General features: G+C 39.8%; 2 protein-coding genes across 6 annotated transcripts; both read left to right on the top strand.

Moving 5' to 3' along the window:
* Positions 1–111,079: 111,079 nt before the first annotated feature.
* Positions 111,080–141,353, top strand: ddhd1a (DDHD domain containing 1a). 2 transcript variants are annotated; one of them, XM_057858686.1, is made up of 14 exons: positions 111,080–112,129; positions 118,668–118,847; positions 120,235–120,336; positions 124,406–124,534; positions 125,784–125,931; positions 126,621–126,730; positions 127,382–127,488; positions 127,673–127,935; positions 130,967–131,042; positions 131,128–131,277; positions 133,309–133,373; positions 133,611–133,783; positions 133,876–134,076; positions 137,557–141,353. In XM_057858686.1, exons 1-14 carry the CDS (start codon positions 111,436–111,438, stop codon positions 137,742–137,744), a joined length of 2,586 nt encoding a protein of 861 aa, XP_057714669.1. In that variant the 5' UTR covers positions 111,080–111,435; the 3' UTR covers positions 137,745–141,353. The 2 variants fall into 2 exon arrangements, with proteins under 2 accessions (XP_057714669.1, XP_057714670.1); XM_057858687.1 differs by lacking the exon at positions 120,235–120,336 and having other exon boundaries at positions 111,082–112,129; positions 137,557–141,352.
* Positions 141,354–143,760: 2,407 nt separating this feature from the next.
* fermt2 (FERM domain containing kindlin 2) lies at positions 143,761–226,633 on the top strand. Of its 4 annotated transcripts, XM_057858688.1 has the most exons (17): positions 143,761–144,177; positions 148,050–148,208; positions 172,412–172,645; positions 193,120–193,248; positions 196,618–196,650; positions 199,418–199,643; positions 199,716–199,818; positions 201,096–201,203; positions 203,505–203,639; positions 204,594–204,643; positions 206,696–206,820; positions 206,906–207,012; positions 207,098–207,316; positions 213,135–213,155; positions 215,545–215,669; positions 215,742–215,883; positions 219,143–226,633. In XM_057858688.1, exons 2-17 carry the CDS (start codon positions 148,052–148,054, stop codon positions 219,314–219,316), a joined length of 2,088 nt encoding a protein of 695 aa, XP_057714671.1. In that variant the 5' UTR covers positions 143,761–144,177; positions 148,050–148,051; the 3' UTR covers positions 219,317–226,633. The 4 variants fall into 4 exon arrangements, with proteins under 4 accessions (XP_057714671.1, XP_057714672.1, XP_057714673.1 ...); XM_057858689.1 differs by lacking the exon at positions 213,135–213,155 and having other exon boundaries at positions 143,763–144,177; positions 219,143–226,632; XM_057858690.1 differs by lacking the exon at positions 196,618–196,650 and having other exon boundaries at positions 143,764–144,177; positions 219,143–226,631.
* Positions 226,634–243,793: the final 17,160 nt, after the last annotated feature.

The raw sequence follows: 243,793 nt of genomic DNA on the forward strand, positions 1-243,793 counted from the left end.
CTCCCTAGCCACTTCAACCAGCTCCTCCAGCGGGATCCCGAGGCATTCCCAGGCCAGTCGAGAGCCATAGTCTCTCCAGCATGTCCTGGGTCGTCCCTGGGGCCTCCCGCCGGTGGGAAACGCCTGGAACACCTCCCCAGGGAGGCGTCCAGGAGGCATCCAAACCAGATGCCCGAGCCACCTCAGCTGGCTTCTCTCAACGCGGAGGAATAGTGGCTCGACACCGAGTCCCTCCCGGATGACGGAGCTTCTCACCCTATCTCTAAGGCAGAGCCCAGACGCCCTGCAGAGAAAACTCATTTCGGCTGATTGTATCCGGGATCTTGTTCTTTCGGTCACGACCCACAGCTCGTGACTATAGGTACTTCACCACTGGGGTTTACCCCAGTAGACAAGAGGGTAGCCTCCCTCCGCTTTCGAATAGGGGGACAGGTTCTGACTGTTGTTTGTGCTTATGCACCGAACAGAAGCTCAGAGTACCCACCCTTTTTGGAGTCCTTGGAAGGTGTGCTGGAGAGCGCTCCCTCTGTGGATTTCCTCGTTCTCCTGGGGGACTTCAACGCTCACGTGGGCAATGACAGTGAGACCTGGACGGGCGTGATTGGGAGGAACGGCCCCCGCAATAAGAACCCGAGTGGTGTTCTGTTATTAGACTTCCGTGCTCGTCACGGTTTGTCCATAAAGAACACCATGTTCAAACATAGGGGTGTCCATATGTGCACTTGGCACCAGGACACCCTTGGCCGCAATTCGATGATTGACTTTGCAATCGTGTCAGCCCCAAGTTTAAGTATCTTGGGGTCTTGTTCACGAGTGAGGGTAGGAGGGAGTGGGAGATCGAGATTGATCTGAGCCCTCCAAGGAAAAAACAACAACAACATTTTAGCGTACCGTTAGACTCCTATTGGGTATGGAAGGCTTCCCAGAGTTCCTGGCCCCAAATTGAGGCATTAGCAGTAACTAATGTGCATACATGGTATGGGTGACAATAGTTAAAATAGAATGAATGAACTGAATAAACTTGCTCTCAAAGGCAAACAGTGCAACTTTCATGAAATTATAAGTAAAAATAATTGACCTCAGCATTCTGTCTCTCTATTATCCTCCCTCACTGTGCACCAGCAGCAACACACACTTGCCACTTAGCTGAGCTTACTTCTACTGCACTTTTGTGTTTGGAAATAGGTCTCAAATTACTGTGGCCTTTCTTTCAGTAAAATACAATAAAAAAGTAAAAAATATAATAGAATAATAAAGTAGACGGTGAACTGACCAGGGATTGTTGCTCCGGTCCAGCCCCCTTTCTCTGGACAGCAGTCCTGCTGTCGCAGCCTCAAACTCATTGAGTTCGTTTACATGTTTCGTTCAAATGTTTTATCAGGGTCGAGGTATTGAAACTGGCCGATTGGGCTCCACATCTCCAAACTTTCAGGCCGCAAATCTTTCATGCAGCCATTGATTGTAATCGACGGAATTTCTATGCTGAAATATTTCCAGACCGCCGCCATTTCTCCTGGTTTGTTTTTCATTTATATGAAAAAGCTGCCTGGCATTGGTCAAGAGTGGCTATTGGCTTGGCGTGCAAAGTGATCACGTGTCATCAAACAATACAGAGACAGAGTGTAGTGAGCGTCAAGAGGAAAAATGGCTGCGGTCAAGTGTTATAATACTGGACCGGTAAATGGTATCGGCGCCCTGTTTGTTGGTACTCGCCGATACCAATACCACCATTTTGTGCCGGATCGCCCCCCCACCCCCCACCCCCGCCGATACTGGTATCGGTATTGGTGCATCAGTAGCAGTTACTTTGCCAGTTCTTGATTTGGCAACAGGCCTTAACCTTGCAAGATGGCACCCCAAAACAGAGAGAGGGAGAGAAATTTTTTTCTTTTATTTTAGCGGTTTATGGGGACAACCTGGTACTACATTCCCCAGCAAAAAGTATGGAATCACCAGTCTCGGACGAGCACTCACTCAGACATTTTATCATGTAGCACAAACTAATCTGACCAAAGCACACGGTCCCAGGCTTCAACTGGGACCATGAGATGAGACCAAGATTGAGCTTTTTGGAACCAAACACTCTAAGTGGGTCTGGCGTGCCACTAAAGATGCGCATGCTGAAAAGCACCTCATACCCACTGTGAAGTATGGGGGTGGGTCAGTGATGCTGTGGGGCTGTTTCGCTTCCAAAGGCACTGGGAACCTTGTTAGGGTGCATGGCATCATGAATGCTTTGAAATACCAGGACATTTTAAATCAAAATCTGTTGCCCTCTGCCCGAAAGCTGAAGATGGGTCGTCACTGGGTCTTTCAGCAAGACAATGACCCTAAACATATGGCCAAATCTACACAGAAATGGTTCACCAGACACAATATCAAGCTCCTCCCATGGCCTTCTCAGTCCCCAGACCTTGTTTTGTTAGCAAAAGGGAGTTGTACAAAGTATTAACACCTATTAAGACATTATTTGATGTCAAATAATTATTTCTTTATGTGGGATTTTTCCCCACTGAATAAATGCACTTGTATTGAAGGTTGGATTTTTCTCTTTTTTTCCATTAAGGTCCCATATTATTTGAATTAAAAAAAAATTAGAAGTTAAAAAACACATCTTAACCAGTAGTGCCAATAATTATGGAGGTCACTGTATATTTCTGTCTCCATCCTTGTACCCGTGTATAACGCGCACCATGATTTTACAAGTTTTACAAGACTATGAGGAAAAAAGTGCGCGTTATATTCGGGAAATTACGTTATTTAAAGTTTTTCAAAAGTTCTTTCCAAAACGGTTTGGTTGAGTGACTTTTGGGGAGTAATTAGAAATTAGCTGTAGTGTCTCAACAAGCGCTTGTTTATTAAGTTTGAGTGTACGTGTGTGGTACTGATGTGCGGCGGGGGGGTAAACTTTATTAACCTGGCCTGCCTTGAATAGAAGACACCTGCTGTTGGCACTTAGGCTGTCATTACGGCTGTCGAGAACTGCAGGGAGGGCCCTGGCCATGCCCGGTGCCGCCTGCTGCTACATTGTCCCTTCGTCCTTCAGCCAACAATCAAGTGCCGCGACGTTTAAAATGAGATTGCTTCTTGTCGGCTATCGTTGCTAAGCTGACAAAACCTCACTTGTCAGCAATCAAAATCGCAAAGTGGAAACCAACTGACTTCGGCATAAACGGGGGCGCTGCCTTCGATTGACTTTTTTGGGGGCTGTTGCCATCGGAGCGGTGGTCAGCGATGAAAGAATGAAATGAGACTATACAATACAGACAAAAAAGCAGCAGCGCTCGGGACGGATAAGGAGCTAAGATGGGGAGTCATTGTTAGCTTGAAGTGAGTCCGGTTGGACGTAGCAGATAAGCACGACCCTGATTTCACTCACATCCCTGTCAGCCAGGAATTCTACTTCCTGTCACTTACAGAAGCTCAGTTGAGGGGCAACTGTGGGAAGCTTAGGGATTATCCCAATTAAATGCAATTTAAATCCTATTCTACACGAAGGGAAGAGCTCTAATGCTGGAAACAGACAAACTTAGACTGAAATGTCATTGTAACAACATTTCAGGGAAGCAACAGAAAATTCTTTTGACTGAAAAGAGCAAAGGTGGGTAGTAACGCGTTACATGTACTCTGTTCCGTTTACTTGAGTAACTTTTTGAGAAAAACTTCTAAGAGTAGTTCTACTAAGCCATACTTTTTACTTTTACTTACCGTAATATAACGCGCACTTTTTTCCCCCAAAATCAACTTGTAAAATCATGGTGCGCATTATAAACGGGTACATGGATGGAGACAGAAATATATATATTAGGGTTGTTCCGATCATGTTATTTTGCTCCCGATCCGATCCCGATCGTTTGAGTATCTGCCGATCCCGATATTTCCCAATCCGATTGCTTTTTTTTTTGCTCCCGATTCAATTCCAATCATTCCCGATCATTTTTCCCGATCATATACATTTTGGCAATGCATTAAGAAAAAAATGAATAAAACTCGGATGAATATATACATTCGACATACAGTACATCAGTACTGTATTTGTTTACTATGACAATAAATCCTCAAGATGGCATTTACATTATTAACATTCTTTCTGTGAGAGGGATCCACGGATAGAAAGACTTGTGACTTTGTATATTGTGACTAAATATTGCCATCTAGTGTATTTGTTGAGCTTTCAGTAAATGATACTGCAGCCATGCCCAAATGCATGATGGGAAGTGGAACCATGACTTTGCGTAGTGCTACCAATTGGTATATCTTCTCTGTGTCGGGAAATAACATAAGGTGTTAATAAAAAGATCAATTGCTACCTTGCTTCCCCACATTGCTCCCCATGATATTTCTAATCGTAGGGAGAGGGATTGTAAGGCTTTAGCCAATTAAAATATGGCTCAAAAGGCTGCCAAAATTCACTCTACTCATTTTACGCTGCCTTTTATCTCTATATAGGTAAAACGGCGCCATTACAGATTGAGCGCGACAATGCGTGAGTGGGTCGTGCAGCACATGTATTAATTGCGTAAAATATTTTTACGTGATACATTTTTTAAAAAAATTAATTGCCGCCGTTATTGGGATAAATTTGATAACCCTACCTGAAGCCTAAACTAAAGACTCTGGATGAGTGTAACATATTATGTCTGTAACGTTAAATACAATTAGAAAACGATTTAATTAAAAAATATATATATTAAAAAAAGGCATGGCCGATATTTTTTTGCCGATTCTGATACTTTGAAAATGACGTGATCCGACGATCGGCATCTCTAATATATATATATATACACATATATATACACACACACACATATATATATATATATATATATATATATATATATAAGGGCTGTCAAAAATATCGCGTTAACGGGTTACTTAATTTTTTTAATTAGCCACGTTAAAATATTTGACGCAATTAACGCACATCCCCCGCTCAGATTAAAATGACAGCAGTATCACGTCCACTTGTTACTTGTGTTTTTTGTCTCCCTCTGCTGGTGCTTTGGTGCGACTGATTTTATGGGTTGACATCAACAATGGCGAGCTACTAGTTTTTGTTTTTTTGATCGAAAATTTTACAAATTTTATTAAAACGAAAACATTAAGAGGGGTTTTAATATAAAATTTCTATAACTTGTACTAACATTTATCTTATAACATGTAAGTCTTTCTATCCATGGATCGGTTTAACAGAATGTCAATGCCATCTTGTTGATTTATTGTTATAATAAACAAATACAGTACTAATGTACCGTATGTTGAATGTATATATCCGTCTTGTGTCTTATAATTCCATTCCAACAATAATTTACAGAAAAATATGGCATATTTTATAGATTGTTTGAACTGCGATTAATTACGATTAATTAATTTTTAAGCTGTTATTAACTCGATTAAAAATTGTAATCGTTTAACGGCCCTAATATGTATATATATATATATACAGTGGGACATACACATATATTGTAAACCCATTGGCAGTGTATCAAATACTTGTTCTCCCCACTGTATAATATATGGAAACGATTACGCTGCATAAGCACTTTATTATGCTTGTTGTTAACACTTGTGTATGTAAATCTGATGTTGGTAGATTGTTTTCTTCTTGGAGATAAAATGCATGTGTGGCAGCTTAGCATTTAAAAAAAAATTTTTTTTAACAGCGTTTTGACAGTTGCCATCATATTTTCGGAATCAAAGCACCATGTACCGGAGCAGCATTCCGGTCCTGAATCTTATACCGGAACAGCATTCCAGCCCTGAATCTTATACCGGAACTTCGTTCTGGCCCTGAATCTTATACCGGAACTGCGTTCTGGCCCACTTTCACCCCTGCACATAAGTCGCTCCTGAGTATAAGTCGCACCCCCAACCAAACTATGAAAAAAAACTGCGACTTATAGTCCGAAAAATAGGGTAGTTATGTATGAACCGCAAATAAAAACTTTGTGTAGTTTTGTTGTTGTTCTGTTTTGTCACAAAATCAAGTCATTTTCAATTTTCTCAGCTTGCAACCTTTTTTTTTTAACCTGAGGCCTGGGAACCATATAACAGCTGTACATGGGAACCATGGACTTACCTGCAGAAAGAGGGTGTTAATCACCTTCGGCTGTCATGGTATATTCATTTTACAATCATGCTAATGTACCCTATTTATGGGACCAGGGAGTCCAGGGAATATTACATTTTAACATTAGGGTCAGCAAAAGATAAGAAGTAACTTTTCCCTGGGGGTTGATTTTTTTTAACTGTTCTGTTTGGACCTGTCACTAAATTGCACATTTTTCAACTTTGCCACTGCCCCTTTCAAAGCCCGAGGTCTGGGAAAGTTTCTGCATCCACACCAGGAAACCATGGTTGCACCTGGAGGGTGGATGATTTTGGGCCACTGTGTCAGGTTTGAACTTGTTGTGAAATTACAATTTAGTGAATCTTCAGTGAAACCTTTGTTTGGGGCAGGACACATCCACAGAGGTGGGTGGAGTAGCCAAAAATTATACTCAAGTAAGAGTAGCATTACTTTAAAATAATATTACTTAAATAAAAGTAATAGTCATCCAAGTACAAGTAAAAAAGTATTTGATGAAAAGAATACTCTAGTAATGAATTTGAATAACTGCTTACAAATTGTTACCTGTTTGACTTTTTTTTTTTTTTTTTAACAATGGTATTTTTTTTCTCAGCGCAGTTATTTATATGAACTGTTATTATTATACTGTACTATAACCTATTACATAACCACATTAGGCCAAAGTAATGCATACTGGCGAGAGAAAAAAAAATCTACAGAAATGAAGTGTCATTCGTCCAAACAGCATGAGCACCCTCTAGTGGAGAAACACATTTTTTCCATTATGAAATTAAAAGGACCATATCTGTTTTTTTGTGGTCGATCGGTGCCAAATAAAAACTGCGAGAGAAGCAGAGTTGTTTTCGTCAACGATGACGATAACAAAAATATTTCGTCAACGAACAGTTTTTTACATGCCGATGCCCTGACGATGACGAAATAAACACGTGTCTTGGGGTACTAAAACAACGAGATTGATGCCAGTTTTCGTCTGACGAGACGAGATAAAAATTCGCCAGTTATTCTATATGAACTGTTGTTACAATGATACTGTACAATAATCCATTACATACAGTGGGGCAAATAAGTATTTAGTCAATCACCAATTGTGCAAGTTCTCCAACTTGAAAAGATTAGAGAGGCCTGTAATTGTCAACATGGGTAAACCTCAACCATGAGAGACAGAATGTGGAGAAACAAAAAAACAGAAAATCACATTGTTTGATTTTTAAAGAATTTATTTTCAAATTAGAGTGGAAAATAAGTATTTGGTCACCTACAAACAAGCAAGTTTTCTGGCTGTCAAAGAGGTCTAACTTCTTCTAACGAGGTCTAACGAGGCTCCACTCATTACCTGTATTATTGGCACCTGTTTTAAATCATTAGCGGTATAAAAGACACCCGTCCACAACCTCAGTCAGTCACACTCCAAACTCCACTATGGCCAAGACCAAAGAGCTGTCGAAGGACACCAGAGACAAAATTGTGTAAAGAAATTGGTGTAAAGAAATCAACTGTGGGAGCAATTATTAGAAAATGGAAGACATTCAAGACCACTGATGATCTCCCTCGATCTGGGTTCCCATGCAAGATATCACCCCGTGGCGTCAAAATGATAACAAGAACGGTGAGCAAAAATCCCAGAACCACACTGGGTGACGTAATGAATGACCTACAAAGAGCTGGGACCACAGTAACAAAGGCTACTATCAGTAACACAATGCGCCGCTAGGGACTCAAATTCTGCACTGCCGGACCTGTCCCCCTACTGAAGAAAGTACACATCCAGGCCCATCTGCGGTTCGCTAGAGAGCATTTGGATGATCCAGAAGAGGACTGGGAGAATGTGTTATAGTCAGATGAAACCAAAATAGAACTTTTTGGTAAAAACACAGGTTATCGTGTTTGGAGGAGAAAGAATACTGAATTTCATCCGAAGAACACCATACCCACTGTGAAGCATGGAGGTGGAAACATCATGCTTTGGGGCTGTTTTTCTGCAAAGGGACCAGGACGACTGATCTGTGTAAAGGAAAGAATGAATGGGGCCATGTATCGAGAGATTTTGAGTGAAAATCTCCTTCCATCAGCAAGGGCATTGAAAATTAGATGTTAGCCAGTCATACTCTATATTTTTTTAACCGAATGCTCAGGCAAACTAGCTTGTTGACATTTTCAGATAACAGAGCAGACCTTTTCTTTTGAACAATGTGCCCTGTCAAAGAAAACAGTCTCTCGCAAGGAACGGTTGTGGCAGGTGTGACCAGATACTTTTTTTGTAAGGTGGGCCAGCTTACTGTGGGCACCACTGTGCGCAGATCACCTCTGTAGTGGACAGAAGTCGATGCTAGCACTGCCTTGTACCTGTCTAGTGGTTTGTCATTGGTTGTTGTTGTTGTTTGTTGTCATTTGATTTTCAAGGCCCTCGTCTTCGACTATGATAATGGGTCTACACTCTACAGTCTCTGGCTACCCAAGTAGAGATAGCAGTAGTCAACCTACTTGTTGTCTTTTTGTTGACAATTTCGAGTCTGCACGCTGCCAGTGTAGCTTGATGACTGCGGCTTGTTCCCGCAGTGTTAGCGTCATTGCTAACACTAGCGAAGATATGCTTTGCCCGAAGGTGGTACTTTAGGCTGGTTGAGCTTCGATCGAAGGACAGTTCATTACAGCAGTATGTGCACACAACTTTGGTTTTATCCAGATTTCCATCAGGCAGCTTTTTAAAACTGAATTTGCCATGTAGCAGTCCTGGGTCATCATCCTCACTCATCGTGGGTGGCTACATTTTGTCCTGCATTGCCGCGCGGAGAATGTAAACATCAGCGTGTGGGACTGCGGGAGGCAGTTGTGGCCAAACTTAGTGTGAGCGGTAAATTACGTTATTTTTTTTAATGCGTTAATATTTCCAGATTATTCATGGTCGTTAACGCGTTATTGTTGACAGGCCTAAAATCAACCTAATGAAAGTACCGTATTGGCCCGAATATAAGACAGTGTTTTTTTGCATTGAAATAAGACTGAAAAAGAGGGGGTCGTCTTATATTCGCGGTCTAGACATTATACCCATTCACGACGCTAGATGGCGCCAGATATCAGTGAAGCGATGTTCTGTCATGACAGATATCAGCTACTCTCCCCATTCACGACGCTAGATGGTGGCAGATATCATTGAAGCGATGTTCTGTAATCACAGATCTCAGCGACTATCAAGTGTAACCAGTTTGCATTAATTTATTGCAATGTTTTTCCTTATTCAGATTTGTTTCAAGACTACAGTTACAGTTAGACTTCACTTTGATGGTTAATGCAGCTATTGCAATTTTCTTGTTTTATCACAATAGATTGGTTTATTTAGATTTCAAAAACCAGAAGCCATTAATTTACGAATGCGATTGCAGTTTAGTTGACATATTTAAATGTTCAGATATAAAGATATGAATGAGGCTAAATAACATGCTTTTTCGCTCAAATATATTGTTATAATCATTTGTTTCGGATGGACTGTAATTATTTTCTGTATAAAAATTAATTTGGTGTTCAAACAGTCTTTTTTCAAACTTGAGTCTTGAAAAAGAGGGGGTCGTCTCATATTCGGGCTAATACGATAATTCACTTAATAATGGTAGGATCAATTCTATCCTTACAACACATGGGAAGACAATCTAAATTATGGAATTCATTCTATAATGCGAATAAGGTTGCTTAAAGGTTGGTGGGGACAATTTAAGCATCTTGAAAAGTTCCTAGTGTTATGTCCCTACGGACCCTGTGCAAACCTACACCCTTGCTTTAACGCGCTCAATGGACAAAGGCCGTCTGAATAGGCATGCCAAAAACACAAAACGAAAAATGACGAAAAATCGGAATTGTGCATCAGGACCTGCGGTATGAACTTAGCCTAAGTTTTCAACTATTTCAGGGAAATCAAGCGAGTCACATTAAAGACAAAATGTGAAGTAAGGTTGGCCAACCATGTTTTTGAATAATATCAATGGCTAAACAATTATAAGCATATTTTTGTTATTTCTTTAACGCAACCCTTCCAGATTCTTTGTTTAACCCAGAGCAATGCCCTTGACAACGAAAATGCTTTTCTTCGACAATCTTCGGAAATCTTCGGAAATGACATCACACAAAGAACTGCGAGGGAAGTCCGCCATAGAACAGTATTGTTGCATAGCTTCTCGGTAAGATGCCACGGCGATGTGTCGCGATATATGGTTCTCAATCTAAAGAAAAGTTGTATGAGTTGCCATAGGATAGCAGGGCACGTAAATGGACATCTTTCGTTCACACGAAGTGAATGAATTTCACGCCATCGTCGAGTAGTGTTCTCTGCTGCAAACACTTCAAAGATGCCTGCTTCCTCAACCGGTCTGCTTATGATCAAGGATTTGCCAAAAAGTAAGTGTGATTTTTGGATAGATGACAGATGACTTTGTCAAAGCAGAGCTGCCAACTGTTGTGGAATGAACAGTAGAAGGTAGCGACGTTAGCCGAAAAGTAACTAGAGGCAAAACCCCGATCGTGTTATGGAATGAACAGTAGAAGCTAGCAAACATTAGCCGAAAGCTAACTCGTGGCAATCCCCAATCATTGTTGTATTGAGTTCATTTTGCCTACACTTAAGTGGTTTATTTACCTGACATGTTTGGGCGAACACTTCCGCGTTCGTCAGAGGGTCCGAAGGCGGAAGTGTTTGCCGAAACATGTCAGGTAAATAAACCACCTACTATTGCCTGGGATAAAAGAAAAGTTATGACGAATCCCCAAAAGGCGGAAGTGTTCGTCGAAATATGTCAGGTAAATAAACAACCTACTATCGCCTGGGATAAAAGAAAAGTTTTGACGAATCCCCGATCATGTTGTGGAATGAACAGTAGAAGCTAGCGACGTTAGCTCTGAGGCAAACCCCAATCGATGCTATTTATATCAGCGATGAGTAAGAATGTAAAAAAAATAAAATTATGTGCAAATGCCTGCATCTTCAAATCATAAAAATAATAACAGCCTATATCTTACCAATCTAATCTCGATGGGTCTTGTCCCATTCCATGTGAGGTCGTGTGGGCACATTGTTTGCATCCTGATTAGCGTCTGGCTAATACATGTAAGGTCCAACATAAAATTCCAACCTCCTCCTCTTCCTCCAACTCCTCAAAAATTTGGATCTCCTCACTTGCGCTCGATCTATCCCTTATATCGCCGTTTGAATCATTGTTTGAAGGGCTTTGTATGGCGGCCGTATGGAGCGCTGCTATTGCTGTTCTCGGTGTGACGTATCACTTCCGGGTTCGTCGCCTTTCAGGCTCAAACTTCAGAAACGCGATTATCTTGTCAAATATACCAATATATCAATTATTTTTTCATGCTTTATTTGTTGAACAATGTTTAATTACTTTAATTTTGAACCTATCTGGCATTTTATGAAATTATTTCACATTTGGTCTTTAAGTGGTGCTGTCAGTGAAGGTCCGAGGGGAGATGGATGGGTCCCCGTAATGAGTGACACATCCTCTAAAGTGTATGGTGTCAATGGCTGACTTTCAGCAGAGCAGATAAAGGCCCATCTATCCCCGTCTCTTTATCATCTTTTCTGCCATTACGCCGACAGCAGAGAGGCGAGTCTGGATGCTTGAGCGCGTCCGTTGCTAAAAGGAGTCCGTGTGCGCCCGAGCGGGATAAGAAAAGAGAGGGGGGTGGGGGGTGTATTTATTTATTTGTTCCAGTTCAGGAAATTGGGTAACTAGAAACCCTCTTAGTAGTTTACAACTAAACATGTACAAATATACAAGACTCAGCTAAAAGGTATTCATTTATTTACTACAATCTGGGGGTCTTAGCAATAGAGTTAAATAGTGTACACTTCCACCAACAACCAAAGATGAAATTACCTCCTGTCTGACATGGAAAGATTGTCTCTCGGTCAAGATGTGTCAGGTCAACACAGTCCCTTTTGAGCCAATTTCCTATTTTTCTAAGTGAATTTGCAAATAGCAAAACATGCAAAGGCAGAGTATTACTTTAAATTATGTCATATTTTTTTTAAAGATTTATATCTATACTGTCTATTGTAACCAGTGTTGTCACAGATTACTTGAAAAAGTAATTTAATTACCGATTACTGACTATGCCTCAAAAAACTAATCTAGTTACTTTACTGATTACTTAATTATCAAAGTAACTAAGTTACTTTAAAAGTAATCTATCAGTTACTTTTTACCCATTTTTCTCCCTTTGCCGCCTCAGCATAAGAATGACAACAGAAAAATGTCATCACGTGTGATTGACTTTCCGATGATTGAATTTAAAGGGGAATATCAGAATTTTGCGCTAGCTTAGCCACTCCGCAGCCCTGAAACTAACAAATATCTGACAAACTGCTTGGAATTTGTTGAAATCAACTCCACCGACCAATTAAACCCCTCTAACTCTAAGATTAAGCATAATGTCAAAACTTCTGAATTTCGGGTTATGGTTAACAGCATGTTAGTGCCAATGCAAAACAATGCAAACTGACAGCACAATAATCAACAACACACAAGTGGATTGTACAGTGCAATAAACACAAAGGTGGTGGCAGGCGCGGATGCGCGGGCACAACCCGAAAGTACTCCTCTCAACACACACGCGGTCAATTTGGCAACAAAACATGGCGGCAACTAAGCACTTTACACTCAGTCGGACTTACAACACATCCCACAGATGCTAAACAAACACATCAACTCACGGCATGAATGTGCAACACGCATATGATGTAAACAAAGCTTGCCAACTTGGAGCGATGACTGCCCGTCGTTGCTACGGCAAAGCTACGAAACGGTCGCGCATGTCGGGGCTCCAACCTTTTGCTGATACCCTCCAGAATGAAGGAAAAATACTCACTTTCATTCATGGATATCCACAGATCAACATTCCCTCGCAACGTCTCAATACTCGGCGCGAATGTCCACCCGCCTCAGTCCCACAACACGTGACGCGAGATCAAAACAGGAAATAGCTAAGAAGTTGTGATGGAAACACGTACCGGGAACCTTTTATCTTAGCATTTTCTATTCAAAATGCTCTTTGTACATGACTACAATATTCTTCATTCGACATACGTTATGAGGCAATGAAAAAAATAGTAACGCAGAGACACTAAGGAAACTAACTTTAATCAGATTACTGGTGTAGAAAAATGAAAAAAGTAATCAGATAATAGTAACGCGTTACTAACGCGTTACTGACAACACTGATTGTAACCACTTTTTGTGCCAGTTACACAAAAGACACAAAACACAAAAGAGAAAATTAAATCATTATCATTTTAAACAAAATTCCAAAAATGGACCAGACAAAAGTATTGGCACACTCAGCCTAATACTTGGTAGCCAGGGTAGATAAAATACAGTGCCTTGCAAAAGTATTCGGCCCCCTTGAATCTTGCAACCTTTCGCCACATTTCAGGCTTCAAACATAAAGATATGAAATTTAATTTTTTTGTCAAGAATCAACAACAAGTGGGACACAATCGTGAAGTGGAACAACATTTATTGGATAGTTTAAACTTTTTTAACAAATAAAAAACTGAAAAGTGGGGCGTGCGATATTATTCGGCCCCTTTACTTTCAGTGCAGCAAACTCACTCCAGAAGTTCAGTGAGGATCTCTGAATGATCCAATGTTGTCCTAAATGACCGATGATGATAAATAGAATCCACCTGTGTGTAATCAAGTCTCCGTATAAATGCACCTGCTCTGTGATAGTCTCAGGGTTCTGTTTAAAGTGCAGAGAGCATTATGAAAACCAAGGAACACACCAGGCAGGTCCGAGATACTGTTGTGGAGAAGTTTAAAACCGGATTTGGATACAAAAAGATTTCCCAAGCTTTAAACATCTCAAGGAGCACTGTGCAAGCCATCATATTGAAATGGAAGGAGTATCAGACCACTGCAAATCTACCAAGACCCAGCCGTCCTTCCAAACTTTCTTCTCAAACAAGGAGAAAACTGATCAGAGATGCAGCCAAGAGGCCCATGATCACTCTGGATGAACTGCAGAGATCTACAGCTGAGGTGGGAGAGTCTGTCCATAGGACAACAATCAGTCGTACACTGCACAAATCTGGCCTTTATGGAAGAGTGGCAAGAAGAAAGCCATTTCTCAAAAATATCCATAAAAAGTCTCGTTTAAAGTTTGCCACAAGCCACCTGGGAGACACACCAAACATGTGGAAGAAGGTGCTCTGGTCAGATGAAACCAAAATTGAACTTTTTGACCAGAATGCAAAACGATATGTTTGGCGTAAAAGCAACACAGCTCATCACCCTGAACACACCATCCCCACTGTCAAACATGGTGGTGGCAGCATCATGGTTTGGGCCTGCTTTTCTTCAGCAGGGACAGGGAAGATGGTTAAAATTGACGGGAAGATGGATGCAGCCAAATACAGGAACATTCTGGAAGAAAACCTGTTGGTATCTGCACAAGACCTGAGACTGGGACGGAGATTTATCTTCCAACAGGACAATGATCCAAAACATGAAGCCAAATCTACAATGGAATGGTTCAAAAATAAACGTATCCAGGTGTTAGAATGGCCAAGTCAAAGTCCAGACCTGAATCCAATCGAGAATCTGTGGAAAGAGCTGAAGACTGCTGTTCACAAACACTCTCCATCCAACCTCACTGAGCTCGAGCTGTTTTGCAAGGAAGAATGGGAAAGAATGTCAGTCTCTCGATGTGCAAAACTGATAGAAACATACCCCAAGCGACTTGCAGCTGTAATTGGAGCAAAAGGTGGCGCTACAAAGTATTAACGCAAGGGGGCCGAATAATATTGCACGCCCCACTTTTCAGTTTTTTATTTGTTAAAAAAGTTTAAATTATCCAATAAATTTTGTTCCACTTCACGATTGTGTCCCACTTGTTGTTGAGTCTTGACAAAAAATTAAAATTTTATATCTTTATGTTTGAAGCCTGAAATGTGGCGAAAGGTTGCAAGGTTCAAGGGGGGCGAATACTTTTGCAAGGCACTGTATATATTGTTATTATCACAATGACTCATGTCTAAGAGCAGGCTGCCACTGTTGAGTAGGTTTTATTCATGTTCAAGCAACGTAAACAGACAGTGTGAGCTGCTCCACCAGCTTTTATTTTGTTAGTTCCGGTCTCCAGTCATGTGAATTTGCATATTAAGCCAAATATTTAGTTCTGACGGTTTCCTGATTTAACATTTAGGATATAGGATATAAATTTAAGATTTAAATTAAATATTTAGTTCTGGATTTAAAGAATCAGGTCCAAAACGTCTCATCTAAAAATGAATATTTAAGTTGCTAAAAATGTTGTAAATGTGCAAAAAAAAAACAATCAAACAAAAAAAAAAGTGACTCTAAAAATTTCACACCCTTTTAAACACTGTGTGGCGCTAAATGTGAGAAAATGTTGTCCTAATTTGCAGCATGTGCTGCTTTACAAACTCCGTCCCATACCCGACCCCTGCTTTAGGCGCTCTGTAGACTATAAAGGTCTTGTTTGACTTTTTTTTTTTTTTTTTTTTTAACTGTGTATTTAGGATAAAAGAGATGTGTATTTCATGAATTTTGAAAACGACTGTAATAGAGATTAGCCTTAGTTGCTCCCTGTCTACGTGAGCGTGCGTGCATTTTAATTTGCCTAAATGGCGTGATGTCACCACTGGTTCCAGCCCCCCTTTCAAGATGGTCTGTGCAAATTATAGGGCAACTTTTACATAAAAGAAAAAAACAAGAATGGTAGGTTGCCTTCAAAGTGAGTCAGGTTAATGCAAACAAAAACAGATAAGGGTGCGTCAGGTTTCGACAGTGACAAACTCAATTTTAATGGAGATGGGGAAAAAATATCCTGGAGGACATTTCTCTGTAGGACTTGGATTAAAGATCTGGCTCGAAGGGTGAGCCACCCACTGGTTCTCCTGAAAGGCACCTTTCAAAAAAGAAAAATGAAATGTACTCTTAGGTAATCATCTCCGTCATAAATCTTTAGTTGTAAACCTCTTTTAAGACTACGTCTTTTGGTGTTCATCAGCCATGATTCTCTTTTCCTATCCCGTGTCTAATGATAGCTGTCCTCCACGTTGATTACATGTTTACTCTGGAAGGGCAGCTCTACTGCTGCCTAACACACCAGCTCACTGGGTCGCCACCTTAAAAAGCACCGCATAAGAGCTCCAATACATGAGAGAGGAGGATCGGCAGGATACTCTTTGATATGATGCTGGGTTGAATAATATGAAAGAAAAACACACGTAAAACATATTAAAAACTGGTCTCTTCAAGGGAAATTTTAGAATACAGCGGGGCAAATAAGTATTTAGTCAACCTCTAATTGTAAATATGTGAGAGGCCTGTAATTGTCAACATGGGTAAACCTCAACTGTGAGAGACAGAATGTGAAAAAAAAACCAGAAAATCACATTGTTTGATTTTTAAAGAATTTATTTGCATATCATGGTGGAAAATAAGTATTTGGTCAATACCAAAAAGTTCATCTCAATACTTTGTTATGTACCCTTTGTTGGCAAAACCGGAGGCAAAACGTTTTCTGTAACTCTTCACAAGCTTTTCACACACTGTTGCTGGTATTTTGGCCTATTCCTCCATCCAGATCTCCTCTAGAGCAGTGATGTTTTGGGGCTGTCATTGGGCAGCACGGACTTTCAACTCCCTTCACAGATTTTCCATGGGGTTGAGATCTGGAGACTGGCTTGGCCTCTCCAGGACCTTGTAATGCTTCTTACGAAGCCACTCCTTTGTTGCCCTGGCTGTGTGTTTGGGATCATTGTCATGCTGAAAGATCCAGCCAAGTCTCATCTTCAATGCCCTTGCTGACAGGAGATTATCACTCAAAATCTATCAATACATGGCCCCAATCATTCTTTCCTTTACACAGATCAGTCGTCCTGGTCCCTTTGCATAAAAACAGCCCCAAAGCATGATGTTTCCACCCCCATGCTTCACAGTGGGTATGGTTTTCTTCAGATGCAATTCAGTATTCTTTCTCCTCCAAACACGAGAACCTGTGTTTCTACCAGAAAGTTATATTTTGGTTTCATCTGACCATAACACAATCTCCCAGTGCTCTTCTAGATCATCCAAATGCTCTCTAGCGAACCGCAGATGGGCCTGGACGTGTACTGGCTTCGGCAGGGGGACACATCTGGCAGTGCAGGATTTGAGTCCCTGGCGGCGCATTGTGTTACTGATAGTAGCCTTTGTTACTGTGGTCCCAGCTCTCTGTAGGTCATTCACTAGGTCCCTCCGTGTGGTTCTGGGATTTTTGCTCACCGTTCTTGTTATCATTTTGATGCCACGGGGTGAGATCTTGCATGGAGCCCCAGATCGAGGGAGATTATCAGTGGTCTTGTATGTCTTCCATTTTGTAATAATTGCTCCCACAATTGATTTCTTTACACCAACCGTTTTACCTATTCCAGATTCAGTCTTCCCAACCTGGTGCAGGTCTACAATTTTGTCTCTGGTGTCCTTCGACAGCTCTTTGGTCTTGGCCATGGTGGAGTTTGGAATGTGACTGACTGAGTTTGTGGACAGATCTCTTTTATACCGATAATGAGTTCAAACAGGTGCAATTAATACAGGTAACGATTGGAGCCTCGTTAGACCTCATTAGAATAAGTTAGACCTCTTTGACAGCCAGAAATCTTGCTTGTTTGTAGGTGATCAAATACCTATTTTCCACTCTAATTTGGAAATAAATTCTTTAAATATCAAACAATGTGATTTTCTCTTTTTTTTGCCACATTCTGTCTCTCATGGTTGAGGTTTACCCTTGTTGACAATTACAGGCCTCTCTAATCTTTTCAAGTAGGAGAACTTGCACAATTGGTGGTTACTAAACACTTATTTGCCCCACTGTAAATGCCATCAGTGTTTTCAAAATGAATGTCAGGTGAGTCGTCATTGGCTATAATAGTGTTCCTACAATGGAGTACGGCTCAAACATTCATATTTGACGTCTATTGCTGTTAGTGGCAGTTCTTGAAATGGGGTTTATTGCCATAATCATGAAAAAATTGACAAAAGTACGACTAAAATGCTCTGATCAACTGATCAATCTGGCTATTTAAAAAATAAAAACAACAACAATCATGACCACCACTATGATCACAAAATGTATCAAAAGCAAAAATGTCGTTTAACATATCCTGTCTCTTTAGTTAAAATATATTATGATTGATGATCCAAACAATCAAAATACATTTACTTGAGCAATCAAGACTCTTTGTGTACTTGCTTAAGAAACAAAACCCATTGATTGCTATTAATAAAATTAGTATTCATACTCCAAAATTTAAAAAGTGTGCTTTAACTGCCCAACAGTTGGCACATTTCGCATGTCCTTTTCCTGAATGTCAAAACAAAGCTAAGGATTTAACCAATCAGGGCCTTATGATTAAACATGCATCAAAAGTATCTAAAAATGCTCTTCAATGTCCCCACAATGGAGGCGCACCCCTTTGCTGTGTACACACCCAAACCAAAACCAAGAACAAAGCTATTTTATAGTCAATAATCATACAAATGTGGCTAGAACAAGTGATCAAATAATACCCAAAATGTTGTACTATGGTCAGTCTTTGCAAACCTCCCTCCTAATGTACTTTTAGAAGAAAAGAGCAAACAAAGCATGTTTTGTACCCATTATTTTTGCATAAATGATCATAACACTGAAAAAAAGAAGTGTACAAAATGCTGATTGAAATGTAGCACCCCCTGTCAATGTACATTGTTAGAAACACATAAAATGTTCAATCAATGGTAATATTTTATAATATTTAGTCCATATTTTGACCATTAGTTGGCGCCATGGTTTGCGGGCTCGCAGTGATGACGTAATTGGGATCTTTCCAAATGTGTAGCGTGTTCAACAATTGCTTATTGCTGCCTAAACTCGCGAAGTAAAATGCCACGATGTGCTGCTTTTGGATGCAATTTCCAGCCAAATGGAAACAAGGAGTGGAGTGAGTGGTCAAGGTGGAATTATTATTTTTAGTGAATAAATGTGCCTAAGTGGAAGCTTCTCCCCCTTTTTGGTCCCTGTATGCACATATCCTACCCACCATGCGTTACAACTGGCACCCGAACATTTTTCCTGGATCCTCAGTCAAGTAAGGGATCCGTCTATTTCCTGGATCCGACGGTCCCACCGCGTCTGCAATATTGTTTTCGGATCTGTCCATTTTTTGGATTCATCGGTCCCAAACAGCAGCTTTTCGGATCAGTATTTTGTGGAATAGACGGCCTGATGCGGCTGCGATATTGCCATGGGATCGGTCTAATTCCTGGATCTTCGAGTGAGTAAACGCGGATTTGGATTACTATTGCTATATTTTATGTTGACTATTCTTCGTGGGAGTTTTCCTCAAATCATATTAAACAATAAAAGCACTATGGCACGCTACAGTGACGACAGTGACTCTGACGTGGACCTCACAACAATGTTGGGAGTTCGTCAGGGAACGCGTGTTTGCATACTGCTGAGCTCCCGAGTGAAGAGTGGTCAAGGTGGAAATATTATTTTTTGTGAATAAATGTGCATAGTGGAAGCTTCTTCCCTTTTTGGTGCTTTTATACACATATCCTAGCTACCACGCGTTACAATGTACAACACATGGATTACACAAGGTGTGCTCTTTGGCCTGTACTGTATGTAAAGCACACGACAGCTCTGCATGTTAACAATCTACATAATTATATTGGGATAAGTTTGAAAACGCAATATGCTTACCTTGTATATCTGCTAACAAAACCGGACAGTATACACTCTCGCTCCCAACCGGACTTCCCAACAGGACTCTCTCGCATCACCGGTTTGGCCCAACTTTTGTCTTATCAGGTATTTGCTGCACGCATTTTTCCCTGAAGCTCGTCTTGTGAACGACCGACAGTGCTGTCCTGCTCTTCACTTTTCAGATCTGGTTCAAATAGGAAGGGTAGAACTGACGACATGTTGGGAAAGCTAACAAGTGACACGCTGGAATTTCGGAAACGGGACCACTGACGTCACGCACTGCGACGTCACAAGAATGGCGACCTATCACTTAAAATAATTTTACAAACTTTATTCAAACAAAAACATTAAGAGGGGTTTTAATATCAAATTATTATAACTCATACTAACATTTATCTTTTAAGAATTACGTGTCTTAAAAATAGAGGATCCCTTTAAGAAACACAAATGGAAAAATTCTTTAATTTTGATCTGGAGAAAAGTTTAACAAAAAGTAGCTGAATATTCATATTTTGAATGGTTTCAATTGGCCAGAAATAAGGAAAATAAGGTGCTGGAGCCTATGTGTGTATATACAAGGCAAAAAACACAGACAAGGCTGAAAAAGCAGTTTCTGCTCTTGCACTCTTCTTTAAAATACACTGCAGTATTTTAAGTCAAAAGAACTGTTGTGTTTGATAGAACAAAATATCTTTATGTTGCCAAAGCAGATACATGGCGCATTAAGCCCCCGAACTATTATCAATTTGTCCGTATTACTCTGGAAACACCCGTTTACAGACGTCACACAACCGCTTTTGTTTCAACCCAGCCATAAAAAGAAGGTAAGTAATTATATCTATCATTCGAAATGACAATCATTTTTAGCTTAGAATCATTAATTGATGTCCAATACTTGGCTTAAGAAATGACTATGAAAAATGATTAATTTGCATTATTTAAACTTTTAAACTAATTACGTCACAATGAAAAAAATTGTGTCTATGAAAAATGATTAATTTGCATTATTTAAACTTTTAAACTAATTACGTCACAATGAAAAAAATTGTGTCTGTAAATAGGTCACGGATATCTACCTCATAACTATCGCTTAATTGTATTTTTTTTTATTACTGTCGCATTTCCCCTGATATTTTAGATGATAAATAATCGATCCAAACAAGAATTGGGAAAAAAAAATGTTTAAAAGGGTAAATATTTGAAAAAGAAAATCTCGACGACTCCACGATGTCTGCGATTTCTGCATTGCGACCTTTGTTATAATACCGTGTTTCAACCATTAAAATCTCCAAAAAGTCCATCTGTGACCATTTTGAAATGTGTTTTGGGTCATTGTCCTGCTGGAAGACCCATGACCTCTGAGGTAAACCCAGCTTTCTCACACTGGGTCCTACATGGGTAGTCTTCAGACTTCATAATGCCATGCACACGGTCAAGCAGTCCAATGCCAGAGGTAGCAAAGCAACCCCAAAACATCAGGGAACCTCTGCCATGTTTGACTGTGGGGATCGTGTTCCTTTCTTTGAAGGCCTCATTTTTTCCCCTGTGAACTATGTTGATGCCTTTTCCCAAAAAGCTCTACTTTTGTCTCATCTGTTCGCACAACATTCTTGCAAAACATTTTTGGCTTTCTCAGGTAAGTTTTGGCCAGGCTATTTTATGTCTCTGGGTCAGAAGTGGGGTCTTCATGGGTATCGTACCATAGAGTCCCTTTTCATTCAGACACCGATGGATTGTACGGATTGACACTGTTGTACCCTCGGACTGCAGGACGACTTGAACTTGTTTGGATGTTAGTCGAGGTTCTTTGTCCACCATAAGCACAATCTTTTGTTGATATCTCTCGTCACTTGTTTTCCGTCCACAGCTAGGGAGGTTAGCCACAGTGCCATGGGCTTTACACTTATTGACAACACTGTGCATGGTAGACACAGGAACTTTCAGGTCTTTGGAGATGGACTTGTAGCCTTGAGATTGCCCATGCGTCCTCACAATTTTGCTTCTCGAGTCCTCAGAAAGTTCTTTGGTCTTCTTTCTTTTCTCCATGCCCAATGTGGTACACACAAGGACACAGGACAGAGGTTGATTAAACTTTAATCCATTTTAACTGGCTTCATGTGTGATCTAGCTATCAACACCCCTTGCTATGTGCCACAGGTAAGTAACAGGTGCTGTTAATTACAAACACACACAAAAAAAATAGAAGCATCACATGATTTTTCAAAAAGGTTTCAATACTTTTGTCTGGCCTATTTTTGGAGTTTTGTGTAAAATGATAATGATTTTTTTCCCATTCTCTTTTGTGTTTTTTTTCTAGGGCTTTCAAACGATTAAAATTTATAATCGAGTTAATCACAGCTTTAAAATTAATTAATCGTAATTAATAGCAGTTCAAACCATCTATAAAATATTCCATATTTTTCTGTAAATTATTGTTGAAATGGAAAGATAAGACACAAGACGGATATATACATTTAACATACTGTACATAAATACTGTATTTGTTTATTATAACAATAAATCAAGATGGCATTAACATTGACATTCTGTTAAAGCAATCCATGGATAGAAAGATTTGTAGTTTTTAAAAGATAAATGTTAGTAAAAATTATAGAAATTTTAAATTAAAACCCTTCGTCATGTTTTCGTTTTGATAAAATTTGTAAAATTTTAAATAAAAAAATAAACCAGTAGCTCGCCATTGCTGATGTCAATAATTACACAATTCTCATGGTTCTGAAAGCCATAAAATCAATCACACCCAAGCGCCAGCAGAGGGCGACAAAACTCCAAAAAACACAACTAACAAGTGCACATGACACTGTGCTGTCATTTTAATCTGTTTGAGCGGGGCATATGCGTTAATTGCGTCAACTATTTTAACGTGATTAATTTCAAAAAATAATTACCGCCCGTTAACGCGATAATTTTGACAACCCTAGTTTTTCCATTGCAAACAAAATAAATGAAGATATTACTACCAAAGCATTTGTAATTGCAATCATTTTCTGGGAGAAATTGAGCATTATCTGACAGAATTGTGGGGGCGTCAATACTTTTGGCCAGCAGTGTGTTATATGTATATATATGTATATAGATATATATATATTATTATTAATATTATTATTAATAAGGAGCTTTTTTCTTAATTTTGGGGGCGACACAAAAATTTGATTAGGGTAAATATTTTATCATTTATAGGGTAAGGGCACATTTTTTTTTTTTTGAAAAAAACAGTTACTGGACAATACGTTGGTGGTTATGGAGTCCATAATATTAACATTCATCAACCCCGAATTGAACTCTCAAGTTTATTTTTGTTTTAAATGTCATGGAATTCAACTCACAGCATGCCACTTACAACGATAGACATCCTCACTCATTTAAAGAGCATATGACACCAGAAAAAAAAGTCTTAAATGGCATTATTATGTGAATTAGAATCATATTTTGAGACGATTCGACTATATACAACAATTTAGCAAAGCGCAGATGACGAGAAATTAGTCTTTTATTCTGCCGGTTAGCCACGCCTACCATTATAGGGCTTTAGCGTCCCCAACAGGTGGATGACGTCAATGGTAGACTGGGCTCATCGGTTTTACTATTCAGCCCATTGAGGGGGAATTGTTCAGAACGAGGAAAACGCGACGAAGAGAGCCGCAAAATGTCATTGTTTCAGTCTCTCTACTCCCAATATTTTTACAGGATATTCTTTTTATCCAAGTATTTTTCCCCAATAGCTATATAAATGGCTTGAGAAGGACCAGTCAGCCCGTCGAGGGGGAACTATTCACAATGAGGAAAACGCGACGAAGAGAGCGGCAAAATGTCATTGTTTCTGTCTCTTTACTTCAATATTTTTACAGGATATTCTTTTTACCCAAGTACTTTCACCAATTGCTAAATAAATGGCATGGTCATGACAAATAACAATCTTGTGCTGAATGGAATATAAAATAATAAAAATCCATTTATTCAAGACGACATGGCAAAATTACTCCATAATGGTTAAAACAGTCGACTTCACCTTTACTGTCACACCTCCCGAACGATATTTTATGACACCTAAATCGGACATATGTCATTTCCCTTCCCCGGCTTCGGAGAATGTAAACAGACCAGAAGGAGTGACAGCTAGCCGACATGCTAACCCGAACCGAGGGATGTTTCAAAGTCTTCGAAGTGGAAAATCACACATAACTAGCCTGGATTATTTGACATGACGACCCGGTTGTCGAGTTTCTTTGCGGATCGGCAAACCGCCCGGCGGAGAGCAATTTAGAGTTCGTTCCCTGGAGGAGGGTGGCTGGAGTTGTTGTGCAGCTAACGTGCTAACAGCTAACTGCTAATGAGCATGAGGATAGCTTTTTACATGCCTATCAATGATCAAACGTAAGTAGTCCTTTATTTAAAGGAATTTTACAGTGTTTACTTTGTAATCACTGTATTCGTATTTGAGATAATACAAAACAAGATGTTTACTCACTTCCTCGTAAGTCCAATGATCCCACAGTAAATATCCACGGTGAATGGGAACCTTTTGAAACTCCAAAAAGGCGCATACGCCTCTCCCGCATACAGAATGATTTTTCTGCAGCCGTTTGGCTGGCGTGATGCAGAAAATAAAAGTATTAATCCGCAAAATCAGCTGAATCCTTCGTCCTCATACACAACAGTACACTGTAAAGTGAAGAGAACGTCTTCTACCGTACACGTCACAGCGCCCTCCTCCTCAATGCAAGACCGAAGCCGGAAGTCACTCATTTTCATGGCGCGGGATTCAAAAAACTAAATAAATATAGCGATCGCTTCCACACACATCCAAGCGGTCCATATCATTCAGGGGCATAAAATACCGCGTGTATTATGAAATAAACATGCTTTTTCGTGTCACAGGCACCTTAAACTAAGAAGACTGGCTATGAATGCTCAGGTGTCAATGATGGTGCCCCATCCATTCGGACTGGGAGGACTAGCAGGGAGCCTTCCTTACTCTAGTGCCAGCAATGGAAGCCAATGAGGTAAATGAGTGCATTAAAAATTGTAACATTTTCTTAATCCATATATTATAATTAGGGCTGTCAAAATTATCGCATTAACGGGCGCTAATAGTGGGAGAATTAGTAGTTGTGAGACGTTTATGCTGTTGCTTTGTGCTCCACACATATTTCGGTAAGTTTGCTTTCTTTTAGTGGCAATTATGTGTCTCTTCTTGTATTTTGGGTAAGATATGAGATATATCTGTGATAAAGGCGAGTGGACACAGGCGTTCTTTGGGCTGCGCCGTTTATTGGCATAAGCTTCTGCAACTCCTTCACAACAAACAGAAGTATCATTTAGTGAAAGCACAACAAAAATAATATTACTATCTCTCAAAAAAAATAATGTTCACAAAAAGAAAAGCACTTCAGTCTGTTGTAATGAGGCCCTATTCTCACACAGCTAAACAACAATGCAAAATGAACTGGCATGACTCAGAGTTTGGTCACTCAATTCTTATTATTGTTATTTTTATTCTTATTATTATATTAACTCTACTTTTGATGGAAAATTGTATTAAAACGAAAATATGAAGAGGGGTTTTAATATAAAATTACTATAACTTGTAACTATAACATTTATCTTTTATGAACTACAAGTCTTACTATCCGTGGATCACTTAAACAGAAAGAATGTTAATAATGTCATTTGTGGATTTATTGTTATAATAAACAAATACAGCACTTATGTACAGTATGTTGTATGTATATATCCGTCTTGTGTCTTATCTTTCCATTCCAACAATAGTTTACAGAAAAATATGGCATATTTTAGAGATGGTTTGAATTGCGATTAATTACGATTAATTAATTTTCAAGCTGTAATTAACACGATTAAAAATTTTAATCGTTTGACAGCCCTAATTATAATGATAAAACTGAGCAAAAAGTTAAATTACTTCATAAAGTTATTATAAAAAGCTTAAAAAAAAAAAAATTTGAAAAAAAATCAAATTATCATGCTACCACCTGTGAAAAATTTGTGCTAGCAATATAAAGTAATAGGCAACAACGAAGCAAGCTTTAAAAAATCATTGAGAATGTCTTCAGATCTAATGTTAAGGACGTGCGAAGACTGCAGCTGGGGTAAGCAGAAAGAACGTTAATCACCGCCATCCTGTCAACAACAAAGGGTGCGCATCAGTCAGCGTAATGATAGCGCAACTATCGCCCTAGTCACGGCGGAGGTGTGAACCGAGCGGCGAAGGGAGAGGAAGTGAAGGCACGTCGAGATGATGCAACGGAGGCGTAAATTGGGCCGAAAGAACCCCTCTTTTATTGCTTTAATGGTATATCTTGCACACCCTTTCAGCCTCCTCATGAAACTGCAATAAATTATCACAGCGCATCCCGGGTGAATCATACAGCATGTCTGTAAACACAACTAGTGCTTTTACACTCGTTGCCCATATCATTTTGTCAATCGTTTAGCCTTTCCAAATATCGCAGCAGGAATATTTGCAAGCAGACACCACCACCCTTCCGTCCAGGGTATTGCATTTAGCAGCTGATGAACATGGTGGAAAATACTTGAACAAGAAACTGAGTATTTTGCATATTTTCTCCGTGCTTATGAAGGGCCTGCTTACAAAAACACGCTTAAACAAAACTTTGGAGGCGCAAACCATGAAGTGAAGGTTTCATGGGTGAATGTTTATTTGTGAAGAAGTCTCTTCTTCACAAATAAAGACTGCACCAAAATTGAGATTGTGGAGTATTATTCTCCAGCATAGCAAGTTAAAAGAAATTAGATTCAATCGACATGATTTGGCCTTTCATTGTTGTATGGCAGGGGTCCCCAAACTACGGCCCACGGGCCGAATATGGCCCGCTTCCACATTTGGTCCGGCCCCCTGAACTTTTTTTTTCCCCAATAGTGTTATTTATTTCCTGGCTTTTTTCTGTGAAGAACCCAGAGAGGGTTATTTGATTATTATCTATTTTTATCTATTATATTATATTATATTTAGGGCTTTCAAACGATTAAAATTTTTAATCGAGTTAATTACAGCTTAAAAATTAGTTAATCGTGATTAATCGCAATTCAAACCATCTATAAAATATGCCATGATTTTCTGTAAATTATTGTTGGAATGGAAAGATAAGACACAAGACGGGTATATTCATTCAACATACAGTACATAAGTATATTTGTTTATTATAACAATAAATCAACAAGATGGCATTAACATTATTAACATTCTGTTAAAGCTATCCATGGATAGAAAGACTTGTAGTTCTTAAAAGATAAATGTTAGTACAAGTTATAGAAATTTTATGTTAAAACCCCTCTTAATGTTTTCGTTTTATTAAAATTTGAAAAATTTTCAATCAAAAAATAAACTAGTAGCTCGCCATTGTTGATGTCAATAATTACACCATGCTCGCTCATGGTACTAACACATGAAATCAGTTGGACCCAAGCGCCAGCAGAGGGAGCCAAACACCAAAAAACAAGTAACAAGCGGACATTACACTGTACTGTCATTTTAGTCTGTTTGAGCGGGGCATGTGCGTTACTTTCGTCAAATATTTTAACGTGATTAATTTTAAAAAAATAATTACCGCCCGTTAACGCGATAATTTTGACAGCCCTAATTATATTATATTATATTTACTTTTGTTCCGTGAAGAATCCAGAAAGGGTTATTTGATTGTGGCTTTCTAAAAAATAATGAATTTTTACATTTAGGCACTCCTGCAATCGTCACACTTTTTCTTTTACAAAATGACCCGGCCCCTCATCAGAGAAGGGAAAAGTTATGTGGCCCTCACAGGAAAAGGTTTGGGGAACCCTGTTGTATGGGTTCTTCAAAATGATTTTCCTTTGGTTTTAGGTCTGGGCTCTGGATAGGCCATTTTTTAAGCCTGGTTTTAGGTCTGGGCTCTGGTTAGGCCATTTTTTAAGCCAGTATAAATAGCCAGCTGCTATATATTTTTTTTTTCTCGTCCAAAGACATTATTTATGGGCAACCGAATCTTTATGGTTCAAGTTACTGCATCAAATATTCATCTTCTCAAAGCAAACCCCAATAGGATGTGAGAGTGCATTGCATATCTCCCTTGCGTCCTGTCCGAGCACCTCATCGGTAACGGCCCCCATACCTGGAGCCAAGGCCACCACCTTTGGACCCGACCTTCCACCTCCCGTTTCCAAAGACGCTAACTTGAATTTCACAAATAGCACTTTCCCCCCTGCCCTTCTGTCTGGACTGTGTCGGCCCGGGCTAGTCGTCTGATCTGACACCTATCCTGATAATTGTGCCGTGCGGAACGGAGAGAGGATTTTGTTTTTTTCGCCACTATCGTCCCTTTTCTCCATCTCCCTTCTTTTGGATGTTCTGCCAAGAAGTGAAAGGCTCCAGCAGAGACCCCGTTACATGACGCAGCTGCTCGGCAACATCCCTCAACACCAGTGTTACTCAACTGGAGATTAAGCAAGCCCTTCATCTGTACATTTTTGGAGGATAACCTGCAACAACATTACACCTATGAAGTTTTTGAAAAATCTGCCCAAGAAGAATTTCCATGCATCGGTCCCACTGCCCTAAGCCGGGCTCTCCTATTTTAATGCACACACTGCACCACCCTCCCCACACAATCCCATCACAGTGCTGGGTAATGGCTGCCAGGCAGGGACCTTGCAACCACAGTAAGAGGGTGGTAAGTGGGTCCCACACTTTTTCTCAATGGCGTGGCTCCCGGGGTGTGGCCTCCTCTTCTCCACCTGTACTCCGCCGCGGGTCCCTAGCTGGATGCCTGTGGGTTGGCTGGGTATCGCCTGCTCCGGTGGGGGGTCCTGCCCTGCCCTGGGCTTGGTGGGCCGTTGGGGGTCCCACGATGTGCTGTGCCGGTTGGGGGGCTGCGGCTGTTGCCCATTGGTCAGGTGGGCGTGAGGGGGTAGTGGTACGTCCCCTTATCCCATCCCCGAAGGCTGGTTGATGGGGGCGCAGGTGGCCCGGGGGACCACCCTGGATCCGTGGGGGGTGAACGATGGCCCCTTTCCTGGGCTGCGCTGGCTGCAGTGTACATTGACACTCCATTCTAAACTGCCTTGATGATTTCATCATCAAAATGAAACAGTTTGAACCAGTTGGCAAAATAAATGCTACAATTGTTGTTATCTATCCTAACTTGTTGTTTACATAAATGTTCTATTAACAACTGTGATTTCTATTTGTACATTTATTTATTGTCATGCAAATTTAGTTCACACAAAATAAAATTGAACAAATAATGTCTGCCTTCTTCTAAAACTTTATTATTTATTTTTGTATTTATTATTCCGTTACACCTACATCATGTTACCTTTTTGGAAGAATCACTGTACAAAGTTGTATTGTTGTGGGGCATACTGCGATGCTACCCCCTCTGTTCCATTTACCTGGATGAGATACGCCGGTGTGATCCTCTGCCAATTAGACCCCTTCCTACCCTCTCTCCTATTCAAGGAGATGATCGGCATCGGTGTGAGGTTCAGCCCTGTCGTCAGCCTGCATCATGGCCACCTTGTGACACCATCATTATTTTATTTGTACTGTTTTGTAAATAAACACGCTGGATTAAATTCGTTCTCATCATGTAGTTGTCCAGATCCTGGCGCCTGAATCGTGACAGTACGCCTAAGTTGGATGTTGCCATTTTTCTTTCCTCACTAAATGCCATAAAGAAGTTCCTTTTGTTGTTGTGGAACTGACCACTCTAACGCACATACGCAACATACTGAAGTCAACTGTTAAACAATATTAGGCCTCATTTTCCAATTCATGTCAAGAGACTTAAATAGTAGCAACTAATTGAAACTAGCTGTGTGATAGGGTCTTATTTCTTGGTACAGATAGGATTTTCCTGTGGAATGAATGAGGGCAGGAAGTAACATCCACTCAGTGACGTTAGGCAGCAGTTGTTTTGAATCGGCTGAGCGAGGAGACAGCGAGAGGAGGGGAACAAAAGTAATTCGATTAAAATCCTACTTGCCTCTGGCGGTATTTTCACTGGTAAACATGTCTGTCCCAAAGCCGCCCATGTAAACACAGCGCGCTCTTTGACCTCGGCGGTAAACACGTGCATCGGGGATAATGTGTCTCGGCCGATCCGACGTGACGCTGACAAATATGCTTTTAATCAGCCAAAGCAACACTCGACATGAATCTTCATTACCTGGCGAAGTGAGCAAGTAAACACCGGCAGATATATAACATTAGTTTTTGTTTTTTCAAAATTTCACTTCTTAAGTGCGCTAAAACCGTGATACTTGATTCCTTATATTCTTTGCTCAAACTGCATCTTACCATTTGTCTTTGACTTGAATGTAATTTGTGGCTAGGTTAATGGAAGTGAAGAAGAGTTTTCTGCAAAGCATTTAAATTTGATTGAATAAAAATCATAGGAATCTGAGAATCAAGATATTTTTTAGTTGGTTAAAGAAAAATTAAGTAGGCTAAAGATAAATACTGTGAGCTTCGAGGGCCTTATGCGGGGCCTCGAGGGAGCGCCATTTGCCCAATATCAGTCAGCCCAATATAACTATCAGTATCTACAGTAGTATGAAAAAGTATCTGAACATTTTGGAATTTCTCACATTTCTGTATAAAATCACCATTAAATATGATCTGATCTTTGTCAAAATCACACAGATGAAAAAACTGTCCGCTTTAACTAAAACCACCATTTATAGGTTTGCATATTTTAATGAGGATAATATGCAAACAATGACAGAAGGGGGAAAAATAAGTAAGTGAACCATCACATTCAATATTTTGTGGCCTCCCCCTCTTTGGCAGCAATAACTTCAACCAGACGCTTCCCGTAGCTGCAGATCAGTCTGGCACATCGATCAGGACTAATCTTAGCCCATTCTTCTCTGCAAAACTGCTGTAGTTCAGTCAGGTTGCTGGGAGGTCTGGCATGAATCGCTGTCTTTAGGTCATGCCACAGCATCTCAATGGGGTTCAAGTCTGGACTTTGACTTGGCCACTCCAGAACGTGTATTTTGTTCTTCTGAAACCATTCTGAAGTTGATTTACTTCTGTGTTTTGGATCATTGTGTTGTTGCAGCATCCATTCTCTTTTTAACGTCAACTGTCTGACAGACGGCCTCAGGTTTTCCTGCAAAACATCCTGGTAAACTTTTGAATACATTCTTCAATTCTTGATTGCAAGTTGTCCAGGCCCTGAGGCAGTAAACAGCCCCAAATAATGATGCTCCCTCCACCGTGCTTCACGGTGGGGATGAGGTCTTGATGTTGGTGAGCTGTTCCGTTTTACCTCCACACATGACGTTGTGTGTTATTCCCAAACAATTCAACTTTGCTTTCATCAGTCCACAAAATATTTTGCCAAAACTTCTGTGGCGTGTCCAAGTGCCTTTTTGTGAACATTAAACGAGCAACAATGTTTTATTTTTAAGACAGCAGTGGCTTCTCTTTGGAGTCTTCCGATGAACACAATTCTTGGCCATAGTTTTACATTAAGTTCATGTGTGCACAGAGATATTGGACTGTGCCACTGGTTTCTGTAAGTCTTTAGCAGACACTTTAGGGTTGTTTTTTACCTCCCTGATTATTCTGCACTGAACTCTTGGCGTTATCTTTGGTGGATGGCCACTCCTTGGGAGAGAAGCAACAGGGCCAAACTCTCTCCATTTGTAGACAACATCTCTGACTGTTGATTGATGAACATCCAGACTTTTAGAGATGGTTTTGTCTTCTTTTCCAGCTTTATACAAACCAACAATCCTTGATCGCAGGTCTTCAAAAAGCTCTTTTGACCGAGCCATGATGCACATCAGACAATGCTTCTCATTAAGACATTTCTTACCAGGTGTGTGTTTTATAGTGGGCAGGGCAGCTTTAAACCACTCATAAGTGATTGGGCACACACCTGACTTAAAATGTTTGGTAAAAATTGCTCTTTAAGTCTCCTTAGGCAGAGGGTTCACTTACTTAGTTCTCCCCTCCCCTTCTGCCATTGTTTGCATGCTATCCTCATTAAAATATGAAAACTTATAAATGTTTGGGTAGTTTTAGTTAAAGCAGACACTGTATTTTAATCTATGTGATTTTGACAAAGATGTGAGAAATTCAGTACAGTGATCCCTTGCTTTTCGCGGTTAAAAAATTTGTGTGTGTATGTTCAACGTATTTATTCAGATTTAGCATTGGAAAGACATACCTATAAGACATGTTTGTTATTTTTACTTTTTTCCCAAAAGTATTGTTAAAAAAAACTTTTATGTATATTCATATTTTCATAAATTGTTTTTTTAGCACTTCAAATGTAATATTTATGATAACTTATAAACATGTTACTGTCCCTCTGAATTATTTTTAAACAAGAATAAAGTAGAAAAATCCTTGTCTACATTAAATGCTTCATTGAGTGAGTCCACTCAAATCCACTCAAGCTGCTCACTTACACACAATGGCCTGCCGCATTAACTGTTTAACAAGTTAAACGATGATTGACGCATGCGGCGCTTTGAAGTTTCGGCTTCCAAGCGTCTTTGGCAAGATCAAAGCTTAACGTCTGTCCATCACTGTCCACTTTAAAAAGCAACTCAAGTGCACTGCCTGACAAAGAAAGGCGGTAGGAGCGAGAGTTAGTGACAACGTATCGGATCGGGACAACTCTATAAAATACTGCATTTATTTATTTATTTTTTAATTGGAAAAAATCCCGCGATGGACTAAGGGCGCGAAGTTTGAAGCGAGAAGTAGCGAGGGATCACTGTAGTTTTATCAGAATAAGATATAGAAAAAAAACAGTAGATATCATTTTTAAAGTTATTTTAAAATAATATTAAAGACTTATTGTGTACATTTGTATGATCATGAAGTAGATATGATAATACTTTATTATAATAAATTAGCATTATTTTGCGAAAAAAAAAAATAGGGCTGTCGAAATTATCGCGTCAACGGGCGGTAATTAATTTTTTTGATTAATCATGTTAAAATATTTGATGCATTTAATGCACATGCCCCGCTCAAACAGATTAAAACGACAGCACAGTGTAATATCCGCTTGTTACTTGTGTTTTGACGCCCTCTGCTGGCACTTGGGTGTGACTGATTTTATGGGTTTCAGCTCCATGAGAATTGTGTAATTATTGACATCAGCAATGGCGAGCTACTATTTTATTTTTTGATTGAAAATTTTACAAATGTAATTAAAACGGAAATATTAAGAGGGATTTTAATACAAAATTTCTATAACTTGTACTAACATTTATCCTTTAAGAACAACAAGTCTTTCTATCCATGGATCCCTTTAAAAGAATGTTAATGCAATCTTGTTGATTTATTGTTATAGTAAACAAATACAGTACTTATGTACCGTATGTTGAATGTATATATTCGTCTTGTGTCTTATCTTTCCATTCCAACAATAATTTACAGAGAAATATGGCATATTTTATAGATGATTTGACTTGCGATTAATTACGATTAATTAATTTTTAAGCTGTAATTAACTCAATTAACAGCCCTAAAATAAAATAATTTTCTAGGAATAAAGTACGGAGACCTTAAAGGAACATCGACAGAAACAAAATAAATTTAAACCATCTGGCATGCACCACATAGTGTGTGGTCCGCACAAGAAACGTAATACGGAATAAAGACAAAACAGTCTGAAAAAATGCAAAAATGAACTTACTTTACAAGAATGAATATGTAATTTTATCCTTAAGTATTTCAGTTAAGTTACTTTCTGAAAATTAAGTCCACATACTTCAGAAATAAGTGTTTTATTTTGTGAGAAAAAAGTCAAGAATTGGGTCGGAATGATTGCAGCTACAAAGGCTGTTGTAGCTATAAATTATAATACGTAGGGAGTAAGAAACGTTTGGTTTTGCTGGAATTAAGTCAAAGTATTTGTGAATCAACTTTGTGTTCTAGTTCTGAATTACATGACATTGTATGTGTTGGCCAGCTCCACTGTATTCATAACAGTACTAGCTTGAAGCTTGTAAGCATCACAGCCTTATCACATCCTCTATCACATCACCCATCTGTTGCTGCTATACATCCTGCACGTTTGCTTGAGATTAACTGCCTGGGGAAATACAGGGGGAGAAATGATTGGGAAGAGATTGAAGAATAACGGCCGAGCAGCAGCCGGTGGGTCCGGGGCCTGAGTCTCATAAAAGGTCTGCAGCCGACTGGACTGGTGGTGGTGGGTGAGGAAGGAGGCAATTTAAGCCCCGCTAGAGGGCCTGACAGCGGTCTCTGACTTTTATCCTGCAGTGATATACTGTATATACTGTATAGTTAGTGGCATAGAAAGTAAAGACAGAATGAAAGGGGTATGAGTGGTATGTAAGTGAGAGTGTGAGTTTTCCATTCCGGACCACCAATGAGACATGGGACAACCTATCAAGACAGACGACTTCCTACTGTAGTTTGATTAGTCCTCGGAGGCTCCTGTAAAATACTCCTCATTAAGAGCAGACCCTCTATGGAGTACGTAATGAGTCGAGGCTAATGCAAGCGAAGACTGATAAAGAAAATGTCTACCTACTTCCTTCTTCTTTGGGGTTCCTGTCTCAGCATCTCCCTGCCCTCAGAAAGTCCTGATAAAGGCACCCCAATTACCTTAGCGGGGGTTTAAAAACACAAACTTAGAGGACTAAAACCTGTAGGAGTCTAGATAAAACCCATAACAAATCCAAGGCAGGTTGAGACAAAGAAATGTAGTAATGTATAGGACCAGATCAAAAGAAAGAAACTTTGAGGAGATGAAACAAAGCCAAAGATATCATTGATGATATTGGTTGACAGGGTCCCCCAGGATTGATTAATCTAAATTCAAGACTTTTAAGACCTTTTTTAATGCCTTTTCAACTGAAAATTAATACTTTTATCGCACCTATTATTTAGATGATATTGAATCATATTAAAAAAATAAAGCACTGAACATCAAATTTAACCTCAATTACTAAGTGTGTTTGACAAAAGAATGCACATTTATTGAAGATACAATTAAACACATTTAAATATAAGGTCTTTCAGAATTTTTTTTCCCAGGATAAAATGGATTTTACACTATTATTGTAAAGCAACTTCAGAAATTACATTTGCAATACAACAGGTTTCCCTTTTAAGAGGAACTAGTCAAGGTGGTAGGTGATTGTCAAGTTGGCCACCTTAACTGTAAAGTGCTTGCAATTGGCAGTGAAAGTTTAAAAAACAGCCACTAAATGGCAGTAGTTTACCATTAATTACCACAAAATAAAAAAAACTACACATGATCATTTCCCTTGGTAATCGTTTTTTTCCTAATCACATTACAAGAAGTATACAAAACACATGTTAATCCTTTGTTAGCTATTGAGGACATTTCTTTTAATCAGATGGAGAAAATCCATACTCTTATTTAATCAAGAAAAACATTTAAAAATATACCAGGAGGTGTTTTACTATAACCTACATTATAATTTGCCTATCACCATGCCATGTTATTCAGATCAACGTTACCCCGCACTCGTTCCAATAATAGACAGTGTCAACCGTGTTGTGTATCTGAGAGTGATGGTGAAGCTACGACTCCGGTTTATCCATGCTAAGGCTAGTGCACCTGCCAACACCCCATCTAACATGGCTAACTCTTGAGTTAAAACTACGAAATTCACATTCATTCGAAAGGCAAACCGTGCAGAAATACATTATTGCATCTAACACATTTTAATTGGAGAAATTGGCAACTTATTTTGAAATGTTAAGCAGGTCCACTGCCTTCGCTTGACCCATAAACTGCGACCCAAAGTATCTGGATGCGACTTGGTCGCCGATCCAATACCTCACATGCTGGTCCAACTGTTTGGACTTGGTTGTCTTGTTGAGGCTTTCGTCGAACATAACAACTAAGGCATCTGAGCAGTTCCTTGCGTTAGCACACAGAACTGTGCGATTGCCTGCTGTTGTGATGTTTATGCTAATGATGCTAACGGCGCGCACGCACGAGGTGCAGTGCATTGTAAGAATTGTACGCATCATCTTCGTTGTGGATTTAAAAAATAAAATAAAAAAAACTTCGTCACGGATATAATTTAGGTTGCGCTGAGATGTTCTTGAAAATTAAAACCACGGTGAAAAAATTCCAGACTTACAACAGCTAATTTAATACTTTTAATATCTTTAATAATGGAAAACTAAATTCAATGCTTTTTTAATACTTTTAATAACCCGCGGGTACCCTGGCTGAGGAGTTGAGACCATGTCAAGAACCAGAAAATGAATTAAGACCAAGATTTCAAGGCTTTTACGCTTAAAGACGATAAAGCCTAATCAAGAGCAAGACTGAGGACTTGAGACCATGGGAAGACCAACATTAAAGAGCATACGACAGGAGAAAAAAAGTCTTAAATAGCATTATTATGTGAATTAGAATCATATTTTGAGACGATTCGACTATATACAACAATTTAGCAAAGCGCAGATGACGAGAAATTAGTCTTTTAATCTGGCGGTTAGCCACTCCTACCATTATAGGGCTCTAGCGTCCCCAACAGGCGGATGACGTCAGCGGGAGACTGGGCTCATCGGTTTTATTATTCAGCCCGTTGAGGGGGAATTATTCAGAATGAGGAAAACGCGACGAAGAGAGCCGCAAAATGTCATTATTTCAGTCTCTCTACTACAATATTTTTAAAGGATATTCTTTTTATCCAAGTATTTTCCCAAATTGCTAAATAAATGGCATGGTCATGACAAATAACAGTCTTGTGCTAAATGGAATATGACATCATAAAAATGCACTTATTCAGGACGACATGGCAAAATTACTCCATAATGGTCAAAACTGTCAACTTCACCTTTACTGTCGCACCTCCCGAACGATATTTTATGACACCTAAATCGGACATACTGGATGTCATTTCCCTTCCCCAGCTTTGGAGAATGTAAACAAACCAAGAGGCGTGACAGCTAGCCAACATGATAACCCGAACCGAGTGATGTTTCAAAGTCTTCGAAGCGGAAAATCACACATAACTAGCCCGGATTATTTGACATGACGACTGGGTTGTCGATTGTCTTCGCGGACCGGCAAACCGCCCGGCGGATAGCAATTTATAGCTCGTTCCGCGGAGGAGGGCAGCTGCAGTTGTTGTGCAGCTAACGTTCAGCTAATGTGCATGAGAAGAGCTTCTTACATGCCCATGAATGATCAAACGTAAGTAGTCCTTTATTTAAAGAAACTTTGTAGTGTTTACTTTGTAATCGCTGTATTCGTATTTGACATAATACAAAACAAGATGTTTACTCACTTCCTCGTAAGTCCAATAATAGGGCTTGTTTTGGCCAAAACTCCAAAAAGGCGCATATGCCTCTCCCTCATAAAGCAAGATTTTTCTGCAGCCTTTTGGCTGGTGTGATGCGAAAAATAAACGTATTGATCCGCAAAATCAGATGAATCCTTAGTCCTCATACACAACAGTACGGCTGTAGTGAAGAGGACATCTTCAACCGTACTCGTCACAGCGCCCTCCTCCTCAATGCAAGACCCAAGCAGAAAGTCACTCATTTTCATGCCGCGGGATTAAAAAAACTAAATAAATATAGCGATCGCTTCCACACACATCCAAGCGGTCCATATCATTCAGGAGCATAAAATACCGCGTGTATTATGAAATAAACATGCTTTTTCGTGTCACATGCACTTAAGGGGAGGAGTAGAGAAAAAGCCAAGACCAAAACCTTGAGGTGTTAAGAACAAGACAGTGCCAAGACCAAGAGGTTTTGAGACCCAAGTCCCTTCCCTACGCATATCCCGATAAATTTCTGTGTATGGTGACGCGAGATTTACTCACGTTGAACACTTTCCCAGACATGTCCCCATGTTGCTGTCTCGGCGCTCTCTGTGCAGGGAAGGCTGCTGGTGCGATTTTATATCCCGGACATTACATCATTTTTGGTTGGCATCTACTGTTACATTCTGTTGGTCTGATCGTGTTTTGTTACAGCGTTGTTAGAGTGTTCCCGACGTCGTACCTGCAGCCAATTCAAGATCGTCAAGACTGTATCTAAGCCCAGGCGATCCAAACGAAGGGTGCTGAGATATTAACTTGCTGGGCGCCATTCGACACCTTGTACTCTCAAATTTTGTGCATTTGCTAGCTTGTTCGTCTGCCGCCCTTGTTTTTAAATCCCCTACGTTGTGCTGGTATTTGAGTGTATTTGTTCTGTTGGTTTATCAGCTCTTTGCCTACCGCTTAGGTTAGTATCATTAATCCCTGTCGACCTACTATCACGGACCCATTGTGTTATTCCCCCTTTTCCGCGGTTGCATGTATTTTTGTTTGTATTTAATAAACCCTTTTGTGTTTTGAAAAAATTTCTGCAGTACCGCGCTCCGCACACTCGGAGTCATTGACTGGTGTTAATGCGCACCGCTGCTCCCGGTATGATCGAAGGAAGGGCGGACCAAACCATTTAATGAAAATACGGGGGTTGGGGGGTGGCTGGCAATACATACGCTCTCTGGGTGTCTAGTTTTTGCCAGAAACAAAACAAGAAAAAGAAACCCTTCCTTTATTCCTATTAAAATTATAATGATTAATATTTTGATTTGCAAACGACTACCTAATGTTCTAATTTTCGTTGTGGGCCCCCATCAGGGCATGTGCCCTCCGAATCAGTATCACTTTTCACCCCTATACGGCGCCCCTGGCAACCACTGCACCAATTTATAAAGAACTTACCTGTTGAAATGTAAAATACTGTTACTCCCTTCTCACTAAAGGTTGTTTACCAATGGCACAATCGTAGTTACATCCAAGTGGAATAACGCCTGATGTCATACTTTTAAGGTATCCAGCACCTGGGAAAGACAAGTTTCTGGCAGGAGGAAGAGGAGGAGGAGGACGTGGTGAGTAGTAGGAGGAGATGCTGAGTTGGGAATGCTAGGAATGTCCACCCCTGTTTACAGCCTGGGCCGGTTCACACCTGCAGGTCAGGCTGCTATCACCAACCTCACGGCCCCCTTCATCTTGTTCTTCTGCTTCTCCTTTTTATTCTTCTCCTCCCTCCCCTTGTTCATTACAAGAGGGTCAAGCTCAGAGGTGACCTAATTAGAAGCTCATTACAGCATCGACAATCTTCATTAGCATGCCAAGAAGTCCTGTTAATCCATTAGCACGGCAAAGGCCCCCCCCAGTGCAGCCTTTGCATTCCTACACCAGGCCCCCAGACGCACACATAGAAAAATAACCTTTTCAAATTCTAAGGGTTCAGACATAAGTTACAGGATATTTACGCCCAATGAATTTTGTGACAGAAAAGAACATGTTATTATGACAGATTTGTCAAAATATTGTCAAATAAAGTTAAGTCTTCAAATTATGAAAACAAAGCTAAAATGTGACAGAAATACAGTTGTTTTTATAAGGATTAAGTAAAGCATTTGAAAATTATTTCAAAATATGAAAATAAAATGATCATTTTCCAAAGATAATGTCTCGAAAACCACAAGAATAAACATTGGAATTAAGGTTGTTCCGATCATGTTTTTTTTGCTCCCGACCCGATCCCTATCGTTTTAGTTTGAGTATCTGCCGATCCCGATATTTCCCGATCCTATTGCTTTTTTTTTTTTTTGCTCCCGATTCAATTCCAACCATTCCCGATAATTTTCCCCGCTCATATACATTTTGACAATGCATTAAGAAAAAAATTAAATAAAACTCAGACGAATATATACATTCAACATACAGTACATAAGTACTGTATTTGTTTATTACGACAATAAATCCTCAAGATGGCATTTACATTATTAACATTCTTTCTGTGAGAGGGATCCACCGACAGAAAAACTTGTAATTCTTAAAGGACAAATGTGACTTTGTATATTGTGACTAAATATTGCCACATAGTTGATTTTTATGAGCTTTCAGTAAATGATAATTCAGCCATTTAACTTCTGCCCAAAAGCATGATTGGAAGTGCAACCATGACTGTGCGTAATGGTACCAATTGATATATCTTCTCAGCGTTGGGAAATAAAATAGGGTGTTAAGAAAAAGATCAACTACTACCTTTCTTCCCCACATTGCTTTCCACGATATTTCTGATTGTTGAGCGAGGGATTGTAAGGCTTCAAAGGCTGCCAAAATTTTCTCTACTCATTTTACGCCTTATAGTTCTATGTATACGTAATGCGGTGCCATTATAGATTGAACGCGACAATACGTGAGTGGGTAGAACAGCGCATACGTTAATTGCGTTAAATATTTTAATGTTATTACCGCCGTTGACGCGATAAATTTGACAGCTCCGCTTTAAGCCAAAACTAAAGACTCTGGATGAGTGTAAGACATTTTGTCTGTAATGTTAAATACAATTAGAAAACGATTTAATTAAAAAATATATATATATATATATTAAAAAAGGCATGTCCGATATTTTTTTGCCGTTTCCGATACTTGGAAAATGACGTGATCGGACCTGATCGATCGGGATGCCGATCCCTATCGGGATCAATTGGGACATCTCTAATTGGAATATTAAGGGAATACATTTGGGAAGTTACAAAAGTGAAGCAGTTTTTGATTGTCATCGAGCTAAGACAATGAAATGACTACAAAAATTCAGCGGCATCCTCAGTTTATGACGGAACCAACATAAGAAGGTTCAAGTATACACACAGAGTACAAAGTTTTTCACCTGATTGTTTTGTATGTGGCCTACAAGTACTTTTTTTCCATCAAAATATTTGCAATCTTTATGACTTACAGTGTATCACAAAAGTGAATACACCCCTCGCATTTCTGCTGATATTTAAGTATATGTTTTCATGGGACAACACTGACAAAATGACACTTTGACACAATGTAAAGTAGTCTGTGTGCAGCTTATACAATAGAGTTAGTTTATTTTCCCCTCAAAATAACTCAAAATATAGCCATTACTATCCAAGCCCCTGGCAACAAAAGTGAGTACACCCCTTAGAGACTACGTGCCTCCCTAAATGTCCAAATTGAGTGCTGCTTGTCATTTTCCTTCAAAAATGTCACGTGGCTCGTTCAGAAGAGGCTTCCTCCTGGGGTGACAGCCATGCACACCAATTTGATGTAGAGTGCGGCATATGGTCTGAGCACTAACAGGCTGACCCCCCACCTCTTAAATCACTGCAGCAATGCTGACAGCACTCCTTTAACGAGTCACAAGACATTTTGGAGGGAAAATGACAAGCAGTACTCAATTTAGACATTTAGGGATGTATGTAGTTTCTATGGGGTGTACTTACTTTTGTTGCCAGGGGTTTGGATATTAATGGCTATATTTTCAGTAATTTTAAGGGGAAAATAAATTAACTCTATTATACAGTGGGGCAAATAAGTATTTAGTCAACCACTAACTGTGCAAGTTCTCCCACATGAAAATATTAGAGAGGCCTTTAATTGTCAACATAGTTAAACCTCAACCATGAGAGACAGAATGTGGAGAAAAGGAAAAAAAAACAGAAAATCACATTGTTTGATTTTTAAATAATTTATTTGCAAATCATGGTGGAAAATAAGTATTTGGTCGATACCAAAAGTTCATCTCAACACTTTGTTATGTACCCTTTGTTGGCAATAACTGAGGCCAAACATTTTCTGTAACTCTTCACAAGCTTTTCCCATACTTTTGCTGGTATTTTGGCCCAATCCTCCATGCAGATCTCCTCTAGAGCAGTGATGTTTTGGGGCTGTCGTTGGGCAAGACGGACTTTGCGCACCCTCTTGAAGGCATCGGGAGGTTTGTAAGCATCGCTTACAATGGACATGCGTGCACCCGTTACACAAGTACGATCAAAAAGGCAAGGTTCAAACAGAAATCAGGAGTAGTAACGAACAAGGAGGTTCAGTCATTGTCCATCCTATGTTGATATCCTGTCCAAGTTTGGTATTGTTAAAACATTTTTTGAGTTTGCCGCACCGTACCTTGCTCCGCATTAGTTTCCCTGCTTTTGGGTCCACCTGGTTTCCACACTCTGACACTGCATTAGGATAGCGTTACGTCTACAAACTTAGTTGTAAACCGAGGACTCTCTGTAAAGGTTCTCTAACCACCTAAGATGTTCTTTCATATCTGAGTTGAGGGTATGAATCCTAAAGAAGTTGGTTTCAGAAGTGAAGTAGTTAGCTACAAGGCATACAGTACATTTATACAAATATTTACTATATCATGGCTCTCCTAGTCAGAATGGTTAGCAAGTGACTAGCACATCCACGTCACCGTTCTGAGAGGTCTGAATTTTGGATCTTTCCTGTGTGGATTTTGCCTGCTCTCCCTTTGCATGCTTGGGTTTCCCTCAAGGTATGCCAATTTCCATCCATATTCCAAAAACAGGCAATTTAGGTTCACGCAAGACTCTACGTTGTCGCTTACTTTGGTTTCATGTTGTTAGAAATTGGATCGCTTGGCTGTGATGATGATTGTGACATGAGATGGCCATTGCCTTGTCTTGGGTTTGCCCTATTTCAGCTATCCTGTCAGGGTTCATTGTATGGGATTTCCATCAAGATACTTAGCTAGAAAATATCCAAAATGATCTGGGATGGATTGCCTTACTACTGCTTTAGCTCAAATGTTTGATAGATTAATGTGTGAAATATAGCTGTGTACTGTTGTTGTTGTTTTTTTGGGCGCACAGATGTCAATGCTAGTTTATATCTACCTGACATCCTCAATGAGGTTTTTCAAAACTAAAAAGTTACGATGCTTTTTTCCACCGAGTCTTTGTTGGATGCCTCCGGGTGCAGATGGCGGGGGTTCGGTGCCCGTGCGGGGTATCCATCTCCTCGCTGGGGACCCAAACCTCCGCCGCCTTGCCTTTGAAACCTCTCCCTTCTGGTGACTGGCGAGCCATACGAGCACTCGGAGCTTTGTAAGTGACTCCATTGTCGGGGGCAGATTGAGAGGAAAGAGAAAAAAAGAGTGTTGTGGGGGAGGAAGGGTAGAAAACCCTCGGGACAGAGGAGCAAGGTGAAACAAAATGTCTGCTTCTGTGGTCTGAAGAGGCCAGGAGCCCATCAAAGGCCCATGTGGTGACCTGCGGCCTTTGTCCGGCAGACAGCCCTGGCTTCATTTAACCTCTCTCCGGAGGCTGCCAAACCCTACCGGGATATCACGCTTACACACAAGCCACCCTAGTACCCTATGGGAAAATCCAACCTGCAACCCCCCTCCACCTGGGACAACACCACAGGTGAAAGTGGATGGGCCGAGGTCTCTGTCTGTTCATCGTCGCGACCTGTCAGGCATCCACCTCAAAAGGTAGCTGATCCCTTGGTTCCCCCCGATGCCTGGCGGTCTTGCCTTTTGACAATAACTTTTGTAGCCTCTACCCTGGCAGAGAAGTGCTTAGCTGCAGGATGGTAAACCTCAGCTATGTGACAGACAAAGGTGAACTTAACAGAGCTCTTCACCATTGTTTAGTTCTGGGAAGTTAAATCTTTTAGCTTTAATGAGTTGCTGAATAGGAAGGATTTTGGTGCTATGTGTTACCTTGTAATAGCAGCACCAATCTGCCTTTATACTGCATGCTGCCAGGAGTGTCTGTTTTCTGTAAAGCTTTCCTTTCCAGGGTTAGTTCCCACCTGGCTTAGAGGTAGAGAATGCTGTAAGAACAGAAAAGCCCTGAACAAGGCTACGTCCACACCAGGATGCATAAATGCGGAAATTATTTAAAAATATTTAGCCAAAACCTCATGTCGTCCATACTTAATCTAGCCTTTCGGGAATCCCTCTTCAGAAATTATTTTACACGGGGTAGTTAGCAATGTACAATGAAGAAAATAAGAATTTGAACACCCTGCTATTTTGCAAGTTCTCCCACTCAGAATTCATGGAGGAGTCTGAAATTTTCATCGTAGGTGCATGTCCACTGTGAGAGAAATAATCTAAAAAGAAAAATCCAGAAATCACTACCCATGATTTTTTTGAACAATTTATTTGTGTGATACAGGTGCAACTAAGTTTTTCAACACCTGTCTATCAGCCAAAATTCTGACCCTGAAAGATCTGCTAGTCCCCAAAGAGCTGTCCGAAGGCAAATTTGGCAAGGCAAGGCAAATTTATTTATATAGCACAATTCAACACAAGGCAATTCAAAGTGCTTTAGATCACATGAAGATCATAAAAATCACATTTAAATCAATACAACGTAAAAACCAAGACAATCAAAATCGGAAATAAAATTATACATAAAAATCGCATTTAATCACAAATACAATAAAAATTAATAAATAAAAATAAAGCAAAAACTACTACTACTAATAATAATTGAAATCAGCAATGGAGATAGGCACAAGAGGAATAGAAAGCAAGTAGATTGAAATATATTGATAGTTATGGATATGCAGTGCTAAACAAAAGCGTTTTTAGCCCTGATTTAAAAGAGCTAACAGTTTGAGCATACTTCAGACGTTCAGGTAACTTGTTCCAGAGGTGAGGAGCATAATAACTAAATGCTGCCTCACCCTGCTTGGTTCTTGTTCTTGGAACATGCAGGAGACCGGTTCCAGACGACCTTAGGGGTCTAGATGTCTCATAGGAATCTAACAAATCAAGCATGTATTTTGGTCCAAGGCCATTAAGTGTTTTGTAGACGAGCAGTAGTATTTTATGTTCTATCCTTTGACTCACTGGAAGCCAGTGTAGCGATTTCAAAACCGGTGTAATGTGGTCCAGCTTCCTTGTATTTGTGAGGACTCTGGCTGCAGCATTCTGTACTAGCTGCAGCTTCCTGACTGATTTTTTATCAGGACCCGTAAATATACCGTTGCAATAGTCCAATCTGCTGAAAATGAATGCATGCATAAGTTTTTCTTGCCTGGCTCTGCCAGACTATTCTCCCTGTATTTTTCAAACACTGAGAGAAATAGTCTGGGAACCATCCCATTAACGGCCTTTCGAGCAGGTACAAAATCAATCGACAAATCAGATTCGTTTATTTGCGTGACGTGTTCTTCACGAGCAACGTCACTCTTGCGCGTCGAAAGTCGTCTCTTCAACAACACAGATGGTGAACGGTAGAGCCGAGAATATGTTCCAATCCACAGTAAAATCAGTTTTAAATTACCAAAAACACATCGACACGAGTCATTGACAACAGTCTGTCTCGCGCTAGCCATGTCGAATAAACTCCGCTCTCTTCGTATGTTTACTTCCGCGGGCAAGTCCTTCGTCCTGCCCTCGCCATTTTACTAATGGCGTCGCTGATTGGTCCATTCCGCTGTCTGTTTGCTGTGGCTTACTCCGCCCTGGAAATTGTATCCGCGTGAATGGTAGCCAGACTCAATAGCTGGAACAGCGGTGAGTCTGGTGTACCAGGCAAAAGTTTTTCCATGTCTTGTTGAGTCAGAAGCCCCTTAATTATGGTTATATTTTTTAGGTGGTAATAAGCAGATTTAGTGACGGACATTTGATCAAATTTTAGGTCTGAGTCAGTAATTACACCAAGGTTTCTTACTTGATTTGTAGCTGTAAGTGACATTGTGCTAAGTTGCCTGCTTATCTTTGACCTTTCCTTTTTTGGCCCAAAAATGATCACCTCTGTCTTCTCCACATTTAACTGGAGAAAATTCTGGCACATCCATTCATTGATTTGATGAATGCATTTACTCAGGGGGACTTAGGGACTATAATCATGTGGGGACACAGAAATGTACAGTTGTGTGTCATCTGCATAGGCGTGATAGGAGATGTCGTACTGTAAATTTCACAAAACAAAAAGTTTAACAAAACCTTGGGCCCAACATAAAAGAGGCCAACATAACAAAAGGCTTCAACCAAAACTGACCTAAGACACCAAAGACAAAATTGTTAACCTCCACAAAGCTGGAAAGGGCTACGGAGCAATTGCCAAGCAGCTTGGTGAAAAAAGGTCCACTGGAGCAATCATTAGAAAATGGAAGAAGCGAAACATGATGGTCAATCTCAATCGGAGTGGAGCCCCATGTAAGATATCACTCCGTGTGGTCTCAATGATCCTAAGAAAGGTGAGGAATCAGCCCAGAACTACACGACAGGAGTTGGTCAATGACCTGAAAAGAGCTGGGACCACCATTTCCAAGGTTACTGTTGGTAATACATTAGATGTCATGGTTTGAAATCATACATGGCATGGAAGTTTCCTCTTCTTAAACCAGCACATGACAAGGCCAGTCTTAAGTTTGCCTATGGCCATTTGGATGATGCAGAGGCGCAATGAGAGCAGGTTTTGTGGTCAATTGAGAGTAAAATAGAATTTTTTGGTCATAATTCCACTAACCGTGTTTGGAGGAAGAAGAATGATCCGTGCTATCTCAAGAACACCATCCCTACTGTGAAGCATGGGAGTGTTAGCATCATGCTTTGGGTGTGTTTTTCTGCGCATGGGACAGGACTAGTGCACTGTCAAGAAAGGATGACTTGGGCTCAGTATTGTGAGATTTTGAGGAACAATCTCCTTCCTTCAGGCAGAGCATTGAAGATGGGTCGTGCCTGGGTCTTCCAACATGACAATGACCCAAAGCACACAGCCAGGAAAACCAAGGAGTGGCTCTGTATGAAGCATAACAGGGTTTTAGAATGGCCTAGTCGGTCTCAAGATCTAAATCCAATAGAAAACCTTTGGAGGGACCTCAAACTCCATGTTTCTCAGTGACAGCCCAGAAACCTGACTGATGGGTGGGCCAAGATCCCTCCTGCAGTGTATGCAAACCTGGTGAAAAACTACAGCAAATGTTTGACCTTTGTAATCACAAAAGTAAATTAATTACAATTACAGAAGCTTGTATTTTGGTTTGTATAGTTTAAAGCGCTATTTCTGACTTTTTATGATAGCTCAGTGCTAAACAAACCAAAAAAATTTTGCTCGCTCACCAGAGCCTCGCTGTGCCCCAGTATTGTATTAGGTCTGTTGACGCCTCCGACAAAGCACTGTCTGCATCGCATTTCTGAGGTCTGGGTGTCGAACTTAGCTTTGACCTTTTTAAATGGCATATGCCTATTCCCCCAAGGTACACCGTCTTCCAACCATGTTACTTTCCAATAAAATACTGTACGTATTAAATTCATTAAAGACTCTAAATCTGGGGTCCCCAACCTTTTTTGCACCACGGACGGGTGTTATTTAGGTCTTTTTTTCACGACCGGTGTTCTGACAAATTTTGCAACCCATCAAAAATTGCAACGATGCGGTTCTGCACATGCGTGTAACGTTAAACATAGCCGCAAAATGCGCAAATGTAGCGATTCCAAAGTAAACACTACAAACTTTCTTGAAAGAAAGGAATATTAACTTACGTTTGATCATGAAAGGACTTGTAGAAAAGTTCTCCTCAGATACATCCTGCCATGTAAGCTGCACACAACAACTTCACACCCCTCTCACCATTAACGACTTCGCTTTGTCATTAAACATTAATTAAGAAGCCCGCTTCACAAAGATACGATGTTGGAAATTGTAGCAAGGTTTTCAATGCTCTTGCAGCGATGTCAGGATATTCCAGAATAACTTTAATCCAGAACCTCGGTAGAGTTGTTGTCTCAAATGTACGTTTAATAAGGTCGCCTTAATTTGCGATCTCTACAAGTTGATCCTCCTGTTGCACAGACATGCTCGAATCACTCGGTTTATCCACAAACGGGTCACGAATCCACTCCTTCACAGTTCGTAGGTCTTCAAGGTTGTAGGCTCGTCAGGTGCCCTTTTTGCCGTAAAAATATCTCCAAAGACGTCTGTTTTCCAGTCATCTTCGCTCGTGTGGGGGCTAATTATTTCAGGGAAACAAATGTGCTGCGCCCGCGGCCTAGCAATACGTTATTATCAAGGACAAGCGCACATAGATATATTATATACACAAACAAGATGTACTGCTAGCAGTCCAATCAATGGATTTCTATGACGACATTATTATTAAATTATTTATTTCCGGTAGCAAATGCGCCACAGACCGGTACCGGTCCACGACCCGGCAGACGGGGACCCCTGCTCTAAATTATCTAGTGTGGTTGTCTGGCTATATAACCAAGAGTCTAGGTGCCACTCTATACTGTATGTCCTATGATCGGGTGGCGACCAGTCCAGGGTTGTTTCAGAATGAAAATGCTTTTCTAGTGGCAGGGAGCTAGGTGAGAATGCGGGAGTACCTGGGTACTGGCGCTTTGGAAAAGGAATGGGTCAAGGGATGAATGCGACCAAATTGTACTGCTTTCATTAGAGTGCTGAGTGAAGCCTCTGCCGAGCCGTCGATTCCCAAGACTCTCGGATAACAAGTGGCTTCCCACACTGAGGCTTTCTGTTTTCTCTCCTCGCCAATAAAACCAGCCCTGGAAAGAGTTTAGAGGGAGACGACAGAACGGCAAGAGTGATAGACGGCCGAGGAAACGGGACCCCTGCTGTGGTCTGCTGTTATCTGTCATTTTTGAAAGTAGCGGGGGGCCACAATGAATGGCTGCCGACAAGGCATTTTGGGATGTCTGTGATAAGATATCCCACCCCGGGTGTCTGAAGCCTCCAGCACCTCTCAAGTAAGCAGGATAACTGTCCCTCTAAGAGCTAGTACTGAAAGACAAAGTTCTTGGAACCGACATGGCAAATGTTGAAGAGTCAAGTGAAAGCAGTCGATGCAAAAGAGCTGGACAAAAACATTTTGTGTAGCCTATCGGGGGCCATTTAGTCTTCTTACAGGTGTAATCAGTTGATTGCAGTCTTGTGCTGTTTGCTTAAGGCTATATTAAGGTTCATAAAATTATTACAAAGCATGTGTATGCTAAGTGACATCTTAAAATGACATTATGGTCAAAACTGCAATGGCGTACCGCAAGCCACACGTCACTTTTGCTCATTAATATTCATGACGTTAGCAAATGTGGCTAGGCGGGTCAACATCCCGTTTGTCCCCAATCGTAAATGAATGAAAATAGTGTACGAGCGAGATTTTAACTGAGCTAAACGTACCAATTCTGTCCCAAAATTATGTCCCTTGCCCCAAATTCTCTGGTAAAGATGTGGAAGAACACACAAATGTTCAGTTAAAGAGATGGCTTGAGTGTCGAGGGCTGAAAAAGAGCCCACCTGATCCAGAGTTAGCATTTTTATCGACACCTTTTTCTTGTGTGCATTGCCTTACGCCACTGACAATGACATTCTTCTGTTTCAACAATCTATCCTTTACCGCCATATGCCCTGTCTTTCTAATATATGATATCCTCTGGTTGTCTTACGTCTCTGACCGTTCTTGGGGGCGATTTTTATTGCTATTTTTACGTAGCGATCACAAATGCTACTCAGTGACAGCCAACGAACACTTTTAATTTTTTTCATTAATAACAAATCTTAATTCTATAATTTATTTACACTTCTACCTTACTAAAGTTGTTTTTTACAACAGAAAAGGTAACGGTGGCAGTCATATACCATTTTAATTTTTTTCAGGTCATTCATTGTCAGACAAAAGCAGCACGGCAAAACGTCACCCTAAAAAATAAGTAAAACTAGGCCTGCAAGCAGGACTGAACGGGCCCTCGCAATCTAGCGCAACTCGGACGTCACGCAACTCGGACTGTGTGCAGGTCAGGGTGGTGGCAGATCCTCCTCTCTAATCATCTCATTAGAACCTAACATGCTCGAAAGTCGCCTATTTACATTCCCACACCCAAGAGATAAAAACCCCTATTGGAGAGAGTACTACAAAAAAGGAGCCACTACTGAGCTGTGCAGCCAAGCCCTTATTCAAAACCAAAATTAATCTTCTAACTGGGCCAATTCGACCAAGTGTGCCAACTATTGTGGCTCTATAAGCTCCCTGAGTCTCTGAGAAAAAATATTTCCTTTAAATGGCGAACAAAGGGTCGTCACGGCAACAGACAGAGACACGTGGACATGGGCCGTAAAAAAGTATTTTAATAGGTCTTGAAACTACAATGACCAACATGAAAAGAACTGGACATGTTTTGGAAAAACGAGTGACTTTCTATCGCCACTAGTTGGCGCTGTAGGGTTGATGCAAATGACCCCTACAAGGCCCTTCAGGGTATGACTCTCAACAAGCACGGGAAGTTTGGCGCAGATATCTTGTATATCTGCCGAGTTATGACTGTTTAAAGTTTTTGGAGAGAAAAATTGTTGACAGTCATTTTCACTTTCCTGTTTGGACCCCTCCGCTTCAACGAAACTTCAATATTTTTCATCAGGCACCTGAAGACAGGTCTTAAGGTTTCCCTTATGCAGGTTTGAGGTAGATTGATTTTTTCCCTTTAGAGGAGGAGTGTGTCCCGTAAAAAAGGGCATTTCCTGTTCCCACTAGGAGGCGCCAGGCACAAATGGTAAATTTTCAATCCAGTCCTGCTCAGGCTGGTATACCTCACACACATGCCAGATTTAAAATAGATTGAACGTTGTATGAGGGAGTTATCAGTCATTTTCCGAATTCGGTGTTTTGGCGAAAAAATGGAAGAATTTGGCGCCCCGCCCAGGTCAGGCCCATGAATGAAAACACACCATTTTTATAACTTAAGATTTCATATGCCTCATGAACAGTCTCACCAATTTTGAGAATGATCAAACTAATTCCCTAGGTGCCAAGGTGTAAAATGTGCACACTGTAAATCGATAAAAAGTTCACATTCAATCCAAAATACCCGATTTCCTGTAGGATTTGGAATGTGTGTGCAAGAGACTTTTTGGAGCAGTTTTGCACAAAGTTTTGACTCTCCAAATTTCATCACTCTATGTTAGAAAAACCTAAATGGAGAGACCTTTTTGAAAATTTCAAGGGGGCGCCACTGAGCCATTTTGTTAAATTTTTTCGTAACGTTGCAAGATTATCGAACGTTATCCAAAGCCGCATGTATGTGCAAATTTTGGTGAGTTTTTATGCATGTTCAAGCCTCCAAATGTAAACTCCTACTGTGAACCGATAAAAATTTCACATTCGATCAAAAATACCCGATTTCCTGTTGGATTTGGAATACGGGTGCAAGAGACTTTTTGGAGCAGTTTTGCACAAGGTATCGACTCCCCAAATTTCATCACTCTCTGTTAAAAAAACCTAATAGGAAACGCCTTTTTGAAAAATTCAAGGGGGCGCCACTGAGGCATTTTGCTACATTTTTTTCGTAACATTGCAAGATTATCGAACGTTATCTAAAGCCGCATGTATGTGCAAATTTTTACGAGTTTTTGTGAATATTCAAGCCTCCAAATGTAAACTCCTACTGTGAACCCATGAAAATTTCACATTCGATCCAAAATACCCGATTTCCTGTTGGATTTGGAATATGGGTGCAAGAGACTTTTTGGAGCAGTTTTGCATAAGGTATCTACTCCCCAAATTTCCTTGCTCTATGTTGAAAAAACCCAATAGGAAAGGCCTTTTTTAAAACTTCTTTCTGTCGCCACTAGTTGGCACTGTAGAGTTGATGCAAATGACCCCTACAAGAACCTTCAGGGTATGACTCTCAACAAACACGGGAAGTTTGGCGCAGATATGTTGTATATCTGCCGAGTTATGACTGTTCAAAGTTTTTTGCGTGACAAATTGTTGAAGTTCATTTTCACTTTCCTGTTTGGACCCCTCCGCCTCAACGAAACCTCAATATTTTTCATCAGGCATCTGAACACAGGTCTTAAGGCTCCCCTGATGCAGGTTTGAGGTCAACAGATTTTTTTCCCTTGGAGGAGGAACCTGTCTCGTAAAAAAAGGCATTTCCTGTTCTCACTAGGGGGCGCTAGACCTAATGGGTAATATTTCAATGCACTCGTGTTAAGGGTGGGATACCGCATATACATGGCAGATATGAAAAAGATTGAAAGTTGTGTCAAGGAATTATTAGCCATTTACTGAATTCGGTGTTTTGCCGAAAAAATGGCCGACTTTGGCACCACGCCCAGGTCAGACCCGTGAATGAAAACACACCATTTTAGAAACTTAAGATCTCATATGTCTCCTGAACAGTCTCACCAATTTTGAAGATGATCCAACTAACTCCCTCGGCGAAAAGGTCTCAAATGTGCACCCTGTAAATCGATAAAAATTTCATATTTGATCCAAAATAACCGATTTCCTGTTGGGTTTGGAATATGCGTGTAAATGCTTTTTTGGAGCGGTTTTGGACAAGGTATAGACCCCCCAAATTTCATTGCTCTACGCTGACAGACCCTAATGTTATAGGCCAATTTTAAAATTTCAAGGGGGCGCCACTGAGCCATTTTGTTATATTTTTTTGCAACGTTGCAAAATTATCGAAATTTACAATTTTCCGGACGTATGTGCAAATTTTGGTGACTTTTCGTGCATGTTCAGGCCTCCAAATTGGCCGTTTTCATTTGCCCTGAAAAATAAAAAAAAAAAAAATAAATAAAATAATAATCCTTTGCAAAACAATAGGGCCTTCGCACGCTTAGTGCTCGGGCCCTAAATATCAAAATGGCTTACCTTGTCGTCCTCTGAAGGACCGTGGCCCCCAACAGAATGTTTACTGCATGCAAAAAGTGAATGGCTTCAACTTGCTGGCGTTAAACTGGTCTTTTAGACGTCCGCGCAAGTTAATCCATTCTTCACATTTTTTCCTCCGAGTTTTTGGTTTAGGGAAACGTACAGTTGTGGTCAAAAGTTTACATACACTTGTGAAGAACATAATGTCATGGCTCTCTTGAGTTTCCAGTTATTTCTACAACTCTGATTTTTCTCCGATAGAGTGATTGGAACAGATACTTCTTTGTCACAAAAAACATTCATGAAGTTTGGTTCTTTTATGACTTTATTATGGGTGAACAGAAAAAAGTGATCAAATCTGCTGGGTCAAAAATATACATACAGCAGCGCTAATATTTGCTAACATGTCCCTTGGCCATTTTCACTTCAATTAGGCGCTTTTGGTAGCCATCCACAAGCTTCTGGTTGAATCTTTGACCACTCCTCTTGACAGAATTGGTGCAGTTCAGTTAAATTTGATGGCTTTCTGAAATGAACTTGTTTCTTCATCATTGTCCACAAGTTCTTAATGGGGTTTAAGTCAGGACTTTGGGAAGGCCATTTGAAAACCTTAATTCTAACCTGATTTAGCCATTCCGTTACCACTTTTGATGTGTGTTTGGGGTCATTGTCCTGTTGGAACACCCAACTGCGCCCAAGACCCAATCTTCGGGCTGATGACGTTAGGTTATCTTGAAGAATTTTAAGGTAATCCTCCTTCTTCATTATCCCATTTACTCTCTGTAAAGCACCAGTTCCATTGGCAGCAAAACAGCCCCACAGCATAATACTACCACCACCTTGCTTGACGGTAGGCATGGTGTACTTGGGGTTAAAGGCCTCACCTTTTCTCCTCCAAACATATTGCTGGGCATTGTGGCCAAACAGCTCGATTTTTGTTTCGTCTGACCACAGAACTTTCCTCCAGAAGGTCTTATCTTTGTCCATGTGATCAACAGCAAACTTCAGTCGAGCCTTAAGGTGCCGCTTTTGGAGCAAGGGCTTCCTTCTTGCACCGCAGCCTCTCAGTCCATGGAGATGCAAAACACGCTTGACTGTGGACACTGACACCTGTGTTCCAGCAGCTTCTAATTCTTGGCAGATCTGCTTTTTGGTGATTCTCGGTTGAATCTTCACCCTCCTGACCAATTTTCTCTCAGCAGCAGGTGATTGCTTGCGTTTTCTTCCTGATCGTGGCAGTGACAAAACAGTGCCATGCACTTTATACTTACAAACAATTGTTTGCACTGTTGCTCTTGGGACCTGCAGCTGCTTTGAAATGGCTCCAAGCGACTTTCCTGACTTGTTCAAGTCCATGATCGTGTTGCTGTATGTATATTTTTGACCCAGCAGATTTGATCACTTTTTCTGTTAACCCATAATAAAGTCTTAAAAGAACCAAACTTCATGAATGTTTTTTGTGACAAAGAACTATCTGTTCCAATCACTCTATCGAAGAAAAATCACAGTTGTAGAAATAACTGGAATTATGTTCTTCACAAGTGTATGTAAACTTTTGACCACAACTGTATGAAGAAAACATCCTTCATATGTCTTAATGTCTAGAGTCGTTTCTACAACGTCCATAGTAGCAGTGTTTGATCGGCATGTTCTTTTTAGAAAGATTACCGGAGAAAACAAGCAGAAATAACATGGTTTGTATGCGAGGGCGTGTCTATAATGTCCCACTTCCTTCATGGTCCACTTCATGGTCTAAAAATAGCATTTGTGCGGAACGCTATTCTGAAGGTTTTAGAGCAGTCTTCGACATTCCAGCAGTGGCGCCTCCAGAAATTTTTCATAGGGGTGGCCAGATGGGGCCACTTAAAATCTTGGGGTGGCCTAAACTAAAAGCCATAATTTCAGGTTTTCATTATATTATTGCAGTAAAAAGGTCAGGGGAAAACTATCAGAAAGACTTAAGGACACGGCTAATGATATACTTTGGTGTATTGTGTAATATTTGATGTTACTAATGATTTAATGTGCACAGTCCGTAACTGTCCAGTCAACATTTTGAGTTCCGCAACAATTCTGTTTTATTGTGTTATGTATATATTAGGCATAAGGTGTACATTTAACTGTCAAACGATTAAAATTTTTAATCGAGTTAAACACAGCTTAAAAATTAAATTATCGCAATTCAAACCATCTCCATAATATGCCATATTTTTCTGTAAATTATTGTTGGAATGGAAAGATAAGATGGATATATACATTCAACAGACTGTATATAAGTACTGTATTTGTTTATTATAACAATAAATCCACAAGATGGCATTAACATTATTAACATTCATTCTGTGAAAGGGATCCACGGATAGAAAGACTTGTAATTCTTAAAGGATAAATGTGAGTTTGTATATTGTGAGTAAATATTGCCATCTAGTGTATTTGTTGAGCTTTCAGTAAATGATACTGTAGCGACCTAACTGTTCTGCCCAAATGCATGATGGGAAGTGGTGCAACCATGACTGTGTGTGGTGGCTGCAAATGCTATATCTTCTCTGTGTTGGGTACACTACAGGGTGTTAAGAAAAAAATCAACTCCTGTCATTCTTCCCCACGTCGCATCCCACAATATTTATAGTTGCTGTGGGAGAGATGACAAAGCTTTTGCCAATTAAAAGCACGGCCCCAATGAATGCTTTTATCTACTCCACTCACTTGACATTAGCCACGTTTACATGGAGCCAAATATTCCAATTGCAATCGGTTTAGATGTTCAAACCGAATAAATGTGTTCCATATAAACACCTCATTCGGAATGAACAGGCCCAAACCGAATGGAATTTCATTCCGTTTCACAGGGGTGGAATATTCCTTTTCCCAAACCGATTAGAAGTAAAATTATATCATGTAAACAGGGAAGCGGAATGGTGTCTGGTTGCGTTCTTTCTGCACATGCTCCATAATGACGTGGTGACGTCACTTGGTGACGTAAGTACCGTCACTTGCAACATGGCTTCCAAGCACACGCACAGCGCACCTAATTGGAGTCCGGCGGAAAGTTAATATCCATGAATCCCTCCACCAGCCCACACAACTTTTTAAATGAACGACGTGTCATTCTGAAGTTTTGTTTCCACTCGAAAAGTTAAAACAGCAGCTGATCTGACGATCGATCTCCATGTTTTGCAACGTGACGCTTTGTTTTGATTAATCTGCGCATGTCAGACGGCAGTTGTCAAACGTCCTTTCGGAATAAAGGCAGACACATGTAAACGCTGGATCAGATTAGATGAAGTGACATGTAAACAGCTGATCTGAAATTTCCTTTCGGAATTATTTGAATCGGTGTGAATAAAAGTCAGCATGTAAACGTGGCTACTGCCTCTTATCTCTGTATAGAAGTAAAACGACGCCATTGTAGGCTGTTTGCGGCAATGCGTGAATGAGTCGTACTGCGAATGCGTTAACTGCGATAAATATTTTCACGTGATTAATTTTGAAAAATTGATTACTGCCCGTTAATGCGATAAATTTGACAGCTCTACATTTAACAAAACAAAATAAATGCATTCATTTGGGATGAAATGCATAAGTCCGGGGTGTCCCCTGCCAACTGCCCGTAGTTAGCTGGGATAGGCTCCAGCACCTCCGCGACCCTCGTGAGGAAAAGCGGCATGGAAAATGAATGAATGGATGCATAACTGATGCTACAACAATCTAACGATATACTGGCAAGCGGGGTGGCCAGTGGGGTGGCCAACCCCACCACCTGGTGGCGCCACTGCATTCCAGGCATTCTTGAAAAACAAATTTAACAGTGTATTAATGGGATGTATGAGATCCATCTGAAACAAGTGAAATCTGCAATGGAAATATACTCTTTTATTACCGGTATTCTTTTAAATCCCATGTTCTTGGGTGCTTGTTAGATGTATTACTTCAGGAGATTTGGAAAATGAAGCCCCTCAAACCATTTTATATTAGAAGCATGATTTTTTTGTTGTTCTGTCAGCTGTAAGTGGGTCTGCCACTTTGAAGTAATAATTTTTTGGTGGCCGTTTTTGCTGGGGTCCTTCAAAGAATGACTGATTTTGTCAGATAATAACTAAATTTTAACCTCATACGCTAAGCAGATGAATGACACTAAATTCCTTGAATTTTCAGTTTTTGTCATTATCCTTGTAGGCGGAGCATGAGGATGAAGTTTACCATAAAACATGACACTATGAGAAGTCAGCTCCATAAGATTATAGCTTTGAAGAAAAGCACATAAATGGACACCACATGGCACACTGTAAGGCAGTAGAAGCGTGTTCTGTCCAGTCCGAGGTTCTTTTCTGGTCGCTGCAGCTGTGTAGGGAATGTCGGGTTTGCGTGAGGAGGCCCAGTCGCGGTGGTCACGACGCAAACACGCACACGCCGAGGCCGGCCCGTTTATTTAGTTGCACTTGTTTAACCAGCTGCCCTCATTGCTGTACAAGAAATGTCAATTCTGTACAGCCATGGCAACTATAAAAACACTAAGAAACACAGTCAGGCTCTGGTTTCAGACAAAAAGGGTGAAATTGGTCACTATACGAGGTACGCCTGTACCACCTAGCATAATACTTGATGAGCATTTGAGAGCTTGATGAATGATATGTACAGTGGTACCTCTACATACGATCGCTTCGACACACGAACTTTTCGACATCCGACGTAAAATTTGAGTCGCCATTTGTTTCTACATCCGACGACATGCTCGAAATACGACGACAATGGCAGCACCGCAGACGAATGCACGGCGGATTTTCTTGTGTGACAAATCAACACTGGTTTCAGAAAAGGTTGGTACAGGTGGTGAAACAAGGAAAAAGTTGACGCTTACCTTCTAAATGAAGATGCAAATGACAGAAAAATATGAGCGTAGGGTGGGCATCCGTGAAATGCCTCAAAAATACATCTCCACGGTCCTCCTCCGACCATCGTTCGCCAGTCTTTATAAGTTAAGCTGACAATTCCTTTTGTGGTAACATCTCCAGAGAAATCGCCAACTTCGCCACGTTTTTATCATTTATTTCACAACTTATTCAAAACAAAAACACCTTCTGTCTGCCGCAATTGAGGCGTTCTCAAGAAAACATTCAAAGTGAAAGTGAAACTCAAGCTCACCGGTCTGTCTCTGGCACGTGAGCCCCGCGGTGCGTTCAGGGTCAGCAAAAAACGTCCGCCACATTAGAACCCGATTCGTTACATTAATACAGGAATTATTATTATTATTATTATAATTATTATTATTATTATTCCGATTTTGATTTATAATTTATTTGTTTTGCTATGTGTAATTGCCATTTGTAATAGTACCAGCAGTATTTTTTAAGGATTTAGTGAAGGTTTTTGGGCTGTGGAACGAATTAATGGAATTATAATGTATTCCTATGGGAAAATCCTGCTCGACATACGACCATTTCGACTTACAAACAAGGTCCTGGAACGGATTAACTTCGTATGTAGAGGTACCACTGTATAATAATCACTATCATATGGCTGAGTAGATACAGTGAGGAAAATAAGTATTTGAACACCCTGTGATATTTCAAGTTCTCACCGTTAGAAATGATGGGCTGGCTTAAAATTTTCATGGTAGGTGCTTGTTCACTGTGAGAGAAAAATTTAAAAAATCCAATTACCAATTTATTCGTATTATACTGCTGCAAATAAGTATTTTAACACCTGAGAAAATCCATGTTAATATTTGGTACAGTAGACTTTTGCCCCTTTCCCACTGAAACTAGTGGGTCAACGCACGTTTTTTCCAAGCCGATGCAACCCTCTAGCAATTGGCATTTGGCACCTTTCCCATTGACAAAAAAAAAAAGCCTTCTCTTTTTTTTTTTTTCCACCCGTCTAACCCCCCACCCCTCCTCAGCCGTGCGTAAAGTTACGTGACGTCACCACTAGAGGTGGGAATCTTTGGGCACCTAACGATTCCGATTGTTAGTGGGTTGACATGGGTTTTTTGGCCAGTGGGAAAGGGGTATTTGATAACAACTGCAGGGGTCAAACGTTTCCTGTAACTTTTCACCAGGTTTGCACAGACTGCTGCAGGGATTTTGCACCACGGGTCCACACGGATGTTCTCGAGATTAATCAGGTTTCTGGGCTGTCACTGAGAAACACGGAATTTGAGCTTTCGCCAAAGATTTTCTTTTGGGTTTAGGTCAGGAGATTGGCTAGGCCCCTCCAGAACCTTGATGTGCTTTTTACGAAGCCACTCCTTGGTTACTTTGGCTGTTTCATGCTATTGTCATGTTGGATGACACAGTCACGACCCATTTTCACTGCTCTTACTGAGGGAAGGAGATTATTCCCCAAAATCTCACAATACACGGCCTTGGTCATCCTCTCCTTAATACAGTGCAGCCGTCTAGTCCCATATGCAGAAAAGCACCTCCAAAGCATGATGCTACCACCTCTATGCTTCACAGTAGGGATGGTGTTCTTGGGATGGGATGGTACCCATCATTCTTCCTTCTCCAAACCCTATGAGTGGAATTAAGACCAAAATGTTCAATTTTGCTCTCATATTACCTAATGGCTTTCTCCCATGACTCATTTGGATCATCCAAATGGTCATTGGCAAATTTAGAACAGGCCTGGACATATGCTAGCTTAAGCAGGGGAACATTCCGTGCCATGCATGATTTTAAACCATGACGTCTTAGTGTATTACCAACAGTAACCTTGGAAATGGTCGTCCCAGCTCTTTTCAGGTCATCGACAAGCTCCTCCTAATTCTTGGCTGATTCCTCACTATTCTTAGGATCATTGAGACCCTACGAGGTAGATCTTGCTTGGAGCTCCAGTCCGACAGTTATGTTTTGCTTCTTCGAATGTTCTAATAATTGCTCCAACGGTGGATCTTATATCACCAAGCTTCTTGGCAATTGCCTCGTAACCGTGTCCAGCCTTGTAGAGGTCTACATTTCTGTCTCCGGTGTCTTTGGACCAGGGGGCGCGTTAACCGGATATTTTCCGTCGTTGACCGGTTTTTTAAAACGGTGACGGAAAAAACTGAAGTCCGTCCGTCATTTTGACAGGTTGCAATTCTCACCCCAGACCAGTGAGACCACAGGGTGGCGAGTTAGCATATTAATTAGCTATTGTCTCTCTTAATGCATGACGTCGTTGGCTCTTCTGTCAGAATATTGTAGCGTCACCGGGGTCTGGCGGCGGAACCGTGATTGACACATCAACGCGAGGTTCTTATTGGTGCACCCGGTGTGCCAGCGCGTCATCCAATTGATGGACAAGATTGCCGCCTGTGTATAGACCCCAATCACATGACGTCACAACTCCGCCCCCCTGACCGGGGCCGCCATATTGTGTGTCAGCTCGTCATGTTTACACATTACCGCTACGTACATGCCTCCTATTACGGCGTGTTTTTCTGCTCGTTAATATTAATAATCAAAATGGTGAAGGCGTGTGTGGCGGTTGGTTGCTGTAACAGAGAAGATAGACGGAGAGACTTGAAGTTCTACCGTATTCTGAGAGACCCGAAGATGAGAGCGAGATGGAATGCTGTAATTCGACAAGAAATCTGGGCACCAAACGATCACCACAGACTATGTAGTAGTCTTTTTATATCTGGTAAGATGCATTTAATATATATTTAGAAGATTTTGGGCTGACAACCACAATTAAGATCATTGTGTGACGTTAGTGATTGGGGTCTATATCGTTGCCTCTTTTTCTTTGGGGGCGGAGTTGTTGGCGGTAAGCAGAGTAAAAGGGAGAAAAATACCACGACTTCCGTGTCAAATTTTTCGCCGCCAAGCAAGCGTTACAATATTAATTAAAAATGAATGAATACTAAATACTATTGAATATGTCATCATTATCATTTTAAAAATTTAAGTGACGGGTAAAAATAGACTATGACCGGATTTGTATGACCCTGTCAGTCAAAATGACAGACAACGAAAATGTCTAGCGCAACCTCTGCTTTGGACAGCTCTTTGGTCTTGAACATGTTAGGAATTGGAGTCTTCCTGACTGTATGGGGTGGACAGGTGTTTATATGCAGCTAAGAGCCTAAAACAGGTCAAAAAGTCAGACTCAAAATGTCCACCTCCACTCCACTTATTCGTTGGACTTTTCAAAGGTGACTAACAAAATTTTTTCTTAATTGTGTGTATCAATGAAGAACAGTAACACATACTAGTCTGCCAAGCCTGGTGCTCCGTGCTTTCAATTAGATTTACACTCCGTTCCAACATCAACCGACTAATCACAGCACGCGAGGCAGCACTTTGTGATGCGTCATGAAGGAGAATGACAGTGAATCTGTTTTATACTGCTGGGTGATTTGGAAGGTATTGTGCGCCTCATTTCCTGTATTTCCAACAAAGATGTAGAGAAGTGCTTCCTACCGTGAAATAGGTTGAGTTAACAGAGCACAAGCATCAAAAATCTGCGCTTGCAAGTTGAACAAATAAAATATCTCAATGCACCACTGTTTAGGCTCCTATTTAACTGTAAGCTCCCATGCGTGGTTCATTTATGTGTGTGTTTGTGGTGGGGGTTGGGAACGGAGGAGGTTTGGGTGGCGGTGCTGATAAACTGTGACCTTTCGCTCATGCCACAGGCGCGCTAATGGCCGCTGCAAGTGAGCACAAGGTGTTTGCCCCTCAAAATGGACGAGGTATTTTTATCCCACCACACACACACACACGAGCAGCGTGCGTCACATCTGGGCGCACCACACGGTGAGAGAGCGGCTGCGGGTTGGCATGTAGAACTGGCACCACTCAAATTCCTGATAGCTTCCTTTGAAGTTCTTTTTGCACCCCAACCCCCTTAAAACCTCCATACATCCCCTTACTCCCTCCCACCTTTCCTCACACACTCTCTGCAGGAAATTGCATTCTGTCCTCCTGCCATGGCAGATAAATGAGGCAGGGGAGCGGCTGCACACTGTCACCGGCCGAGCTGGCCTGTCTCTGTGCTGTGTTAGCCACGTGTGCCGTTAGCTGCGTCAACACGCTGTCAACGGAGTCTGTTGCACGCAAATTAACCACCAAATTCTCCTCTTTGGGTTTCACACAGAAGCCAGCGAAGTAGGAATTTATCACAAGATTGGATGCTTTTACAGAACATAGGTTCTTGCCGTCAGAGGCTGAAAAGTGAAGCTGATTTCCTCCAGAGATCTAACAAAATTACTGTAAATTACCCCAACATTCTGCACTGTGGTGTTTACTCAGAACCCAGCAAAGCAGGATATGATTGTCTTCTGTGTATTGATTGTACAGTGGTACCGCTACATACTAATTTAGTTTGTTCCAGGACCTGCTTTGTAAATCGAAATGGTCGTATGTCGAGCGGGATTATCCGATATAAATACTAAGAATTATAGTATTATAATTTCTTTCGTTCCACAGCCCAAAAACTTGCGCTAAGTCCTTAATAAATACTGCAAGTACAATTCCTAATAGCAAGTAGACGAAGCAAAACCAATGGATTATTAATACAAATCGGAATAAAATTAAGTATAGATCAGAATTTTTTAAAAAGCGTTTTTATTGTCATCTTAATCTATAGAGACTGGCTACAAAGGTCACAAGATACGGCGTTAAAGTGCGTACGAGAGGAGAAAAAAAAGTCTTAAATAGGATTATTATGTGAATTAGAATCATATTTTGAGACGATTCGACTATGTACAACAATTTAGCAAAGCGTAGATGACAAGAAATTAGTTTTTTAATCTGCCAGTTAGCCACGCCTACCATTATAGGGCTCTAGCGTCCTCAACAGGTGGATGACGTCAGCGGAGTCATGATTTCATCTGATTTAGTATGCAGCCCATTGAGGGGGAACTATTCAGAACGAGGAAAACGCGACGAAGAGAGCCGCAAAATGTCATTGTTTCAGTCTCTCTACTCCAATATTTTTACTGGATATTCTTTTTATCCAAGTATCTTTTCCACCAATAGCTAAATAAATGGCATGGTCATGACAAATAACACTCTTGTGCTAAATGGAATATGAAATCATAAAAATGCATTTATTCAAGACGACATGGCAAAATTACTCCATAATGGTCAAAACTGTCGACTTCACCATTACTGTCGCACCTCCCGAATGATATTTTATGCCACCTAAATTGGGCTTACGTCATTTCCCTTCCCCGGCTTCGGAGAATGTAAACAAACCAAGAGGCGTGACAGCTAGCCGACATGCTAACCCGAACCAAGTGATGTTTCAAAGTCTTCGAAGCGGAAAATCACACATAACTAGCCCGGAACATTTCACATGAGAACTGGGTTGTCGATTGCCTTCCTCGATCGTCAAACCACCCGGCGGAGAGCAATTTACAGCTCGTTCCCCTGCTGCTACGGACAGGACAGCTTGCCGGGGAAGCAGCTGGACAGTGACCGCTGAACAAACCGGCTGACATCGGAGGAGCGTGTAGCTACCAAATGGTCAACACGAATATGGCAAAATAATGCTTTACTACACGGCGAAGACGTAAACAGTCATACAAGCGTGGCTGCAGTTATTGTGCAGCTAACGTGCAGCTAATGTGTACGAGGAGAGCTTTTTACATGCCCGTCCATGATCAAACGTAAGTAGTCCTTTATTTAAAGAAAGTTTGTAGTGTTTACTTTGTAAACGCTGTATTCGCGGCTATTTTTAACACAAAGTTGCAATTTCTGATCGGTTGGAAAATTTGACAGAACACCGATAAGCCGAGTATAGTGCTCTCCTGGTGGGGGGATGTGCGACAAGCCGCCGGTCGTCGGCCGAGGGGACAAGGAGCATGTCAGCCACAAAATGCTTGCCACCTACATATTAAAATGATCCCAGTATTTGACATAATACAAAACACGATGTTTACTCACTTCCTTGTAAGTCCCATGGTCCCACAGTAGCAGGGCTTTTTTTGGCCAATATCCACCGGTGAATGGGAACCTTTTGAAACCCCAAAAAGGCGCACACGCCTCTCCCTCGTACAGCAAGATTTTTCTGCATCCGTTTGGCTGGCGTGATATGAAAAATAAATGTATTAATCCCCAAAATCAGCTGAATCCTAAATCCTTCTCATACAACAGTACGGCTGTATAGTGAAGAGGACTCCTTCCTCCGTACACGTCACAGCACCCTCTTTTTCAACTCGAGACTGTTGCCGGAAGTCACTCATTTTCATGGCGCGGGATTCAAAAAACCAAATAAATATAGCGGTCGCTTCCACACACATCCAAGCGGTCCATTTCATTCAGGAGCATAAAATACCGCGTGTATTATGAAATGCTTTTTCATTTGACAGGCACTTTAATGGAGGAGGATACATTGAGCCGTGTTTAGATACATGTAATGGTAGGGTTCTGGGTGAGCTGGGGGACCCAAGTGCAGAGAAGGCAGGCAAGGTGGCAGTGGTAACAACAGTTTATTGCATAATATTAAATCAGTCTGTGTCCAAATGATCAGGTGGGCATTTGGCGTGTGAGCAGGTGAGCAGTCAAAGCAGGCGAGCAATGCGGAATCTGTAAACAGAGACAAGGTGAGCTGAACAGAAACAATACAAATCTTGGATCCAAGTTAACCCTAGAGTCACAAACTCGTGGAGTAAAGTTGTTGATCTGGCGACGAAGTGAGGCCAAGGACTGGCTTAAGTAGGCTGTTAACGATGATCAACTGCTCATGGTCCCAGTCTCACCCGTCTGTCCAATCCTGCACTCAAGACACGCACACCCACACGGAGGAGGGGCAGGACTCAAGTAGCAGGGGCCCTAACATGCAAAAAAAAAAAAAAATTATGAACAAATATGAGATTTTCAAAAATCATTTTTATTGTCACCTTAACAAACTGGGGAAAGGAGGTCGGAAGTGTATCGGTAGAAGAGAGGGGGGAGGAACCGTTGAGCCGTGTTGTCTAACCGGTTCACTCGCACGCACACCACGCTCATATTTTTCTATCATTTCCCTCTTAATTTAAATGGTAATGGTAATGCTTTTTCCTTTTTTCACCACCTGAACTAACCTTCTCAGGAATCATGTTGATTTCTCCCACAAGAAAATCTGCCGTGCGGCAGTCTGGCGGGAAAACAGTGAAATTGTGACACTGTCATAAATGGTCGTATTTCGAGCATGTTGTCATATGTCGATACAAATGATTAGTCAAATTATACTTGGGATGTCGAAAGGATTGTATGTCAATGCGTTCGTATGCCGAGCTACCTCTGTACAGTAGAAAAAGTCTATGCTACGATAGGTTGAGCAGCACAATGAATTGGCTGCAGCATTAAAAAGATGTCAAATTTTATTACTCTGTGCCTGAATAGTATTCCAGTTCATTTCAATGGAGAAAACGATGTGAGATATGGATGGTCTGAGTTACAAGTGTTATCAAGGAATGAATTCTGCTTGTATCTTTCTCAATGCATCGCTGCATTACACTGCTGTATTGTGGTTATCTACATCTATTGGTTAATGCATTCTTACAGTTTAATTATCATAATGCCGTTGCATGTAGGAAAGAATGCTGCTATAAGTAGGGTCGGGCAGTGTTTGGATTTGAACGATTCCGATTCCACGTTTCGATTCCAGTTCCAAGTGATTCTCAATTCCGATTCTTTTAATAGGCAGGGTCAAAAAAATTTCATTGTTTATATTATTTTCTCAACGGTTCGATTATTTTTTAATATAAATTTTAATCTATTTTTTTATATAAACTTTCAATTAACTTTGCTATGAATTTCTCACGGGCTATTTTTAACTTAATAAATATCAGTCTTTGAACTTGAACATGATGAAGTTTCTTTCCACAGGAGTGCACGTTACAATTTTTTTTTTTCAACAGCTCACGGAGAAAATATTTACACTAGGGCTGTCAAAATTAACGCGTTAACGGGCGGTAATTAATTTTTTAAATTAATCATGTTAAAATATTTAACGCAATTAACGCATGCGCGGAACGACCCACTCAAGCATTGCCACGAACAGACTACAATGGCGCCGTTTGAAGTATATTGAGAGCTAAGGGCAGAGACAATCAAGTGGAGTGGACGCAGGTATTACCAGCACCAGCCAAGGGGGCCGCTGTTATTTTCAATGTGACCGGCATTGTCAGATTGAACAGTGAGGAAGAAAGTAGTCGAGCGAGAGAGGGAGCAAGAGAGTAGAGAAAGTTGCTCCCGATTCAATTCCAATCATTCCCGATAATTTTACCCGATCATATACATTTTGGCAATGCATTAAGAAAAAAATGAATAAAACTCGGACGACTATATACATTCAACATACAGTACATAAGTACTGTATTTGTTTATTATGACAATAATCATTACATTATTAACATTCTTTCTGTGAGAGGGATCCACGGATAGAAAGACTTGTAATTCTTAAAGGAAAAATGTGACTTTGTATATTGTGACTAAATATTGCCATCTAGTGTATTTGTTGAGCTTTCAGTAAATGATACTGTAGCCATTTAACTGTTCTGCCCAAATGCATAATGGGAAGTGCAACCATGACTGTGCGTAGTGGTACCAATTGATACATCTTCTCTGCGTTGGCATATAACATAGGGTGTTAAGAAAAAGATCAATTACTACCTTTCTTCCCCACATTGTCTCCCACGATATTTCTAATCGTAGGGAGAGGAATTGTAAGGCTTTAGCCAATTAAAAAAAGGCTCCAAAGGCTGCCAAAATTCACTCTACTCATTTTACGCTGCCTTTTAGCTCTATATATAGGTAAAACGACGCCATTACGGATTGAACGCGACAATGCGTGAGTGGGTCGTGTAGCGCATGCGTTAATTGCGTTAAATATTTTAACGTGATAATTTTTTTTTTTAATTAATTACCGCCGTAAACGGGATAAATTTGATAACCCTACCTTAAGCCTAAACTAAAGACTCTGGATGAGTGTAACATATTATGTCTATAGCGTTAAATACAATTAGAAAACGATTTAACTAAAATATATATATATATTAAAACAAGGCATGTCGGATATTTTTTTGCCGATTCCAATACTTTGAAAATGACGTGATCTGACCCGATCGATCGATCGGGACATCTCTAGTTATTATTGCATTCATTTGTTCAGCTGCAGCATCCCATCTCTTATGATAGCTTTAGCATCAGACAAAGATTACAACACACACGGCGCGTGTCGGCTAGCGTGTCACGTCAGATGACATCATGGTTCGAAGACATTGTCTGGGAATGTCACTTAGAAAAATAGCGAGGCACGCAATGGGCACAGGGGCCACCTCAAATGTACTGGATTTGTCCCTGTGAACATGTGTGCTTGGGTCTGCATGTGTGAGATCATGTTTTGTTGGTGTGAAAGCAAGGACCATAGGTACATCTTGACGTCATGCTTCTATGTGTAAGGCGCTGGCTCCAGGCCAAAACCTATGTTTGATTAGTCCACTGCAGGAAAATGAGTTACAGCTCAGTAGGTGATGTCACTCATAGTGAAAACCCAATGGTACCACCCCACCCACTATGACGAGCTCAGTACCGGAGGGACTTGCTGCTGGTGCTTAACTGTTGACTGCAGAAACTGTTTAAGTCATTTTCCATGTCCGAGTAAATGCTCTTGAGTGCTTTAAAATTGTTTGAGATACTTTAATTGCCTCATTCTCCAGGGATGTTGTGGTTAATGTTGAGGTGGCGTATGTCTACCTGCCAGTTAGGAGTTATACACTCACGCAAAAGCAAGGAGCTGCAGATCTTGTTTTAGATCGCGTCATCAATGATTTATAAGTACATTTAACATAACCTATTACCTTTTAATAGGGTGACCAAACGTCCTCTTTTGCCCGGACAAGTCCTCTTATTACGTGCCCTCCGGTGCGTCCGGCCGGGTTTCATAAATTCATGAAAATGTCCGGTTTTTATGATTTTTCACGGGACCAATTTGAAGAGAATCCCTCCGGCTGCTAGGGGGCAGCGCCTGCCTGCCTTGACGTGGCTCCTACTAGTAGGGGCGGGAAAAGGAGTAGATCTTCTTCTTGTTTATTGTTGGCAGTTTACCCTTTGTTTCATGGGGAATTGCCACCATCTACTGACAGTTTGGTGAGAGATCAGACTACAATAAAGAGTTCAATAAGGAGTTCTAAAAGAGGTGGCTTCATACTCCTTTCTGTAAGTTTATCTCCTTTTAATGTCGTTCACGTGTCTTCTGTTGTATATTGGGTTATATATGTACACAGAGATGCAGTATATTGTATGAGTCTTGTAATTGTTCTGCGTTATTTTATTTGGTTGAATGCTAGTATTCTAAATAGCTGTTTCTTATGATTTTTTTACGATTAATACGTATATAACGGGAACTGTTGACTTCTGTCAGAGATTTGTACTGGCCCTTACTCGCTAATAGGGTAGCAATCAGTGAGCTCAGCCGCGCTAGGCATTATGGGCAATGTAGTTTTGAACTGCTGCGTTTGGAAACATGCTGGTTGAATAGCTTGTCAGTTTATTTCAGTTATTGTTTGCGTACAATCTACAACATTGAATGAGAATAAAAATTGAGTTGGAATAACAATTTGTTAACAACAATTGTCGTGATAGTAATTGTAAAAAATGTTGAGTTGGCACATAGCCTACTGTGTGTGTGTATTGACTGGACTACATTGCCATGGGTCTGCATTATACTAGGGCTGTCAAAAATTATTGCGTTAACGGGCGGTAATTAATTTTCAAAATTAATCACGTTAAAATATTTGACGCAATTAACGCACAAATGCCCCACTCAAACAGATTAAAATGACAGCAAAGTGAAATCTGTACTTATTGTGTTTTTCGGTGTTTTATCGCCCTCTGCTGGCGCTTGGGTGCGACTGATTTTATAGGCTTCAGCACCCATGAGCACTGTGTAAGTAATTATTGACATCAACAATGGCGGGCTAGTAGTTTATTTTTTGATTGAAAATTTTACAAATTTTATTAAAACGAAAACATTAAGAAGGGTTTTAAGATAAAATTTCTATAACTTGTACCAACATTTATCTTTTAAGAACTACAAGTCTTTCTATCCATGGATCGCTTTAACAGAATGTTAATAATGGTAATGCCATCTTGTTGATTTATTGTTATAATCAACAAATACAGTACTTATGTACCGTATGTTGAATGTATATAACCATCGTGTGTCTTATCTTTCCATTCCAACAATAATTTACAGGAAAAAAATGGCATATTTTATAGATGGTTTGAACTGCGATTAATTACGATTAATTAATTTTAAGCTGTGATTAACTAGATTAAAAATTTTAATCGTTTGACAGCCCTACATTATACTATTTTTTTTTTTTATCATGATTCGTTGTTTTTTTGTTTGTTTGTTTTTTCTTGTTTGATTATTTTTTAGGAAGAATAAAGCCTTTTGAGTAACCAGTTGATTAACAAAAACTGGGTAATATAAGCATCTTTGAGTGATCTTGGAGTAAAATTCAAGGATCTCGAGGCCGGGCCGAGTGTCCTCTTTTTTGGAAATCAAAATATGGTCACCCTACTTTTAACTCCAAGGAGTAGTGTTCAGTTTAGTTTTTCCATCGTAAAGCCCCAAAACATGTACTGAACCTCAGCACATTTTCATTGTGAGACGAGTTGTAGTATTATGGTTATGGGTTAGGTGGGGGTGGAGCTTGACACGATGCAATCATTTGGAAGTCTGTTTAATGCAAGCTGAGCACCAAGAGTTATGTTGTTACGGCCGGAAACTGCAGACCTTTATGAACTCAGAACTTTCATTGGGTTTAGTGTTAATCTTAGTGTCCATTTTTAGTCACGTTTTAATTGGTGATGTCCGATACGATATTCAATATCGGTATCGGTGCCAGATACAGCTATTTTTGGAGTAACAGACAGTGTCAGATTTGGTCACAGGCAGGGCCGTTCCTGACCAATTTGGTACCCAAGGCAACATACCGTATTGGCCCGAATATAAGACGGTGTTGTTTGCATTGAAATAAGACTGAAAAAGAGGGGGTTGTCTTATATTCGCGGGATTAGAGACTGTGGTGAAATTACGATATCACAGGAGACAGTGAAATGGGCAGAAAGCGCATTAGACAAATGATTTCATTATTATTTAAAGACATTACTAAGGGTGTAACGGTACATGTATTTGTATTAAACCGTTTCGGTACGTGGTGCTCGATTCGGAACGGAGGCATACCGAACAAGTTTTTGACGTAATGTAACCCTTACTTTTCAATACAAAACCCTCCTACCACAACAAAACAAGTAGGAACTAATATTCACATAGGAACTAAAGTTATACAACATAAAATATACAATATAAATGAATACTACATCACGTATGTAAAATGTAAACACATAATAAAATAAATAATAGCCCATTTAACTAAAATAAATTGAAATGAGCTAAAACACCTGTAATTAAATAATAAGAATAATACACAGATGCTGCTTACACAATTAAATTTATTAATTTCAGTGTGGCGCTTTAACTTGAGAAATTCCACCAATAAAGCTTTTGAAAACCGTTCATAAGAAAAAACAATGATTCATTGAGGCATTTCTTTTGTAAAATACATGTTAAAATCTTTGTCATTGGGGCTGCTTTTCTCTTTAGCGCAGGACTTCTTTTTTCTTCTTTCTTTCAGAAAGAAAGCTGACCAATACACGGGGTCTGAAAGGCAAATTGTTGTTGGATTATTTTTAAATACCCGCTACTTTTTGAGCAGAATTCCAGCTTTGTATAGGCTAATGTTCCTACAGTTGAAAGGTGTGTAATAAACAACTAGCACATTTATATTTTGCATTTTGTTTTCTTACTGTACCGAAAATGAACCGAACCTTGACCTCAAAACTGAGGTACGAACCGAACCGAGATTTTTGTGTACTGTTACACCCCTACTTATTACTATATGTATTGTTGCTCTTTTGTTTTATTGTCTTGTACAATTTTTTTTTTTATAATGCTATCATCAAATATTATTTGAACATTTTTCTTGACGCCCCTAGCATTTGCCTAGCTCGCCTTATGGACCACTCGGGTCTGGTCACAAAATCCAGTATTCACGTGTGTTTTCAGGCCCATTAAGCGTTTTGGCTGCATTAAGTCAAACAACTTTAGAAACTGATAGTAACAGAGCATCATGTAATATTGCATTTGTAAACAGATCCTCTCTTGAGGAGGTACAAAACATTTTAAGCTTGAATGTAAATAAATAAGGCCTGTCAACAATAATGCGTTAACGACCATGATTAATCTGGAAATATTAACGCATTTTAAAAAAAATAACGCAAATTACCGCTCACACTAAGTTTGGCCACAACTGCCTCCCGTAGTCCCACACGCTGATGTTTACATTCTCCGTGCGGCAATACAGCCAGCCACGATGAGTGAGGTTGAATGAGGATGATGACTAAATTCCGTTTTAAAAAGTTGCCTAATGGAAATCTGGATAAAACCAAAGTTGTGTTCACATACTGATGTAATGAACTGTCGTTCGATCGAAGCTCAACCAGCCTAAAGTACCACCTTCGGGCAATGCATATCTTCGCTAGTGTTAGCAATGACGCTAACACTGTGGGAACAAGTCGCAGTCATCAAGCTACACTGGCAGAGTGCGGACTCGGACTTGCCAACAAAAAGACAACAAGTAGGTTGACTACTGCTACCGCTACATGGGTAGCCAAAGACTGTAGAGTGTAGACCCATTAACATAGTCGAAGATGAAGGCCTTGAAAATCCAATGACAACAAACAACAACCAATGACAAACCACTAGACAGGTACAAGGCAGTGCCAGCATTGACTCATGTCCATTACAGTGGTGGTCTGCGCACAATGGTGCCCACAGTAAGCTGGCCCACCTAGCAAAAAAAGTATCTGGTCACACCTGCCACAACCGTTCTTTGCGAGAGACTGTTTTCTTTGACAGGGCACACTGTTCAAAAGAAAAGGTCTGTTCTGTTATCTGAAAATGTCAACAAGCCAGTTTGCCTGAGCAGTTGGTTGAAAAAAAAAAATAATAATAAGAGTATGGCTAACTTAAACAGTGTTTCTAAACACCTTTACACACAGTTTAGTGTAATGTTTTTCAGTTAAGTGTGTGAAAATTGACAATTTTTTTTTTTAATATCACACAGCTTTTAGGCCATTTAGTGTAAAACTGCAAATGCTGCATTTATTTGTGTGAAATATTCAAATTAACAGACAAGTTGTTTACACATTTTTGAAACACTAGCTATTGTTACTGTATTGTGCTTGTCTGCTCTTTAAATTGGCAGTTAATTTTGGGTAAATTTTTTTGGTAAACTTTCTATTTGGTTAAGTATTAATTCATTCACACATCATACATTTCATCTTAAAACAAATTGTAAGTCAATCATAGTATTTTCCTAGATTTTTTTTTTCCTAAAGAGCAACTTTATTCATCCCGAGGGAAATGTGATTAATCACGATTAATCACACAGTTGACATAAGATTAACTAGATTAAATGTTTTAATCGTTTGACAGCACTAAAATAAATACATCACTGATTTATCAATCAATCTGGAACAGAAGTACGATGTCAAGTCAGACGTACAAGAAAGCACAGGAGATCAGAGTGTAAACATATTACTGTATAGTAACCATTTATTAATGTTACAAAATAATAGTCACTCCGCAAAAAGAGTAAAAATAGTATAAATGTTAACATTCAGTTTAGATTAAACATTGTTCAAGGTCAATACTAGTTGAATAGTGTTAGCACATTAGAAGATCCTGGATTGAATCTTTGTCAGATCATCTCTGTTTTGAGTTTGCCTGTTTTCCTCATGCCGTCTTGGGTTTTCTCCAGGCACTCCAGCTCCCAACCTACCACATTCCAAAAATAAGTATGTTAACTTCCATGAAGACTATTTCCAATAGTTTTAAAAGTCAGAATGAATAGTTCTGTGTGTGTCATGTCTCTGAACACCAGGAATTAGAATTCAGCTAAATTCAGGTCAGTTCCTATTCTAAGATCCTAAAATTTCTAGCCAGTTCTTCTAGAAAGTTTATTAATGTAGGGTGAAGTATGTATTGGTTGATAACAGGAAAGTGCAAGGAAACAAAAATAGGCATAAAGTTCAATTCAATTCAATTTTATTTTATTTGTATAGCTCTGAATCACAACAAGGTTGTCTCAAAGGGCTTTGCAGAGGCAATATGATACACAATCAGAAACAGCAAATGAAGCAACAAAGATGAATAAATAAAGTTCAAGTCCTGGGTATCCCCCATCCTTAGACCCCCCATGTCGGCAAGGAAGAACTCCAAAAACTCGAGAGTCTTTGGGAGAAAATGAGAAACCTTGGGGAGTACCACAGGCAGGAGAGATCCACTCCCAGGACGGATAGACAGGAAGCCCCAGGACTGCTAATGGGAATTAGAAGGCGAAGTTACAGTCCGTAAAGATGCAGTGGAATAAAGGAACAAGAAGAGGTCCATCTAGCCAGATGAGACGGGGGTAGCAACGAAGACGTCCATCCAGCCAGGGGTCCGGACAGTCAGGAGGCTGCAGCTGAAAAATAGCCCCTCCCAGAGGGGAGGAAGGAAAGGGGACACCGGGTGACTAGTGATGAAGAGACTAGACAACTAGATATTAACATTGGAAAATAGAAATAAAGTAAGACAAGTGGTAGGTAGAGTGAGAAAAAGGAGATAGAACTCAGTGGCTGTACTTCCCCCAGCATTATAGCTTCTAGTGCAGCTTAGACTAAACTGTGAGTCTACTCCGACTTCAACTAGCCTGACCATAAGCTTTGTCGAATAGGAACGTTTTTAATCTAATCTTAATTGTGCAGACTGTCTCAGCTTCTTTAATATTAGCTGGAAGCTGATTCCATAAAACGGGCTTGGTGGCTAAAGGCTCTAGCTCTGACAGTCCTTTTAGAAACCCTGGGAACTACCAGTAGACATGCATTCTGAGAGCAGAGTGTTCTGTTGGGGCGGTATGGAACCAGAGCATCAGTGAGATAAGATGGCCCCAACCCATTAATGGTCTTAAATGTAAGAAGGAGGATTTTAAATTTAATTCTAAACTCGACTGGAAGCCAGTGAAGGCCCTGGAGCACATTGGTGATGTGCTCTCTTCTATTGGTCCCTGTTAAACGTCTTGCTGCTGCGTTTTGGACTAGCTGAAGACCTTTTAGAGAACTTTTAGGACCAGCTGCAAGTAGGGAGTTACAGTAATCCAATCTCGATGTAACGAACGCGTGAATTTTTCTGCATCGCTTTTAGATAAAATATTTCTAATTTTGGCTATGTTGCGCAGGTGAAAGAAGGCCGTTCTGCAGGTTTGTTTAATGTGAGCTTTAAACGATAAGTCAGGGTTGAATAAAACTCCTAGGTTTTTAACTTTGGTGCTGGAGGCTACACTTACATTGTCCAGAGTGACTATCTGGGCAGCTAAAGAGTCTCTCACACTTTTCGGGCCTATTATAAGGACTTCTGTCTTGTCAGGGTTAAGGAGAAGATAGTTAGTGCTCATCCAGGTATTTATATCTCGGATGCAGGTGCTTAGTTTGTCCACTTGCCTGATCTGCTCAGGTTTAATTGATAAATACAGTTGTGTGTCATCAGCGTAACAATGAAAGTTAATGCTGTTTTCTGATGATATTACCTAGAGAAAGCATATACAGCGTAAACAAGATGGGCCCGAGGACCGATCCTTGCGGCACACCATAACTAACTCTAGAGTATGGTGATGATTGCTGGTTTACATTGACAAACTGGTACCTATTAGATAAATATGATTTAAACCAGCAGAGGGCTGCTGATTCCTTTAAGATAAAGAAACTTAAATTGCTGTCTTGGTTGGAACAATGTTTGTTCGATATGTTCTTCCGAACAGTAGAGGCTTGGTGTCTGTGGACTTGCAGGCACAAAGGTTGAGACCAGTTCAAGGAGTTCTGGCATTTTCTAAAATCTCCCACTATGGATGTTGAAGGGAATAGTTACCTTTCTCACACACACCATATACCTGTTTGCATTACTCTAACACACTTAATATAATCAATCAGGTAACAGTATCGTTTCTCATATTTACTGTAGGACTGTTTGTATTACTCTAACACACCTAATATAAAATAAATAGCACTTATACAATAGTTTAATGAAAAGAAGCAGAATAGAGGGCACACAGCGCCATCTTATCACAGAAGCCCAACGTGCGTCATGAGCAAGATTGATGCACCAACTCTCGCAATCAGTTCTCCCGGGCACTCCAGGACAAAGAGCAAGGCGTTCTGTCCTAAAACAAGTAGCATCGGAGAACGCCCGATATCCAACTGATAACACAACTGACAAGACTCCAACAGGGGAGCTCGCCGGGGAAGCAGCTGGAGAGTACCTCCGGAGAAAGTGTTGTCCCTTTTTTTTTTTTTTTTTTTTTTTTTTTTTTTTACTTGCGAGTCATCCTCTTGCCATCTGCTGTGGCTTTTTGCATTCGTCTTGCGAGCCATTTGCATTCGTGTTGTGGCAATTGGGGTTGTGCTTTTGCCAATTTGCAATCGCGCTTTAAGAACTGGGGATCGTGTTTTGGCAGTTTGCATTTGTGCGCTTTTCTTTTGCATTGGTGTTGCAAGCCATTGGCATTCGTTTTGTAGCAATTGAGGTTCGTGCTTTTGCCAACTTGCAGTCATGCTTTGGCAAGTGGGAGTCGTGTTGTGCCAGCTTTCATTCGTGCTTTTTTTTCATTTGCAAAGCATACGCAATTGGGGATTGTGCTTTTTCTATTTGCAAAGTGTTTGGACTTTTCGCCTGATACCTCTCAGCCACCGTAATATTGAACAAATGTTGCAATGCAAATGTTGAAGCATAGATGACACGGAAGACGTTTGCAAATTTTTGAAAATGGCGGTGTTGTTGTGTTGACCCGGAAACAACGTTCTGATAGGATCGATCACAGTCCTTTGACATTCACGTCATGCACATTGACATGACGTGTAGTGAGAATTTTTGGAAGGTGGACGTCAGGCTACGGCGTATGGTCATAAATTGGGCCTGCGTTAATGGCGTAGGTCCGCAGTCACCCTTAAAGAGCATACGACACGAGAAAACAAGTCTTAAATGGCATTATTATGTGAATTAGAATCATATTTTGAGACGATTCGACTATACAACAATTATGCAAAACGCAGATGACGAGAAATTAGTCTTTTAATCTGCCGGTTAGCCACGCCTACCATTATAGGGCTTTAGCGTCCCCAAGAGGTGGATGACGTCAGCGGTAGACTGGGCTCATCGGTTTTACTATTCAGCCCATTGAGGGGGAATTATTCAGAACGAGGAAAACGCGACGAAGAGAGCCGCAAAATGTCATTGTTTCAGTCTCTCTACTCCAATATTTTTACAGGATATTCTTTTTAATCAAGTATTTTTCCCCAATAGCTATATAAATGGCTTGAGAAGGACCAGTCAGCCCGTCGAGGGGGAACTATTCACAACGAGGAAAACGCGACGAAGAGAGCGGCAATATGTCATTGATTCTGTCTCTTTACTTCAATATTTTTACAGGATATTCTTTTTATCCAAGTATTTTCCCCAATTGCTAAATAAATGGCATGGTCATGACAAATAACAGTGTTGTGCTGAATAGAATATGAAATAATAAAAATGCATTTATTCAGGACGACATGGCAAAATTACTCCATAATGGTCAAAACTGTCGACTTCACCTTTACTGTCGCACCTCCCGGACGATATTTTATGACACCTAAATCGGACATATGTCATTTCCCTTCCCCAGCTTCGGAGAATGTAAACAAACCAGAAGGCGTGACAGCTAGCTGACATGCTAACCCGAACCGAGTGATGTTTCAAAGTCTTCGAAGCGGAAAATCACACATAACTAGCCTGGAGTATTTGACATGACGACCCGGTTGTCGATTGTCTTCGCGGATCGGCAAACCGCCCGGCGGAGAGCAGTTTACAGTTCGTTCCCCGGAGGAGGGTGGCTGGAGTTGTTGTGCAGCTAACGTTCTGCTAATGAGCATGAGGAGAGCTTTTTACATGCCTATCAATGATCAAACGTAAGTAGTCCATTATTTAAAGGAAGTTTGTAGTGTTTACTTTGTAATCGCTGTATTCGTATTTGACATAATACAAAACAAGATGTTTACTCACTTCCACGTAAGTCCAATGGTCCCACAGTAAATATCCACGGTGAATGGGAACCTTTTGAAACTCCAAAAAGGTGCATACGCCTCTCCCTCATACAGAATTATTTTTCTGCAGCTGTTTGGCTGGCGTGATGCGAAAAATAAACGTATTTATCCGCAAAATCAGCTGAATCCTTCGTCCTCATACACAACAGTACACTGTATAGTGAAAAGGACGTCTTCTACCGTACAAGTCACAGCGCCCTCCTCCTCAATGCAAGGCCGAAGCCGGAAGTCACTCATTTTCATGGCGCGGGATTCAAAAAACTAAATAAAAATAGCGATCATTGCGGTGACGGCGCAGCGACTTCGGCGTCATTTGACATTCGATAGTTCTGCGGTGAGGGAACGCGTTGCTCTGTAATTCACCGCCAAGCCACTAGAGGGGTGTGGCGTTATGTTTGTACGGTTTTGGGGCATGCTTGTTGACTTCTGCTAGTTTAACGGAGAAAAAATAAACAATGCAAGATGGAACTCTTGAAAGTAAATATTCTTCTCATTACATTGAATAAATATTGAACATGCAAATGTTGAGGGGCAGGCGACGCAGAAGACAGTTTCAAGGCGGTCTGGCCGACTTTTGATGCCGCACAGAGAGTTTTAGACCCGGGTGGAGAGAGCTAGCTTGGCGGCTAGCTTCAAACTGGCGTCGAGCACTGCGTTCAGTCTGCAAAGCCCTCCAGCCCGATTTGTTTGCGTGTCCTACAACCAGCCAGTGGGAAGCCATAGCAGATTTCTGGCGTCTATGGAACTTCCCAAACCGTGTTGGGAGCCTTGATTTTAACGTTATCATAAAAAGCACCGAGGCACTCCCAATCAGGGATGATGTATCATGTGTGAACTGTCTGTTATTGAAAATTAAAGATCAAAACAACTCTTTTGACACCAATTCCGTGCTTTATTCTTCATATACTTGAATTGTGACACGTAAATAAGTCACAGACTCTCAGCAAGCTTATGCCACAATAAATGATGAAGTGCACCAACCAAAAATACGACATAAAGTGATAAAAATTTGGCAGTTTTTGGCCGACTGGGTCACCGCTTCGTGTGGCCGCTCGATTCCGAACACACAAGTCTCGGTGGTTCTTCCATTTTTTTTTTTTTCCCGATCGCCGATCTTGTCATTTGGCAATCACAATAATGCCTTGACGAGACTTGCTCTTCGATGATACCCTCGTCGGCCTGGTCCATTTTTGCGTGTAGAAAATAATGTTTGATTCTATTCGACAATGGCGGTGATTTCGCGCTGAACCGGAAACAACAGTCTGAGCGGACCAATCACAGTCCGTTTCTGCCATCTGCCGTCATACGCGTCTATGCGACGCGAAGGTTAGAAAATTCGAGAGGAGCGCGTCAGGCTACGTCGCAGGGTCGTAACTCGGGTCTTCCTTGACGGCGCAGGTCTGACGCGAAAGTATAACTTGGCCTTTACGCAGAAGCATAAATCAGCCTTTATAGTGTAGATTAGGTGTTCACTTGTGAAAATGTTAAAACGCTGAATAAAAACAGAAATTCTCGATATCTTCAGGCATTTAGAATGTTTTTTTTCATCCTTTATTGGATGTGATTTTAACATGAAATATCTTATGTAAGAGAACTTGTAAACACTGTCGAAGTCAAACAGAGTCAAACAGTCAAAGATCGTAAAACAGTTCAATCGAGATAGGATGTTTGATTTTGAAAACTATTTATCCCGGTGGGGCGATTATGGGATGAAAGCTCTGAGACAACGAACCCTCATGTCCTTCGTTAAAGAGTCTATCAAATTTTGGCTTTTAAAATAAGTTTTTACTCTCCCACACCCTACGCTCTTAATCCTCCGCTACAACCAGCAGCTCTCCCCACACACCATCACACTCTCCAGTCATCCTTCATGTGCTGAGTGAAGAGAACAAGGACACCATGTGGCCTCCCGAACTGCGTAACACACAACACATGCCCCTGGCCCCCATTACCCACCACTGCCGCCGCCTCCTTGTGACCCTTCATCCTCCGCTGAGCTGTAGCAGAGACCCCATTACACATCAGCAGGCTCCTGATTGACAGGCCGTGAAGATACACCAACATGGTCTCTATTTAGCTCAAGTACCACGCCGCCATCACCTCGGACACACACACCTCCTGCCACCCACCCCCCCTACTCCTCCCCGGGTCCCCGGAGAAAACACACTTGAGCCGAAGTGTTTCGGAGCAGGATGTTTCCTGGGGAGAAAAGGTTTCGTCTCGGGTCAGCGTGCAATGCGGCGATCGAGGGTGGATTTTCACAAGGATATAAGGGCTGGGGGCGGGAGGTGATGGGTGGCTTGGAAAGGATGTTTGATGAAGCAAGCCGCAGCAGGTAGGGTGTAGCTGGGGGGGAGTGGGTGTGGGGTGGAAGTCGGTCGTTATGATCTTTGGAGAGGTGCGCCGGACCGAACGGGTGGGGTGGGGGGTAAGTGCTGGGGGTGTTTAGCCCTGAGAGGAAACATTAGCAAAGCGAGGAGGAAAAGCTGCCAAATTAACTTCTCACCCTTTCAATCACACCCCTGAGAGTAGTCGCTCCGTTTTGCTTGTGGGCCGACATTACGCCGACACTTTGAAGGCAGGGGACACCATCTCATCTTCAGTACACGTTGCTTGTAACCCACCAAAACATGGGGAAAGAGCTCACTTTTAAGACCTCCATCTACCTTACAGAATGTTACTGAAAGGGAGCCTCGGACTAAAATCTATTTAGTACATGTTTTGACCTACAGAGGGTGCCATGTTTTATGGACGCTCAGGGTGATGACGTAGTTTGTCACTGTAACTAGACCAGTGTTTTTCAACCGGTGTACCGCCAGAGATCATCAGGTGTGCCGCGAGAAATTATCCAATATCGCATTTTCTTTTACGACCTCGGGCGGAGTTGCAGTAGGAAGGAAGGAGTAGGTAGAAGGTTGTGGTCGTGTGCTGCCAGCCGGGAACCTGGCAGCCACAGTAGGGTGGTAGGTGGGTCCCACACTTTTTCTCTATGGCATGGCTCCCGGGCGTGGCCTCCCCTCTGCCTGGGCTGCCGGTCGCAGGAGTAGTGGGAGTCGGGGCTCCGATCTCGCGTCGCCCCGCGGCGGCTCCTCGGTGTTCTCTTGCCTCCGCTTTACCCTCTCTTCTCAGACTGGGTTTCCCCCCGCGGGTCGCTGGCTGGGCGCCGGTGTATTGGCTGGATGTTGCCTGCTCCGGCAAGGGACCCTGCCCTGTCCTGGACTTGGTGGGCCGCTGGGGGTCCCGTGGCGTGCCGTGCCGGTTGCGGGGCTGCGGCTGTGGCTTGCGGGCCGGGTGGGCAGACGGGGGCGGGCGTGGGGTTGGTGGTGCGTCCCCTCTTGCCATCCCTGAAGGCCTGTGGATGGGTGCGTGGGTGGTCCAGGGACCACCCTGGATCCCAAGGGGGAGACGATGGTTCCTTTGCTGGGCTGCGAGAGGAGGGATGGGCTGTGCTGCCCTCTCCCCCAGCCTGCCCTCCCTCAACGGGCTGGCTGGGTGGGGGCCGTGGCCCTGGGTTGGCGCCCGCGTGGCGTCTCCGCTCGTCTGCATGGCTGTCGCATGCTGGGTAGGACTCGCATGCGGCTGGATGTGATTGGGCCCGCTCGGGTGCGGGGGTGGCGAACGCCAACGGGCCTACACTCACAAGGGATTCAGCCGATTATTGGGTTCTAAGTCACAGAACTGATTTGTGTACACTCTTCCCTTTCAATCACTTAGCTTATAGACTCCCCCACCCCTGTCCCCTTCTTTCTCTGGTCAACAGGCCCCCCACATGGTGTCAACCGGAAATACATCTAGCTGACGATAGCATCAACATATTAATAGTTAGTGTAAGTGTTCAATGTACTGTATTTCTTGTTGTTTTTTGCTTCTTTTCTTTCTTCTCTTGTGTTTCTTTTCTTCTGTTCCCCCATAACCCCTTCCTGTTCGCTGCTTTGTCATAATAAACGAGGTATGTTGTATGATCACAATGAGAGTATGTCATACTCTCAAAGTGAAACATTAAAAACTGTTCAGATCAACCGGACACTTAGACATCCATTCTACGTGTCAAACAGCTGAACAGGACAGGTTTGAAAACAAAAACAAAAAGAAAAAGGTCTTGGTCGTGTGCAACCAACCTGTTCAGACAAAATGAAAACTCAAGCCCCTTTCACACACATATCCCGGTAACTTCCCGGTAAAGGTGACGCAGGATTTACTCGCGTCGTTGCTTTCAGATATCCTGGGAATCATGCGGGTTGGACACTTTCAAAGATTTGTCCTGTGTTAACCTCTCTCTGTGCGGGGACGGCTGCTAGCATGATTTTATAACCAGGACATGGCGTCAGTTTTGGTAGGCATCGGCTGTCACATTCTGTTGGTCAGATCGTATTTTGTTACAGAGCCAGTGTTAGGAGCGTTCCCGACGTCGTACCTGCAGCCAATTCAAGCTCATCAAGACTGTATTTAAGCCCAGGCGATCCAAGCGAAGGGTGCCGAGATATTAACTTGCTGGGTGCCATTCAACACCTTGTACTCTCGAATTCCTTGCATTTGCTAGCTTGTTTGTCTGCCGCTCTTGTTAAAATCAATAACATCTGGGCCGCACACAGACTTAATAAATTGGTCAGCAGTACTGCTACCAGCGTATGAAGTAGCTTACACACTAAATGCTGCTCCTCATTGACCCACTAAAAGGCAGCAGCACTCTAAGCATCATTACCCCATGTCACCCTTTACTTCCAATTTTCTAAAATGGCGACAATCAACCGAAAAAAGAAACTTGGCTGCGACGGCTGACGCTTCAAGGATAGGTGGATATTGGTCTATTTCTTCATTAAAATACGCAACTGTGACTGCCTCATTTGCAAAGAGACAGTCGCTGTTTTTAAAGAGTTCAATGTGAAGCGATATTACCAAACAAGACACGCTGAGATGTACGACAAAATTACAGGGAAGATACGCAGAGAGAAATTGAAGCAACTTGATGCTAGTTTAATTTCACAGCAGCAGTATTTTGCAAGAGCCTGAGAGTCGAAAGAGAACACCACAAAGGCTAGTTGCGAGATTGTTGAAATTATTAATTATAAAAAAATAATAAAGCAAATGTGACGCACAGAATGGCTTGGTAAAAATGTGCTTAAAAATATTGTTCTACGTAAAGGATGTCAGCCAAGGTCGGCCCCCCACATTTTTACCACATCAAATCTGGCCCCCTTTGCAAAACGTTTGGACACCCTAGCTTTACACAGATCAGTCGTCCTGGTCCCTTTGCAGAAAAACAGCCCCAAAGCATGATGTTTCCACCCCCATGCTTCACAGTGAGTATGGTGTTCTTCTGATGCAGTTATTTCTCCTCCAAACACGAGAACCTGTGTTTCTACCAAAATGTTCTATTTTGGTTTGATCTGACCATAACACATTCTCCCAGTCCTCTTCTGGATCGTCCAAATGCTCTCTAGCGAACCGCAGACGGGCCTGGACGTGTAATGCCCTCAGCAGGGGGACACGTCTGGCAGTGCAGGATTTGAGTCCCTGGCGCCGCATTGTGTTACTGATAGTAGCCTTTGTTACTGTGGTCCAAGGTCTCTGTAGGTCATTCACTAGGTCCCCCCGTGTGGTTCTGGGATTTTTGCTCACTGTTCTTGTTATCATTTTGATGCCACGGGGTGAGATCTTGCATGGAGCCCCAGATCAAGGGAGATTATCAGTGGTCTTGTATGTCTTCCATTTTCTAATAATTGCTCCCACAGTTGATTTCTTTACACCAAGCGTTTTACCTATTGCAGATTCAGTCTTCCCAGCCTGGTGCAGGTCTACAATTTTGTCTCTGGTGTCCTTCGACAGCTCTTTGGTCTTGGCCATAGTGGAGTTTGTGGACAGGTGTCTTTTATACCGATAATGGGTTAAAACAGGTGCCATTAACACAGGTAATGAGTGGAGCCTCGTTGGAAGAAGTTAGACCTCTTTGACAACCAGAAATCTTGCTTGTTTGTAGGTGACCAAATACTTATTTTCCACTCTAATTTGGAAATAAATTCTTTAAAAATCAAACAATGGTTGATGTTTACCCATGTTGACAATTACAGGCCTCTCCAATCTTTTCAAGTAGGAGAACTTGCACAATTGGTGGTTGACTAAATACTTATTTGCACCCACTGTATAATTTTTTTGCTTCCATTAGTTAGAAAGAGAAATCTATCTGGATTGTCGCTTCCTGTCGGGTTGCAAATTGTTTAATGTAATCGCTTTGAGGCCATCTTATCTTTTAGAGGATTTCATTTGCCGACATTTTACATCCCCATAAACCAACGCCAATGTGACGTCTGTTCTATAACTATGTGGTGCCACAAAGAAAAACAATCGCTCTTTGCACCACATTATTGCCCTATGCAGAAAAAAAAAAAAGGCTCCCTCCAGCCCATTACTATGTTCATCCTCTCAGCGTTTGACAGGTGGAAGTACAATGTCGGGCTTTATGTTTTAATTATAAAGAATTCCAGATGTGAAGGATGAGGAGGGGCAGGGGGGCTCATAAATTAAAAGCAGAGCTACTCAAATGTCTTTTTTTTCAAAGGGACCAAGCAGGTCAGCATCTGCTTCTCATTGCAGCCAGTGTTATTAGGACTACAGAAAGGGCCGAGTCCTGTGTCTGGCCCCTCAATAATTGACACTATTAAATATGCCTAAACAGATTTAGAGCATCCAGAAAAGTTGCATTTGTCTTCCACGATGACTCTAATCATCTATTTTCAGATGGGAACAGAGAAGAAGCAGCCACGCACGATAGCGAGGGCCTAGCTGGAAGCAAAAAATGTGCACCAAAATAAAAAAAATACAAAAGGAAAAAAAGGGGTGGGGTGAGCCATGTGAAGGAATTTTGCATGTGGCTAAAGCTGGAGAGAAGTGAGTAGACAACAAATGGATGGCATTAGAAAAGCAGCATGAGAAACCTTCTGATCCACTCGGGTGATTTTTTTTTTCACGCTGGATTCCTGGAGCAGATCGAAACAATGTGCTCTCACTATAATTTACTAGGAAATGATTCCCCCCACCGCAAAAATAAATAGAAAATAGAAGCAACTTTGCCTGTAGTGTTAAAGTGCGTATGACATCAAAAAGCATGTTTATTTCATAATTCACGCAGAGTTTTATGCTCCTGAATGAAATGGACCGCTTGGATGTGCGTGGAAGCGATTGTTTTATATATTCAATACCAGTCTAGGGTTTAGGACGAATGTGAATGTGACGTCACCCGGGTCAGCATCTCACAATACAGCATTGATTTATAGCATGCAGATGGACTGCTGATTCAGATGATTTTGCGGATTAATTCGTTTATTTTTCGCATCACGCCAGCCAAACGGATGCAGGCTTTTGTAGCTGCACCAGGGAGAGGCGTGTGAGCCTTTTTGGGTTTCAGAAAGTTCCCGTTCACCCCGAGATCAGCCAAGATAAGTGTGCGACAACTGTCGGACCAATGTACTTACGAGGAAGTGAGTAAACATCGTGTTTTGTATTACCGTATTGGCCCGAATATAAGACGGCCCTGATTATAAGACGACCCTCTCTTTTTCAAGACTCAAGTTTGAACACCAAATTAATTTTTATAAAGAAAATAATTACAGTATATCTGAAACAAATGATTATAACAATATATTTGAGAGAAAAGGCATGTTGTTTTGCCTCATTCAAATCTTAATATCTGAACATTTAAATATGTAAACTAAAGTGCACTCACATTCGTAAATGAATGGCTTCTGGTTTTTGAAATGTAAATAAACCAATCTATTGTGATAAAACAACGAAATTGCAATAACTGCTTAACCATCAAAGTGAAGTCTAACTGTAAATGTAGTCTTGAAACAAATCTGAATAAGGAAAAACATTGCAATAAAATAATGCAAACTGGTTAAACTTGAGAGTAGCTGAGATCTGTCATGACAGAACGTCGCTTCAATGATATCTGGCGCCATCTAGTGTCGTGAATGGGTATAACATTTAGACCGCGAATATAAGACTACCCCCTCTTTTTCAGTCTAATTTCAATGCAAAAAACACCATCTTATATTCGGGCCAATACGGTATGTCAAATACCTGGATCATGGCACACGTTTTAATACGGAGGTGGCTTGCATTTTGTTGCTGACAATGCTCCTTGTCCACCGAGAATGCCACTCGGCCGACGACCGGTGGCTTGTCACACACCCCCATCGGTCTTCTTCACGTGCCCGCCGGGAGAGCGTTATACCCGGCTTATTGCCCTCTTCGTGTACATGGTGTTCTGTCAAATTTTCCACCCCATCAGAAATTGCAACTTTGTGTTAAAATGGCCGTGAATACAGCGATTACAAAGTAAACATTACATACTTTCTGTCAATTTAGGAAAATTTACTTACATTTGATCATGGAAGGATATGTATAAACGTTTTCCTCAGACACATCCTGCCTTGTTAGCTGCACACATCAAGTGCACGCCGCTTTCTCATCGTTTACGTCTTCGCCGTGTAGTTAAGCAGTAATTTACGCCCTATTCGTGTTGACCATGTGGCAGCTCACACTCACTCCTCTGACATCAGCCGGTTTGTCCGGCGGTCATTGTCCGGCTGCTTCCCCGCAAACGAGCCCTCCTGCCCGCAGCAGGGGAACGAGCTGTAACTTGCTTGCCGCCGGGTGGGTTGCCGATCAGCGAAGACAATCGACAATTCGCTTGCTGATGGAAGGAGATTTTCACTCAAAAAATTTTCGATACATGGCCCCATTCATTCTTTCCTTTACACAGATCAGTCGTCGTGGTCCCTTTGCAGAAAAACAGCCCCAAAGCATGATGTTTCCACCCCCATGCTTCACAGTGGGTATGGTGCAATTCAGTATTCTTTTTCCTCCCAACATGTGAACCTGTGTTTCTACCAAAAAGTTCTTTTTTGGTTTCATCTGACCATAACACATTCTCCTAGTCCTCTTCTGGATCATCCAAATGCTCTCTAGCGAACTGCAGACGCACCTGGATGTGTACTTTTTTTCAGCACGGTGACACGTCTGGCAGTGCAGGATTTGAGTCCCTGGCGGCGCATTGTGTTACTGATAGTAGCCTTTGTTACTGTGGTCCCAGCTCTCTGTAGGTCATTCACTAGGTCCCCCCGTGTGGTTCTGGGATTTTTGCTCCCCGTTCTTGTTCATCATTTTGTTGATCTTGTTGATCATTTTGAGGAGGGAGTTCAAAGTCCGTGTTGCCCAACGACAGCCCCAAAACATCACTGCTCTAGAGGAGATCTGCATGGAGGAATGGGCCAAAATACCAGCAACAGTGTGTGAAAAGCTTTTGAAGAGTTACAGAAAACGTTTGGCCTCCGTTATTGCCAACAAAGGGTAAAAACCAAAGTATTGAGATGAACTTTTGGTATTGACCAAATACTTATTTTCCACCATGATTTGCAAATGAATTATTTAAAAATCAAACAATGTGATTTTCTGGATTTTTTCCCCCAAATTCTGTCGCTCATGGTTGAGGTTTACCCATGTTGGCAATTATAGGCCTCTCTAATATTTTCAAGTGGGCGAACTTGCACAATTATTGGTTGACTAAATACTTATTTGCCCCACTGTATGTGGATATCAGGTCTTTCTGGCTGGCTGGACTATCCATCCAGCCAGCCAGCCTTCCATCCATCCTCTTATCTGTAGTTGGGTTACCAGTAGAGATGTCCCGATCGATTGGGTCCGATCACATCATTTTCAAAGTATCGGAATCGACAAAAAAGTATCGGCCATGCCTTTTTTTAACATATATATATTTTTTAATTAAATCGTTTTCTAATTGTATTTAACGTTACAGACATAATATGTTACTCTCATCCAGAGTCTTTAGTTTCGGCTTAAGGTAGGGTTATCAAATTTATCCCGATAACGGCGGTAATTAATTTTTTTTTAAATGTATCACGTTACAATATTTAACGCAATTAATGCATGCGCTGCACGACCCACTCACGCATTGTCGCGCTCAATCTGTAATGGCGCCGTTTTACCTGTATAAAGAGATAAAAGGCAGTGTATAATGAGTAGAGTGAAATTTTGGCAGCCTTTGGAGCAATCCCTCTCCCTATGATCAGAAATATCATGGGAAGCAATGTGGGGAAGCAAGGTAGCAACTGATCTTTTTCTTAACACCTTAAGTTATTTCCCAACGCAGAGAAGATATATCAGTTGGTAACACTACGCACAGTCATGGTTCCACTTCCCATCATGCATTTGGGCATGGCTAAAGTATCATTTACTGAAAGCTCAACAAATACACTAGATGGCAATATTTAGTCACAATATACAAAGTCATAAGTCTTTCTATCCGTGGATCCCTCTCACAGAAAGAATGTTAATAATGGAAATGCCATCTTGAGGATTTATTGTCATAATAAACAAATACAGTACTTATGTACTGAATGTTGAATGTATATATTCGTCCGAGTTTTATTCATTTTTTTCTTAATGCATTGCCAAAATGTATATGATCGGGAAAAATTATCGGGAATGATTGGAATTCAATCGGGAGCAAAAAAAAAAGCAATCGGATTGGGTAGTATCGGGATCGGCAGATACTCAAACTAAAACGATCGGGATCGGATCGGGAGCAAAAAAACATGATTGGAACAACCCTAGTTACTAGTACACCCTCTGAAAACTTTTCTGTACAACATCTTAACCTCCACCACCTAAAGAAATGCATAGTAGCCTGGCTGGTAAAACGCACGTTGGACCGCCTAAACCCAGCAAGACCACATTTTTTTCTATTCCCACATTGCATCTTGTAGCACTTCTGAAGGTGTCTTCACAAATCTCTCTCAGTTGTCCCCTGAAGACTGTTAAGGCGTCCTGTCATGTGATGATGAAGAGCGGCAACATCGTGTGCAGGTGTTAGGCTGTTAAAACCAGACCCAAGTAGTTCCCAACGTCGACATAAAACGCACATGTGGGTAAACCGAGGAAACGGAAGGATGTCAATGAGATGACAAAAAAGCGAGAGGGAAAGTGGTGGTGAAATCAGGTGGAGAGGAACAGGGAGGGGGGGTTGGAATAGAAGAGGTGAGGGCAAGCGCCTTTGTGGATCATTTGCAGATAATGGGCTCATGAGGCCAAACGTAGCTTAGCAAAGCTCCAGCACTCTAAACAAACAGAACGGTCACTGGGGGGTGGGACAGATTTAGGGGCCCGGCATGGACAGAGATATAATGAGACCCTCTGCCCCCTGTCCTGCGCAGCTAAGGAACAGTTAGTGGCTCAAATGCGCTCAACCTGCTAAACCTTAGTGTCAGAATTTTTTAAAGGGCTTCAGACTGTTCCTCCTAAAAGAACACATTTTCCCCCGGGTCACCAGTCTTGTTCATGAAGTGAAGATCTGTCAATTTTCGTAACTGTTATAAAGATTGAGAAGAATAGATCAGCTTGTTTTTTTTTTTAATACTTGGAAACTTTTTCATAGAATTCTTCATGTGTCCTAGACTCATCCTGACTACCTCCCACCACCCATCACCCGTTATAGAGTGTTAGTTTTTTTGTTTCAAAACAATCTACGCAAGCGTTTGTCGTTGATTTTTCCGTGCTGCGTCTGATCTATTTTATTTGTATCTATTTAATTCGAGAAAGGAATATTTTGAGTTATCAGCGTGGTCACATAAGGATAAAAACGTGTAAGCATAGGCGGCGTTGACTTTTGGGGCGGGGGGCCACAACATGTTGATGAACCCGAAACGCAATGTCAGCAATAAAATTAGATTACAAGAATATTTATGATAATAAGTTGAAGATGAGCATTTTTTTTGTTTCTCATCATTCTTGAGGAGAATTCCAAATCAGGTTGCTTAGGCAATACTTTTCGCCAAGATGGCCATCCATTAAATATGGTACGCCCACCGGTGTCGTGCCAATGTAGTTCCCTCTGTCAAAAATTGTATACCCTGGGCGGAGCCACTGCACTGCACTGATTTGCTTGATTTGCTTGTTTTGGTGATGTAGTTATCTACGAGGTTTTAAAACATGGCGCATCCATCAAAAAAAAAAAAAAAAAAAAATTCTGTCGTATAACGTAATATACATACTGAATGTAAAAAAAAATGCAATATTTTACTGTTTTACTCGTAGGATGATGTTATTACTGTTATTACAGTAATTCAAGTCCTGTATGGCTTTTCTCCAGTTTAATAAATGTCGATGTCCAAAATATATAGACCCCAATCACCAATGTCACACAATCACGTGATCGCTGTATTGTGCCGCCATATTGTCCGTCATTGTGTGTCATATTCACTTGCAAATTATGGAAGCCCCGGTGCATTCAGACGCTGTAAACTCATTGGATGAGTTGCAAAAAAAGCCGTATTTGGAAAAGCTTCGGTCGATCCAGTCGCCAGATCCATATTTGATGCCCAAACCGATGTTTCCTCCCGTCTAGTCCCGTCCCGTGCGTCAGAGCTCGTCCTGAGACCACAAAATTTCCAATCATTCTCTAGCTTATGTCACGATGAGGACTCGGGTACCCAAAATTGGCACTGGCCCAAATATAAACCGACATTTGGTCAGCTGAGCGTCACCGTTGTCACGATTGTAAAATGAAATTTGATCGACAACGGGTCGGTGTGTGCCGAAAAATAGCTGCCCTGCGTGAAATGTTCCCCCTGCCGGGAGCGCTTATTTATAACGCTTTATTGACGTGAAAACATCAAATGTATTCATGGACTCATTACAGTAATGGATTTACGACTGTAAGCTCAGTTTTAAATAATTAAATTACACAAAATATTAGTAATGTATTTTAGTAAAAAATCGTGGACTGTGCCACATAACCATCTTTGAACAGAAATGTATTAGTCTACACTCTACAGGTTTTCACGACCATATCCCAATGACAATCACACAGGTATGACATTTATTAGTTCAAGCAGAGTAAAAGAATACATATTCACAGTACAAGACAGTCGTTTCCGTGTGGGCGCTCCCGTCAGGGGGGACTTTTCACGCAGGGCGGCTATTTTTCGGCACAACACCTGTTGTTGCGCTCACCTTCTTGCTGCGCGACCGTGGCGACGAGCTTCGTAGTCTCCGTCTGATGATGTCTGCGATCGTGTTGGCATCATATTGATGTTTTCGCCGCTGTCTAACGGCTGTCGACACAAACGCATCATGGACCGAGATAAACAAACCGTGCTGCTTTCGAGATTTGCCCTTTTAATAATGGGCACACAGCAACTACTAAAATGACTGTTTATTTTCTCTGTTACTGCAACCAACCGCCACACATCCTTTCACCATTTTGATTAATCAATGTTAACGATTGTCCGGAAGGTTTTTGGGTTCGTTTACTAGGCGGTGATTCCTTAGACAAGCAGAAAAACACGCAGTAATAGGAGGAATGTACGTAGCGGTAATATGTAAACACGATGAGCTGACGGACAATATGGCGGCACCAGTCAGGGGGGCGGAGTTGTGACGTCATGTGATTGGGGTCTATAACTGTGGTTCTTTTCTAAGATGAATTAATTTTTTGAGTCGACATAACTCATAATTAATGTGTGTGTGTGTGTGTGTGTGTGTGTGTGTGTGTGTGTGTGTGTGTGTGTGTGTGTGTGTGTGTGTGTGTGTGTGTGTGTGTGTGTGTGTGTGTGTGTGTGTGTGTGTGTGTGTGCGCTCCCGCGGCCAGGGGACACAATTTTTGACGGGGTAACGACATTGGCAAGACACCGGTGGTGGCTCTGTTGTACAGTCCCTGACAAAAGTTTTGTCGCTTATCCGTTTGGTACAAACAATTGCTAATAACCTGACTTTTAATTATTCAATTGGTTTCAGAAATGGCTCATATGAAAGCTAAGACCCTCCCAAATGGTGTTAAATGTACAAAAATATATTTGCTCCTCTGAAAAAAGATTTATCATTTAATGAAGACACAAAGGTCAAATTTTGGCAAGACAAAGGTTTTGTCACCTACAGAAAGTAGTGTGAACATTGAACAAAAAATGTATTTCAAATACAAAAATATGTGACATAACATAAGCGAATTAAGTAGTGGTGCTGTGAGATCCAAATTTGATATTTTGTATGACTTCAATGGGCTTGAAGGACTGCATCCATGTGGTTCGGCAAGGATTCATACAATTTATTGATGAAGTCATCAGGAACATCAAAGAAAGCAGTCTTGCATGCCTCCTAGAGTTCATCAACATTCTTGGGTTTCATCTTCCATGCTTCCTCGTTCATCCTGTTCATGTCTGGTGACTGCGCTTGCCAGTCCTGGAGGATCTTGATCTTCTTTGCCTTGAGGAACTTTGAGGTAGAGATTGAAGTATGCGATGGAGCACCATCCTGCTGCAGAATCTGTCCCTTTTTATGGTTAGGAATGTATGAGTCAGCTAATATTTATTGATATTTCTGACTACTTATGTTGCATTCCACCCTGCTGATCTCTCACACACCCCCATACTGGATGTTACCCCAGACTATGATTTTGCCACCACCAAACTTCAATGTTTTGTGGCAAAAGGTGGATTTTTCAGATGAATCTTTCATTGACTTACACCACAGTCGCGGCAAATATTCCAGGAGACCTCCTGGAGCCCGCATGGATCCGAGATTCACTCAGAAAACAGTAAAGTTTGGTGGTGGCAAAATCATGGTCTGGGGTTACATACAGTATGGCGGTGTGGGAGACATCTGCAGGGTGGAAGGCAACATAAATAGTCTGAAATATCAACAAATATTAGCTGCCTCTTATATTCCTAAACATAAAAAGGGACAAATTCTGCAGCAGGATGGTGCTCCATCGCATACTTCAAGCTCTACCCCAAATTTCCTCAAGGCAAAGCAGATCAAGATCCTCCAGGATTGGCCAGTTCAGTCACCAGACATGAACAGGATGAATGAGGAAGCATGGAAGACGAAACCCAAGAATGTTGATGAACTCTGGGAGGCATGCAAGACTGCTTGCTTTCTTTGATGTTCCTGATGACTTGTATGAATCCTTACCGAACCGCATGGATGCAGTCCTTCAAGCCTATTGAAGTCATACAAAATATTAAATTTGGATCTCACAGCACCGCTACCTGATTCGCTTATGTTATGTAACATATTTTTTGTATTTGAAGTTCAGTTTTTGTTCAATTTTCACACTACTTTCTGTAGACGACAAAACTTTTGTCTTGCCAAAATTTGACGTTTATGTCTTCATTATATGATAAATCTTTATTCAATGAAACAAATATATTTTTGTACATTCAGAATCATTTGGGAGGGTCTTAGCTTTCATATGAGCCATTTCTGAAACCAAGTGAATACTTAAAAGTCAGGTTATTAGCAATTGTTTCTACAAAATGGATAAGCGACAAGACTTTTGTCAGGGACTGTACAATTAGCGTCTTTAGTAGGGCAAATTGAAACTCCACTCACCATTTTGACGGTGGTCTCTTGCGTTTCATGGTCAACATTTTCAATCTTTGGTTCTTGCTCAGTCGTTTTTGTGGCTTTTGAAAGCTTAGGCTTGAAAAAAATTCGTATATCCATCCTGCCTCTTCGGTCCTCGGGTGGTTTTGGCTAAGCAAAGCAAATGACCATCTAAGGTGCTCGTCACATGTTTTGTTCAAAAAATAATTTTGACTCATTACAAAAACATCTTTTTTTTTGTTCATTTCATTCATTTTTGTTGTGTTATTGCTTTACAACTTTTATAGACAATATTTTACCGGAAAATTCTTAATTTAGAATCATATAATGTATCAGAAAATCAATTACATTCGATGACACTTTTTGGCCACCAGGGGGGTTAGGGTAGTGTTAAGTGGTTGCGGGTGTAGGACCAGATTTTGGTTCAGTTAGGGCTAGTGGTTTTTTGTAGGATTCTGAAGGTTATGGTAATTTTTTATGGTCAAATTAGGAAAATATGCAGATGAAATGGTCTTCTACTTTGCCCAGTCAGGGGTTGCCACTGGCTTCATGTATAAAAAGAAAGCAAGTGTACACGGAAGTTAACCACAGTAATGATTCCCTCCTAAATTCCTGTGTTTGCCTTTGTTCTTCCCTACAATTTTTAACACTACCATCTGATATCCATTAGAATGATGGTGATGAATATTTGCGGTACCATCACTCAGTGGATGTCTTATAATAAAAGAAGGGAAAGGACAAGATCAAAGAAATGAAGACGTTCACACTCGCAATGTTTCCACCACATCTTGCGCCACCACCACGTGTGGAGAAATCTGCACCAATTACAATTGTTTTTTTCCCAGGGACTCTTGTACACGCACCAAATAACATGGCAGCCCTTCTAGTGTGGAACATACCCATCTATACGGGTCCCCCTCTGGGCCGTTCTGTACAAACATTCCAACATTGTGTCTGTAATCCTAGGGAACCTTGCTCAGATGAATTAAAACCAACAGTGTGAAACATCAGCTGGGACGGGCTATATACACATTGAATGCAACACAAATGGAGGTCCAAACTAGGGCTGGGCGATATGGCCTTAAACATGTATCACGATAAATTGAGCAGATTTATCTCGATAACCATAAATGACGATAAATTCGCCCAAGCGGACTGTTATATAATTTGAAAATCTGAATCAATGCATGAAATACAGATTAACTATTTCTTGTTGATTTATTTACCATCATTCAATTTGATATACTGTATTTAACAATTGTACATGCAGTCTAAACATTAAGTTTATAAAAATGTATTGTAAGCAATAAGAATTCAAGTATGAACATTTATAACAGCGTGTATGACTTGAACAATGTACATTGTCAAAATCAATATGCCTGTGCAAACATGTAATTGTAACACAAATGACTTGCAGCCTGAACAGTACACTTCAAAAAGACAACTTATTGTTAATGGCTGCTGTGACATAATTATTAAATACAAGTGTTTACTTTATGGTTTAAGGGTTTTTTTCCCCCCAGTGCATTTTTTAATAAATGCACGCACAATAAAAATAGCTGGGGCCATTTCTCGGTCATTATAAGTTTTGCCGTTGGATTGTACTTTATGCTGAATGCTTTACCATCACAAAAGCTATCAGAGGAATCACACACAGACAGATACAAAATAACGCCACATAGTAATTGCTAGATGCAGTCCGTGCCCAATCCACTCATTAAGTTCAGCCGTTTCGACAAGTTAGAGCCGCTATCCGACTCCATAACGTTCATTTGTAGCGTTAGCCGCTAGCTAGCGTTAGCCTGGCTACCAGTAGAAAGCACTGAAAGCACCATCTCCGGAAATCGTGAGAACAAAGGAGGACAGCGGGTGAAAGCCCGTCTGTCTGGATGCCACCAAGAGTCTACTAAATGTCGGTTGAAAGTTTGGTGAACCTCCCTTAAGCCACACTCCATCACGTTTTGCTTGTAGCGTTAGCTGCTAGCGTTAGCTTACCAGGCTTTTGTTTGATTGGCTTCCTGATGATCACGTGACTCCCTACGTAAGCATATTCACTGCTTTCTTAAAGGGGAATGAACATAGACGAACAACACAGAATCAAAGCGGGATGAAAAGTCTATATTTTCTTGTTTTATTAATTTACCGAATTTACCGACATGGTCAAAATTACGTCGGTCATCGTTAAGAATTTCGGTGACGGTAAATTTTCGGTTTACCGCCCTGCTCTAGTCCAAACCCCATTGATAAAGCAATAAATTCCACTAATTCCACCTATATATTAGGCCTGTTAACAATATTGCGTTAACGACCATGAATAATCTGGAAATATTAACGCATTAAAAAAAAAAATAACGCAAATTCCCGCTCACACTAAGTTTGGCCACAACTGCCTCCCGTAGTCCCACACGCTGATGTTTACATTCTCCGCGCGGCAATGCAGGACATAATGCAGCCAGCCACGATGAGTGAGGATGATGACCAAATTCCATTTTTAAAAGTTGCCTAATGGAAATCTGGATAAAACCAAAGTTGTGTGCACATACTGATGTAATGAACTGTCGTTCGATCGAAGCTCAACCACCTTGTACTACCTTCGGGCACAGCTAGTGTTAGCAATGACGCTAACACTGCGGGAAACAAGCCGCAGTCATCAAGCTACACTGGCAGAGTGCGGACTCAGACTTGTCAACTAAAGACAACAAGTAGGTTGACTACTGCTATCGCTACATGGGTAGACAGAGACTGTAGAGTGTAGACCCATTAACATAGTCGAAGACGAGGGCATTGAAAATCCAATGACAACAAACAACAACGACAAACCACTAGACAGGTACAAGGCAGTGCCAGCATGGACTCATGTCCACTACAGTGGTGGTCTGCGCACAGTGGTGCCCACAGTAAGCTGGCCCATGCAAAAAAAAGTATCTGGTCACACCTGCCACAACCGTTCCTTGTGAGAGACTGTTTTCTTTGACAGGGCGTATTGTTCAAAAGAAAAGATCTGCTCTGTTTTCAGAAAATGTCAACAAGCTAGTTTGCCTGAGGAGTTGGTTAAAAAGAAAATAGAGTATGACTGGCTAACTTAAGCAGTGTTTCTAAACACCTTTACACACAGTTTAGTGTAATATTTTTCAGTTGAGTGTGTGAAAATTGACAACTTATTTTTTTTATATCTCACACAGCTTTCAGGCCATTTAGTGTAAAACTGCAAATGCTGCATTTATTTGTGTGAAATGTTCAATTTAACAGACAAGTTGTTTACACATTTTTTGAAAGACTAGCTACTGTTACTGTATTGTGCTTGTCTGCTCTTTAAATTGGCAATTAATTTAGGGTAATATGCCAAACGGTACTTGAGCCACATTTTTAGTCTGAGGCACTTTAATCCATTAAAGCTCTTTGCTGTATCAAACAATTTATTTTATTTATTATTTTATACGAGCTGAGTTGTTAAATAACATTTTAAAACTCTATTTGGTTAAGTATTAATTCATTCACACATCATACATATAATCTTAAAACAAATTTTCAGTCAATTATAGTATTTTCCTAGATTTTTTTTCCCCTGAAGAGCAACTTTTTTTATCCCAAGGGAAATGTGATTAATCATGATTATTAGCAACAAAGTTAGCTTAGCACGCTATACAGGTTCACTAAACATAAACAAAAAGCGTCTCATACAAAAAATATAACATTTCGCTTACTAACATAATATGTACATTCTTTACAACAACCATACTTACGGACAAATCTTGTCTAAGGATCATATAAGCACAACATTACAACGCAGGCGTCAGCCCGAGACGTCGTGCAGCCATATTGAACTGGCAAGAAAGCAATAAACCATGTCGCAAAGCGACCACAAGAGTTCGCTGTTAGACAGCACAAAAAAACCTTGCAAACTTACCAAAAGGCAGAATACTGTCTGAGCGGGACATGTGCGTTAATTGCGTCAAATATTTTAACGTGATTAATTTAAAAAATTAATTTACGCGCGTTAACGCGATAATTTTGACAGCCCTAAATATATATATATACATATATATATAATATTTTTTTTTAAATCGTTGTCTCGCCCACCCGGGCGGTATGGTCTCTCCTCTCAAGCTCTGGTCCTCTACCAGAGGCCTGGGCGCCTGAGGTTTCTACACAGGATCTTCGCTGTCCCGAGGATTATAGGATTGATATATATATATATATATATATATATATATATATATATATATATACAGTATATATTATTTTCAAAAATTTCAGGAGTACATTTTTCTATTGGAATCTATTTAAATATTAATATTAATAATAAATAATAATATACAAGTCAAACAGCCCAATTTCTACTAAAAATTTTTAAGTGCATCAGTTTAAATGGAGAAAAACAGAATTTCTTTCATTTTTTCTTTATGAGAGTGCAGCAGTGCATAATGGATGAAACTTATATTAACTGGTACCCATCCATCCAGCCCCCTTTTCGAAGACCACGAACGGTCAAGTAGGAGCAGAATGAGGGTGTTTAGCAATTCCATCCAAAGCTTTTGGTAAATATTAACTTACACATTGTGGCTTTTAATGAGCGTCATTCACTTTCGCCTTGAAAATAAACAAAGCGTTAAAGCAGACAGCCGCAGAGTGTTAAGTGCCACGTAGATTAATGAGCTGTGTCTTTCCACTCGTTCACACTGCCCCTCTCATCATCCCTCTGTTTGCCTGTGTTTCTGTGGGTGGGAGACGCTGATGGACTAACAAACTCGAGTAAACAAAAAGCAGTGCTGACAGTAGGGAGATTTGCTCTGCTCTGTACGCGTTGAACAGGAGGCAGAGATGTTAGCCCATTTAGACGTATCCGTTTATTTCAAATTGTGAGTGGAAACCACTTTAAATCTGCACACATATGGCATCACATTTTGTTCGAAAGAATACTTTTACTTTACTTTCAAAATGCTCTTATGAGTTTTATCTGCACATGTTGCTTTGTCCATATTTTCTTATAATGTTTATTGTTAACATGTTGAATAATGTGTATTTAACACAAAATAAACATGACTCTAATGCAGACATGTCCAAAGTCCAGCCCAGGGGCCAAATGTCATCCTAACTGTTGGGGACGCTAGGTCCCTACAATGGTAGGCGTGGCTAAACGGCAGATTAAAAGACTAATTTCTCGTCATCTGCGCTTTGCCAAATTGTTGTATATAGTTGAATCGTTTCAAAATATGATTTTTATTCACATAATAATGCTATTTAAGACTTTTTTTTTCATCCTGTCGTATGCACTTTAAGGAAGACTGAGAGTCCCATCAGTCAATTAAAAATCAATCTCCCGGTCGCCTGCAGATGGATTAAACAACATTTCTGTTTCCAGCGACTGTGTGAAGGATGAATAGTAATAAGGTAATGAATCCAGTTGTGGCTAAACGACAGCATATGACTGTTAGCAGCCCTGTGGCTTAGTGTGGCTACCCCCCAACACCCCACCTCACCCGAACTTGTCAGCGCTGACGAGTTCGCTAGACGGGGGAGGTTGGCGGCGTTTTGCGTTACGCCAGCGAGGGAAACCTGGGATTTTTTTTCCCTCCTTGGACAAAACTTTTTGTCTCTTTGTTGCTCTGCCATCTTTGCACGATTAACGTGAAAGCATTCGCATTGACCATCGTCTTTAATGAATGGGGAAAGGGAGAAATGACGTATGCCGTAAAGCAGTCAGCCCGTTTGTTCATTTGTTCATTCATCACATTTAGTTCAACTGTTGTTTGTCTGAGAAATCATTTGGGATCTTTTAATTATTTAAAACTAAATGAACTGGACTGGACTTGACATAGGGGACAAATCACAAAAGAAAAGCAGGAATGGTCTGACAAGCGCTTTAACTTAGAGCAGGGGTCGGAAACCTTTTTGGCTGAGAGAGCCATGAACACCAAATATTTTTTAATGTAATTCTGTGAGTGCCATACATTATGTTTAAAACTAAAAATACAAGTAATTTGTGCATTTTACATAATTTCAACACTTTTAAAGTACAATAAGTCTCTGAATTCTTTTTAATAACTTATATAAATAATAATAATTAAATAATAATTATTAAATAATATTTAAATAGTTATTTTAATCCACAGATACTGTTGTACTTACGGTTTTAAACCAGCAGGGAGGAGGCGTTCGCTACGTGGCGTGCATGGGCAATAAATGTTCGCATTTTAGAGCGAATAAGAAATCAGCCGTTCTCTTTCTCTCTATCTCCTCTCGCCGTCTTGGCAGTAATGTGAGACGGACGTTGTAAACTAGTATTTTTTTCTTGTTTGAGGTGAGAAAAAGAGTATAATTTGACTGTGTATATTAGCGGATTGCTTTATTTTATGATGATTATGATGCGTGCTGTGTGTTAATATAGTGCAGAAATACGTTAATCGTTAAGTACTGTAACATCCGTAACTATTTGTGGGCCCTTGAAGAGGCCATCAGACGGCAGAGTAGTGACGTAGCAGGAAGCAATGAGGAGAGAACGTACGGCGGGAGAGCAGAGTTAGCATGTTGCGGATGTCGCTGTTATTTTGTTTATTATTTTTATGATTGCGACAATAAAGTGGGAAAGTCATCACCGACTCCTCCCCTTCCTATTTCCCCATTCGGGGCTATAGACCCTACTCACATGACGTCACAACCACACCCCCGCGCCATATTGTCCGTCAACTCGTCGTGTTGACGCATTACCGCTACGTAAATTCCTCCTATTATGGCGTGTTTTTCTGCTCGTTAACATTAATAATCAAAATGGTGAAGGCGAGTGTGGCGGTCGGTTGAAATAACACAGAAGATAGACGGAGAGACTTGAAGTTCTACCGTATTCCGAGAGACCCGGAGAGGAGAACGAGATGGACTGCTGCAATTCGACGAGATAACTGGGCTCCAAACGATTACCACAGATTATGTAGTAGTCATTTTATATCTGGTAAAATGCATTTAATATATATTTAGAGGGTTTTGGGCTGACAACCACAATTAAGATCATTGCTAGGCTAATCGCCGACAACATACACTCAGACGTTGTGAATGAACTACCTGAAAATATATAATTATAAGGGGATAATAAGACAGTTGTCATACAATTAATTTACAATTTCACTATTGAGGTCAAAAGCCAAAAAATAAATTCAACTAGGGACAATCTGGAGTAGTGCTATCACACTTCATATTTATTACATATTATATATGGATGTAGTGAGAGTGCTATCGCTAAACCATATAAACATTAAAAGCCCTAGCTCCATTGACAAATGACATGAAATACATTAGACTTGACAGTGGATGTTAGTAAGAACAAAAGATTTTGAATTGAAAATTTCGTAACTCACCTTCCCGAGCACAAGATAGATTCCTGCCGAATTTTCGTGGACGAGGACCTGTTTCACCCAACCAGCAACGAAGTATTTATAAGCCTCCAAGCTCTTAAAGTTTTTCAAACTTTCGTGAGAATAGGCTGATTTTGTGTGGACAAGATAGTTGTAAATATCAGGGTAGCAGTTGTCAGGCAGAGACGGCAAAGACAGCGGGTCGAAAAACATCGATTTAGGCATCAAATATGGATCTGACGAATGGATAAACTGAAGCTTTTTCACATAACGCCTTTCATGCAACGCATCCAATGAGTTTACAGCGTCAGATAACACCGGGGCTTCCATGAATTGCTCTATAAATTGCACGATTAATTGAAACCATTGAGAATAGGGCTTAAAAATGACGGACAATATGACGGCCGGATACAGCAACACGTCATTTTGTGACGTAGGTGAGTAGGGTCTATAAAGAAAAAATGTGAGCGCCCCTTACTGGTTGCTCTTTTTAACGGTTCCCCTGTTGCTCTTACGCCCGCCAGGTTTCCCCCAAGGTCCTAGCGCCCTTCCCATTACATGACGAAACTTTTTTTTTTTTTTTTTTTAATAATTGAAGATTTGTCTGCGAGCCAAATGCAGCTGTCAAAAGAGCCTCACGAGCCATAGGTTCCCAACCCATGACTTAGAGCATGGTTCAGCAACCCGCGGCTCTAGAGCCGCTTGCGGCTCTTTAGCGCTGCCCTAGTGGATCCGTGGAGCTTTTTCAAAAATGTTTGAAAATGGAAAAATATGGGGGAGGGAAATATATATTTTCTTTTAATGTGGTTTCTTTAGGAGGACAAACATAACATAAACATTCTTTTAATTCATTAATATCGTAATCAAATTTAACTTGAGGTGGCATCGTACTTCGTGGTGTGTCATTGTCTATAGAATGCACTTCAGGGAAAATAAACATTTTAATCTTTTTTTTTTGGTCCAATATGGCTCTTTCAACATTTTAGGTTGCCGACCCCTGACTTAGAAGGTACTGTAAACCTTACTTTTTAGCACCTTAATGTTATGACTTTGACTCAGTGCTATTGCAGTGTGTTCAGGAGAGAGTGTGTTCCTTTGAAATACCTGGAAAAAATATCCGCAATTCAAAGTTTAAAGACAATAAAATCCATCATTTAAGTGGTCACATTGTAATTAAAATAGGACCACGCATAAGGAGGTTGCATTACCAGCCAGCCGTCAGGCAGACCGGGGGCTCCGGTGTATCAGACATTGCATGACAATGGCTCTGCTTGCCCTGGAGGAGGTCGTTACGCCGGGGCAAAGCGGGACCGACGAGCGGCTGGCACCCGGGAAGCAGACATTTAGGAAGGGGGGTGGTGAGGCGGAGACGCTCGCACCACTGCGGCTACAGGCTGCTGGGGTGGAGGGACCAGACGGGGGCAGTTTCATCCATTACCTCCCCACCTAGATATGGGTGGAGGCCGATGGGGGTCTTTGAGATGGAGGGGTGGTGAAAAACACACATTACATCATGGAGAGTGCTGCAAAAGAGGGGTGAAAGGTGAAGGATTCAGGAGTAAATGAGTCATGACCAACACCAAAGGGCTTGGACAAGGTTGCTTGAATGCAAGCGTGCACCCACACGTGCACACACACGCAATCACATTTGTGGTTGTAAAAATCCTTGAACATTTCAATTGATTCCTACAACTATTCCAGGTAACCTGCACAGATTTTTTTGTTCTTCTCAGCAGTATAATACTCAGAAGTAAAATACAGCTGTCTCAAGAGCTTAGCACATGAAGCATGCGTGGGTTTTTTCTACAAAAATATTCAGGTGGAGAATGAGGACAGCAATAAAATGGACACTGGATCAAAGTGGGGACTATAGAGTATAAGACTGCTATATCCAACTAAGATGTTCGGTGTCTATATGTATTTTCTGGCTCATTTCTACAAATGTTATCCAAGAGGAGACTGGAGACAACAATAAAAAAATGAAGTGCAGTAAAGTGAAGACTGTAGAGCATTGCAACAGTGTCTAGATCCTAGCAGGTTAATAATTTATCTAGATTTTTCATGATTTCCACAAATTTTAGCCAAAAGGACACCGAGAGCAACAAGAAAACGGACCATTGCAGAAAAGTAAACCATAAAATACTGACGTTTCCAAAGTTAGGCATGTCATCTTGTGTATTCATTTTTTAAAACATTTCTACAGATATTAAGCCAAAACGAGACTGGCTAGAAGCAAGAAAACCGAGCGCTGCAGGAAGGTTGAAACTACGGAGTGCAGTCCCTGACAAAAGTCTTGTCGCTTATACATTTTGTAGAAACAATTGCTAGGGCTGTCAAACGATTAAAATTTTTAATCGAGTTAATTACAGCTTAAAAATTAATTAATCGTAATTAATCGCAATTCAAACCATCTATAAAATATGCCATATTTTTCTGTAAATTATTGTTAGAATGGAAAGATAAGACACAAGACGGATATATACATTCAACAATAAGTACCGTATTTGTTTATTATAACAATAAATCAACAAGATGGCATTAACATTATTAACATTCTGTTAAAGTGATCCATGGATAGAAAGACTTGTAGTTCTTAAAAGATAAATATTAGTACAAGTTATAGAAATTTTATATTAAAACCCCTCTTAATGTTTTCGTTTTAGTAAAATTTGTAACATTTTCAATCAAAAAATAAACTAGTAGCTCGCCGTTGTTGATGTCAATAATTCTACAATGCTCACTCATGGTGCTGAAACCCATAAAATCAGTCGGACCCAAGCGCCAGCAGAAGGCGACAAAACACCAAAAACAAAAGTATCAAGTGGACATTACACTGTGCTGTCATTTTAATCTGTTTGAGCGGGGAATGTGCGTTAAATGCGTCAAATATTTTAACGTGATTCATTTAAAAAATTAATTACCGCCCATTAACGCGATAATTTTGACAGCCCTACTAATACCCTGACTTGTAACTATTCAATTGGTTTCAGAAATGGCTCATATGAAAGCTAAGACCCTCCCAAATGATGTTGAATGTATAAAAATATATTTGTTTCACTGAAAAAAAGATTTATCATTTAATGAAGACATAAAGGTCAAATTTTGGACAAAAAGACAAAAGTTTTGTCGCCTACAGAAAGTAGTGTGAAAAATGAACAAAAAATGTTCTTCAAATACAAAAATATGTTACATAACATAAGCGAATTAAGTAGTGGTCAACAAATTTTAGCTGCCTCTTACATTCCTAACCATAAAAAGGGACAAATTCTGCAGCAGGATGGTGCTCCATCGCATACTTCAATCTCTACCTCAAAGTTCCTCAAGGCAAAGACGATCAAGATCCTCTAGGACCGGCCAGCCCAGTCACGAGACATGAACATCATTGAGCATGTATGGGGTAGGATGAGAGAGGAAGCATGGAAGACGAAACCCAAGAATGTTGATGAACTCTGGGAGGCATGCAAGACTGCTTTCTTTGATGTTCCTGATGACTTCATCAATAAATTGTATGAATCCTTGCCGAAGCCCATGGAAGTCATACAAAGGATCTCACAGCACCACTACATAATTCGCTTATGTTATGTAACATATTTTTGTATTTGAAGTAGGGCTGTCAAACGATTAAAATTTTTAATCGAGTTAATTACAGCTTAAAAATTAATTAATCGTAATTAATTGCAATTAATCGCAATTCAAACCATGTATAAAATATGCCATATTTTTCTGTAAATTATTGTTGGAATGGAAAGATAAGACACACGATGGATATGTACATTCAACATACGGTACATAAGGACTGTATTTGTTTATTATAACAATAAATCAACAAGATGGCATTAACATTATTAACATTCTCTTAAAGCGATCCATGGATAGAAAGATTTGTAGTTCTTAAAAGAAAAATGTTAGTACAAGTTATAGAAATTTTATATTAAAACCCCTCTTAATGTTTTCGTTTTAATAAAATTTGTAAAATTTTCAATCAAAAAATAAACTAGTAGCCCGCCATTGTTGACGTCAATAATTACTTACACAATGCTCATGGGTGCTGAAGCCTATAAAATCAGTCGCACCCAAGCGCCAGCGGAGGGCGGCAAAACTCCATAAAACACAACAATTGAGCGTTTCACTGTACTGTCATTTAAATCTCCCTGAGCGGGGCATCTGCGTTAATTGCATCAAATATTTTAACGTGATTAATTTTTTTAAAAATTAATTAACGCCCGTTAACGGGATAATTTTGACAGCCCTAATTTGAAGTACATTTTTTGTTCAATTTTCATACTACTTTCTGTAGGCGACAAAACTTTTGTCTGGGCAAAATTTGACCTTCATGTCTTCATTAAATGATACATCTTTTTTCAGTGAAACAAATATATTTTTGTACATGTAACATCATTTGGGAGGGTCTTAGTTTTCATACGAGCCTTTTCTGAAACCAGTTGAATCATTAAAAGTCAGGTTATTAGCAATAACTTCTATAAAATGGATAAGCGACAAGACTTTTGTCAGGGACTGTATAATACTGCAGCTTCCAGAAACAAGGGTAGTGACAAGGACAAACACACACAGTCACAAATCATGTTTGCGAAACTCCTTCACCATTTGACTTGATTGTTACAAATTTGCCAGATAATCTGCAGAGATTTCCCCCACGCCTCGAACATTAACCGTACTTAATGGTTGCCAGAGTTGGACATTATTCGCTATTAACGGGAAAAAAATGCAGACGCCTTTTTGTTGGTACTGTTTTTTTGGTTGGCTGCCAACTACAGTTTCAAAATAATTTGGGAGCGGAATCTCAACTGGCTTAATTGCTTCCCCTTGGCTGACAATGCGGCAACAAGAGCTTTAGGCGTCTGCGCACGGTCAGCATCACGCGGCAAAACTGGAAGTGACACATTTGGCCTTGAAACATGCTTTGCAACGCCGCTTTATAAAGGAAATGGCGAAAGAAACGTAAGGCTTAAAAGGTGTGTTTAGGTTTAATCATAAGCGGATTTTAAAGGGGCGGCAGACCTCCCCTGGTGGCCGAAAAGTGTCATTGCATGTAATTCGCTTGCTTGTATATATATAACATAATATAATATAATATAATATATCATAATATAATTAATAAAAATGCAACAAAAATGAATGAAATGAACAAAAAAAAATATTTTTATATATTTTTTAATTTTATAATTCGAGCACCTTAGACGGTCATTTGCCTTGCATATTTCAAATATATGTATGTATATATGTATATATATATATACAGTGCCTTGCAAAAGTATTCGGCCCCCTTGAACCTTGCAACATTTCGCCACATTTCAGGCTTCAAACATAAAGATATAAGATTTTAATTTTTTGTCAAGAATCAACAACAAGTGGGACACAATCGTGAAGTGGAACAAAATTTATTGGGTAATTTAAACTTTTTGAACAAATAAAAAACTGAAAAGTGGGGCGTGCGCTATTATTCGGCCCCCTTGCGTTAATACTTTGTAGCGCCACCTTTTGCTCCAATTACAGCTGCAAGTCGCTTGGGGTATGTTTCTATCAGTTTTGCACATCGAGAGACTGACATTCTTGCCCATTCTTCCTTGCAAAACAGCTCGAGCTCAGTGAGGTTGGATGGAGAGTGTTTGTGAACAGCAGTCTTCAGCTCTTTCCACAGATTCTCAATTGGATTCAGGTCTGGACTTTGACTTGGCCATTCTAACACCTGGATACGTTTATTTTTTAACCATTCCATCGTAGATTTGGCTTTATGTTTTGGATCATTGCCCTGTTGGAAGATAAATCTCCGTCCCAGTCTCAGGTCTTGTGCAGATACCAACAGGTTTTCTTCCAGAATGTTCCTGTATTTGGCTGCATCCATCTTCCCGTCAATTTTAACCATCTTCCCTGTCCCTGCTGAAGAAAAGCAGGCCCGAACCATGATGCTGCCACCACCATGTTTGACAGTGGGGATGGTGTGTTCAGGGTGATGAGCTGTGTTGCTTTTACGCCAAACATATAGTTTTGCATTGTGGCCAAAAAGTTCAATTTTGGTTTCATCTGACCAGAGCACCTTCTTCCACATGTTTGGTGTGTCTCCCAGGTGGCTTGTGGCAAACTTTAAACGAGACTTTTTATGGATATCTTTGAGAAATGGCTTTCTTCTTGCCACTCTTCCATAAAGGCCAGATTTGTGCAGTGTACGACTGATTGTTGTCCTATGGACAGACTCTCCCACCTCAGCTGTAGATCTCTGCAGTTCATCCAGAGTGATCATGGGCCTCTTGGCTGCATCTCTGATCAGTTTTCTCCTTGTTTGAGAAGGAAGTTTGGAAGGACGGCCGGGTCTTGGTAGATTTGCAGTGGTCTGATGCTCCTTCCATTTCAATATGATGGCTTGCACAGTGCTCCTTGAGATGTTTAAAGCTTGGGAAATCTTTTTATATCCAAATCCGGCTTTAAACTTCTCCACAACAGTATCTCGGACGTGCCTGGTGTGTTCCTTGGTTTTCATAATGCTCTCTGCGTTTTAGACAGAACCCTGAGACAATCACAGAGCAGGTGCAATTATACGGAGACTTGATTACACACAGGTGGATTCTATTTATCATCATCGGTCATTTAGGACAACATTGGATCATTCAGAGATCCTCACTGAACTTCTGGAGTGAGTTTGCTGCACTGAAAGTAAAGGGGCCGAATAATATTGCACGCCCCACTTTTCAGTTTCTTATTTGTTAAAAAAGTTTAAATGATCCAATAAATGTTGTTCCACTCCACGATTGTGTCCCACTTGTTGTTGATTCTTGACAAAAAAATTAAATTTCATATCTTTATGTTTAAAGCCTGAAATGTGGCGAAAGGTTGCAAGATTCAAAGGGGCCGAATACTTTTGCAAGGCACTGTATATGTATAACACAAAAAGGATTGAATCAATCAAAGAAAACTTTTTCAATAAAATTTTGAGTGTTCAAATGCAAATTTTGCAATCTCAAATATTCTTTCGCATTCAAAAACTTTTTTTGGATTGAAATTTTTCTTTTTGAAAATCTAAGTTTTTGAAGTAACTTATTTTTTGAGTGACTAATAAAGACAAAAATGTCCTCGCCAAAATGTGGCCCAAACACAAATCAACATTAAAAAAAAAATCTAAGAAAAATAGCTTTCACATGCATTTTTTTTTTAGTTTTTTGAGTTTCAATTTTATTTTTGCATTCAATTTTTTTTTTTTTTTTTTTGGGATTGAAGCGACATTTTAATTGGTTGAAAATATATTTTTTGATTGAAGCAACTTTTTTTTTTTTTTTTTTATTAAAGCAACATTTTTTTGATTGAATAATAAAGACACAAATCTACCTCCATATGGCTCCGCTGAGGGGATACAATTTTTGACTGGGGTAACTACAGTACATTTGCACGACAACGGCGGGCGTACCATATTCAGTGGATGACGATCTTGGCGAAAAGTATTGCCTAAGCAGCTGGATTTAGAATTCCCCTCAAGAATGATGAGAAACAAAAAACGCTCATTGTCAACTTATTATTATAAATATTCTTGTAAGTTAATTTTATTGCTGGCACTACGTTTCAGGGTCATCAACATGTTGTGCCCCCCCCCAAAGTCAAACTCCGCCTATGGTTTTAATAACTTGAAATTTTGTCTGGGAAGAGGGCAGTAAGGAAACAGATCGAACTGGAACTGCGTAGTGATTCCCAGTCGCCCAAAATTGGGTCAACCTATGGATTTTTCCTGAGCCTTTTTTCTTTCTGAACTACAATGAACAAAACCGGAGGATATATGTCGAGACGCTTGGTTGCGTTTTCAACTGCTGTCTATTGGAGTGGAGACATCAAGCGCATTCCAAGAGTCCCAGGGCCCAATTACGGGCAGATGAAGGGCAAGTTGTCTTTGTCTAAGAACAAAGGCAACAAGTGACAAGAGCGCTCTTTAAAGGGAGAGCTCTATAAGGACAGCAAAGGAGGGGTGGGGGTAGAGGTGAGCAGCTGGTTATAAATATCTCTTGGCTCACTTACTGGAAGGAAAATGGGCACTTTGTTGCTCATCCACTCATGCAGGTGCTTGCAAAACATGACTAACCGCAAACGTTTTACAAAAACGGACATGTTTTCCAAACTATTCGAATGCCCAAAGGTTCAGCACATTTGGAAATCCGTTCTCACGTAGCGCCGTTTTCCACTTTTGCCATAGTTCCATATTTTCAACATGGGGGGGGGGGGGGGGGGCGGTGTAAACCATGGACGGGATACATTTAAAATCGAACCTCAAACCTCCGGCCCGGATTATAAGACGACCCCCTCTTTTTCAGTCTTACAGTGCCCTCCATAATTATTGGCACCCTGAAAAAGATGTGTTATTTAGCTTCCTTCAATACAAGTGCATTCATTCAGTGGGGGAAAAAAATCCCACATAAATAAAAAAGTATTTGACATCAAATAATGTCAAGTATTAGCTTCCCTGGTGTTAATACTTTGTACAACCCCTTTTTGCCAAGAAAACAAGGTCTGGGGACTGAGATGGCCATGGGAGGAGCTTGATTTTGCGTCTGGTGAACCATTTCTGTGTATATTTGGCCATATGTTTAGGGTCATTGTCTTGCTGAAAGATCCAGTGACGACCCATCTTCAGCTTTCGGGCAGAAGGCAACAGATTTTGATTTAAAATATCCTGGTATTTCAAAGCATTCATGATGCCATGCACCCTTACAAGGTTCCCAGGGCCTTTGGAAGCGAAACAGCCCCACAGCATCACTGACCCACACCCATACTTCACAGTGGGTATGAGGTGCTTTTCAGCATGCGCATCTTTCGTGGCACGCCAGACCCACTTAGAGTGTTTGTTGCCAAAAAGCTCAATCTTGGTCTCACACATGGTCCCAGGCTTCAACTGGGACCGTGTGCTTTGGTCAGATGAGGCCAAGATTGAGCTTTTTAGCAACAAACACTTTAAATGGGTCTGGCGTGTCACGAAAGATGCGCTCAATCTTGGTCTGACACAAAAATACACATGGTCCTAGGCTTCAACTGGGACCGTGTGCTTTGGTCAGAAGAGACCAAGATTGAGCTTTTTGGCAACAAACAGTCTAAGTGGGTCTGGCGTGCCACAAAAGATGCGCATGCTGAAAAGCACTTCATACCCACTGTGAAGTATGGGGGTGGGTCAGTAATGCTGTGGGGCTGTTTCGCTTCCAAAGGCCCTGGGAACCTTGTTAGGGTGCATGGCATCATGAATTCTTTGAAATACCAGGACATTTTAAATCAAAATCTGTTGCCCTCTGCCCGAAAGCTGAAGATGGGTCGTCACTGGATCTTTCAGCAAGACAATGACCCTAAACGTATGGCCAAATCTACACAGAAATGGTTCACCAGACACAAAATCAAGCTCCTCCCATGGCCATCTCAGTCCCCAGACCTTGTTTTGTTGGCAACAGGGGGTTGTACAAAGTATTAACACCAGGGGTGCTAATAATTGTGACACACATTAATTGATGTAAAATAATTTTTTCTTTATGTGGGATTTTTTCCCCACTGAATGTATGCACATGTATTGAAGGTTGGATTTTTCTCTTTTTTTCCATTAAGGTCCCATATTATTTTAATTTTAAAAAATATATTAGAAGCTAAAAAACACATCTTTTTCAGGGGTGCCAATATTAATGGACAGCACTGTATTTCAATGCAAAAAACACCGTCTTATATTCGGGCCAATAAGGTATAATTCCTCACCAATTGTTGACATTTTAACCGAAACATTTCCCAACTATGAAACGCAGAATTATTGCTCACCCAGAAGTTTCAGTACTGAAAATATTTTATTTTTGAAGAATGCCATATTTTCCTCAAGACTATTTCCAATTTAATACTATCAAATTTAACAAATTTTCTGGCGAAATCATCATTTCTCTATAAAATTTCTTATTTTTAAGGATTCAGTCGCCTTCATTAAAGAAATTGAAATTTCAGAAAATTTAACAATATTGACAAATGCTAATTTCAAAACATTCTGACACTCGAAAAAGTTCTACTGGAAACTTTTAACTGTTCAAGAATTAAAAAATTTTCCAAGGGAGAAATTGCGATCTAATTGAAAAAAATCTTCAATATTAGCCTCAAAATACTTTTCTAACTTTTACATCTTCAAAATGTTCGAGAAATAAAGATTTGTCATTGGACACGTTCTAATTTAAATAGGAAATTTGACATATTAATTTTTGTTTAACATGTATTGAAACCATTCCAATGTCAACGGTTTTACATGTCTTGTGTTTCCACAAGAATCTTTTATAATAAACTGATTTGACACCAGTGTTGTGGAATTGAAAATTGAGATTTTTTAAAAAAAATATTTTTGTTTGTTTTTAAACATGGGCATTGAATGTGTGTGTGTGTGTGGGGGGGGGGGGCTAAACTTGTTTGAACATGTTTTACAGCAGCAGTCTTGTGATACTTTGGTTATTTTAGTAATTCAAATACAAAGATCAGGGAAAGAAAACAGGACCGTGGTTATCGCAAGAGCGTTACTATGTTATGACATTGCCTGTTATGACATTGCCATCTACTGGTTTAGTATTCACATTACAACATATTCATTTTTGTGGAAGTTGAAAGTTTTGAAGAGATTTATGCGTTTATGCATCATCATGTTTTCATCTCAACATAACACGAGTTTCAAGTTGTGTTTCACTAAAAAATTAGAATAGAATAGAATAGAATAGAATAGAATAGAATAGAATAGAATAGAATAGAATAGAATAGAATAGAATAGAATGTAAGTTGTGATGTAGTGGTAATATCAGTGTTGTTTTTGGTAGCCCTTTTAATTTTTGTCATAGTCTTTTGGATGGTAATACTTATTAGTCTTAATCATATTTTAATCATCTCAAAATGTGTTTGTTTATGTCTAGTTTTTGTTGACGAAAACTCAAGACTGATTTCGTCTAGTTTTACTAAAAATGTTTTCGTCTGTAAATTTTTTTAAAAAAAATTAATTCAAAAATAAATAAATAAATAGAGGTTTCCAACTATTTTGAATGAACATTGTCATATGTGGCAGATTACACTTTTGTTTAGAATTTTTTTTTTTTTTTTTTTTCCCAAGGACAACGCCTATGGAGTCACAGGAGTGTCAACATTAAAAATAAATAAGTAAATGAATAAATAAATAAATGAATGAATAAATAAATATAAAGAGAAATAAATATATAAATAAATAAATGAATAGGTAAATAAATGAACGAATAAATATAAAGAGAAATAAATATATAAATAAATAAAAATATAACAGTATACTTTGTCATTGACATTTACTTTTGGTCATTAACAACCACAAACGGAAAAAACAATGACAATATTTTTCATTGACTTTTACTTTCTGTCATTGAACACCACAAACGGAAAAAACAATGACAATTATATTTTTTGCCTTTGCCTTTTCTGTTTGGCTCGCCACGGAGCCTGAAATTTTATTTATTCTTTTTTTTTTTTTTTTTTTTGCGCGCGCGCGGGAACCTCTTAAACTACTGAAATGCAAGTGACTCCATATTTCTTTGCATTTCAAAAAAAAAAAAAAAAAAAAAAAAGAAGGAATAAAATTTCTGGCACCGTCGCGACTTTCATATCGGGGAGTTCCGGCAAAAAATTCTAGCCACTTTCACCCCTGCTTGTTTCATGTATGTTTTTATCTATCTGTTCATGTATTTCTTCCTTCATTTTATTTCATCAAACTGCTCACTATGAACTCAAACCGAGCATGCTTTCAAACGCTGTGTCGGCACCTGGCGGACGAGTATGTTATTGCAGTTTTAAAATACGCATTCGTCACCATTGATTGGTCTTTTTCGCCATCTAGCGAACGGATCATGACGTTGGATGTTCGCGCTGTTTCGACGTGCGCGCTCTCGAGTCAATGCGTCAGCTGTCAAGCTGTGAACGCGCGCGTCTGGCAGCAGCAGAAGCACTCACTACTATGGACTTCCAACGACCACAACCGCTACTGCCTTCGAATTTAGCAGAAGAAACTCCGCAATGAAATTCCAAAGTAATATCACCGCCAAGTGGCCGGCAAGATGGCTTCTTCTTAGGGGAAAGTGGTTGAGAACAGAGTTTGAACTCAGTTAGAACGTATAACAGAAGACTTGCTAATAAGCTAGCTTTGGACTTGCACCGGCTTCGTTAGCTGCGGCTAGCTCGTTAGCCACATAGCTCGAGCCGGAGGAGTGATGCGAAGTATCTAATAGTTATGAACAATTATGACTTAACAACTAGAAAAACGAAGCAATGTTCACTGGAGGGACTAGTGACGACGGCTAATAACAACAATAAAAAGTGGCACACGGTAGATGGCAATGGGTGCGAGCGCTGTCACGACGTGAGCCCCATGGATGAAGCTGTGCTACCCGGGATGTCGTCTGTCCAGACCGGACTGGATGCGCTGGACGACAGGGGCGGGCTCCGGCTCCTGGAGGACCTCGACTGCTCGCCGTCGGGCGACGTTAACGGTGATGGTCCGCTGTTCGAGAGACGGAAACGGTCGCGCTCCAACAGTTCCAGGCACCACTTCGGGGACGTGGTGGCCGAGCTGGGTCCCGAGGAGGTGCGCTGGTTCTATAAGGAGGACAAGAAAACGTGGAAACCCTTCGTGGGACACGACTCGCTTAACATTGAGCTCATGTATCGCAAGTTCTGCGAGTTCAAACCTGGTACGGCGAGCCCCAAGGTGGAAGACCAGGCAGTCAATGGAGAACTGTCGATGGAGACCCGGACCATTGGCGTGGGAGGGGACAAGGCGTCTTTGGACACAACCACGCCATCCACGACCACTGATGAGAGAGACCCTGACGGCATAGACGTCCGAGTGGAGCCAGTGTGTGTGCGGGGGGGACTTTATGAGGTGGACGTTATAGACAGGGGATGCTACCCTGTTTACTGGAAGCGTAAGTATCCCTACACAGTGTAGGCTACACCCTTACATTCTTTGGAGTCTTATAAATTTTCCACTTTTCCGGTACATTACAGAGTAACAAATCTAAAATCAAGTGTATTTTTGTGTCCAATTTGCCCAAGGCGGGGGTCAGCAACCTGCGGCTCTAGAGCCGCATGCGGCTTTTTAGCACTGCCCTAGTTGCTTTTTCAAAAATGTTTGAAAATGGAAAAAGAGGCGGAGGAAAACATACACTTTTAGTTTTTATGTTGTTTCTGTAGGAGAACAAACATAACACAAACATTCTTACAGTTCATTAGTATTGTAATGAAGCTAAACTTGAGGCAGCGTCGTACAACACTGTAGTCATGTGGTGCATCATTCTCTATAGGATGCACTGCAGGGAAAATACACATTTACCATATTTTCCACATTAAGCTGAATATGAGTATAACGCGCACCTTGAATGAATGGCCAAGTTTAAAACCGTTTTCATCTATAGAGCGCGCTGCTATGTTGCGATATGCAGTAAGGATATACCGTATTGGTCCGAATATAAGACGGCCCTGATTATAAGACAACCCCCTCTTATTTAAGACTCAAGTTTGAAAAAATACTTTTTGAACACCAAATTAATTTTTATACAGAAAATAATTACAGTACATCTGAAACAAATGATTAGATCAATATATTTGAGAGAAAAAGCATGTTATTTTGCCTCATTCAAATCTTAATATCCGAACATTTAAATATGTAAACTAAAGTGCAATCACATTCGTAAATGAATGACTTCTGTTTTTTTAAATGTAAGTAAACCAATCTATTGTGATAAAACGACAAAATTGCAATAACTGCATTAACCATCAAAGTGAAGTCTAACTGTAACTAGTCTTGAAACAAATCTGAATAAGGAAAAACATTGCAATAAAATAATGCAAACTGGTTAAACTTGAGAGTAGCTGAGATCTGTCATGAAAGAACATCGCTTCAATGATATCTGGCGCCATCTAGCGTTGTGAATGGGTATAATGTCTAGACTGCGAATATAAGACGACCCCCACTTTTTCATTCTTATTTCAATGCAAAAAACACCGTCTTATATTCAGGCCTATACGGTATATAATATAAGCATTATCGCACGGGAAATAAAAATAAGGGCGGTAATTTTCAGGACTGCGATTTATCGCTCCGTGCGTGCATACATTTGTGTGTGCATGTGTTTGTGTGTGCTTAGTGCACTCGGCACACGTGCGCGTAGATGGCATATGAGACGCCAATTCCTTTCACAGATGTTTATCGGTCATAAACACGCCGTAGAATTAAAGTTCACGCATACAAAATAAGGAAACACATCTGTATTAAACATTGTAAAACGTTAGCATTGGTACATTATGGGATCATGGAAAAAAGACAATGTACTAACTGGTGGTGCAACGATTAATCGATTAACTGGAGTATTCGATTAGAAAAAAATATTCGAATTAAATGTTGCTGCTTCGAGTATTCTTTTAATTAAAGTGGCGTTGTAATGGTTTATTTTCAAAGTGTTCACATGTCGTTCTATTGATTAGGGTGGATACAATGCCCTCTGGTCTGCCTCATTTCACATGGCTGAATCCAACTACTCCCTGTTAAGACCAACGTTAGCTAAGTTTTTGTTTGAGTTTGAGTGTTATTCAATGCATTCGAAATTTAGTTTATAGGTATATTTAGCCGTTTTTTGTGGGCATATGTGTCTGAACCATTTGTTGAAAGCATTATAAAAATGTTAGCATTTTATAGCATTTAAGATAGCGGACCTTTGCTATGTAACTTAGCCAATTCTTCTTTTGTTGTACATAAATCCTCATGTACTTATTTTTTATACCGTTTCAGGCTAATTTGAGTTTTTCTTGTTTCTTATCTGATTACTCCATTATTCAAACTAGCTAGTTCACGATTAATCGACTACTAAAATAATCGATAGCTGCAGCCCTAGTACTAACCACTTTAGCCTGCAATAAAACATTGAAAGTCTTCTCCAAAACGCAAAATTGCGGTTAACAGCATTTGCAAACGAAAAAATGGGGGGGGGAATCTATTACTGTACTGACACCACTTGCATGACGAGCAGAGCCTTTTTTGTTTACGGAGTGTAAAGCTTACGATTAGCGTTTTAGCGAACATACCTATGGTGAACATTTAAAAAATAAAAGCACGTAATTTCCAACATATAAATAACGATTTCTGGCGTTAATCTCTCATACTTCAGATTTGTCGGTAAGAATAGCTTTAAAATGACACCCTGTATGAAAAATCTGATTGGCAATGAATAATTTGCCTTCAATTTGCTAGAATTTGCACATTGCAGGACAAGATGACTTGTCATTTTGGATCAAATACTGTGTAAACACTTTTGGTGGCCTAATTGGCAGAGAACAAAAATGGCATTGGGTTTCTCATCTATTTCATATTCTGCACTTAGCTAGCTTTCAAATGACTCGTTATGCATTGTGTGTGTGTGTTTTTTTTAATATTTATTACTTTTACTATAGTTTGTGTTTTATTTAAGAATAACAATTTATTGCATTTGAATTGGTGATTTATTAGGTTGTATTGTCACTACATTAATGGTTGAATTGGTTAAAAAAACATTGGGAATAATATCGCATATCGGCAATAATTTATGAGACAATATATCGCCGACTGAAATTTGTTATCGCGACAGGCCTACGCACTGCATTATAAGCCGCCGTAGTAGTAGTAGTAGTAGTAGTAGTGGTTGGCGTTGTGTTGTGTTACGCATCCACAAGATGAAGCTCAGCTTAATGGAATGTCATGCCATGATTAACCAATATTGATCCATATATAAGGCACATTGGATTATAAGGCCCACTGTCGACTTTTGAGAAAGTTGAAGGCTTTCAGGTGTGCCTTATAGTGCGGAAAATATGGTAATCATTAAGGCTCATGTATTTGTAGCCATTGTAGTCATTTTGATAGTAGGCTAATTTAGAGAAGATGATACATACAGCATGTGTTGCCTTCATTATAAGGCTTTCCATTTTTGCGGTTCCAGCCATATTTGTTTTTTTGTTCGAATATGGCTCTTTCACAATTTTGGGTTGCCGACGCCTGGCCCAGGGGCAGCCTTCATGTTAAAGAATGACATTTGGGTTGCTGTTGTTTATGTCTGTCAAATTTTAGACTAACCTCATGCAAGCATTACAAGGGAACAAACACATTCAGGATTAAGGTTAAAAAAAAAAAGTTTTTTCAAGATAAAGTGTGTGTATATAATAAAAAATATTCACATTATTTTTATTGCATATTCAAACTAGCAAATTTGGATTTGAATTCATTCCCTGAAATTAAAAAAAAATAATAATAATAATAAAAAAAGACCTAAAATAAATTTAAGGTATTATTGTATGTCTTAAGACATTTATTCATTTGGAAAGCAGATGTGCTGACAAACACATAGCATATTATCTAATCTGGCCTGAAACCTTAACAGGCCTGCACACATATTTCAGCCATCTCTACCTGAAGCCCATCTTGTTATGAAATACCAGTTTGCGCATTTACAGAACACCCATCATGATCGTCTCCTTGTTAAGGAGATATTCTGCTCATTTAAAGATTCTTTTATCCACGTATGTAATATTATTCTCCCCGTTGTCATTAGTCACCGCAGCAGCAGGCTGATTAATGTGTAAGACTAATCACAGCTGACCCAACTATAAAAGCCATTGGGACTCGTCCCTGCTGGATTTGTTTTAGTTAAATTACAATCAACGTTTTCCTGAAAAGTAGCAACATAATATAGTAAACTGACGTGCTCATTACACAACTACATATAATCCCAGACATAAACATTATCAATAGGCATAATAATAATTGCGCCCACCCTCTTCAATTAGTCGCGGTAGTTTATGATACAAACTAGAGCTGAAACGAATACTCGAGCAACTCGAGTAACTCGAGTTTAAAAACTGATCCGAGTAATTTTATTCACCTCGAGTAATCGTTTATTTTGACAGCTCTAAGCATCACGTTTTGCTCGGACTACTTTTAATGCGGGACAACGCGCTGATGTCACGTGCGTAGAGGAAGAAGCAAAAAAAAAAAAAACTTACTGCCGCCGACAACCGCTACAAACGACGCCGACGTTGCTAAATACTAGCCCGCACATGCTACATCAGTTGCAGGTAGCTTCTGATGAGTCTCATAGAGATCAAATGTATGTTGAACTAGATGCGATATGACGGACTAGGCCGCGTCTGGGCAGCGTTAGCAAACAGCCGCCATCTTAAAGCAGTAGAGCGCTAAGCGCTAATAAAGAGCGCTAAGCGCTAATATATATGATTAACGTTACTGTCACTACTAGCTCACCTTACGTTAGCCCTGCGGAGGGCTAGGTTTCAATTAATTAAGACCACTTTCGATGCGTGGCTAACGTGTCTTACATACAGGCTTTAACATAACATAGCGTTGTGGAGTGATGAGGGTGTCAAATAAAAACTCAATCATGCTAACTATCAATTTTAGCTCAGTAGTCATTGCTGGATAAAACACTAAGTAGCACTAGTCCCTAATGTGCTCCAACACAGCCTGTATCATACATTTATTTTGAACAGTGCAAAAACTCAAAATCCTATCAGGACTTACAGTTTAGACTAACTTAAAACTTAACTAGAACTTAAAAATGGCTTCACACAAATAGAAATTCAAATGAAAAATGTGGGAAAAAATCCTAACTTTTAAGTGATGTGTGTTATCAAGCGTAATGGCATTTTTAGGTGTATGTATATAATATATATACTTTTTAAAAATAAGATCTAAAGGTTTTTTGAGTGAAAGCAGTGTCTTTTTTTTTGTTTTTAATTCTAGTTACATCTGAGATGCAATTGTTGGCTGTTTTCAACAATATACATAAAAAATAAAGACATTGATTGACTGAAAATGATCAAATGTCTGCTTTTCTCATGTATATCTATAATTGCTCTTCACCTAAAAATATATTTGTTTTATCCGATTACTCGATTAATCGATAGAATTTTCAGTCGATTACTCGATTACTAAAATATTCGATAGCTGCAGCCCTAATACAAACAATAAAAAACATTTGTTATCAAACTAATGAGAATTGCTGAAAAAATACTAACATGCTAAGACTTGGTAGGGTTTTACATTACATGGAAATGCAGTTACCCAAGTCGTGCCCAAATTGATGAGTTTCAATCATTCTGGTATTTGAGCATGGATTCTAACATCATGTCAGCTTTAAAGTTGCCATAAGCACTGTAGGCTGTATTTACGTTTACATATAGACATCAGACTTGCACACTGATATACATTGGAATTATACCAATGTCTTTTTTTCTGGATCGAGACTGATTTTTGGTTGTTAAGGAGGCATATAACTGATATTTTGGAGCCGATATTTGCTGTAATAGGGAAAATATTTGTGTGTCAAAATTTTGAATCGTACTAACTCCAAACACCTGGAAAATGCCTTGAATTGTACTGAATTTGAAATAAACATCTATTCAGGTTTGCATTATTTGAAGCATTTTTAAAATAAAAAATAAGGAAAAATAAAGGGCTCTCAAGCATATCTTATTAAGGTAAATAAAACTTCCTAAACTATATTTAAAAAATAAATAAAAAAAATAAAAAAGTGATTCTGCATCTAAATGCCGAACATCTGCGCCGACAATAAATTGATCCCTAATACGAAGGTTTATTGACTTCATAATGATATTGACGGGACACGGGGTGCGGGGCCGATTCATAGGGGGCCCATCTCCGTCAAAGCTGACCGAGTGGAAACACAGACAAAAAGCTTTTTACATTGAAAATTCTTGTGAATAAATGCTTAAATCCCAGATTTTTTTTTTTATAGATATGGACGTAAAACAGTCTCGATTCTTGGTTAAAAGCAAAATAATAAAAACGAGCAGTTAGCATTTATTTTACGTAAATATGTCGAATGTGCTGTTAGTCTGTAAGCCACTGTAGCGCTGCCTTATCGATTCTCGATTCTTTGTTGAAAGAGTAGAGAACCGGGCAGTTAGCATTTATTTTACGTAAATATGTTGAATGTGCTGCGGCAGCCTTATGAAAACAAAGAGCTTTTTCTGTTGAAAATTCTTGTGAATAAATGCTTAAATCCCTGAATTCTTTTTAGATATGGACGTAAAACAGTCTCGATTCTTGGTTAAAAGCAAAAAAACGTGCAGTTAGCTTTTATTTTACATAAATATTGCAAACTATGACGCCAATGCCGTAGCGGCTAATTTCTCCCATTGATTATTTTCACGTTTCAAAATGCATGCATGGTACGAAAAATATAATACTTACCTTGAATCCTCGAACTAATCACTCCTGAGACAATCCTTCCTGTTTGTATGAAATACAGCTTTCGTACTTTTTCAACCTAAATCCAGCATTAGATCGCTGTGTGAGTGTGTTTAAGAATATATAATATCATTATGAAGTCTATGCAAGGTTATCACAATCACCTAATGACATTGACATTTTGAGATTTTTCATTTGAATTTTTGCAGAGCAAGACCACATCCCGGTGCTGCGTGGCCAGTGGTTCATCGACGGCACGTGGTTGCCCTTAGAGGAGGACGAGAGCGACCTCATTGAAAGTGAGCACCTTAGCCACTTTCGTGGGCAGCAGAAGCAGGACACATTCGACGCCAGCGACATGGTTGTCAAGACCGTCGACAGCAAAGATGGTGAGCCATTACTGTATGATTCTGAGACAACGAGACAAGGACTTCGGGAGTCCTTGAAGCACAAAATGGCCAAAGAAAATGTAAACGCTTAGTTGCGTACATATGAACTCCCAAAATGTCAACTATTGACATGTGACCTTGCTATTAAATTTTTGGGTACATTTGTGTTACTCATCAACACTTCCATGGCTTTCAAAGCAAAATGGATTACCCCCGGCGGCTTACTTCCTGTGCAGTCAGCAAGTCTGTCTTTCTGTCTCCTCGTCAGCCTTTTCAGCTCAGTAGAGGAAGACGCTGCTGACATTTATAAAAATGTGCCGGCCGGCTTTACATGGGAATCAATGATTTAGACGCGTCTGATATTCAAAACTTGCTGATTTGGCTAACAAATGCTGGGTTAGACCATTTAAAATATGAAGCCAAGATATCTCATTGGAGTTTACATTGACCAACTGGAACAGGTTGAGTGCTGTTCTACCACGTGCTTATTTATCCGTGCACTTTCATCTTTTACAACAGTACCTTGATTTGAGTGTTCAAATCAGCCTACAACAAATTACTAACTCACTTTACTGGGGCTGCAAATAAAAGTTATTTTAATAATAAAGTGATATGTTGATTAATTTTTCAAATCATGGACAAATCGGATTTTAAAAAAAACTTTTTTTCACTCAGTGGCAGCCATTGACAGAGATTTATGTTCAATCCATCTGAACTGCCATGTCTAACCTTCCCAATTCAAATGTATTGGAAGTTTGATATTGACAAACTAATTTATTCTCAAAGCAGAAGGATGAACGGTGTTAATTTCCGCATTTTTATTTTTTAAAAAATCCCATTTGAAAATGAAGAGTGCAGAAACTATATAAAAATAAACTATTATACAGTCACTAGTTTGGTCTTTAACATTTTTGAAAACAGGCCCAAAAAAAAAAAAAACAAAAGATCATTTTTTTCCCCAAAATGAGAGACAATGTTTGAAAATGTCTTAATATTTTAAAGATAAATGATGACTGTAGAAATCTGAGAATCTTTACAGTTGGTAGGGTGATTTCTCAAAGATTCAGACAACTTTGTCTTAATAGTGGCTCCAAAGTACAATGTACACTTGCTATTAGTTTCAGCTATTGAGATTTGCTATTAACTACAACAAATGTCATGCTATGTATTAATGAGATTTCTACATTCACTACCCCGGTCACTTTGGCTTTTGTCAAGCGGCGCTGCATATCAGACCGTAAGGCTTGGTCGTGTGCAACAATACTGAGGCGTACTGTCGTAGCCCTCTCTGTAATCTGATAGCAACGCTTCTCGACCAACTTGTTGAACAGCAATGACCGGGGTAGGCGTTGTCTGTGGCCGTCACTCACTATCTCTTGGTTGTTAGTCCTCTCCCACCTGCCCCCTTTCTACCTCCCTTTTCTGTTCAAATGGAGCGGATATCAGACGACCGCTAGAGCAACATGTCACAAGCGAAAACGCTGCCAAGGTACTGTATAAAAGGAAAAGACCAATTTTTTTCCAGTCTCTTTACCTCAACCTACTAGCTTCTATCCACTCTAGTCCTGTGGAGCCCTGAACCTTGAGGGACTGCATTCCCCTTAATAACAATAGATCTAGTATATTGATCTAGATCTAGGCTCAGTTGTCATTATAGCTTTATCTTGGTTGCTAGAACTTCCCCTTTTGTGCTGTGACCTCTAGTTTGGTACTGCTGCTCTTTCTATCACTTTCCTTGGCTTGATAGTCAATAAACCATGGTGATACTTGCTACCTCAGGGCTTCATGACACGCATTCTAATGGTTACATGGAACACAATCTATTAAACACTAGGAATAAACAGTAGTAATTATTATTCATGCTTACAATAACGTTTTTACATTTAGTTCACATTAATGCACAAAGCATAACATGTAAAAGAACACACGGCTAGATAGTTTTAAATTCAATAGCTTCAAGAACATTATTTTTACAAGAGAACATGCTTTCATAAAACCTGACATGGACCAGACAATTTACATACGTGATGAATAATAATGAAGCATGTTCTTCAACGACACTCAACTATACCAGGTTTCATCTAACCAACTTGCTCGAATACATCACAGGCTCACAGCTTTAATAAACTACTCTCACAGCTCTCCTTCTAAAAGTGATGAACAAAGCCCTTGGTTGTGATCCAAACAGATGGGATAAACAGAACAGAAACGCCATTGTAGCCCCTCAATGTACTGTTCAGCCTCTTAGTGGCCTACTTCTGGACAGACTGACCCTAAAAGATGAGAGGTCTGTGGGTTATGTCCTCCCATTGGAGTAATTCTTTTGTATTCTTAAATTGCTGGACTCCACATACACCAACATGGGTTTGATTCCTGGCGAATGCAACATACAATGGTATGAAAAAGTACCTGAACCGTTTGGAATTTCACACATGTATGCATAAAACCACCATCAAATGTCATTTGATCTTTGTCAAAATCACACAGATGAAAAAACATTGCTTTAACTAAAAGCACTAAAAAATTTATTGGTTTTCAACTTTTCATATTTCAATAAGGATAGTATGCAAACAACGACAGAAGAGGGGAAATAAGTAAGTGAACCATCACATTTAATATTTTGTGGCCCCTCATTTGGCAGCAATAACTTAAACCAGACTCTTCCCGTAGCTGCAGACCAGTCTGGTACATCAATCAGGACTAATCTTGGCCCATTGTTTACAAAACTGCTGTAGTTCAGTCAGATTCCTGGGATGTCTGGCATGAATCGCTGTCTTTAGGTTATGCCACAGCATCTCAATGGGGTTGAAGTCTGATCTTTGACCTGGCCACTCCAGAATGTGTATTTTGTGCTTCTGAAACCATTCTGAAGTTGATTTACTTCTGTGTTTTGGATCATTGTGTTGTTGCAGCATCCATCCTTTTTTTAGCTTCAACTGTCTGACAGACGGCCTCAGATTTTCCTGCAAAACATCCTGATAATCCTTTTTTTTTTTTTTTAATTCATTCTTCCATTAATGATTGAAAGTTGTCCAGACCCTGAGGTAGCAAAACAGCCCCGAATCATGATGCTCCCTCCACCATGCTTCACAATGGGAATGAGGTGTTGATGTTGATGAGCTGTTCCATTTTTCCTCCACACATGACGTCGTGTGTTACTCCCAAACAATTCAACTTTGGTTTCATCAGTCTGCAAAATATTTTGTCAAAACGTCTGTGGAGTGTCTAAGTGCCTTTTTGCAAACATTAAACGAGCAACAATGTATGTTTAGACAGCAGTGGCTTCCTCCGTGGAGTCCCCCCATAAACACAATTCTTGGCCATAGTTTTACATATAGTTGATGTGTGCACAGAGATATTGGACTGTGCCAGTGATTTCTGTAAGTCTTTAGCAGACACTCTAAGGTTCTTTTTTACCTCTCTGATTATTCTGCGCTGAACTGTTGGCGTCATCTTTGATGGACGGCCACTCCTTGGGAAAGAAGCAACAGCGCCAAACTCTCTCCATTTGTAGACAACTTATCTGACTATCGATTGATGAGCATCCAGACTTTTAGAGATGCTCATCAGTCGATAGTCTGATAAGTCAAAAATCCTTGATCGTAGGTCTTCAGAAAGCTCTTTTAACTGAGCCATGATGCACATCAGACAATGCTTCTCATCAAGACAATCCTTACCAGGTGTGTGTTTTATAGTGGGCATGGCAACTTTAAACCACTTTTAAGTGATTGGACACACACCTGACTTAAAATGTTTGGTAAAAATTGGTTTCAATGCTCTTTAAGTCTCCTTAGACAGAGGATTCACTTACTTATTTTTCCCCCTTCTGTCAGTGTTTGCATGCTATCCTCATTAAAATATGAAATATGTTTGGGTGGCAGACACTGTATTTTCACAGTGTGATTTTGACAAAGATCAAATCATATTTGATGGTGATTTTATGCAGAAATGTGAGAAATTCCAAAAGGTTCAGATACTTTTTCATCCCACTGTAGGTCAACTGCAGATCTCTTGTTCCATCCAGGTTCCATTTAAAATGAGATTTTGGACTTCCCTCTATTCTATCATAGATCAGCTGGTTGGAATCTACTTCCACTTTCACAAAGGACTTCCTCCCATTCAATGTCCTGTAAAGTGACCAAAGCAACATCTGCCTTTATATCGCTGAGTGAATGTGGAAGTTAGTCCTATATATGTTGCGTTTCAGTATCGAATTCTTTTTCTATTAATAACCTCTACCTTATTATTATGCATTCCTATTATATTCTTCAAATGAATATTTTTCTGGGCTGTTTCCGCATTCTGTTTTTATATAAAGCACTTTGTGCTCTATTTTTATTATATGAAAAGTGCTATATGAAGAAAATTTGATTGCATTTTTTATATTTGCATTTTGTTAATCTTCATTCCTTTTGCAATGCAGTGCTAACTGCACTGCAAAATAGAAAGTGCACAAACTTCTAGCAAACCATCTGTTTGCTAATTGCCAACCTTTGCATGTCAAGTCCATATTTGAAGAATATAATTACCATTTAATTGTGACTTGTTTCTCCCAGGGCTGTATTAAAGTCTTGTATCACATATACTGTTGACTTAATGGAAAACCCTATTTCCTGTGTTTTCTTTCATGAGTGCAACATTCATGGTGAATTTTTTTGGGGGGAAGAACTGCTAACTAGTTCCTGAATGTTAAGAGTGTCACTTTGGAAAAGTACTGTGTCATTTGCTACATGGTTTCTTCTTTTGCTGGTGTAAACTTCACTAAATGGTGGTTCTTGACAAGAAAAAAAATGTACATCTTCTTTACTTTGTTACAAATTCATCTATTGTACCTTATTTCATTCTGGTCACGCTCTCTGGATGGTCTGAAATGCTTTAAGGTTTTTTTAATGCTAGTGTTGCGTGGATGGAGTCAAACTTCCGTTTGCTGGTATCACGATTGTAGCCAGCAAGCTCGTTGGTTGTGTAAAGACATTATAAATCAAATAGTAGATTATGCCCATCCTTTTTCCCAATATTGTTTCAAAACATTCTACATTCAGGTTTAATTTTGCTTTGTGTGACATTGTTAGTTGTCATTGGGAATACTGCATTGTCTCCCGAGCCGTTCAACCTGTTATAAGACCTTCATTTTCCAAATTGGTTTTGTCATTGGACAAGGGAACCACTGGACCGCCGCCAAAGTCTTCCATCAATCTCATTTTAGTGATCTCTGGTGCAATTCAGAACATCCAAAGGGCGTATGCAGTGAGAGTCGACCAGTTCCATTCTTCCCTTTTGTGTTGCTCTTAATTGCCCTTATCGTTCCATTATAAGCACCTAAACATTAGAATAGACTCCTTGTGTGAGTGGACAATAAAATAAGAAGTGACTGTCTTGATCCCAGATTCCTTGCAAATGCAGATCAGTCTTTCAAACTGCATTTGACAAACCCTAAACCTGTCAACACTTTCACAATTCTTTGGATTGCACTCCATCTCTTGTATTCACCTCTTTCATGAGTATAGAAATCAATGTTAATATCCTTCTCTCTCTCTTCCCCCGACCTGATGCTGCAGCCATCCACAGCCTAAAGCTGAGTCGGACTCATGTAGACTGGCACAGTGTGGATGAGGTCTACCTCTACAGTGACGCCACCACGTCTAAAATAGCTCGCACTGTGACACAGAAACTGGGCTTCTCCAAAGGTCTGTCACACTCAGAAAGTAATTTCCTGATATATGATGTATCGTATTTTTCGGACTATAAGTCGGGGGTTTTTTCATAGTTTGGCTGGGGGTGCGACTTATACTCACGAGCGACCTATGTGTGAAATTATTAACACATTATTATATCATTTCACATGTTATTTTGGTGTTTTGGAGTGACACTGATGGTTTGGTAAACTTGTTAGCATGTCCTGTAAGCTACAGTTATCTGAATAACTCTTAATAGCTATGGCCACGTTCGCGTTCTGCCTTTGGCAATGTGTGTTCAATTTTATTACTGACTTTATCTTGAAATGCATGCTTTTAGTTTGTGGCGCTTTCACGCCCACGTGGGGGCGCACTCGCACTTGTTTACGTGATGAAGAGCGCTCACACGCCAGAAGAAGACGGACAGCTACGCAGCTCTGAGTGAGTGCGCGAGTTAGCGAGAGAGAAACACTACTGCGAACCTACGTTCATTGTTTATGCATGTAAAATATCTCTATATAGGCAACGCCTGTGTGTATCATCTTTTCTGTTGTTGTTGTGTGTTTTCTACCCATGATCGGACACTTAGAGCTAGTTGTGTGGTTGTTTGAACGATGTGCTAATGCTAGTGACCGCATGCTAACCGTTTGTGTCATTGCTGTAATAGCATCTAATAATCATTTATTTACGTTGATGCGAACCTGTTTGGTATCGAGGACAAAATTGATTCAGCAAATTATACGGACGTCCAGCATCGTGATTTGGGAGTTTAGCTCGCTGTATAGCCAGGACCGAGCCGTTGCGTCCTGGTGAAGACAGTATATTCGCATTTCGTTGTTCATGCACTGTACACTGTACACTAATTCAGCATGTACTTCTCTATTGTATTTTTATATTAAATTGCATTTCAAGATGACATATCTGTTCTATATGTTGGATTTTATCAAGTAAATTTCCCCCCAAAATGCGATATATACTCCGGTGCGACTTGTATATGTTTTTTTTTCTCTTCGTTGGGCATTTTATGGCTGGTGCGACTTATACTCAGGTGCGACTTGTAGTCCGAAAAATACGGTATTTGTTTATATAGTGACTGTATTCAAACCCCACCTTGAAATCATTCCTATTAGTGAGTACAATCCATCCGACAGACATTTCCATTAGGCTCCTGTGCCTTTCTCTATGAAGTGCTGACGCATTCACAGAACAAGAATGTAAACGTGGGAAACCACACCTTCAACCCCACTGTGTTCTCTCCCAGCCTCTAGTAGTGGAACCCGGCTGCACCGTGGCTACGTGGAAGAAGCATCTCCGGAAGACAGACCACCACAGACCACGCATATAGTCTTTGTGGTGCACGGAATCGGGCAGAAGATGGACCAGGGACGCATTATTAAAAACACGGGAATGTGAGTTTGATTCCTCTTTTGCAGTGCTTCTAATTCAGAGTTTTAGTGGATTTTTCCCCCCTTATCAGTATTTTATTCATTAAATTTGGGATTGACAAAGTCCACCTGGCTATATCTTACCAATGAAGCTGTAGCAGAATCTGGACGCATCATATTGCTGCGATAGTAGTGTTAAATTTGACACACTGACACGATGCAACACATGCAATAAGACCAAAGAAATTCTGTGTTAGGGTGTGAAAGTCCTGCTTAGTCTGGTTCTGATTAACAGACACCAGGTGTAAAAATGGCTCAGATGTATGTGGCTTTTTAACATAACCTCTGTTTAAAATTAGCTCTAAGGATTTAATTTAGGACTTTTCTAGTTTTGTAATGCGACTAAAATCTGAAATTCTTGAAGAACCTCACAAAGGTTCCCTTCTAAACCTAATGTGTGTCTCTCACAAAGATAGTCAGGTCGGCGTTTGAGGCTTAGCCCAGCTAAGCAGGTAAAGTAGACCAAGACAAGCTACAGAGCGGTTTAAGCCTTACTAGCGGCTACATCAGGATTATGGTCTACAAACACCTTTCTCAGCAAAGAGGAAACATTGATATGTTACGTCAAACAGCTTCATGTTGTTCTCATACTGCCAAACCCCCAAAATAAAACACAATCTGTTCTGTGACACCGCACATTTGCTTCTCTTCAGGTTGAGGGAAGGTGTAAGGAAGATGGAGGAGAAGCACTTTTCAGAGCACAATGATGAGCATGTGGAGTTCCTTCCTGTAGAGTGGCGCTCCAAACTGGCGCTGGATGGAGGTTTGCTATGCAATTGTGTATTTAGAGCAGTGGTTCTTAACTGGGGTTCGGCGAAGGTTAAGAAACGCGGAGCCCCATTTTGTACGCTAAATCCAGGCAAAGTGGCGTTTTAGGCCAGATTTTGGACTGGTTTGCCCTCAATTTGCAGGCTTTATTCAATTTCTTTCAGTTGCTAGCACTCTATCCAATGGGAGATGAAATCGGTTTGCTCAGTGGAAGGTCGACTGGCACTTGGAATTAGGAAGTATAAGAGACCTACAGACAGTGAAATGTATAGATAATTCGAAAAGAAACAAAATGCGTCAAAATGGTATGTGGTGCAAGGATGTGGCAATAAAATGAGAATGTAGACATAAAAACAAAAATCTGCATTTACCAACGTGAAAATCAACAGCAAAAGGCGAAATTATTTGTAGTGAATGTGAAATCTGTAAGAAATTTAAACAGGAATTTACTTTGATATTAGCTTGCTAGCTTAGGTTTTGAATTCATAAAAATGGCCTTATTGTGAAATTCCAAAGTGTTCGGCTAATGCACCTGTGAAACTCGTGGGGTTCGGTACCTTTAGCAAGGTTGACAACCACTGATTTAGAGGGTAATGTTTATGTTGATTGTCCCTTATTTAATGCATGGTGAGGTGTCTCTGTATAGATACAGTGGACTCCATTACACCAGACAAATTGAGGGGCCTGAGAGACCTTCTCAATAGCAGTGCCATGGACATCATGTACTACAACAGTCCCCTTTATCGTGATGAAGTAAGTGCAAGACGCATGTTTCTAGACAATTTCCATACATTTTACCCACATGAGAGGACTAAATTAGGTGATGATTTTTAGCAAGCTTCTTCCAGGTCAAGTTGGTGTGTGCAAGAAAAGTCAGCATTGATGAAAAGTCAAAAAATCTGCATATCCACTGACTTGTTTTATTCTTTCCATTCAGATTACTAAGGGACTGACACAGGAGCTGAACAGACTTTATAGTCTGTTCTGCTCGCGCAACCCTGAATTTGAGGAGAGGCAGGGCAAAGTGTCCATTGTGTCACATTCGCTGGGCTGCGTGATCACGTATGACATCATGACGGGCTGGGATCCCGTACGCTTCTGCCTTCAGGAGCACCACGCTGTGGAGGAGGAGCTACAAATGCACTGGACGTCGTACGAGGAAAGACACCTGTTGGAGCAATTGCGCCACACCAGGAACAGGTGGGTGGTTCTCATGAAAGCTATGCATTACGGTAATGGCGTACCGCACGCATGCTATTTTTAGACCGTGACGTCGCATCGTAAAGCTGAAGTAAAGCAGAAGAGTGACATTATAGACCCGCCGTCGCATAGAAACCATGGAGAAAAGTAGCAGAATTTACTGCTACTTTTCTCCGGTAATCTTTTAAAAACGAACATGCCGATCACACATTGCTTTTTTGGAACTTTTAGAAACGACTCTAGACATTACGACATATGGAGGATGTTTTCTTCATAAGTTTCCCGAAAACAAAAACTCAGAGGAAAAATGTGAATAATGAATCAACTTACGCGGACTTTTAACCCCAGCTTGGTGTATCAATTCACATTTCATATACAGTAAATATTTTGTTGGGTTGGCATGGTCTTTCAGAGGACAAAGAAGTAAGCCATTTTGATATTTTTAACTTACTTTTTAGCGTGACACTGTGCTGTGCTGCTTCTGTCTGACAATGAATGACCTGAAAAGAATTAAAATAGTATCTGACTGCCACTGTTACTTTTTCTGTTGTAAAAAAAAAAAAAAAAACTTTAGTAAGGAGGAAGTGTAAATAAATTATAGAATTAAGATTCGTTATCAATGAAAAAATTAAGTGTTCGTTGGCTGTCACCGAGTAGCATTTGCGATCGCTACACAAAATATAAATTACCCCCAAGAATGGTCAGAGACATAGGACAACCAGAGGATATAATGTATAGGAAAGACAGGGCTGGTGGTAAAGGATAGCTTGTTGAAACAGGAGAATGTCATTGTCAGTCGCGTAAGAAAAAGGTGTTGATAAAAAAGCTAAGCCTATGCTAAGGTTGGCTCGTTTTTTTTCGTCTTTTTCAGCCCTCGACACTCAAGCCATCTCTTTAACTGAACATTTTTATGTACTTACACATCTTTGCACATGAATTTGGCACCAGGGACATCATTTTTGGAGAGAAGTGGTAGGTTTAGCTTTGTAAATATCTCCTTCGTACTCGATTTTCATTCGTTTCCTATCGGCGACAACGTTGGCAACCTTAGCAACAAAAAGCAGAAGTGACGTGTTGCTTGCGGTACGCTATTAAAGACATTTACCTAAGCTAGCTTAAAATAGCAGAATACTATAATGACTCAATAATATTGTTCATCAACATTTTGAGCTCTCTAATATTTTATTTCGTAAACATTAGAAGATTTTATTAGTAAATTAGTTAATCTAACTGATGATGACGACACGACGGTGGTGCATGTCGTTGAGTGGGTCATCCACTGATTGATGGATCGGGGATTCGATTCCAGCTCCCACCTGTGCCCATTGTTGTTGTATCTTTGGGCAAGATACTTCACCCTACTTACCTGTGCGAAAGTAGTGTGAGAACGAGTGGTTGATGGTGGTCGGAAGGGCCTATGGCGCAGATTGACTGCCTCGCTTCCGTCGGACTGCCCCAGGGCAGCTGTGGCTACAGTAGTGGCTTACCACCATCGAGTGCAGCGTGACAGAATAATGCAAAGTAAAGGATTTTTGACTGTCCATAAAAGCACTATATAAAGCCGATACATTATAATTATTATTATTGTCTAAAAACATGTACTATTACACCTTATAGTAATGATCATCAATGGTGGGGAGGTAGGAATATATAAAATCATAAATTTAACAATTAATAATCTTGCCTTGTAGCCATCTTTTGTCTTGCTTTAATTGTGGTGCGGTGGTGTGCCTCAGTGGTAGAGTAGTTGTCCCCCAACCCAGAGGTTGTGGGTTCAATTCTCTGTCCTGATGAAGTCCTTAAGCAAGACACTGAACCCCACGTTGCTCCTGGTGGATGGCGAGATAGTGTAAAGCACTTTGAGCGCCTTGAAAGGTGGAAAAGTGCTTTATAAGTATAACACCATTTACCATTATGGGTCAGAATAACTAAAGAGTAAAAAAAAAAAATTATGTGTACCCTGCATTCTGCCCGTAGTTTGCTGGGGTAGGCTCCAGCACCTCCCCGACCCTTTTGAGGAAAAGCGGCATGGAAAATGAATGAATATTACGAGACCATGAATACAGTACAACAGTAATGAAAGCTGCATGCCTCGACAGTACGTTTTGCCTAGATATTTTTTTAATACAAACTGAGAAACCATTATAGCTTATCATAATCTGCTAAATTATATACAGTGGTTCTATACAAATGTATGTATTTTGTTTATAAAATTGAATATTTATGATGCTGCATTAACATGAAAACATCAAGCTTTTCATGGATACATTCCAGTAATGAATTTACGACTCTAAAATCAGCTTTAAAAAAAAAAACAAATACTATTTTGGTAACAAATCGTGGGCTTGACCACACAATGGACATAACCATCTGTAAGTTAGCTTTATGAGAACCACCTAAATATGAATATTGACTTGTTTAAATGCGATGGATATTATAGTGATGGATGGTAAATTGGGATGGAGAAGTTTATTATTATCAATATTTTAACGTTCGCTTTTAACGTTCGCTCGAAATGGAGCTGCTTGACTGGACGCTAAGCTCATTGGACAGAATCTTCTCTACAATGCGACCTACACCAAACCAACGGCCATGTCCGGCCAACACCTTCACGTCTGGACAATATTGCAAGTGCCATGGCAATCAATAACTTTTGGGAAGATAATATAAGTGAAAAAGGACAACAACAACAAAAAAAACGGAAAAGAAAAGCTCATGTAATATGATGTATGCAACTCTACCATGTTAGACTGTGCGTCCCTGGCTGTAGGGGGACGGGTATTGATAAGCATATGCTTTTCCCGTCTGCCTTTGTCTATCTTCGGTTTTCTTTCTTTCTTTGGGCAAATTATTCCACATTTTGTAACTGTCAATGATACCGATGATGATGGCAATAAACATTTCATTAATTCATTAAGAATCCCACATTTGCAATAAAAATACCAATATTTGAAATATTTTGAAGAAATATTTGAGACAAAAAACACCAAGGAAAGTGTTTGTCAAATCTATTTTTACATCTGTTTTACAGATTACGAGAGCTGGAGAATCAACTTTTAACACTGGAAGCCTCCAAACCATCAGCGCCTCCTGCACTTAAATTTAAGGTTTGTCCCCATAAGTGACAATGCACCTAAAATTGATTTAAAATGACCTCTCTTTGTCCTGTTATCATTTTATTTATTATTTTAGGTGGAAAACTTCTTCTGCATGGGTTCTCCTTTGGCAGTGTTCCTGGCACTGAGGGGCATCCGCCCCGGCACCAGTTGCCATCAGGACCACATCCTTCCCACATCTATCTGCAGCCGCCTTTTCAACGTCTTCCACCCAACAGACCCTGTGGTCAGTTGCCTTCAATATTTGTCAAAATGAATGGGAGTAACTGTAAATTAGGTGTGTAGTTTCATACTTGGTTTAGAATAACAAAGCATACCGCAAATCATGACTCTGTTGCGAGGCACGTAAGTCGTCTCTCAGGGTACTCCCTTAAGCGCATCTAGATGAAAAATTTAAAAACTATTAGGGGAAGTACAAGACAGCTCATTCATAATATTAGACAAAATTCAGATAAAAAAATATGGGGCCACAATTGTGGAATGTATAAAAATATTGAATCTGAGATTTAAACATTTTTTCTTTTGTACATAAATACTGTCAAATTTTCATTTTAGTCTATGTCATAGAACACTAAAAATAGATAGCCATAGTTTGGATACCCCTGATTAGGGACGTCCCATGCTGATTTCTAGACTTCTGATCCGTTTTTTTTTTTTTTTTTTTTTTTTTTTTCAAGATATGTTTTGCAAATGCGGATCCGAAACTTATATTTTTAGACCAATAAAATTAAGGCAAAAACTTATATATATGGCGGAAAACACAGACAACACTGAAAAAGCAGTTTCTGCTCTTGCACCCTTCTTTAAAATAAACTGCTGTATTTTAAGCCAAAAGAACTGTTGTGTTTGATAGAACAATATGTCTATATGCTGCCATAGCAGATTCATGGTGCTTTAAGCCCCCTGACTATTTTTAATATGTCCGTTTTACCCTGGAAATCCCTGTTTACAGACGTCGCGCAACCGCTTTTGTTTCAACCCAGCCATAAAACGAAGGTAATTAATTATATTAATTATTCAAAATGTCTGTCATTTTTATAGCTTAGAATCATTAATTGATGTCTAATATTTCATTTAAAAAAACTTTTAAAAATTATTCACGCGCATATTTTAAACTTTTAAACATTATGTCACAATGGAAAAAATAATGTCTCTAAAAAAGCCACAGATATCTACTTCATAACTATCGCGTAATTGTATTTCTTTGTTAATATCGCATTTTCCCCAATAAGTTAGATAATAAATAATCGATCCAAACGAAGAAAAATGAAAAAAAAAAAAAACATTTAAAATCGTAAATATGTGAAAAAGAACATCTCGACCACTCCTTGATGTCTACGATTTCTGCATCACGACCCTTGGTATATTACCATGTTTCGCCCATAATATCCCCCAAATATCCGGCTGTGGCCATTCACATCTGTGTCTTGACACTCGATGATACATGCGACATGGAGGTTTTGGATCGAAACAAGCTAAGTATGCGATAATATCTTGTTAAAATCATGGCGTCTTTAATTCTGCTCTCGCGTGCTCTCGCCTCCAGTTAGGGTTTTGCTGTTGAATTTTTTTTTTTTTTTTTTAATGCCGTCCTGTTCAAAAATTTTCTTCCCCCATAAAATAGAGACTTTAAGCTTTCCAATCATATTTCCAAGCATATAGGACAATTTTGAAATTTAGTCAAATTGGGGGTCTCAGAGCGGAACTTCAAGTCACCTGAGTGTTTTCCGCCATATATGTATATACATATATATATATTTGTTTTGTATTAAACCGAGCTCTGCTAATACCTCCTCACACGATGCTTTGCTACCATCATTAGTTTCAGTAGTCTCACTCAGCGAACATATTTGCCTAGTGGTTTGATTTACAGCAGCCAAAAAGCACGATAAAAACTGAAAAGTAAGTTTAAAAAAAGCACGATTTTGACCCTTCCCCTAAAACAATCTCCTCAAGAATTGGAATCAAACTAGAATTGTTTAAGTTCCAACAAAGTCCAATCTTTTCTCTGCTGATTCTGAAATGTGATTTTTGCGAACAAAACAACAGGAATATGTTATAATTTTTTGGTTTTTGAAATTAATTATTAAATGTTTTTTGGAAAGATATGTAAAACTATTGACAAAAAAAAAGTGTCTGAACCCTCGTATATATTACAGCTTTCATTGTCGACCATCAAAATGTCATCTTTGTAAATCTTAGTTCTTTAATTTTTTTACTGTAGGTTACTAACATATTTTTTTCTGCTCATTTTAAGGCCTACAGACTAGAGCCCCTCATCCTCAAACACTACAACAACGTTGCACCGGTGCAAATACACTGGTAAGACTTTTGTTTGATGACATGATAATAAGAAAACTGGTTAGGGAGCCTGGCAAGAAGCCGACAGCAAACTGACGAAGTTCAAGGAATTTCTGCCAAGTTCTGTTTGTTTAGTACATGTGACTACAATCTTGAGTTTTCAAACATCTGGGTTTTCAGGTAGAGCAGCAAGAGCCTTATCTTAAAAACTATGACAAAAATGTCCCTACACATTGAGGAATGTGTTTTTGTTTGCAGGTGTAGTGCCACCAACCCGGCACCTTATGACGAGGTGCGACCCACTTTCCTCAACCTCGCTAAGGAGCCAACATCCGACACGGAGAGCATCCCTAGTCCAAGCACTTCACCTGTACTCCCCAGGAGACACTATGGAGAGTCCATCACCAATTTGGGCAAGGCCAGCATCCTGGGTAAAACTATATTAGAGCTGGGTAATCCCATCCTATCCTGCTTAGGAAGCACCAAAGCTGAGTTCTCCTTCTTTCTCTTTTTTCTTCTGTAGGAGCAGCGAGTATTGGGAAAGGCATTGGTGGCATCCTCTTCTCCCGCTTCTCGCGTTCCAACAGCCAGCCCTCGGTCTCCTTGGGACTGGAGGGTGGGTCCAACACCGACGAAGATGAGCAGCAGAAGCGCACCGAGAGCCAGTCGGCGTACGGCCTCTCCACCATGACTCGGCCTACTTCACCCACTGCAGATGTGTCATGTGAGTCTCCAAAATCCACTGTGCTACTGCTAAGGTTCCATCACAAGCTTACTTGTATTTATTATTCTGTCTTTTCTTTTTATTATATTCTTTGATCAATCGATTCATTATAACTCAATTTGAGGCTGGGATTAAAAAAAATAAATTAAATTTCATATAACATTTACTTTGTAGGGTTAACGTGATAGATAAAAAGCAAAGTATTGTGTAAAGTTTCAGTCAGTCGAACAATTCAAAAGATGCATTTCTGGAAAAAACTTAAACTGATTAATTTTTTTAAAAAATCTGAAACGCACCCAAAATATTTCAAATATATACAGTATATAAATATATATATTAGGGCTGCAGCTATCGAATATTTTAGTAATCGAGTAATCGACTGAAAATTCTATCGATTAATCGAGTAATCGGATAAAACAAATATATTTTTAGGTGAAGAGCAATTATAAATATACATGAGAAAACAAGACATTTCATCTAATCTTGAACCATTTTCAGTCAATCAATGTCTTTATTTTCGATGTATATTGTAGCTAGAATTTTAAAAAAAAGACTAATTCACTGCTTTCACTCAAAAAAACTTTTAGATCTTATTTTAAAAAAAATATATATATATATATATATATATTACCTAAAAATGCCGTTACGCTTGATAACACACATAACTTAAAAGTTAGGATTTTTTCCCACGTGTTTCAATTGAATTTCTCTTTGTGTCAAGCCATTTTTAAGTTCTAGTTAAGTTTTAAGTTAGTCTAAACTGTAAGTCCTGATAGGATTTTGAGTTTTTGCAGTGTTCAAAATAAATGTATGATACAGGCTGTACTGGAGCACATTAGGGACCAGTGCTACTTGGTGTTTTATCCAGCAATGACTACTGAGCTAAAATTGATAGTTAGCATGATTAAGTTTTTATTTTACACCCTCATCACTTCACAATGCTATGTTATGTTAAAGCCTGTATGTAAGACACGTTAGCCACGCAACGACAGTGGTCATAATTAATTGAAACCTAGTCCTCCGCAGGGCTAACTTTACGTGAGCTAGTAGCGACAGTAACGTTAATCTTATTTATTAGCGCTTAGCGCTCTTTATTAGCGCTTAGCGCTGTACTGCTTTAAGATGGCGGCTGATTAATAACGCTGCCCAGACGCGGCCGAGTCTGTCATTGCGCATCTAGTTCAACATACATGTGATCTTTATGAGACGCATCAGACGCTAGCTGTTACCAACGTAGCATCTTGTGCGGGCTAGTATTTGGCAACGTCGGCGTCATTTGTGGCGGCTGTCAGCTGCAGTAAGTTTTTTTTTTTTCCCCTTCTTCCTCTCCGCACGTGACAGCGCGTTGTCCCGCATTAAAAGTAGTCCGAGCAAAACGTGATGCTTAGCGCTGTCAAAATAAACGATTACTCGAGGTGAATAAAATTACTCGGATCAGTTTTTAAACTCGAGTTGCTCGAGTACTCGTTTCAGCGCTAATATATATATATATATATATATATATATATTTTTTTTTTTTTACATTAACACTTTTAGTTGGGTGGCTACACTGCTCTCTTGTGGCAACAGTGAATATGACATAAATCATTTAACATAGCTGAATACAGCTGCTCCCTGTTGAGAAAAACATCAGATAAGTGTTTGTTTGAGCTCATTTTTTTGTGCATTTGTAATTTAGTTTATAGGTACAGTGCTCTCCATAATTATTTGACATCAAATAATGTGTGTCACAATTATTAGCACCCCTGGTGTTAATACTTTGTACAACCTCCTTTTGCCAACAAAACAGCACCTAATCTTCTCCTATAATCGGGTGCACATAAGTGGTCCACATGCGCGCATGCGTACTGGACGTAGACAAACGCGCTGGCCCTCAACGGCTTCCATACGCTTTTGCGTACCGATGGCTGACCACTGTATTTGCGGAGGACACGAGAAAATAACTTCTCAAAATGTCGAAGAGGCAGGCCACACTGAGTAATTACTTCCGTGTTCCCCCACCCCCGTCAAAAGACAGACAGACGACAGAGACGTCACCGGAGCTACCGAAAAAAAGGACTTTTGCTGGCAAGAAGCAAATGATGCTCGCACGGAAATGCGGTACAAAATGTGCCGTGAGAATCCCAATGTCGCCGATAAGAGCAGCGCATTTTATGTAGGGTCAAAGAATTTCAGCCATCCAAACTTTGAAAACCCACGGAAAAAACAGAGAGCATGTGGCAATTAAGCAAACTATCGATGTCAAACAGGACCCCACTCGCCCTATGGACAAGTGGCGGAATAAAGGTAATGAACGACATGCACTGACAAACGTGTTTTTGCTCGCATTTTACAAAGCTAAACATGCACGTTCAATGAGGTCTTATGAGGAGGACATCTCACGTTTAAAAAGGCTTGGAGTTAATGTGGGAGCTGCATAATGCCCTTTATTTTGAATTGGTGCTTTTTATTTCTTTACATTTCACTTCAAAGTAATGGCAATTTTGTTGTGCCATTTGATGTTAATCAAGCATTAATGGTTAATATAATTAATTAAAGTTACTTGGCTCTAAGTAAAGCTTGTCATAAATTTATCGCATCAGGCGGGTTGGCTCTCAAGCTCAATGAGGACCAAGTCACATCTCCAGGTCCTCCTCTGAGAACCTGGGCAAAAAAATTATGTGCACCCCTGCCTATAATGTTTCACAAAATGGGAAAAGACAGAGGGATCTTCAGCCATTCCTCTTTGCAGAATCTCTCTAAATCATCCAGAGACCTGGGTCCTCTCCTCTGTACTCTCCTCTTCAGCTCACCCCACAGGTTTTCAATGGGGTCGAGGTCTGGGGACTGAGATGGCCATGGGAGGAGCTTGATTTTGTGTCTGGTGAACCATTTCTGTGTAGATTTGGCCACATGTTTAGGGTTATTGTCTTGCTGAAAGACCCAGTGACGACCCATCTTCGGCTTTCGGGCAGAGGGCAACAGATTTTGATTTAAAATGTCCTGGTATTTCAAAGCATTCATGATGCCATGCACCCTAACAAGGTTCCCAGGGCCTTTGGAAGCGAAACAGCCCCACAGCATCACTGACCCACCCCCATACTTCACAGTATTCTTTTCTGTGTGCTCTTATTCAAGAGCGCCACTGCCACCTACTTAGTGGGTGTGCAAGTAAACTTTATTCTCGTACGGCAAAAAAGTATGTTTCCCCGAGGTCACATGCGCCACCCGCGGCATGGCGGGCGTGCCCCACTATTTGAGAAGTACTGCCATAGTTGAAGTATCGCAATGCGTATCGGATCGCCACACAACTATCGGGATACGTATCGGATCGTAACAATAGCAGATCGTCCCAGCCCTAGTGAATGCTGTGGAATTTTGGTTTGTGTGTCATATGGTAAATAATTTATGCTCATGTGAAAAACAAAACCTGTGCTCATTTTAAAAATAATCAACTCAACTGAAATATTGAGCCCAATGTGTGTGTTTGTGTCTCTCCAGTGGAGCTGGAACGTCGCATTGACTTCGAGCTGCGCGAGGGCTTGGTGGAAAGTCGCTACTGGTCAGCCGTCACGTCGCACACGGGCTACTGGTGCTCACATGACATCGCCCTCTTCCTACTTACTTTCATATATGAGCACAGGAAGACCAGCTCAGACCCTGGAGGAGACACCGCTGAACCTGACTGAATGAGTCCCCCCTTATCCTTATTCTTAGATTGAAAAACTATTCACTTATTTTTTATGCACACAGATATTTTTCCTACGATCCAGTTCAGTGGACTAATAAGATAACTTTGATTAGTTTCATTCCAGTTAGAGGCTGAGACGGGTGTGGATTTTGACTTCTGCTCCCTCCTATTCCCAGAGAGATGGATCCTATTCCCTCCTTTTGCCCTCCCCTTTTTTTAAATCACTTTTGTGATTGGCTGGCTTTTGTGTTGCATTCATAAACAAACGTAAAGTTCAAGTTTCAAGCAGGGAACATCTAAATTGTTGATATACCGGTTGATTTTGAGATGTTTGTATCTTGAAAGTGACTTGAGCTCCCTTTCCTGCCAGATCTTGTGATTTATAGTGAAATTCATTCCCAACCTGAGGAAATTCTGAAAAAATCTGCCTTTAATTTCACAACAGTGGAACCTCTAAAGTGAAACCTTACATTCCAGTTTTTTTTACCATAGAATATCATTCACAGGGAACCATTTATTGCAGGAGGTACCTTATTTATCCATCCATGATTGGTGTAAAACTGGCATTCAGAGAGAACAGATGTGAGGGGGATGTTAAAAAAAAAAAAAAAAAACGTTTTACCACTCCCGCAACCATATAAACATTACATTTATTAAGACATTCTAATTTATTACTTTAAAATGCCACAAAGTAGACTTACAATTGGTAAATTGTTCATTATAAAGTAAGAAGTTCCTTGGAGTGTCCTTTCGCGCATCTAATTGAACATATCCTGCATCTATATGTGTCTAATTGTATAAATAAGTTGCATTTGAACACGTCACCAAACTTCATTGAAACCATATCCTATTTTGACAAGGCTTTACTGCTATCTCGTGGCATTTTAGAATGTTAGAGAGGGTTTTCAGGAAATAATGGAGGATAGGGTCCCTAAAACAAAAATGTCCAATAGCCAATCAATTTTTGTTCCTATTTGCATCCTAAAGCATTCATGAAAAGTCCACTTTAGAGGTTCTACTGTATAAGCACATTTATAGTGGACTTAATAAGACCTGAAAGAATAGCCATTATGACCTCAGAACCACTGTAGCTGATTATCATAGCATCAGTGCTTCAACATATTACCCTGTACAAGCCAGTCTGGAGCCTTTGTGACAGTTACCTGTTGGAATACATTGGTTGACCTTTTGAAACTAGCCAAACATTTTATGGTGAACATTTTTATTCACCATTTGCCAATGTTACATTTCTGTCAATCAAGGCTGTCTTAAACGGATGTTTGATTACGACGCGACCGTCGTGTTTAATGGTGAGTCATCAAACTTTGCTGGCATGTTCCACCCATATGCAATGACCAAAACTCAACACTATTGTAATTTAGCATTGCATGGCTCTCCATCAGTTGAGGTTCAATTTCTGAAGCTGTTGGACTTCATTCGAAATACAAGTAAGTTTTTCTGAAAGTGACTTTGGAGAATCAAAATGGCCGCTTCGGACGTCCTGTGTCTTTTCAGGTGAAGCATCTTGTGACTTTTTTGCCTACCATATTTCATTTGTTGCTTGATGGGCTGAATTTTCGACATTTTGAAAACTCCGTTTTTGAAGAACCCTTTGAGTTAATACTCTCAAATGGCTGCTTCAAGTCAAAATGGCAGACTTACATCTTTTTATGCATTACTTTTTTCTTCTTCCCAGGTATAGTTATGATAGGGATGCAGGCCATATTCAATGTCACTGGGTGAAAGACCATCTTTGAAGTGCCCCGGAAAAGGTGACAAATGACTGGGGGGGGTGCAGACTTATCTTTTCAGACGAGTTCATAAGGCTTTTTTTTGTAAGTTAACTCCTGATTGTTGTGTCTACCAAATTTCATTTGACCACGAAACTTGATCGAGGGCCGAATTTTCCAAGTCCGTCTTAAAAGGAAAGCATAGTTTCTGTGCTGCTTGAGCACAATCAAGGGCTTATACGCAACTGTTTTTTTTTTTGTGGTGTCATAGATAATAATTGTGTGTGTGTCCTGTTGACTAAAAGCCACACTGCCTTTCTTGATGATAAATCGAAGCACACCACTCGACTTTATTTGAACTATGATAGTATATTTTCTACTAACAGAGGCACACTAAATACTCCCTATTATTTTCACTGTCAAGCAATAGTTGTCGTTGGATGGGCTTGAGAGAAGGATGTGTTTTGAAATGTGATTTATGACCCCTCCTTCTAGTGCAATAAAATGCAATTAAAATGCCTGTAAATGGATCCTAACCTCCAACAAAAGCACTGTTATTATTTATTCCCTGTCATTAAAGGGCATTCCTTATTTTGGAATACAAACATTCATCTCCTTTCATTTGGTACTTTAAATGATACCTGATTTCCATCTTCCCAGTTTCAATTCTTCGTTGCTTCCGTAGCTCTGTCCTACCTTAAATCATTTAAGTCTGACTTTTTGAAGACAAAGCATACGTTTGTGGGCCAAAGATTCTTTCCGAGCCACGAGAAGAACAACAAAGAGATCTTCTCGACAGTCAATGGGCCGCTTTGTGTCTGTGAAACATCTGCTCGACTCGGAGGGGGCTCTTTGTACAGTCAATGCTTTAAAAAAAAAAAAAAAAAAATGTCGGAGCTGCTGTTTCCACTTTGGGCCTCAAGAGGTCAGCAAAGTATAGTTAATGAAGGGAAACAATGGTTCGTATTGACTTTGAGCCATCTGCTCAAAGGCTGCTTCCATTTATGGCTCCTCTTTTCATTCACGTGAATTGTTAGAGGGGCAGGAGTTTTTACACAACAAGCTATATTTAACAATATATTTATATATAGTGGGCTAATTTACTACAGCCCTGACCTCGACCAACTATTGTCAATTGGGGCAATAGCTGAGGTACACTCTGGACTGGTTATCAACTAATTTGATGATCAATTAAAAACTTGCACGTTATACTCAAGAGTAGGAAATTTGTACTATACAATTTAAGCAGAATAATACTGAAATCAAGTGCTGTATATCGGTTGTAATTCCAGTTGTTTTTTTAATGTACAGTAACAAATTTGTAAAAGCAAAAATCTATATTGCTAGACTTTGGGCCTCCCTTCCAATTCGTTTTGTTTTTTCCCTTTTTCCTTACAGTACTGTATTCCTTCCAAACTTTCACCTCTCTAACCTTCTGTGTCATCATTGTTCCCTTCCTCTCCCCACTTCCTATCCGTACTTCCTTTTTATTAGACATGTGCCGATTACCGGTTTCAAGGTATACCGTGGTATGAAAACGTCACGGTTTTAAAATTGCAAACATTTTCCGTCATACTGTCCCTAATGTATTAGCTATTTTTATGTCCCACAATGCAGGGAGAAATCCCTCGCTTGCAGCTACAAGGCTCAACCCTCCCCCACCGGTTGCTGCTCAGTGTCAGTGAGTAAGCTGTGCTACACGATGGCTGGAGGAGGAGAAACTCCTGAACTTTTCCCCCCATTGAAGAAAACGAAATCGCTGGTATGGGAATACTTCGGCTACATAAAAGTTTGAGGAGGAGGGCCAACCGACATGTAAAACATGTTTGCGGAAAGTGGCTGCCGAGGAGGCAATACCTCCATTATGATTTCACATTTGTACAAAATTAAAGGTTAGTAAACAACATTTCCCAACAGCTACGAGAGTTAACTCCAGCGTGCTTAGTGTGTCTTGCGGTCGTAAAACATGTTTTTTTTCTCTCTGGCAACTGTGTGTTGAGGAAGAAAGTGTGTATAATGTAAACATGATACGAGTCATACACGCATGCTTTTTATGGAAAATAATTCAATAATTTTCTGATCGTAATGTCGAGCTGTGGCTGTGGGTTTAGGCTCACCTAAAGGAATGCATTTATTTAAATTTTGTTAAGAATATATTTTTAAATTTTTTTAACTTAACATTCTTATGTTTCAATTTGCTAATACAGTTTGTTTTGTAAAATAAAATCCAGTTCAATGGGAAAAAGTTTTTATTTTTTAAACCCAGATATTTCTAACACATTTTAGACCTGCAAAACAGCGATACGGTGAAATTTTGGCATACCGTAATAATCTCATACCGGCATATGCCCACTTTCACTATCCCTTTCCCACCCTCCTTCCTTTCTTTTTACCATTGCCTTTTTACATTCGATCGTTCTATTGTCCCTCTATTTCCCTACCATTTCAATTAGGAGTGGGTACCTCAAGATACGATACAGTTTGCTATACAAAGCTCACGATAATGATGATCTGACGATACAACGATTATCAATGGAATGGTCAGGAAATCATTCTAGGATATTCTAAAACCAACTAATAAACAGAAAAATAAGCTTCTGCTGTGAATTGGAATGACTTTATCACTGCTAGACCTCCAATCCATTTGAAATGGGAGGGTGGCAGCGAATGAACGAATGTTCATTCGCTGCCATCCCTCCCACTTCAAACGGATTGAACGTCTATGGCCGTCAGTAGCAGCCAATGCCTGGCAATGAGGTAATTTTGGGCCATTTCAGGTCATTTACCTGATAAATTTCAGTTACTTCCTGTTGATTTGGGGGTATTTTATGGGTCACTTCCTGTTCATTTTGTGTTACAGACCTGAGAATCACCCAAATGAATAGGCAGTGACTCAAACTCATCAGGAAATTACCTGGAAATGCCCTAAAGTGAACAGCAAGTGCATAGGCGGAGTTTGACTTTTGGGGCAGGGGGGGCACAACATGTTGATGACCCTGAAACACAGTGTCAGCAATTCCATTGAATATGGTAGGCCCGCCGGTGACGTGCCAATGTAGTTACTCCAGTCAAAAATTGTATCCCCTGGGCGGAGCCATATGGAGGTAGATTTGTGTCTTTATTATTCAATCAAAAATAAAGTTGCTTCAATAAAAAAAAGCAAAAAAGTTGCTTCAATCAAAATATATATTTTCAACCAAAAAAGTCGCATTAATTTAAAAAAAATTTTTTTAAATGTTTGAATGCAAAAATACACTTAAAACAAAAAAAATGCATGTGAAAGCAATTTTTTTTTTTTTTTTTTTTTTAATTGAAGCAACTTTTTTGATTGAAGTAATGTTGATTTGATTTTGGGCCACATTTTGGCTGGGGCATTTTTGTTTTTATTATTCAATCAAAAAATAAGTTGCTTCAAAATATATATATATATATATATATATATATTCAAGAAGAAAAATGACTTCAATCCAAAAAAAAAAAAAATTCAAACATGGGAAATGTTTTTGAATGCAAAAAAATATTTGAGATTGAGAAATTTGCATTTGAACACTTAATTTTGGATCGAAAAAGTTTTCTTTGATTGAAGCAATCCTTTTTGTGTTTGGGCCATATTATGGGTAGGACATTTTTGTCTAAATCATTTAAGCCCAAAAAAGTTGCTTCAATAAAAAAAAAAAAATATATATATATATATATATATATATATATTTTTTTTTTTTTCAAAGAAAAAAGTCATTTGAAAAATAAAATTGCCCTCCCCTATTATTTCCTTTTTTTTTTTTTTTTTTTTTTTTTTTTTTTTAATAATATGCAAAGCAAATAACCGTCTAAGTTGCGAGTCACATGATCTGTTCGAAAAATAATTTTGACCCATTACCAAAAAAATATATTTTTGTTCATTTCATTCATTTTTGTTGCAGTTTTATTGCTTTACAACTTGTATATATGTAGCAAAGTCAAGTACATGCAATGACACTTTTCGGCCAAGATGGGGGGCCTGGCCCTCGTGGCCCCCCTTAAAATCCGCTTATGAGCAAGTGACCTATAAATGCCCTGAAAATCTGACAGAATGACTGTGAATGCTCTGGTTCCGAATGAACGACCGTTCCCAGTCTAAATGGATTGGGTGTCGAGCACCGTCAAGGCAGCCTTAGAGTTAACTGAGGCTCGATAACCTTTTGGGATACAAAGTATCACGATATATCACCATTTCGATATTTTGTCACACCCCTAATTTCAATCCTTCTGTCCTTCCTGGCTTCTATTCCTCCTGCCTGCCCCCTGCACTCCCTGTCCTTTCTTGCTACCTTCCCCCATTGTTCCTTCAAATCCGTCCTTGATTTCCTTCATTTCTTTCAAGTATCTAGAAAACGTCTCCCTACCTATACTACTCGGAAGCATGGCAGTAGAGAGGGAGAGGAAAAGTGGAATTCGAGCAGTGACGTGATTTTATGCAGCAGGAAAAAGGAGGAGGAGGGGAGAGGAGGACAGAGGAGGAGGAAAAGCGGACGGCTGGACTCCATTAAGACGAAGCCTGCTGGAAAAGTGCTTGGGAATACTCCACTTCTAGGGCGACTACTCGGGAATTTTCTCCTTTTTTTGACCGTACCCTCCTCCCTAAAACCCATCCTGCATGTTATAAAGAAGGACAAAACACTTTTATATCCTTTCGTCGAGGGTTTGCGTGTCTTTTTTGTGAAGGTAAGTGATTTTTCCTGTGTACTTTAACCGTACACTGCCGCTTTTTAAACATTAGCTTTTAGCCGTTAGCATGTAACTTTCCGAGCCACTTATTTCAGCCATTTCGCTGACATTTAAACTACTTATTGTGCGCGCGAGGGGCAGTAACTGACTTACATAAAGAAGCCAACGTACGTGGAAGTGTGTGGTGTACAGTGCGGACCGTTACTTTTCAACAGGTGAATCACTGAAGCAGGTAACAGTCTCCGGTACAGGGGTCGCTGGTCCCACCCCCTCAAACCGAGCGAGAGTCTCCTTTTTCGGCCGCGTTTATCCTGGCGTATCCCGTCCCCCACTTAGCCCCGCACACTGGACTTTCTCTCCTTGACCGGTTTTCTTCAGTAAGTGACAGATTGGCTCATTTAACCCCCCCCAACAACATCCACACACACACTAAGGTGCGTCTAATACCACGATAGGTACGCAAAATGTGTGTTTTGAGCCCATATCTTTTTTTTGGGGGTTCATCTTCAACTTTGTTTCATTTGCGATTGACTCCCTAACATGGAGGCAATAGCAGCTGGCATTAAAAACAAACATTATAAATTTAAAAATCAAAACGTACAAGAACCTTTTGAGTTACAAATTGCATGTGTAAGGGGAAAAATGCTAAACGTTACAATGTTTTACCATTTAAAACATGAAAACTTTATTTAAAGAGCCAAATACCTGCTGTCACCCAACTAGAGCAATATAAAAATGATCTTGCATACTGTTCATTTTCCATAAGAACATACTAGTTTCGTGGTCAGTGCAACCAGGCCAAGAATAGTTTCATTATCGTCAAATACATTGCATCCCCCAAATGTACCGTAATTTTCGCACTATAAGGCGCACCTGACTATAAGCCCCAGTCCACCAACTTTGACATGAAAATGACATTTGTTCATAGATGAGCCTCACTGGATTATAGGCCGCAGCTGTCCTCACTGTAGTATGGGGTATCTACACCAAAAGATATTAACCGGTAACGCTTTATTTAACAGCGGCATCATACGGCCACGATGAAGCTTTGAACAAGTCTGCTGCAAAGCTTCAAGAGGCTTCATTTGGCCATCACTGCTCCCTTGGGGGGAGACAATTAACCTGTGCTGCCACCTGCTGTCAACACAGTTGTTGTCCAACATGCCTCCTAGCATGCATTGCAGTGCTACAGATAAGGGTGTAACGGTACATGTATTTTTATTGAACAGTTTCGGTACGTGGTGCTCTGTTTGGAATGTAGGCGTACCGAACGAGTTTCTGACATAATGTAAACCTTACTTTTCGAGGCTATGATTCGATCGGGTTACAGTTTCTTTGTCTAGATTATATTTACACCGTCTTCTCTACTATAATGAGGACCGACACGGTAGGACAGTATAACCCAGAAACGTCAACGGCGCGACAGCATGGCTGCCGCAAGAACGCAGTGTAACGCGGGCGTTAAAGTCAATCAGCCAATGCACACCAGTAGCAGTGCGGTCGTGTGTTAGAAGCGTCCCAGAAGCGGCTCAACACGACGTACACGAAAAGAACGGCAGAGTTTATTATTTGACGCAAGACGTGACCCTCCTGCATCAATACTACTACCGGTAGCTAGGATCAGGCAGACCGGAAGTCACTCGTGTAAAAATACGGTGGATCCAGTCGATTTTCAAACTAATATGCAATCGTAACCCACTTTTTGAGTCCATCAGATCTCTTGAGTGGTAGAGCGGGGCACAGTTGAACTGTCTTTGTTGATTTACTGCTGTCTTCTCTGCTATCATAACCAACACGGCCCCGTGTTCAATACAAAACCCTCCTACCACAACAAAACAAGTAGGAACTAATATTCACATAGGAACAAAAGTTATACAACATAAAATATACAATATAAATGAATACTACATCACATTTGCAAAATATAAACACATAATAAAATGAATTATAGCCCATTTAAATAAGATAAATTGAAATGAGCTAAAACACCTGTAATTAAATAATAATACACAGATCCTGCTTACACAATTACATTTATTAATTTCTGTCTGGCGCTTTAACTTGAGAAAATCCACCAATAAAGCTTTTGAAAACCGTTCATAAGACAAAAAAATGTTTCATTGAGGCATTTCATTTGTAAAATACATGTTAAAATCTTTGTCATTGGGATGCTTTTCTCTTTAGCACAGGACTTCTTTTTTCTTCTTTCTTTCAGAAAGAAAGCTGACCAATACACGGGGCCTGAAAGGCAAATTGTTGTTGGATTATCTTTAAATACCCACTACTTTTTGAGCATAATTCTAGTTTTGTATAGGCTAATGTTCCTATTATTGAAAGCACAAAAGTGTTTAATAAACAACTAGCACATTTATATTTTGCATTTTGTTTTCATACTGTACCGAAAATGAACCGAGCCGTGACCTCAAAACCGAGGTACGTACCGAACCGAGATTTTTGTGTACCGTTACACCCCTAGTGACAGATGTTAATAACAAGCAAAATTCATGTTCTGTGCTAATTTCTTCAGTTACTGTTCCAGTTGTTTCATTAATTGCTAGTTATTGTATTTGGTAACACTTTATTTGACAGTGGCGCCATAATACTATCATTAGACAATCATAATTATGACATGACACTGTCATGAGCATTAATGAATGCTTAAAACAGATGTCATTTAGTGTTATCCAAAAACAATGATCTCTGTTTTGAATGGACATAAACGGAGTTAGTGACATAATTTGCCGCATGACACCTAATGACATCTGTCATAAGCATTCAGTAATGCCCATGGTAGGGTCATGTCACAATTATGGGAGTATTATGATGCCGCTGTCAAATAAAGTGTTACCCATTAACCCAAATAAATCAATAAATAGGCCGCATTGGACTATAAACGGCAGGATTCTAAGTGAAGGAAAAACGTAGCAGCTTATAGTCCGAAAATAACAGTAATGATCATTTCATTAAAAGGATGAAAGATTCATATTATGTCAAAGAAAATCGAGATGACTTATTGCAGGCGCAGGGAACAAGAGATGTCCCAATGCATATTTCTTTTACATCCAATCTGATATTATTTTAAATATATTTTGCTGATGTCGATCTGATAGCTCTATTTTTAGGCACTTAAAAGTAATGCAACCCGTAAATGACAAATAGATTTTGTATTTAAGTGAGGTCTTCTGGTATCTCCTTAAGAAATGCTGTTTACAAATATTAGGTGATGCTCTTTTTTTTTTACCTTTGGTTTCTAAAGAGAAGTTGTATCAGACAGTGTACACTCTTGCCTTGTGGTTTGATTTACAGCAGCCGAAAAGCACGGTGGTGCTGAAAACATACCTGAATACTCTGATCTTGTGACCAAATCTGAACCTGCCCAAAACTCCAAAAACAACTGAATCAGTCCCCAAAATGCTACAGAGTTTCAGAACGGGACAACACTACAGGAAACCACAACTGTTGATGGACATAAGAACTAAGCCAAGAATAGTGAAAATCCCTGAACAGTTTGCACCCCCCTTAAAGTTTGTAAATTTCCTTTTGATGCCAAAAAATAACACTAAGGCTTTAATTTTTAAATGGAACTTCCGCATCTCACTCCAGCATGCATCAATGATACAAAAATGCTGAAAGAGAGCATAATTAATGGCAGATAGGTTTCAGAGAGAAGAATCCGTGAACCGAAAGGAATGTATGGTTCACCTATTTGTGTGGTTCCGCGGATCACGCCTGTGTCAAGGCACCCTTTGATCTCTGTATGACTTTTGATCCTTATTGTTGTGTCCATGATTCTTATGCTTTACCACAATCTTACCGTCTGTTACTATGAAGATTATTTCTGTAGTTGATGTTTCGTTTTGACCCTACAGGAATGGCGCTGGATGGGATCCGGATGCCTGATGGCTGCTACGCCGACGGGACGTGGGAGCTGAAGATGCATGTTACTGACCTCCACCGGGACGTGTCGCTGAGGGTCACAGGCGAGATCCACATAGGTGGCGTCATGCTCAAGTTGGTGGAAAAATTAGGTGAGGCATGACTATGAAAACTCACAGTGTTGGGCCCTAATACAGCAAGCCCATTCAAATTGCCAGCTCACTAGATATCTCCATACCTGTCAACCCGAGGCTGTTGGCAATCTTACAAATAGTGACGTATGCCCTTACAAATTGATGACTAATCTTACGTTTTATATAGCGTACAAAATGAAACAAAAATAAAACTAAAATTTTAAAATAATATGAATTTATTGGTAATTTTGTCACATATAACCTTGTGCAATTTAAGAACAATCAATATCTTCAGCTACATCATGATTAATAAAATTTAACAGTGACTTTTGTTTTAATTGTATGTAGCACTTTTGGCCATTTCTATCATGTCTTTTGATGGCTGCACTTCATGGCACTTCAGCTCGCAATTCAGTTTGACTTGAAGGTAGTTCGTTAGTGTGTCCAATTATAAATTGAAAAGGTCAACTGATAAAATTAACTTACCGATGCAATCTTTGAGTCAGGGAACATTTCTTTAGCTAATTCTGAGAAGTGATCAGTAATAGTTGCAGGCAAATTGTGTTCGGCAACAAATTGGCAGAATAAAATCCCCGCTTCATCACTTTTTATTCTGCAGACTGCATCTATGTGACCGGCGTTGTTAATCATACTTTTAAAAAGTAATTAATTACAGTTAGAAATTACTTCTCCCAAAAAGTAATTGAGTTAATAACTCCGTTACCTGAATGTAAGAGTAATTAGTTACGTGGCAAAGTCACTGGTGTTACCTTTCATGTTTTTGTTTTTTTTTTTCATTTTTTCAAAAAAAGAAAAAACATAGTAACCTTTGCTATGTTTGGAAGTCATTTATTGTTGTGAATCAACCATTAAAGTTGTTGAAATTGCTCCCGTTTTTGCATTAGTTCCCTTCTCTCTACATTCGACATGTGAAAGTTTTAAAACTGTTTCATCATTTATAGATAGATTCAAGTCAAGATTTTGCTGATTTAGGAGTATTTTGGATAAAAAGTTACTTAGGTTCGCTAGGAAGGTTCACTACAACAGAGCCTTTCTGAGAAGTCTACTGCTTTAAGATGGAGGTTGTTTACTAACGCCGCCGAGTCTGTCATTTTGCATCTAGTTCTATATGCATATGATATCTAGTGTAGCATCAAGTGGGCGTAGATTGTATGCTGTCGACTTCAGTCAGGAAATATTGGAGCCACCTAGCTTAGCATCGCGTTTGCAACAGCGTCACAACACTCTTCCCTCCTTCCCACTCCCGCTCTTCTTTCTTCGTGTCTCTGACTTTTCTCACGTGATTCAACCAACGTAGTAACGCACATTGTCTCGATGCCGAAACGGTGACAAAATCCAAATGAAGAAAAAAAAAAAACGTAATGCACGCAAAACGTACAGATTTTGAACATACGGCGTAACATTTAAAAACAGTGCTCACTTGTACAAATTACACCAAAACCGTATAACTTGACAGGTATGTATGACATAGTCACAGGTTGATATTGTTTTGTGAAGTTCGTAATTCAAATAAATGACGTCTTTTGTACTGTCACACAAAAAGACCTCTTCTAACCACTGCAACATATAGTCTGTGAATAATTACTATACATGATTAATGTGATGGCTTTTCTGCAAGTTATTCATGATAAACGTCATCCAGAAAAGACTGTTGTGCAACTGTAGTCTTGATAAATGAGGCTAAGAGCAAATGCTAATGGTGCTACTGTGTGGCAGTCATTTCAACAGTGCCTTGTTTCTCAAGGGGAGCAGAGAAAAAAGAGCTGTGTGATATTTTCTTTTTTTGGGGAAGGGGGGTGACAGTGTGTCGTGTGTGGAAGGCTGCCTTCTCGAATGCCCGACATTCCTGCAGGCCTGCACAAGGCTTTTATTCCAGGCCTACGCTCCCGCTTATAGCTCTCCTGTCCCGGGCCACCTCATGATTGAAGCCTTTGTTCACTGTGCTGTTTTTTTTTTTTTTTTTTTTACCAGTCAAACTGAATTGAACTGCTAATTAAGACAACATGTCTTTGGTCTGTATTCCACATTCTCCACTCTGGCACAGCGCTCCCTATCTTTGGTGGTCTGAATCTCCTTTTGGATAAGTTTACTTTCCTTAGCTGAGAAGCAAAACTTGTTCATTGTGTATGTTTATTTTTAAACCGGATCGCCTGATGCTCTGTTCATGCTGCGAACATTCACAAACTCGTGTTGAACATATTCCCCACAGCCACACGTCAATGCGTTGAGAATTGCAGCTGTCCATATAAAATGCATTTCTCACTGGTACACGTGTTGACGCACGTGAGCACTGGCCACGCTATTGGATGGACGGGCGCCTGCTTCAGCCCATCAACCCTTCTGAGTCTCTAGTTGGCTTGTGCGCTCTATCACAGGCTTAGATGGCCTTCAATAATGGATTAAATAGACAATTGCCAGGAAGGCACTCAGCTATTGATCAAAGCTGTACTTCCACCCCCATGGTAAACTCTTATTTAAAGCCACCCTCTCGTAATTCTGCCACCTATCAGTTGTTCTTGGGCAAAGTGCTGACAGTACCTGCAAATAGGAGCGGGAACCACTTGGTACCTCACGATACGATACGATTTGCGATATAAAGCCAACAATATAAAGACAATGGTTATCGATACATTGGTCAGGAAATCATTGTAGGATATTCTACAAACAACTAATGAATAGAAAAAACAAGCTTCTTCATTCGCTGCCATCCCTCCCACTTTAAACAGATTGAACGTATATAGCCGTCAGTGGCAGCCAATGCCAGGCAATGAGGTAATTTTGGGCCATTTTATCTATTGATTTTCAGTTACTTCCTGTTGATTTGGGGGGTATTTTATGAGTCACTTTCTGTTTATTTTGAGTTACAGAACAGGAAGTGACCTGGGGATCACCCAAATGAATAGGCAGTGACTCAAACTCAACGGAAATGACCTGTAAATGCCCCGAAAATTGGACAGAATGACTGTGAATGCTCTGGTTTCGAATGAACGAACATTCCCAGTTTAAATGGATTGGGCGTCGTGCACCGTCAATGCAGCCTTAGAGTTAACTGAGACACTATTATGGTGGAAGATTTTGGAAGCAACTTGTTGGTTCCTTATTTTTTTTTTTTTTGACATTGACACCTTTTTAAAACGATAGCTCGATTCTTGGCAGGAGCATATCAATAACCTTTTGGGATACAAAGTATCACGATATATCACCATTACGATATTTTGTCACACCCCTACCTGCAAAGATGCAGTTTGTATTACAACTGTTGGTCAAACACTTGTGAGTGGGAGATTCTATTGGATGTATCGCGACTGTTGTTAAATTGCCAGTCTCACCCCGCGATTCGATTCGATTACGATTCAGGGTGCTACGATTCGATTATTGAACGATGATCGCAGTATTAACGATGATCGCGGTTATCATGATTATCACAATTATTGATGCGTTGTACATTAGTAATTAATACAGTAGCCAAACAAATTTATGTCCATTATTTATTTAAAATATCTTAATGATTCAACAGGAACGATGGAAACATGCCCATACAACAAAAAGCTGCTTTATTTATTTGTTTTTTACAAGAAAGTGCCAAAACATTAACCATTTTAAAGGGAGTACTTATTTCTCTCAACAATACAGTAAAATTTACACTGGTGGAATGAATTCCACATTTTCTGGAAACAAAGTGTCTTTAGAAAGTTCTTTTAACCAATATACTTTGTTTTCACAGATTTCTGTACTATTTCGCGTGTTTGTAGTGTTACTTACCACTGTACTTAATTGTGGTTTTACACGTTCTGCATATGAAATACATGTTAGTGAATTGGCTAATTAGCTTAGCGCTTGGCGCTAACTACAGTATTAACATCTCAAAAACAACAACAGTAAAGGCTAAACAGTACAAGAGGGTTTGTGTACTCACCTCTTATAGATGCACACGGTCTTAGCGACACACTCAGGACATTTTTCAATTGAAATGCCTTAAAACTACTGCAGGACATCTGAAAGACAAGGTGCAACGAACTATCTCTCTTCCCCTCTTGCTCTAAAAAATATCTTACGCACAAAAAGTGGTCGCGCCTCTGTCCCTGCCTGTCTCATACACAAATTTATTTTCCAGTCTTTTAAAAAGGAGTAAATCTCTCTCTCATTAACCGACAGCATCCATCATAACATGTGTGCGCCCGTTAATGGTGCCCGGGCGGCCAATGTGTCTTGAATTTCGTTCTGCTACGAGCAGCTACCATAAAGCTATGAGGGGAAAAACATTGTTTTTGAACCTTTATGAATCGGAATCGAATCGTCATGTGTTGAATCGCGATACATGTAATAATCGATTTTTTTGGAACTCCTCTAGTAGCGATCAGTCAATGAAAAATGATCAGTCACTGCTAGTTCTCACAGTCCAAAGGGATTGGACACCAATCGTCTTCAAGGCAAGGGAATGAGTAAATGAAGATGTGACTTAGTTGAGAATGATCGAATTCAAACCAATGTTGAATGGCACACACCTGACTCCATTTCAGGTATACTTGATATATACAGTATATGTACTATTTTACGGTCTCTCCTTTGTTGCACCACACTTTGTTTACAATGTCGTAAGTCTCCTTTATGGTAAAATTTGGGTCATTACTGCTTGTGCTGAGAAGTAGATACAGGCAACCACTGTCATCCTCCGTCGCTGTTGCAGAACTGTATTATATTGCACAGTTTCAAAAATTATAGAACATTTGACTATTTCACATGTTCACTAAAGGCCCCATAATATCCAAATATGGATTTTTTTCAGCCACTAATTAACTAGTATCACAAAGTTCAAAGAAAGGTAAAGCAAGTGCTATTTGCTAATTGGTGCCTAGTGGGATAAATCGGGATCGGGATAATCTACAACCATCTATATTTTCATTTAATACAGTGTTAATGCGTACTTGTGTAAACAAATTAAAGAAGCTCGTGCTACCGAAACCTCCCTGCGTGTATCAGCTGTGTATATTAACAGAGACGGGGGTGACTGGTGGGGCGGGGATTGTGTGTGGTGGGTTGACACATGAAGTAACAATAGGGAGGGGTCGGATAGAAGACCTCAGCAGCTACATTACTACTAGAATTCCATAAAAGTCTTGGATGCAGCAGGAAATGACTTCCAGGGTCTGGCATGTTTTTCCCTTGTCGCTGTCGTCACTGCCGCATTCTCAGCCTTCTCACTCACTAATACCCTTTACAACCCTGACTGTTTACAGTATTCTGTTGGCTTGCAAGTAGTAGTAATCTTTTGCTTAATTGTGACATTATAACAGGCACTGGGACACCAGTTGACACTGATAAGACTTTTAATAGATGAGAATGTCGGTGCCAGGTTTAGCGATCTGGTCGCATTGAATAGCATGTCGACCTATCAACACTTACAGGTGATTTTCATGGTACTGAGTAGGAGTGGGAACCTTAGGACACCTCGCGATACGATACGATTCACGATACAAGGCTCACGATAACAATTATCTCACGATATCAAGATGCAGCGATTATCAATATATTGGTCAGAAATTTGATACATGATATTCTACGATTCAACTCTTGAAACGGGAAAAAAAAAAAGATTTCATAATAGAAAAAATACATTAAAGTCATTCATTAAACAGTGACACCTTTTCTGTGCAACATTGCTGTAAAATAATAAATCTACTGCAAATTGTGTACCTGCACATATAGAGGAAACAAACCAGTGGACTCAGTCGGTCACATTCTTCCTCACCTTAAAAACAACAAAATTAAAAACTATTAGCTACTTAATAGCTTCTGAGTTGAAATCCTGATTTTTGTGTGTGTTGGAAGTATTGAGTGAATTAAAAAAAATATGAATTGAATGTATAGAAATTAAAAATGCAATAATTACCTATTTTTAATATGTAAGCTACATTAATTATCATGCACATCACCTTATATATCTTGGAAGCTATTCAAACCATTTTTATATCTTATTGTATCAAAATGGCAGTAATAACAGTTTGTGTAGTAAACTAGAAGGAAAGTGATTCTCAAATAATATCAAATCAGTAAATTCATGTAGGCTTGTTCGATATTCATTTTCATCCAGTTTAGGGTCTTGGTTTATTTTATACCATTGAACACCAAATGTCATCAAAATAATACATATAAATTAAAAAATCAATTACATTGCAAAACTTTCTTACCTCAAGTGATGAAAGCGAAGCAGTGAAGAAATCCGGTGTCCACTTCATCACCAGCTGCCAGTGAACTTTATTTTTGTTAGACAATTCTTGCATACAGCAAAGTCCTTGTTCACCTTACTTCCTTTCTTGTTGGTGTAAAATTTAAAGTTTGTCCACATGTGTGATTTGTAGCAATATTTTTCTCACTTTTTCCTTCACCGTTGTCACAAAGCTTTATTTTTTTCAACCCACTTGGAGCTTCCTCTCTTCTTCTCTAGACGACTTGTGCGCACTTTACCTTCACTGCCACTCTTGAGCGCCCCTAGTGGACCGCCAAGGAATTGCTCAACAAACATTGAGCAGTTTACAGCATCCAATGGCCAATATGTCAAATAAAAGTATCGATACTTGGCGGGATCATATCGATAACCGATATCGCTGTATCGAGATATTGTCACACTCTTAGTACTGAGTTCCCCACCTCGCATTGCCGGAACTGTGCGGAACCACCCCGCCTAATCATGTTTCCTATCGACTTACCTTCCCTCCTCCTTCTTCTCGCTTACCATATAATTAGACAACAAGATTGTTAGCACCACTAGATTCATAGGTAGCATAGGCATTTAATAATGTATTTTGTTGTTGTTTGTTCTTTTCCTCTTCTGTCTTTCTTTCTTTTTGTCCTCCCTTAAAGACGTTGCTGTTCGCTGCTTTCTCCTAATAGATAAACCTAATGAACAACCACAATGGGAGTATATCAAACTCCCATGTGATACATTAAAACTGTTCGGACCATAAGGACACTCATTCTCCGCAGCCAAGGGCGTAGGTTTGGTCTCAACTTTGGTAGGGACGGACGGTATAACAGCATGACCTGCATGTACACATTTATGCTGGGGACGGGACATTTTTAAGATCAAACCGACTGGATGAATGGGGGTCAGGGCTACATGTCTCACCAATATGAACCTGATTAATTGATAGGCTAAATGATCAATGCAAAATAAATCTGTATTTACTTGTATTGGTTCAAGTGATACACGGTGCGATTCAAACCTTTGTTTTCAAAAACTACCAAAGAAACATTTTGAAAACTTCCAGAATAAATGTCTGGATTTTATTAGCAAATTTAAATTGCAATATTTGAACACAAATTATATCTACACAAGAAATACAAACTATCTATAAAGGGGTAATCCTTAGTTCACTACATTTCTTACAGTTTAATTGACGTTAACAGTGGAAAACATACAGGAGGATATTTCTCTCAAAGCAGCTTCCTCCTTGAGTTGGAGAAATACACACAGATTAATGTTATGCTAACTCTGATGCAGGTCGGACCTTCAGGATCAAAATTAGTGGTGTGTTCCCTACCTCCACAACATTGACATCATTTTACATTCCTTAGAGTGGCTGCTTCTGGTGGAAAAAAAAAAACGTCTAATATCTAATATCTTCTTCAAAGGGGGCGGAGGAGGAGGCATGTAGTATTTCTGTTGGGCTGTGAATGTGTGTGTGTGTGGAGGTGGCGGGGTCAAGTCATCAGCCAATCAAACGTGTTTTTAAATGGAAAAAAATGGACTGGCACATTCAGCTAGTGAAAAGGGGTCAATGTAACTCTGAACATAATGAAAGTACTGTAATTCACTTAATAATGGTCGGGTCAATTCTATCCTTACAACCTATGGGAAGACAATCTAAATGACCGTTATAGCCATTTAGTGCTGCAACGATTAATCGATTAACTTGAGTATTCGATTAGAAAAAAATATTCAGATTAAATATTGCTGCTTAGAGTATTCAATTAATTATAGTGATGTTGTAATGGTTTATTTTGAAAGTGTTTGAATTCATTTTTATTGATTTGGGTGGATACACTGTCTTCTAGTCTGCCTCAATTCACATGGGTGAGTCCAGGTGCTCCTTGTTAAGACCAACATAAGCTTAATTTTGTTTGAGCTAATGTTTTTTTCTAATGCTTTCATAATTTAGTTTATAGGTATATTTAGCCTATTTTTGTGGGAATATGTGTCTGAACCATTTGTTAAGAGCATTGTAAAAAAGTTAGCATTTTATAGCATTTAAACTAGCAGACTTTTGTGATGTAAGTTAGCCAATTGTTCTTTTGTTGTACATAGATCCTCATTTATTTATTGTTTTATACCGTTTGAGGCTCAGCTCAGGTAATTTCATTTTTCATGTTCCTTATCTGATTACTCGATTATTTGAACTAATGGTTTATTGATTAATCGACTACTAAAATAATCGATAGCTGCAGCCCTATAGCCATTATACATTGTTGAATTGTGCTATATAAATAAATTTGCCTTGCCTTGCCTTGCAAATAGGGTTGCTTAAAAGTTAGTGGGGACAATTTCAGCATCCTGAAAAGTTGGTAGTGTTATGTCCCTACCGTCCCTATGCAAACTTACGCCCTTGTAAGCAGCCGAACAGGACAGGTAACAACAAAAAATGTCATCTATACACACACTACTAAGCTTTTTATTGTCAGATGCCATCATCGCTGTATAATAAAAAGAAGCTTAAAAAGAATTTAACCTAAAACACAAAGAAAGTTTACTTTGTTAGTAAAAGATGAATAGAAAAATGGAGATGCATGCATAGCAAGTAGTGATGCACGATAATGCATTTTTCAGCCGATACCGATAACCGATAATTTCCTCCTCGTTCCAACCGATAACCGATAATGTCAGGCCGATAATTTTATTAAAAGATTTATGTAAAATTTTAAAGTATACACAAGAGAAAATATTACTGTGCAAAAATATTATTGCTCTTTTTTTCAACATCAAATGTGAACAAGTAGTAAATTCCAACATCTAAATAAAGACAGATTGTCCGACATTGTGTAATGGTAAACTTTTGGCAACAATTACTTAGAGTAAATACATAAGTTGCACAAAAATGCCTTTAAAAGTAAGCCATTCCTAACGTATAACATTACTACGCAGCAAAAGCACAACTCCTTAAAACTAGTTAAATTCCCTTGTTTTCAGTGTAAATCTATTGGAAACAAGTGAAATTAACTGCCAGCACTTCAAGTATATTTCACTCAGATTTCTTGAAGAAAAATAGCCAGCTGAAAATAAGCTTAACAGCCTTATTTTAAGCAATACATTATTATACATAATCCTAAAAAAAAAAAAAAAAAAAAACATGTCAGAAATGTTCTTTATTCAAGAATATGTATGGTCCAAAACATTATTTGAAAGCATTTTTTTTCCTGATTTAGGTGAAAAATGACATTTTTTTTATATGTTTGGGCTTAATAAGAACAAATGGCAATATTTAGTTCAAGTAAGTGGAATAATCTGGCGCATTCATCTGTTAACTAGTCTTCAACACTCAAACAAGATGGGGAAAATTATTTCACTAGAATTAAGAAGAATGCTCTGATTAAGACGCCATAAATTTAAAGCGTACTGAATGCATTACTGACTGGAGGACTCAACTAACCACTGTGCCGTCATGATAAACATGCTTTCTTGACATCACTTGTGTAAATGTCCGTAGTAAAACTGATGTGATCGGCATGTCTTTCACGATGAATCGCGGTCGTATAAAATGCATTATTTTTTCATCCAGAGGTTTGGCTATCGGGTCATTTCGGGAATTTCCTCCCGCCTGTGCCCTTCAGTCCGCCCGGCTGCCAAATTAGCACCCGCGCCAGGCCTCTGTCTTGAACCGGAGTGGCGGCGGCAGCTAAGTTCGTACCGGATATCCGCCCGCCCCGGCCGGCTCGCTGCGGCGTATTCGGTGCAGGGCTCTGCTCTGCTCTGCCCGCCTAGGGCGAGGCGGCGGCCTGCCGGAGCGGCGGGCACCGTCGGAAGACAGCTACTTGTCGACTATCGGTCTCGTGAGGTGTTTAGCCATAGATGGGAGTTTACCACCCGCTTTGGGCTGCATTCCCAAACAACCCGACTCTGGGAGGACCGCAGCGTCTCTGTATCGTCCCAAGCCCCGTAGCTTCCTTTATAGTTTGTGTTTACAATAGCTTTAGCATTCGCGCTAGCAGCAGCCTCGTATTCGTTCCAAAAATCTTTGTGATGCAGTTTTAAATGGCTGCTGGGTTAGTGGTGTTCAATGAGGACGCTTTCTTTACGCCTCGTGGAACTGTTTTGTAGATGGTGAGAGCGTCGTTTATTTCATTTCACACACGGGAAAAGCAACGCACGCTAGTGAGAGTGCCTCAACACTGATGTCTAACACCGCATCCTCTATGACGCAGTACTCATGAACCCCTCCTCCCACAGGGGCTTCAGAGAGGGGAGGGGTTGAGCAGGCGGCGGTGGAGAAGTGGAGAAAACTGCTTGGTTGCGCACATTTGGAGGCTAAATCAAGTATATAATTATTGGATTGCATTATCGGTTGATTTTTTAAAAATCTGTGTGACGTCATAATTGCCATTATCGGCCGATAATTATCGGTAACCGATATTATCGTGTATCTTTAATAGCAAGCATTTACTATCACTCCTGATCATGATCATGACTCTTTCAACTGTTCCGTAAATAGAAGTTGAGCAAACATAAAATGTTGTACTGTGGCTGGTCATTAGTGTAGTTCTTTCCAGTGAGGTGGAGTCTTGAAAATGAGGCCACTGGAGAACCACGGGGAACTCTCCCCATGCATCAAGTGCGCTTTCAAACATATATATTAGTCGTCGATCTTATCTGTTTCTTTTCAAACATAGTAGCCACTTGCACAACTTAAAACAGCGAGCGGATACTAGGTCTGGTCCCGAATGCCCAAAAAGGCAACGCAGCTACCGGGTTTGGTGTTGACTTGTTTGGCTCAACCACACATCTATTAATCTCATTGTGAACTCACTCACTGGTACATGTTGAACATTCTGCGCCCTGCTGGGAACTTTGGCAATTTGTCTTTTCCCAACAATTGGGGCGCAGGTTTTTGCGCGGAAACAGATGTGATACGCCACAGGATGCCTAACTTCCTCCCGGCTCTTCATACGCATCTTTTTGCTGTTCTTCTGTCATTTTTGTCTTTATTTATTTCTTTATTTTAGTTTTTTTTTACTCAATTAAATTTTGAGCCCCTTTCATAGCCTTGACCACTTTACCCAACTGCTATGCCATTTTCTTTTTGATGGAGATGGAAAGGAGCTCTCTTTTATGAATTGAAAAGTGGCCCAAGAATTATCCTTCCCCCTAATCTTTCTGATAGGAAGTAGTTAGTCCAAATAGCGGTCCTGCCCAGTCCAGCGCTTTCCTGTTTCACTTGCAAGATGCTGCGGGGCAGTGATTGTTATGTAACTCGAGATACAATTTTTCACCTTAATATTTTCCCTTCAATACCTGTATTATCAAGATAATGTGTGATATTATCGGTGGTGTTGGCGAAATTAGAGAGCGACCGATTCTCGACGCTTCTATTTTGCAATTTGACGTATATTGGTATTAGTTCTGCAACGATTAATGGATTAACTCGAGTATTCGATTAGAAAAAAATATACGAATTAAATTTTGCTGCCTCGAGTATTCGGTTAATTAAATTTGCGTTGTAATGGTTTGTTTTGAAAGTGTTTGCATTTAGTTTTATTAATTTGAGTGGATACACTGCTCTCTCGTCTGCCTTATTTCTCTTGGCTGAATCCAGCTGCTCCCTATTAAGACAAACATAAGTTTTTGTTTGAGCTAATTAATTTGTAATTTAGTTTAAAGTTATATTTAGCCTTTTTTTGTGGGAATATGTGTTTGAACTATTAAGAGCATTGTCAAAAAAAAAGTTGGCATTTTATAGCATTTAAACTAGCGGCCTTTTTGCAATGTAAGTTAGCCAATTGTTCTTTTGTTTTACGTATATCCTCATTCATTTGGTTTTTATACCGTTTGAGGTCGAGGTCAGATTTTTTTTTTTTTTTTTTGTTCCTTATCTGATTACTCGATTATTCGAACTAACTAGTTCATCGATTAATCGACTACTAAAATAATCGATAGCTGCAGCCCTAATTGGTATCGGCCTTAATTTTTTAAATCCGACCGGCTGATTTGAAAAAAATCCATTTAAAAACTGGGTTATTTCGGCTCAGGTGCAGCAGCGCCTCTCTGTCCTTCCTGCTGTCTCTTGCGCAAGTATTCACCCCATCCTCTGATTGGTTAAATGGTAATGGTATATGGAGTATTGCGCCTTTCCACCTTCCAATTTTCTGCCCTCAAAGCACTTCATATGATATCCTCATCTACCTGCTGGTGATGCAGCACTAAGAGCAACATGAGGTTTAGTAACTTGCTCAACGATACTTAGACGAGGTCATCAGGGCGGAGAATCGAACCCACAACCTCTGGGTGGGGAACAACTATTCTACCACTGAACCACACTACCCCCTATTATTAGCTTTTATTTTCTATTTATTTGATTCAATAAACATGCTTCAAGCATTTCAATGAAGTTCAATGTTTGCATTATTCATTTTTCACGCTAATTTGTACACTTTTACTGCAAATGAATATCTGCCCCAAAAATCAGTTACCGGCCCCACTAATTACTAATAATCAGTATCGGTCCTGAAAAACCCATATCAGTCGATCTCTAGGCGAAATTATCATGATCTTGCGTTGTTCAATTCCCAACCGTACTATAAATTCTCCCAGTCACTGTAAGCACTTTGATACGTTAGCCTCCTGTGCGTTTTGTCACTTCCCTTTCACTGTAGTAGTTTACATGACACAAGGACTCCAGTGTGAGGACATTTTAGAACCGCTGGCATTGTTGTTACAACACTGCACACCTGCGTCTCAATGTAGTAAACTGATACGGTGCTTTTTTTAAGTTTCTACAGTCACTTCACAATGGAGACCCAAATAGAATGTGGTGTTTTTTCACCACCAAAGATTCACCTTTTACCAGTGTCAGTGATTTAACATGGTGTTTATTGTCACGGACTAGTAAATAGTTTCATTTAAACCTTTACTTTCTTTGTTGTATGCCAAGTTCACCCTGCAGTTCTGGTGAAAGTAATGAAACTTGTCATCAATGAGTCGCCGCTGACAAGCAGGTGACAATCTTAACGCGATTTTTTTCCGACGCACATTATAAAACGTAAATGACAATTGAGATAGTTTTAATTTGTATGTCGTACAAGAGTGAATAAACATTCATATCGTAATTTTCGGACTATAAGCCGCTACTTTTTTCCCTCATTTTGAATCCCGCGGCTTATGATCCAGTGCAGCTTATTTGTTGATTTATTTGGTTTAATAAGTAACACTTTATTTGACAGTGGGGTCATAAGACTGCCATAAGACCGTCATAATTATGACATGACATTATCATGGGCATGAATGAATGCTTATGACAGATGTCATTAAATGTCATCCGGCAAATTATGTCACTAACTCCATTAATGTCCTGCTGGGATCTTTCACATCCGTTCAAAAGGGAGATAATTTGTCGGATGACACAAAATGACATCTGTCATAAGCATTCATTACTGCTCATGGGAGTGTCATGTCATAATTATGATGGTCTTATGACAGTCTTATGGTGCTACTGTCAAATGAAGTGTTACCAAATTCCATAACTAGCAATGAATGAAACAACTAGAACAGTAACTGAAGAAATAATTAGCACAGAACATGAATTTTGATTTGTTATTTACATCTGGGGCGATGCAAAACATGCTAGGAGGCATATCTGATGACAACGGTGTTGACAGCAGGTGGCAGCAGAGGCTGACTTGTCTCCCCAAAGAGAACTGTGATGGCTAAATTGAAGCTTTTTGAAGCAATGGAGCTTAGCAGCCAATTGGTTCAAAGCTTCATGGTGGTTCCGGATGATATATTTTTGTGTAAATATCTCATGATACAGTGAGGACAGCTGCGGCTTATAGTCTTTTGGACAAATGCTGATTCGTGTCAAATTTGGTGGGTGGCGGCTAATAGTCAGGTGCACCTTATACTGCGAAAATTACAGTAATTACTGGTAAAATAGGACGTTAAAACAATAATACATCTTCTTCTTCGATATGATTGAAATGTGGTCCACTTTGTCATCGCTTGTCAATCTGAAGCTCACTTGTAGGGCCCGAGTCAAATTTTTGCTCTCAACTCAAAGCATAAAATCGACCAAGTCACGCATGGGGGAGGTCTTGCATATTGCGTATCTGCTTCATTGATCGGAATACCCACTTTGCTTTCTTGGTAATGTTATTATTCCACAAGGTCTGTAATTGTATCAAGCTGCGTCAGGGTGAAGCACTATAGAGTGTACTATTGTTTTGCCCCTGTTTGGATGATGACACAAATGGACACAAACTACCTGTCTCTAAGGTTTACACTAATAGCCATCTGGCTGCTAATGCCTTGACGCAAGCATTGTCTGTACTTGTGTTCTTATTGTCTTGTGCTACCGGCATTCTGCCTTCTAAAATGTTTCAATGCACAGACAGCCTGTTACACAAAGATTTTGCTCGTCATGTTTGTGTTGGATGGAATCATTTTATGTTTGAGAAAACATATTTAAAAGTGCTACTCAATGCTACAATTTAATGGTTCATTCTTCAGTGTCGGAGTTAGAGCTGGGAATCTTTGGGCACCTAACGATTCGATTACGATTACGGTTCAGAGGCTCCGATTCGATTATAAAACGATTATTGATGCACCCCCCTCCTTTTTTTTTTTTTTTTTTTTTTTTTTTTTTTTTAAATGTTTTGTACATTCGTTCCAAAATTGTTCAAAAATACTTTCAGGCTAAACCAAACTACTATTTCAGTATCAAGTTAACATATAGCAGTAAAACAAATATACAAAAATAACAGTAAATAAAAAACTCCAGTCCCCATTCTGTATCATCAGCTTTAAACTACATTCAATTAATTTAATGTTGTGAATCAACCGTTAAAGTTGTTAAAATTGCTCCCGTTATTTCATAATTTCCCTTTTGTCTACTTTCGATATGTGAAAGTTTTAAAACTATTTTAAAGATAGATTCAAGTCAATATTTTACCGATTTAGGAGTATTTTAGATAAAAAGTTAATTAGGTTTGCTTGGAAGGTTCGCTACAACAGCCTTGCAGGGACGTGTACTGCTTTAAGATGGCGGCCATTTACTAACGTCCATATCTAGCTTTTTGTAGGTGTGCTGCTAACGCTACCGAATCGGTAATGCATCTAGTCCTATATAAATGATATCTACCATAACATTATGCTACTTTGTAGCAGCTTTTCGGCAGCAGTCAGGTATGTTGTTGTGTTTTTTTATCTCGTGGCATGAGTTGAGCTAGAGCCTTGAGTTGAGCATTTGCATTACCCGAGGGGCCGGGTAATGAGAAGCATGATGTTTAGCTACTCTTGCTCCGTTCCTCATTGACCGCGCGGCGCACTGAGTGTGTTGTACTTCCGCTTTACTTGGCATATTTCAATAATCGGAATTTGGATGTTTGTGAATCGTTCTCGAATCTTCCACGGCCGAATCGTGAATAATCTAAGAATCGGAAATTTTGCACACCTCTAGTCGGAGTCGGTATCTGTTGGGTTCTACTGTACCTCGGAAACCACCGTATTTTTCAGACTTTAAGTCGCACCTGAGTATAAGTCGCACCAGCCCAAAAATGCGCAATGAAAAGGAGAAAACCATATATAATCCGCACCGGAGTATTTTATAATGAATTAATATAATGAAAAGGAAAAAAACATATAATTCGCACCGGAGTATTTTATAATGAATTAGTATAATGAATAATTTTGGGGGGAAATTTGATAGAATCCAGCACATACAACAGATATGTCATCTTGAAAGGGAATTCAAAATAAAAATAAAATAGAGAACAACATGCTGAATAAGTGTACAGTATGATAATGTTACATGATGCATGAATAACGAAATGCGAACGTGGCCCGTATGTTAACGTAACATAGCTATTAAGAGTTATTCAGATAATTATAGCATAAAGAACATGCTAACAAGTTTACCGAACCATCATTGTCACTCCAAAACACCAAAATAACATGTAAAATGACATAATAATGTGTTAATAATTTCACATATAAGTCGCTCCAGTGTATTAGTCACACCCCCAGCCAAACTATGAAAAAAATTGCGACTTATAGTCCGAAAAATACGGTAGTCACACTGAATTTTGCTGTAAAAATGATGAGTCGGATGAACCAGTTTTGCTACTTTTGTCACGAGTTTTTTGTTTTGTATCACTTCAATCAGCCACACTACACCTCTATGTTTATACAGATATTGTAGTCACCTGTCTTAATCGTGAATGTTGCAGTCGTGTTTACTATCTAGTGTTGATGGTATCTTTCATGACTGCGTGAATGGAAGCCAATTCTTAAAACTGTTATGTTTCATTTGTTAACTAACATTGGCTTTCTATAAACTGGTTGCTTGACTTAGGCAAACAAACCCGCAGATGTGTCTCTTGTTTTGTGTGGCAACAAATTTGTTGTCTGGCCGTGTCAAACTGGAGTAGCAGAAGAAAACAGCAGTGAGAACCCTCACCTTGTCAACGTTTTATCAGCTGAAAATGTTGAACTTTGCCATCATGCCCCACAGAGTCCCTCCCTAATAACCATCGTACCTTTGGAAAATCTGTAAAAGATTACACTGTGTGTGTTTTCATGTGTGCGTGCAAACACACAGCGACTGGCAACATGTGTCAGTTCTTATCTGTCAATGTCACGAGTCTTGTGTTTTGCTTGTGGACTCAGCTGACTGTCACTGCTGTTTCTTTGTTGTCTCAGTTAAATCACTTTAGGCATTTATAATATCCGTATTATGGTTGTTGCTAGTCACTTTAGATTGGATAAATTATAACCCAATAGTATCGCAAAATAAAGCACAGTTGAACCACCAAGGGTTGAACAAAATCTCTTGCAGATTTTTTTCCCCCATAGGAAATATAAGGAATGAGAAATGAATAACGATCAAGCTTTCATCATGGAACTTGAGTGAAAGCCCAGATATTCACGTATATTAGAGGTGTGCGAAATTTCCGATTCTTAGATTATTCGTGATTCGGCCGTGGAAGATTCGAGAACGATTCACAAACATCCAAATTCCGATTATTGACATATGTCAAGTAAAGCGGAAGTAAAACACACTCAGCGCGCCGCGCGGTCTTCGGGACGCAATGAGGAACGGAGCGAGAGTAGCTAAACATCATGCTTGTCATTACCCGGCCCCTCGAGTAATGCCAATGCTCAACTCACGGCTCTAGCTCAACTCATGCCGCGAGATAAAAAAACAACAACATACTTGACTGCTGCCGACAGCTGCTACAAAGTACGTCCCCATAATGGTACGGTAGATATCATATTTATATAGGACTAGATGCAAAATAGACTCGGTGGCATTAGCAGCACATGTACAGAAAGCTAGATGCGGGCGTTAGTAAACGGCCGCCATCTTAAAGCAGTAGACTTCCCTGCAAGGCTGTTGTAGCGAACCTTCCAAGCGAACCTAATTAACTTTTTATCTAAAATTCTCCTAAATTGGTAAAACCTTGACTTGAATCTATCTTTAAAATAGTTTTAAAACTTTCACATGTCGAAAGTAGACATAAGATAAATTATGGAATAACGGGAGCAATTTTAACAACTTTAACGGTTGATTCACAACATTAAATTAATTGAATGTAGTTTAAAGCTGCTGATACAGAATGGGGATTTGAGTATATTATTTATTGTTTTTAACTGTTAACTTGATACTGAAATAGTCGTTTATTTAAGCCTGCCAGGCTTTTTTTTTTTTAACAGTTTTTGTAACTAATGTACAAAACATTAAAAGCAGCTAATAGCGGGGGGAGGGTGGGGGGTCATCAATAATCGATTTATAATCGAATCGTAGCCTCTGAATCGTAATCATAATCGAATCGTTAGCTGCCCAAAGATTCCCACCTCTAACGTATATATTTATTTATTATATTTTTAACCATACTCTTCTATTCTAAAATCTTAATGGTTTGGTGTTATTTGTTTTCATGCATTTTGGTGCCATTTTTTTTTTCAAGTGGACTCTTGACATGAATCATGTCAATGCTTTGGAGAGGCTATTCATTAAAAATATTGAAAATGTTTATTTTTGTTTCGGCCTGCTCAATTACTTATCACTATGACTCCTCTTATTGATCTATTTCATTATACCCCTCCCCCCAAAGCCTCCATTAGCATCAGTACTAACATGAACACACTGATGGAAAATATTTGTAATTTCCCTGGATCTATTAAATTTACAGCGCTCAGCATTGTTCATACCTGTCAGCAGCAGCACTCCAGTCTGGTTGGAGAGTGTTTAATAAAAACAAATCACTCGACCAGAATTTATGAATTAATTGAGCTCGTTAAAGCATACCCACGTACAAACACACACCTAATGTGGTTAATGAATGGATAAGAACACAGCACACTCGCATTCAATCATCTTGCTCATCTTTTCTGTCCTGTGGAGGTCACAAAACCGTGCCTCTCCTTTCTACTTTCCCTACACTTGTCTTTCAAGACACACTCCCATCACTCCAACCAGGAGCTTGTGGGTCTATGTTTAATGCACCCAATTACTTAGACCACCCAGCTACCCCCCTCCTGCCATTTCTCTGGGCTCCCGCATTACGTCATGCTTGGCAAGCTGTATTTTGAGCCTTCCCGTTCACTGCGTATGTATTAACTTACCTCCTCATTGCTAAAAGCACCCACCCAATGTGCTCCCCCACAACGGAACGCAGATTGTAAGATTTTTGTCCTGTTTGGGTGAGCTAGGACGGGCAGGAATTAAAAGAAGTATTTAATAAAATCTGACATGAATAGCGTGCAAAATGGCCACATCATAGTCAAGGACAGGCGGGAGTCATAAGAGCTTGAGGGTAACTGAGTATTTTTCACACAAAAATCTGATAAAATTGAACAAGTGTGTGGTTTCGCAAGATGACAGTGCTGCATCCCAACTGGGGGTGTGCCATCTGAGGCACCCCACGATTCGATTCGATTACGATTCAGGGTGCTACGATTCGATTATTGAACAATGATCATGGTATTGACGATGATCACGGTTATCGCGATTATCACGATTATCAATGCATCGTTCTTTACTTATTAATACAGTAGCTGAACAAATTTATGTCCATTATTTATTTAAAATATCCTAATGATTCAACAGGAACGATGGAAACATGCCCATACAACAAAAAGCTGCCCTCAAGCTGCTATTTTATTTATTTATTTATTTATTTTTACAAGAAAGTGCGAAAACATGAACCATTTTAAAGTGAGTACTTATTTCTCTCAACAATACAACAACATTTACACAGGTGGAATGAATTGCACATTTTCTGGAAACAAAGTGTCTTTAGAAATAAGACTTCTTTTAACCAATATACTTTGTTTTCACAGATTTCGGTACCATTTCGCATGTTTGTAGTGTTACCACTGTACTTAATCATGGTTTTACACGTTCTGCATATGAAATACACGTTAGCGAATTAGCTAATTAGTTTAGAGCTCGGCGCTAACTATTAACATTTCAAAAACAACAACAATAAAGGCTAAACAGTGCAAGAGGGTTCGTGTACTCACCTCTTATAGATGCACACGGGTCTTAGCAACGGGTCTTAGCGACACACATAAGACATTTTTCAATTGAAATGCCTTAAAACTACTGCTGTCTAAAAGACAAGGAGCAACAAACTATCTCTCTTCCCCTCTTGCTCTAAAAAAATAACTTGCGCACAAAAGCGCGACCACCAGGTCGCGCTTCTGTACCTGCCTGTCTCATACACAAATTTATTTTCCAGTCTTTTAAAAAGGAGCAAATCTCTCTCTCTCAGTAACCGGCAGCATCCATCATAAAGTGCGTACACCCGTTAACGGTGCCCGGGCGTCAGACGTGTCCTGAATTTCGTTCTACTACGAGTGGCTGCCATAAAGTTATGAGGGGAAAAAGCATCGTTTTTGAAACTTTATGCATCGTAATTGAATCGTCTCGTGTCGAATCACGATGCATGTAATAATCGATTTTTTTGGAAATCCTCAAATCCAACATCATTTAGTTGGTGGATAGTTAATGCTTTATCATTTGACACAAAAGCTCATGATAAGTGAGCATTGTAGATAGTGAGAATGACTTAATTGGTGTGCTTTGGGACTGACTGTGTCCTCCTTCTGTTTTGGATCTGGTACTACCTCAGACGGTGCAGTCCTCCTTCTGTTTGGGATTTGGTACTACCACAGACAGTGGAAAGTTCCTTGGTCGCCTACTTCGCTATTGTACTGTAAATGGTACAGTAAATGGCATGGTCAAAAAGTGCGCTTTGGCAGGCAGTGTGGAAGGGTCTTAATGTGCAGTTATGGTTCCCTGTAGTCAGCATAGCGCTTAAGGTAGGCCCACTGTGAGGGCTTACATATTCAGATTTCTATAGAATTTGGTCTGCGGTGAACAATAAGTGGATAATTGCTAGCATTGCTGTGAGACGTTAGAAAGTGCTTGTTATAGAAAAATAAAAATATGAAAATACATTTGACTATTTTAAGTTTAACCCACTATCCTCCATCTTAATTTGTCTTTTTTTGCCACTTTTAATATTTGCTTTTGTGTTGATTCAGCTGCTGTAAAGCCGTACTTTCCAAGTCATTGCCGTTTATACAAAACAGCAACATGGAATTAGGGCACGATGTTAACTGTGATTTTCCAGCATTGGAGGTAGTGCCAGAAGCTATTTCAAAATTCTCTGTTGTTGTTATGCTGCTAATTAATTGATTGCTCTGAAAAAGGCTTTAGTTACAGTCAGTGTTTTACCCTCAGGACCCAATAGTCCCACCTCACTGTACCAACACCCTGTCATGATATGTCTGTGAGATGGAATTCATTGTCTTCCTTCAGTCTCCCTAGTTATACTGTTAAGGCACTGCCACAGCAATTGTTTGGAGATTCAGTGTGACATATGCTTCAGTTATCTTCATCAGTTACATTACCTCCTCTCCCAGACATCCCCAGGATTGTGAAAACCTTCCTCTCTTCCTGCTTTGACAGCTCAGTTTCAGCATTTTGGTTGGATAAGTGCCTTCAATCACCCTCAACCACTTCCCCCTAGCCAAAACTTAACCCCTGGAACAATTCAATTCTTCTTGATCTTTTGTTACATTTTAATTAGATCCGAATGGGTTCATGTGGTTCCAAACCATGTAGTGTGCGAAAACCTCTTAGATCTGCTGTACCGGCGAATATGCCACAATTAAGTGAGATGAATGTATCAAAGCAGCTCCTTATGGTAGCAATGAAGTGTTTGTGCACAGCTGAGGCATCAGGAAGTGGTGATGACAGCTAGACCCCATGCTACTACGAATGCACACAATGCCCAAAGATGGCTTTGGGAATGTTTTCACTATGCTACCAATTGTTTGCAGCGTAAATGGTGTGGAAGCAACTGCTTTACCAACAACACCTCCAGTTGGACCCCACAATAATGACATAGCATTTAGTGGCTTGTGGTCCTTCTCCGATTGAACATTCTTCCCTGTGCTAATCACCTCTGTAATTGCTTCCGCGACCAGGTTTGCTATGCCTGGCATTACCGTGGTCTTGTTTCCTGATTCTAAGGAGCCAATCTATTGCTTTAACTACCTAATCCCTTCCATTCAGCCATTTCTGATAGGATCTGCAGGAGGGCGTCAACAGTTCAGACGGGTGCCTCTTTCAAGGGTTTAGGTTTCCATAGCATCCAGTTACTTTCGAGATCAGCATAATATTTTCCTTGCTAGAAGGGATAGAAACATTGAGTCAGTCATTGCTATTTATGATGGAAAAAGAACACATGTAGTCTGACAGCTTTCCACTCTTATGATGCATTCATGTTGTTGTGACATTCAGTGCCACATTTGGCTTGTGTGTTGCGCCTTGAACTATAATGGGCAACTCTTCTGGTTCTCACTGTGCTGAAGCTCCGGGCCACTCTACAGATCACTGTTGCATGTTTGTTTTTTTTTGTTTTTTTGTTTTTTTGTTTTTTTAGCCATAAGAGTTTAATTTCATATTTTGGTTCTGGGGAAGTGGTTGCTGTTGTGTTTGGTTTTGTAATACATCAATCCATCATTTTACATTTGTTACTTGTATGTTAAACTCTTGTTTGTTTGTTTGTTTGTTTGTTTAGTTCTGTTTTGTTGTTTGGGTGTATTATTTTGTCATTACCACACAACACACAACTCCATTTGGAGCCACTCAAGACTCATGCACCGTCTCAACATAGTACATCAGCTGCATTGATAAGGGATAATTTAATAAACAGACGTCTGCCTCTAAGCAGTGACTCATCAAGTGAAGGGAAAGACCCGCGGGGAGACCGTGTATGGACTGGACAGTGTCTAAAGAGTACGTGGGAGTAGGAAATGAGACACCACTCCTTGAATGATGCTCGGAGTAATGACATCACTACTCAAGGGGAAATCTGAAAGTATAATTTTCAAACTATTTATTTCAAGCAATGTGTTTAAGCAATTGTGAATAGTAGCGAGTTTAGCTGACTTTGAGTTGGAACTTGAAGCAAGGTGAGCTGCCAAAACAGCTGCTTTGAATTTCCTCCAATCCCTGGGGTGTTCACCTTCCAAACATTGTACACAATGAGAAAGGGGCTACGTTGTCATTGTGTCGAGTGGGTGTCGAGCAACAGCCTGGAAGCAATGTTGGGGTTTGGTGGCTTGTCTATGATTTCCAGTGATCACAGACTAGTACGATTTTGCGACAAAGCAGCAGGTATGAAGCCGATATCCCCTCTGGGTTTTGCAGGCTGCTGTGTCTTTCATACAGTCGCTGGTGTCTTTCCTCATGCTTTTACTTCATAAATACTCATTGAAAGACCTTTAAATTTGATCTTCTGCCCATAAGGCCACATTCGGTTGACATATTGGACAGATTCCTGCAGTGTCCTTGATGTATGCATTCCATTGGATAAAAGGTATTCCAGCAGAAGGTTAGAGTCGAACACAACCCATTTTTGGATGCCCATACTTTTCCGACTATTGAGGACACCTAAGTTGAATTTTTCTTTTATCTCATACAATTATTTTAAGTGTTTTTAATTACCTGTGGGTTCAATTCTCCACCCTGATGACCTTGCCTAAGTGTCCTTGAGCAAGATACTGAACCCCACGTTGCTCCTGGTGCTGCGTCACCAGTAGGTAGATGGCGAGATAGTGTAAAGCGCTTTGAGCGCCTTGAAAGGTAGAAAAGCGCTATATAAGTATAACACCATAACACCACCTGACATGTTTCGGCGAACACCTCCGCCTTCATCAGAGAGTCACTGGTGTTGGTGTGACGCGTCTTTATCAGCTGATGAATGAAGGCGTGACTTACCTGTCAGATTGACAGGTGAGTCACGCCCTCTGCCGTTCACTTTTCCAGGATGGTGGTCCAGGTAGTAGAGAGAATGTAAGCCCCCTCGTCCCTGTTGATGCGTCCTCAGGCCGCGCTTGCGGATCTTAAAGGCCTCCCTGATCCAGCCCTGATGTTTGTTTTCTTCGGCGTGGATGACTCTGGCCTTTTTCCATTCCATAATGTGGTTTTCCTTTTTTCGGTGATGGCTGACTTGTGATGTTCCTGTTGTGCCTGTTCTTTTATTGCCCTTGTATGTCTCAGCATTGTCTCCTTCTCACACTTCTTCTTGTCTTCTGTTTTTCTTGTAATAAATCTCCTCCCTGTCTCCCCAATTTATGATTTATTGCATGGAATTTCATATATGAAGTTACATTTGTTTTCTGGGTGGATTTTGGATGGACCAATACCTGGGAGGTCAGGTAATTAAAACAACTTAAAACTGTTGTCTGGGATAAAAGAAAAAAAAAACTAATCTATAAGTGTAGACAACTTAAAACTGTTGTCTGGGATAAAAGAAAAAAATTAACTAATCTATAAGTGTAGACAAAATGAACTCGGTACAACTATTGAGCACACCTGTATAGAAGTCGCACTTATTAATTTTCAATAGAAAATCTAACAGCTTCTCATTTTGTTTTTTTTTTTACACTTCCATTCTAACATTTCATTTTTCACCTCCAGATGTGAAAAAGGACTGGTCAGACCACGCGCTGTGGTGGGAGAAGAAGAAGACGTGGCTACTGAAGACCCACTGGACTCTGGATAAGTATGGCATCCAGGCCGATGCCAGACTGCTCTTCACACCACAGCACAAGCTTCTGCGCCTGCAGCTGCCCAACATGAAGCACATGAAAGTCAAGGTCAACTTCTCCGACAGAGTCTTCAAAGCAGTCTCTGATATCTGCAAGACGTTCAGTAAGTGGAATGCTATCATTCTTAATATATTGCAGAATCATGTGCTGTTCTGGGATCCCCGCCACTAGTGTTTACCCAACAAGCTCAGTCAGCTTTGCCAACTAGTAGTTCAATGTTTGCCCTGGACTCATTTTCTTGGAAACCGGGCTCCATCTTGTCTTGTGCTTATGTTTGGTAAACTGACATTATCATTTTTGGCCTGGAACACAGCAGAGTAGGAATAAACGTGAATATGAAACACCTACTCACTGGATTACTCCCAGATCAAGTGCATGTTATCACTGTCGAATGTCTGTGTAGCTTCTCATAGAAAAGTGTGCTGCTTTCGACACTGCAGGACAGGAGTTTGTATCAGGAGTTAAATTTCACAGCACGAATACAAAGATTTGGAATACCTATACACGCGGCTCCCTTGTGAACCACGGAATTTACATGTTAAATTCAACCCTGTCGCGTCAGTAGCCTATGTTTGACACAGATCAATGAAACCGCGCCAGTGTCAGAGTAAAAGGGACTGACATCCCTTGGATTACACTATCCTATTGGATACTTCTTAGTCAGAGGTTAGCCACCCTTAACCTTCTACCACCCACTTTTCCTTGGCCTCTAATACCCACTAAGAATCTGTCCATCATAGTGGTTCACCCACGGCACACCTGTTACGTGTTCTATGCTGGACTGCATTTAGCAGGCCAGTATGATCATGTGGCAATGCTCCTGTTCTTTTCATGTTTTTTAGGATCTCTTAATTTGCAGCTGTTGAGAATTCACTTCAACTGGACAGCTTCTCCAGGCTATGGCACAAAAAGAGAAAATGACACATTTTTATGGAGTGTAGCGAGCCACAGATTTTGAAAGGCAAGGAATGGGAGAGAAAAAGGAGTGTAGCTTTGGCTGGGGCCGCCCTGGTTGGGAATGTGTCTGTAATGTATCTATTTTCGCCACATAAAATTTCAAGACAAATTGTCTTTGGCAGACTCAATGCATGCCGAACCGTTGCAGGATTTGGAAGGTGGCACTCGATATGTTGGGATGAAAAACGCATAGATGAGCGTGATATTTGTAAGAGTTGTGGTCAGAAATAATAAAACTGGAAGAATATCGGGAGCATGTTCCAATACTGTGTTCAATCAACAAATTGGCACCAATCCCCAATTCTGCGATGTAAACTAGCTATAATTTCCCTTCCAGATGTTGTTATCACTAGCCAAAAATCCTTAACATGGAGACTCCCATTCACAAGTGTCGGAAATCCAAAGAACACTCCCACCATTAAAAAAAATAAATAAATAAAATAAAAACAAATAAATAAATAAAAAGGTTCCCAAGTTCATGGGCAGTTTAACATAGAAATGGTTCTATATGACTTGCGATGAGGATGTGCGCTTTTAAAGGGATCCACAGATAGAAAGACTTGTAGTTCTTTATTATTACGAGTTAAAAAAATGTTATATGAAAACCCCACCTGATGTTTTTGTTTTTATACAATTTGTAAAATTAGTTTAAATAGTAGGTTGCCATTGTTGTTGACGTCGCAGGGCGGTGACAACACATGGTTACGCTGCCGGGCTTCCAGAATATGACTTAAGCGACATAAACATGTCATCTGTTCAACCCTTTCAATTTGAACCCAAAAAGAACATTAATGAGCATGACAGCACTGTGGATATTTCACAAAACGAGCAGCAAAAACAAAATGAACAGGAAAGATGGGATGAGACGAGACAAGAGTATGACAAAACCGGTGTTCTGTCAAAATGTGCTACACTGGCAAAACGTGCTACAAGAGGCGAATTTGATACCCAAAGTACTTCCGTGCGCTTTCAGCTTGTTTTGTTTAGATACATACAGACAGCACATACTAAAGATGCCTTAAGAAAATACTTAAACGTAGTAATATCAAATAAGGGTGCTTTAATTACGCTAGTTGACTAATGTGGTCAACAGATCAACAATCTGCTTTAAAGCTACCACAAGAAAATGCAATGCTTAACAGTATGAGAGGGGAAAACATGCAAAAAGCATTTTGAGGCAATGAAAAGGTAATAAAAGACTCAATTATACTCTGGAGCGGCTTATGTGTGAAATTATTAACACATTATTATATCATTTCACATGTTATTTTGGTGTTTTGGAGTGACATTAATGGTTTGGTAAACTTGTTGGCATGTTCTTTATGCTATAGTTATCTGAATAACTATAATAATAACTATAATAAAATAATAGCTATTTTACGTTAAAATACCGGCCACGTTCCCATTTCGTTGTTCATGCATCATGTAACATTATCATACTGCACACTTATTCAGCATGTTGTTCTCTATTGTATTTTTATTTTAAATTGTCTTTCAAGATGACATATCTGTTCTATGTGTTGGATTTTATCAAGTCAATTTCCTCCAAAAGTGCGACTTATACTCCGGTGCGACTTATATGTTTTTTTTTTCCTCTTCGTTGGGCATTTTTTGGCTGGTGCGACCTATAGTCCGAAAAATACGATAAGTACTCGGCACTTTTAACCGCTGTGCGCATGTGTTGGACATCTTGCCCATAGAAGGAATTGCTGTAACCCAGTAGTGTTTGATGAGTGACTGTGACAAACTACGTCACCACCCCAAGCGTCCATTGCACGCATAAAACATGGCGCTCTCCATAGGTCAAAACATGTACTAAATATTGTAGATTTTTAAATCATTGGGAATATTTTATGTTTCGAATAACATTTTTCAGTAAAAGAGAACAATTGTGGCTTATTAGACTAGCCTACAAGTCTATTAGTCCGAGGTTCCCTCTAATACGAACTGTAAAACTTGCATAGTTCCAGCCCGTTTTGACATTTTTTTGTTATTTGGTAAGTGGACTTCAAATGTTCTATGATGCTGTTTCCCAACACTGTCTGTTTTCCACAGAAACAAATCATCTGACTCTAATTAGAACCACCTCCTCGCCCATTTGTCCAGTCAGACATGGGCTCGTCTTGTCTAGACATCCCGGCGTTAACTTCAGTCACCTTTCCCATGTTATAACATCGCACAAAGCACTCTTGTTTACCTTCTTAAAGGTTGAACACACGGTCTTCACAAGTGACGAGCTCATGACCAGAGCTGGGAGTCCAAAGGTGGAGCCAAAAAAAGGGGGCTTCTATTTCCCAGCCGAGTACCACCACTTAACGTAAACAAGAGTCAGGTTGCTCCACTTAAATGCCACATGAACAACTTTGCCTAATATCTGCGTTCACATACACTGATGAAAATACCTGTTAGCAACAAGTAAATGTTATATCTCTCAGAGTTGAAGCTCACAATCTACTTATGTTGCATTCCCTTACTTATATTGATTTAAAAACAAAGGAAATTAATTAACACTAAATCAAACTGAATGAATTCCAATGAAACAAGCACATGGGGAATATTAGAATATTTTGTCTCCTGAGTGGAATAAAGAGGCTTATTTGAGGTGGGACTTGTATTTTGTTAAGTTTTGGTAATGACTTTTAGGCTAGGTTCATACTACAGGTCTTAATGCACAAATCCGATTTTTTGCCATATCTGTTTTTTTGGCGTGCCCATTCAGACTGCCTTTGTCCATTGAGACCGTTCAAGTATCACGCATGAGCAGTAATTCGCAGTCCGAGATGGGTTCAGCAAAGAGGCCCGCATGCGCAGAAGCATCAAAACAAATTACACATGCTAGCTGTATGGCATTCCAGAGTGATCATATTTTGATTTCCAAAAAAAGGACACAAGTAACAGACATTAATAATCTCTGTTTAGTCTTATATTCAAAGTTTATATGGCCTGATAGAACGCATACACGAACGCACATGAGCCTTGACATGTGTGCGTGAAATGACGTGGGTACGTCAATTTGCCCCGACTTGGCCATGTGTGCAATAATGAAATATTGCTCATTCGGTGCACGGAATGAAAATTGTAAGGCTTATTCTGTTCTTCATTTTATATTTTTATGACTGTGGTCAAGACCGCTTCGTGCTTAAAAGCAGAGTTAAGCTAGGCGCTAATGCCTACATGGGTGCCGTCTTTCGTGCTTTTTGGTTTTTGCTGACGTAATTGCTGCATGTATTCCGATTTGGGAGTCTTGACAGTTCAGACCGCCAGTCACGTTCTGAAAAAATGTGGCCCAGATCGGATTTGAACCACATACAAGAGTGACTCAGATCGGATTTGAAATGGTCCACATCTATGCGACTTGTCCCGTTCAGACTGTCAAGTTAATGCCGGACTCGAGTCGGAAAAACACGAAAAAATCGGGATTCATGCATTAAGACCTGTAGTATGAACCTAGCCTTAGTCTCTTAATACTGGGCGATATAATAAAATAAAAATTAAAAAACTATCACAATATGAAAAGTTTTATACCACAATAAGAATATGCCACAATGTCACCAATTTCTAATTATTTTAAAGACTTTGACAGATCCCCCGCCCCCTCACTCTGTTCTTTTCTACTTGTTTTGAATAGGGGTGTGCCATCTTGGCACCCCACGGTTCGATTACGATTCAGGGTGCAACGATTCGATGATTAAACGATGATCACAGCATTGCCAATGATCATGACTATCACGATTATCGATGCATCATCCATTATTAATATATAAAGTAGCAAAATAAATTTATGTCCATTATTGTTTTTCAAATGTCCTAATGATTCAACGCGAACGATGGAATCATGCCCTCACATCAAAAAACTGCCCTTTAGCTGTTTTTTTTTGTTTTGTTTTGTGTTGTTTTTTTAACAAGAAAGTGCAAAAACATTAACCATTTCAAAGGCTGTACTTATTTCTCAACATGCCTGTACAACTCAGCTGATCTTAAGCTGGTCTTTTTCACAAGAAGGTGCAAAAACATTAGCTGTTTCAAAGGCAGTACTTATTCTCAACAATACAATAAAATTTACACTGGTGGAATGAATTCCTCATTTTATGGAAATAAAGTGCCTTTAGAAATAAGACTACATTTGACCAATATACAGGTACAGTGGTACCTCGGCATACGATCGCTTCGACACACGATCTTTTCGACATCCCACGTAAAATTTGACTCGCCAGTTGTTTCTACATCCGACAACATGTTCAAAATACGACAACATGACAGCACAAGAGGGTTCATGTGCTCACCTCTCATAGAGGCACACGGGACATAGCAACACACTAGGGACATTTTCCAATCAACACAACTTGAACCTACTGCTGGACAACTGAAAGCTAAGGAGCAACGAACTATCTCTCGTCCACTCTCACTCTAAAAAAAAGTGGTGCTTGCCGGTCTCATCCACAAATGTATTTTAGAGTCTTTTGAACAGGAGTAAATTTCTCGCTCAGTAACTTCCGCTGCAGCCATCTTAACCTTGTGCACCCCGTTAGGTGTCCGGGCGGCAGACGTGTCTTGAAATTCGTTCCACTAGCATCACACTGTCATAAAGTTACTGGGGAAAATCATCGTTTTTGAACTTTTAAGAATCGTAATCGCATCGTTACGTGTTGAATCTCGCTGAATCTAATAATCGATTTTTTTTTTGGCACACCCTTAGTTTTGTATGATTCACTTAACCGCACAGGTAGGCAGGAGGTGTGACAAATAAGGGTGTAACGGTACATGTATTTGTCTTGAACCGTTTCGGTACGTGGTGCTCGGTTCGGAACGGAGGCGTACCGAACGAGTTTCTGACATAATGTAACCCTTACTTTTCGAGGCTGTGAGTCGATCGGGTTACATTTTCTGTGTGTAGATTATATTTACTTCGTCTTCTCTACTATAATGAGGACCAACACGGTAGGACAGTATAACCCAGAAACGTCAACGGCGCAACAACATGGCCGCCGCGAGAACACAGTGAAACGCGGGCGTTAAAGTCAATCAGCCAATGCACACCAGTCGCAGTGCGGCCGCGTGTTAGACGCGTCCCAGAAGCGGCTCAACACGACGCACGCGAAAAGAACGGCAGAGTTTATTAAATGACGCGAGACGCGACCCTCCTGCGTCAATACTACTACCGGTAGCTAGGATCGGGCAGACCGGAAGTCACTCGTGTAAAAATAAGGCGGATCAGGTCAATTTTCAAACTAATATGCAATCGTAACCCGCTTTTTGAGTCCATCAGATCTCTTGAGTGGTAGATCGGGGCACAGTTGACTTGTCTTTGCTGATTTACTGCTGTCTTCTCTGCTATAATAATAACCAACGCGGCCCCGTGTTCAATACAAAATCCTCCTACTACAACAAAAGAAATAGGAACTAATATTCACATAGGAACTAAAGTTATATAACATGAAATATACAATATAAATGAATACTACATCACATTTGTAAAATATAAACACATAACAAAATAAATAATATCCCATTTTAATAAAATGAAATGAGCTAAAACACCTGTAATTAAATAAGAATAATACACAGATCCTGCTCACACAATTAAATTTATTAATTTCTGTGTGGCGCTTTAACTTGAGAAAATCCACCAATAAAGCTTTTGAAAACTGTTCATAAGAAAAAAAAATGATTCGTTGAGGCATTTCATTTGTAAAATACATGTTAAAATCTTTGTCATTGGGGTTGCTTTTCTCTTTAGCACAGGACTTTTTTTCTTCTTTCTTTCAGAAAGAAAGTTGACCAAAACGCGGGGTCTGAAAGGCAAATTTATTGGATTATCTTTAAATACCCACTACTTTTTGAGCAGAATTCTAGCTTTGTATAGGCTAATGTTCCTATTAAAAGCACAAAGGTGTGTAATAAACAACTAGTACATTTACATTTTGCATTTTGTTTTCTTACTGTACCGAAAATGAACCGGACTGTGACCTCAAAACCGAGGTACGTACCGAACCAAGATTTTTGTGTACCATTACACCCCTAGTGACAAAGTTTTTATGCTGTTGTTGACACTGGAATTCACAGCATGCCTTGCAGTTGAAATTCGTAAAAAGTTAGTATTAATTGATTATTGTTGTTTTTTATTTTATTAGTGGCTAATTGTTTCCCTATGTGGTAGTAGTAAGTATGTGTGTTAATTCGCCTCTTAACCTAATAATTATCAGTAACTGTTTGTTCTATTTATGCAGCATGAGTTTGGGTTGTGTGGTCATGTTAAGGTTGACCAGCATGAAGTCACACTTAAATTTGATTTGCAAATGATCTATTATTCCTCAAAATCTTTATCAGTTTTTGAATCGTATTATTGTTTTTGTGTGTGTGAAAAATTTGCTGTTTCAGCTTAAGTGGCCATCTAAGTGGTGTGGCTGACCGTTTTGACATTCTTTGATGGATGTTCTTTGGTTCAGTTCACCTAAGGTGTCTGCTCAGGGTGACTGCCATCTATTGTCATAACAATGTGCTTGGGATTCAGCACAAAGTCATGTTTTGATCTTTGTCTTTTTCTTGCTTTTGTTGGTATTTCTTTCTTTTAAAAAACATTTTCTAGACACAAAGGCTTTATTTTAATCCAGGCCGGGAAATCATAATGTAATGTATGATACCAATGTCTTTCGTCCGTTATGTAAACTGACTGCAACCTTAGTCCGCATTTTATTAAGCTCATTGTAATTCATTCCAGCACTATTAGTCCATTAGCAAGAAAGCTAATGAGTCGGGCAGCGAGGGTATTTGAGGGAAATATCAGAAAAGGAGCAATCCTCCCTGTTTTTACACCATCTATGGTGTTTTTCATTTTATCTGTGCTTGTGCTCATGCTCTGTAAATTTAGAATTTGACGGTGTAGTGATTGGCTTTAGTCACTGCAGTGAATCATGTGTTCCAGGGAGCTCACATCTCCAGCGAAGATTTTTTAAATTTTTTTTTTCTTCATTGCTGGAACTAAGTCAAACCCTCAGCTCTGGCTGTAGGCCTGCTCACTCCCACAAGTCTGCTGGATGCAAGATTGACTCTTCTTTTGGAGGTGTCAATTCCGCTAATGGACCTTGTTTTTTGTCTGTAAGCGTCAACATTTTAGGCCGCAAGTATGTGGCAAATATTGAAACTTTTTTTTCCCCGCTAGCTCGTGAAGTATTATGAACCTATAATTCAACGTAGTCATACTGGGTCTGTCAGCAATAAATCAGAAAAAGTCACGCACTTCTCTATTGTTCCTCTGCCAGGTAAATTCTGCTTCTGCTTGCATTTTATTTGAATTTTTTCTGCAACAACATCATCATGACCATTTATCCTTTTTCTCCGCCTGCTAAAATGAGTGAAATTGTGGTACTGGGAGTCTCTCTCAGAAACATGTAGTCATTTACATAATTATGTTAAGATTAGTTGTACAACTGAAAAGCAAACAAGAGTACATTACAGTACAAATCCTTATTATAATTGGGGTAATCTTATGTATCACGCAAGTGTTAAAGTTAACTATTGTTAAAGGGATCCACGGATAGAAAGACTTGTAGTTCTTAAAAGATAAACGTTATTCTGAGTTAAAATAGTTTGGTATTGAAACCCCTCCTGATGTTTTTGGTTTTATACAACTTGTAAAATTAGTTTAAGTAGTAGGTCGCCATTGTTGTTGACGTCGCAGGGCGGGGACGTCACATGGTTACGCTGCTGGGCTTCCAGAGTATGACTAGCGACATAAACATCCACAACCCTTTCAGTTTGAACCCAAGAGGAACATTAATGAGCATGACAGCACTGTCAATATTTTACAAAATGAGCAGCAAAAGCAAAATGAACAGGAAAGACGGGATGAGATGAGACGAGAGTAGGGGAAAAACGGTGTTCTGCCAAAATGTGCTACACGAAACGTCCTACAAGAGGCGAATTTGACACCAGAAGTATAACCGTGCGCTTTCGGCTTGTTTTGTTTAGATGCATATAGACAGAACATACTAAAGATGCCTACTTAAACGTAGTAATATCAAATAATGGTGGTTTAAATATGCTATGTGACTAATGTGGTCAACTGATCAACAATCTGCAACACAATGCTTAAAAGTATGAGATCGAAACACATGCAAAAAGTATTTTGAGGCAATGAAAAGGTATAAAAGACTCAATGAAAACACAAATAGTAACTACTCGCCGCGTTTAACCGATAAGCGCATTTGTTGGATGTGTTGCCGCGTAGAAGGAATTGCAGTAACCTGGAAGTATTCGTCGAGTGCCAGTGACAATCTACGTCAGGGGTCGCCATCTGCCGGGCCGCGGACCGGTACTGGTCCGTGGCGCATTTGCTACCGGGCCGCACAGAAATAATTATTTATTAACGACCGCATTCTGGCCGAATTAACCCTGTGCCCCTGCTTAACACACCAATATCCCTGTCTATTCTAGATACAGTATACCGGTAATACTACAGGATAGATTAGAATGTTGTCATAGAAATCCATTGGTTGGACTGTTAGCAGTACATCTTGTTTTGTATATATAATATATCTATGTGCGCGTGTCCTCGATAAAAACGTATGACTAAGCCGCAGGCGCAGCACATTTGTTCCCGCAAATAATTAGCCCCCACACGAGCGAAGATGACTGGAAAACAGACGACTTTTGAGAGATTTTTCCACGGCGAAAAGGGCATCTGACGAGCCAGAAGATGAGCCTACAACCTCGAAGACCCACGAACTGCGAAGGAGTGGATTCGTGACCCGTTTGTGAATAAACCGAGTGATTCGAGCATGTCTGTACACCAGGAGGATCAGCTTGTAGAGATCGCAAATGACGGCGACCTTAAACGTGCATTTGAGACAACAACTCTACCGTGGTTCTGAATTAACGTCATACTGGAATATCCTGACATTGCTACGAGACCACTGAAAACCTTGCTACAATTTCATCCATCGTATCTTTGTGAAGCGGGCTTCTTAATTAATGCTTAACGACACGACGAAGTCGTTAATGGTGAAAGAGCGGTGTGCAGTTCTTGTGTGTAGCTAACATGGCAGGATGTGTCTGAGAACTTTTCTACATGTTAATCCATGATCAAACGTAAGATAATATTCCTTTCTTATAAGAAAGTTTGTAGTGTTTACTTTGGAATCGCTGCATTCGCGGCCATTTTTAACATTACGCGCATGCGCAGAACTGCATAGTTGCAATTTTTGATGGGTTGCAAAATTTGTCAGAAGACCAGTCCGTGAAAAAAAGACTCAAATAACACCGGTCAGTGGTGCAAACAAGGTTGGGGACCCCTGATCTACGTCATCGCCCCGAGCTCCCATTGCGCACTTAAAACATGGCGCCCTCCGTAGGTCAACACATGTACTATACTGTATATTATAGATTTTTAAATCAATGCAATATTTTATGTTTCTAATAACATATTTTAGTAAATTCGGAGGTTCTCTTTAATACAAGGGATTGCATTTCGTCTCAATTTCCTGAAACAGTTTCACAATTAAGCATTTTTTAGAGGCAATTCATGTTTTATGGTCACCATCTCAGTTCAATTTGTCCTGGCTTCATTAAAAAAAACTCCACAGACAAGCCAAGGAGGGGGAAAAAAAACTTTTTTTTTAAAACTTACGGAGCTGAGGTCATGAACTATAGTACACGTAGAACAGCAACTTGTACCATTTTTCTGTTCTATTGTTCTTTTTACACTTTTCCCTCTTTTCCATTAATGTTAACGTTTTGTTGCAGCTCCACACAAGGTATAACAAAAAAGCCCCCAAAATATTAAAATCATTTTCCTTGTCCATCAACTTTTTCATCTTATTCATTACACTGCTACCTGCCAGTGACTGATTTACAACTAAAATATGCTCACTGACTTTCAAGTCTTGGCCATTACGTTGGCCTACGTATCCATTATTTGGTTTGTTGTGGGGGGAAAATCGCGTTTATAGTTATTTCACCCCCATTATTTCTCAGTAGTAAGTTAAATGCCACGTGTCTCTCAAAACACACTCACACTTAAGTGCGCGTGTGCGTGCATGTGCTGAAGCCCAGCTCAGTGGGTCTAAAGCTCGGCAGCACGCCTAAAGCTCACATGGCTGTATAAGGGCAAATGGATTGTACTTTAACGCAGCGGCGGCGAAGCCAGAAGAGGAGGAGAGAGTGAGAGTGAGCGAACTCCCATCTGGTAGTTTTTAATACCCCTGGAATGCTTTTGCTTTAGTTACACAAAGCAAACACGGAGCTTTTCTGCTACCATGTTCTCTCTCTGTTCACGCTTCCCTAAACAGTCTCTTCAATCACACAGCCTCATCCATTATCGTAATGTAAGACGAACAGTAGTTTAGAGGTTCTATGTTTGCATCTCAACTCTGGCATTCCTTTGTGGTGGCTTTTTCTTATCGGGTTTGCATGGGTTTTCTTAAGGTAAACTGGCGTCCTCGGGCATACCAAGTACTCGTACAAGCATTTAAGCAGAGGTGGGTATAGTAGCCAAAAATGTTACTCAAGTAATGCCCCTTTCCCACTGAAACTAGTGGGTCAACGTGCGTTTTTTCCAAGCCGATGTAACCCACTAGCAATTGGCATTTGGCACCTTTCCCATTGACAAAAAAAAGCCGTGTCTTTTCAAATTTTTTTTCCACCCGTCCAACCCCTAACCCCTCCTCAGCTGTGCTTAAGGTTACGTGACGTCACCACGCTAAGATGCACGTCGACAAGTGCAACCGAATTCATTCAGTTCAAGGAAGTAAACAATGCAGAGCAACATGGAAGCCTTCTTTCTCCACAGATGGAAAGGAGCAGGCAGGTCTCATCATCTTTCCAATGCTGGGACATCTTGTTCAATGTGGTGTGCTACTGGCTCCTTCTTCTTCTACTAACTTTGTTGTGAGCAGCGATGTTACTACGGTTGTGGGGCGTGTTAAATGGGAGGCGACTGGTACGTTGTTATAACGCATCACGTACAGTAAGAGCCTACGTCACCACGTAGATTAGGGTGTTGACTGTTGACCCGGGATTTTGCTTTCACACTGCATGACGATCAGAGCCGAGGTGATTTTAACGCGGGTCGCTTGGCGGGTTGCTGCACCTTTCCCACTGCCACCAAAAGCCGATTGTTAGTGGGTTGACATGGGTTTTTTGGCCAGTGGGAAAGTGGTATAAGAGTAGCGTTACTGCAAAATACTATTACTCAAGTAGAAGTAAAAGTACCATATTTTCCGCACTATATGGCGCACTTCAAAGCCTTAAATTTTCTCAAAAGCTGACAGTGCACCTTATAATCCGGTGCGCCTTTTATATGAATAAATATTGAGCCGCAACAGGGACCAAAAAGACAAAAAATTCCCCCAAAATTTGAATAAATAGTTTTATATTTGATAATTCATCATAAGCAGCAGGTATAGTCATTGGCATTTTTGGCCTTTATAAATGCTCTGGTCAAATACAGTGCATACATTGCAAACAGGGGGAAAATTATAACCCATCTAACACAAAAAGTGTGACTGTGGAAAAGAAAAAAGTTCCCCTCCACTATGTGATATAAATATTAATTGCACTACATGTTATACCTTGCTGTTGTATTACTGTTTTGTTGACATTCCCTTTAGCGCAGCGCCGTCTAATCGATGCATAAAATAACCCCAGCCTATACTGTAGCATTTATTCTATGCACCTTATAATGCGGTGCGCCTTATATATGGGAAAGTATTTAAAATATGTCATTCATTGAAGGTGCGCCTTACAATCCGGTGCACCTTATAGTGCGGAAAATACGGTAGTCATCCAAAAAATGTACTCAAGTACAAGTAAAAAAGTTTTTGGATAAAAGAACACTCAAGTCATAAGTAACATTGTGAGTAACTGCTTTTCTCAACACAAAGTTATCTATATGAACTGTTGTTAAAATGATACTGTAAAATAACCCGTTACATAACCACATTAAGCCAAAGCAGTACAAAAAAAAAAAAGGGGGGGGGGGTCATTGAATTCGGCCGAGAGAAAAAGAATGATAGAAATGAAGTATTATTTGTCCAAAGAGCATGAGTGCCCTCTAGTGGAGAAAATAGTTTGACTAGTGAATAGTTCCTTTCTACCGTATTTTTCGGACTACAAGTCGCACCTGAGTATAAGTCGCACCAGCCATAAAATGCCCAACAAAGAGAAAAAAAACATATACAAGTCGCACTAGAGTATAAGTCGCATTTTGGGGGGGGGAATTTACTTGATAAAATCCAACACATAGAACAGACATGTCATCTTGAAAGGCAATTTAATATAAAAATACAATAGAGAACATTCTGAATAAGTGTACAGTGTAAAGTGCATGAACAACGAAATGCAAATATACTGTCCTCACCAGGACGCTACGGCTCGGTCCTGGCTATTCAGCGGGCTAAACTCCCAAATGACGACGCTGGATGTCCGTATAATTTAATGAATCAATTTCGTCCTCGATACCAAACAGGTTTGCATTGACGTAAATAAATGATAATTGGGTGCTTTTACAGCAATGACGTGACACAAACGGTTAGCATGCGTTCGCTAGCATTAGCACATCGTTCAAACAACCACACAACTGGCTCTAAGTGTCCGATCGCAGGTGGAAAACACACAACAACAACAGAAAAGATGATACACACAGGTGTTGCCGCTGTAACGATATTTTACAAGCATAAACAATGAACGAAGGTTCACAGCCGTGTTTCTCTCTCACTAACTCGCCCACTCAGTCAGAGCTACGTAGCTGTCTGTCTTCTTCTGGCTTGTGAGCGCTCTTCTTCATGTAAACAAGTGCAAGTGCGCCCCCACGTGGGCATGAACACGCCACAAACTAAAAGCATGCATTTCAATATAAAAAAAGTCAATAATACAATTGAACACACATTGCCAAAGGCAGAACGCAAACGTGGCCATAGCTATTAAGTTATTAAGATAACTATAGCATAAAGAACATGCTAACAAGTTTACCAAACCATCAGTGTCACTCCAAAACACCAAAATAACATGTGAAATGATATCATAATGTGTTAATAATTTCACACATAAGTCGCTCCTGAGTATAAGTCGCACCCCCAGCCAAACTATGAAAAAAAAAAAAAATCGACTTATAGTCCGAAACATACGGTAGTTACTATTATGAAATTAAAAGGACATGTCTCCGTTTTTCCGTGGTCAATCGGCGCCAAATAAAAACTGGGAAAGAGGTTTAAATCCGCGCTTTCAAGTCATGTTGAGGGCAGTGCTTTATGTCAAATACTTAATACGGTGCTTAAAGACGCCTGTGATTGAACAGGCTTGCGTGATCATAAAACGGCAAGCTTGCGTCTGATTGGCCTAATGGAGTCATGTGATTGCGACGTCTCGTTGAAGAAATTGGTAGAGGTACTCTTTGCGTTGCTGGCAAAAAAAAAAAAAAACAAACTAATATGTAGAATACAGAGGAAAAATTGAACGACTCTTATGTAGCCCAAAGTAGCGGAGTGAGAGTAGCGTTTTTTCCTCTCAAATCTACTCAAGTAACAGTAAAAAGTATGGCTTAGTCAATTTTGGGGAACCTCAACATTCTTGTAGTTGTAGTAGCAAAATAGTTCTTGATTTTGCTCTGGCTGGATGATGTCAAATATAAAAATCTTGTTTTGGGGGGCATCTGAACTATATTGAACTGACAGTATGAGGTTCATTTAAGCAAGAATTAACCCTTGTCTCAAAAAGGATTTTGCCATCATCTTTTGTCTTTAAGCAACTGAAACTTATTTTAGATGGGACAGCTACGGTGCTTTAATTCCGAAAATATGACGGGAACTGTCAAAACGCTATGTAAAAACAAAAAAAATACAAAGCTGCCAAGCATGCATTTCATCTCCAAGGAGTAAACAATCTACCAACATCAGATTTACATACACAAGTGTTAACAACAAGGATAATAAAGTGCTCGTGTAGGGTAATCCATTTCCACCAATATTTATTATTTATTTTATTCCACGGACGGCATGGAGGTTTCCCCAGCTGCTGCAGTTATCTGAGTCTGACGATGACGAGTCGCGTCAATGTGTGAATGCACGCAGAAAAGCAAAACGCCTGGACTCCTTTATCCGTTCAATTGGCTGACATACTGACATGTGATCAACAGAGGTAGTTAGCTCTGATTGGTTCAAATATTCATGTTTTCTGAAACAGCAAAAAAAAAAAAGGGGGGGGGGCAATGCAACAGAAAATGGATCAAATCTTTAAGAGCAAGGAAAGAGTTAAAGTGGCCTTTTTATCATATTTAGTTTTATTTGCTCTGATGGGGAGGTTCAGAACATTTTAGCTGTCAATGTGCACTTTGGACTTATATTTGTTCATTTATGTTGGGCTACTTAATATTCATTTCCTTATGATTAAAAAAGTAAATGTTTGCACAATCTTCAAAATATATTCCAGTTCACTCTGCGTAATATAAGTAATTTATACTTATTTTTCTGAATGTATGTTACTTATATCTTTATTATTAAAAAACACAACAAAAAGTAATTGTTTACATTGTCTTACATTTTAATATACATCCTATGTTCTTAAGTAGTTAAAATTGAGATTCGGCATTTAGTATGTGAAGAAATGAGGGAAAATAAAAATCAGGAGGTGGAGGTTGGAGTTATAGCTGTTTTGTTAACTTTTATTTTGCAAATAGTTGAAAAAATACAATTTTGAATGAAAATCAGTTTTTGTATGTGTTATAAACATAACTGACCAAATCGTTTTTTTTTTTTTTTTTTTTTTTTTTTTGCATTTCAGTAGTTTTGACGCCCCCCCCCAAAAAAAAAAAATAAGGGAAAAAAAAGAATGAATGAAAAAAATAAATAAATAAAAATTCTGGCTCTGTGGCGACCTTCATGTCGGGGAGTTCCGGCAAGAAATTCTAACCACTTTCACCCCTGGGGAGTCAATTAGTCAAGGGTATTTACAATTTACTGTACATCCGCGGAAATAAGCTTTGACACTTTTCACCATTCAATTGAATGCGAAAGTCTCAAAACTTATGACCGAGGGCGTAGGACTTTATTCTAAATTGAAATTTTCTTACGGGTAAAAACTGCCTTAGATATCACATCTCTAGCCCTGACATGATGAGGACCACCTCACCACTCCCACTTAAGCCCACCTTCTTGTGACTTATCTGCCTATGCTGAGTGATGCTTCCCTTGCCTCTGAGGCTAGAGGAGAGGGTGGTTTGTGGAGTGGAAATATGCTTCTCTGTTTTAGTCATTATATCAAATTGTGAACGCTTCTTTAAACACACATGCAAGATATGTGTAAATTTCTCCTGCTCAGTAGCAAACCAATAGCACGTCTGCGAGCAAGTTTGAGAAATTGATGGTGAATGTGGGGATGGGATGGTTGAGGTCGCGTCTGGCCTGTCTCACTTGGGGATTACACTCCAAGCAAAGATTTGTGGGGGCCCTGAGAAAAGGGATTTGCCATTTTTCCACTGCTCATGTGCAGCAGCTGTCTCTGCACTTCTTCCCTTCTCAGATATCAATGTTCTGACTCTCTCCATAGTCATTTTTAAACACCAATTTTTAGTAGTAAAACATATTTGTCATTTTAACTGTTGGGGCATCTATGTTCCAACATAGTACATTTAGTAAATTATTGCCAAATGTTCCCATCGGAAATAATGTTAAATGGATCATCTCCTGGTTAAACTGCTTCATGAAACCATTAGGCAATGTTTTAACTAGTGCTGTCAAGAGATTTTTTTTTTTCCCAGGATAAAATGGTACCACAATTGGAAAAACTGCTTCGGAGTTATTCAAATTTTAGCGGCGCATACAACTAAGCCTGTCGCAATATGCAATAATTCCTTTTATCGCGGGATAAATAAAAATGAAGGCAGTAATTTTTCCGCTGCAATTTATTGCCTCACGTGCATGCGCGCGTGCGGCAGACGCGCTGTTAAAAGTTCGGATTCCTCGTTACCAACTGCGCAAAATGCGTTCTTCGTTCCAGGTCCGGCAAAAACTAGAGCCGGAGCCAATCGTTCCCGTTATATCCTATTGTTCAACGTATACCGGCCGCGTCAGTGCTCCGGAGTGACTGTGGACCATTTATGGGGCGCCGGTGTTGTTGACGTGTGGGCGCTCCCGTCAGGAGTGACATTTCACTCGGGGCGGCTATTTTTCGGCACAACGCCGGATATTTACAACGAAGTCCGCCAAAACATTGTTACCGACTTGGCTGCTACGAACAACCTCGCTTTGACAACGAACAGCTGCATCAAACACATCCTGTTTATGAAAGTCGATTGTCATATGCTGGTGTTGTGTAGTAATGAGCAGACGTGACTTCAGCGGCGCTTGCTAACTTTTTTAATGAGCGCACACACTAGATATCATGAAATGGCAAACTAGATGTGCTACGTCCCATGCCATTGGCTACGTGAGCACAGAGTGATTATGGGACACGTAGTCCATATACTACATCGATGAATTCTAAACTGTCATGACTGAATGGAAGTTAAGAAGGCCAAATCAATCCATACCAGTGACTATAGATAATGTTGCAAATATTGTTAATTCAGTACGTGACACAGATGGATTGTGACCACAAATAGGATGTCTTGCTCATGTAGTAAACCTAGCTGCTAAGAGAGCTGGGGTAATCAACAGTGTGCCCTGCCTCACTTTACAAACAGTAAAGATTGGTCTCAGCACTTTTATACAACATTTTCACAGATCAGTAAGAAGTAAGCACATAAATATTATGCACTAAAATGCATGTTTACATGATGGCAATTTAATTTTTGCTCGTTAGCAAAAAAAAAAAAAAAAAAAAACGGGGGGGGGGAATATATATATATATATATATATATATATATATATATATATATATATATATATATATATATATATATATATATTTTTTTTTTTTTTTTACAGAGCATTAAATGTATTGAATCGGATCAAAAATCGTGTCTCCCGTATCAAAAATCATACCAAACCGTGACTTAACTGTATCGTTGCATCCCTATGGAACACCATTGCAGAAGCTATGACGGGAAAATTTTCATTTGCCTAAATGCTTAAGTTATTAAGTGCATTTTTTTTTTTTTTTTTTTTTTTTTTTAAACACATTTTATTTATTCTGTGTTTCTGTGCGGTATCAATATTGTTGTTTTTTACTGAAGAGGCATGGTCTATTGTTTTTAGTTGTGGTTTCTTAAAAAGTATTTTTGAGTTTAAGAGTAAATATTTATCACGTTTAAATGGGTGTACTTGATCTATTAATATATACTGTATTCTCACTGTCAGGGTCCCCCCAGGATTGATAAATCTAAATTCAAGACTTTAAGACCTTTTTTAATGCCATTTCAACTGAAAATTAATACTTTTCTCGCACCCATTATTTAGATAATATTGAATCATATAAAAAAAATAAAATAAAGCACTGAACATCAAATTTAACCTCAATTACCAAGTGTGTTTGACAAAAGAATGCACATTTACCGAAGATACAATTAAAACACATTTAAATATAAGGTCTTTCAGATTTTTTTTCCCCAGGATAAAATGGATTTTACACTATTTTTGTAAAGCAACTTCAGAAATTACATTTGCAATACAACAGGTTTCCCTTTTAAGAGGACCTAGTCAAGGTGGTAGGTTGGTGATTGTCAAGTTGGTCACCTTAACTGGTGATTGTCAAGTTGGTCACCTTAACTGTAAAGTGCTTGGGAAAATCTTGCAATTGGCAGTGAAAGTTTAAAAAACAGCCACTAAATGGCAGTAGTTTACCATTAATTACCACAAAATAAAAAAGCTACACATGACCATTTCCCTTGGTAATTGTTTTTTTCTAATCACATTACAAGTATATAAAACACATGTTAATCCTTTGTTAGCTATTGAAGACATTTCTTTTAATCAGATAGAGAAAATCCATACTCTTATTCAATCGAGAAAAAAATGTAAATATACCAGGAGGTGTTTTACTATCACCTACATTATAATTTGCCTATCACCATGCCATGTTATTCAGATCAACGTTACCCCGCACTCGTTCCAATAATAGTGTCAACCGTGTTGTGTATTTGAGGGTGATGGTGGTGTTGTGCCGACAAATGTCTTCCCGCGTGAAATGTCCGCCCTGACGGGAACGCTTATTTATAACGCTTTATTGAGGTGAAAACATCAAATGTTTTCATGGACACATTACAGGAATGGATTTACGACTGTAAAATCGGTTTTAAATATATAAATTACACAAAGTAGTAGTACTGTATTTTAGTAACAAATCGTGGACTGGGCCACATAACCATCTCTGAACAGAAATGTATTAGTCTACAGGTTTTAATGACCATATCCCAATGACAATCACAAAGGTATGAAATTTATTAGTTCAAGCAGAGTAAAATAATACATATTCACGGTACAAGAAAATCGTTTCCATGTCCGTCGTTTGGTAAGAAAAACTGTTTGTACGAGTGACGTGTGGGCGCTCAATAATAAAATAAATAAGCAAATAAATAAAATAAACGCTCAATAAAGCGTTATAAATAAGCGTTCCCATCAGGGGGGACATTTCACGCAAGGCGGCTATTTTTCGGCACAACAGTTGTTGATCTACGACTCCGGTTTATCCATGCTAAGGCTAGTGCACCTGCCAATACCCCATTGAACATGGCTAACTCGAGTTAAAACTACGAAATTCACATTCTATCGAAAGGCAAACCGTGCAGAAATACATTATTGCATCTAACACATTTTAATTGGAGAAATTGGCAACTTACTTTGAAATGTTAAGCAGGTCCACTGCCTTCGCATGACCCATAAACTACGACCCAAAGTATCTGGATGCGACTTGGTCGCCGATCCAATACCTCACATGCTGGTCCAACTGTTTGGACTTGGTTGTCTTGTTGAGGCTGTCGTCGGACATAACAACTAAGGCATCTGAGCAGTTCCTTACGTTAGCACACAGTACTGTGCGATTGCCTGCTGGATGCTAATGATGCTAACAGCGCGCACGCACGAGGTGCATTATGATTTGTAGTGCAGTGCATCGTAAAAATTCTACGCGTCATCTTCGTTATGGATTTAAAACAAAAAAAAAAAAACACAAAAAAAAAAAAAACTTCGTCACGGATATAATTTAGGTTGCACTGAAATATTCTTCAAAATTAAAACCACAGTGAAAAAATTCCAGACTTACGACAGCTAATTTAATACTTTTAATACCTTTAATAATGGAAAACTAAATTCAATGCTTTTTCAATACTTTTAATAACCCGCGGGTACCCTGACTGTGTTATTGTAAATTGGTTAAAAAAAAATTGGGGGGGGCGCAATATTATCGCATATCGCAATAATTAATGAGAATAATTATTGCACACTGAAATTTGTTATCGCAACAGGCCTACATAAAACGCTTCATGATTATTAGTATCATTATTTTCTTGGTCAGCGATGAAGATTATTATGACTGCCGCGCGAACGGACATTTACATGTCTCTGGGTTTCAAATGACAATGAATTATCATTTATTTACATGAAAATGGTTCTAAAATTCGAACTATTAATCTTGTGCATAGCCCTGACTTTTCCCTTGAGGTTTAACCAATTAACCGTCTGTCTTTTCTCGCAGATATCCGTCATCCAGAAGAGTTATCTCTACTGCGTAAACCGCGTGATCCCAAAAAGAAGAAGAAAAAGTTGGAGGAGGCCGAGGAGGATGATTTGGAGATAGAGGGTCCACTGTTAACTCCTGGATCTGGTTAGTCACTGATCTTAGTTTTGTATGTCACTGAAACATTTTGGGCATGCTGTCATAAACCAAAATGTGACAATTTCAAATGGTCCCCAATGGCACATCAATTTTGAGTTTTGGTCCTCAAGGCACCACATTGCGCTGATTCAAACATATACGAGCCCGCGTGGCTTCTGCTGGTCTGCCTTCTTTGGCGGGGAGGATGACGGATGGTTGAGATTCCACACATAGTTGGTCACGCTGCCATTTTAAACCCCCGGCTATGCCGTGCACCCCCTTCCCCCCAACACACACACGCACACTCTGCTTCAGCTAGCCTAGGCTGAATTATGACCCAAGTGGACAGGTTGGAGCTGAACACACCAGAGTCAGCACCACTTTCAACATTAATCCCACAACACCGCTAAAAATCATACATTAATGTGTGAAATCAACATTGGAAAAAAAAACAACCATGGAGGATTTCATGGAGGATGACACAAAATATTTCGTCATTTCATTTCCTCCAGGGTGTCTTTTTCTCTCGATGGACAGATATATGATTTCTCTTTGACGATGCCAAAGAGTAATAAACGACAAGAATGTGCATAATGTTTCCCCACTTCAGATCACATGCTATAGCTCGGCAAATTGCTTGGCGTCATTCTGTCCTGGGTGTAAGTGAGGGCCTGGCTGGTTAGCCTCTGTATCTCCTGATTGAAATCACAACCAAGGGAGGAAACGATGTAATTACTACCAAAGCTATTACTCCTCCTGCACACTTAAAGGGCAGATGAAAAGTATGTCGGATTTCTGTATAATTTGACCAATTCAAAGAGGAGTTAGAGGAGTTCGTCAAAACGACTACGTAATTTCTACCGCGAAACTACGAGAAGAATTTTCGGGTTTTAATTTTTTTTTGCACTCTGTCAATACTCCCTTCCCAAACCCAGAAGTGTGACGTCATTTACAGAAGGCAACAGAAGACATGGCGGACTTTGTCCATAGCAGCACCAGCGATAGTGATATTTCCAGTGAAAGTACCCGTTCAGGATCGCTTTTTCGTGACGTTAGTTCCCAGGAAAGATTATCTACAATTAATCCTTTCATTTTTAAACCTGAGGCGTCAGATGACGACGATTTACTCGGCACAGCAAACGGTGGTGATGATGCTCATTGGCGACTTGACACTTCATGAAAGGAAGAGTGGTAAGCCTATGTCTTTGCCTGGCACGGCCAGACTGTTCTCCCTGTATTTTTCAAACACTGTGAGAATAGTCTGGGACCCAGCCCATTAACGGCCTCTTGAGCAAGAACAAAATCAACCGTCCAATCAGATTCGTTTATTTGCGTGACGTGTTCTTAACGAGTAACGTCACTCTTCCGCGTCGGAAGTCTTCTCCACAACAACACAAATGACGAACGGGAGAGCCGAGAATATGTTCCAATCCACGGTAAAATCAGTTTTAAATTAACAAAAACACATAGACACAAGTCATTGACAACTGGCTGTCTCGCGCTAGCCATGTTAAATAAACTTCTCCGTTCTCCACTCCCGCCGCGCGAATTGTCGCTTTACCAACGTCACGTCTGCCCGTCGCTGATTGCTCCACTCCACTGTCTGTTTGCTGTGGCTTGCTCCGCCCTGGAAATCTGATCCGCTCATTGGTCGCTAGACTCTATAGCTGGAACAGGGGTGAGTCTGGTGTACCAGGCTACCTATGTCGAGCATCATGATTTCTCTCTGAACCTTTCTTTCCCCACCAAACCGGACTCCCTCAACGCTTCGGCTGCACCTAGAAATTCTGTCTATAAAAATCATGAACAGAATCGGTGATAAAGGGCAGCCTTGGCGGAGTCCAACCCTCACTGGAAACTAATTCGACTTACTGCCTGCAATGCGGACCAAACTCTGACACCAGTCGTACAGGGACCGAACAGCCCTTACCAAGGGGCTCGGCACCCCGTACTCCCGGAGCACCCCCCACAGGACTCCACGAAGCACACGATCGAACGCCTTCTCCAAATCCACAAAGCACATGTAGACTAGTTGGGCGAACTCCCATGCACCCTCGAGGACCCTGCCGAGGGTGTAGAGCTGGTCCACTGTTCCGGCCGGGACGAAAACCACACTGCTCCTCCTGAATCCGAGATTCTACTTCCCAACGGACCCTCCTCTCCAGCACCCCTGAATAGACTTTACTGGGGAGGCTGAGGAGTGTGATCCCTCTATAATTGGAACACACCCTCCGGTCCTCCACCCCAGTCTGCCAATTCAGAGGCACTGTCCCCGATGTCCACGCGATGTTGTAGAGGCGTGTCAGCCACGACAGCCCCACAACATCCAAAGCCTTTAGGAACTCCGGGTGGATCTCATCTACCCCCGGGGCCTTGCCACCGAGGAGCTTTCCAACCACCTCAGTGACTTCAACCCTAGAGATTGAAGAGCCCACCTCGGAGTCCCCAGACTCTGCTTCCTCAAATGAAGGGCTACGTTATCTTTTGTTGTAACTTTGAGGATTTTGTGCTATCGGAGCCAATATTTTACTACACCTTTGTTTGCGCATATGACTGAAGAAATCAAGAATTGACCTGCAGAGTGAAAATACCCTTTTTTTTTGGAACTCAACTTCCTTTTGCTGATGTTATGTAATTTGAATCAACAACTCTTCGTCTGGTCACTATTAAGCGGTATTCACCATTTTAATATAATTAATCAATTTTATTGCCTGCAATTGACAACAATTGGCGTCAAATTTATGTTCAGCCGTCTGATCCATTTTGCCTGGAAGGGCTGAGAGTAATCGTTTGAGCCAAAGAGTTAATATATTAAATATCATTTTGGTTTAATACCCTCATTTGTGAATTATGCTTGAAAACATAAATTACAGCATCCTCGCACCATACGGTCGGAGCAGCAAAAAGTGTTTGGTTAGCTCCAAAGTTCTATGACCAAATATTTCCATATGAAGGCTGGAGGCCTCACCCTCTATCTTTTTAAAAGTACGGTTTTTAAATAGTCTTGTGCCAAAAACAATAAAGCACATGGAATGAGTCAATTTTAATACTTGAGCTAGTTTTTCCTGGGTTTTGGCTTACATGTGATTACTTTTTGTAAGACCTGGGCCAGCATTGACACTTGGGATTGTCACAAAAACACCTCGCCCATTTCGACTCTTCATTGAATGTCTCAAAATGGGCTGAAATTCCATTTCCCGCCTCTGCAATGAGGCTAACTTGAGTCATTTATTGCTATCATCTCTGAAAATAAACAATATCTCCTCATACTTTCTTCCTTTTGACCTTTCTTTGCCTTCTTGACAAAAAGGTTTCCTGAATATTCCCATTAATGTTTCCTTGACTGTCCTCTATTTTCCCTTCCTTTCTTCATCCTAGCCTCTGAAATAATATACATCGGACCTGTCAAAGGTGAGTTTTTCCCTCTATCCTCTGCTGTTTCTGCATCACTGCTTCCTCGCCTTCCCATTCCTTCATTCCCACCTCTGCCACAGCTGCTGTGTCGAGATCACATGACTTCCTTAACCTTCACAGCTTAGGCAGGTTGGCTGACTCTGAGGGCAACCTTATGTGACCGCAGACCTCTGTTAAGTTGGGCAAAGATTTTGTTTCAGACAGTCACAGTGATATATCCAGTCCTGAGTGGTTCTGTGTGAAAGGCAATTTTACAGCTTTAAAGGAAGTATCAGCAGCATAACAGCACTTGAACCAATTTGAATAAAGACTTGAAAGCTTGAATATGGGTATGAAGTTTAACGCCCTTGAGTTTAATTGTTGCTGTCGAACAAGTAATTTGCATCACACCAGACATCAGCACAGGCATTATTACGCACCCAGTGACTCAAGGTTTTGTTTGATATACTGTATATAGGGCTTGGATGCACAAATTTTCCAGAAACTTTGTGTAACAGATGCTTCTGGCTCACTGGTTGAGATCATTGTGACGAGTTAACTAAAATTTTGCATGAAGGCAAATCCTCTGTCTAAAAAAGAATAGCGGGAAGCCAAAAAGTGGTTAAAAATTCTCAGTTCTTCCTCTTTTGTGTGTGAAAAAAATTTCACGGCAGACACTGGCACGGAGTCACTTTTTTAATTTACTCTCATAATGCAAACTGCTCTGGATGAACGGGCTAGGTTCATACCGCACGTCTTAATGCACAATTCCGACTTTTTTGTCATATCTGTTTTTTTGATTGGCTGTTCAGACTGCCTTTGTCCATTGAGCCTGTTCAAGTATCACGCATGCGCACTAATTCGCAGTCTGAGATGTGCTGAGCAAATTGACCCGCATGCGCAGGAGCATCAAAAAATATGACTGCACATGACGTACACACATACGGACACTTTGCCCCGACTCTTGGCCGTGTAAGCAATCTTGAAATATTGCTCATTTGGAGCACAAAAAGAAAACCGAACTTTCTCAGGCTTATCCCCTCCTGCCAATTTTAGTTTTTTATGACTGTTGTTAAGCCCGCCTCTTCCCTAAAAGCCGCGTTCAAGGTAGGCGCTAATGCTAATGCACAGCTCCATCGGTACCGTAGCACCCGGTCACTCTCGCTCTATGCTGACGTAATTGCTGCATGAATTCCGATTTGGGGGACTTGACAGTTCAGACCGCAGCCACATTATGGAAAAATGTGGCCCAGATCAGATTTTAACCACATACGATAGTGACTTGGATCGGATTTGAAATGGTCCGCTTTTATGTGACTTTTCCCCGTTCAGACCGTCAAGTTATTGCCTCAATTAAGTCAGAAAAACACGAAAAAAATCAGATCTGTGCATTAAGACCTGGGTATGAACTTAGCCTTATTTGATTCATCTTGGATGCACTACTTCCTCAAGTGCTACTAGATCAGTGTCCAAATTCATGTAATTGAAATGTAAAAACTCAGACCTACATAATTGTAGTCTATGCCCAGATTTTAAATCTTGTAGCTTTCTTAGCAAGGTCTTCACTGTTTTTTTAAGAACCGTCCTCAATTTCAGGAGCGAAAAATAGTTTAAATATCACACTTAACAACCTCTGCTGGTCTATCTATGAAACCCATGTGTGGGAGTCTTAGGGAGTAGATGCATGTAAGCTTTCGATGTGACTTTTACTCTCTTATCAGAGAGTCTGTAAACAGGATGGAGGAGTTGTTTTTAAACCATTTTTTTCTTGGTTGTACACTGTTTCCACTCTTGAATTGCTCAAGAGAGCCTTGTGGGAGAGACTTGTAGGGCTCTTCCTGACCTACTGAACTCGGGCATTAGAGAAAATCCGACAAGAAGCGCATGAATAACACCCTTTGCTGGTGAGGATGGGTGGCCCCCTTCGCTTACACCCTGTTCTCATGACCTCTGTTTGAAACATAAACCAAGCCCTACTTCCTTATTTCAGAAATGAATTCAGTACAGTGATGCTTGTTGATCCTACCGGGGGGTGTGGGAATAATGGTTTAACGGGGGTTGACACAAACAACAAGAAATATCTGATTCAGACACGTAATATTTCAATATTAAAGCACTTTGGCTCACATCCCCGGAAATCTTTCTGCTTCCCCTCTGTGCCAAGTTGTGCGGTTTAGTTTTCTGTGTGGAGTGCTCTCCTGACCCACTTTACTCACAATGGAGGTACACACATAAAGGTAATCTGGCAGATTTCCAGCATGATTTCACCCATGCCCACCAAAGGCCTGATTTATCCCATGGTTCCCAAACGTTAGCCACGTGCACCTCACAGAGACTACGTGGGGTTCCTCATTCTTTTGTGTGTACCCCCTTAAGTGGGTAAATCCTGATAAACTTGTGCATGCTGATCCACATCAGTCCCACCAGGACGATGTTATTGAAGCCACTCATCTGCAATGTGTGGGGCTGGTTCATGGCTGGGTTGCTAATAAGTGTGAGAGTGTTCACCATTTGTTTTTTTTTGTTTTTTGTCAATGTGCACTTGAAACGGAGCGACTACATGTGATTTTTGGGTTGTCATTCTGGTTATGATACAAGCATGAAATGTGGTATATATTTACCTTGTAGTCAAATCTTGGAATTTTAACTTTTATTATTCTACACCACAATTATTTGTCTGCCTAATTTTGTGTTTGTATCATCGAATACTTTTTTTTCTTTATAAACTTCTCTGCTCCTTTATTTGTTGGTTTGTAATGTAAGCTCTTAAATGGATTCCTTTCAGGAAGCATTTATTCCAGCCCGGGCTTGTACAGCAAAACCATGACACCCACGTACGACTCACGAGATGGCAGCCCGCTGTCACCCACTTCCGCCTGGTTCGGCGACAGCCCCCTGTCAGAGGGCAACCCCGGCATCCTTGCTGTCAGCCAGCCTATCAGTTCCCCGGACATCCTGGTCAAGCTTTACAAACCGCAGTCTCTGTTGGACAAGGCAAAGATTAACCAGGGGTGAGACCAACTTCACTTAGTGTACTGTATTCTGGGAGGTGTAGTTTAGATATGTTGGCTGTCTATCTACAGGTGGTTGGACTCCTCCAGGTCTCTGATGGAACAGGATGTCAAGGAGAATGAGGTGTTGCTGCTAAGGTTTAAATACCACAGTTTCTTTGACCTCAACCCAAAGGTAAATGACCATAAGTCAGTCATTAACTCATATATTATCATTTTATATTTTAAGATTATATGATTTATTACAAGATTTTGAAAGATTTGTTTTGATGCTCAATTTTTCTGTTGTTCTGACTGAAATTATTACCTTTTTGTGACAAAATAAAATCTTTTCCATTACAGATTATGTACAGGTAGTCCCTGGTTTACGAATGAGTTCAGTTCCTGCACTGACAATGTAACCCGTATTTCCGCATAAGTCACAATTAACCCTCTAAATACCTCAAAACACTCACGAAATAACATTTTTTAAAGAACTATCAAAAAAAAAAGCGTCATTGTACTGTCCTTGACGAGACGTTGGAGCTAAGTCCTAGCTAGACAGTGAGCTAAACTCCGAAATGACAGACCTTGTGGTTTGCTGACTTTATTCAGCTGCTCATGACATCAACAGGTGCAGAATCAAACTAAAATAATATGAAATTAAATCAGTCTCATCTTCAATATCAGCAATTCAAATTTTCATTTACAAGTAGCTGCTGATACAGCAATAACAAACGATTAGCATGTATTTGTTAGCGTCCGCACATCGTCAAAAACAATCAAATAAACTCGCCTCAAGTATTGGACGAGAATTGAAAACGCACAATAAACAGAACAAAAGGGGTTATATACAGCCATCGCCTCTGGATACTTCACAAGCAACAAATTTGCACGCAGGCTGTCCCCTCTGTCACCTGGCGGCTCTGTGTGTGCGTGACGCGTGTGAAAACAAAAGTCAACATTTACCAAAATTAAAAAAAAAAAAAAAAAAAATGACCAACGCAGGCGTCGCATAGTCGAAATCGCGTAAGTCTTTCCGTCCTAACCTGGGGACTACCTGTATTTAGAGGGCAATGATAAGACTTAAAAAGCCTAAAAAAATCACTGGTTGAAACCTGCAAAAAACCCAGTACATAGGCATATTATCATTTTTACAACTCTGAAATTTGGGAAACAGACCAACAACCTTCCTGTTTTTCTAACAGCTGTAATGCTACTTCATGAATTAACTAATTGGATGCCAAAGTAGACGTTCAATCAATTTCGACTGGGAGGGACTAGCAGAGTTTATTCCTAGTCCAAATGGATTGGGCGTCTATCGTTATCGGTGGCATTGAACATGATCATTCAATGACAGCCATCACAGTTAAAATTGATTTGATGTCTATGGTTGTCAATTTCAGTGAATGACTTGTATTTTCTAGTACATGCCAGTGTGTATTAACCACCATGAATAACATCCCTCCTCAGTATGACGCCATAAGGGTGAACCAGCTCTATGAGCAGTCCAAGTGGGCCATCTTGCTGGAGGAAATCGAGTGCACGGAAGAGGAAATGATGATGTTTGCTGCGTTGCAGGTAAAGCTGATTTAACACTCAGTCTGAATTGTTACATTTGAGTGGGGAAATCGTACGTACATATTAGGAGTGGGAACCTCTTGGTACCTCACGATACGATACGATTTGCGATACAAAGTTCATGATAACGATGATCTGACGATATGGCAATACAACTATTATCAGTACATTGGTCAGGAAATCATTCTAGGATATTCTACAAACAACTAATTAGGAGCAAAACAAGCTTCTGGTGTGAATTGGAATTAGTTTATCACTAGTAGACGTCCAATCCATTTGAAATGGAACATCTATGGCTGTCAGTGGGAGTCAATGCCAGGTAATTTGGTAATTTTGGGCAATTTAGGGTCTCACTGGAACAGCACCAAACAAAAGTTCCAGCATCATCACCTTGTCCAATGCAGATTTTTGACAAGGTGATGATGCTGGAACTTTTGTTTGGTGCTGTTTCAGTGAGATTTACAAAGATGATTGCCTGAAGAAGACATCAAAATTCCCTCAGTCCTTGATTATATGGGGCTGCATGTCAGGCAAAGGCACTGGGAGATGGATGTGGTTAAATCTTCAATAAATGCACAAGTTTACATTGAAATTTTAGACAGCTTTCTTATCCCTTCAATTGAAAATATGTTTGTCATTTTCCAAGATGACAATGCAGCATGCCACAGAGCTAAAACTGTTAAAGCATTCCTTGGAGAAAGACTTATCCAGTCAATGTTATGGCCTGCAAATAGCCCAGATCTAGCCCAGACCCTTTTGAAAACCTGTGGTGGAAATTGCAAAAAAAATGGTCCACAGCAAGGCTCCGACATGCAAGGATGATCTAGCAACAGGAAAGAGAGTTGGCACCAAATTAATGAAGAATACTCAAGTCCATGCCTCACAGACTGTAAACTGCCATAAAAGCCAGAGGTGGCGCTTCTAAATACTAGAGATGTGTTTTGATTGTTATTTCTTTGTTTGTTTCTCATGATTCCATATTTTTTCCTCAGAATGGGGTGATTCCATATATATTTCCCTGCACTTGCTCTATAAAAGTAACACTTACTGACCACCACAATGTTTTCTATTCGTTTTTTTTAGTGTTTCTGAATGCTAAAGAGTTGCACTTTTGAACTAATTCATTATTTTTTCAAGCTTTTTATCTCAGTTTGTTCTACATGATAAAATGTCTGAGTGAATGCTCGTCAGAGACTGATGATTGCATACTTTTTTCTAGGGATTGTATTATGGTGGAAGATTTTGAGAACAACTTGTTGATTCCTTTTTTTTTTTTTTTTTTAAACATTGACACCTTTTTAAAACGATACCTCCATTCTTGGCAGGAGCATATCGATAACCGTTTGGGATACAAAGTATCATGATATATCACCATTTCGATATTTTGTCACACTCCTAGTACATACAATGTATGTGGAAAATCGGTTCAAATTTGAAGATTTACCCTAGAGAATTAATGTGAAAAATCGCCCTGTGTGCGCCCTGTCTTATGTATTATTTACAATTTCAGACTGTAGGATCTTGAGGACGCCACCCTGTCTTCACCCTCTTAGGGTTTAATTATAGAGCATCTTCAGGCCATAGGATGCTGTGCTTTTGGGCCCCGTACCAACTAGAGCCCAGCAGGACACTGTTCTCACTCATGAGTTTCATCTGCCCGGTTATAATTAACTGGTTTCCCGTTACTCCTCACTCAGGAGAGATGCTAATATAACTTGGGTGTTTGGAGGCTCCCTACTGTTTGATACTATTTTTCATCTGGGGTTGCATGAGCTAACGGTGTTGGCTGAGGTTTCACGAGACTGGAAGGTGGATACCAGAGGCTAAATAAAGAGCAGGGTTACCCGCATTCAGTACGTCGCTGGCTACTGTTGGCAGCACATTGAGATGAGATAATCAGGTGTTAGAAAATAGACTGGGGTGTCATTTTGAACTTTGAAGCTAACAGGAAATAAGTTCGCTAGGGCCTAGCTACGGCTCGGGCAAATGTTTAAAAAGTGAGTGATGAGTCACATTAACGCACTTTGTCCCACATTAGCCAACCTTAACTATGAAAATGTGTGTCCCATGGGTTGACATCTGTTCATTGAAATTGGCAATGGAAATATCATTTGTCCACATCTTGTCATGGCTCATGTTCTCTCTAAAATATAAATAAGTCTTGATATGAGACTGAAAAATATGCAGAAACGGTCGGAAACCACAATTGGGGAAAGCCGATTTTAAGCACAATAAACTGTTTTAATGATTCCCAGTCATGGAATATAATATATTATTCTCCTCCTACCTCTCTCCCGCCAGTACCACATCAACAAGTTGTCCATTATGTCGTCAGACAACCATATGAATAACAGCGAGAAGGAGGTGGATGAAGTGGATGCCGCCCTCTCCGATCTGGAGATCACGCTTGAGGGAGGAAAGACGTCCAACGCCCTGGTAGGTGAACAACCGCCAAATGACCGCATAGGTCAAGATTAGAGATGACCTGATATATTGACTTGTGATCCAATTTTTTTCAAGATATGTTTTGATGATAAGAATCTAATGTCGATCCGATCCCAATATTTGTAGACAGTTTTTAAAAAATGATGTAACGAGTAAATGACAAATCATATTTTCCATATTAAAGTGAGCCCTGATGATGCCTTGTCGAGGAATGCTGTATTTACAAATATTACGCTATGCAGTTTTACTATTTTTGGTTTCTAAAGATGTTTGCCTTTGTTTTAAAACAGCCGAAAAATGCGATGGTGCTAAAAACTAGATCGACTCCCATCTTGTGACCAAATCTGATACTCCAAAAATAGTTCTATCGATCACTGATACCATTCCTGAGGATCAGATAGGGACAATACAACTCAAGATGGGCTTTATTCTGACGATAAACAGACCCATAACAGTATTTCTACAATACCCAAAAAGCACTAAGGCAAGGCTCTGAAAAAGTAATGACCTGTTGATGCCATGAAACGTTGGTATAGTACTACCTTTGACTAAAGGAAGCTGCTCAACTCACTGGAACAGTTCTTTGGCAGCTATATGCTACCAGAGTATAGCCCAAAAAAACGGCGACAGAGAATTAGGAAAAATGCATAGTAGAAGTTGAGTGCCCGTGACGCCCAATCCAATTTAACTGGGATGGTTGGTAGTGATAGGCTTCAAGTAACGGCTGTACATTTTACTGATTGGAAAAATTGTTTAATCTGTTCCCCATAACAGTGCCACAATACGTTTCCATTTGTTGTTGTGCAACTGATTTTAAAACCAAATCAAGTAACTCAGCTGAGCATGGCATCATTTCATCACCCTGCTAATTGTTAGGATTGTCTCGGGTTTGGCTAACATTTGAATTTGTCCTTTTTTTTTTTTTCTTTCAACTCCTCCTCGCAGGGTGACATCACGTCTATTCCCGAGCTAGCGGACTACGTCAAAGTCTTCAAGTGAGTCCACCGCTAGCCGATACCACAAGACCGCTTGTTCATTGAGAAAACATTACCATGCGTGGGGGCAGGGTAGTGCATTTATTCTCAAAGCAGGAAGCAGGAAATGGCCTTAAATAACTGCGAACGCGAGGCCTGTTTAATATCCATGTTGGCTTGTTTGCCAAAGGCCTTTCTGTGAAACTTTGAAGTTTCGGTCTAAGCACGTTTTAAAGCATATTCAGCCTTTGGCTTTGTGCCTTTGCTGACAAGCTGGTGAATCTGGAGCTGGATGGTGGGGAGGGGTGTCTCATAAAATGATTGGGGTTGATTTGAAAATTTATTTCCTCTTTGGCGCTATTATACCCAACCTCAGCTTGCCCTTATTCTCATTATCCTTCATCACTGCAAGGCTGAATTTACCCAACATGGTGACAAAATTCAGATCAAATGTGGATAAGAAGGTAAACAAAATCACAAGCTACATAAAAAGTGTTACTGATCTGATGAAGAGAACATATCGTGGAGGAGTATTCACATAGAAATCAATTGAATTTCACATTGCTTTGCTGCATAAACTACTATTCACTAGGGGAGTTTAAAAAAAAAAATCGTTATATTACGTCTCGCAATTCTCGTGTCAATTCAAAATCCAGCTGTATAGGTCCTTCCTTACACGTGTGTTTTTGGTGAAAATAACAATACAATGGTAGCACTTCTACTCCCGTCCAGTAGTTGGCAGCACACTGCAGCATTGCCTTGCGGTCTGCTGAAGTAACAACAACATTAGACTAAGCCGAGTAGAGATTTGTGTACAAAAGCAGGTTCGAACTAAAATGTTATAATGAAAGCAATATGTTGTTCAAACAAAAACAAATACTTGAGTGCTGAATGAGGTTTCAGAAATAAATTGATATAAATGTACTTTTATGCATACGCAAAAATTGATGGAAAGCAGACGGGGCAGTGGCCCAAAAATGTTATAGCATCTAATTGACCTTCCTATAATTATGGATTTACAACAAAGACCTAGCTGGTAAAATGTTGTCTAAGAGTTGTAAAGCAACAAAAATGAATGAAACCCTATAAAGTATTTCATAATAGGTCAAAATTATTTTTCAAACAGATCATGTGACTAGCACCTTAGAGGCTGTCCTTTGCGTTGCTTAGCCAAAACTACACCTGAGGAGGCAAGATGGATATTTGGAATTTCTTTGACTTTTGGGGAGGGACAAAAAATGAAACAAACTCCGCCTATGCTATTATTAGGGCTGTCAAAATTATCGCGTTAACGGGCGGCAATTAATTTTATAATGAATCACGTTAAAATATTTGACGTAATTAACGCACATGCCCCACTCAAACAGATTAAAATGACAGCACAGTGTCATGTCCACGTGTTACTTGTGTTTTTTGGTATTTTGTTGCCCTCTACTGGCGCTTGGGTGCGACTGATTTTATGGGTTTCAGCACAATGAGCATTGTGTAATTATTGACATCAACAATGGCGAGCTACTAGTTTATTTTTTGATTGAAAATTTTACAAATGTTATTAAAACAAAAACAGGGGTTTTAATATAAAATTTCTATAACTTGTACTAACATTTATCTTTTAAGAACTACAAGTCTTTCTATCCATGGATCGCTTTAACAGAATGTTAATGTTAATGCCATCTTGTTGATTTATTGTTATAATAAACAAATACAGTACTTATAATGAACAAATACAGTACTTATGTGCAGTATGTTGAACGTATATATCCGTCTTGCGTCTTATCTTTCTATTCCAATAATAATTTACATAAAGATATGGCATATTTTATAGATGGTTTGAATTGTGATTAATTACGATTCATGAATTTTTAAGCTGTGATTAACTCGATTAAAAATTTTAATCGTTTGACAGCCCTAGCTATTATGTCCATTTTTTTTTCTAAAGGGATATACAAATATTGTAATAATCGTCTTCAAGTGTAGTATTGGGATAATCGGGATCAAATTAAATCGTGATACGAATCGCATCGCCAGATATGAGACAATACACACCCCTACTATGTACAATGTGTTTTCCAGACCCAAGAAGCTGACATTGAAGGGGTACAAGCAGTACTGGTGCACGTTCAAAGACATCACAATTTCCTGTTACAAAAGTAAAGAAGAAGCGCACGGGACCCCTGCTCACCAAATGAACCTCAGAGGTGCAAATGGATTAAAAAACATTTTGACCTACACATGTCCAAATCTGCCCTGTCTAACGTTTGAACGTTGGTGCTGTCACTTCAGGGTGCGAGGTGACCCCGGATGTGAACATATCAGGTCAGAAATTCAACATCAAGCTGCTAATCCCCGTAGCGGATGGCATGAACGAGATCTGGCTGCGATGTGACACAGTAAGCCCTCAGCTTCGGCCGTCTTAAAATGTCGTGGACACTTTGGTTTGAGTTCAGTGACGTAATTTTGGTACTTTTTCTCCAGGAAAAGCAGTACGCTCACTGGATGGCCGCGTGCCGCTTAGCGTCGAAGGGGAAGACAATGGCGGACAGTTCTTACAACCTAGAAGTGCAGAACATCCTGTCCTTCCTCAAGATGCAGCACATGAACCCTGACCCGCAATTCATCGAGCCCATCACCACTGACATTAACCCAGAGTGTCTTGTGTCGCCACGCTACCTGAAAAAGTACAAAAACAAGCAGGTGAGTCAAAAGTGGTTGCAAGTGAAGCGTGACTAACGACAATAAAAAAGCAAGAACAGTACATTCCGGTAACCCGTTAGTTACCAATGTGCTTGTGTGCTCTCAGTGAGACACCAGACGGTTTGTGTTGAGGCTTTGTGAGTGTTGAGTGGAGCTTCTTGACTTGTTAATGACTCTGCTGGGGGAGTGAATTGGAACAGAGTGTCGCTGATGCTTCCCAGATGGGCGCCTCCTGGCATCGGCCATGTCTTAGCCTGGAATGCTTTCCCATCTTGTCTTACCAAGTAACAGATACTGCTGTGGACAAACACATTAGAAAGACCTGAGGGTCCTTGAACAACTATGTCACCGCCCCTCATTGTCAGAGACGGGAGAAAAAAAATTGCATTCTGTTGCTTATTCAAGTTAGTTTGGTTTGTTCACGATCTGCCAAACAGCCGCTTTTAGGGAATGTCACTGCAACTAAATAGTGCTCATATCTGGACAGTTGGCTGTGATGGCTGAAATGATCATGTTTCAGTACCATTGACACAAATAGATGTCCAATTCATTTGAATTGGGCGATCATTTGATGCGGTTCAATACATTTCTCTGTGTGGCCCATGTCCCTTATCCCCAACATCTTAATGAAGAACTCCACGTCAACAAACTAAACATCTCTTGTAGTGTCTGTACGTCGTGTCGTCTTTTGTGCAGTAAGGAATAGAAAGTACAGCTCAGTTTGGCCGGGAAATGTAAATACTAAGGCTAAGCAATTTAACTATTTAACTCACAAATTAACGCATTGAAATAAATTTTAATCGCCCATTAACATCAGAGCCACCACAAGACAAGACAAAGTTAAATCTTTTGTTTGCCTTCTGAACAGATTAGATTGGGAACAGTGTGCCCCAATTAAATCTGAATAACCTAGTACATCAGCCCCAATTTAATCAGAATAACCTAGTACATCATAATCATTATTTCATATATCCACTACAAGTATACTGTATATCACATATCAATCTGAAAAATGTCCAGTCGAGACCTGTTTCATTGGAGGAACCTTTTATAAAAAATATACGGCTGCTAATTGGACGACGGCTCTTCTCATCACATTTGCAAAAACATTTCTAAAAGTTAAAAAAAAAAAAAAAAAAAAAGCTTGTAGTAATGTTCTTTGCTCCTCTTTGATTGAGCAAATAGAGTGTATTTAAAAAAAAAAAGTTGGTAAATTGACCTATCTATAAGACCTACTTCGCATTCCACCTTCGTATTCAAGCAGACTGCTCTTTCTCCTGATTGGCTCGAACGAACATCTGATTACCCAGGAAGTAGTTGGACTGTTGAGGTTTGCGAGACGATACTATATAATGAATCGATGAATCAGTACCGTTTTGTTTGCAAGGCCTATGGGCCTCAACACTGAACAGAACTCAGCCGCGTGGATTAAAGTTCCTCACATTATGGCCGCTGCAAAAAAAAACAAACAATGCGTTTACATACACAGCTATCTCCATCTTTAGACATCCAGCCTTATTTATGTGATATCTATGGCCTTGTTCAGATTGACAGCCAAAATTAGATTTTTAGCCCATTCAGATTCAACCTGGATGGCTCTTTTGTTGTCAAAACAGTCACAAAGTACAGAAATCTGATTTAGGGGAGACTGATTGAAACCACATACGAGAGGTAGTTTTATATCAGATGTGGGCAAGATGCCTCTCCGTCTAAACAGCCCAGATGGGTTTTGACTGTCCGTGACTTCACCGTATGCTGGATGATGCCTTCGTTGCCACAGCAACCTGTCAGGTGTGTCAATAATGTGGCCCAGTCTGAACAGGCCCAGATCTGATTTGGACACTTTCTAAAATTAGTCTGAACAGTCAGCCCTAAAAATCAGATTTGAGGAGGAATCCGACTGGAGTCAGATATGATTGCAGTCTGAAAGCAGCCTATGAAGCTGACCACTTTCTACTAACAGCATAATAGCATATACGACAACTGTCACGTAAGCAGCAAGATAAAACGACCTAATTTAATGTTTTCATTATAACAATGGTTGAGTCATGAGGTTATTTTTTGGGCATGAGAAATGTAATGTGTGGCATAGTATGTGAGGATGCCCTGAAATGCGTAAGAGACACTCTCACTGCGAAAGTTGAAAATCCTGATGAATTTTGAATTCATTATTGGTTTGCACACATGAAAATGCGATTAATCACAATCACAGAGTCATCTCAATAATTGGATTTAAAATTTTCAGTCGTTGCCAGCCCTAATAAAAACCCAAGCAAAGAAACAATACATGTAAAATCTACAGTACTTAAAGTTCCTGTGACACGATTAAAAAAAATCTTAAATAGCATTATTATGTGAATTAAAATCATAGTTTAGACGATTCGACTATATACAACGATTTGGCAAAGTGCAGATGACGAGAAATGAGTCTTTCAATCTGCCATTTAGCCCTGCCGGTCATTATACAGCAGCGCCCTAGCACCTCCATCTGGGTGATGATGTCGGCAGAATAACGATTTCAGCTGATTTAGAATTCAGCCCAATGTGGAAGATTCAGAATGACGAAAATGCGACAGTGAGCAGCGAATTGTCATCATTGTTTTTCTCTCTACTCCAATATTTTTCCAGGATATTCTTTTTATCCAAGTATTTTTCCCCAATTGCTAAATAAATTGTATGGTCATGACAAATAAGTCTTGTGCTAAAGGGGATATGAAATATTAAAAATGTATTTATTCAGTACGACAGGGCTAAATTACGGCATAATGGGCAGAATTGACGACTTCTTAAACCTCCCGAACAGTATTTTATGCCACCAGAGTTAGTCCGACTTTTGTCATTTCCCTGCCCCGGCTTCGGAGACGGAGGAAAGAGCGTAAACAAAACAGGAGGCGTGAAAGCTAGGCGATATGCTAACCCGAACCGAGTGGCTCTTCCAAGGTTTTTCCTCGCCTTTCGTAAACAAAAAATCCCACAAAATTGCCCCGACTCTTGCCGGTTAAAATGTTTGCCACGATCCAAGTATTTGACATAACATAAAACATGTAGCTTACTCCCTTCGTCATCCGTCCAATGGTCTCTTGATTGTCGGACTTGTTTTGCCCATTCTTCGCGGTGAACAGGATCTTCTGGAAATCCAAAAAGCCTCACACCACTCCCCCTGGTGTACTGTAGCAACAAAAGCCTGCAGCACATTGGGCTGGCATGACGCAAAAAAATAAACGAATTAATCTGCAAAATCAGCCGAATCAGCTGTCCTTCTGCATACAATAGTAATGGACCGGCTGTATTGTAAAGATGATTAGTTCGCTGACGTCCCATTTGCCTTCTTCCTCGATCCAGATACGGCGGGAAGCCACTCATTTTCATGGCACGGGATTTAAAAAAATTTGAATAAATGTATCGATCGCTTCCACTAGGGGTGTGACAAAATATCTAAATGATGATATATCGTGATACTTTGTATCCCAAAATGTTATTGATATGCTCCTGCCAAGAATCGAGGTATCGTTTTAAAAAGGCGCCAATGTCTAAAACATAAATAAAAATGAACCAACAAGTTGCTCCCAAAATCTTCCACCGTAATAGTGTCTCAATTAACTCTAGGGCTGCATTGACGGTGCTCAACGCCCAATCTATTTAGACTGGGAATGTTCGTTCATTCAAAACCAGAACATTCACAGTCATTCTATCTGATTTTCAGGGCATTTAAAGGTCACTTGCTGTTCATTTAAGGGTATTTACAGGTCATTTTCTGTTGAGTTTGAGTCACTGCCCATTCTTTTGGGTGATTCCCAGGTCACTTCTTGTTCTGTAACTCAAACTGAACAGGAAGAGACCCATAAAATACCCCCAAATCAACAGGAAATAACTGAAAATCAACAGTAAAATGAGCTTAATTTGGCCAAAATTACCTCATTGCCTGGCATTGGCTGCCACTACCGGCCATAGACGTTCAATCCATTTGAAGTGGGAGGGATGCTGCCACCCTCCCAGTTCAAATGGATTGGATGTCTGCAAGTGATAAACTCATTCCAATTCACAGCAGATGCTTGTTTTTCCTGTTTATTAGTTGTTGGTAGAATATCCTAGAAGGATTTCCTGACCAATGTATTGATAATCTTCGATATCGCCATATCGTCAGGTAATCGTTATCGTGAGCTTTGTATCGCAAATTTAATCGTATCTTGAGGTACCAAGATGCTCCCACTTCTAGCTTCCACACACATCCAAGCGGTCCTTTTCATTCAGGAGCATAAAATACCGTGGGTAATATGAAATAAACATGCCTTATTTTTGTGTCACAGTTACTTTAAATACAGCAAGAAAGTTGTACTGCATGTGGTTAGTTCTCACTACTGCCCGTTGTTCCTCTCATGATCTGTCACATGTAAGCCAGGATGAATTGCAGATTTGCGTGTAAGCATCAGTTTTGTGTCTTTGTGTGTGTACATTGGAACAGCTGAGTACACGGCTGCCATCAATGTGTTAAGAGGAGGGAGAGGTGGTCTCTATAGTTGACTCATTCCATGTGGTTTCATTTCAGTAAAAACGTGGTCTACAGTAAAGTACCATTACTCACAGGACTGGGTGTCTTGTAAAGTGAACAACGCAGCAAATACCACAGTATAGGGGTCATAGAAGTGCAAGGAAATAGGAGTAATGCACGAGAAAACTGCCTGGGAAAAGCAATGTCAGCTTTGATTCCCCCACCCCCTCCTCAAAGAGGACTTCCTGTTTGCAGAAAGTCCTACAGGACACACACGCAGGAATTTCCCATCCAATGCTCACACATGTTAAGAAAAGAGAAAACAACACAATAACAATCAACTTCCTGGGTGTGTGTGCTTAGAAAAAACGAATGGCGAGCGTTCTGTTTGATACTTGACCTACAGTACTCTCTAGTGGCTGTAAGAGGATTTGCAGTAATTGAAATTTGTCGTCTGAAGGACATAACTGCAGACATAACTGTTCTTCTATTTCCAACACATCCATGTAGGGCCGGCCCAGGCCATTTGGGGGCCCTAAGCAAAATAATACCGTAGGGGCCCATATTTTTGTAAAAATGTATTAAAATTGTAACCTTATATGCATCTTTCTTGATTCTTGATCTCTTAACTATGTACACGACATTGCCAAGCATTACCTTGAATTGTACATTAGGGGAAATCATCATCTTGTGAAGATGACGGCACTCCACCTCCAATTCCATACTGAGATACTTCTCAATAGCTCCTTTGAATCATCCAAAGTACAACATATGATTACGTGGAACAAAATTCAGCCCAGGAAAATATTGGTCAACAAAAACGTGTACTGTGGGGCAGGGCGGGCCCAGGCCATTTGGGGGCCCTAAGCAAAATAATGCAAAGGGGCCCATATTTTTGGCCCACCATTTCGTCACAGTGTACTGTGAAACACATACATGCAATCCAACCCATACGTCCATATTTTGTATATCAATCAGATTTTGTTGCACTGCATACTTCAATCTTCTCACCCCAAATCATTGTCAGTACTTACAGTAGATAGCGCCAAAACTTTTTCTAAAAGAGGAAAGAAAGAAGTTAAGGAAGAACTTTTATTTTTTTAAGCTCGTAATCAAGTCTCAAAACTCACAAAAGTCAAATAAAGCAAACTGTAGTAAACAAAATAGAACACAAATTAAACAATTGCCAGATTGGGGGCCTCTGGTGGTCAGGGGCCCTAAGCAGGTGTATAGGCTGGGCCGGCCCTGCATCCATGACTTGACTTCCTCCGTCCAATCGGGTTGACTGTTTCTCCTCCGTTTCTCATTTCTTCTGTCTTCACTCTCCAGCAAGGCTTAATCAGGGATTTGGTAAGTTCATCATGAGTGTCCACTGGGTGCATGTTTGACAAGTAGTAGTAGTAGCCTCGTCTCATGTAACCACATCGTAGTCTCAAATAGCAACCAGCGTGCTAGATTTAGCTCCTAACACGTTTAACACGCAACCGTCATTGTGTTAAAGGACCGCCGGCCACATATTTAATGCACGAGATCATCCACTTCATTGATTAATTCCCCACTCTGTTGTCGTCAGCATCGATTTGGCTTTTATCAGACCACTTAATGCTTGAGGAATGTAAAGCTCATCATCATCTGGAGCTCAACTTTCCACTCTGGACTTGCTCAAAGTAGCTTGAAGACAGGAAGTGTTTTTGTCTCGATTTAGCTACAGCTCAGTCATAAGAAGGCACAGAACTCTTTCAAATGGGTGTATTGTCAAAAATGTCCAAATCAGAGTTGTGACCGTAGAACCGATTTTTTTTTTTTTTTTTTAGACAGGAACAAGTGAAAGCAGGATAGCGTTCTCAAGTAGGGTTTCGAGTCAGCATGATGGTCTCAAAGTAGGATTCAAACCGTTTATAGAAGGGTTTTCAGACACTTTTCTGGTTTAATTTGAACTAAGCCTCATGAAATTCAATCAACCTGCTGATTGATGTTTAATCAGAAGAGTGACTCGGAAAGGTGGTTGGTTGTTAAGGGTGTCAAGCAGGTTTGTTAAACACAAGTCGTAGTTATGGTTATCTTCAAAGTGCCATTATGGCTCTCACAATGAATCAAGTAATACACAACTAACGGATGATCAAATGAATTGACAACTATTTTGACCTCTGACCTGGAAATATATATATTTTTTAACCTCTTAATATCAAATATTATTTATTATTTCTTAATTCTTATTTGTCATTTGTTATTATTTACATTTAATATTAGAAATAACAAGTGGAAGAACAATAATTTTTCTTTTGAAATTGTTTTTGGCGCCTTCTTTTTTAGATTTAAAAAAAAAAAGGGGGGGGGCTAAATATATATGGCGGAAAACACAGACAAGACTGAAAAAGCAGTTTCTGCTCTTGCAGTCCTCTTTAAAAAAAACTGCTGCATTTTAAGCCAAAACAACTGTTGTGTTTGATAGAACAATACATCTATATGCTGCCATAGCAGATTCATGGCGCATTAAGCCCCTGAACTATTTTTGATTTGTCCGTTTTACCCTGAAAACCCCCGTTTACAGACGTTGCGCAACCACTTTTGTTTCAACCCAGCCATAAAACGAAGGTAATTAATTATATTTATTTTTCAAAATGTCTGTCGTTTTTACCTTAGAATCACTAATTGATGTCTCATATTTCGTTTAAAAAAAATAAACGACTTTAAAAAATTATTCACTCACATATTTTAAACTTTTAAACAAATTATCTCACAATGAAAAAAATTGCGTCTGTAAAAAAAGTCAGATACCTACCTCATAACTATCGCTTAATTGTATATTTTTTTGTTACTGTCGCATTTTCTCCGATATGTTAAATGATAATCGATCCAAACAAAGAAAAATTGAAGAAAAAAAACGTTTAAAAGGGTAAATATATGAAAAAGAAAATCTCGACCACTCCTTGATGTCTGCGATTTCTGCATCGCGACCCTTGTTATATGACCATGTTTCACCCATAAAATCCCCCAAAAATCCGGCTGTGGTCATTCAAATATGTGTCTTAACACTCGATGATATATTTTACTTGGAGTTTTTGGATCGAAACAAGGTACGCGATAATATCTTGTTAAAGTCATGCCGTCTGTAATTCTGCTCTCGCATGCTCTCGCCTCCAGATAGGGTTTTGCTGTTTAAAAAACTTTTTTTTTTTTTTTTTTTTTAAAATGCCCTCCTGTTCAAAATTTTTCTTCCCCCAGAAAATAAGGATTTTAAGCTTTCCAATGATGTATCCCACATGCATATCGGACAATTTTGAAAGTTGGCCAAATTGGGGGTCTCAGAGCGGAACTTCGTCACCTGAGTGTTTTCCGCCATATATTTTTGTTTTTTAATTTAAAAACAAAACAGGGGGAAAAAAAGGTTTACTTAATTTTTTTAATTTTTGAAAAGAATTTCTGTAATGCTTGAGCGTTTTATCAAGCACTACAGAAATTTTATTTAGATTTTATTTCAGTGAGAAACATGAGGTCCACATGCACATTATTTACTTTCACGGGCCACAGAAATTGAGGTGGTGGGCCGGATCCGGCCCCTGGGCCATGGGTTTGTCACTAATGGTGTAGAGTGCATGCTTGCAGTGTTGCACGGGTTGGAGTTTTCCATGAGTCCTCCGGAAATCGTCTCCTCTGACCAGCCTGGTTTCACTCTGTGTGGGTCTTGATGATTGGCCATTTAACTCAAGTGGAGCGTTCAATGTTTAATGATTTTCAGATCTCGGCCCGCATCCTCGAAGCCCACCAGAACGTGGCCCAGATGAGTCTAATCGAAGCTAAGATGCGCTTCATCCAGGCGTGGCAGTCACTGCCCGAGTTTGGAATCACTCACTTCTTGGCTAAGTAAGATTTAAACCAAGGATAGACACATACACCACCATCCCATAGACACTAATAAGAACTTTGTACATTTAGGTTCCAGGGCGGAAAGCGTGACGAGCTGATTGGCATCACATACAACCGTCTGATCCGCATGGACGCCGGCACCGGGGATGCTATCAAGACCTGGCGCTTTAGCAACATGAAGCAGTGGAATGTCAACTGGGAAATCAAGATGGTAAAAGCAAGGGTTGATCTTTAGCATGTGGATTTAAATCCTGAGTTAATGTAAGGTTTCGCTTTCAAGGCAGACTTTATTCATTCAATGCCATAGACGATGATATTGATGATTTGACGTCTATCATCGTCCATGGCAGCCAATAAGTTAATCGTTTTCACATCAAAGCAGAGTGAGGATTTCTTAAAGGGAACCTCAGACTTGAAGACTTGTACGCTGTAATAAGCCACAATTGTTCTCTTTTACTAAATATGTTATTAGAAACACATAAAATATTGCCATTGATATAAAAATCTATAATATTTAGTACATGTTTTGACCTACAGAGGGCGCCATGTTTTACGCGCGCAACGGACGCACGGCGTGATGACGTAGTTTGTCACTCACTAGACGAACACTACCGGTCTTCTGCAATTCCTTCTACGCGGCGAGACGTCCAACATATGCGCTCATCAGTTAAAAGCGACGAGTAGGGTTGGGCATCGTTTGAAAATAAACGATTCCGGTTCAGATTCCGATTCCACGTTTCGATTCCGGTTCCGAACGATTCTCGATTCCGATTCTTGTAAGAGGCATAGTAAAAAAAAAAAAAAAAAATGCACGGTCAAAAAAATTGCTTCGTTTATATTAAAGTCTTAACTTCTTGATGATTTTTTTTTAAATAAAATGAACTTCTCACGCGGCTAATTTTAACTCTTATATACAGTGCCTTGCAAAAGTATTCGGCCCCCTTGAACCTTGCAACCTTTCGCCACATTTCAGGCTTCAAACATAAAGATATAAAATTTTGATTTTTTGTCAAGAATCAACAACAAGTTGGACACAATCGTGAAGTGGAACAAAATTTATTGGATAATTTAAACTTTTTTAACAAATAAAAAACTGAAAAGTGGGGCGTGCAATATTATTCGGCCCCCATGCGTTAATACTTTGTAGCGCCACCTTTTGCTCCAATTACAGCTGCAAGTCGCTTGGGGTATGTTTCTATCAGTTTTGCACATCGAGAGACTGACATTCTTGCCCATTTTTCCTTGCAAAACAGCTCGAGCTCAGTGAGGTTGGATGGAGAGTGTTTGTGAACAGCAGTCTTCAGCTCTTTCCACAGATTCTCGATTGGATTCAGGTCTGGACTTTGACTTGGCCATTCTAACACCTCGATACGTTTATTTTTGAACCATTCCATTGTAGATTTGGCTTTATGTTTTGGATCATTGTCCTGTTGGAAGATAAATCTCCGTCCCAGTCTCAGGCCTTGTGCAGATACCAACAGGTTTTCTTCCAGAATGTTCCTGTATTTGGCCGCATCCATCTTCCCGTCAATTTTAACCATCTTCCCTGTCCCTGCTGAAGAAAAGCAGGCCCAAACCATGATGCTGCCACCACCATGTTTGACAGTGGGGATGGTGTGTTCAGGGTGATGAGCTGTGTTGCTTTTACGCCAAGCATATCGTTTTGCATTGTGGCCAAAAAGTTCAATTTTGGTTTCATCTGACCAGAGCACCTTCTTCCACATGTTTGGTGTGTCTCCCAGGTGGCTTGTGGCAAACTTTAAACGAGACTTTTTATGGATATCTTTGAGAAATGGCTTTCTTCTTGCCACTCTTCCATAAAGGCCAGATTTGTGCAGTGTACGACTGATTGTTGTCCTATGGACAGACTCTCCCACCTCAGCTGTAGATCTCTGCAGTTCATCCAGAGTGATCATGGGCCTCTTGGCTGCATCTCTGATCAGTTTTCTCCTTGTTTGAGAAGAAAGTTTGGAAGGACGGCCGGGTCTTGGTAGATTTGCAGTGGTCTGATGCTCCTTCCATTTCAATATGATGGCTTGCACAGTGCTCCTTGAGATGTTTAAAGCTTGGGAAATCTTTTTGTATCCAAATCCGGCTTTAAACTTCTCCACAACAGTATCTCGGACCTGCCTGGTGTGTTCCTTGGTTTTCATAATGCTCTCTGCACTTTAAACAGAACCCTGAGACTATCACAGAGCAGGTGCATTTATACGGAGACTTGATTACACACAGGTGGATTCTATTTATCATCATCGGTCATTTAGGACAACATTGGATCATTCAGAGATCCTCACTGAACTTCTGGAGTGAGTTTGCTGCACTGAAAGTAAAGGGGCCGAATAATATTGCACGCCCCACTTTTCAGTTTTTTATTTGTTAAAAAGGTTTAAATTATCCAATAAATGTTGTTCCACTTCACGATTGTGTCCCACTTGTTGTTGATTCTTGACAAAAAAATTAAATTTCATATCTTTCTGTTTGAAGCCTGAAATGTGGCGAAAGGTTGCAAGATTCAAGGGGGCCGAATACTTTTGCAAGGCACTGTAAATATCAGTCTTTGAACTCAAGCAATTTTTTTCCGCTCGGCGCTCAGGGCATCGAAATAAGGAATCGAAATTTTAAAGTTCCAACGATCCCGGGAGCATCAGAATGTTAGAACCGGTTCCCATCAATGCCCAACCCTAGCGACGAGTACTTACTATTTGTGGTTTTTAATTTCGTGTTTTATTACCTTTTCATTGCCTCAAAATACTTTCTGCATGTGTTTCCCTCTCATACTTTTAAGCATTGTGTTTTCTTGTGGTAGCTTAAAGCAGATTGTTCATTTCTTGACCACATTAGACACACAGCGTATTTAAACCATCCTTATTTTATATTACTACGTTTAAGTATTTTCTTAAGCCATACTTAGTATGTTTTGTCTGTATGCATCTAAAAAAACAAGCTGGAAGCGCACAGTAGTACTTTGGGTGTCAAATTCGCCTCTTGTAGAAGGTTTAGCCGGTGTAGCACAGTTTGGCAGAACACGGGTTTTATCATACTCTCGTCTCGTCTCATCCCGTCTTACCTGTTCATTTTGCTTTTGCTGCTTTTTTTGTGAAATATCGACAGGTCTGTCATGCTCATTAATGTTCCTCTCGAGTTCAAATATAAAGGGTTGAACAGATGACATTATGTCGCTTTAGTCATACTCTGGAAGCCCGGCAGCGTAACCCAGTGACGTCACCGCCCTGCTACGTCAACAACAATGGCGACCTATTAGTTAAACTAATTTTACAAACTGTATAAAAATGAAAACATCGAGAGGGGTTTTAATATCAAATTATTTTAACTCATAATAACGTTATCTTTTAAGAACTACAAGTCTTTCTATCCGTGGAACCTTTTAAATAATAGTTGCAAATAAGGAATTTGCGCTAAAAGAAGAGTTGTTCACACACTATGCTATTTTTGTCCCGCGCCTTGCACAGGTGACCGTCGAGTTCGCGGATGAGCCCAGCCTGTCGTTTATCTGCGCCGAGGTGGACTGCAAGGTGGTCCACGAGTTCATCGGCGGTTATATCTTCCTGTCCACACGGGCCAAGGACCAGAACGAGACCCTGGACGACGACATGTTCTACAAGCTCACCAGCGGCTGGGTTTGACGAGCCTCATGACTAGAACACACTTGTACCATTCAATGGACTCGCGCACACTACAAGCTGACTAGTACAATGTAGTTTTCCTACTAAAGAGGACAAAGAACATACATGTACATGGACCTTACGATGGCTATTGAATAAATAGTACTTATTATAGTATTTATTCACTACCCTTGATTTGCAGATATAGTTAAATTAAGACAATTTTACATAGTACTGTTAGAGAACGACCAGGGAGGAACTAGTAGGACAGCTACGAGTTACTAGTTGGCACTTTGGTGCTTCAGGAGGCTAAGCAAGTTCGTTACATGGGCCTGCAGTTACAGTACATGGAAAGCCCTCTTTGTTCTCACTCGTAAGACATACTTCTGCTTGTTTGCAATGTCCCACATTACACTTTATAAAGATAAAACTTCCTATCAGTCATGCTAATTTAAGAGTTTATTTAGGCATGGTTTTCCTTGGTAAATTGTTATTTTGAGTATTGATAACTCATTTTATCAAGTCAAAACTGTTAATTTGCTAAAAATGAGTTGCATTTACTTGAAGTAACAAGTTTGTTGGCAAAATTAAAATTCCTGAGGGAACTGAACTTGAAATGTGAAGTTGTGTGAACTTAGGCCTCTCTCCTGATCCCAGCAGCATTGTTAGCTAGGCTGTTTAGCTCAATTGTCTGTGTGGTGCCCTGTACTAGTAATTGCACTGCAAAAACACCTCCTTAAAACTAGTTTAATTCCCTTGTTTTCAGTGTATATCCCTCGTATTGTGTTGGGATCAGAATTGACCCGTTTTCAAATGTTTATATGCAAAAATCAATGGTACTTTTGACATACCCAAACTTAAAAACTGGTCAGTCTTGACCCGAAAACAATATACTGCAAATGTTTAGTATTTTCAGGCCAAGTTCTTTTACAGATCAAATTTAATTCACTAGCAAAATATGGGCTGATTTCTGACACAAGACAAGGGATATCTACAAGAAATAAGTGAAATTATCTGCCAGTGCTTCAAGTGCATTTTACTCAGATTTCTTCAAATAAAACTAGCTATCTGAAAATAAGTTTAACAGACTTATTTTAAATAATAAATTAGTACATATAGTCTTAAAATTTGGAAATGTTCTTAATTCAAGAATAGATATTTTTCAAAACTTTATTTGAAAGCAAATTTGTCTTGATTTTAGGGCTGCAGCTATCGAATATTTTAGTAATCGAGTAATCGACTGAAAATTCTATCGATTAATCGAGTAATCGGATAAAACAAATATATTTTTAGGTGAAGAGCAATTATACATATACATGAGAAAACAAGACATTTCATCTAATCTTGAACCATTTTCAGTCAATCAATGTCTTTATTTTCGTTGTATATTGTTGAAAACAGCCAACAATTGCATCTCAGGTGTAACTAGAATAAAAAAAAAAAAAGACTAATTCACTGCTTTCACTCAAAAAACTTTTAGATCTTATTAATATATATATATATATCTTACCTAAAAATGCCGTTACGCTTGATAACACACATCACTTAAAAGTTAGGATTTTTTCCCCACGTGTTTCAATTGAATTTCTCATTGTGTCAAGCCATTTTTAAGTTCTAGTTAAGTTTTAAGTTAGTCTAAACTGTAAGTCCTGATAGGATTTTGAGTTTTTGCAGTGTTCAAAATAAATGTATGATACAGGCTGTATTGGAGCACATTAGGGACCAGTGCTACTTGGTGTTTTATCCAGCAATGACTACTGAGCTAAAATTGATAGTTAGCATGATTACGTTTTTATTTTACACCCTCATCACTCCACAATGCTATGTTATGTTAAAGCCTGTATGTAAGACACGTTAGCCACGCATCGACAGTGGTCATAAATAATTGAAACCTAGCCCTCCGCAGGGCTAACGTTCCGTGAGCTAGTAGCGACAGTAACGTTAATCTTATTTATTAGCGCTTAGCGCTCTTTATTAGCGCTCTTTATTAGCGCTCTTTATTAGCGCTCTTTATTAGCGCTCTTTATTAGCGCTCTTTATTAGCGCTCTTTATTAGCGCTCTTTATTAGCGCTCTTTATTAGCGCTTAGCGCTGTACTGCTTTAAGATGGCGGCTGTTTACAAACGCTGCCCAGACGCGGCCGAGTCTGTCAATGCTCATCTAGTTCAACATACATGTGATCTCAATGAGACGCGCCAGACGCTGCCTGTTACCAATGTAGCATTGTGCGGGCTAGTATTTAGCAACGTCGGCGTCGTTTGTGGCGGCTGTCGGCTGCGGTAAGTTTTTTTTTTTTTCCCTTCTTCCTCTCCGCACGTGACAGCGCGTTGTCCCGCATTAAAAGTAGTCCTAGCAAAACGTGATGCTTAGAGCTGTCAAAATAAACGATTACTCGAGGTGAATAAAATTACTCGGATCAGTTTTTAAACTCGAGTTACTCGAGTTGCTCGAGTACTCGTTTCAGCTCTACTTGATTTAGGTGAAAAAAATACTTTTAGATGTGTTGGCTGTATAAGAACAAATAGTAATATTTACCTAAAGCAAATGGAATAATCTGACGCATTAATCTGTTAACTAGTCTTTAATACTAAAACAAGATGGAGAAAATTATATGACTAGATTTAAGAAAAATGATCTGATTAAGACATTATAAATTTGCAGTGCGCGATGACTCAAATTCCAATCCCGTTTGGATTAAGTTATGACAGTAAATTTAGTACTTCAATTTAATTCAGATTTACCTATAATTTAGAGTTCAGACTACTTAACAGATTTTTTTAGCTAATATTCTTGACATACTGCAGGTCTTAATGAAGAATTCAGATTTTTTTGTCATGTTTTTTTTTTTTTGGCGTGCCCGTTCAGACTGCCTTTGTCCATTGAGCTCGTTCAAGTATTACGCATGCACACTTATTCGCAGTCCGAGACGCGCTGAGCAAACTGACCTGCATGCGCAGTAGCATCAAAACAAATAACTATGCACCGTGCATGCATGACGCACATCATATAATGCCCCGACTCGAGCATGTAAGGACTATTGAAATATTGCTCATTTGGCACACAGTAAGAAACCGAGCATTAGCAGGTTTATCCTTTTCTTCATTGTAGTTTCTTATGGCTGTGTTCAAGCCCGCTTCCTGCGTAGTAAAATCCGAGTTCAAGCTAGGCGCTAACGCTAATGACCAGCTACATCTCTGCCGTCTTGCGTGCCGCTTTCGCTCTATGCTGACGTAATTGCTGCATGAATTCTGATTTGGGAGACTTGACAGTTCAGACCGCCGCCACATTCTGGAAAAATGTGGCCAAGGTCAGATTTAAACCACATACGAAGTGACCCAGATTGGATTTGAAATGGTCCACTTCTATGCGACTTGTCCCGTTCAGACCGTGAACTTAATGCCTCACTCGAGTCGAAAAAACACGAAAAAATCGGATTCGTGCATTAATACCTGCAGTATGAACCTACCTTAAGTTCACTTTACTTGAAATGATTACTTCAATTTTCGTAACATAAATCTTCTGTAATTTTCGGACTATAAGGCGCACCTGACTAAAAGCTGCCACCCACCAAATTTGACACAAAAACAGCATTTGTTCAAAGATGAGCTGCACTGGAGTATATACCGCAGCTCTCCTTACTGTATTATGGGATATTTACACCAAAAATCTTAACCCATAACACTATATTTGACAGTGGCATCATAAGACTGTCATAAAACTAAATGAACCACTTTAAGAAGCTTAATTTGCACATCACTGCTCACTTAAGGGAGACAGTCAACCTCTCCTGCCAACACTGTCATCCAACATGCCACCTAGCATGCATTGCAGCGCTACAAATGTAAATAACAATCAAAATTCATCAATTAATCAACTTTATTTGTATAGCACATTTAAAAAATCCACAAAGGAGTAGAAAAAAAGTGCAAAGTGCTTTACATACCATAAAACAGCAAAATAAGTTAACATTCAAAGATAAAAGAAACGCATAAAAAATAAATAATAATAATAAAAAATAATAATAAATAACAGACGAGGTCATAAACAGTCACATTAAATGCTGAAGAAAAATGTTTTAAGGCGTGATTTGAAATCCGTAAGTGAAAGAGCCTGTCATGTTTTGTGTTAGTTATTTCTTCAGTTACTGTTCCAGTTGTTTCATTAATTGTTAGTTATGGTATTTAGTAACACTTTATTTGACAGTGGCGCTATAAGACTATCATAAAACCATCATACTTATCCAGTGACACTGCCACGAGCATTAATTAATGCTTATGACAGGTGTCATTTTGTGCAATCAGGCAAATTATCTCACTTTTGAATGGATGTAAAAGATCCGAGCTGGACGTAAAGGAAGTTAGTGACGTAGTTTGAGGGATGACACTTAATGACATCTGTCATGAGCATTCTTCAATGATCATGATAGTGTCATGCCATGATTATGACGATTAGTGCTGCAACGATTAATCGATTAACTAGAGTATTCAATTAGAAAAAAATATTCGAACTAAATTTTGTTGCTTCGAGTATTCGTTTAATTGAAGTGGCATTGTAATGGTTGATTTTAAAAGTGTTTGCATTTAATTTTACTGATGAGGGTGGATACAGTGCCTTCTGGTCTGCCTCTTTTCACATGGCTGAATCCAACTGCTCCCTGTTTTTGTTTGAGCTAATGTTTTTTAATGCATTCTTAATTTAGTTTGTAGGTATATTTAGCCATTTTTTGTGGGAATATGTGTCTGAACCACTTGTTAACAGATTTGTGAAAAAAAAATTAAAAAAAACTTTAGCATTTTATAGCATTTAAGCTAGCATACTTTTTCTATTCAAGTTAGCCAATTGTTCTTTTGTTGTACACAGATCCTCGTTTTTTTTTTAAATTATATCGTTTGAGGCTCAGCTCAGGTGTTTTAATTTTTCATGTTCCTTATCCGATTACTCGATTATTCGAACAAACTAGTCCATCGATTAATCGACTACTAAAATATTCGATAGCTGCAGCCCTAATGACGATCTTATGGCAGTCTTTTGACACCGCTGTCAAAGCGTTACCTATTAACCAAAATAAATCAACAAATAAGCCGCTCTGGACTATAAACCACAAGATTCAAAATGAGGGGAAATAATAACGGCTTACAGTCCGAAAATTACGGTAGTTTACTTTCAATGTTGGCATCCTCCATCTTAACTTTTTAAAAATCAACTGAAAAAGTTTGATTTGAAATTTCATGTTCTGTTACTTTTTTTTTTTCCATTTTGGGAATACTAACAATGAAATAGAAAAATCTCACCTCATAGGCACACTCATTTTACTAATACACAGAAGTGTCTTGCTAGTGAGGACAAAGCATGTTAGTACTTGGACAATAGGGTGCATCAGTAGAATATGGTGCTCCAAGGCAAGGGTGCTCACTATTTTTTGCTCCAAGTTCTACTTTTGAAGGAGACAACCTCCCGCAATCTACCTATCCATCTAAAGTGGGAGGGGGAGACTTCGAGAAAGCTCAGCAGAAATGTATGTTGCGAGCTACCAATGAAATGACAAATTGTAAGAATCCAGATCATTTTGACTTTAAGTTGCACACACAACATAATTAACTACGTACATTTTTTTTTGCCCCCTAACCCCAACCAATATTTATAGCGTTGCGATCGACGTAATGAGCACCCCTGCTCCATGGGCTTTCTTCAGCTTCTCTCCCAGGTCCTGAAACCCAACACATTCTCCTTTAGCACTTGAATGCCATAACATTGAATTTGGCCAATTTGGACCACAGGTCATGCTACCAAACAGTATATTTTATCTTGAGAAAAAATATTATTGAATATTGATATTTTTTGGTATATTTTTTGGTTGTTGTTTTGCAAGTTCTCTCACAAAACAGATGTCTAAATAATCCCAATATTACCTCTACCTGTCTCTCACGCCACATAGTATTATTCTTTTTGTGATTTGTAATAGAACACACCAGCAAAGGTCAACACCCCGTAAGGAATTATGCAAGCAAAATGAAGTATTATTATTATTTTTTTGTAACTAATGTAAAAACACAGCTTTTATAGAATTGTACAGTCTTTCCTCTTTGCTTTGAGGGGTAAATATGTTTTTTGTTTGCGCGCTCGCGTGTGTGTTCTTAACGTGATGACTGACTGCAGCTTCTGCTTCCGCTTTTATCCGTCATCGCATTAAAATGAAAATATCATAAACTCACACAAATACGTTTCTTTTACTCAAACACTACTTTTGCAGCTTTTTGTCATTGTCCGATAAGTGTTTTACGAAATATGAAGGAATTCTCTTCATGGTTTTTTTTTTTTTTTTTTCGTTCTTGTTTCAGAAACGATGGTGCATGTCCTGTTTTGTTATTGGAGTTATTTTTGACTGTAAAAAAAAACAAACAAACATGCATTTATTTTAAAAGAAATAAAACTAATTTTTATTTAACGCCTCACTTTTTGCCGAATTATTTTGGTTCAGTCATATATTGAAAAATCAAAAATCTGATATTTTTCAACTTGGAACAAATATGACAAGAGTGCTAGGGTGTAGGTTTGGTCTGAACATTTGTAGGGCCAAAATTTACCGTAATGCACATAATGTAAACAATGATCCAAATAAGGGACGGCTATCTTGACTACGTTGTTCCTTGTTTAGCAAGTTTAATGTTATGCTAACTCTGATGCAGATCAGACCATAATCGGATTTTAAGGGGGAGCCAGGCCCCCCCTGTTGGCCGAAAAGTGTCATTGCATGTAATTGACTTTGCTACATATATACAAGTTGTAAAGCAATAAAACTGCAACAAAAATGAATGAAATGGAACAAAAAATATATTTTTATAATGGGTCAAAATTATTTTTTGAACAAATCATGTGACTGGCAACTTAGACGGTCATTTGCTTTGCATATTAAAAAATAATAATAATAATAATAATAATAGGGGAGGGCAATTTTATTTTACAAATGATTTTTTTCTTTGATTGAATTTTTTTTTTTTTTTTTTTTTTTATTGAAGCAATTTTTTTGGGGCTTAAATGATTTAGTCACAAATGTCCTACCCAATAATATGGCCCAAACACAAAAAGGATTGCTTCAATCAAAGAAAACTTTTTCGGTACAAAATTAAGTGTTCAAATGCAAGTTTTTCAATCTCACATATTTTTTCGCATTCAAAAAACATTTTCCATGTTTGAAATTTTTCTTTTTTTTTTTTTTGATTGAAGTAATTTTTCTTTTTGAAAATATATATATTTTTTGAAGCAACTTATTTTTTGATTGAATAATAAAGACAAACATGCCCTTGCCGAAATGTGGCCCAAAATCAAATCAACATTACTTCAATCAAAAAAGTTGCTTCAAAAAAAAAAAAAAAATTTAAAAAAATAGCTTTCACATGCATTTTTTTAGTTTCAAATGTATTTTTGCATTCAAACACATTTTTTTTTTTAAGCGACTTTTTTTTTTGTTGAAAATATATATTTTGATTGAAGCAACTTTTTTTTCTTTTTTCTTTTTTTTGAAGCAACTTTTTTTTGGTTGAATAATAAAGACTCAAATCTACCTCCATATGGCTCCACCCGGGGGATGCAATTTTTGACTGGGGTAACTACATTGGCACGACATCGGCGGGCCTACCATATTCAATGGATGACGATCTTGGCGAAAAGTATTGCCTAAGCAGCCTGATTTAGAATTCCCCTCAAGAATGATGGGAAACAAAAAATGCTCATTGTCAACTTATTATTATAAATATTCTTTTAAGTGAATTTTATTGCTGACACTGCATTTCAGGGTCATCAACATGTTGTGCCCCCCCTGCCCCAAAAGTCAAACTCCGCCTATGGGTCAGACTTTCAGTAGCAAATTAGCGGTGTTTCCCCCACTGCCACAACATTGATGTCTTTTTACATGACTTACAGTGGCTGCTGCTGGCCGGAAAAAAAAGGGGGGGGGCTGAGGAGGGGGAATGTTGTCGACGTGAATTTGTCAGGATGTGTGAGTATTTTGTGGTGAGACAGGGGGCTTCAAGTCAGCCAAACATTCGTTTGAGGGGGGGGGGAATGGACCGGCACATTCAGCAAGTGAAAAGGGATAAATGTAAGTCTGAACATAATGAAAATAATTCACTTAATAATGGTAGGGTCTATTCTATCATTACAGCATATGGGTTGACAATCTATATTACCTATATAACTGAGCTCTTTATATAATGCAAATAAGGTTGCTTAAAAGTTGGTGGGGACAGTTTGAGCACCCTGAAAAGTTGGTAGTTATGTCCCGACTGTCCTTATGCAAACCTACGCCCTTGCAACAGAGTGAAAAGTTTTTAAAATTCTCCCAAAATAATTTACATTTTTCAAAGTCCGCTTGGATAGATAAATGAAATACTTATGACTTATTCAAGTTGCAATATTTTTTCTGTTTATATGTTTATAGATATGCATTTATCATACAAATATAAACATTGCTAAAATGTCAAGATTAGTGTAAGAGTCAAGTAACATTCAATGTTACGTGACTGTTGGAATGGAACTCCTATTACAGTGAGGAGCAGAAGTATTTACAGCCATTGTGATTTTTTCCAGTCACCCACTGAAAAAATACACTAGGTAGAGGTCTGAAATTTCAACCAGAGATGCATTTCCACCTATAGAAACATAATTTTAAAAAAATAATAATAATTAATCCGGAATTTACATTGTATGATTTTTCAATAATGAATTTGTAATTTACTGGGGTTCATAAATATTTGTACCCCTGAGAAAATCAGTGCTAATATTTAGTGCAGAAGCCTTAATTTGCAATTACAGAGGTCAGACGGTTTCTGTAGTTCTTCACTAGGTTTTCACGTATGGAAACGGAATTTGGCCCATTCCTCCACACAAATCTTTTCTAGATTTGTCAGGTTCCGCCGCTGTCGTTGAGAATGACGAAGTTTCAGCTCCATCCAAAGATTTTCTATTGGACCGAGGTCTGGAGACTGGCTATGAAGGCCACTCCAGCACCTTGATATGCTTTTTACGCAGCCACTCCTTGGTCAGCTTGGCTGTGTACTCCAGATCATTGTCATGTTGGAAGATCCAGCCTCGACTCATCTTGAAGTCTCTGAGGGGAGGAAGTTGTGGCTCAAAATCTGACGAGACATTTCACCATTCATCTTCTGCTTCATACAGTACTGTCCTCCTGTCCCCTATGCGGAAAAGCAGCCCCAAAGCATGAGGTTTCCACCCCCATACTTCACAGTAGGGATGGTGTTCTTGGGATTGTACTCATCCTTCTTTTTCCACCACACACGACGAGTTAAATTTGTTGGTTTCATCTGACCTCATGACTTCCTCCCATTACCCCTCTGCATTATTCAGATGGTCCCTGGCAAACTTTAGATGGCCTTTCACATTTACTGGCTTCAACGGGGGAACCTTCTGAGCAATGCTTGATTTCAAACCATTGTGTTCTACTGTCAGTAACCTTTAAAACTGCGCATCCAACTCTCTTCAGGTCATTGACAAGCTCCTGCTGTGTAGTTCTTGGCTGAGCCCTCAATTTTCTCATGAGTGATGCCCCATGAGGAGAGATTTTACATGGAGGCCCATTCCGAGGTAGCTTATCAGTCACGTTTAGCCTTGTCCATTTTCTAACAATTGCTGCAACTGTTGATTTATTCTCACCAAGCTGCTTTCCAATTGTCGCATAGCCTTATCCAGCTTTGTGTAGCTCAAAAAATTTTCACAGGTGACCATATTGAGCTCAAACGGGTGGTAACTCATGAAGTAAAGGGGGACTTTTTTAAGGTAGACTGACACATAGACATCATCATTATTGACGGGTCAGCTTGGCTATGCACTGTGCAACTCCTTCAAGCAGGGGGCCGCCCACATCAAGAGGAGCTAATCATAAAAACACGCACGAAGCGAACTGTGTATTTCGGTTCAAAAAGTACGAATTATTAATTTTTCGTACCGTGCGTGCATTTTGAAACGTGAAAAAAATGGAGTAATTATTCGCTAAGGCATTGGCATCATAGTTCGCAATATTTACGTAAAATAAATGCTACCTGCACGTTTTTTGTTTTGTTTTGTTTTTTGTTGCTTTTAATCAAGAATTGAGACTGTTTTACATCCAAATCTATAAAGAATTCAGGGATTTAAGCATTTATTCACGAGAATTTTAATGTAAAAAGCTCTTTGTTGTGGTAAGGCGGCGCCACAGTGAACTTAAAAGACAATCCACACATGTGACATATTTACGCAAAATAAATTCTAGCTGCATTTTTTTTTTTTTTTTTTTTTAACCAAGAATCGAAACTGTTTTACGTCCAAATCTATAAAGAATTCAGGGATTTAAGCATTTATTCACAAGAATTTCAACGTAAAAAGCTCTTTTTTGTGGTAAGGCGGCGCCACAGTTAACTTAAAAGACGAGCCGCACATTCAACATATTTACGTAACATAAATGCTACCTGCATGTTTTTTTTTTTTTTTTTTGCTTTTAACCAAGAATCAAGACTGTTTTACGTCCAAATCTATAAAGAGTTCAGGGATTAAAGTATTTATTCACGAGAATTTCAATGAAAATAGCTCGTCTGTGATTCCACTCGGTCAGCTTTGACGGCCTCGCCAACAATACGATTTATCGGCCCTGCACTCCGTGTCCCATCAATTACATTATGAAGTCTATGACTGACAACTTTTTGTTTCAAAATTATTGCTGATTCTCAGGGGTATAAATACTTATGATGCCCGTTTAAAAAAAAAAAAAAAAATTGTGGAAAAATCTTACACTATAAATTCGGATTTAAAAAAATTTTTTTTTTTAGATTATGTCTCTATAAGTGGAAATGCATCTATGATTTAAAATTTCAGACCTCTACTTATTTTCTAAGTGGATGAACTTGCAAAATCACAAGGGGTGCAAATACTGCTTCTCCTCACTGTATACAAGTCAAATTTTCCTTTTACGAGCCTTCTCAATGTAGATATTTTCCATTTATTACTAACAGAAGAATGCATACCGTAATCTGTACTAGCTCCGTTTTTCCAGCAGAGGGAAGTACAGTAACTTGTATTTTGCCTCCCTTTTTTCCCTCCAGTGAGTCAAGGCCAACCAACAACAACACAGAGGTGAGATGATAAAAGAGTGGCAGAGAGTGGCGCGGGAAGTGGGGTGCTGCAACACTCCCTGGTGTTAGGGAGATTTAAAAAAAAAAAAAAAAAAAAAAAAAATTTTTTCAGTAGATTATTTTGTTGTTGTTGTTTTGTTAAAATTAAATTTAAAAAAAAAAACATAGTAAAACTATAGCATATTCAACTTTGGGGATTAAAATATATGTTGAACAAGTTTTTTTTCCTTAATAACATTGTCACCACCTGATACCTTGCTTGCTACAAGGTCATGTTCGATAAGGTGCTATATTGAACAGAAAAATTCAATTCAAGGTCGAAAATGACGATGATTATGATAGTTTATAATCAGGGGTGAAAGTGGCTAGAATTTCTTGCCGGAACTCCCCGACGTGAAGGTCGCCAGAAATTTTCTTTATTTTATTTATTTATTTATTTATTTGGGGGGGGGGGGGGGGGGGGGGGGTTTAAAACCTCTTAAACTACTGAAATGCAAAGAAAACTGTTTTAGCACAGTTATTTCTATAACATACAAAAACTGATTTTCATTCAAAATTATATTTTTTCAATGATTTGAAAAATAAAAGTTAACAAAAACAGCAATAACCCAAACCATCTCCTCATTTTTATTTTCCCTCATTTCCTCACATACTAAATGCCAAATCTCAATTTTAACTACTTAAGAACATAGGATATATATTAAAATTGAAGTTAATGTAAACATTTATTTATTTTTTAACAATAAAGATATAAGTAACATACATTCAGAAAAATACGTACAAATGACTTCTATTTTGCAGAGTGAAATGGAATATATTTTGAAGATCACGCAAACATTGACTTTTTAAATCATAAGGAAATGAATATAGTAGTCTAACATAAATGAAGAAATATAAGTCCAAAGTGCACATTGGCAGCTAAGATGTTCTGAACCTCCCCAGCAGAGCAAATAATACTAAATATGATAAATAAGCCTACTCAACTCTTTTGTTGCTCTTAAAGATTTAATCCATTTATGTTACATTGCCCTTTTTTTGTCGCATCAATTCAACAACCTTTTTTTTTTTCTTGCTGTTCCAGAAAACATGCACGTTTGAACCAATCAGAGCTAACTATCTTTGCTGATCAAATGTCAGCATGTCAGCCAATTGAATGGATAAATGAGTCCAGGCATTTTGCTTTGCTGTGTGCATCCGCACATTGGCGTGACTCATCATCGTCAGACTCAGATAACTGCAGCAGCTGGGGAAACCTCCATGCCGTCCATGGAATAAAATAAATATTGGTGGAAACGGATTACGTTACACAAGCACTTTAATATGCTTGTTATTAGGGCTGTCCCAAACGACTAATTTTCTCCCGATTAGTCAGACGACTATTTTTACGATTAGTCGACTAATCTAATAATTTAAAAAAAAAATTTTTTTTTGTTTTGTTTACTAATTTAGCAATGAAATTTTTGTTGACGCTTATCAATTCACAAAAAACCTATTGGAACACTTAAATTATTTATTAAAGTACAAATAAACGCGTAAATAAAAATAATAAATCACAAATAAACAATGAGTTCAAATGCTGATAGAATTAACTAGTGTAGCATCCCGATTGAAAAGATGGTCTCTTAAACTGATGGTTTACAACTTTTATTCCATCCTTGATGTAATCACACTGTAAGAGCTACGGTGCACACAAATAAAACAACACAATTAGAAATTAACAAAAACTTTTCACCTTTTTCCTTTTAAACCTTATTTACAGTGCCTTGCAAAAGTATTCGGCCCCCTTGAACCTTGCAACCTTTCGCCACATTTCAGGCTTCAGACATAAAGATATAAAATTTTAATTTTTTGTCAAGAATCAACAACAAGTGGGACACAATCGTGAAGTGGAACAAAATTTATTGGATAATTTAAACTTTTTTAACAAATAAAAAACTGAAAAGTGGGGCGTGCAATATTATTCGGCCCCCTTGCGTTAATACTTTATAGCGCCACCTTTTGCTCCAATTACAGCTGCAAGTCGCTTGGGGTATGTTTCTATCAGTTTTGCACATCGAGAGACTGACATTCTTACCCATTCTTCCTTGCAAAACAGCTCGAGCTCAGTGAGGTTGGATGGAGAGTGTGAACTGCAGTCTTCAGCTCTTTCCACAGATTCTCGATTGAATTCAGGTCTGGACTTTGACTTGGCCATTCTAATACCTGGATACGTTTATTTTTGAACCATTCCATTGTAGATTTGGCTTTATGTTTTGGATCATTGTCCTGTTGGAAGATAAATCTCCGTCCCAGTCTCAGGTCTTGTGCAGATACCAACAGGTTTTCCTCCAGAACGTTCCTGTACTTGGCTGCATCCATCTTCCCGTCAATTTTAACCATCCTCCCTGTCCCTGCTGAAGAAAAGCAGGCCCAAACCGTTATGCTGCCACCACCATGTTTGACAGTGGGGATGGTGTGTTCAGGGTGATGAGCTGTGTTGCTTTTACGCCAAACATATCGTTTTGCATTGTGGCCAAAAAGTTCCATTTTGGTTTCATCTGACCAGTGCACCTTCTTTCACATGTTTGGTGTGTCTCCCAGGTGGCTTGTGGCAAACTTTAAATGAGACTTTTTATGGATATCTTTGAGAAATGGCTTTCTTCCTGCCACTCTTCCATAAAGGCCAGATCTGTGCAGTGTACGACTGATTGTTGTCCTATGGACAGACTCTCCCACCTCAGCTGTAGATCTCTGCAGTTCATCCAGAGTGATCATGGGCCTCTTGGCTGCATCTCTGATCAGTTTTCTCCTTGTTTGAGAAGAAAGTTTGGAAGGACGGCCGGGTCTTGGTAGATTTGCAGTGGTCTGATGCTCCTTCCATTTCAATATGATGGCTTGCACAGTGCTCCTTGAGATGTTTAAAGCTTGGGAAATCTTTTTGTATCCAAATCCGGCTTTAAACTTCTCCACAACAGTATCTCGGACCTGCCTGGTGTGTTCCTTGGTTTTCATAATGCTCTCTGCACTTTAAACAGAACCCTGAGACTATCACAGAGCAGGTGCATTTATACGGACACTTGATTACACACAGGTGGATTCTATTTATCATCATCGGTCATTTAGGACAACATTGGATCATTCAGAGATCCTCACTGAACTTCTGGAGTGAGTTTGCTGCACTGAAAGTAAAGGGGCCGAATAATATTGCACGCCCCACTTTTCAGTTTTTTATTTGTTAAAAAAGTTTAAATTATCCAATAAATGTTGTTCCACTTCACGATTGTGTCCCACTTGTTGTTGATTCTTGACAAAAAAATTCAATTTCATATCTTTATGTTTGAAGCCTGAAATGTGGCAAAAGGTTGCAAGATTCAAGGGGGCCGAATACTTTTGCAAGGCACTGTATATATCAATGAATTGCCTATATGAATTGCCTTTACCTTAATTTATTACCTTATCATTGACAATCCCTCCCTTGAGTGCAGTCACTGTATATACTGTATATATTTATGACCTTTTAACCTTATATAATTTTCTATACCATAAAATAAACCATAACATGAAATAAACCTTTCAGTTAGCATTAAGAACAATACTAATAGCACTTATAGGCCCATTGTCAATGAAACATTATTATTTAGTAAGGCGACAGCACCCTCTGGTGTACAAAAAATGAAAAAACAAAAAATTTACAAACTTGGTGACTGCGCTTGAGGTGTTTTTTCACGGCCGACATGCAGCCAAGCTTGGCATTGAAGAGACAGGACAGAAGAGTGTACTCTCCTTTGTTTCTTTGAAATAAGTCAATGTTTTGGACACTCTGGTGCGCTTTTTTTGACTTTGTGCCGCTTTCCCCACTTGCATACAGAGCATCCGACATTCTGAACTTTCCACGCATATGTTTTTTTTTTAACCCTTCATTAACCGTCGACGGGATGTTGTGCTCGTCGACGGATTTACGTCATCGATGACGTCGACTATGTCGACTAGTCGGGACAGCTCTACTTGTTATTAACACTTGTGTATGTAAATCTGATGTTGGTGGATTGTTTTCTTCTTGGGGATGAAATGCATGCGTAGCAGCTTAGTTTTTTTTTTACATAGCGTTTTGACAGTTGCTGTCATATTTTTGGAATCAAAGCACCGTGTACCGGAACAGCATTCCGGCCCTGAATCTTATACCGGAACTGCGTTCCAGACCGTTCTGGCCCACTTTCACCCCTGTTTATAATAGTACCAAACTTGCAGATTTACTGTAGACCGTGGAGAACTTCAAATGGTTTGCATTTTAATATTATTGTTTGTTGTTGCTGTTGAGCTGCCGCCATGCAGAGCGCTGTTGGATATTCGTGCGCAATTTATTTGAGTGTTTTGAAAAGTGGGTGATAAACCGAGGCTTATTGGACCTTTTAAGGCCGTATCAAACTAGCGGCAGCCTAGTGTGAAGGGCACAGCGGTAACTTATTCATTGTGTATGTGAGAGCCAACTTCTTGGCGAAAGTGAGCAATGGACGGCCGTTTTGGGCGGAAGGGCATGTTTGAATGTGCGCCGAGAGGCGGGGGTCAAAATAAAGCTCTATTTTCAGAACTGCGCTGACGTCAGCAACGCATCCAATAGTAGAGGGGCAGGCGTACTTACATCTGTGCCATCAGGTTGTTTCGGCAGATGGATATACACAAATCACGGCCGACGAAACTTTGATTTTTTTTTTTTTTAATTTTTTAAGTTTTGCGAGCTCGTGGCTACTCAAAAAATTCCTCTCATACCTCTCCTTGCTAAGTTAAATGGTACCTTGATGTGCGTTTGTGTGGAAATGTACAACCCCTAGCAAAAAGTATGGAATCACCAGTGTCAGATGAGCACTCACTCAGACATTTTATCATGTACATATTAGATGTAAAATCACAAGAATGACAAAGTTCCGACGATGATGTTTGAGGATTTTTTCTTATTTTTAATCTAACTGCTCATATACTGTCACTTGCAATACTGTAAGTTTACTCCTCTTGTCAGTGCCAAACAGTTTGTAGAGGCTAACACGGGGAAAACAATGCACCACCCAGAGTATTAACAGCGAATAACACTTGATCTCCTTTTGTCCCAGCCAGACGCTCGACATCATCACGCCGAGTCAGTGTGGCCACTTGAGAGCCACATCAAAAACAAAAATCACTCGTTTCCATGGAAGTATTTAACATGACTAAACGTGACACAAGGCCAAAACGCTGTTGGTAATATCATCAATCCTGTGTCACAATGTTCTCAAAAGTTTATTTTTTCCAGCAATTTGTCCAACCTGATGTCATCCGCAAACAAACCATTACAAATTGAATCTTTTGGTCTTTTAGTTGCTAAGATGCCAGTAAGGAGCTCAATCATTAACATCACGTCACATAATGACAGCGCAAACATGGAGCCTTGAGCTTTTGTTGATCATTTCTTCACTCAAAAGAACAAAAAACAAGTGACGTTACGATAAAAGTCACTCTGGGGGAAATGGCTATTTCCAATGACATCGTTGTAGTGAACTTGATGAGTAGTGAGGTTGCACTAGTGGAGGGGAAGCCGGGCTGCTCACTGCTGCACTCGAACTCACTTTTTCACAAGCCAACAGACCTTGATGAACTAAAAAAATATAATAAAACCATAGGCAAGACCGGCTGTTCATGATCTAGGAGTGGAAAGTTCGCAAGAAATCATATTTTACAGTCAGTTTCATCCTTTTTTTCAGTTTTATCTTTCAGCATTTTAGTTGCAGCCCTTTTTTCATAACATGACCTAGACTAGAGAAGTAGAAAAAACCTATAATAGTTATTTATTCGGAAACTCAAGTGTAAGAGTGGTGCCATGACATGAATGAATGAAATTTATTGTCATTTGCCACGTTTACATGGAGCCAAATATTCCAATTACAATCGGAATATTTGTTCAAACCGAATAAATGTGTTCCATATAAACACCTCATTCTGAATGAACAGGCCCAAACCGAATGGAATTTCATTCCGATTCACAGGGGTGGAATACTCCTTTTCCCAAACCGATTAGAAGTAAAATTATATCATGTAAACAGGGAAGCGGAATGGTGTCTGGTTGCGTTCTTTCTGCACGTGCTCCGTACTGACGTGGTGACGTCACTTGGTGACGTAAGTAACGTCACTTGCAACATGGCTTCCAAGCACACGCACAGCGCACCCACACAACTTTTTAAATGAACGGCGTGTCATTCTGAAGTTTTATTTCCACTCGAAAAGTTAAAACAGCAGCTGATCTGACGATCGATCTCCATGTTTTGCAACGTGACGCTTTGTTTTGATTAATCTGCGCATGTCAGACGGCAGTTGTCAAACGTCCTTTCGGAATAAAGGCAGACACATCTAAACGCTGGATCGGAATAGATGAAGTGACATGTAAACAGCTATTGTGAAATTTCCATTTGGAATGATTTGAATCGGTATGAATAAAAGTCAGCATGTAAACGTGGCTATTGACAGTTACAGAATGTGGGATAGTTTGGCCAAGAAAGAGAATCATTGAGAGTCACAGAATATGGAATAATTTGCCCGAAAAGACGAATACAGACAAAGGAAGACTGGAAAAAGCATATGCTTATCAATACCCGTCCCCCAGCAGCCCGGGACGCACAGTCTAGCATGTTAGTGTTGCATAATTTTTTTTACTCATATATCTTCCCAAAAGTCAGTAGCCACGTTTACATGCTGACTTTTGTTCATACCGATTCAAATCATTCCGAATGGAAATTTCAGATCAGCTGTTTACATGTCACTTCATCTATTCCGATCCAGCGTTTACATGTGACTGCCTTTATTCCGAAAGGACGTTTGACAACTGCCGTCTGACATGCGCAGATTAATCAAAACAAAGCGTCACGTTGCAAAACATGGAGATCGATCGTCGGAGTGCTGCTGTTTTAACTTGTTGTGTTTGTGGGGTCGTATCCGCTTCTGCTGTTTTGCTCTTTTGCCTTGTAGTAGCCGGTTTTCCACCGGTTTCTAATCTGGTCAACTCTCCGGTCTATTCCGGCTTCGTGTAACCTCTCGTGAACTTTTTTAAATAGTTCACTGTTCCTCGTTTTACGCCCCTCTAAGCGAGCAATTATATTCAATTCTTTTAAAGTTTGAATTAAATACAATCTTTCCGCCGGACTCCAATTAGGTGCGCTGTGCTTGGAAGCCATGTTGCAAGTGACATTACTTACGTCACAAAGTGACGTCACCACGTCAGTACGGAGCATGTGCAGAAAGAATGCAACCAGACACCATTCCGCTTCCCTGTTTACATGATATAATTTTACTTCTAATCGGTTTGGGAAAAGGAATATTCCACCCCTGTGAATCGGAATGAAATTCCATTCGGTTTGGGCCTGTTCATTCCGAATGAGGTGTTTATATGGAACACATTTATTTGGTTTGAACAAATATTCCGATTGTAATTGAAATATTTGGCTCCATGTAAACGTGGCAAGTAATTGCCATGGCATGACGCAATATTGTCAATTTGAGTAGGTTCATTGGATAGGTTGATTTTCAAGTTGGTGTAGGGCGGGATGGCCGGGGGTGTCATGGAGGCCCACATCTGCTCTATCCGCTCCGGAAGCTTAAATAATATCTTATGAGTAGAGTTGGGCATCGTTTGAATTTGAACGGTTCTGGCTCCGATTGCAGGTTGCGATTCCGGTTCCAAACAATTCTTGATTCCGATTCTTTTATTAGGCAGGGTCCAAAAAATTGCATAGTTTGTACTAATTTCTTCTCGATTATTTTTAAGATTATATTAACTTTCAATTAACTTTGCGATGAATTTCTCACAGCGCTACTTTTAACTTGTATATACAGTGGGGCAAATAAGTATTTAGTAGAGATGCACGATAATATCGGTCACCGATAATTATCGGCCGATAATGGCAATTATGACGTCAAACAGATAATCCATATAAAACGAAATTCAACCGATAATGCAAGCCGATAATTATATACTTGATTTAGCCTCCAAATGTGCGCAATCAACAGTTTTGTCCAATTCTGCTAGTTTTAAGGAGGTGTTTTTGCAGTGTAGTAATGTGATATATGTTAGGAATGGCTTACTTTTAAAGGCATTTTTGTGCAACTTGGGTGTTTACTCTCTAAGTAATTGTTGCCAAAAGCTTACCATTACACAATGTCATTGCCATTGTTTAGATGTTGGAATTTACTACTTGTTCACATTTTATATGGAAAAAATAGCAATAAATTACATTTTTGCACAGTAACATTTGATCTTTGTATACTTTAACATTTTACATACATATTTGAGTAGAATTATCGGCGTGACATTATCGGTTATCGGGTGGAAGGGGCAGGAAATTATCGGTTATCGATATCGGTAGAAAAATGTATTATCGTGCATCACTAGTATTTAGTCAACCACTAATTGTGCAAGTTCTCCCACTTGAAAATATTAGAGAGGCCTGTAATTGTCAACATGGGTAAACCTCAACCATGAGAGACAGAATGTGGGGGAAAAAAAACAGAAGATAACATTGTTTGATTTTTAAAGAATTTATTAACAAATCATGGTGGAAAATAAGTATTTGGTCTTGTTGGCAATAACGGAGGCCAAACGTTTTCTGTAACTCTTCACAAGCTTTTCACACACTGTTGCTGGTATTTTGGCCCCTTCCTCCATGCAGATCTCCTCTATAGCAGTGATGTTTTGGGGCTGTCGTTGGGCAGCACGGACTTTCAACTCCCTCCACAGATTTTCTATGGGGTTGAGATCTGGAGACTGGCTAGGCCACTCCAGGACCTTGAAATGCTTCTTACGAAACCACTCCTTTGTTGCCTTGGCTGTGTGTTTGGGATCATTGTCCTGCTAAAAGACCCAGCCACGTCTCATCTTCAATGCCCTTGCTGATGGAAGGAGATTTTCACTCAAAATCTCTCGATTCATTCTTTCCTTTACACAGATCAGTCGTCCTGGTCCCTTTGCAGAAAAACAGCCCCAAAGCATGATGTTTCCACCCCCATGCTTCACACTGGGTATGGTATTCTTTCTTCCCCAAACACGAGAACCTGTGTTCCTACCAAAAAGTTCTATTTTGGTTTCATATGACCATAACACATTCTCCCAGTCCTCTTCTGGATCATCCAAATGTTCTCCAGCGAACCGCAGAAGGGCCTGGACGTGTACTGGCTTCAGCAGGGGGGCACGTCTGGCAGTGCAGGATTTGAGTCCCTGGCAGCGCATTGTGTTACTGATAGTAGCCTTTGTTACTGTGGTCCCAGCTCTCTGTAGGTCATTCACTAGGTTCCCCGTGTGGTTCTGGGATTGCTCCCCGTTCTTGTTATCATTTTGACGCCACGGGGTGAGATCTTGCATGGAGCCCTCGATCAAGGGAGATTATCAGTGGTCTTGTATGTCTTCCATTTTCTAATAATTGCTCCCACAGTTGATTTCTTTACACCAAGCGTTTTACTTTTTGCAGATTCAGTCTTCCCAGCCTGGTGCAGGTCTACAATTTTGTCTCTGGTGTCCTTTGACAGCTCTTTGGTCTTGGCCATAGTGGAGTTTGGAGTGTGACTGACTGAGGTTGTGGACAGGTGTCTTTTATATTGATAATGAGTTAAAACAGGTGCCACTGATACACGTAACAAGTGGAGCCTTGTTAGACTTCGTTAGAAGACGTTAGACCTCTTTGACAGCCAGAAATCTTGCTTGTTTGTAGGTGACCAAATACTTATTTTCCACTCTATTTGGAAATAAATTCTTTAAAAATCAAACAATGTGATTTTTTGTGTTTTTTGTTGACAATTACAGGCCTCTCTAATCTTTTCAAGTAGGAGAACTTGCACAATTGGTGGTTGACTAAATACGTATTTGCCCCACTGTAAATATGAGTCTGAACTTGAGTATGATGAAGTTTCTTTCCGCAGGAGTGCACTTTCACAAAGATGTTTATTCGTTAAAAGCTGACGGATAAAACATTTACACATATTCTTTTTCCTATGTTTTAGAGTGTCTTATGCTTCAGGCATTTATTGTATTGCATCGTTTGTTTTAGGTGGTATATCTACAAGTAGTTTTGTCCCTTGATCTTAAAGTGCGTGTGAAACAAGAAAGAATGTTTATTTCATATTTCACGTGGTGTTTTATGCTCCTGAATGAAATGGACTGGTTGGACATGTGTGGAAGCGATCGTTTTATATATTAAATTTTTTAATCCCGCCCCATGAAAATGAGTGACTTCCGGCTTTAGTCTCGGGTTTAGGACGAATGCGAATGTGACGTCAACCAGGTCAGCATCTCACAATACAGTATTGCTTCATAGCATGCAGATCGACTGCGGATTCAGCTGGTTTTGCGGATTATTTTCTGTATTTTTCGCATCACGCCAACCAAACGGCTGCAGAAAATTGTTGCTGCACCTGGGAGAGGCATGTGAACCATTTTGGGTTTCAAAAGGTTCTCGTTCACTAAGGGATTTTGGCCAAAACAAGCCCTACTACTGTGGGACCCTTGGACTTACAAGGAAGTGAAAACATCATAACATCAAAACATTGTATTTTGTATTATGTCAAATGCTGGAATCATGGCACACGTTTTTTTGTGGCTGAGAATGCCACTCGGCATTAGTGGTTGACTAAATACTTATCTGCCCCACTGTATGTATCTTTCCAATGCTAAATCTAAATAAATGCATTGAACACAAAACCCGCTGCTATGCAGTTTATCACTTATTGCGGTGGGTTCTGGTCCCCCCTAACCAAGAAAAACGAGGAATCGCTGTAGTAGGTTTTCAATGAGATAAAGAATTTAACCATTGAATCACTCAAAACTGGAAAATTAGTACAGTATTTTAAAGCACTTGTAGATCGAGGTCCAAAAGTACTATTTTATATCCTAAATCCTCAGGAGAATGTAATGTAATGGAAATGTTCTGGTAAGTTTACTTTGCAGAATTCCAAAGCAGCGCTGACGGATCGGCGTATGAAAGCCATTACTAGCGGTGGGCTCAGCACGTAGACATGATGGATGGCTACTTTAAATCTTTGTACAAACGGCTGTCTTGGCCATTCTTATACCGGGGTTTAAAACTGCCATCAGGAAGAACAAAGCGAAGAGGAATAGTTTTGTTTTTCAGAAGCGCTTACAAAGGTCACGTGTAATTCTGATCATCTGTTAATAAAATGAAACAAAATTGCTTTGACAGGCATCGACCCAGGAGAAATAAATGAATTTGCCTTTTGAACATCGACCGAAAACATGCTGAGCGTGAATTTCAGCATTTCAATTCTGTTTTAAAAGGCACACATGCCGTAGAATTCAAAAATACTCTTTAAAATTATCTATGTCTATGTCATCCCTCAGTCATCGGGAGTTCCATGTTTACCCTGCTCACCATAGGGACCGAGGCACTTCGCTCCCGCCCCCACACCCAGGCCGCACACAGCCCAGGCTCGTCTCCATGTGGCCGAGAGTTTATGTATGCCAGGATTCCGGAAGGCGAGAGGGAAGGAGAAAAAGCCAGAGTGGAAAGCCAAGGAAACGACATTCCAGGTAGACGTCAGATTGCAGCTCTTCACCAGCCTCCTCTGGGAGCGCTTTTCATGACGGAGCGCCAACTGATGGGCAATTAACCTCGAAACCTCTCCAATTTTTTGGGTGACTTCCTTCATCACTTGCTTGAGTCATGCGGACACACTTCAAGATGTTTCTTTAAATCTGCTTTCTTTGGAGACACTTGACAAAATTTTCCAGGAGATACTCTGCAGATACACAGATCAAATGATGAATACATCTTGTCAGACGATAGGGGAACTACTAGATATCATCCTGTAGGTGGTGCCTGAAACCACTGTAACAAGGGCGTAGGTTTGGTATCAACATTGGTAGGGACGATACAACAGCGTAACCAGAGGCGTAGGGTCCCCGGGGGCCCCAGGCAACATGGAGCCCATCGAGCGTGTGCAAGTACAGTGGGGCAAATAAGTATTTAGTCAACCACTAATTGTGCAAGTTCTCCCACTTGAAAAGATTAGAGAGGCCTGTAATTGTCAACATGGGTAAACCTCAACCATGAGAGATAGAATGTGGGGAAAAAACAGAAAATCGCATTGTTTGATTTTTAAAGAATTTATTTGCAGATCATGATGGTAAAATAAGTATTTGGTCTATACCAAAAGTTCTTCTCAATAATTTGTTATCTACCCTTTGTTGGCAATAACTGAGGCCAAACGTTTTCTCTAACTATTCTATCAGTAACACAATGCGCCGCCAGGGACTCAAATCCTGCACTGCCAGACGTGTCCCCCTGCTGAAGAAAGTACACGTCCAGGCCCGTCTGCGGGTCGCTAGAGAGCATTTGGATGATCCAGAAGAGGACTGGGAGAATGTGTTATGGTCAGATGAAACCAAAATAGAACTTTTTGGTAGAAACACAGGTTCTCTTGTTTGGAGGAAAACGAATACTGAATTGCACCATACCCACTGTGAAGCATGGGGGTGGAAACCTCATGCTTTTCTGTTTTTCTGCAAAGGGACCAGGACGACTGATCTGTGTAAAGGAAAGAATGAATGGGGTCATGTATTGAGAGATTTTGAGAAAAAATCTCCTTCCATCAGCAAGGGCATTGAAGATGAGACGTGGCTGGGTCTTTCAGTATGACAATGATCCCAAACTCACAGCCAGGGCACACAGCCGCAAAAGTGAGTACACCCCTCGCATTTCTGCAGATATTTAAGAATATCTTTTCATGGGACAACTGACAAAGTGACACTTTGACACAATGAAAAGTATTCTGTGTGCAGCTTATATAATAGAGTTAATTTATTTACCCTCAACAATTCATTGTGTCAAACAACAACTCATTGTGTCAAAGTGTCATTTTGTCAGTGTTGTCCCATGAAAAGATACTTTAATATCTGCAGAAATGCGAGGGGTGTATTCACTTTTGTGATACACAGTACATCTGTAGCACTGCAATGCATGCTAGGAGGCATGTTGGACGACAACAGTGTTGACAGCCGGTGGCAGCAGAGGTTGACTGTCTCCCCCAAGGGAGCAGTGATGCCCAAATCAAGCTTCTATAACCAATGAAGCTTTTAAGCCAATCGGTTCAAAGCTTCACGGTGTTTCATTTGGTCTTATGAAAGTCGTATGATGCCGCTGTCAAATAAAGTGTCACCAGTTTATATCGTTTGTTGTAAATATCTTATACTACAGTGAGGACAATTGCGGCTTATAGTCCAGTGCAGCTTATTTATAAACAAATGTCCTTTTCGTGTCATGTTTGGTGGGTGGCGGCTTATAGTCAAGGGCGCCTTTTAGTGTGAAAATTACGGTAAGTAACTGAGCACTTCACTAGTTGCACCCTTGCTCATTGATAGCATAACCTTTCATAG

Source organism: Corythoichthys intestinalis, chromosome 15, assembly GCF_030265065.1.
Source record: "Corythoichthys intestinalis isolate RoL2023-P3 chromosome 15, ASM3026506v1, whole genome shotgun sequence".
In the NCBI taxonomy this organism is placed as follows: Eukaryota; Metazoa; Chordata; class Actinopteri; order Syngnathiformes; family Syngnathidae; genus Corythoichthys; species Corythoichthys intestinalis.

Excerpts from the sequence above, each read along its gene's own strand:
- fermt2 (XM_057858688.1), top strand. The coding sequence starts at position 148,052 with ATGGCGCTGGATGGGATCCGGATGCCTGATGGCTGCTACGCCGACGGG. Across the intron at positions 172,646-193,119 it reads TGATATCTGCAAGACGTTCA|ATATCCGTCATCCAGAAGAG; the intron begins GTAAGTGGAATG and ends CTTTTCTCGCAG. Across the intron at positions 215,670-215,741 it reads ATCACTCACTTCTTGGCTAA|GTTCCAGGGCGGAAAGCGTG; the intron begins GTAAGATTTAAA and ends TTGTACATTTAG.
- ddhd1a (XM_057858686.1), top strand. The coding sequence starts at position 111,436 with ATGAACAATTATGACTTAACAACTAGAAAAACGAAGCAATGTTCACTG. Across the intron at positions 127,489-127,672 it reads GTCCCCTTTATCGTGATGAA|ATTACTAAGGGACTGACACA; the intron begins GTAAGTGCAAGA and ends CTTTCCATTCAG. Across the intron at positions 133,374-133,610 it reads GCACCGGTGCAAATACACTG|GTGTAGTGCCACCAACCCGG; the intron begins GTAAGACTTTTG and ends TTTTGTTTGCAG.